Raw genomic sequence first — 288,358 nt, 5'->3', positions numbered from 1 at the left:
CTCGAGTTCGCTAGTATTTGAAAATACACAGCCGGAACAAATCTGCCACTTCCTTACAGAGCCCCTCCTCCAACACACACGAACGCGCACATGACCAATGAGGGCACGAGATAAGTTTGTGCACAGATGGAAGGCTGACAGGCAGGTAGGCCATCCAGTTATTTCAGCCGGACCGGCTCAGATGATTGGTCGTGCTTTTTACAGTACCACGGCTTCCACAGATGACATTTTTTAATGGATTTTTTGTCAAAGCACTTAAAATATTCATTGCTATCGGGATGTTAAGAGCATTCCATGGAATATAACAAAAAGTGTATCTCGAGCCGGTTTTTCAAACTTACCTACCCCACCTTTAAGATTTAGCAGATTGTCACGACTCGATCAGGGTAAAACGTAGCTTAAGCTAGCTAATGGCTATCTTTCATTTCATTTCATTTCAAGCCTTTATTTATCCAGGTGTAAACCTTGAGATCATTGATCTCTTTTTCAAGAGAGATCTGCATCTTATTTTAGCACAAATACTTTAACAAGTCTGGAAGCAGCTAGGTTAAACCAAAGTAAAAGCATTCAAATGTTGAGGTTTCACTGGCGTTTATGTATGAAAATACTTATACTACTACTATAGTCAAGAGCAATTGACACGTAACCAGTGGATAATACAGGAAGTGTTCCAGGCCAGAATAAAAAGAGCATATTACAGCTTGGACTGAGCCTACCTGTTTCACTGTGCTTCCAGTGTTTGTGCTAAGCTAACAATAAGAGTATTTCCACAACCTGTTGAACAATTGTGAACTGTCTTGTCTATTGAAAAAGTTTTGGACTTACAAAATGTGCCTGTGGCGTAAACCAAAAAGTGCTGGGTTGTCAAGCTACATTCAAAAAGTAGCAACACTGTCTTGCTGACATCTATATGTCAATAAAAACAGGTGAAACAAAATAAACCAACAGATGGTCCGTTGATATACCCACGAACCAGGCGCGCCGGATTCATTTTAGAAGTGGGGGGGGGCCAAAAAAAGTGCGTGTGTATGGCCCAATCCCAAACCACGCCCTACACCTACACACACACCCTCCGTGACGGAGTGAACTCCGTGGAGTGACACATGAGGCTCCCTCCTGTCAGATGGAGGAAGTAAATACAGCAGCAAGCTTTGGGACGGCCTCCCCTCTCTCCGGCAGAAACAGGAAATGCGCAACTGTATGTAGGCCTAACAACGGTTTCAAATCAGCATCTCTTAGACAAAACATGTAAATGAATAACTCAAATAAAACTCCAAACATCTTTAATTGTGTAAAAGCTCTTTTAGTTTTAAACCTGAGGTTTATAAGCTTCTTAGTTTTTGCAATAGTCTGTAAATATACACAACTTTATAATAAAATGCACACATTTACCTTTTTCTAGACTAAACACAGGTATGATCCAGGGTTTCCGTTAGCCGGTAATTACCGGTTTTTAGCTGGTAAAATTTATTAAAAACCGGTAAATTCAAAACCTGCCGGTCAAAATGTCCGGTAATAATTAGGGAGGCTCCGATAGATCGGCCGCCGGTCATTATCGACCGATATTCACTCTTAATAGTTTGATCGGTGCTCTCTATAAAGGCCGATCAGGAGAGCTGGATCTGATCGATATGGACATAAACGCGAGTGAAGTATAACCGGACACGCGAGAGAGATCAGATCAGCTGCTGAGTCAGACCGAGACACTCAGCTCTGCATAATCACCTGAAGCCCCGCCCTCTGTTTAGCGAGCTGCATGAGAAACTGACGGGCTGTCAGGAGAGAGGGAGGGAGGGGAAAAGAGAGGATCCGTTTCTCCCGTGTTATTATTCAAAGTTAATGTAAACTTTTGAATAATGTACGTTATCTACTACAAGTAGTTTGTTTGAATGTAATAATTATGTTGTTTGTGGAATAATTTATTGAAAAATGAATCTGAATTGTTCGATCTGTTACGATTATAAACTGAAGCAATATAAAAATGAGCCCCGTGAACTGAGTTTTAAACTGAAGCATATCTGCTCATAGTCCGGTAATTACCTGCTAACGGAAACTCTGCTACACAACTCTTATTATTATTATTGAAATATGACCGGTAAATTTCAAATGTGTCCGGTAAAATAAATTCTGCCCGGACATTTGACCGGCAAGAAAAAATCCTAGCGGAAACCCTGGTATGATCCTAAGTTAAAAAAATATGAGGTTATCATGAGGTTGTTAACATCGCAATTTATCACTATCGTTTAGTGGTTTTGCAAAGAATGAACCACTCTCTGTTTTTGTACCATTCTGCGTTGAAGTACCTTCTCTTTGCTCAAATAATCTACTAGCGGTCTCCTTTTTTCCGATAGTTAGCTGTACAGCTTTACCCGCCTCAATGTCCCAACAACAAACCTCCATGCAGTCGGAACCAGCCTGTTTCGGTTCAACGACGGCGGCGGTGGGGGCGGCGGCGGTTTTGACAGTTTCTGCTGCCGCAGAGCTGCTGCTTTTGGGTTCATCTGGCTTCGCTGCTTCTATGATTGATGAAGGTCCAGGCTCTGGAGATGTGGATGTCAGGGATGTGACCTTGCAGTTGTTACATTTAAGTTTAGATTGACTGTATTTAGTTTTCTTCTGCGCTGGTTCTTCTGACATGTTTGCAAGTGTATATATTATTTCTAGGTTAACGGCTGACACACACAGAACAACGTAACAAATAAAGTAAACAACTAACACATAAACAAATCTAAGCTTTTTTATTGGTTGTAATTTACATGGATACATTTGAATGGTGTGACAATGTCCTATTTGATTGGGTTAAAATGTACATATTCTTCCTGTTATGTCTGCCTGCTTTATTTTACCTAATGCAAAGTTACCTGCTGCTCCATCGAAATCAGTCGCATTGACCCGAAGACACATTTTGATTCCTAGCTTTCTAATGATATCAGGATTGTTTTTGTACTCCACATATTAAGCAAAATATGTCACATTATATAATGACTGTTACAGAGTCATCATTTTGAGAAAAAGGCCTTTAAAGTTTTCTCTTCTCTGGAATCCATCATTTCTCATCATCAATCATCATGATTGATTATTAGCGGAACAAATGATCAAAATACTACGGAGGGAAGATATTTTCGTTTGGATTAATGCACTCACGAGAAACACCGGCTGTTGTTATGGCTGCTGTGACGTTAAGCTACTCCGTTCTCCGCTTGTAATTATGCCGAAGCTTCAAAGTTGTATTTATCATCTGAATTTGCCGAAACAAGTTTAATATTCTGAAAGCCAAGACTTTGTTTATTTGAAATCAGATGAAAACAAACTGTAACGGACCCTGCCGTGTTATCTATGATTACTATGCCTTACATTAATAATTTCAGCGGGAGGGAGGGGGGGCGGCGCTGAGGAACAGCAGAGTGGCGAGAGCTGTCATCTTCCCTTTACAAGCTTCAAACATGCCTGTAGCTAATGAGATTGAATATAACAATCAAAAATAACAAAATATACACAGCTAGATCAGATCACATTTTAGATGCGACTTTAGAGTAGAGGGGAATTATTGAAACGGGATTTGTACAGTTTTCCGCGGCACAGTTTCATGGAAACACATCAGCTTTTGGACGACAGTCAATATGGATTCAGGAAAGATAGATCAACATCTATGGCACTAATGGAATTAAGTGAGGAAATAGCAAACTGCATGGACAATAAAAAACAAGTAGTGGGAATATTTATAGACTTACAAAAAGCATTTGACACCATAGATCACAATATTTTACTGATAAAACTGGAACGGTATGGCATCAGAGGGGTGGGATTAAACTGGGTGAGAGATTATTTAAGCAACAGACAACAATTTGTTGAAATTGGTGAACATAAATCAGAATACATGAACATAACTTGTGGAGTACCTCAGGGGTCCGTGTTGGGTCCAAAGTTGTTCATAATATACATCAACGACATTTGCAGAGTATCAAATATATTGAAATTTATTTTATTTGCAGATGACACTAATATTTTTTGTTCCGGTGACAATTTGAAAGAGCTAATGGAAGTGATAACAGCAGAAATGATTAAAGTAAAACATTGGTTTGACACAAACAAATTATCATTAAATATAAGCAAAACAAAGATTATGTTATTTGGAAAACATAAAACAAATCCACAGATAAAATTAATACTAGATAACATACACATAGAAAGAGTATATGAAATTAAGTTCCTTGGTGTGGTTTTAGACCACAAAATCAGCTGGAAACCTCATATCACTCATGTAAAAGCAAAACTGGCTAAAACTATCGCAATATTGGGAAAAGCCGGATACATTCTGGACCACAACTCATTGCATACTCTATATAATACACTAATATTGCCATATCTGATTTACTGTGTGGAGATTTGGGAAAACACGTACAAAACCAACCTACAGCCGTTATGCACATTACAAAAAAGGGCTATAAGAGTTATCAATAATGTTGGATATCTTGAACACACTAATGTATTATTTTTGAAGTCACACATATTGAAGTTCATTGATCTGGTTACATTTAAAACGGCACAAATCATGTACAGAGCCAGACATAATCTACTTCCTAGGAAATTAAAAACATTGTTCGTAGACAGAGAGGGTGGGTATAATTTGAGAGGAAATCTACATTTTAAACAACTCAAGGTCAGAACAACTCTGAGAAGTATGAGTTTAACAATCTGTGGGGTGATTTTATGGAATGGTTTGGAGCAGGAGTTAAAACAAAGCACAAGCATAATTCAGTTTAAAAGGATGTACAGAAACACTTTTTTGGAAAAAATATGAGAATGAAGAAAGGTGATTGAAGATGAGAAATTATTGTATATGTATGTATAATGTCTTCCGGGGGACTGATTTTTGAGAAATGACCCCTTAAATGATGACTTCTGGTGATGTTATAGGGGGGGGGGGGGGGGGGGGGGGGGGGGTAGGCCCACACAAACAAACAAACTGCAGAACACTGTTGCTTTGGGAACACTCAAATTATTTAATTCCCATTTAAAATCAGGAGACTAAATATGAACTGTGTGTGTGTGTGTGTGTGTGTGTGTGTGTGTGTGTGATACTTGCCAACCCTCCCGATTTTCGCGGGAGACTCCCGCATTTCTCCCGATTTCTGACAAAATCAGATTTACTCACGACTGTTTCCACTCTGACTTTAATACAGCTACACCATTGTTTGGTTTCCACGGTAGCGCGTCTCTTTAGCAGCGCGCGCAACTCAAAGTCTGAGAGGGTGAGGAAGATGAAAACTGAACAAGAATTGACAACTCCTCGATAAAACTGTTTCTAATGTCACCTCCCTCCTTGCAGATCTATGTGGTTAGCTTGTATGGTAGATAAACAAGTCTGTTCATGTTGTGAGTCAGACATGCCAGTTTTGGGTGCAGCTGCTCATCATGTATCCTGCATCTGTGAGCTTGGGGGAAGATGTGTCTACTCTAAACATAGCAAGACAATAAAAGACTTAGTCAGCATACCAATTAAAAGCACTGATATGTAAGTTGATTACACAAATAATTCAGCCATGTTTTGTCTCTGTTGGAAAAATAACCCTCTTCATTGTCCCTCTGTGTTCCAGGTGCAGTGTACAGCAGCAGGGATGAACTGGTCGGGGCTGGAGAGTCTGATCAGTGGAGTCAACAAATACTCCACTGCGTTTGGGAGGATCTGGCTGTCCATGGTGTTTGTGTTCCGTGTGATGGTGTTCGTGGTGGCAGCGCAGAGAGTTTGGGGCGATGAGAACAAAGACTTTGTGTGTAATACTCGGCAGGTGAGATCAACACAGGAACAACACTTCTTTATCTTCAAATGATAATCATTTATTGGAGATGTGGTGTCCCTCTAGGAGGCACCTCTTAAATTATGTATTAAGATATGTCTTGGGAAGCTGCTCTTGCTAATTTGATGTGTTAATGAGCTTTGGGGTGTAATGTGAAATCAACGTGAGCTCTAGTTTAGTTTTTTAGCTAAAACCTAAATTTACTTTATACCATTGTGGCCTTGGAGATGGAAAGATGAAGGCTTATGCCAAGTAGTGAGACCTTATCATGGAAATTAGTCAGCAATTTAGCACTCCCGGTTACTTTGTTTTGAAGTCAACGTTTTTTGTATGTGTTTTTGCCTTAGATGTCTGAAATAAGCTCTGTGGTTAATACAAACTGAAGAGATTTTCACATTTCGTTTTGCGAAATAAAATATGACCCACTGGTCAAGCTTTAACATTTCTTAAAAATATTGACTGCAAACAACTGGCTCGAGATGAAAAGTAAATGTCATCGGTCACATGAGTCCGCCTTTAACGTATTCATGGTGACATAGGCTGCTTCTCAGGTCGACTAAATGAAATCCTTGCGTCCCTCACTTGCGTCGTTTCCCTGCGTTTAGTCCCTCCCACCAGGGAAGCATGGAGGGACGCAAGGAAACCACGAGAAGCAGGGAAATGAGTTTTAAGAGCAATGGGACGTCCTTTCCTCCGAAGCGTCACGTGAAGCGACGTCCGTTTGTGATGACGCTGCACAGCTGATCGTCTGACAGCAGCTCTGTCCCCGTTATTTCCACACACACCCCCGCCTCTGTTAGCACACATTTACTGACACAAACATTTGTATCATCTGTTGTAGATCCCAATAAATAAAATAAAATAAGAACTAATTCTCAAAAAAGATAAACGCCATTCTTAAAATGTACAAACGAATAGTTTGATTAATATTGATTAGAGTGCACAAAAGAAATAAAATAATTGAGAGAAGAAAAAGAGATATGTTATCTATCAAAACCCAGTTAGATTAACATTCATTGGATTGCACACTTTGTTTGTTTGTTTGTTTGTTTGTTTGGATATGTAGCACATTAACATTTTAATAGCACTTAATGACTGACTGAATGGAAATGACAATAAATGAAAATGTGAAACGAAAAAAGCGATCATGAAAATGTTTCCAACAAATGAATAAAATGATTTTTGACCACTTTGTTGTTCAGATATATCACATATTTGTAACTAAATGAAACATGAATTGAAACAAAACACGGTATAAACTGAGGAGTGACTCCCGTGAGGTTCATGTATTTTCTTCACTCTGCTCTCATGTCAAGAAGCATGAGATCAGTGCATGCACAGCATCGTCCAATCAGTGAGCGATACACAGTAAGGGGGCGGGGCGAGTATCTGAGGATTTCATCGGAGGATGGTCTGGTGGTTCCTCGATTATCGCTCCTCCATTATCGCTCCTCGCTCCTCGATCCTCGGTCCTCCGGCAGAAATAAGAGCCATGGGACGGTACTCAAGATGGCGCAGGCAAATCAACTTCCGGTGAGACCGAGGACCGAGGAGCGAGGAAATGAAAATAGTCGACCTGAGATGCAGCCATAGTCGTGTGGCCGTGATGTAGTTCATTTCGTTAGCTAGCCTATTTATGTAACCCAACAACTGGCAATTGCATATAGGCTTCGACTATTGTAAAAGTCGTGTTATTATGTGGAGATTTTCCTGCTGAAAGAACTATTATAGATAATAATAGTTTGCCACAGACCAATTTTCTAAAATCCAATGGAAAAATCCCATTGGCTTTTGGTCGAGGCAACCATTTTGATACTAACTTCCAGATCAGCATACAAAAATGCGTCATCACTGCACCACTCTTTAAACAAAATAAATGTAATCTAAGGATATCATGTCTCGTCAATATATTAGGATCACAGGCTAAGGTCTTAGCATATACAACACCATGTAAATGGGAGACAATTAGCAATATTTATTAAAGTCAAACCTTATAAATGTAAACTTATTTTCGTCTGTAATTCTTATTGAAATCCCCTTCCAAATACTTTGTATTTATTTGTTGGAATGTTCCTTTTTTTTCCTAAAAAGTGCTGCCGGTATAAATGTATTGTAGCTTTTTACTATTATAAAGTTATTATAACTTTCTGCCAGCAATAGTGGTATTGTTTCACATTAATTCTTTCATGACAGCTGCATTAGCAGCGGTATGAAATAAAAGCCCTAGACCTCATTATAGTCAAAACCAGTAAATGCAAATAGCTTTAAAAAATATTTTTTTTCTTTCCAGCCTGGCTGCACCAACATCTGCTATGACCACATCTTCCCCATCTCCCACATCCGTCTGTGGGCGCTGCAGCTGATTTTCATCACCTGCCCGTCTCTGATGGTGATGGCTCATGTGAAATACCGTGAAGGAAAGGACGCCAAATACGTTGAGCTGCACCACGGCTCTCACCTGTACGCCAACCCTGGAAAAAAGAGAGGCGGGCTGTGGTGGACCTACCTGCTGAGTCTGGTCTTCAAAGCCGGATTTGACGTTGCATTCCTTTACATCCTGTATCGGATATACGATGGATACGACCTGCCCAAGTAATGCTCATATCTTTACTTTCATTATTGCAGAAAAACATGTACAGAACAAACTGATCCGCTGATTTTCATTTCGCCTTTAATCGTATCTACTGTTTTCTTTTAGGTTGTCCAAGTGTTCACTGGAACCATGCCCCAACACTGTGGACTGCTTCATCAGTCGCCCAACAGAGAAAAAGATCTTCATGTTGTTCATGGTTGTCTCCAGCGCAGTGTGCATCTTCATGTGTCTCTGCGAGATGGTTTATCTCATCGGCAAGCGCATCTCCAAATTAGTAAGGATCCGCCAAGAGAACCAAAGGCTCCTATTCGCTGAGCAGCACGAGCTCACCAACATGGCGCCCCCCCCGGTCCCAGTATCGTAAGACTGACCCAACTCTGTCCGACAGCCAGATGAGTTTAAACAGAAGGGAGAAGATCAGAGAAGGTGGGATCAGTACTACCCTCTAGGACTCGGGGGGAGGGGTCAATAAACTATGGGTTTGTTTTCAGGACCAAAAGTCACATGAAAAAGTTGAAAGACTGACTCAAGGGCAGATCCTGTGATCCCGCTGTACATGAAATATTCATGATTGTCCGATATTAGGTTCTACAATACTGACCGTTGTATTTTGTAAGACAAGGACTACTGGTAATTTTATGTTTAGATATTTGATTTCCTCTTTGTACCTGGACATGGTAAATGGACTGCATCTATATGGCACTTTCCTGACTTTGCCAGCCACAAGGGCTTTTACGTATACAAGTCAGCTTTCACCCATTCACACACTTTGGTCCATGCCATCAGGAACAACATGGGGATAAGTATCTTGCCTAAGGACACATCAATGTGTTGACTGCAGGGGTTGGGGATTTAACCACTAACCTTCCAGTTGGAGGACCATGTCATCAACCTACGGCCGAATATACGAGGACAAACATCCAGGAGCTGGCTTTATAGCACAAATTGAGTCTGGTGTTGTGTGTGAGGGCATTGTTGATCTATTTTTTATCTTGAACCAACAACTTTATATCAATGTAATTTTAATTGTATGGTGTATTGTAAATTACAGCACTTGGTATCGTAACTTTTTTAAATGTGTGAATGCGAAGAAGATTGCCTCCCGTACTCTGTGATCATATTTTTTCTACAAAAAAGGACCAAAAGGAACTGATGCCCCACATGAAGAGTGTGTTTACCCATCAAGGTGTGTCTCTTTGCACCATGGGAGATGGTCTAAATCTAGATTTAGATAATGCTAAGAGGATATATTTAAACACCTTGCTGTACAGACTGGACACTTGCTGAGTTGCCAGGGGACAAGGTGATGTGTACTTTTATCTTTGGTTAAATCCTCAGGAACAAAGCAGACTACTTCTGTTCTGAAAAGAGTCAACCTGGAATGTCAACATGCTAATTGCCAACCAATTTTGTTTAGGACATGTTTTTTTACCCATAGAATGCTATATTTAATTGCTTGAAAAATAAAAATTCTGATTGAGCTCAGTGTCATACTCTCTTATTTCTATGATGTTTTCCTCACAGATATATAACGTTTTATTCTGCTCCTTATAACAGTAAGACACACACTAGAAGTGTAATAATTGATAGAAATCTAATTTAGCAGCAGATTCAAGTTGTGTGTATTTTTTGGCTATATTTGAATACCCTAGAAATACTGAAAATGATTCACAGCAGACATTTTTGCTCGGTCATAACAATACATACTAATACAATTTACATTTATAGTGAGCCAGCATGCACGACGCGTAGCATATTGTGCACATGAATGCAATGATTTAGTTGGAAAGGTCTTCAATCAAAATGTGGATGGAAATAGTGTCGTTGTGTTCTGTTACCACTAGATGGCAGCATTTGAGAGCACTCTCCAAATTAAACAAACCCCATTCAACGATGTCTATAGACATTTCCGGGCTTTTTAATAAGGTGTACCTTTTATTAATTTTCAAGGGACAAACGCAAAGAAGCAGTCACTGTCAACACCTTTTGATGAGTTATCAAGGTAAGAACATGCACAACTAGTCGTGCAGCCCTGTCCTGTATAACATCACGTGCTGGTGGTTTGGCATTTGTACAGCTGTTCACGTGGACGGTGCATGTAACAAGGCCGCAAAACCCACTTTGCTAACTTCAAGTACTTCTTGAATTCCCATTTTATTTTATGCACGCTCTGCATTTTTACCTATTTGCCAGTACTAGTTACCTTAAAATGGATTGTGTTTCTTACCACATACAATGTTTGGTTTTAAAGACATATAATACACTGGCATTAAATTTAAAAGGTCTTTAGTCAAATTTACTCCGTAATCTTAGTTTTTTTAATCCATATTAGTAATCCCTGATCTGTATCGTGAAATGAAAATAACCGACGAGGATGGGATTCGAACCCACGCGTGCAGAGCACAATGGATTAGCAGTCCATCGCCTTAACCACTCGGCCACCTCGTCTGCACATGTACCATTTGTATTACACTAAAAAAAGTCACGTGCTGTTTAAAGAAAACAAATAAGAAGACTTTTTGGAGTTCTACAGATTTACATTTAACACTTTGGATATTTGGTTACTTACATTTGACTCTTTCATCTCCCTTGTGAAATTATCGTCATAAAAATGTATGGAACAGTTTTTCTTTCTCTCCTGAAGCCTCCTAAAGTTAATAGCCACTTGTTCTAAAATGTACAGTATCTACAGTCCATGATTCTAATCTAGACTATTGAAACCAAAACTTACATTTTTAGGAGTGCAGGTTCATTTTACGTTTTCACAAGAAATGCAGTAAAGCTACCACTCCTTGCCCACAACCTAAATGAGAAAAATAATGCAAATTAACTTAGGCAACCAAGTCATCATGATTCATGAGCAGGTCAACATCAAATTATATTTTCAAGATTTCACTTAAAACGTGATGATAGTAAATGCGGCAAAGTCTTGGGAGATTGTTATATTAATTTTGTATTTGGTTAAATTTCCTTTCCCGTTTTAATGTTACATTACATTACAGTACATTGCATTTAGCTGACGCTTTTATCCAAAGCGACTTACAATAAGTACATACAATAATGTTGTATTTAAACAGTAGTAGTAGTGTGTAATGTGAACCACCAGATTGCGCTATATATCACAAAGAGACAACATGCACTAGCTTCACCTACAGGGTGTTTCATAAAGCAGGACTAGAGAGCTGGCAATAATGCTGTGACATAATAGTGATTTATTTATTTCAAATCAATCAAACAGGACGTGAATTTCAAAAACAGGAATGTCTTGTTGCCTGAACATTTTGCCTGTTTCCCCATTGTGAAAAAAGGAGGGTGACACTGCTTTCTGTCAAGGTGACCCCGACACCTCTGCTGACAGAGGGGAGGACATCATGGGGTGTGTCATATCAGCTGAACAGTGTGTGAGAACTGAACACACCAGGAGAGATTCATTTTCACTTAGGCAGTGAATCAAACCTTTTTTCAAGTATTGTGATGTATGTGAGTCATTTCAGATTTAATTCAAGTGATATAATCAGTAAGCTCTGTATGCAAACAAACAAATAATGAAATGAAATAAATAAATAAGCAAATGGTAAAATATATTTACTGATAACATTTCCAACGATTAAATAGAAACACACTTTTGGTCCAGATAGTTAGTTTATAGGTTATGATGTACAGTACTGACAGCTACCCTGTGGGCTTAGCACTTCAAACTTCATGTAATTAAAGAAATGACCCAAAATATGTCTACAACACAGTATTAGATTCACTAATGAAACATTTTTGCTTTTGATATTGCCAATGGCAAACAAGCACAGCCTCTTAGCGTTAGGCACATCACTTCCTTGTTAGTGGATGCATGGTTCAATGCGTGGTTCAATGAACATCATAAATGAACAGTTTTTTACAGTCGGATGGTAGATGGTGAATTGCGGATTTTATCTACACAAAATTATAAGGAGTTTAACACATGTCTCTTAAATGCTATTAAAATATTTCTCATAAATTAGCTGTTCAATTTTCTGACATCATACATGCAACCACGATATTTAATAGCTACCCTTTTTCTCACAACAGGAACAATCAATTGGGATCTAGCATAACAAATAAGAAAAGCAATTGGTTAACTTTCAAAATGAACGTAAAAAGCAATCGTCAGAAAGTCAATTTGTAACCTCACATGGTTTTCCTTGTTTGGCTTGCAGTCTTTGGAGGGAAAGAAGGGCGTTGCGGGCCTTGAAGGGCGGAGTATTATAATGTTGGGTAGAGAAGTGGTCTACTGTATACTTGATTGACAGTCTAGGTCAGGGGTCTGCAACCTTTTTGACCAAAAGAGCCATTTTGTTCCTTTTTCCAAAAACATTTTTTGTCTGGAGCCGCAAAACATATTTCATAGCTTGATAGCTTATAAAGTTGTATTTATTGTTATATCAGACAAAAACTACAGTTTTTTTGTATTTATTAGGCTATTTATTACATTATATAAAACTGTTAACCTCTAATAAGAAACAAAGAACTCCTATAAGGAGAATTAAAAATAATACACAGGCCTACTTTAAAATAAATTAAACACAGCACTTGGGGAGTCCTCTGCACATTTGAAGAAAAAAATATATAATTAAAATGGGCCCACTTTGAAATAAATAAAACATATAGCTGCACCCTAAAAAGAGTTAAAGGTAGAATGGTAAGAATGGAGAAACCAACTCGAATGCGCTAGAATTAGAAAATACACAACGGGAAAAAATCTGCCTCTTCCTTCAGCAGTGGCGGTTCTAGACCAATTTGACTGGGGGGGCCAGGCTGGGGCCAGTTCTTTTCTGAGGGGGGCACAATAAATGCAGGACGAAAAAGACAAAGACAGTATGAAGTAATTGCGCATACACCTAAGAAAACAATGCAATACAGTTATTGGTATTTTTTTCATTACGCATTATTATATGCTTACCTTTGTGTGCTGTTTGGGTCTGTGGGACCCGTTTTAACTGTTTACTAAAAGAATATGTATGCAATTTAATTATTTTAACCTGCTTTATTTGGGGGTGGACCTCACCTTCTCTAGGGGGGTCCGGGGGCATGCAGCCCCGAGAAGATTTTTTTTGAAATGTTGGAAGTTAAATGCATCAATCCGGTGCACTTTGAGCACAAAATGAATGTATGGATACAGCTCTCAACACTCAGATGGAAGGGAGCTGTATACTTTTCAATAATCCAAAAGTCTTTTGAATATGATCACAACCAATAACAAATAATTTAAACTCAGTTATTCTTATCTTATGTTACCTATAGTTAGTATTCTTTCTTTTTATTTATGTATATTTTACTAATCACTCCCCTTTCAAACTGTTTTTTTTTTTACTGTCCTATAGTACACATTGGAATTACTTCTCTCTCTGTCTCACTCGCTCACAGAGGCTGTGTGCTCCTCCGTGGCGATGACGGCTTGCGTTAAAAATAAATAAATAACATATTTGTAAAGTGGGAGCTATTGAGGGCTTGCGAGATACCGGTAGCTCGTGATCTACGTGTTGGAGACCCCTGCTCTAATGGGTCCGACTAGAATGACAAATATCGTTACTTCCGCCTATTCCGTCAGCCAAGAAATAATTTAATCATAAACTTTTTTTTTTCATTTTTAGGGGGGCCACAGGGGGGTGCAAAGTCAGTGTTAGGGGGGAACTGGCTGTCTCTAGAACCGCCCCTGTCCTTCAGACTTCCTTACAGAGCCCCTCCTCCAACACACACATACGCGCACATGACCAATGAGGGCACGAGATAGGTTTGTGCACAGATGGACGGCTGACAGGCAGGTAGGCCATCCAGTTACTTTAGCCGGGCCGGCTAAAATGATTGGTCGTGCTTTTTACAGCGCTACGGCTTCCAGAGATAAAAAAATGTATGTATTTATTGTCAAAGCATTTAATATATTCATTGCTATCGGGACGTTAAGAGCATTCCATGGAGCATTTTCTGAAATAAATGACATACCCCATTGAATTATGACTGAAGATCGTCAGCTGTCTTCCTCTCCCGTGTTGTTCCCTGGTTGTTCCTCGATACGTAAAGGCTGCAGCACCTTTGACAACTTCTCTCTACATATCAAACATACCGGTAAACCAGCATCGTTTGCTGTGAAAACATATAGCTCTGTCCACGCAGAATAAAATCCTGTGTTCCTCCGGTATTTTTATTTTCTTTGATTTATCCATAGTTCGCTGGGGGTCAGGTTATTCGCCTGCAAGAAAAGGCGCTAGCGCGGGACCGTAGCAGGATGTGACGCATATTTTAGTTGACCTAATTAAAACCGTATTGTTTTTTATTTATGTGTCACAGTATCACCTCAAAATACAAGATACGAAACATTTTCAACCATGCAAGAAAATATAAATAGTCCTACAAATACTTTTATTTTATTTCCTTCTTATTTTTGTCTAAGCTCAAGGGAGCCAGAGCAGAGGGCTTAAAGGGCCGCATGCGGCTCGAGAGCCGCGGGTTGCCGACCCCTGGTCTAGGTGGTGAAGGGGATTTTTAGTGACAGAAACAGAAAACCGAACATGGCTTACTTTTGCTGTGTGTCAAAGGACTGACGTAAAGTAGCTTTACTTCCTAAACTTGAGTTGGTCCAACTATTTTCCACAAAGTTAAATTCGAACTTAGAAAAACTGTGCAATTCAACCAATTTCTGTAGCTCAAGTCCAGGGGGACTTATTGTTGCTGCCTTTCCAATCTATGGAAGTGTAACCTTACACAGACCGTACATCCCTCAGCGCAATACGTAGAAATATATAGCTTGCTACACACGAAAGTTAGAAGATAGTAGTGTTATTTTTGACTGATAGATTGATGGGAAGAAAGATTGCAAAGACAAACAACTGTAAATACTGTATACCCATTCATCTTAGATATATATAAACCTCAACAGATCATTTTACATAAATCAACTTGCCAACACTGCCCCAATTTACGTGTACATGTATTAATAGCTGAATCTAGCTTTTTTTCCCTTTCATTTGACTGAGCCGAGATCGGATGTGGCGCTGTAGTGATGGAGAAGATTGGAGGCATGGTTTAGACAAAATGCAAGGGCGCAGCTTTTTGGACCCAATGGATTCAGGAGATGGCCAGAAGATCCAAGGAATACCGGAATTTTTTTGTTATCAATTGTCAGACTATTTTCTCTTCATGCGCCACTGAGCAACTTTCATAAGAATGAACGGATTCCTCCTCCAACGCTGAATTCAGTTATTTTCGTACATCTATGGCTAGGAACTAGGCATAGCACCTGTAAGATGTAGACTCATGTCTCTGTTTGTTAAAGGTCCCATGTCATGCTTTTCTGGTTAGTACCCGTCCCCTTGTGTGTTATGAAGGTTTTTATGCATGTAAACGGTGTGCAGAGTCAAAACCCTCAATGTACACCCTGTAGCGAGTAAAAGTCTAACACAGAAAATACCACCCCAAAACGCCTCGTTGGAGATACGTCATTGTCCATTTGATTCTTCCGGGTACGCATGATGTCAACCGTACCCGGAACGAAATGGACCAATCCGTGGAGCCGTTACGTTAAGCCCCCGCTGATTGGTCCAAATTGACCAATCCACGGACTTCCTCACACACTCAGTGCAGGCAGCTCTGCTGATCTCTCCTCCCTGGCTGCAGGCTGATAACAGACAGTTGGGATCGCGGCGAAATTCTCTCTGCAGACCCATTCTCTCTGCAGACCCATTCTCACAGCGTTTATCAACCTTTTTCTTACTCAATATCAAGCCACACTTATTGTTTTTACTTCGGCTGTGACTTTGTGTGTGTTCAGGATGAGTTTGGCTGTGTTTCGCTGTGTATCGCTAAACAAGGAAACAACACCTCCATGCTTAGCGCGATTCACAACCTCCCGACCAATCAGAGCACACTGTGCTCAGAGGGAGGGTGGGGGCTGGAGCTACAACGAGCCGTTAAAGGCAGAGAGTGAGATTCAGTGAATACACGTAGTTTACAGAGATGCTGTTTGAGAAACCAATGTGAGTTTGGAAAATTGCACAATATAAATCTATTCTAGTAGACCTCAACAATGGAATTATGATCAGTGGAAATGGCCATGACATGGGACCTTTAAGCTTATTGCAACATGCCTTGGGTTCTCTGTATATGCAAATTGGGATGAGCCTTCCTCCATTTCAGAGGGTGGATGGTAGTTGTCTAAAACGATTTGGTTTAAAAAATAAAAGCAGTTAGGCCAGCTAGCTGACAAGCATAGCAACCAACACTTCGAATGCTTCATGGTTGCTATTTACACATACACATATAAATGGGGTCTCAAATCAAAAAACAAAATGTTCTCCAGTGACTTGTAATGAACATAACGTGTATATTGTGATACTGTTGCTGAGTTAGATGCCTTTTGTAGTGCCTCTATAAGGGGCATCTAAACATATGCTTGTCAATCTAGAATACATAGCAGCAAATGAGGTGGTCCACTGTCCAATATCCAATCAATGTTATCATTAGTTTCATCCAACAAGGCATGTATAACTGCTTTACCAACATGTCACTGTAAACCTGGGTTATTCAGTCCGGATTTGTTCAGCTCTGTCCATTGTTCTGCAAAATCCTGAAACAACTGTGAATATTTTGTTTGTATGGTTTGACCAGGAAACCTATTTGGAGGTGCTTCACTGTAAAAAAGAATCCCCAGTCAGCATTATGTAATATGTCTTCAAAGTCCCAGTCCGCTATCTGCCAGGTTTCTGTAGGGAGGGGAACACACGCCTGACACACACTCATATACAAGCAGTTTCCTGTGATGGCCAAAATATCAGCCCACACTACCTCTTTTTCTGAGCTCACGGTTTAAAATAGATCCTGCTCCCTCTCAGGTCTTTACCATGATATTTGTGATGGTCTTATATAATCGGCACCTCCTGATCTTTTCTTCCTCTTCATCTTAGCGCTTGAATCCCTTTCTGCCTGCTTATATATGTTTCTTTGTACTCTCCCTTCTGTAGCTTTGACAGAGGAAACAGGGAAAAAAGAGATTGTCAGGGTTGTTTTCAGACTGGCAAACATTAAAATCCTCCTCCTTTTTTATTTATTTAATTTAATGGTTTATTTGGCAGGGACAATGCACAGTGATGAACACTTAAAACATTCAAATGTATCAAGCGTAACAGTGCCAGATTTAGCTTTGAGCTCATTTCCATCCGCAGTCCCTCGCATAAAACATTTAAGAAAATTACATTTTACAAACATAGCAAAAACAAAATACATGATATGCAAAAACTGCAAGAGTGCAAGAGCAGCATACACAAGTATTTACCACATGGCAGTACAATATAGCAGCTACGACATATAAAGTGCAAGAGAAGATACAAGAGATACATAAAATGCAAGAGTAGATACCCCTGTATTAAAGTGCATTTAGCGGTGATTGCAGTGATGAGGATTCGAGTTTGTGACTCGGACTCTAGTCGCACTTAAGTCGCACACACAGAGACTTCAGACTTCACTTGGACTCCTGCTCAAAAGACTTCGGACTCGACTTGGACTCGTGTTTTGGGACTCGTGAACAGTCATTGTGTTTTCTATTTTTGGCGTATTAACATTGAGGAAACTCTGAAACGTCTGACGGGCGTCCTTCCTTTTTTTCATGGTAACCATGGTAACCTCATTACGCAGGTGCGCGCCTCTCGCACTACACCATGGCGACCGGCAGGACACCTGCAGCTGTACCGCTTGTAATTAGGTTCAACTATAAAAACTTCGAACAAAACACCGGCGGCACCAACAAAAGGAGCGCACACTGCAAAGTCTGCAATATTAAAATCAAGGATGCTGGTGCAACAACGTCAAATTTCATCAGGCACTTGAAAAGTCACCCGGAGAGGTCAGTCACATTAACGCATATGGACGGTTAGCAAACATGTTTAGCTCAGCATCAGCTATGTAATGTTAACTTAGCTTGCTACTAGCTTTGTAACTGAATATTTGAAAAGATGAGTGAATGTTTGCTTGTCATACTTGTTTGCGTTGAGTGGCGTTGACATCCAACTCTTGACATGACATAAAAAAGGTCGGCAACGTTAATCATTACGTTCCGCTGCCACCATCTACTGGCTAACGTTAAACGTAGAAAAATACATAGTTACGTACATAAATACATCTGTCGGTTTATAGGCAGGTTACAGGTTTATTGTTGACCACGTAACGTTAATGTTACAGGTTTATCAGGTTACCATTACACTGGGTTTGAGTGAGAGGATAGAGGAATATGTTTATTTATAGTAGACTTAAAAGATGTCATTAGAGACCCAGTGTAATTAAACAATACGGTTGCAGAGGTCACATTTTAACATTTTTGTCCACTGGCCAAATGGCTAGCCTAGTAAATGTTGAAATGTTACCAGCCACTCAATAGATTGCCATTGTTATTTGTGGCTGGTGCGTGCAACATACAGTACCAGCCACTTGCATGATTTACCAGCATTTGGCTGGTAAATGGTGTTAATGGTAGATATCTCTTTTGGAACAGGTCATGTTTTAATATCACCAGTTCAGTATATTTCAGATAATATTGCAGCAATAGTTTTTTAGTTGCATATGGCACAGAACAAATGTATACTTTTAAGTACTTTTAACACAGTTTCCCTGCGGGGGATTAATAAAGTATTTGTGATACTGATTTCTGATTCTGAAGTGTTTTGCTTATAAGTTGTTTGCATTTAGCTAAAGTGTGATGTTTTTCCTCATATTGCATTGCAATAGCCTGTTTAAAGTGATCATATAACAAACAACTAATCAGTACTGATACTGTATGCTAATAGATATAGGAGTGATAATAATACAGTAAATGCTTTGAATGTCTTAGATATAGCTGTGCAGTATTCTTAACAGACTGGATAGCAGCAGACAATAGAAGGCTTATTACAACCAGAAGAGACATGAGACTTTTATTTTTTAGAGACTTGAGACTTGACTTGGACTCGTGACCAAAGACTTGAGACTTGATCAAGTCTCACCCCACAAAGACTTGAGACTTGACTTGGACTCGTGACCAAAGACTTGAGACTTGACTTGGACTTGCAAAAAAAGACTTGTGAACATCTCTGGTACATACTGTAGGCTAAAACAAACATCTAAAGATATAACCTTGCACTTTGATAAGTCTCGTGATCATTTTCACTATTTTGACATTTTTATAGATGAAAATTGAACTAAAGAAATAAATGGTAGATTAATCCATATTGAAAATAGGTGTCAGCTGCTACACTAATTATAATATTTATATTTCTTAATTAATTAAGATAAGATATTACTGTATTGATCCCAATTTGGGAAATGTTTGTGTTGTAGCAGCATAACAAGAAAAACAAAATATAAGTTATTATATATACAAAAGTATGTGAGGGATGGAATATTAAATTGAATATAAATGTAAAATGTACATGTGATTGTACGTCCAAGAGAAACTATGGAGCAGAGAGTTCTCTGCCAGGCAGAGGTGATTTGTTATTAGTTCAATATGTCAAACTGATTTCCCTGACTACAATCTTTAGTCACATGGTGAAACGTTATGCTGCTTGTACTAATTAGACTTATCATATAAGCCACACAGGTTTTAATAGGATGTATTCATTATCTTTACTTATGTTGCGGTCTTTTCAGCAGCGCCATCTCTAAAACGGCGATACAGTCACTACCCATCATTTACATTTCACCGTGACATGGACAAAAATGTAACGTCAGCTTACCTCATGGCACGAATCCAGACTCTCCTTTGGAAAACATTGGCTGGGAAACGATAGAACGAGCACGTTTCATGTGAAGACCTGTGGCTGCAACCCAGAGCAAAGCAACAAACCATTGCGTAGCTAACTAATAGCGCTAGCTTTAGCTAACGTTAGCTAACTAAACGAACTGCCGAGTAAAATTGGAAAACACTGGTAATTAATTATTCTATAATTTGTAAAACTACGGTGTTAAAAATGACAATTTCAAAAATACAGATTCTAATGGTCAGATATAGATATACAGATACTAAAGATACTACAGATACTAAAGATAGGCAGGTACTTGCTTTCAAGCAGAACACAGGGGAAAACAAACTTAGCGGGAGTGTTTACGTGTTCGGCGTAATGACGTACAACAGCCTCGACAATTTCTGTAGTCCTAATTAGCCACTCGGTAACAACCATCATTTTTCAGACACGTAAACTCTTCAAAAATCACCAGTGGGGTCACTGCTGATGTATTTAATGTCGTAGAACAAAACGTGATTTATCTCTTAAATTTGTGTCAACCACAGACCTTATTTCGAGCTATTTTCCAAAACCCTATGGAGAAAATACATTTCTTTTTGACGAAGGAACCGGAAGTGCTAAAAATGCTAACTTACTTCCGGGTTTTACGACGCGTCACTGCGGTTCTCTATAGGCTCTGTGCACAAGATGGCGTCTATCAACTTCCGGCGGCTGGGTGTGCGGCTGAGTACTTCCGGTTTGAGTACCGAGTTTTGACAGCTTGACAGTTTGTTATGTCACACCGAGAGCAAGAATGAGCGGATTTCGGGGTAAAGAAAAGCGATTGGCATTCCAGCGTGTAAGAAAGTCGGCACTACATTGCTGTGTGCCCCTTTGTACAAATTCGTCCCGTTATCAGAATCAGAATACCTTTGTTAGTCCCACAGAGGGGACATTTGCAGCGTTGAAGCAGGAAAGAGCCACAGACAGCTTAGTGTTGAATATCTTACATGCGTTAAAAAGTACTAAGTTATAATATAATAAACAATATGCTAAAAACCTCTCTGAAGAACCAGCACCTTACCGTGGTAGAGAGGTTTGTGTGCCCTGATGAACCTGGGGGCTGTGTTGTCTGGAACCTTGTGTTCCTGGTAGGGTTTCCCATGGCAAATTGGTCTCAGGCAAGGGGCCAGACTAAGATTGGTTCAAAAGACCTCATGAAAGACGATACAAGAAGTGAGGATACCCGGCCCGGAGGAAGCCCGGGGTCCCCTTCTGGAGCCAGGCCCAGAAGGAGGACTCGTCGGCGAGCGTCTGGTGGCCGGGCTTGCCACGGAGCCCGGCCGGGCCCAGCCCGAAAAGGCAACGTGGGCAACACCTCCGCTTCTCCGTCCCGCGGGCCCACCACCTACGGGAAACATCAATGGGGTCGGGTGCGCTGCCAGAAGGGTGGCAGTGAAAGCGGAGGGTCTCGACGGACCAGACCCGGGCGACAGAAGCTGGCTTTGGGGACGTGGAACGTCACCTCTCTGGGGGGGGAAGGAGCCGGAGCTTGTGCGGGAGGTGGAGCGTTACCAGTTGGATCTGGTTGGGCTCACCTCTACGCACAGCGTCGGCTCTGGAACCTTACTTCTGGATAGGGGTTGGACTCTATTCTTCTCCGGAGTTGCTCAAGGTGTGAGGCGCCGGGCGGGTGTGGGGATACTCACAAGTCCCCGGTTAGGTGCTTCGTTGTTGGAGTTTACCCCAGTGGACGAGAGGGTCGCCTCCCTACGCCTGCGGGTTATGGGGGGGAAAACTCTGACTGTTGTGTGTGCTTATGCACCCAACAGCAGTTCAGAGTATACGGCCTTCTTGGAGACCCTGGAAAGAGTCCTGTATGGGGCTCCTGAAGGGGACTCTTTAATCTTGCTGGGAGACTTCAACGCACATGTGGGCAATGATGGAGACACTTGGAGGGGCGTGATTGGGAGGAACGGCCCCCCTGATCTGAACCGGAGTGGTGGTTTGTTACTGGACTTCTGTGCTAGTCATGGATTGGCCATAACAAACACCATGTTCGAACATAAGGATGCTCATAAGTGTACGTGGTACCAGAGCACCCTAGGCAGAAGGTCCATGATCGATTTCGTTATCGTATCATCGGACCTGAGGCCGTATGTTTTGGACACTCGGGTAAAGAGAGGGGCGGAGTTGTCAACTGATCACCATCTGGTGGTGAGTTGGGTCGAGTGGCGGGGGAAGCCTCTGGATAGACCTGGTAAGCCCAAACGTGTAGTTCGGGTGAACTGGGAACGTCTGGAGGAGGCCCAAGTTCAGGAGGCCTTCAACTCACACCTCCGGCGGAGCTTTTCGGGCATTCCTGTGGAGGTTGGGGACATTGAACCAGAGTGGTCGGTGTTCAAAGCCTCTATTGCCGAAGCCGCGGCGGGGAGCTGTGGTCTCAAGGTCCTAGGTGCCTCAAGGGGCGGTAACCCTCGAACCTCCTGGTGGACACCGGTGGTCAGGGAAGCCGTCCGACTGAAGAAGGAGGTCTTCAGGGATTTGTTATCCCGGGGGACTCCCGAGGCAGTTGCAAGGTACCGACAGGCCCGAAGGGCAGCAGCCTCATCCGTGGCCGAGGCAAAGCAGCGGGTGTGGGAGAAGTTCGGAGAAGACATGGAGAAGGACTTTCGGGCGGCACCAAAGTTGTTCTGGAAAACTGTCCGACACCTCAGGAGGGGGAAGCAGGGAACCATCCAAGCTGTGTACAGTAAGGATGGGACGTTGTTGACCTCAACTGATGGAGTGTTAGGGCGTTGGAAGGAACACTTTGAGGAACTCCTGAACCCGACAACTCCGCCCTCTATGTTAGAGGCAGAGCTGGAGTATGACGGGGGATCAACACCAATCTCCCGGGGGGAGGTCACTGAGGTCGTCAAACAACTCCACAGTGGCAAAGCCCCGGGGGTGGATGAGATCCGCCCGGAAATGCTGAAGGCTCTGGGTGTTGAGGGACTGTCATGGTTGACACGTCTCATCAACGTTGCGTGGAAGTCGGAAACAGTACCGAAGGAGTGGCAGACCGGGGTGGTGGTTCCCCTATTTAAAAAGGGGGATCAGAGGGTGTGTGCCAATTACAGAGGCATCACACTACTCAGCCTCCCCGGGAAAGTTTACTCTAAGGTACTCGAAAGGAGGGTCAGGCCGATTGTCGAACCTCAGATTGAGGAGGAACAATGCGGATTCCGTCCTGGTCGTGGAACGACGGATCAGCTTTTTACTCTCGCAAGGATCCTGGAGGGGGCCTGGGAGTACGCTTATCCGGTCTACATGTGTTTTGTAGACTTGGAGAAGGCGTATGACCGAGTTCCCAGGGAGTTACTGTGGGAGGTGCTGCGGGAGTATGGGGTGAGGGGGTCTCTACTCAGGGCCATCCAATCTCTGTACTCCCAAAGCGAGAGCTGTGTCCGGGTCCTCGGCAGTAAGTCGGACCCATTTCCGGTGAGGGTTGGCCTCCGCCAGGGCTGCGCTTTGTCACCAATCCTGTTTGTAATATACATGGATCGGATTTCGAGGCGTAGTCATGGGGGAGGGGGTCTGCAGTTCGGTGGACTAAGGATTGCACCACTGCTTTTTGCAGATGATGTGGTTCTAATGGCTTCATCGGTCTGCGACCTTCAGCACTCACTGGATCGGTTCGCAACCGAGTGTGAAGCGGCTGGGATGAGGATCAGCACCTCCAAATCTGAGGCCATGGTTCTCAGCAGGAAACCGATGGACTGTCCACTCCAGGTAGGGAATGAGTCCTTACCCCAAGTGAAGGAGTTCAAGTATCTCGGGGTCTTGTTCTCGAGTGAGGGAACAATGGAGCGTGAGATGGGCCGGAGAATCGGAGCAGCGGGAGCGGTACTGCAGTCGCTTTACCGCACCGTTGTGACGAAAAGGGAGCTGAGCCAGAAGGCAAAGCTCTCAGTCTTCCGGGCCATTTTCGTTCCTACCCTCACCTATGGTCATGAAGGATGGGTCATGACCGAAAGAACGAGATCGCGGATACAAGCGGCCGAGATGGGTTTTCTCCGCAGGGTGGCTGGTGTCTCCCTTAGGGATAAGGTGAGAAGTTCGGTCATCAGGGAGGGACTCGGAGTTGAGCCGCTCCTCCTTCGCGTCGAAAGGAGCCAGTTGAGGTGGTTCGGGCACCTAGTTAGGATGCCACCTGGGCGCCTCCCTAGGGAGGTGTTCCAGGCACGTCCAGCTGGGAAGAGACCAAGGGGTAGACCTAGGACCAGGTGGAGGGATTATATCTCTTCGCTGGCCTGGGAGCGCCTTGGGATCCCCCAGTCAGAGCTGGTTGATGTCGCCAGGGAAAAGAAAGTTTGGGGCTCTCTGCTGGAACTGCTACCCCCGCGACCCGACCACGGATAAGCGGGAGAAGATGGATGGATGGATGGATGCTAAAAAAGTACTAAGTTATAATATAATAAACAATATGCTAAAAAAAAAGATTAAAAGTTACATAATTTTCAAAAATACAGATAAAAAACAAATCAAATCTACAAATCAAATCCTGTAGCAGTTCTTAGGATTTAGCAGTCCGGTATATATATTATAGTTATTAAAGATGGCATATGTATATATTGCACATAAAGCACATAGTTTGACGGTATTTAACAGCAGCAAGTTACACAATGTTATAATTGGGAGATACGTTTCCATTCATTTCGGCAAGCCTGGGCAACAACGATTAAAAGATTTCTTGCTCCCAAACCAATTGTGTATTTCATTACAAAAAGCAGTTATACCATACTATGTTTAGGTACTAATGAATTATATCCTCAAAACAAACGCACACACAAATAACAAAGGAAAATACATAATTTAATAAATCCACAATATGATAACATTTTACAGATTAATTTAATAAACTTTTACAAAACATAGGTTGATGTTATATCGGGGGAAAAAATACATATTTAAACATTTCAATTAGTCTCTGCATATGTAAGTAATGCTAGTTAATATAACAGATGAACAGATGTACAATATCCAGAAAGTAGATGCAAAAAATATATATAATGTGTGCATTTCCAACATATCCTCTGAAAGAGTGTTAGTCGTTGAGTTGAGTAGGGAGCCATTAGTTTTTTTTTCGTGGTGTGATGTCTGCTGAGAAGTCCTTGTATGCCTCGCTGACTTTGAGGACATCTGGGTCTGGCAGCTCCGCCCGCACTGCCTTGTAACGTGTACTCCTTTGAACATGTTTATATGATAATTAGGACTTTAAGAACAATTTTACACTCGAACAACAATCACAAAGTTGTAGCAGGCTACATACAATTACTTAGGACAATATATATTACCTTACACCGTCAGCAACTGTAAACTGCTTTGGCATAGTGGAAGTGAACACCATGTCACTCACTCTGCCTGGTTTCACACCCTATTAATTACACAAAAGAATTGTCAAATTAATTGAAAAGGTCGTTGATGCAACATACTAGATCAGCTCTTGGCACAAAGGAAATACTCATTAAACCGTGGATTGGTTGTGAACACATACTGTACTTACTGTCAGAGAATATTTTAATCCGATCTGTGTGTTTAGAGGTTCTCAGTCTTTCTGAGAAACTGTTAATCACAAAGATATGCTTTTCGTTAAATCGCATATACTCCTGCCTATAATGTGAGAAGGACACAGGTCAAGAGGTCATCTGACTTCCTGTGGGGGTGAGGGGTTTGGGCACATGAGGAGTTGCAATACAAAGGTGCCTTTGTTCCGATGTCTGGTAATGGTTAGAGGAAAGGCGGGAATATAGGTCCCTCCTCTTTTCATGTATAGATCTGTGTTTCTGTCGTCCTTTGTCTTCAGAGTTGATTTGGTTGCTCGCATGAAAGTGCATTTACCTTGTGAACTCTCCGGCTGTATTATACTCTTAATAAACTTCAATGTTTGACTAAAGACGATCCAGCTTCCATCATTTCCTCTGCATTGCTGCACAGAAGTTTTCATCACAAATTCGCGTCACGAACAGGATACCAAAAGATCTTCAGAACTGGTAAGTGTAATTTCAAATCTATATTTGGACATTGCCTTACCAGAATCAGTGATTGACGGTATCATAAAGTTACCTTGTGAACTCTCCGGCTGTATTCTACTCTTAATAAACTTCAGTGTTTGACTAAAGACGATCCAGCTTCCATAATTTCCTCTGCATTGCTGCACAGAAGTTTTCATCACAAATTCGCGTCACAAACAGAATACCAAAAGATCTTCAGAACTGGTAAGTGTAATTTCAAATCTATATTTGGACATTGCCTTACCAGAATCTGTGATTGAGGGTATCATAAAATTACCTGTGAAACTGAGCGGCTGCATATTTTTTTTGGTTTTTCTACTCTTTGTATTTGGGGGTTTAATGATAACCTGGGGAATCGGTGTCAAAAGGGGACTTTGTCCTGGCCGATTTTCCCTGTGATTGCTGCTGGGGCATGTGCCTTCAGAGCAAGCACAGCTCATGTAAAAAACAATAAGAATATTTGGGGGTAATAATAACCTAGGAATATCGATTTTGACTGATTTCCTCTGTGTGTGTTTCTTGGAATTAAATTACCAGACAATTACACACAGCAAATATTCGGAGAGACCTTAAAGAGAGCATCAGTAAAGTGGACTTCTGCATTAGGAGTAATGTGATAGATTTGTATTGAAACGAATCGCCGAATTCTGGAGATTTCAGCGGTCAACTGGTTAAATCAACTTGCCTCGAATCTGCCTGCTGCTGCTGCATGGGTGTGTGTGTGAGATTACACCCCCCACTGCGGGGAGCCGCAGGTGAAGAGGAAAAAAAGCACAGTGTCATATATCTTTTCCTCACACCATTGCCGATTTGGAACTAAACAAAACGGTCTAAAAGCATTTATTTTGTCTGCGACCGTTTTTTACTATTTCGCCTGGCGCGCCGCAGTTTCCTACTTGCTGGAGAAACTGGCCGCTTTCCCGGGATGCACACATCAGAATAGGTTAATTGGTCATTAATGGGAAGGGTGGTACGCGAGTATGTGACATAGCGCTGTGTTTTCATCGTTGTAAATGAACAAATGGGTTGTTAAATGTGGCTGTTGTTGAAGAAGAAAGGGTACTGGATACATTAAAAGTCTATGCTCTCCGGACGGGACGGGCAAAGCACCACTAAATTAGCATAGTGGTTGTTGATTGAGAATAAATTAGTTATTGCTCTTCAACAGATTCCGTTCTTAGCACTTGTACAAGTATATATGAGTAAGAAGGCACTCATATTAAACAGATATTTCCCTACCCCCACTGAAATCTCCCTAATTCAGATTAAATTAAGTTGGATGAGCTTAGCTGTCACGCTGATGTTTGTTGCGAGTTCATGTTTGTTTGTCTAATTGCAGTGTTTGTTTTATTGTACTAACCGTTAAACATGGGTAATACTGTCTCCACAAACGATTCAGTTGGTAAGAGGAAAACGAATTCACGCACCAAGACACCTTCAAAAAATCCTATTACAGACAGCCATTACACGCACATGTTTTCCCCTAATATGCCGTCTGGAATTGTCGGAAGAAGCTTGGATTGGTTTAAAGTTATGCCGTTTACCTCGTTACTTTGTGAACACTCACAACAGAATAGTCAGAAAGGAAAGATTCAATTTGATTGGCCTTTAACCGGTACTTTTGACATGACCGTGTTGTGGCAGGCATTTAAACTTGTTGAAAATAATCCGAACCCCTGCTGGGACATAGGATATATGAAATAATGTGTTAAAGATTGGATGTCTATTGCAGAGAAAAGAGAATATAATGAGCGAAAGAATGAAAAATCAGTTGGCGCCGAACAAGGCTCCATTGAGCTCAAAGCGTTGATTGATAGGGTTTCTAAATGTGCGGCGAGTTGTCATTTGCTTAGCCTAGAGCAGGCATCCTCAAACTACGGACTCCGGTCCGGATCCGGACCGAACCACCACTGTCTCCGGACTCCGAGCAAATTATACTTTTCATATGTATTATCTCTCTGTATTATATGTGAGACATCGCCACAACGCATTCGCAACGAGTCAAAATTCTCCGCTATGTCCACTGCAAACAGCGCTCTGCATGTCTGACTGTTCCACTGTGTTCTACCTGTGTGTGTCAACGCTTTGGTCCAATCACATTCAGCATCCAGTCAGCGTTTTTTTTCCCCCAAACAATCTGCGAATCAGAGGCACAGTACGGCGGGTCTTCGCGGACTGCGGGTGGGAAAAATGTGTGTGTCTCTTTCAACCTGTCTAAGTCAGAGCGAGAATTAAAAAAAAAAATTCAGAGCGAGAGTTAACAGCTCATCTAGTTCCATCTGTACTGTAGCTAGTAGCCTAGTTTCACCTACCGGGGTGGCAACTGACACTCTAAAAATAGGCCTTGCCACTCCAGCTGCCACCCCAGTTGGCAGCTTTGTTTTGAAAGAAAAGTTGTGGCTCATCGGACATTTATGAGAGAAAGTCTCTAATGTCCGAGTGCAAGTGAATGCAGCACAAGATGCACGTCATGTAACCCCTCCCCCGGTCCTGGCGCGAGCGTGGATATACGATTGGCGGCGATTTCATTTTGAACTGGACGGCGCAAAACGAGAAGCATTCGGACCCAAGCGCTGAAGGAATGAGGTATTTGCGGTCTACACTGACAGAGAAGAGACTGTCAGTGTGGCTGTACTCAGCATTGAATCAAAACGCACTAAAGCTGTTGATCTTAATACGTTTGTGAGGCGTTTTGCTGAACAAAATGGTAATCGCCGCATTCAGCTGTAATAGACATGTCAACTTGATGCTCTGCTCACGGATGAGCATACACAACTATTAAGATGATGACCTTACGTGTGTAAATATATTTTTTTCTTTGAGGGGGTCTGCCCCCAAAAAACTGTTTTAAGTCAGTGCATTTCCTTAGCTGTGGGTGAGTCCACTGACACCACTGACAATGCTCAGTTGCTGGTGTTTGTGAGTTTTTATGATGAGGCAAAGGGGGAGTTTGTTGAAGATGTGTTGGGCCTGACGAACCTCAGTGGACACACAAGGGGGCAAGACATTTATAAAGCAATAATGGGAATGCTGAATGAAAGAGGGTGCAGCTGCCTTTATTCATAACTGTGCAGCTCTTACACTGCGACTCTGAGGGGTCAAGCACAGACACAACAACAATGAAAACTGCTGCATACAGATTATTCTTGTTTTTGCAACCTCGTGTTAAGAATCTTGTTGCAATTGTTTAAAAGTTTGAATGACCGTAATAAACGGACCTTTGTCTTATTGAAACATTTATTTTGGACCTTTAAGATTTGTATTTGAGTACCCCTGGCCTAGAGGCTGCTTTTGATGTTAAATCAGAGAACATGTCCAGAATTAAGGAAAGACACGGAAAGGATGTTGCAGCCATTGCTAAGTCAGTGATGTACGATTGGTTGAAAAGACAAGGAAAGTCTCCAAGCCCCTCTCAGCTCATTTGCATTTTAACAGACGCTGGGCTGCTGGCGGAAAAGCAGGCTGTAGCTCTCTGTACAAAAATTATCCCTGCGACAGAATTTTCAAATCCTGTTGCGAGAAACTCCGATGATGATTAATGATGTGAAATATAAACAACCCTTAAAGCAGACTTTAGTTACACCTGAGTAAAATTCAGGGAAAGGTGATTGTCAAGTGCCAACAATCAGGAGAGATATTTGATTGTTGGTGCTTGAGAAGACTAAACATTTATCTGCAGATCTCTATAAAGTATATTAATTACTCGTTATTCTCTACTAATAGTTAATTAAAAACTGTATATAATTGCTATTTTGCACATCCCTTTCAAGATTTCAAGATTTTCTAAGGTTTATTGACATATCATATACACAACTACGGTGTAGTTATGCAATGAATGAAAAACTTGGGTCACAGGTTCCTCAACAGTGCATTACGACATCTATCAATATGTGTGTACCTCCACCATTAAACTGTCAAATTCTGCACATTTCTTATACTATCTACATACATAAGAGTATAATTCATATGTATAATATCAGTTAAAATAAGTGCTTCAACATAGTTAACATTGCAGGAAAGCAATATATTAGACGTTAAGTACTTTGTCAGGCTTAATATTTATCTGTAGATAGATACCCCCAAAGCTTTTTTCTTATTTGAAAGAAGACCTTAACCTAAAGTATTCTTTAATGTGTTAATAAAGGTTAATTAGTTTGTCTGTTTTGCACATCCTCATATTAATATCTTTGTACATCGTGCACTAAACTGTTTTATTGTAGAGATCACTTACAGTATCTTCTTGATCTTCTTCTTATATTCTATATTTCTATCATTGACCTTCTACTTTCCCCCTATGAAAGTATGTACTCTTAATATTTTTTTCATCAAATAACATTATTCAACAAAAATAACATTATTCAACAAAAATAATTCAATAGCGTGCTTTAACCACTAGGCGGTGCACACAAGGTACACACAGCATACTAATAATAACTTTGTATTATTAGTGTAGGACACTTATGTATGTATAACATCTGAAGATGTGTAGTTTTATTCGTGTTTTTACATAATTTTACAGGATATTGCTATACTATTTCTCATGCTTTTACTTCTACACATTAATATCTGATTTGTAAAACATCACAGACAGAAAGGCATATCCGTCATTTAATGGTAAGCTATTGAAATTGTGATTCCATTTTGTGAAAAGAAATGCAAGGTGTTGTTTAATTGTTGATATATTTATGATCCACGTTACATATTCAGTTTTGGCGGCAGTTCTCCTGTTTGTCCAGAAGTCTTCTCATCAGGGCTCTATAAATAAAGAACTACAGCAGATGTGTAATATTTAATGCAGCCGAACCGTGTATTACAATGCCGTTATGTGATGACTTCCAAAGAGAAAAGCAAGAACACTCGGAATAAAGTATTATTATTATTATTTATTTTTTTCGGATATCATATCGCATTAACATCATATCCCAACATGCATTGCGGCTAAACATCCAATCAACGAGCTTCAAGCTGAGGATCTTAATATCTTAGGTAATCTGTTCAGTGGGTTTGTGTGTATCCTCAAAATGTCCCTTATAGGCCTACGTCTGTTTTCGGTGACTTTATTTACGGCTAAAAAGCATGCTAAAAAGCCCAAGATTATAGAATTAAACGAATAAATAAAAACAAGGATAATTGTGTGTTATTGTTGAGTAAATAAGGAAAAAAAGATTTTCAAAAATACAGATTTCAGTATTTTGAGGCTCTAAGCCCCATTTCTTTTCCTCACAGACGGGAAAAAAAGTCTGACATTATACGATTTAAAATAAAAAGATAAAACACTGGCATGTAATTTACGTTAGAATAAATAGAATGGTTTTGAATAATAGATGAGGGTAAAATCTACGTCACTTTACAGCCCCGCCCAGTTTTGGGGAAACCAACGCTGTCATTTGAACGGCGATCAAGCCTGAAGCCACAGAGCTCTTCTCTTACTGTCCTTTCTTCTTGGAGGAAGTACAGAAACACGTAACTCTGGATTTGTTTTAATGTTTGAGGTGCAATAAACGACACAGCAGCTTTTTGGCATGATAAAACTATTATTTTCTGACTCACTCATGAGAGTAACAGCTGGCGAAATTACAGCCTTGCCTAATGATTTCAAATGTGTGCTCTAAAATGATATTTATAAATGACTATTATCATTATTATAAGCAAGACAATAAATGGCAAAGATATGTAGAAAATAAACGTATTTAAGATACGTTCATAAGAACGTAACGTGGGAGAAAATATGCTTCTAGAAGATATGTAGAAAATAAACGATTTTGAGATACGTTCATAACGAACGTAACGTGGGAGAAAATAAGTTTCTTGCTAAACGTAATTGAGAATGCAGTTTAGTTCTGTGGGAACGTAATTTTTAGGAGACAGGGTTGGTACGCAGCAGCTGTTAAGAGAGATCTGGACACTTTGGTCCTTACAGGAGGTAGTACCTTGCTTCAGTATGCTGATGACCTGTTGATTGCATCCCCTAACAAAGACGCCTGTCGCATAGACTCCATTCTGCTCATGAAAAGACTTTCTGAATGCAGACACAGAGCATCCCTGGCCAAGTTGCAATACTGCCAGACTGAGGTCACGTATTTAGGTCACATTCTGAGGGATGGACACCGTCTCCTCTCGCCAGCAAGGATTTGCCTTTTGAACAAAGTGCCACCACCTCGCACAAAGAAGGACATGCTTTCCTTCTTGGGCATGGCAAACTACTGCAGACATTGTATATACGAGTACGCTGCCATGGACTCCGTCCTGCGTGCTGCCACTCTGCAGGCCGCCCCTACCTAACATTGTTCAATGGTCTGAGGACATGCACAAAGCTTTTCAGGACTTAAAGCAGGCCCTCACATCGGCTCCTGCCCTGGGGCTCCCTGATTACCATCAAACTTTTCATCTACACATCCATGAAAAGGGGGGCTTTGCAACAGGCATTTTGGTACAGAAGCATGGCTCTAATTTTCGGCCTGTGGCATACTATTCGTCTCGGCTTTCCCCTGTGGTACTTGGTATGCCTTCATGCCTACGTGCAGTAGCCTCAGTGGCAATTGTTATCAAACAATCCTCTCCTATTGTACTGGCCAGTGACTGTGTAGTACATGTCCCACATGCAGTTTTGCATATTCTGAACACCTCTGCTACTCAGCATATGACGGCAGCAAGGCAATCTGGTTATGAAGCGGTAATTCTTTCAAGTCCACACATCACTCTCAAATGCTCCCCCCCCCCTAAACCCAGCTACACTGGTGCCAATTCCAGATTTTGAAATAACACATGACTGCGTCACAACGATTGACATGTCTTCTTCCCCCAGAGCTGATATGTTGCAAACTCCTATCCCTAATTCAGATATGATTCTATACACAGACGGGTCTGCGAGCAGGCCGTCTGACACAGTACACTTAGCAGGCTATGCTGTTGTGAACGACTGGGAAGTCTTAGAAAGCCGGGCCTTGCCAAATGGCACGTCGGCTCAGGCTGCAGAGTTGTATGCTCTGCTTAGGGCGTGTATTTTGGCTAAAGGTAACGTTGCAACCATTTTCACAGACTCCAGGTATGCATTTGGTGTGTGCCATGATTTTGGTGTCTTGTGGAAAATGCGCGGTTTCTTAACATCGGCTGGTAAGCCTATTCAACATCATGCGTTAGTAGCTGAGCTATTAGACGCTATCCTGCTCCCTGCACAGCTAGCGGTAGTTAAATGTGCTGCTCACACAAATTCTGATGATCCTATTTCGCGTGGAAATGCGTTAGCCGACACCGCGGCTAAACAAGCAGCAGTTTCCTGCTCTTCTATGGTGCTCCAATGCCCCTCGACACAACCCGCAGAAACCATTTGTTTGCCTTCCTTTAATGATGTCGCGGATATGCAAGCCCGCGCTGATGTTAGGGAGAAAGATTTATGTCTAAGACGAGGTTGTACACTTGACGCTGAGTCCAGCTTGTGGCTCCACCCAGACGGACGGATGGTTTGTCCCCGTTCGTTCCTCCATGTTTTGGCACATGTTGCACATGGCAAATCACATGTAGGAAAAGGAGGGATGAATGGGATTATAAAGTCACAATGGTTTGCTCCAGGCATCACACTAGCTACACAGACCCTTGTAGATAGATGCATGATATGCCAGCAGACAAGAAGAAGAAGTGGTCCAGTTCAGCACGAACACTTACCGCCCCCCTCGGGGCCCTTTGTAAATATGCAAATTGACTTTTCGCATAAGCCACCATGCCAAGGATTCAAATATCTTTTGGTAATAGTGCGCCAGTTCTCCAAATGGGTAGAGGCCTACCCTACCAGAAAAGAAGACGCTAGAACAGTTGTAAAGTGTCTTCTCAAAGATGTTATCCCTAGATTTGGTGTTCCAGCAGGGATTAACAGTGACAGAGGTCCAGCATTCGTTTCTAAGATAACCCAGAGTCTAGCTACAGTGTTAGGGTTCAAATGGCAATTGCATGTTCCCTATCACCCACAGAGCTCAGGCCAGGTTGAGAGAATGAACTTGACTATAAAGGAAAACTCACTAAAACAATGTTGACCACAGGACTAAAATGGGTAGACGCGCTGCCGCTAGTTCTGTGCTCCATCCGAAGCTCACCAAATGTAACGACAGGGCTTAGCCCACACGAAGTATTGATGGGAAGGGTAATGTTCACAGGGTCTAGCCCACCAGTAACACCCCACAAACTCACTATTTTGTGGACAGATGATTACATGACTGACATGTTGAGAAAGTTTCACAGGCAGGTGGCTGACAGGCTCCCTCAGCCTGGAGAGGAGCCCACCCACCCTTTTAAGATTGGTGATGATGTATTAATCAAATCTCTTGAAAAAGATGCTTTGTCTCCCAGGTGGAAAGGTCCTTTCCAGGTGTTAATAGTGACCAGAACAGCCCTGAGAGTACAAGGTAGAGCGGAGTGGATTCACGCCTCCAGATGTCGTCTCTGTCCTCTACCGGATGCTGGCGTGTGAAGGCAGTCATCATCATCGTCATTCTGGGTTTACTATACCTGGCCAAGGACGCCCTGCTAGATGAAGCTGTGAAAATCCCAACGACAGGTGGCGAGGGCTCTCGCCACTCTGAGGGAGAAAATAAGGTGCTCTTATCTAAGAGCGCAGACGACTTGACCACTCAGGGTCCAGACCCTGAGGGCAAAACAACACCAACGGGCAAATCAGTGCCTAGCGACAAGGACAGGTTGTATCCAATCACCACACAGACATTCAGTATGGTGCAAGAGACACAAAGAGAGAGAAAAGGAGGGAGAATCAGGAGGATTGTCTCCCTCCCTGATCATAAGTCAGAGACTATTTCTTTTAACTGCCCAACTTCAATATGTGACTCATCTAACTGTATTATTGTGTTTCCTGTGTCCTCGACGTGGGAGATGTATCCAAAGAACCAGTACCATTGGTTTAGGGTCTCATCAGAGGTGGTAAGAATGGCTCTCAACACCATTGAAGAAATGCCCCCAGAACTGTGGTGTAGCACTATAGAACAATTCAAGACACTGATAAGGAATGAGGTAAGATGTACAACGAGGAAACCAGATTACAAGGCTCCCAATTCAGGTGTCACTGCATGCACATTTACTGGACCAGATAGCAAAACAGATTTTCTATCCACTCCACTTAAACAATCAGGAGGTGATGTAGATTCTTCAAAAACAGACTTAATCACTCCTTTTAAGTGAACTAAAACTAATTCTGCAGTAAGTTTAATGTTAGACTATGCGCATGAACGTAATGTTAGCAACTGTTGGTTGTGCCAAAATATGCCAGAATCAATGCATTCTCCTATGTTTAGCCCAATTCCTTTCACGAAAGCTGATTACGGTTTAGTAAGCTGGAATGACATAGCATCTAGAATTAGCGATGAGGCTGAGGATTGTTATACTCCTTCCTACCCCATAGACTCTGAGCAACCTTTACAGTACAAGGGCTTAGTCTCTCTCATTGTTGATACAGTAAATAAAAATTACCTGCCTGACGGTTTCAAACGGTTGATGTTTTTAAAACTAATATATGTGAAGAAATACGTTAACCTAGCTTTTGAATACAGATTCCAGTTAGCTCTAGCTCAGACTAATTGTTCGGCTAACTTTACAAGTCCAACATGTATAATGCAACCACACACACCATATTTGTTGGTTGAAGCTTTGGTAACAGTTGTGCCCTGGTTTGGCTCTAGAACAGTGGACTCCGTTGAGGTTAAAATACATGACTGTACGCAGCCAATACCCTTAGGCAAGCCCCCTACACGTGACTGTTCAGTATATGTTCCCTCAATTGTGGTGCATGAATGGAAGAATGTGTCCATCTGTTTCCAGAATGAAGTAGGATCTCACACCTCTCCAGATGTGGGACACAGCGACTATAATACCATAGTGAGGGTAAAATTAGCCAGAATTCCCCTCCCACAGAGAGTTTACTTAGTTTGTGGGGATCGGGCATCTGGCTGTGTGCCCTATGACGTTTTTTATGGCACCTGTTATCTAGCCTACCTAATCCCTTTAATCTGTAAAGTAGAGGCTAATGAGATTGCAGCAATACTTCCCTCTCTACACAGGAACAGCAGGTCCATTACACAAGGACAACAGATAGCTAGCCTATTTTTGCCTTGGTACGGTATTTATGTTACTCAGCAGGAAATTGTGACACTGTCCAAAGTAGTGGAACACCATCTAAATGTATCTAATACAGCGATGTTAGCTGAACACAAAGAATTGCAGGAAGTTAGGACAGTAGCACTATAGAATCGTATGGCGCTGGACCTCCTCTTAGCTGCCCAGGGGGGCACATGCAAGGTGATTGGATCTGAGTGTTGTTCTTTCATCTCTGATGCTACACCTGAAGTTATGGATATGGCTCATGATACTGCTAGGGGAATAAAAGAATTGCATGAAACTCATGGGTTTACATTTGGGGATTTAAGTGGAACCTTTGGATCCTGGGGAGCGGGGTTGGTTACATTTGTTGTTACTGTTTCAGTGTTTATCTTGGTTGTGCTAATTCTAGTGATCTGTTTGATCACTGTAGTTAAATTAGCCATACGAAGGGTTGCCAAGACCGCCCTCCAGGCCCCACAGAGGCTAGTGGGGTATTCAACTGTAGATGACACAATGTTGATGTATGACGCAGAGCTTCCAGACCCATGGGTCTCAATCGCGGTTTCTGCACCATGGGTACCCCCATTCAGCGATTGACAAATTGATTACAGTTGACACTCTGAATAAAGAACAGATGTTTTGATATTGATTACAGTTGGCACTCTGAATAAAGAACAGATGTTTTGATTTTTCCTTTTCAGGTTGTTATACAATAAAATGTCTGATTCTTCCTTTTCAGATTTTGAACAAATGTATTTGAATGAAATATATGTACTACTAAGTGCCTTACTCTTGAATAAAGCGTAATGAAGTAAACGTAAGGTAATGTTAAAGATTGAGGACACTGTAACTTTATAGATTACAGATTGATCGATTCATCACTGTGAATTTATACCTTAACTGGGAATTTTAGCTGGATCTCTCATGATTCTGATTTTATACCTCAATTGGATTTCTTATAATCCTAAATTCTAATTGTGTTTTAATAAGTAATTGCCTTGAAGTAAATCTTTGAGATGTAAGCTGATTTTGAATTTGTGTTTGATGAATGAGATTAACTGAGTGATAAATGATAAAAGATCTTATTTTTGAAAAATATATTTTGCTATTATATTTTATGTGTTTATTATTGTGCTTTTGACAAATGATGCCAAACACTGTAGAGAGATGATTTTTCTATTATGATTGACTGTATTCAATCATGGTGATTGAAAATGTTTTCAATCTTGTTTTACTTTTGATGTAATTGATGTATGTGAGCCCACACAACTCTGAAGACGCTTATTGATTTAAGTATTGACTGAAATATTCTTAGACTAATGTTAATTGGTTATCATAAATTGATAAAAAGAGTGAAACTGTCAGAGAATATTTTAATCCGATCTGTGTGTTTAGAGGTTCTCAGTCTTTCTGAGAAACTGTTATCCACAAAGATATGCTTTTCGTTAAATCGCATATACTCCTGCCTGTAATGTGAGAAGGACACAGGTCAAGAGGTCATCTGACTTCCTGTGGGGGTGAGGGGTTTGGGCACATGAGGAGTTGCAATACAAAGGTGCCTTTGTTTCCGATGTCTGGTAATGGTTAGGGGAAAGGCGGGAATATAGGTCCCTCCTCTTTTCATGTATAGATCTGTGTTTCTGTCGTCCTTTGTCTTCAGAGTTGATTTGGTTGCTCGCATGAAAGTGCATTTACCTTGTGAACTCTCCGGCTGTATTCTACTCTTAATAAACTTCAGTGTTTGACTAAAGACGATCCAGCTTCCATCATTTCCTCTGCATTGCTGCACAGAAGTTTTCATCACACTTACCATGGTTCTTGGCTTGTGCCATCGCTGCTCTGTTTCAGTGCAGCTGAGGACAGGGGGTACAGCAGCCAGGTTGAGTGTGGAGTAGTGTGCAGTCTGGAACAGCAGTGCAACATTGTGGTTGCAGAGTACTGTTCCAGCTACACAGGAACACTTTGCCACTGCAATTTCCACAGGTGAACAGTTCTTAAAACAAAATGTCAGTCATTTTACATTTAGGACACTGCTTCAATACAACACAGACAAATGAGAAAGCTGAGAGCAGGCTGATCAGGCAAGTAATAGGTGTGGGAAAAGGCTAAACCATGTCAGGTTGTCAGTCACATCACATACACAGAAGTTCTGCTGTTTGGAATACTGTAATTTGAGGACATTCAAACAGATACGCTTGTATAGTCTCAGCTCTCTCAATGTATTATCTTATATTATAACTACATAAAATAGTGTTAGTAGAACGTTGAACAGCTTAACATAAATGTAGGGTACAAAACCAGCACTTACCAAACACTGGCCAATACAAATAATTGGACCCTACATGGATTATACTAACCATACAGTAAAGAACAGCAGCCGTCACAACCAGTTTCTGGGGTTTCCATGAAAGCAGAGACGGTTTTCAACCTCTCATTAAGAATCTTTGATGAAAGCTAAGTTTGGGTTTAGCTCATTTTACACGAGAGGGTTACAAAACGAAAATAAATCTGTAGCCCCTTCATGCTACACACACATAGCTAGCTACCAGTTGATGTGAGCAAATGTATTGTCACTATGTAATCTGTTTGCAACACATCAGCTAGCTGGGCTTATTTGAGTCCTAAATCACAGGTTACCTACTCTAGCCACATCAAAACCCCAGAACATGAACCTGATTGAGGCTTTGAACCGATTGACACTTTTTATTTTCCTCCCTACTCTGAGATCGTGAGGCTTTTCATGCTTTCTCATGGACCTGTAACAGCTAGCCCTGATGCTCACTCTCCCTGAAGGTAGATCTTTGTTTGAAACTGTGGGGAATTGAATATCATTCATGTTATCCAAAAAAACGTAATAGTACATCATTAAAACACTTTACACTGTATCAAGACTGTCAAAGTTAGCCAGTAACTACAGCTTTGTTTGTCACTTACCTTCATAATTGTCGACGTAGCTGGATATGTAGCTACATCTTGAACCCCTTTTCTCTTTTGCTCCTCGGGGCTGAGCCTGCCGCTTGTACCAGCCGATGTATATCACTGATGTTAACCTTCGGTAGGTCTTGGAGACATCGAGTGTAAAATAGTGCCTATATAATATCTCTCGCTATCTATACGCTATCTATACGCTATCTATCGCTCTTCCCTCTACCGCTCTACTGTAGACCAGAAGTTTACAACCGCACACCCAGCCGCCGGAAGTTGATAGACGCCATCTTGTGCAACTAGCCCATCGAGGTCATTAGTGTATTATCTGTATGAAAGTGGCCATGTCAGCAGGCCACATCATGTAGACCAGTGGTTCCCAACCTTTTTAGAAACAATTAAAGAAACAATTATACATTACTGTCTTTTTATGCCTTTAATAGCTACTAACTTGAATTTGGATTCAAATTAATTAATCACTTATCTTTTATATTTTATTATAATGTAGAGACAATTATATGTAAAAAAGTCTAAATATGATATTTGGACGCCAGTTCGTTGCACAGACTGGCGAACAGCCTGGTATTGAGTGGACGTGATTTGATGTAGTTGACCATTTTTATCGCCGTCTCAAGAACACTTTGAAGCTCTGGGTCGAGCGTTTTACTCGCTAGAGCTTCTCTGTGGATAATACAGTGTGTACAGTTAACGTGGGGCACCACTTGTAAGAATCTTGCTTTTAATCCTCTCTTTTTCCCAGCATTGCTCCAGCAGGTGCGCAGAATAAAAATTCCTTTATTTGTCCCCCTTACCTATTCAATCAATCAATCAATAGGATACGGCTGTAATAGGCCTAAGGCCTTTTAGTCGCTCATAAATAAATGAGTAGATCACTGATTCTTTATTTGCTATGGATGCTGGCAACAGTCACAAAGTCCAAAGTGAAGGTGATGTTTGACCAGTAGTGGTCGAGGCGGGATTTGAGACAGTTAACCGTCTTGGATGTGACAACGCTTTCTGGCAGATCATTCCACAAGTCAACGACACGCAGGCTGAAAAAGTTGCGGTGGATAGCCAGTCTTGAGTACTGTTTCTTCAACTTGAGGCAGTGTCCACGAGTTATGGTGTTATAATCCCGTTGTAGTGGGCATGATGTTTTGTAGATGTTGTAGAGATATTTGAAAACTTCGATCATATCTCCCCTCGCCCTTCTATAATACATACTCGGGATTTTAAGACTTTGCAATCGTTCTTGATATGGTAGGTCCTTTAGTTCTGGAACCAGCTTCGTTGACCTTCTCTGTATTTTCTCGATGAGCTCAGCATCCTTTTTGTACATGGGGGACCAAGCGACATTCCCATACTCGAGGAGTGGCCGTACAAGAGAGATGTATAAACTACGTATTACGTCAGAGTCCAAATAAGTGTATGATCTGCGGATCATTGCTAGGATACCATTCGCTTTGTTACTTGCCCGACGGATATGGTCACTAAATGTCAGGGTATTGTCAACATTCACACCAAGGTCCTTTTCATTCTGAGTCTCGGATAGGTTTATAGTGTTTGAATTATCACCCATATTATACTCATATTTTTTATTCAGAAAACCTAAGTGCATTACTTTGCACTTTGCTGCATTGAATTTGAGCTGCCAACACTCGGACCATCTTTGCATTTCTCTGAGATCTGACTGGAGTTTTTCTGCATCCTCTTTACACTTAATTTCCTTGAAGACTTTAGTATCATCTGCAAACATCTGGACCATGGAGCTCACATTATCGGGTAGGTCGTTGATATAGAGGACAAACAGTGCAGGACCCAGGACACTACCTTGTGGAATTCCACTGAGAACTGGGCACCATCCAGATGGTTTCCCGTTAACAAAGACTCTCTGTCGCCTGTTTTTGAGAAAGTCTGAGATCCAGGTGAGTATGTCTCCACGGATACCATACCCATAGAGCTTATTCAGTAATCTTTTGTGAGGTACAGTATCAAATGCTTTCTGGAAATCCAAATAAATGGCATCGAGACTTCCTCTTTCGTCAAGGGTACGAGACCATATGTCAAGGCAGGCCAGGAGTTGGGTTGAACAGGATCTGCCCTGGACGAAGCCGTGTTGGCGGTCTGATAATAGGTTGTTTGAGTCAAGATGTTCTATGACGGCATCACGGACCAAGGATTCAAGGAGTTTGCATACTACTGCTGTAAGGCTGACAGGCCTATAGTTTCCAGGATTGCTTCGGTCACCTTTTTTGAATAAACAGACTTACATAATAAAAAGTGTCTATGCACACGTTATTATTAATAATACAAATAATAATACTAAATTAAAAAAACACCTCAGGGGTCACATCAAGTGGATTCTGAAATCATCTCGCCCCCCCTGAACTAGCTATCATCAAACCAGCTAGCATGTAGCATAACAAAAGAAGGTAAATCAGCTTCACAGAACAAACACTTTAATATTCCTCATAAACCATTAGGTCATAACAATTGTCAAATGTGCTAAAAGCTGAATAGAGTTATTTTCCCTCCCCATTCGAATAAGCCGAGACCAGATGTGACGGAGCGGATTGGAGGCGGAACTTGAGGAAAGTGGGCATGCTCATTGGGCTCAAGTCCAGGGATGGTCCGACTACTTTTTGTAAATACAGTGAGGCTATTTGTGGTTTATGTACCAATGAGCAACCTTAATAGGAATGAACAAGGGACCGCCTTCTACACTATGTCCAGTTCTCTTTATACATCCATGTCTTTCATGATGAAAGACTTCAAAATATGATAAGGGAAGCCAGATCATAAGCTTACAGTTTCTGTTTTCTTAATACCGTGCAGCCTGAGATACAACCTTGAATCCTGATGCCTTCCACTTTATATTCTTGAATGCTTGTCTTTGTGTGTGTGTGTGTGTGATATATTCTGGTGAGATTCAGCAGCTCCTTTCGTCCTTCTTTCTTCACACATGCAGTGCATACAAACAGCTAGCACCCACACAGACCGACACACACAGACGCACACATAGACAACAACCAAAAAAGAGCAGCCACCCACACACACCCCCCACAAAGTCAAACACACAACAATACGAAGAATAGATGCCCTAACAGAGAGAAAGGCAGAGAGACACAATGATGGGCAGAGTACTTGGATTTTCTGCACTTCTGTTACATTAATACTATCATAATCACTGAAAGAATGAAGACATAAGGCCACAGCTAAACTCCATTGTTTGCCTACATACTGCATGTATGTGAGCTTATAAATGGACATTGTGTAAATGGTCAGCAAAGATACAGAAAGGAATCAACATCTTGTAAGTGGGAGGATAAAGAAGGTTGTTTTTATGACACTACATGGTGGTTGCCGTGGCATTTTCATTTTGCACAGCTTTTATTCTTATCTGTTCCCATCAGATACTGTGATAAATTACCATAGGACATTAAATCCAGACTTACATTTCATTTGCATGCTGCTTTTATCCAAAGCGACTTAAAGGGGACCTATTATGCAAAATGCACTTTTTTATGTCTTTTATACAGAAATATGTGTCCCCGGTGTGTCAGGGAACTCACAAAGTATCAGAAAAAGGCACACGTGAAAAGTCCCAACCTATATTCTCCGGCACACGTGACACGTGTCACCGTATCGTCTCCGTATACAGTCGCAGCTGTGTGTCTGTGTATTCAGCTGGATGTCTGCTGGAAGCTTAGAGTAAAGTTGTTATATATATATAATCAGTGTTGTGCTAGTTACTGAAAACCAGTAACTAGTTACCATTACTAGTTACTTCATTTCAAAAGTAACTCAGTTACTTTACTGATTACTTATACCAAAAAGTAATGCATTACTGTGAAAAGTAACGTTTTAGTTACTTAACAAAAGGGCTCCCATTAATGCCCTTATAGCCTTCATTTCAGTACTATTATTGCATTGGAGAATAATACAATCTGTTGATCAACTTGACATGCATTATATGCAATCTGGATTGCATCGATATTAGCTGGCTTTCCATTTTTGTATATTCTTTCTCCAGGTAGTTGGAAAAAGTTTTCCGTTCCATATGCCGTGTGCCGCCCGGACATGGTATCATGCTAACTAGCTCCCTGAAAGCGGGTGACTCCACTGTAGCAATAGCCTGCATGTGTTCTACAACATACCGTGCAATGGCTTTATCCACTTTTCCCTGGCTAGCAGTCCCTTGGTTAAAATCCAGCCGCTGTTGCTTAGGTGGAGGTGGAGTAGCGTCGGCTGAGTCTCTGTGTTTTTGCAGATGTTTTAAGAGATTTGAATTGCTGTTTTGGGCAGTAGATAGGATCTTTGACCCGCCAGGACACAACTTACATTTAACAGAAACTTTCTTTTCTTTGTGCTCGACAAAAGTGAAATAGTGAGAATATCTCCAGGTGGAGAAACTAGACTTGAGCTGCCGCCATGATAGTCTTGTTAGTAAACAACACAAACACGCCCACAGCCTGTCTCCGCATGTGACACAGGAAGTATCTAAGTACATTTACTCAAGTACTGTACTTAAGTACAGTTCTCATCTCTGTTCGCCTGGCTGTTGACTATATAAAAAAAACGAACGCAGTAACGGAGTAACGCACCATGTAGTAACGGTAACTGAGTTACTGAATTTAAAAAGTAATGCGGTGGTAAACCCTGCGAGAGAGAAAGGTTTGAGCTCCATACTGTTTCAGAAATAAAGCTTGAAGTGGTTAAGAAGAACCATAACATGGCATTTAATCACTGCAGCGTTTAGCTGAGCTTCCCCCCGGTAGACATTTCTAGCAGGGGAAAGCTGTGTGACGCTACAAAGGGGCGTGGTTAAAGCAGAATCAGCCTGTTTGCAACAGGGCTGCAAAAGAGGGGTATGAGCAGTATGAGGCATGGCTACAATAGGTGATCTGTTTGGTATTTTAAGCAAAACACTTCACAGACATTTTTTGTATAGGTATGGCCCTACAATATATTTTTCCAGTATAGCAGAATAGGTCCACTTTAAGGTAAGTGCTATCAAGCATGAGGGTACACATTCAGAACAGCAAGAATCCTGCGGGTACATTAGCTTAAAAAAAGCCAAACCATTTAAATGCTACATACAGAAATTATATATACATTTTTTTTATGGTAATGACCAAGGTGAAGGGGAAACAGGTGGATTTTCACTCTGAGATTTGTAGACTTAATGATTTTCTAAAAATCAAAAGGGAGCTTGTGTCAACACAAATGCTTGCTCAGGCAGCACATATAACCAAATGAGCAGAGGATGGTGCAAAAGCAAATATGTAGGAGCCGATTAGCGCTCATGATATTTAGGCAGGAACCAATTGTCTTCAGATTCCACCTGAAGGGAAAACAGTTTTTAACCACAAACACACTGAAACTCAGTTGAGCTGAGTTATTGTGTTTCAGTGTCCTCTTTTGTATGCTGATGAAAAAAATAACATATTTAGATAGTCCTTAATTTCTGGAGGTCCTTGGTCCTCCTCTCTGGACCCAGTCTAATACAAGAGACCAGAACCAGGTTAACAGCATGCATTTATTGGCTGACTGATTACATGTGTAGCGACTGTCCCATGTAACTTACCATGTGTTGAGAACTCTTTATGTAAAGCACCATGGGTGGGGCCCTGGGTGTTATTTTAATCGTTTGGCATGTTACCTGTTTAAATCTTGTGACTTTTTATTCTTTAATAATAATAATAATAATACATTTAATTTATATAGCGCTTCTCATCTGCCAAGACAAATCCCGAAGCGCTTCACAACATAAGACACTGATAACATTTAAGAGATAAAAAGTTTAAAAAATGAATAATAAATACAAATAAAATAAAAATACAAAATCAAGTTAAAAATGTAAAGTCAGATGGTGTACCATGATAAAAGTTGATTAGAAGGCCTGCCGAAAGAAGAGGGTCTTAAGGCCGGTTTTGAAGACCTCGGTGGAAGGGGCAGGTCTCAGCTGATCTGGGAGGGAGTTCCAGAGGCGCGGGGCGAATGAGCAGAAGGCTTGGTCTCCCATTGTCTGGAGACATGTGCGGGGGATGTAAAGTAGAGGAGTGTGGCTAGAGCGGAGAGAGCGGGTAGATGTCTGGGTACGGATGAGGTCACAGAGGTATTTTGGGCTTTGGCCATTCAGGGCTTTGTAAGTCAGGAGCAGAACCTTAAACTGGATCCGGTAGTGAACTGGGAGCCAGTGTAGTTGGGCAAGTACGGGGGTTATGTGGGCAGACCTTTTTGAACCTGTGAGAACTCTGGCTGTACTGTTCTGGACAAATTGCAGGCGGTTGATTGATTTGGCTGGGAGACCGGAGAGGAGTGCATTGCAATAATCCAGTCTTGAGAAGACGAGTGCATGAACCAGTTTTTTTGTGTCATCAGTTGAGAGTTAGGACTTCAGTCGGGAAATATTTTTCAGGTGAAAGAAGGAGGTCTTGGTGATTTGTTTGATGTGGGCTTGGAAAGACAGGAGGGAATCAAACTTTATACCAAGGTTGGTGACAACAGAGGATAGAGGAATGAGCTGACCATCGAGGGAGGGGCTGATGTTGGCGGCCTTGGCAAGCTGGTCGGTGGTGCCAATCAGGATTGCCTCCGTCTTGCTGCTGTTGAGCTGGGGTAGTTGGTGGTCATTCAGGAGCGGATGTCTTCCAGGCAGGTGTTTAGTGTTTGGCAGAGATGGGGTCGTTACTAAAAAAAAGTAATATATTACATATTACTTTTTAAAAAAGCAATATATTACACTACTTCGTTACTCTCTACATACTTTACTCGCAGGGCCGGCCCGCCCCTCCCTACAGGCAGATCATGCAGACTGCTAAAGTTTCAAATGTTCTCTTTAGTTCAGTTTCCATTGTCGCATAAGACTGATCCAGATAGCTCCTGAATGTTTTCCTATCTGACCGTGGCTGTCCTCTGTCTCCTGCTATCTGTATTTTGCGCAGTATATCTCTGAACGATGGTGATTCCACTGTGCAAATGGGCAACATTTCCTCTACTATGAAGGATGCTACAAGCCTGTCCATCTCTGCTTTGGTTACCGCTCTTCCAAATTCTAATTTGTGTTGCTTCGGGGTCGGCGGCGGCGCACTCACAACATCCTCACTCTGGGTTCGGGGGTCCTTAGCTATTAGCTTCACCTTAGCATGTGTTCTTTGCAGGTGTTTGTTGAGATTTGACATGGTGTTTACAGCAGTGGATAACAGCTTCTGGCCTGGACACAGTTTGCACCTCACCGTCACATTCCTGTCTATTTTTCGGACGAACTCAAAGTAATGGGCATACCTCCACCCCTCGAAAGTTATCGCTGACTCAGCCATGTTTATGCAGCACTGCACGTAGTGATGTGGAAGCGCAAGGGATGCAGATTACTTATACATATAAACCTGCGGCGGAAACCCCTCTTGTCTGTCAGTGTGATTATGACTGATTTTATAAAAGTAACGAAGTAACGCGTGTCGGGGCAATGTTAGTAACTGTAGTGTGATTACTGAATTATAAAAGTAGTGCGTTACACTACACCGACAAAAGTAATATTATTACTTTGTAACGCGTTACTCCCAACTCTGGTGTTTGGATAGTATTGGTGGGGTTGGGTTGTGTTTTGATATAGACCTGGGCAACACATCCTCACTCCCAGGTCGGCCTATGTTGACGTTATGTCAAGTCCTGTGTCGGCTTTTTCCAACGCAAGGGGGGGGGCCTTAGCGTCCATTTTCAACGCAAGGGGGGGGCCCTTAGCGTCCATTTTCAGCTTTCCGGGATGTCCATATGCTTCTATAGACGCTCATGGAAGCACGGCATTCGTTTGTGTCGGCTGCCCTTAAAGGCAATGTGAGCGTCCATTCTCATTGGATAACGGAGAATTGTACACCCGGAAGTAAGTATTCCCCTTACTGTCGATTGATTTTACAGTGATATCTGCACTACTCATCGACTAAAAAACACCAGATTATCCTTGTTAATTACACAACATTGATTGGTTTAAATTGTGTGCAATGCTTTTGTATTTTTCCCCTTCGATTCGGAGAAAAAAATATTTTTTCGGAGTAAAGGATAGCAGAAGACACTACACTACCCAGAATCCCCAGCTATCGTTTGGACTACACCATGTGCTCTGTTTGACAAACCCCGTGATAGTCCTCAAGCTCTGTGATTGGAGAGTGTGCTCCGAGGGTTACGCCGAGCCTCGAACGGCAGAATGTCCAAAACTGGATTTGAACGGGACCACCGCGTCCCCCCCCTCCCCCACCCCGTCCCCAGAACTACACATGCTGGCTATTCTGTTTCGCAACATGTTCTCTATCTATGGCACGTCTCTACTGGGAGTTGTAGTTTTAAAAGACGTTTTCGTATTTCCCATAATAAGAAGTTGCCAGTATTAAACTGTGTACATCCCTGGAGGTTTAGGGGATAGGAAACACTCAAATTTAAAACATATAATTAATAAATGGGTGAAAATTGCTTGTGCCCATAATGGGCAGCATTAATATATATACACACATGCCAGCTAAGGTCAGAAGAGCTTTATTTAACAGCTGGTCTTATGTTTGTGACCCCTGTTGTTAATTGATAACATTACATTACATTAATTGATAAGCCTGAAACATGCACTTGTCAAGGTTCAGAGGCACATTTTGCAAATATGGCCATCGATCAGCTTAAGATAAGATATACTTTATTGATCCCAAGTTGGAACATTTGCGTTACATCAGCATGTGTAACAGTTAAATATGCAGTGGTGTTCATTTGTAAATCATTTAGTATAATCACACAAATTCTGTGTTTTATATTCAACAATTCTGTGTTCTTTATTTATTGATTGTTCAATACCTGACAAGGCCGGAGATGAAATATCTACATACATCTTATAAGAGTATAATACATTATGTATAATATCAGTTAAAATAAGTGCTTCAACATAGTTAACATTGCTGGAGGTTGTAGAGTTATATTTGTATTTATTCATGTTAGCAAACTATGGATAAGCTTAAAATGAGAATAATTTGGGTAAAACTGTGAGCTGCATTTGGGGCCTGTTGACATGTGTTTTTGAGGACAAAGGAAGATGGGGGAAGGTGAGAGCATGTCCTGATTTGCATTCAACTTAGATCTAGCTGCAGTGTTTGTGATGTTAAGAGAGGTCCCTTGGGTTTCTCTGGTGCTTATCAACAGTAGCAGTTAAGTGAATACTGTTCAAACAATACCTGTGTTTGTGTTTTATATTGATTTCTCTGTTTTATCCTTTCATAAATGTAAGGACTACAAATGGCTATAAACATTCTGGGCTGGTTGGAGTAAACAGGGTTTTATGGCTCTGTGGGGGAGGTGTAGGTATGCAGGCCTTGAGACCTTTGGTTGTAAAGTGAGCCTGTTTGGTTTCCTGCTGCGTTGCGTCTCCCAATGAGATGACCTGAAAAGATGACCAGCTGACCTAACACCAAACCCCTCCTTCTTACTCTGGTATATCTCCGGTGGATCCCTGGCGTTCGGCCTCTTCTTCACATGCTGCGCTCGGGTGAAAGTAGCTCTGCAGTATGCGGACTAGAGCAGGAGTAAGCCGGCATTACTCCTTAAGCATTGCAATATAACTGTAATATATCATGTTGTATTGTAATGATTGTATTGCATTGTCATATTGCCATTAAAGTAGATTATTGTTAACGGTTACTTTGTAGATATGGATTCCTTCCTGTATTATAACCAGCTTCATAGGAACGCGCGGAGATTTGAAAAGCGGACCAGTTATCCCTTTAAATCTCCAACAAAATGGTGACCCGACGTCTATAACGAAGCTGAGGAAGAATTCAGACGCTTTCAAACATCTCAGACAATCAGCAGGACTCTGCAACTTTGCAAATAAGGTAAGCAGACGATGAAAGTCGCCTGTCTGTAATTGGATACGCTAAAACTTTAGGATTGTCTGTAGGCGTTTCACAGTGTTTTTATAGTTTAAATGGAATATACAATGCATATTTTACTATGTTAGGAAAGTTATATACAAAACGTAAACGTGGATCGACAGGTAGACGAAAGTCCTGCGTGACGTAAATAGAGCAGTTTGGCGCGGATCTGCAGGTGTTTATTCCTGAGTGGCGTAGAAATGGTGCAGTTTGTGTGAATGCGAGGTTTGAATCCTGCACGGCAAAACCTGAAAACTCGATATATCAGATCGAGTCGCCGTTTAAAACTGGGGTTTAAATAACAGACCAATGCTAAAAGCTTAAAGCCAGAGGTCTGTTATATATTAAACCAAGGTAGAGCGTTTCCCTTTGTCTGGAAACTTCTGCTGCTGCCATCTAGTGGCTGAAAGGGGGTATCACACCCTTGAAACTTCTGCTGCTGCCATCTAGTGGCTGAAAGGGGGTATCACACCCTTGAAATTTCTGCTGCTTCCATCTAGTGGCTGAAAGGGGGTATCACACCCTTGAAACTTATGCGAGCTTAGAGTTTAATCATTACATTGCTGGCCGGTATTGAAGACGGGAAGCACGTTCCCAGTATATTATAACTGATTTTGGTAAACTGGTACAAAACAATAAGGGATTGAACATTTTTTACAACGACAGCACCAGGAGATGAGTAAACTCAAGAATCTGTAGAGTGTAAATACATTGTGCAAAACACATTTTACACTCGAACTGTTTGCAAATGTAGACAATATAAATAAATGTTCAGAAAGAAGACATAGGCCTACACTTGATTCAAATTTCATTACTGTGATCCGATTGGTGTGCTCTGCAGGTTTACTATTGTTCGAAGTAACAGTGGGATTTAAAATGAGAGAAGATATGGAGATGTTCTTTCATAGTGTGTGGAATATGTGATGCTCGAAACATGTAAGTATTTCAGAGTTGTGTTGGGTAAATATGTAACAATGGATGAAACAATTTTTGGAGTTAGTTTTTGTAATATCATAAGTATACATTAATTATGTTGTTTAGATGGCATTTAACAACTAAGACAGATAGTATGATTAGAAAGAGACAGAGTGGAAAGGGTTGGATTTATTTAACATCAGTGTGCTAGACTTCTTATAGGTAATGTGTACCGGGACCTGGACTCCCCCTCTGAGTTAGAAAGGCTTTGATCCCGACCCTCCAAGCAGACAACGAGACCTAACCCAACAGGAGACTCCTCCTTCTCCATCGTACAGACAGAGAACCAGAGCTGAACCAACAACAACAACAAGACTACATCAAGACTGCAGCCAGAACTATCTCCACCTGTGGCATCCAGAACCAAACCAGCATGCTGACATACAGAGAGATACTCTCATCAGCCCCTCAGACAGGACATGAGAGCAGAATCCGCCCTCCATAAAAACAGCAGAGAGACTGTAAAGGAGGAGTGCAACAACAGTGGCATGATGGGGCTGCAGATGTGACTGGGCCAATGGCTGCCTACAAAAGTTACAGCGGATGGATTCAACAGCTGATGGACTGAAGAGAAGACAGAATCAGAGGAGTTGGCATGGTCGATTAGAAGTGAGGAGGCCGGGGTCACGGCTTGAGAAAACCAGGGGAGGAGGAAAGGAGAACGGGAATGAGTGAGTTACACATAAACACACTTATTCACGAAACGCACATTTAAATAACTTGAATTAACTTCATAAATACGTAAAGACAGAAAGATTTATTAATCATTTGGTAAATTAAAAATAGCAGTAAAGAGGAAACTATTAAAGTAAAATGATAATCATCCTAAAACACACTGACAGAGTAGAACCATATTCTTCAATATTTTCATCATGTTAACAATTCATTCTTTAAGACATTTTTATTCACGTGTGAATAAAGTAGTGATCTCATTGGTTACAATATTGATCACCATTAAAAGGATAGTTTTAGGAACCACTCTATAAGACAAATCTTTGTTTGTATTAATGGCTAGTGCCAAGCCACATATTAAATTCCAATCTAAAGTGTTGATTTCACCATTGTGGCATAGTTATTACCAGACTTCGGTTTTAAATCCTTGATAAAGGAGGGAGTAATTGTTGCATGGTCGGACACCCAGGGTTCCACACACTGCTAAAGAGTTTAACATCGTTTTTTAAGTAGACCAGAATTATAATGAGCTATGAAATGCAGAGCGACACAGATCCTAGTAATGTTTTGACTCAAGATAATAGTTATGTACACAAGTTTCTGAAATAGATCATTAGACATTTTAATTAGTAGTGGTACTCGAAGGAAGTGAGTTTTGTACCAAGTTTCAGGAAAAGTGGGAGGCGGAAGTCCCAATGACAAGTGAGAATCATCTTGAAAATTATAGTTGAAATCGTGACATATTTTTGTAGACAAAGGATACTGGCCTATGCTGAAATGTCAAAGTCTCTGCAGAGCACGACACATGGCCAAAAAAGACGGAGACCAACTGACCTTTGACCCTGACCGACAGTGTAACTTGACAAGGCACTGTGGATGACTGACTCTGGGGTGAACCTGACCAAACTTGACATGACAACCAGACAGTGTGAGTGTGAATGTATGCCGGCATGTGATCAGTGTAACTGCATGATTCTAAAACAATAACTAACCAAGCATGTTTTTGGACTAACATATTATTTTGGAGCTCCAAGGGAAACGAGAGGTTTCCTAAGAATTCCACAAAAAGGGGAAACCGCACATGTGATATTTTCCTCTCACATGAGTTGGCGGTTTGCAAATGTAAAAGCTGAAGATTCTGTTTCTTTTAGGCCTGAAGGACGGAGAGGAACACTTCTTTTCACTGAAGTGTTCACTGTGGAAATAATGATAATAATGTTCGTTATGTCCCTAACCAATTACCTGACAGTTTTTGTTCCCCTCCCATTACAGGCTTTTGTTACACATGATTTCATGTGTAAAAGGGGGGAGTGAGTATAATGTATAAATGTCAACATGGCTGTAAAATTCACAATTTACATTTTTTAAGGATTGAGCATTGAATGTAATTAACCTGCTCCATATCTGGGGATAAGATACTGTTTGATGAATGTTGAGATGTTTCTAAATATTGATTTGAATTATAACAGGTAACAAAGAAGCAGTGGCCAAGGGGCTACTGTGAAACCGAAGAAGTTGACCTGTGATGGTTAAACAATTTTGTAATATTTTAACAGACATTAGAGTAACTGAGGTTTGAAATGTAGAAAGAACATATTACAGTTAAAGCTAAAACATAGTAGTGTATTGAGACAGAATTTAATTTAGACAACATCCTGTAACTAGCCTGGTAAAGAAGTAAGAGCCATATACTTTATTATTTAGGTCATTATGGGGATATACATTTAATCTAAATTTATAATAGAAAGACATTTGATGACAGTTTGTTGGAATTCTGTATTCATTTTTTCAGCGTGATAATATCTAAGCACTGACAGGTAGAAGCAGTATCACCAGGAAATCATTCACTTTGTTAGCATCGTGATTTTGGTTGTTTTTGAATCCATAACATTAGTGTGTTTCTTTACCAGAAACATTAGCAGTTCATATTATATTTGGATTTTAAATAGGATTTCATTTAAAAATAAACACAGATGCTTGTCAGAAATTCAGAGCTATTGAAATATGTTATTTAGTTTACCTAAAGATGTTGAGGTTCCTATTTAGTTGGCACAATCCAAGTATTAAGATTCTGAAGCTGCACTGGCAGATAGGTCTACAATTAATTTGGAAAACCTGTTCACAGACGGCTGTTGTTTCAAGACACCCCACCAACAGGCTCCAAGTGGGTCAAAACAGCTGAGCGTAGGCTTGAGGGAGTTGTATCAGATTTCTCCACACAGGTCACCGGCGCCAAAAGGGGGACCCGAGAAGCACGAGGACAAAGTGGCTCAACCCCAGGCTCTCCGACCCCGACCGAGTGACCCAGCGGACCTCTTATGCCGTCTGCCTGGGAGAAAAGGGGGACAGCTCGTACCACGGGAGCCAGTGTGCGGCGGGGAAACCACCTGCTAGGACCAGGGGACGACATCAGGACGGACGTGGCCCGGGCAGACGTGGACTACTCGGAAGCAGCAGACTGGAGGAGCAGGACCCTGGAGACATCCTTACAGCAGACGACCCGGGAGGCATCATCAGCGGGCCGGAGAAGGAGGACCCTGGAGACATCTCTACAGCACCGACCCGGAAGCCGCCATCAGCGGGACGAGGAGGAGGAAGACATCTCTCTAGCAGGCAGCCCAGAAGCTGCTGTCAGCGGATTTGGGGAGACAAAGACACGGCAAGCCGGGACGGCGCAGCAGAGGAGTCTACTTTGCTCTGATCAGTTCTACCCGTGAAGGGAAAGCTGCATCTCCCCCCTCCCTATTAGCTGTCCTTGTGGGCTATTCCTCGGGGGGGGGGGGGGGCTGATGATTCTAGCACTCAGCTACCCCCTCATGGTTCCTTCACTGCCATGGAAAGTGGTGTTCGGTCTCCATGAAGGTTTCAAGTACTCTGAATACCAGCTTCGGATGGATTTACGGACACAGTAGAAAAGAATGACCGTGGGTATATTTCAAAATGCCTTGTCTAAGTTTATCTCTGGAGAAGGAGATAAAAAGGGGGATTTGTAGAGTTATATTTGTATTTATTCATGTTAGCAAACTATGGATAAGCTTAAAATGAGAATAATTTGGGTAAAACTGTGAGCTGCATTTGGGGCCTGTTGACATGTGTTTTTGAGGACAAAGGAAGATGGGGGAAGGTGAGAGCATGTCCTGATTTGCATTCAACTTAGATCTAGCTGCAGTGTTTGTGATGTTAAGAGAGGTCCCTTGGGTTTCTCTGGTGCTTATCAACAGTAGCAGTTAAGTGAATACTGTTCAAACAATACCTGTGTTTGTGTTTTATATTGATTTCTCTGTTTTATCCTTTCATAAATGTAAGGACTACAAATGGCTATAAACATTCTGGGCTGGTTGGAGTAAACAGGGTTTTATGGCTCTGTGGGGGAGGTGTAGGTATGCAGGCCTTGAGACCTTTGGTTGTAAAGTGAGCCTGTTTGGTTTCCTGCTGCGTTGCGTCTCCCAATGAGATGACCTGAAAAGATGACCAGCTGACCTAACACCAAACCCCTCCTTCTTACTCTGGTATATCTCCGGTGGATCCCTGGCGTTCAGCCTCTTCTTCACATGCTGCGCTCGGGTGAAAGTAGCTCTGCAGTATGCGGACTAGAGCAGGAGTAAGCCGGCATTACTCCTTAAGCATTGCAATATAACTGTAATATATCATGTTGTATTGTAATGATTGTATTGCATTGTCATATTGCCATTAAAGTAGATTATTGTTAACGGTTACTTTGTAGATATGGATTCCTTCCTGTATTATAACCAGCTTCATAGGAACGCGCGGAGATTTGAAAAGCGGACCAGTTATCCCTTTAAATCTCCAACAAGGTATGCACAAATATTGATAGATGTCTTGTAATGCACTATTGAGGAACCTGCGACCCAAGTTTTTCATTCAATGCAGAACTACACCATAGTTGTGTAGGCCTATATGATATGTCAATAAACCTTAGAAAATCTTGAAATCTTGAAAGGGATGTGCAAAATAGTCATTATATACAGTCTTTAATTAACTATTAGTAGAGAATAACGAGTAATGAATATACTTTATAGGGATCCTATTAATATCTAATAATACAAATAATGAAATTCAATAACATGCTTTAACCACTAGGTGTCCCTTTATATCAGCTGTGCACCTTTATGGTGTAAATACAGCATATCTACCAATTGGATCAAATATAAAAGACAGCCGAATTAGTGTTGATACTGCAAGGAGACGTATTGTGTGAAAAGAAATGTAAGATGTTGTTTAACTGCTGATATATTTATGATCCACATCACGTTTTCAGTTCCTCATGTTTGTCTAGAAGTCTTCTCATCAGGGCTCTATAAATACAGAACTACGGTAGATATGTAATATTTAATGCAGCCGAACCGTGTATTACAATGCCGTTATGTGATGACTTTCAAAGAGAAAAGCAAGCACACTCGGAATAAAGTATTATTTTATTTTTTTTAAATGTTTTCGGTCTGTTTCCGGTATTTGTTAATGACGATGTGCTCTGAGATGTGAGACTGGAATTGCACAGGGGAAAATAACGTATCTTTAGATGCGGAGTTTGTTAAACTAATACGTTTGCGCTGTGGACCAACACTATACATTGACGGGGAAGGGGGTAGCAATAAAGATAACACCATTAAACAGTTACACAACATAACAGAATTAATATCGATAGCAGCGTCCCTAGCAACCACCTTGGTAACAATGAAAACTTCCTGAAGTAATCTTCGTAATAACTAGCAAACTAAAGATCATGTACATCCACTGCACACATAATCTGAAATAACAACTCATATTTCTCGCATCAAATGACATCAAAACGCATTTTAATGGCCAAACTAACTTTAAAATAGGCATTTTCCATCGAGAATAAAACGAAGTTCGGCCATGTTTTTTTTTCTGCAGGGAGAAATTTGAAGATCACGTGACGTCAAACAGAGCACATGGTGTAGTCCAGAGCCCTAGAGAGATAAGAGTTACGACACTCCCATAGACCTCCGTTGTAAAAAATGGCGGCGCCTACTTCCGGGGTATGGACATCGAAATAGTTCAAAATATTGTCATTTGGGCGTTGAACCTCATTCACTTACATTACGGCGCGTCGATTAGTTCCAGAGGTAAGTTGCTGAAATATCTAACTCTTTTGAATTGTCAACTGTCTATATTGTATCAGAGGCCCTTTATGATGCTTATATTGGTCTTCATTTGTATATGCACAGCGTAATTATCTATATTTTATCTTGGTTGTTACAACCAATTTAGCTAGCATTGCCTGCTAGTTAGCTAGCGCGACTTCGTCAGCTTTGAAGGTAAGATTTCAGTAATGAATCGCTAGCAGCTTATATATCAATGATGCTGGGTAACTAACAAGCAGGATTTAGATTGATTATGTGTTTTTATTGTTATTTTGGTTTTTATCCGCTGAACCTGACCGTGTCAGCCATCCTTAGTCGGCTTTTTCTGTATGATATGACTTAACTGCTAGCACTAGTAGAAATGAGGTGGCGTTTGTGATAAATATTTCATTTAATATTTCATTGAATTTTGGAATATACTAACATTTCATTATGTGACATGTTGACTGTACTTTGTTTTTTTTGTACTGTTCCGTGTTAACTCATCTGTACTGTACAACTAGCCTAGCGCTACTTTTTAATGCTTGATGGCATGCTAGGATAGATTCCTTTGTATTGTAATATACACACTAGTTTAATGATTGTTCTTCAAAGGTATTATTCAGTCTTAAACAAATAATAGCCTACTGAATAGGCTACTCTACAGCAGTGAATGAAAGATGAGCCTAAAACATGGTCATGCATCCAAAATGTTTATTTTTAACAAAATAAACACTTTAAAAAAAAAAAATTAGCACTTTTTTTTTTCACCCACAGTGACAGCGCGCAGAGCATATTGGAACTCTCCAGGTGTTGGGACAGAGTTCCTCAGACTAATGGACGAAAATGTGTTTTCCAGGCAGTCTTGAGTGAAGCGGCTTGTGAGAACAAATTTGTGCCCTTGTCTCAACAGGTCATGCTGGACCTCCAGGATTGTTGTTGTGGCCATCACCAGTCCTGTCTGGACTGGTTTCCAGCTGCCCTTGGGACCGATCTTCAGGCCCCGAAACAGATGGATGGAGTCCCGGAGGAAGCTGATGGCCTTATCATACTCCTCCATCTCGAAATGACTTAGGGCAGTAACAGTGTTGCGTGACGACATGAGGTCAAACTTTTTGGTGTCCAATGTTCAGTCACTGTATTGGTAAGCAACAATTTGTTTTGGCCAAAATGTGTTATTCACACTCCTGACTCCAGTTTGATGTGCTGCATTCTCCTCTGAGTGGTCCTGATTTCAGGCAGAGGTCATGGCTTGGAAGGGTTTATATTCTGTAGTGTCTCAACAGAACCTAATATGAATTGCTTTATTGTCTCGTCGCTGGATCACCTCCCCCTGGCAAAGTGGCCTCGTTATTGTTGACAAACCTGTTTTTGTTGCTGGTTCAACAGGAGCTTCTGTAAATAGTTTTGTAAATAGTTTGAATATTTATCATAGTAATCATTTTTAGTCTCCCACTCTCTCAATTTAATTTATCGTTTCTTTGCCCCACCAGATGTTTTGTTGTCCAAGGGCACTCATTTGGTCTGTGTTGAAGATTGTTTTACACTTTAGATTAATCAAAATTGTGTTTTTTGGCTGAATTAATCTTTTTCTGTTGAACCCTAACCCTCTTTGTTCTCCTTCTCATTCATTTGACTTTGTTTTGTTCTAACACACATCACTTTTTCCATACACTGTTCTTAATACTTGTTCACACATTTGTTCGTCCCTTTTACTTTGTTCTTCCTGTTGTTCTTGTTCAAACACATATATCAATTGTTCATCCACTGTTGTGGTAAAATGATATTCATAGTCTTAACATGATCATGCTTCCCATGCTAACATGAACACAAGCGTTTCCCTCCAAAAATGTAAAACGTATCTAAGTACAGGCATGAAAACGGGTCAGGGGTGAAAAAGGTGAGAAGGATATTATCCCTCTAGGGGGGTCCGGGGGCATGCTCCCCCGGAAGAAAATGTTGAATATTTCATATTTTAAAGCATCAATCTGATGCATTTTGAGATGCATTTTTTTGCCAACCTGGGGAGAGCTGGAGAAACTTAACTTCAGCCATGAGTCAAAAATATTATGGCCTCCTTACTAAGTATTATCAGGGATGGAAACTCATCAGGTATGGAAAAGGTGACAAGGACCCAAGCCCCCCGACCCCACGGATAATCGGCTTTAAAATGAGGAATAACAGGATTTTAGCAGTCAAAACAACTAAAGCAGCATTGTTAATAATAACAGAAACGCTAAAGAGTCACATCTAATAGAAATATATAAAAGCATTTATTTTAATTGTGTAGCAGTCAGTTTATAATTCTGGCAGCACTGTTGAGCATTTTGAAAATCTATTGTCATGCCTCTGTGCAAGGCTTAGTCTTTCTATCTTTATGGCATCTGGTGTAAAGTAACTAAATTCATAAACTCAAGTACTATAGCCTACTTGGGTACAATTTTGAGATACTTGTACTTTATTTAAGTATTTCAATGTTTTGCTACTTTGTTCTTCTTCTCCTCTACAGTTCAGAGGTAAATGGTGTACTTTTACTCCACTACATTTATGTAATACCTTTAGTTACTTTGCAGATGTGGATGAATGATGTGAAATCTAATCAAGTGTTGAATCAGACTTTAGTTAAAACTGTCAATAAAAAGTATGCAATAATGCAATTACAGCTGAAAAAGTACTTGGGTGTGTGTTTTTTATATATATATATATATATATATTTACCATTCAATAACGCAATCGCTGCTGTCTGTCTGTCCCATAGAAGAACATGACAGCGCAGCGCAACTATACTACGGACGTGACTGCCCTGGCAGTGACAGCAACATAGCCTGCTTGTGCTGCCACACTTTCCCCTCAAAATATCGTTAAATAACGAAACTTATAAATAGTGCCAATCCATACAAAGTGTAACCACATCATGTAAATATGAAAGCAATCTTTAAAAAATAACAGCATTGGTTTAATCTATGACTATTTTGACCATGTTTGTGCTGTTTTTGCCATAGAGAAGCATTGCAACGGAAGTGCGTTTTGAACTATCCCGGCATACATAAACCACGTGACCGGCTGACGGTGACATCAAAGAGTGTCGTAACTCTTATCTCTCTAGGGCTCTGGTGTAGTCCAAACGATAGCTGGGGATTCTGGGTAGTGTAGTGTCTTCTGCCATCCTTTACTCCGAAAAAATATTTGTTTCTCCGAATCGAAGGGGAAAAATACAAAAGCATTGCACACAATTTAAACCAATCAATGTTGTGTAATTAACAAGGATAATCTGGTGTTTTTTAGTTGATGAGTAGTGCAGATATCACTGTAAACTCAATCGACAGTAAGGGGAATACTTACTTCCGGGTGTACAATTCTCCGTTATCCAATGAGAATGGACGCTCACATTGCCTTTAAGGGCAGCCGACACAAACGAATGCCGTGCTTCCATGAGCGTCCATAGAAGCATATGGACATCCCGGAAAGCTGAAAATGGACGCTAAGGGCCCCCCTCTTGCGTTGAAAATGGACGCTAAGGCCCCCCCCCTTGCGTTGGAAAAAGCCGACACAGGACTTGACATAACGTCAACATAGGCCGACCTGGGAGTGAGGATGTGTTGACCTGGGTGTCGTCAGCATAGCAGTGGAAGTTGATGTTGTGTTGTCTGATGATATGACCCAGAGGTAATAGATAGTTTAAAAACAGGATGGGCCCCAGCACTGATCCTTGTGGGACCCCGCATGTCACTGCGGTGTCGTCAGACCTGGAACCCCCCAGAGACACGTGGTACTTCCGGTTGGTGAGGTAGGAGTATGGGCTCAGAACAGTCTCATAATACACACATGCACACAGAAGGATTCACACTTGTATTTCATGATCCGCAAAAGGATTCACACTTGTATTTCCGGATCCACACTTGTGTTTGTCAATGCACACACAAATGTGTTCCGTTTCATATACATGTAAATAAAATCCAAATACAGAAAAAAGTTTTACATGTGTATTTTTGATCCTCACATATTTGTTTTCCGTTTAAAACCACTGCACCTACAAACACAAACCGCTTTCTGTGCATGGATTGCTGTGCATTCGTGTGTGGGTTTTTTGAGACTCCCCTGATGGTCAGCCGATTTGTACTTGTAATTTTTTCAGATGTCTCCTCAATTCTAAGCCAATCACATGAGCACTTGGCTAACCCTAACCCACGAGGGTAGATTTATTCCGTAAAGACGCAGAGAACAGGAGCTATCCTCGCTGTCAGTCACAATGTCCGTGTCCTATATCACATCAATCAGCTAAGCCAAAAGTCCATATGCTATCTCATGACAACCTAACAGAAACTTGTCTTTACTTACTTATTCACTAGAAAAGCTAACAGTATGCAATCTAACGGCTAATTGGCTATGCTGGTCGCTAATAGCATTATAGATCGTTTTTACAGAGTATAATAGTTACAGTACAAAACAATACTCAAACTCATATTCCCCTCTTATAGATCACAACAGTCCAAACCATTGGATAACTGGTCGTCAATCACAAAGTTATTAAGTTTAGTTAGTAGTACATTTTTGAATTCATTTATTTTAAGCTCCAACCACCAGAATTCGTTATGATAGTCAAGAAAACTCTCCTGGTGAATTGTATTCAAATTCCAACAACATTTACCCCTCCCTCATAAACCTTGAAGTTCAGCCTCACGTAGGGTGGTCCTTAAAATTGAAAGTCGGAAAGTCTAAGCTCCAACCCCCAGACCTGGGCTGCCACACCAGCAGCCACTGTGCTGCAACTGAGGCTAAACTTCAAGGTTGATGAGGGAGGGGTAAATGTTGTCAGATTGAGGAAAAAATTCACCAGGAGAGTTTTCTTGACTAATAGAATGAATGCTGGGGGTTAGAGCTTAGACTTTCCGACTTTCAATTTTAAGGACCACCCTAATGCTGACTCATATACACAGTAAACAAACTATACTCATAACTTTTAATCTTTGAATTTTTAACTCAGTTATGCATTTCATATATTTTAAGTTATCTTTTTAACCATAATTAATTCTACATGTTAACCCTCTCTTAAGAAATGATAAACTTGTTCACATCCTGTTGTGTAAATGATCTAAGCCAGGGCTACACCTGATTCTGATCAGATGTCTGCTCTCCAGCTGAGCCACTCCCTCCCTCTCTACCAGAATCACTTAAGTGACTACAGATGGGGTCCAAGAATAGCAAGCCGGATTAATGTGTGGGAACAAATAATTTCTTAATGCTTTTAATGTTTTTCATATATTGGCTTGTTTGATGTTAATGTTATTCTATTTGTTTTTTTATTAATGTTTTGAATGCCATTCTCCACTATTTCTTAATGATCGTAATGTTTTCATTTTTGTAAAATACTTTGAATTGTTGAAAGCAAAACTGACCCAGATACCTGAACATTATGAATGATTCATAATGTAGCAGAAGATTCGACATGTATTCAAGCACCAAACCATGCAGTGCTTTAAAAACCAACAATAGTATTTTGACCCCATTGTCAAGACCTAAAAAACTGAAGTGATGTGTTCCACTTCTATTGTGTTTGTTAGGACTCGAGCAGCAGCGTTCTGAATCAGCTGCAGCTGTCTGTTCGATTTTTCAGAGATCTGCAAGGCACTGCTACAATAGTAAAAGTAACATAAGATGAGAAGATAAATGCACGTTTTTCTAAATCCTTAAATTAAGATATATTCTTAAGGTGCTGACTTTGTAAATGTCTTAACATGACTAATGAAATGTAGGTCAGAGTCCATGACTACTCCAGTATTTCTGGTCTTTTCCATGTGTTTTAACATTGCTGATTGAAGATGAGCACTGACTTTTAGTCATTCCTCCAAAAACAATTTTGTTAATTTTATATTTGTTTAATTGAACGTTCTGACTCATGTAATCATTGATTTGTTCAATCAATCGAATTTGATCATAGTCACCTAATGAAATTAGTTGTTATTTAAACATGTGTGTCTACTGCATATGCCAAATATGCTGTTATTTTCCATAATCTGAGCCAGATAAAAACATATAGATGAAGAGGTCCCAGGATGGAGCCTTGAAGTACTCTGCATGTCATATTTGTGTAATGTGTAATTACCTGTAGAAACAAAGTGTTTCCTCTCTTTAGGATGGATTCAAACCAATCTAGTTCTGTGTCAGAAAATAATTTTGTGGTAGGACGAACCAAATGCAGCACTGAGATCAGTTACAGACCAGTGGCGGAGCTGGGGGGTGGCTGGGAGTGGCCACGGCCACCCCCAGCTGAATCCTGGCCACCCTATTGGCCACCCCAAACACCCTCACCACGGGGGCCCAAACTATTTTAGAACATTAAGAAAAAAATGTTTAAGTAACCTTTCATCATTCATCAATAATTAACATTAATAGGACGTTATATTGATAACGTACTCACTGAACTTACAATTCATTTAACTTATTTTCTTCCAAAAGTTAATTATCCAAAGCCTCTGTACACCCCCTTCTATTTACATGTAATGGTTTGGTCCTGCCTCCAAACGCGGTGCAGCACCGCCGGCACTTTCTAGCGGTTTTTAATTTCACTCCTCTTTTAGCTGACATTTAGTAAATGCAGGTACATTTTTTGCAGCTATTCATACTAAATCAGTTGTCCCTCCTCCTGGTGCCAGGACCAACAGATCCATCTCTAGACTTAGCAGCCCTGTCCCCCCATAAGTGTTATATTTTCACAGCTCAGTGTCAGTAAATATTGTGCGGTTAGTATTGGACTACAAGATAGATGCAAGCCTGTACAGGTAGAGTTATTTAAAGCATAAATGAGTCGGTTGGGTTCTGGAGGTGTGGTTACAGCAATTGTGCTTGGTTGGCGTGGCCTGGGCCTGGTGGTGGGGCCCAATGTGATATCTTTTCATGGGGCCCAAAATCCCTGGCGTGTATGGCCAGAGGGCAGGACCTATAAACACATTTACTACCCAATAGCATTGTGAAGCTGAACAAAAGGACCTTTTGACTATGTAAATGTAGTTTTTTTTTAAAAAACAAAACATGTACTGACTTTTTTAGGATAGCTTAAAGTAATGTTGTAAAATTACAACCGGGGGCCTTACCTGGGTTAAAGGCTATTGTTTATTGTTATTTACTTTAAGATGTTTATTCTTAACCTATCATTTCATTTAAAAACTCTTATTTAAATGATGTGTGTGTGTCTCTGTATTCCTGATGATACACTGAGAGAATGAGCTCATAGGGCTGCTGATCATCATAAGCTAAACAGTCTGTATATTGCACGACATTTGTATAATGTAAGCTTCGTTGATACTTTGCCTGCGGGAATACGAAAAAAATTGTTAGATATACTGAATATTATTTGATCTATTCCACCACTTAAAGGTAGGGTATGTAAGTTTGAGAACCCGGCTCGAGAACGCTAGAATTTGAAAATACCAGAGCCCCTCCTCCAACACACACAAACGCGCCGCACATGACCAATGAGGGCACGAGATAAGTTTGTGCACAGATGGAAGGCTGACAGGCAGGTAGGCCATCCAGTTATTTTAGCCGGGCCGGCTCAGATGATTGGTCATGCTTTTTACAGCGCTATGGCTTCCACAGATGACATTTTTTTATGGATTTGTTGTCAAAGCACTTAAGATATTCATTGCTATCGGGATGTTAAGAGCATTCCATGGAATATAACAAAAAGTGTATCTCGAGCCGGTTTCTCAAACTTACATACCCTACCTTTAATCCCAAATAATGTAGAGATGTGTTGTAGGTGCCTTAAATGATTTATAGGGAGATGTATTTTTATGTTCATATATTAGTGATTTCAATGCCACCCCAAAATGATCACTGGTTCCATCCTGGCCACACCACTTAAAATGTCCTGGCTCCGCCACTGTTACAGACACCTAATGTATCATGCTATATTTGAACAATATATTGTAGGGCCATACCTATATAAAGTATATAAATATAGTTTTTTTTTCAAAATACCAAAAAGATCCTGCATTTTAGCCATGCCTCATTTCGCTCTATTTGCTCTTTCCAGCGCTGTTTTTGCAGCGGGCTGATTCTGTGAGCTGCAGCAGACCACGCCCCCCTGCAGGAGAGTGCGGTCAACTCAGCCGTCTCTCAAATTTGCTTGGTTAAATGAGCAGTTCTTCATTTTTGAGTGCGCGATTTATAGTGCCTTTACGGTAATCGCTGAGAAGCGGCACTAACGCAAGAGTAACACAATGCGTGTTCTATTTCGTCCCTACTGACCGCCAGAGGCGGTGCTTTAAGCACTGGATATGTCCATCGCGCGCATGCGCAGCTCGAGTACCAATAACAACAAAGTCACCTGTGACCCACGTGACGCCGGCTATATCAGCCGGTGTCGTCAGAGTATCTGTTCCTTTCATCTTCTCGCTGCGCGAGAGTACCGTGGCTACATTTTTGTAGCCTACAGCGTTCAGGTTTGAACGTTTGATCTGAGGGATTGCTCTGCAAGCAGCTGGCCGCGTGCAGCTTCACGACTGACAGTCGGAGCTACGTGTCGTTAACACTTCCTCCAGGAGCTGTGGCTGGCTGTGTGCTGTGCAGAGCCTCGACAGACAGGTTGGTGTCAGCTTGTTGCTGGTGATGGCTGTGTCCCCGCAGCCTCTCCCAGCCAAGTTGTCCTGATTGCCGTCTTATTTTTTGTTTGGCTTAGACTTTCTGGGGACGACAGTGTTCCCGCTTCCTCTCCCATAAAGTTGCCCTTATGCTCTTTTGAAAGTTCTGCTTGTGGCGTTGTGCCCGAGCTATCATTAGCATTTGAGTCCCAGCTTTGGCTGTGTCCCTCATTCAATTTAGTATGGAAAGCCCAGAGTGTTATATTTTAAACCCGTTTTTCGTTTAGATACAGAGAGTAAGGTAAGTACTTTCTATTTCTTAGAAGCTATTATCTGGTCTTAACATTTGTGTTCTGACTTGGTCGCTTGATTGTTAGCAGCAGCTAACACCTTGCTGTTAAGCTTAACTATTAACTCAGCCGGTGAGGGCAGTGCTCCCGCTCCCGGTAACATAGGGTTTGATTGCAGTAGCGCTAGATCGTTGTATTACTGCTCCTAGTACTAGACTCCTAGCACTAGGATGATATGCAAAGAACATCTTCACTGCGGGTGCTGTGTGCTCTGCATGTGCGGTTAATACTGTAACCATGGCCTACGGTTCTATGCGGGCTGTTCTCTTTCTTAGAAGCTAATTATCTGGTCTTAACATTGTGTTCTGACTTGGTGGCTTGATTGTTAGCAGCAGCCGCTTGGCTAACACCTTGCATGTACTGTTAAGCTTCATTATTTAACTCAGCCGGTGAGGGCAGTGCTCTCGCTCCCGGTAAACGCATGGTATGGTTGCAGTAGCACTATATCGTTGTATTTACTGCTCCTAGTACTAGACTCCTAGTACTAGACTCCTAGCACTAGGACGATATGCAGAGAACAATCTTCACTGTGTGTGCTGTGTGCTCTGCATGTGTGGCCATTAAGGAGGATTTCATCCTCCCAATATTATATTATCTAGTGGGCAGCCGTTTGGCTGACACTTTTAGGCACCGGCCACAGTTACTACTGTAACTACGGTTCCAAGCCGTGTAAGTACTGGCCATAGTTACTACTGTAACTACGGTTTTAAGCCGTAAGTACTGGCCATAGTTACTACTGTAACTACGGTTCCAAGCCGTGCAAGTACTGGCCATAGTCAATACCGTAACTACGGCTCTATGCTGTGTAAGTACTGGCCATAGTTACTACTGTAACTACGGTTCTATTTCGTCCCTACTGACCGCCAGAGGCGGTGCTTTAGCACTGGATGTGTCCATCGCGCGCATGCGCAGCTCGAGTACCAATACCAACAAAGTCACCTGTGACCCACGTGACACCGGCTATATCAGCCGGTGTCGTCAGTGGATCTGTTCCTTTCATCTTCTCGCTGCGCGAGAGTACCGTGGCTAAATTTTTTGTAGCCTACAGCGTTCGTTCGGTTGGAATATTTGTTAAGGATTCTCTGCAAACAGCTGGCTGCGTGCAGCTTTGCGACTCATCCAGTCGGGGCCGCGGGTTTACCCGTCCTCCAGGAGCTGTGGCTGGCTGCGCAGAGACTTCGTTCGAACAGGTTGGTGTCGGCTTGGTTGGTGATGGCAGTGTTTTCGCTCCCTCTCCCAGCCTAGTTGTCCCGTTACTGTCTGTTTTGCTTTTTGGGCTTGAACTTTTATGGTGACGGAGGTGTTTCCGCTCCCTCTCCCAGGAGTTGCCCTTGCTGTGCTTTTGTACTTATTCTGCAAACTTCATTAGCATTGAGCTAGTTAGCAGTAGCGCTGCAGCCACTCGGCTGACGCCGTGTTAAGCACCGGAGTTTCCCGTGCTGTTTTTTCTTTAGAAGCCAGTTTCTGGTCTTAGCTTGTGTAAAGCTTCTTGATTTGGGGTGTAGCTACATCCCCTTTATTTGTTCGGCGAGTAGCAGCACCGCTCTACTCTTCCCGTTCAGCAGGTAGGCATTCGTCTTTAATTTAACCAGTGAAGGTAGTGCTCTCGCCCCCGCTCCTGGTAGACGCTAAACTACTTTGTTTATTCCTTTAAGCAGGTAGCTGGTGAAGGCTGTGCTCTCGCACCCGCTCCCGGTTACGCTGCATCTGGCACTCGTGTTTAATTTAACCAGTGAAGGCAGTGTTCTCGCCCCCGCTCCTGGTAGACGCTAAACTGCCTCGTTTATTCCGTTAAGCAGGTAGCCGGTGAAGGCTGTGTTCCCGCACCCGCTCCCGGTTACGCTGCATCTGGCGTTCGTCTCTAACTCAACCAGTGAAGGCAGTTCTCGCCCCCGCTCCTGGTAGACGCCAAACTGCCTCGTTTTTCCGTTAAGCAGGTAGCCGGTGAAGGCTGTGTTCCCGCACCTGCTGCCGGTTACGCTGCATCTGGCATTCGTCCAGTGCTGGAATTGGGCCGGTACTCACCGGTACGCAGTACCGGCACTTCTGGTTCTGACCCATGGAGTACCGGCACTTCTTGCTCAGTACCGGCATGCTGGCGGTACTCCGGTACTCATGCACCGTGCCAGTACTCAACACTCTCCCGCCGTTCTTATTATACATCCATATATATATATACAGCCGCCCGGTACTCAGTAGATGCGTCATGAGGTGCCGAACGGACATTCTCATCGCTCTAACCGCTGGAGTTTCACAGCGGCTGTCAGCTGTTTACTCCTGTCATTCAAACAGAACGTGCTGGAGAGGGGGCGGGGCTTATCTTCTCCATGTAAATACTGTGGTGGAAACGACTATGTCAAAATTAACCTATTTGACCGTGATTTAATAGTAATACACGTTTCAAAATAATAATAATAATAATAATGCCGAAGTAACAACATACTGAAAACTGTTAGTAAAACCATGTTTTAATGCTTTACAATTTACATACCTAGATGCACGTGTGTTGTGTTTATGCAGTGCAACTCCCACCTATGGCTATGGCTATGTAGAGTGATAGAACAGAGCAGGCACGCCCCCGAGAGAAGGAAAGCAAGTCACGTCACAAATTAGCATTTCTAAAATGTTAGCGTGGATTAATAAAAGTGCAAAAAGACAGCGGTTGTCGCCGGAAGAAACTTCAAATACAGAGAATGCTGTGCCTGTGTTGTAAATTGTGTCTGATGGGGAGCTTTCTTTGGTTGATCCTCCTGCTCCAAGTTCTAGTGCATTAGCATTAGCACTAGCTCCGCCGCCTCCTCCAGAGCCTCTAACGTTAGCTGCTGCTGGCTCAACTGCCACCACCAACACCGGGCAAAGCGATGCACCTGACTGCTGGACAACGGACCAGGTGCAATATTTTTGCAAGACCAATGCATGGCTCCTTCTTAAAGATAAGAAGCTAGGATGTCGGATATGCAGAGATGTCAAATCTTTGGGAATACACACTGGACAAGGACTGAAACTGTCAACTGAATGGGGGTGAGTGTGCAGTGTCTCATTTCGGTGTTGACAAGGGCAAACAACAAGCTAGCCTGAGAAAAAAAATCAAAGAACATAAAGAATCACAAGCCCATGTAAAAGCTGCTGACATCCTTACATCTGCTTCATGTGAAACTATTCAACATCAAGTGCAGTCTATGCATAAATCTGAATTAGACACCACTATCAGAGTTTTTCGAACGGCATATAAAATTGGCAAACATAGCCGGCCATTCACAGACATGCCAATTGATTTGAATGTACAGAAACTGAATGGGCTGAACGTGGGCAGGGTTTTGCACTCCAATAAAACCTGTGGCGAAATCATCGACCACATAGCTCATGAGCTGAAGAAAAAAATGGCAAAAGACATTACAGAAAACCAAAGAAAACTCTGTGTTTTGGTCGATGAATCTACCACTATTAGTGGTAAAACGGTGCTTGTTGTGTGTCTACGCTCAGCATTAGCTGATGCTGAGCCCGAAACGTTTTTTTGGGAGCTGATCGAGTTGGATGGAACAACGGCTGATGACATCACAAAGGCGTTAATTGAGTGTCTTGGAAGAGATTTTAACGAGGACTTTTTAGGTCAGTGTTTCGTTTCTTTTGCATGTGATGGGGCTTCAGTCATGCTAGGGAAGAGAACAGGCGTTGCTACCCAGTTGTGTAGTAAATTCCCAAGCCTGTTTGTCTGACACTGCTCCAATCATCGTCTAGAGCTGGCAGTTGGGGATGTGGTCAAGGAGGTCTCAGGGCTCAATCATTTCCAGATCTTTTTTGACAAACTCTATTCCTTGTTCCATGCCTCCCCCAAAAATCAGAGGCAGTTAGCGCAGTGTGCGCAAGCAGTCGGACAGCGTCTCCTGGTGATAGGGCGTGTTTTGTCCATCCACTGGGTGGCTTCAAGTGAAAGGAGCGTCAGAGCAGTCTGGGAAAACTACCGAGTGCTTCATGATCACTTCACAAATGCTGCAAACGACACGAGCAGGGATTCCAGAGACAGAGCAAAGTACAAGGGCCTGGATGATGTGCTCACATCTGCAACGTTTGTCAGCAATCTGGGACTGATGTACGATGCGCTCACAGAGATCAGCGACCTCTCTCGGCAACTCCAAAAAAGAGAGATGACACTGCCTACAGCAGATAGGCTCTTAACTCGAGAAATACGAGTTTTTGAATCCATGGTCACCATGCCTGGCCCACACATGACTACAGTTCATACAGCTCTAGCTGAGAAGTCCTTCAAGGGTATTGCCCTGCGTGAGAATGGCAGGCTTGTACAGATTCATGCAGGTCAGTTTTTCCGCAGTATGGTAGAGAATCTGAGACACAGAATGACTTCCACAACCTCCTCTCATGTCAGCACAAGAGAAATCCCATTACATGGCCGGGAGGCCCGGGACAATCAGCTAATCCAGGACATGAAAGTTATCCATCCTGGAAGTTGGCCTGAAGAGGAGTTAGACGTACGGTATGGGGACGTAGAGGTGCTACGTTTGTGCGAAGTGCTGAAAGTGGACAGAAGAGAGACTGTTCAGGGCTTTCGCGAATACAAGGAAACCAGGGCATCCCGTACACCTGCTGCCATGGAGCCTCTACTGAAAGCAGTCCGAACCATCGCTGTCTCCACTAGTGAGTGTGAGCGGGCATTCAGCTGCATGAACGATATCCTTACTGCAAAAAGGAATGCTCTCTCTGTCAGCCGACTGTCCAGCCTGGTTTTCATTAAATGTAATGGACCATCACTAGGACAGTTCAATCCGGAACAGTATGTGAGGTCCTGGCTGGCAAAGGGAAGGAGAAGTGCTGATGAAAGAGCCTGTCCAGCTCCAGCCCCTGATACTGATGTCCCCAAGGCCTTCTGGAGCCTTTTCTAACAATGTGAAGTATATTGCAAAGCAGCTCACCCAGTGAGAAGACTTTTGGCATAATGTGCCGATTTGTACAGATCCTGGAGATAGAAGGACTTCAGACCAACCAGGGAGTTATCTGATCAGCTTGGTGTTCAATGTAACTCTTTACCATGGCTCAGACTTTGTTACTTGCAGTTACAGTTTCTCATTTTAGATTGTGCAAATTTTGCATTTGTTTTTACATGTTCTTTGTTCATGCTCTTTATCATTTTTCTGAGTTGGAAAGTTAGATTGCATCATAGTTTACTTTATACATATTTGTATTCTTCAGTGGTGAAGTATATTGCAAAGCAGCTCAGCCATGTGAGAAGACTTTTGGAACTTTTTCGTTTTTTCGTTTTCTGAGTTGGAAAGTTAGATTGCATTCAAAATGTACAGAAATACTTAATTTTGTTAAAGCTTTTTATAAAAAATGCTTCTGACCAGAGCTTTGTTTCCTTGTCATTAATGTTGAACACCACCAGAGGGGCTCTCACCTGAAAGGTCTCTGCTTCATGTGTCTTCAGCAGAAGATCTAGACTTTGATTGCTATATTTTCAGTTAATATTGACCTTACTGAGCTTTAGCCATATCCGCTGCCTATCATAAAAAATGTTAAGTACAGTGAACCTTTCTAAAATATACAGTAGTAAAGAGACAAACCCACCAGCATTATAGTAGCCACATTCTTGTTTGTGGGCTGTATATATAAAATTGACTTGAAAAAGTTGCTGATTTTAGAGTACTGGCACCTTTTTCATTCCAATTCAAGCACTGCATTCGTCTCTAACTCAACCAGTGAAGGCAGTGTTTTCGCCCCCGCTCCTGGTAGGCGCTGAACTGCCTTGTTTTTCTGTTAAGCAGGTAGCTGGTGAAGGCTGTGTTCCCGCACCCGCTCCCGGTTACGCTGCATCTGGCATTCGTCTCTAACTCAACCAGTGAAGTCAGTGTTTTCGCCCCCGCTCCTGGTAGACGCTGAACTGCCTTGTTTTTCTGTTAAGCAGGTAGCTGGTGAAGGCTGTGTTCCCGCACCCGCTCCCGGTTACGCTGCATCTGGCATTCGTCTCTAACTCAACCAGTGAAGGCAGTGTTCTCGCCCCCGCTCCTGGTAGACGCTTCCTGGGCACCATCATCGCTCAGGAACTCAACAACAAATGGCCCAGATTTGTACTATAGAAACTCGAAATCTTGTAATGTAGGAAACAATTCACACTGGCTTCCATGTGATATAGGCTTTGTTTTGCAATATTTATTCAACGGTCACTTCTTAGTTAAACAAATCTCAAATATAGATTTTAAATATATCAAATTGAGCATATAAATGAAAACTATTTCACAGCAACCACATCCCATGCTTTTTGGAAAAGTCTGGAGTCCCAGTCTCCAGCTGGTGCCTTTAAAAAAAATATAGGACATACAGCAACCACATGTTCATGCACATACATTATTTGTCACACAGAGAGCAAAACCAGTCCCCAACTTGTGCCTCTTCAAGAGACTTTTGGTCCATATGCAGGCACTGTGTGTGGCACCACCGGAAACAGCTGTCACACTGACTCTGCAATAGAAGGAGTGGAGACAAATGAGAGTAAAGCCCTGCTTATACCAGCTTCGAGCAATGGTCAACTGCATCCCTAAAGTGTTTGTATTTAGTTTCTGCTTTCATTTAATGCTTTTCTACAAATCTAAATTGTGAAATATCTGAAGTCTCAATATTCATTAAACCTTACAGTGTGGGTGTGATGTGGCATTGAGCCGTGTGGCATTTTAACAAGTTAAAATCTTATATTTATAGTTAGCCTTTTCACTCAGTTTAGACTTTTTGTAATTGTAATAAACAAGAACATTGTTTTATTTTCAAAAATAATACATACATCTTGAGAAAACAGTTTATCTGTTGACACTTTTTATGGGGATTCTTATTTGGACATGTTAATACAATTTGAAAAGAAAATGTATCACCCCAGATCCCCCAGCAGGGTTTTTGTTTACAAATGTGTCATCTGTTAAACAACATGTGAGTTTGCAGTGTGTCGGGTGGAGAAGAGCGCAAATCTATTTAAAAAAAAGATGGAGGTTATTGGTATCCTCATGAATTTACCCAACATGATATAATGGATCCTAAAACAATACTCTGTAACCTGAAACTGTCAATTCTGTCTCCAGGTGTTGCTGACAAATAGTAGGGAAACTACTGTGTGTAGAAGGTGTCTCACGCCCAATTTCACTCAAAACAAAATGAAATTCGAAAAACTGCGCCAACCACACCATTTTAATAAACAGGATAGGATTAATGTCTATTTTTTTCAAAAGATGTGTAATAAACAATTCAATTTTTCACACTGTGTCTCAGGCAGTGGTGTAGCCACCATAGACCCACCCAGTTTACTCATTGGCCCACCCTGAGAAAGCTTCGGTGTCATTTAAAACAAATAAAATGTTTTAATTGTTATCAATTATTTTATTATTATTATAAAAAAATGTATTCACCCATTGAGAATATCCAATAATTCAAAGTGAAATTCAAGTGAACAAATATCGAGTTTAATTAATGTTGTATGTGCTTTATCCTCTGAACCGAACTCATTTACGGTAAAAACTGATTGTTGGTTCCGGCGCGAGCCATAATAACGTGAGAGAGGCAGAGAGCTGCCTGCAAAATAAATGATGGCTCAAAGTTCACTAATGAACTTTGTTTTTTTTTAAAAAGCCAGACTCCAAGAAGAGCCCCCACTGCCCTCATCTAGCATACGATCATTTTCTGATAACAATTAAATAGACCCGCCTCCCTCTCCCCACCTTTCCTGCTGCTGGGCTGTCAGAAGAAAAAAAATGTTTAACGGAAACTCTGCCGCACGGTTCCCTCGTCCCTTGGAAGAGGCGGAGAGGTGGGTGTTTTTCATCTGCTGGTGGACAGTCCGGAGAGATATACACAGGGTTGGGTTGTAACGGAATACATGTAACGGCGTTACGTAATCAGAATACAAAAATCAAGTGTATTCAGCTGGCGTTACATTTGAAAAACGAGTAATCTGATTACAGTTACTTTCGTAAACCTGAAGTGAATACATTTTGGAATACTTATTGGAATTATTGGTGGAAAAGTTACCTCACAAAATGTAATAGGCTATTAATTACCGGCAGAACTGTGTGCACACTGCACGGCGCTGCAGCATGTCTGTGAGGCCCCGCCCCCGCACTCCGTCCACCGTGTTTTATTCTTATAGAGTGGCGAAGTCCCTCCCCTTCCGGTGGACCTCCATGGGACCTTATCATAGACTGTATATATAAATGGACGTAGGGTCCGTGACGTCACCCATAGGATTCTGCAGAGTTGCAGAGAAGCCCTTAGTAGGCGGAGTCAGCCACTAACGGCTCGACAGTGACGTCAGAGTTCAACTCCCGCCTACTCCAGCCTGCTCCAAATAAGGGCAAAGAGGCGGAGCCGAGGCGGGATCTGCTGCCACCGAGCTGGAAGTTCCAGAGCTAGCTGAAGCTACCAAGCTAAGCTAACATGCTCCCCATCTGCACACTGCCGTGGCATTTTACGTTTCTAAGGTAAGCGGACATGAAACTATTCAGCAAAACTATAAATAATAATCTAAGTTATTGAGTTTTTAGCATAATACTTCAGAATCTTAAAATCCCTTAACATTTGTATGCAATTGTGCTAAATTCAACACTGGAATCAAGCAAATATTAATATGTTTGCATGACATTAGTTATTTATATTTTGATATCACTTAACTATACGTTTAATCAGGGCCGCCCCTCCCTACAGGCCAATTACGCAGGCTGCATGGGGCCCCGCCTTGCGCAGGGGGCCCCGCCCAGAGGGCCTCAGCTGCTGTGCGCAGTTCTCCGCTCAGTTCTCCGCGCACCCCCGGCTGACACTCGAGAGTGAGAGGTGACAAGGGGAGCACGTCTGTAACCCGACACCGTTGCAATGAATCGACATCTGACCAATCACGGCTTTGATACGGCCACTAGTGCAGGTGAAGAGATGTCGGTGAAAAGACAGTTTCAGTCCGGCGCAAGCAAGAGGGGAAAAAAACAAAACTTGAAGAAACTAGAGCATCACTCGAAGGTGGGTTATTGTCAAATGTACAACTTGCGAATGTTGTATAAGTCAAATTGCCAATTGCCATATTAAAACATCAGCTGCAATTCACGACATGAAGAAGGCAGTCTCTGCATAGCATATAGGCTAATGGAGATGCAGTTACTTCCAGCATTCTTTATTTACCATTCATTCAAGTATGTGATGCCTTTGATCTGCTAATGTACAGGAGGAAGAGTGATACACTGTCTGTCTAGTTGCCTTACATAACAGTTAAAGTTTATAGCCTAAAAAACAGAGCATTTTTTCCCCTTTTATTCATTTTTATGTCAATTTGCACATTTCATGGTGATGCTCAGCCTCTCCCCTTAACTCCTAATAGTCATCATGTCAACCACAACACAGAGAAATACTGATAGAAATGTGTGTGTAGTTGTTGATACATTGCTGACAGAGGGAACTACATTTGAATACAGATTTAAGAAATATCAGTTTTTGAGCATGTCATAAGCATGTTTTGTCTTGACTATACAACTATATTATAATAAAATAATATAGTATTTATATTATTGAATTGATTATGATTATTATTATTAGTAGAAGTTGTTTATTTGCATTAATTATATTTTAATCTTTTTGAGGCTAGTATTTGGCAGGAAATGCAGACGTATTCACCTGTAAACGCATACTGAACGACATACATGCACAACCATTTACCTCACTGCATAAAAGAGTGTTGATAATAATAATAAACAGGAATTATATTTGCAAAGTAGCCTACTTTGTTTCCAAACAATTTTTTTTCACTCCTGTCGGTTGGGGGGGGGGGGCTCATCTCACAATGTCGCTTGGGGCCCCAAGTTGGCCAGGGGCGGCCTTGTGTTTAATACATTTAAGTCAAGCTAAGGTACATGTGATGGTAGTTAGTTAGTGCTCTTACCTGTGAGGCCTCCTCCAAACAGCATAATAACCAGACTGTATCATTAAAACTAAGTACCAGTTCTAGATCCTTGACTTTAGACAAACAATTCAAAAGACAAAATGTATTTAAAGGCCAATCTTTATTTGAATGTGCCTCTTAACCTGAGATATTAGTTATACAGTAATAGTATTGACAATCTAAAAAAACTGAGCAACTCAACAGTCAACTTTATGTTTCTTATTGTCTAAAGCATTTATTATTTTAATTTTTCCCCTCTCATATTCAGTGTGGATTGAGACAGCGTGGTGTCCAGAGAGCTGCAGAGACTTCAGGGAGAAACCTCCGTGTGATGGACGTCCTGTCTGTTAGTTTGGAGAGGACTGAGGGTCTTTCCTCCTCGAGGAGGACCAGGCCTGATGGAGCCATGCTGGGCATAGCTGATACCAACTGCACAGGCCTAGTCTGTCACTTTATTTGACTAAATGTGTTTACTTATACATTTAATAGGTTTACACCATATGTGCTTTTTATTTAAAACATTTGATTAACTTTTGGTTCACATTTCAATAAATTGTATTTGTAATTGCACTCCTTTTGTCCATTATTCTTACTGAAAATGTTAGATTACACATTCACATCTGACTGAAGATTGGCCCCATTTATTTGTGATGTTGCAAACTCTGCGGTACAAGGTACAAGTGATGTGAAGCTCATAAAGCGAGGCAAATAGAAATAATCAGCTGATGAAGTGTAGATGTGGAAATAGGTGCATTCGATAAGCTGACTGTTTTTACAATAAAAGTAGTTTCTTAGTGTACTGGTCTTAAAATCTCATAACATCAGCTTTTAATGTTCCTCTTGGATGTTTTTCTTGACCCTCAGAGAAGGAGAAAATATTGTGTCTTTCAGGCATGTCCTTTCCTAACAAAAATTACAGGAAACATAAAACATATTATTGCAGAACAAGTGTGTTATTTATGAAAGCGGTGTGTTTGTGTGTTTAGGGGCTGTAGATATAATTATTTTGTAATTGTAATGTTTTTTTTTATTTCAACAGTGAGCTACAAAGACAATCAGATTATGAATGAACAGTATGAAGTTCATCAACATTGAAATATATGTTATTATCAAATAATATTTAACTGTTATCAAAACGTAGTGCAACTGTAGAAGCTTGCTCTGTTGTCTCACTGAAAGAATAACTTTTACCACGTTTTTTCAGACAATATTGAGAGATAAATAGTAGCAGTTCTCACTATGTGTTAAATATATTTGCCTTCAATACATTAAATTAGAAAGCTGACAAAGTCATATTGCTTGTTAACATCTAAATGTAACTTTTTGCATGGAAAAAACCCTCAACTTAACTGATGTGTAGGTGATCTAGTATTTAGTATTGTTTAATGGAATGTATATCAGTGTATTCAAGTCAATACTTCATTCATTTAAACCAATATCTTTCTTGATTCTTTGTACAGTATGGAAAAAAGAGTATTTGTACCTGTGCTGAAGTTCACTGCTGTGAGGAGTCCAGTTCTGTCTCTCACTCTCTGGTCCAGCCTGTCTGCATCACCTGGACACCTTAAACAAACAGATATATATATGTAAAGTACCATGTGTACAAACAATATAACTGATTCTCTTCTGTTGAACATGTTGGATTGGGTATTGTCCGAGTCAGGGTCCTTTTTATTTTACTGTAACTTTGGAAGTTGTGTTACCAATGCTTACTGTTTATTTGATACCCATTTGGTAATGCAATTAATAAAAACAACAAGGTTTGGGTTCGTTCTTCAGATGACTGTGACATTAACGTGTAAACTCGATAATGAACTCCAGCTCAACCAACCATATTGTAATATCTAAGTAATCATCTTGAAATATGACATTAATAATTGTAATATACACACATCTTATTGTGAGGTTGATTTCACATACACTACTTCGACATTAGCTTGTCTACATACTTGAGCATAGCCAATTTAAATTAACCTTAGCGATGCATACAGTTCCTACCTACATAATAAAATATCTCTAAGTTACAAGGATGTAACCTTATTTTATCAACCTCAAACAGAAGCCGTTTGTTCAATAGTATTATCCCACTTAACGCGTAACACTTGTCTATTTCGTTTTAACCTTTATATATACAGTCTATGATTTTAACTTGGAGGCTACGATTAGCATCGTTAGCACCGATGTATCTACCACTAGCTTACATGCTAACCCTAGCCTTACCATTCATTACATAGCTGATTAAAATCATTAACACATAAATAAAGCACTCGAATTTCACTTACCGCATTCATGCACCGTCTGTTTTAACCGTAGAGCGAGTCACAATAGTCCGATATATAAGCATGAAGAACAAACAGCCACGGCCGGCTTCAGGTTGTGTTTCCTGGATGAACTGACCAGGCAGAGTCCCTGTAGCTAGCTTCACGGAGCAGGTAGCAGAGAGACAAGAAGCTAGCAGCAGCAGTCACTTGACAGAGCCGTCACTCAATGTGACCACGCCCTAATTTATGCACAAACTTTAGGACCTAATATAAATAAAAGGGTCGTGTTAGAAAACAATTCACTCACAGATTCATAATCATGAAGGTGGAATCTAACTATATCGATAATAAAATGTATGGAGCCAGGGGTAGAAACATGTTGTTTTCTGCTGTAAAATTGGGCATTTTAACATGGGGGTCTATGGAAATTGCTCCTTTCTGCAGCCATCGCCTATCGGCCAATATATGACCTGCAGTGTGTGGCACTTCCGTATTGGTGTCCCGGCTCAACCCCACAGTTTGCCGCTTGGACCTTATAGAGTGGTGAAGTCCCTCCCCTTCCGGTGGACCTCCATGGGACCTTATTTCGAAAAAATTATGTATTGAAGTCAATGTAGAGAGAAAGATTATCTTTCGCTCCCGTTTGAATTATGCCACGAATTACACATATGATGTTTGTCAATTTAAAAGATAATTTTGCAAGTCAAAAAAATAAAATGTGTCGTAAAACTGTGAACACATTTGTTTGTGTGAAACGCTCAATTAACTACATCTCTGGTCTCGCAGAATAACACACGTCACCAAGATGGCCGTCACTACTGTCTTGTCAACAAAACGATTGACTACCCTCACTATCACCACAATGAAACACGTCCAGAAGAATGTCATGCAAAGCTGCCTGCCTGCCTTCCTTTGATTCTCTCTGAACTGCCTGGTCTTTTTAATGTTTAATGTCAACCATTTGTGCAGATAGCATGAAGTAGAAAAGATCGGCGATCGCCGATGCTAGCGTTAGCATTTCTCCCCCGGGCTTAAATTGTGTATTATAGAATGATCACACCGGTGACAGTGCTCTTCAAAGGATTCACGAAATATGACTACTACTCTTACTGTTTAACATTTTGGGTTACTTAATGTTACTTCATATTAAGGCTAATAAAAATGACAAGGCTGTAATGCTAACTAACGTGCTAGCTACTAGCTAGGTAGCTAACTTGATCCAGCCACTCCTGGTCCTTTCATCAGACAGGAAGCGAAAGAACGAGCAAGACCCATTGCTGGTATGATAACAACCTGGTACTAAGCACACAGGCATCTTGTTAAAGTTATCTTATCTTAGCCAGCGCCATATAGATCAATTATATCTATATGGCGCTGATCTTAGCTATCTCTTAGTGGAGGAAAACAATTGTGACATCACTTACGCGACTCTGGGATTTGTAGTCTTTCTAGTTTCGTATTTTTCATAGTCTTATATTTCAACAGTTTTACGACAAACTGACTTTTTTGACATTGAAATTATTTGTTAAGATTGACAGACATCATATGTGTAATTCATGGCACAATTCAAACGGGATCGAAAGATAAGCTTTCTCTCTCCATTGACTTCAATACATTATTTTTACGAAATAAGGTCCCATGGACCGGAAGTAGATGGGCGTGACTTCGCCACTCTATAGAAGTAAGAAGATAAGTAATGGGGCAGAAACCCTCCTTTTTACGCAGCGGTCCAGACATAGACATCAAACGGCGACCAGTGTTGGGTGTAACGCGTTACAAAAGTAACGGAGTTACAATAATATATTACTTTTTGCTTTAACGAAGTAATGTAACGCATTACTTATGAAATGTGTGTAATATATTACCCGTTACAATGCCCAGTAACGCAGTTACAACACATTTCAACCCGAAATTAAATGGTGATTTGTTTTTTAAGAATGTACTAACATAGCGAGACATTCCGACACCAGACAAATTGTGCGGGTAGATTAGTAAACCTGGTGTGTTTACCCTTCAGGCTTCGCGTCGGGATCTTCGGGCAGTTGAATGTTATGCACCGTCTATTCAAAATAGAGAACGGAGCGAAAAATACAAACAACAAATTGTGTCAGGTGCGCGTGACCTGCTCCGCTGCACGTGCATCATTTCCAAAGTGCTTTCACAGCAGTGACACACATCTGTGGATAATCATTTATGGGGCAAAGCCTGCGAGCTAGTTCAGGCAGTCAACTCGAGCACTTATGCTGCATTCATACATAACGCCCCCTTGCCACTCTACAACCAACCAAACAGAGTCTCCTTAATATGCCGCTCTATTTAACCTGCCAGATCTCTCTCTATGCATTGCTTGCTGCTGCTATTGCCGCAGCTACCTCTACGTCGCTGCTGCTTGCTGCCCCACCACCACCCCAGCTTCCACCTGTAGGCTCGGGGGGTTAGTTATTTGATCATCACTCATCGTGCTATATATATCTATGGAGTGATGATGACCGAGCCTAGATGCCAAACTTAACTATATGCTGCTTCTAATAAACATGTTAAAGAAACACGTGAGTTGTCTGACTGAAATACGAATATGGTTAAAGCAACCATCACTAAACGCCAGCAACACTGCATCTACTACAGACAGTAGCAACAGGTCAGATGGGGACATCACGTTACCCTCCGTTGTGGACACTAGCTTACTCCCGCCTGACTCGCAGCCCTCGCCTCCGGAGCAGCAGTCTTCGTCTCCCCAAACTACGCCGCCCCTCTGCGGCCCGCAGGTGCCAGGATACCACGGCAAAACAGAGCCTGCCCAGCCAGGTATATCTAAACAAGTACCCGCCTGTACAGTGGGGTTAGGCGGTCATTTTGCAGCTCGTGGTATAAAAATAGACAAGGGCTAGAATATTCATGTGAAAATAGTGCCATATTCTGCCATGCCTGTAGAAATGTTGGGTCAAAAATAATACATAGCCTACAATAGCACAGAATGGCTACAAAAAGATCTCATATCCCAAGTTTATCAACAAGCTAATGTTGCAGCTGAAATGTTCTCCAGGTCACAAAGTCAACCTCACATGATGATGTGATACCAGTTTTCAAGCACAGTAAATATTCTCTTCCCAGAGTATATGATGGGACCAAGGTGATGATTTAGTACATGGTTTTAATAATACTTTTGCTTTTCAATGTTTGCCATTTCAAACCATGAGCTGGTTCAAATCATATTTGCCTTGATTTACAATATGTTCTCATTTGTTTTATCAGTACAGTTCTGAAGCTTTTGTGCTTTTCCTTGCCATAGTCCACTTTGGACTATATGAAATATTTCAGGATTGCACTTTTAACTCACTTGAAATGTTCTCACTTGCTTGGTTTCAAAACATAACAAATGCCATAATCTGTTCATTGGGGACCATGAATGCTATTTTTCATTGGTGTTGCCGGCCACTATTGCTCATGTAAACCTACTACTGCTGCGCCCCCTGTAATCTCAGAGGCACCCTGAGTCATTTTGTTCTAAAACCGGGCCTGTACATGGCCATATACTAAACACACTACAGAGCCCATTCCCTGTCCTGTTATTGTTTACTTCCTGTCTGCCTTCTTCTGGTGATTTATCTGACGTCCAGCGCTCCGTCTTTTAACCTCTTTTCCTTTCTCTTTCTTGATCCTCCTTAGCAACCTTCATTATAGTCATTGACAGTGGTCTGTACTGCTGTATTAACAACGTGTCACATGTTAAGAAGTTACAATCAGAATCGAGTATTCAACTAAGCCGTGTAATACAAGTTGTTAGTAGCCTTAAGGGCCTACACAGTTGCTATGCTATACCACATTGCCCTTCACTGGATGTATAATGAGCTGCACTAAACTACATTTTAGCATTTAAAATACCTAGCCATTCTTTTGCGGTTATTTTGGTGAAAGTAACTCAAAAGTAACTAAAGTAGTGTAACTCATTACATTTCAGAGACAGTAATATTGTAATGTAACTTATTACTTTCAAAAGAGAGTAATAAGTAATATGTAGTATATTACATTTTGGAAGTAACTTGCCCAACACTGACGGCGACACATATTCAGTTGCCAGTTAGGCTACTTTGGCATTAGGGCAGGGATATCTAGATACTTTCCAAGGTTTGACTTAATGAATTGTGCTACTTTTAAAGCAAGCAACGATGTTTTCAAATCTGTAATCAAAAAGCTCCTCAAAAACACTATCGAAGCAGTTCCTGCCGTTGCTACGTTAGTTCAAACAGTAACAACGGACTACTTTTCTTAGCGGATGCATGTCAATTTAAGTCAATACAAACAACTATTTTTCAATAAAATCGATTTCTAAATCCATAAAAGCATTTCAATTAATATTGGGAGTCGTTACTTTGTCAAGAATGTGGCCATGTTTATTTCACACATTGCATAATGTGCCTTCATGCCTGTCGGTGTTCTTTTCCCTATAATGACCGCGTCGCTGGACATGATCCCTTACATATGATTATATAGAGTCATTATTCATTTGTTTTAAAGCAGGAGGCGCAAAAGCTTGCCTCGGGGAGGGAGAAAAAGAGCCACAGCGGAGAATAAACAGAAGGGCAACCATGGCAACCATGCGCGGGAAGTATTTTTTGCTGCTTTTGTGGCAGACTACAGCGCCACTTACAGGCCTGGCATATGTACTACAGCGTCTCCAGCGCTTTCGAGCAGCAATGGCCGGCCGTGGCCTCTCATTCCCCTGATAGGTGGAGAATTGACCAATAGCCGTAGCGCCACTTTACTGACGTCAGTAAAGTGTTCAAATCTGGATCAGTCTGTATCAGATCGGTTACAGACCCTTTTTTAGAGATTTGGGTATGGAGGAAAATAGAGAGGGTTGTGTTTTCTGACACTTGGTGAGTTCCCTTGAACACCGAGGACACATATTCATGTATAAAAGACGTACAAAAGTGCATTTTGCATGATAGGTCCCGCATCAGCTGTGTTTCAGTCCCTTGAATTGTGTTGAAATGCTAAGTAAGAATAAGAGTACCCTGGATGACGCACTTATAATCTTCAAAGAGTCCTGCAGCTCTTTCTAGTCTTGATGAAATGAATTTAAAAATGGGAATTCAACTTTGCCCACTTTCACATCTCCCCACCAATAGCCAATTACTGTTTAACAAAATCTCCAGGCAGTGTTGAGTTTCGGAAGAAAAACAAGAAGCCTAAAACCCAACTGAACATTTTTGCTGCTGATTAAATATTTCTAGAAAACATGTGTGGTAAAGACCAGATCCAGTCATCTTCCTGGACTTCCATTAAAGGGATAGTTTGTAGGATTTGGTGGCAACTAGAGGGAGGTTGCATATTGCAACAAACTGAACACTAGCAACTTTTCAAGCTTGGGAAGAGGTGAAAATGGAACAAAGAGAAATTATTAAATTGGATAAACCTGAATTTGAAATATATAAAAAACGTTAAATAATTAAAAGAAGCCGGTTCGGGACGCCCTATAGCTCAATCTACTGGGGCTTGGTCCCCAATAATAAATAAATAAAAAGGCCTGTTCATATTTCCCATAGGGATGATGCAAATATTGTTATGGTATACAATACAGCTTGTATGCTTTATGGCACACACAATGACAAAAGCAATTAAATCAAGCTTCTTCCCGGCAGACATATTATTGTGTTCCACAGAGTGTACTCATCCTTAAAAGTTAGTTCAAATTAGTTCAAGAATTTCAGTAAAGCTGGACGCATATTTTTGCAGACAAACAGACTGTGTGATCTGGCCCAATGAATCACCACAATCCCTGTGGTGGCAGGGGAAGTGGCACATAGATTAACTATTCATACTGGCAGTGTGTCTCTCCCTCTCTTTCTCCCTCTCTGGCCTTATTCAGATGCTCTAATTAATCAGCCTTAAATAGATGGACAGACCTAGATTACTGACACAACTACTCATGCACCATGTACTATTTAATACACAGCTGACACTGAAAGGCTGTGTGTGGTATGTGTGTTTGTGTCTTATAAAAGACTGTAATTATAGTTACAGAATTATTGTAACAGTTGAGTTTTTGAAATCTAAGTACCTTCAAAAGAAGAAGTTCTATATTTGTTTGGCAGTTCATCTTTACATTGGAGTTTAAGTTTACAAATGAAAAGCAGGATTTCGGATTCATTTATCTAGGATACATTCCAATTAATTACAACTTTGGGTTTACACTCAGTTTTGCCATCATTTCTTACGTTTTTATAACAAACTCACATAAGCTGTTCCTGAGACCTGGGAAAATATATTACGTTGCTACACGAAGTGAAACAGGGAAATAATTACCATTATGATATATACAAATAAATAGTTATTTGGAGGTAAAACTAAGACTCAGCAACAGGCCCCAAGGGAGTTGGCCTTTGCAAAGCCAATTTTGCGTGGTGGCCAAGCTGCTGTGTCAGTCATGTGATGCAATTTGGCCCAAAATGACTTCTTCCCATTGACTAACATTGTCTGTAAATCAGCCTACAATTTATAAAAAACGATATATAAACTAAACCATCATATTTAAAATATAATGGTCCCTAAAGTTGCAAAATGAGCTAAAAGCACTGTCAAGAGTTATTTTCCTTCTCCAGTAATTTGACTAAGACGAGACCGAACATGATGCTGTCGTGACGCAGTGGACAGGAGGCGGGGCCTTAGGAAAATGCAAGTACACATGCTCTATGGGCCCAATCAACAGAAGAACATTGGAAGTTATTTTCCCTCTCCAATAATTTCATTGAGCGGAAACAGGACGTGACGCTATTGTGACACAGCGGATTGGAATTGGTACTTAAGGAAAACCCAGGTGCCTATGCTCCATTGGCCCCATGGATGCAGAAGATTGCAGATGAAGATCGGTCATTTTAGTACTCCATATTCCCACTACTTTGGCTTTATGAATGGGAAAGAAACAGAGGCCCGCCTCCAACGCTGTATCCAGTTCTCTTTATACAACCATGGTCAGCACACCTAAATGTTGAGATTGAAACAAAGAAAATGTACAACAAGCTTTGTGTTATATGTATCGATCTTACCAGGTCAAAGCAATTAACTTGCAAGTGCAATGTTACTATTACCAATACAAATAACGGTCCTTTAATTGTCAAATCAAATGTAAGCGTTTGCTTTTGATGGCCATTTGAAGGCAGCAGAACAATAACAAAGACAAGATTGACATATTTGAAGTGTTGGCCATTTGACTGATGTACGTCCATATTCGCTCTCCTTTTAGCTGTTTTGGTCTCCCCCAACTCCTGAGATAATGTCTGGCTCTCAAACTATTCAGTGCTCCACTATGTTCATCTGCTCATTGCAAATGTGTTTCTGGACAATGCAAAGTGGGTGTGATACAGGTTTTTACATGGAGACAAGAAAGGTTTGGACTATAAATCATCAAAATAATGTAAAAACCACTCAAACATGGGGGCGGATTGCAGAGTTCGCGATACCTTTCTGTGGATTCCTAAGCAAAAAAAAAACCCTTTCACATTTCAGTACACACATTCATTTAGTCCATTGTTGATAACTAATGCAGCTTTATGCATTTCCCTTTTATTTTCTCTCAGTTCTTTAAGACGTATGTATATCCCTAATAGGGTGGCATAGCAGTGAAAAACCAAGTTTAAGACAGATGACACAGGCCAAATTGAGTCACATTCCACCATCGAGTTTAATCTTTATTTGTACATTAATGCATTTCAACAAGGCTTGGCAATATGGCAAACAATTAGATTTCACATAAATCCACCTTATCCCCTTAAAAATCTTCACTTATTCATCACCACTAAGCTTTAACAGTGATCAGCGTTTACATGAAGAGCAAAGTATTACACGTATGGCCTGATTATACTGAATTTTACAAAAGTCAGTGATGGTAATTTACCCTTAATATTTCACAGTGAAACTAGATGACTTGCCACAGTTTAATGCTAGCGAAAATCAAAGATTATTTTATTGAATAGTGTACAACTATCTGGCTCCTCCTCTCATTTGGTCCAATGTGTGAGCTCTAAAATCTAGTTACTAAGACAAACATTCCTTCCATCAGACATGTAAAGCAGCAGGGTTAGAAAAAGCAGTTTTTCCAATAGAAACCAGGTTGTGCTACACAGCATAGAGACAGCGTAATAGAGAACACAGGTTACATTTCATATAAACAGCCTTTTCCGAATGAATTTTCAGCCAGACACTATAAGCAGTGTGGATTATCAAACCTGTAAAGGTAGTTTTTATAAATGCTCGGCCCCATTCCTTCATCAAATAAACAGCACAGATCCACATACATGACTGTATCAAGATGCTGGAGCTGGCAGAAAACCACCAAGAAACTGCCTGAGGCCCCACTGAAGGGCCTGCAGGGGAATACTGGCTCATACAGTCTTATTCCAATGCAATCTTTCCTATATGAAAATATTGCCATCGGAGATCCCAAAATACTAGGCTGAATTACCAACAAAGTTAGCAAATGATTCAATGTATATTGGCACCACTTAAGTATAATATCAAATTAAGTAGATCCTGCTTTATTAGCTTATTCGTGATCCAAAATCATCATATCGAAATGACTATTTATTTATTTTATACCAGAACAATTGACTTATTTACACATTTCTGCACACGTGTGTTTAATCAAATAACCACACATGAAATAAAGAAAGAAAAAGCACAGGAGTACTGCTTGGTTTCTCCTGCAATGGGAGCTTATCGTGGCCCCATTAGCAAATGTGTGCTAAAATGCCTTACAGCTCACTTTTCGTGTTTTAAAACCGCCGACTTTCAACAGCATTTTGGGGTGCTATTGGATTTTATAAGAATATTAACAAATGTAGTTTAAAAGCCTCAACAAAAAAGTTACAATGGTCAGAGGCTGTAGTCATTTTAAACCTGCATCAGTCATGAGTACAGAACTGGTTAACACTTAAGAAAACCTGTCAATCTTGCAACTTTAAAAATACATTGCATGCTAATAAAAGCATGTTATTCATTCATGGCTGTGCTTGTCAATCTGTGCTCAAAAGCATCAGATGATATCAAATTATATATATAATGAATCCATCACTAAAGCAGACATTTAGGGCTCCACTAAATCCAATTGGTTTACACAGAGCATCACCATCAAGAATAAGGACTGGCGGAGCATTTCAAGGTTCATAATGGCAGTTTAAGCTGCACAAGGCAACACTTCTTAATTTGCGGAAAAAAACAAGACAAAAAAAACCCACCCCCGCCCATCAATCACAATCAAGAAATATGGCTGCATTATCCCCACAATATATTCACTCAACACAAACACACATAAAGACACATTTACTCAACTCGGAATTATCAGTAACCTTCAATGACCAATTTGAAATTCATGAGCACGACTAAATGGCACGACTATTCATGCTAAGGAATCCATTTGTGCCAGGTCAAAACTTCCCCCGCAGTCTTTCATAACCATATACCATTGTAACAAGGATTTTTATTGATGAAAGTTCGTCAACCTACCACGTTCCCTTTATGGCATTTATAATAGGATGATAAATCTGATATCACTGTGCTCTTTTTTTAAAGGTGTACACGTGTGTCATTTTAAAGGGTTACTTTTAAGATTCTTTCACAAGTCTAAGTTTAGTTAGTTAAGTGGCTAGTATTGGTCATTTGCGCTGCAGCAGGTAGCTGCCAAACAGGCTTCTATGCAATTACGCAACATATATACTACCATCAATGTATGTCTGATACAAGTGCTTGTTTTTCTGCCACCAACAGTTTGATATTATATTATTACTTGTTATTATAAGTATCCAACAACATCACCTACAGAGAAAAGGATCTAACAGAAGAATTAAAGGTTTTTTGTCTGACTTGAAATTATCGGTACCTGTAAGGGGGGGGGGTAAACAAAATGGACAACCTGCACACCTGTTTTTTTCGTCTTTGACACTGTATGTGTTGTTTAAGAAAAAGGTACATCAGATATATATATGTCGGCTATATTGATAAAGAGCTGATTTTTGGGATATCGTAAAGTGTTGTCTTTTCTGGTTTTTAAGAAGCTATATATTGGTTTGACTTCTATTTTTTCACCATGAACACTACTCGAGAGAATCTTACTCTAAAACGTTGTATGAATAAGCTTCAGTGCTCAGTCTGACAGCCGTAGAGCAAGGAGCTATGGACATACGGCAATACAAGTAAAACACTCACTGGCAGCAACATAGTGTCCGCCAGCCGATCTCTATTCCAAGCACAGAAAAAAAAGACACAGGTGCTCAGAAAAAGACGCTATGTAGACGTAGGCCCTTGGTGATTAAATCCACATTAGAGATGGTCATTTCAAGTATATCATTATATAAATATATTGTGATATTTTCTCCATATGGTACAGCCCTCACTCCAACAGAACAGACCCCTCCCAGCTCTCCTCTCTATGACTCACTCACATTTCTACTGTTTTCTACAAGACTAAAGACACCTCTGTGGCAAGATTTCAGAAGGAGACTTCCTCTTGAATGAGACCATGTTAGACACAATAACAAACAGACCTTTTCGGACGAAAGGTAAAAAGAACATTTTAATTAAGCGTGATTATCCCGAGCAATTACATTACAGCGCTCTGGCTCAATACTAGACTAGTTTTAAAATATGTTGTCCCCATTAGTCACGTAGAGACAAAAGCAAGGGTTAGGGTTGAAACTTATTAAAGTGAACCTTTAACATCAGTGCCTATTGGCAGCTTAATCAGTCTCCACACTGCAGTTTACAGCAACATAGGATTCTGGATTGCTTCATTTGCAGCACAACCATAGACAATTGATTGATGGGAATAAAAGGGAACACATTTTTGTTTATCCAATTCCGCAAAGCTAAAGATGTCTTGGAGGTGTGGGAGAAGCAAAGAGGATTATGGGGGATAAAGTCACTCGCAATAAAAATACCACCGGTGTGAGGCAAATGCTATCAATCATCTCTACCTTGTTCCATTGTTTATGGAAATTATACCATGATACCTGATAATAAATTGATGTTTGAAAGTGTTCCACATAGAACCTCTACTTAAGTGTAATACTGCAGTAGTTGGCGGTATAAATTAAATTAAACTCAGCCATTTTTATGCACAACACTTTCCACATATGAAACATATAATATAGCATGAACCCATAAGCATATTGCTCAAATATTACATTCACAATTTTTAACCTAATTGATTAATAAAACATTTAAATTAAATGTTATCACTAAATCCTTTCATTATTTGTTGCACATTCATCATATACTGTATATATATGTATAATTGATCACTCTATATTTCACTCTATAATTTTCTTTCAAAATATATTATTAACACACTGTTAAATACACTGTTGTTAAAGTTGGATGTGATTATAAAATACATTGTACATTGTAAAGTTTGACCTTTGACAGTTTTTAAAAGTCCATTTTTTTTAATATTATATGAAGTATAAGCAGGTGTTAAAGTGAGGCATTACATAGGGAAGAAGATATATTGTAATATAAGGCCTGAGACACGTTTATATTGTTAAATCTTTATAAAAAAGATAACAGAAGGGTATGGTCTGGCATTAGTTATTTTGTCCAGCTGTAAGCGTTTGTGTTATTGCGACCAAGCAACATCATGAGAACGCCTCATATGTGAATTGTGTTTTTCCTGGTAGTTGTGTGTACCCTGTACAATACATTCACCAGAATAAACCCGCACATAACTATATATATTTCTTATTTAGATTGAGAATAATGTGTACATGTAACTTCTAAATCAACATGTTTAGATTTCTGATCAACTCCATTCGAATAAACATAGTGCTTAAATTATATAAGGGTTCTATCAGTGGCCATTTTTCCTCATTATCTCAACCTGAAGTTCAGAATCTCACATCGCTTTAAACTTGAACAGATTATAATGATATTGTGAAGGACTGTTAACATAAGAAAAGGCAACAATTAACTAGTCTTTTAAGCAGCCTTTAGTAAGTCATTAGAAGGCAATGGCAGCAACTAGAAGCAACATTAAAAACTAATTACAGGCAAATAAATCTGTACAGAAATTCTGTCCTCTGTTGGTTTCAACAGAACAAATTAAAGATATTTTCTATCTTTTGGCAACACAGCTCTTCCCAAGTGGTGGTAAAAAATCATTTTCCTTTACAAATCAACCAGAAGATGATGACGATGATGAAGACGATGAAGATGAAGGGGAGCCTCTATGGGTCTCTTCTCCTCTCAGTTCCGTGAACATTACTGATGACGATGACGTCATTTCCTTCTCTTTCTCTTTTCTACTTCCTGTGCAGACTGACCTCTGGGCAGGTCTAAACTGCCATGTCACCTTTGTTGACGCCTGCTCCACTGTTGTCGACCGTTTCACTGGCGAAGTGACACGCTGAGTTGCCATGGGAATGGTCGTTGAATCTTCCAGGCTGCTGGTTACCCCGGTAACCTTCATTGCTTTACCATTGTTGTTTTTATCCTGTTCCGTGAAAAGCTCACTCAGCACTTCAGGCTCTGTGGTATCTCCGAATAAGTCCCAGCCCGGTTCAGCGTGCAGCTCTGATCGTGATGCGGCGGCAGCTCTGTTTCCAGCAGAAGAGATCCTGGGGGGGCGACTGGGATCAGAGTCAGACAGGTCTGAGTCCCAGTCACTGTCCCCTGCCACCGAGCCACAACCCAGAACTGACATGTCACCAGGGCCAGATCCTGAACTCTCCGAGTCGGACTCCCTGAAGAAAACACAACAGGCACAATCTGAGTGAAATCATATGGAATTGTAGTAATCAAAGTGCTAATGGCATCTACAGCCTATCGCCGATTGGTGAACTTTGTCACAACAAGGAATCGTTATTTAAAAAAGAAAGCTTCATTATTAGAGCTCTATGTTAAACACAGGGGGAGGGGAAAACACACATTTCAATTAAAATACTCCATGAGTTTGAAGTGGAAATTAGATAAATGATGGTTGTTGACAAAAACATGCTTTTGTATGGAAATTGGATTCCAAAGGAATCAGAAGTTCTCTTCCCTGGGATAAACCCTGTCTCTCCTTCCTGAGATGTGTGAAAGTTTGCACTAATGTTCACTAGGGCCTCATGGACATTCTCAAGAACATCTCCAACCTCCTAACTCAATGTCTTTTGTTGACATGGGACACTTGGATTTCACATGCCTAACCCTTACTTTGATGTGCAAAAAAGTATTCCAGAAGTGGTAGTTAAAATCCTAGCAGACAAGGAACTAAACCTTGTATGAGTGGAAATGGAATCCAAGATTGAGCGGTGGATTGTATTAGCAGTAAATTGGCTGCTGTCGGTGATGGTATTAGGTATTCAAGGAACATCTAGCTGGAAGAACACCCTGTGGATAACCCAGAACACTCTGACGGGAACACGTACCCTATCTGGGCTAGAATGTATTGGTATTCTTCAGAGAGCTGGAAGACATGGCTGGGGGGAAGACGCCTGGGCTACCTTACCTAGTCAACTGCCACAACGAATCAAGCACATAGAAAGTGCGTCGTTTGTTGAAGCACATTTTAGTAGTGTGGCCAAATAGTGGTACTATGACTACCGTTTCAGTCATGTGATGCCAATCACGTGAAGCCTTAAAAGTCCTATTCACATTGACTTGCATTGGGAAAAATACGTCAAACTCTCAAGTAGCCATTATTTAAATCATTAGGTCCTTAACATTTTAAAATGCACCAAAATCTGACTGAGGTATCTTCCCCCTCGATTTATTTGATTGAGCCGAGACCAGAAGTGACGCTATTGTGACGGAGGGAATTGGAGGCAGGATTTAAGGAAAACTGTTAATCCATGGACCCAATGGATGCTGAGGATTGCCCGAAGATCCCTGAAATGATCTGGGTACTTTAGTCCTCGACATTCAGGCAATTTTTGCTTCATGGGCCACTGAGCAACTTTCATAGGAATGAACGTGGCCTCGCCTCAAATTCTGTATCCAGTTCTCTTTTTACATCTATGTTAAATTACAAACACGACCAGGTAAAGTGGACCAGAACATGAATAAATGTATTGCATTTGAATGCTTAGTTGTCAGTCCCCACTGAACTATGAATGATGGAATGCAGGGATACAGTGAACAAAAAGTACACATACCTGCCGCTGTAGGGTGCAGTTCCTGTGGGGCCCAATAGGTGGCAGGCCGGAGCAGCCAGGTACACAAAGCTGTCAGTGCACAGAAAGTCTCCTTCCTCTGGTTTTTGTGGACCAAGTTGAGTTGGCTTGGTCCGCCATTCTGTATTTGACTGGTCAAAGTGTGTTTTCACGCTATTTGAACGCTTTTGTACACTGCCTTGTTTTATACCATGGGTGGGAACTTCTGTCTTTGTGGCGACTTCCCCCTGGGAGGCGGGTTTTGCAGACACAGCGAGGTAAACAAAGCTGTCCGATTGAACAAAGGGATCTATGTCACCACAGTCCAGTCCTGAGCTTCTTATTGGCATCTGATTTGGATCTAGAAAGGGTTTGATTGGTTGTTTTAAGGGAGACAGAGGAAGAGGAATGTCACCTCCCATGAGGGTCACTCTTTTCCTGGGCGGTATTTCTTCACTTTGTGGGGCCATAAAAGTTGTGGAGCCCTCGTTGTCTGTATAGTTGAGATGGGTCTTCATGATTGAAACCGTGCCTATCCTACCAACCCCTTCTTACATTTCCATCTTTCCCTCCCCTTTCATATGTCCCCATATTTCCATACCCAGCTTCCTCTTGGTCCCTATCTCCTTCTATGTCTTCTTGCAAGGATGTATTGAATAGTGTAGGGTAGCACCACTGTAGCTCTGCACTCTCCTCCCTCCCCCATTCCTTTGACCCTCCGTCCTCCCCGTCCTTTTCCAGTGACGTGCTGCTGCTGCCTAGGTCAGAGCCACTGATTGGCTGGTCGCTGTCAGAGCCGGCCTCCTCCTGGCTCTGATTGGATAAGGAGAGGAAGACGCCGCTGGAGTCGGACTCCAGTGTCAGGTTGGAGTCTGGAGAGCTGTCCTCCTTAGTGGAGCTGGGAAAAAAACATGGTAGTCAAAAATGGCTACTTCCTGTTGTGCCTCCTGTGACTAATAATTATCTTTCTTTACCATTGGTTACCACTAAATCCATCAACTTTTTGGGATCAAGACTATGAATATTTATTTGCCCCACAGAGCACTTTTTTTAATGACAAGTTGATTGTTACAAAGATCTGCTAAAGACAGATTCAGATAGCACACTTTAGATATGAAATCTACTTAATTGGTCGCAAATGATGTGCACTGGATGCCTTTATTATCTTTATATGAATCCTGTCTGCTTTCATGCTAAACTACCTGTACACGCACTGTTCAAAGAGAATGAGATAATAACAGGTTGAAGTGGCCTTGGCCAAGACACTGAACCCGAAATTGCTCCGTATGCATGGCACACAACTTTTACTACTGTTTATGCTTTGTTATATGTGGGATTGAGGAATCTATCTTCTTCTTCAGCACTGACTTATTTATTTGTTTACCATCTTTCTTGTCTGATTCACTCACTGTGACTGTTCAGATTGACTGATTATGTGGGATGTACCTAAAGGCTCAAGTGTTGGGCCACTACAATTACGTGTATTTGTTATCATCCTCGCCCTTCAGACATTTGGTGCATTTCATTTGCATTTACTTAAATGTAAAAAAAGACTATTAGCACTGCATACATGAAGTACACAGCTGCAGGTCAACATTGGATGCTGATGTTTTACATTGCTCTTTACATAGTTAAAAAGGCTTAAGATTTCAAATGATCAGACACACAAAGTTCTACATGTAACATAAACATTATTTAAATATCCCAATCAAAGTAACACATGTGCTATACTGACGCCAAAAAGCCAATAAATAGCATTTAGTGCAAAATGATGGCCTACGTTTTTATTATTATCTGATCATTGAATTGAACTGAAGAGTCAATAGCCAAGTGCATTCATAAACACACCAGAGTGACTTAAATCTGATCGTTAGTTTGTCTTGACTAAATTCAAATCTGGTTTTCCCTTTTTTCGTGCAATGAATCTTCAGTTATGCAGATTATAAGCAAACATCTGGTAGATAAGGTTTTCAATGCTGACAATAAACGTTTTTGTGGAATTACCTTGTACCAACAGTGGAAGTCCCAGCAGGTTTAGTTGACCAGTCAGAAGGTCTTTCTGTGTCTGTAGTTGGTGAAGCCATAGCAGTGAGCTCCAAACTGATATGGGATCTGCTCCCTGTACCTGGGAAGTGGAACACAGATTTAAACACAATTAAACATGAGAAGAGGGAGATATTAGCAAGATATAATCAATAGGACACTGGTCATTCCCCAATCATAGTCAAAACTTTGGATATTTTATCATAACCATTAGATCAGAGTTTCCCATTGTCTTATGATGAGATAAGAAAAGTGAAGGACACAGGTTTGTGAAAGCAAAATAGTGTCCGTGATAGTACCTGAGCCAACAAATCCTAAAATAGGAATTATAGTGAAGACTGGCTTGAGCTAAGATAATAAAAAGCCAAAGGCTACAACAGAAAGATCCAGAGAGAAAGTGAGGAAGATCCAAATAGAACGGAGACACATGACATTGAGGGAAATAAGCCAAAATCCAAACTTCTCTTTAAACCTTGATATCCCTTGATGGAACAATAAAAACTCCAGTCCCCATCTTCTGTCAAACATGACAAAGATCTTCCCAAGTATCCATGACAAATAAACTGACCCTTATAAGTAAAATCAACAGACTTAGGTACCTAAATAAAACAAATATGACCTGCTCTATCAAAATCAGTCACATCGATCCTGAAACACATTTTGCAATTTTTACACTGTTGGAAAGAGGAGATTCTTAGCTTTCCAATTATATCTTATTGTGTTTGTTCTCCAAATATAGAGCAAAAATATTTCGAATAACATAATGTCTGTTAACACAATTTGGAAAAAGGCCAATAAAGTTTGCTGACAATATTTTAGCAACAGTTATTGCTTAATAACATGTTGAATCGGGAGCGGAAGGTGTCGGCACGGCCGAAAAGACACGACGGTGCTGGACAAACCCATTTGAGTAGGGCGACAGGACGCTCATCGACGGCCAGACATCTATCGACAGACGAAATCGGCCCGGTGTGTCCGGGCCTTTAGACATCCCTCTATTCCAGCCAGATTTTGGGTCCTTAGCTTGAAAAAAAAGGAGGCGGAGCTAATGCCTGATCAGACTTCTACCGGAGATAAAGTTAAATTCAGCTGTGATAAAACGCCATCCTGTTCTAAACCACATCAAGGATTATTTCTGAAACAGTATGGAGCTAAAATTATTTTAGGTGAGTTCCTTTTTTTATTTCCTGCTTTTTAAACACATCCACTCTCCAGTACAGGTTAGTTCTGAGTGTTAGTGAGGCTTGCTAATGTAAACAAATACTATTACGTCCAAAACACATCAGGCATTGTTTCTGATAGCAACTCTCTGTGGGTCCACCATCCGAAATTACGTCATATTGGCAGCAAATCTGTATCCGCTCGTTGTATCCCCGTTTTTAAAACGAAAGAGAAAGGGTTTTATTTGCTGACGCTGCGTGAGTCCCCTGACACACCAGGGAGACATATTTATGTATAAAAGACATAAAAAAGTGAATTTTGCATGATAGGTCCCCTTTAAGCTTCAGAAACGTATTTATCTGCTGAATATGACAATACATGTTTGAGATTCTGAAAGCCAAGACTTTGTTTGTTTAGAATCAACCAAATCCCCAAAATGACTAAATCACAAGTTTTTTACACAAGTTACATAATTTTACACAATTATCTCGCAATGCACTGTTGCGACATCCGACTGATTTTGATAGAGCGGGTCACAAATATGGGAAGATAGAAAACAAACACATACAATCCTACTGATGTGTACCTGTCATGAGAGCAGCTTTATCTCTCTGCGGCCCTGGGTGTGTTTGGTACATGTCAGCTCGTTCCCTCTGTGGCTCCAGCAGTGGTTGGTATACATCCTGGGTGTCCCTGTGTGGTTGGGACAGGTCTAGGTGCTCCAGGTCAGAGTCCAGCTCCCTGGCTCTCCGCTCCAACTCAGTCAGGCTGAGCTCCGAAGCTGCAGAGGAGGGGGGGTGAGAGCCCCCAAAACCCATCGGGGGTCGAAGAAGAGGCCAACGCGGAAGGGAGCCAGAAAAGGAATCTGTATCATCCCCTCCACCCGCTCCTCCTTTCTCCCAGCCATCCTCCCACAAAGTGTTGACCATGTCCAGGACAGTGTCCCAACCTTCTTCCTCTCCCAAAGGGCCTCCTTCTTCTTCTCCTCCCTTTACCTCACTTTCTTCTTTCTTTGATTTTGTCACAACCTGCTTGAACTCTTTTCCATGCTGCCCTTGTATTGCATCTTTAGTCTCCATTCCCTTATCCTCCTTTTTTAGACAAATTATTTCTATATCTCTTTCCTTTTTCACACGTTCCTTTATCACACGTTCCTTTATGTTCCAATCTTCTGGCACTTTCTCTACAACCCTTCTCTCTGACTTTTCTCGTTTGGTTTCCTCTACTAGCCCCACACTGACAGGAACCCTCTCTTTCTCCTTACCCACTTTCTCCTTCTTTTTGTCTTTCTCTTCCCCCCTCTCCTTGTCTCGCTTCTCTTCTTTTCCCTTCATCTCCTCGATCTCAGTCTTACCCTTGCTTAGCTCTGCTTGTTTCTCCTTGCTTCTGGACCTCTTGGGTTCCTCTTGCTCTCTGCAGACCCTCCAGTGCTCCAAGTTCTGCTCCTTCAGGGAAGCTCTGCCCACCAAACTGGTGCTCTGTCCTGGATCTTGGTGGGATGGCTCTTTAAGTGAGCATCGTCCCATGATACTTGTAGCATTCATGAGTGTTGTTAGCGGATTCTCTGAATAGTGTCCTGGACGAGGGAGGAGGTGAACATGCGGATGCCTCTTCTCCAGTGCTGAGAGGACAGAGGGGAGTGGGGGGAGAATAGGGAGATTGTGGAGTGCCCCACCCTGCCGAACAGTCCTCTTTCTGACAATAATTCGGCGTGGCCAAGTTGACTCAATGCCCTCAGCAGGGCTTGTTTGCTCAAGGTCCGGAAACCCTCTGCTTAGGCAAGGGCTGACAACGCCTGGACGGATCCCTGTTGCCGTGCCAGGTCGAGTCCTAGATGTTGATTTGGAGGATTTGGACTTGCGGGACCTGGAACATTTCTCTACATGGCTAGATTCAATGTTATCAATGTCCAAGGGCTTTTTCTCATCTTGCTCTACAGGAGCATTCTCCGTTTTATCCCCAGCAACAACATTTATCTGGGCTTTATCTGTAATCTCGTTGCTGCTCTGGGTTTGACAAGCAACCCCAGTCTCGATGTTACGTTTAGTCCCTGTTTCCTTACCAACCCCAGTCTGTAGTACTGCCTCAGGCTCAGATGGGGCCATCTTAACTTCTGGTTTAATTTCAGCTTCTACTGTGGGCTCTGCTAGTGAACCAACCTCACTATTAACTGTTGCTACACCCTCAACTTCATTACCAATCAAGTTGTCCACTTGCCTTGAAATAGCTCTAACCTCAACCTCTGCCTCGATCTCTGGCTTCATCCCTGTACCAGGTTCAGCTACCAGCTCAACATTATTTCGAGGCTCAAACCTGTTCTCAGATGGTGTAGACTCAGCAATAGGTTCTTGTTTAGCCCCACCCCTTCCATTTATTTCTCCACTCCTTGTCCCTCCCTTGTGTCCCTCCTTGTTCACAGTTGGAGCCATATTTTCGATCCCTACCCCAGACTGCACCTTTCCTTCTAGATCCCGTCCCCCTGGTCTAGTTTTCACCTGGGAGCCCATTCTTTTTTCAGACCCATTTTTAACACTAGCCCTGGATCCGTGGTCATGCTGGTTCCAACTTTCAGCTCTATGGTGTTCTTTTATTGCAGCCCTTATTTCGGCCTCTGACATGTTCCCAACTTCATTTACTAACCTCGGCCCATACCCAGATTTGCTGTCAATTAACACCAAACCCACACTCCCATTGTCATACTTTGAAACCATACCCCCACCTATACCTTCAGATCCAACTTTTGACCCAGCTCTATTCCTGCCCACAGCGGCAGTCCCCATTCTGGGGGCATTGGGGGAAGGTGAAGGGGAAGGTGAAGGCTGGGGAAGCAACAGGGGTGTTGTGTCTAAAACCTGGTCAGGCTCTAAAAACACAGAGTCTCTGTCAGAACGCAAAGGTACGGGTCGACCATACCCGAAGGTCCCAAAGGACGATGTTTCCCTCCTCTCCCTTTCTCTTGCCCTCTCCCTCTCCACTCTCCCCCTCTCCCTCTCTCGTTCCCACTCTCTTTGGGCCCACCCTCGCTCCATCTCCCTTTCTCTCTCCCGCTCCCAGTCCCTTTCTCGCTCATTTCTCCACCCTCCTCCTCGATCCCTCATTTCCTGCTCGAGGTCATGAGCAGATAGTTGGACCAGCGGGGCGCGGTAGGGGGATCGCCTTACCTCGAGGGGTGGCGACATTCTGAGGCTCTGTGTTTGCGAGTAATGCCTCGGCTGGATGACATGGGGAGGGGAACATCGCAAACTCTGAGACTGACTGGGTCGAGGTTTGGCAGGGGAGAAGAAAACTGGAGTATGGTAACCTGAGGAGAGAGGTGAGCCGGAAAAGGGGGAAATTAGGGGGGAAGTAAGAGAAGAGGACTGGCCCCCAGGGGGAGGGTATTGCCCTGGGTTTAGATACCCACCTCCTCTGTCCATCATCTCAGTTGTAGTATACTCCATACACTCCATCTGTGTTGGAGGTGTCATGACTTTCCAGGAATGTCGACCATCTCTACTCTTTGCACTGTCTCCATGGTGATGGTGGGGGTGATGGTGGTGCTTTTTGGATGAGGAAGACGACACTCCGGGTGCTGAAAAAGATGACATTGAAGGAGAAACTGATCGGTTGAAACATCCTGGCGAATGGCAGCCGACACCATCAACATCCTGACCACCGAGCTTCAATGAATCAAAGATGGCTCTTTCATCCAGTCGCCGAACAAATGAGGGGTTGGGAGTTAGAGAGCGGGGCTGGGAATCAAACATGTCAGCTGGAGACCTGCTCACCCTCAGAGAGCCACTTGCAGAGTAGCTAAAACTCCCTTCATTTCCACCGTCTCTCCTTATGGATCCTCCAGAGTGATGGTGATGGCTGTCAATCTGCTGATTGATGCACATGGTATCGTAGATGGATCTTTGGGGTACGTAGCCATCTCCATAACCGCCGTCCACTGTCGCAGCCCGCCCTCCCACTCCCCCATCTCCAGCTCCATGTTTTTCCAGGCAGCAGGAGCTCTTCCTGAAACACCCAGGACGGCTTAGAGGCTTTCCCATGATTGGCCGAATTGCTGACGGTGGGAGGGGTTGGTGGGATGAACGGTAGAAGTTTGAAGAGTGAATTGTGAATTTGTCAGATTTACTAATTCACAAAAAAATTGCTTAAAAAACATCAGAATGTGCAGGAAGCAGGGCATCTAGCTTTGGGAGGAACATGGCAAAAAAAAAAACAGAAATGTAAAATTCCAATTTTTGCTTTTCGTTTAATGTAAAATACTCAAGCATAATCTTTCTGTTCAACAAAAATAAGCTTGTCCAAAGCTCAATGTGATAAAAGCAATGAAAAGAGCATTATCGCAAATTGAAATATCCCAACCAGATTTCGAAAAGAAAAGTACTGAAAAAATATGTCCAGTTGTTATGTCCACAGAGTTACTGTTCTTAGCTCATTTCCTCTCCCACTCTTTTTCCAGCATTTCTACATTTGTATTTATTCTGGTTGTTTATTGTTCTGGATGTCGGTTTGGATCCAATTAAGTCTTTATCCAGTGGAGCGTTATTCTGTCAGACACAAAGCGACAGAAAGGCAGAGCACAGTGGAAGAAATTATGAATCCAGTCAGCTTCTTCTTTCATTCCGACTGTATGTGTTGATTACCATTGGCTGTCTGTAAAAAACAAAGAAAACAAAAAAGAAATTTGAACAAAAGACAGCTTGGAAAAGTCTCTCCACAAACGTCAAGTGAGTGGATATTAACATATTCAGTATTAAGACATTAGTATCAATCACTGATATTCTTGCATGCCCAATTAAAGAAGAACTCCAACAATTGTAATCGCCTATCACAGTTTACTTATACAAATAAGTACTACTCTACCTGTTGAAACAGTTCTGTAATGTCCTTGAATTGAGCTTTCTCAAATTAGAGATATTACGTCAATAATAACAGCATCAGTTAATTAAGATTGGTCGTTCCATATAGAACATTAGAACCCCTACTGTTAAATGATGCGCTAATGTCAAACAGCACCAACCCAAGGACCACGGAGGTCCACCATTGAGTTACCAATAATGCTGAGAAGAGAAGCCCTTTGCTCAGGAAGGGAGTTAGCCAGTTGAACACTTTTGTTTTTCTCAAAAGGCATTTAGTTGTTGTGTCTTGGAGCTAAACCATAGCTCTCAAAAACAGTCAATATATATATATTTTGAAATCCTTGGTACCTTGGTCCATTTGGAAGTTATAAAGGAGGACAAAAAGTAAGTAAGAATAAGTTCATAGCTAAGAAAACGAGGGGTACAATCCTCCAATATTTCTTACTTAGAACTATATGTTTTTTCTCCAAAGTACAGGCTAAACGCAAAATGTAATCTAATCTTCGATTTTCTGGAATAGCTCCTTACAGCAAGACTACAAAAGCTAAAAGCCTTCAATAACATTACTTTCTCATTGTCTCCCAAGGAAAGACCAACCACTTTAGTCAATTAATAATATATAATTAAAAAAACATACAGTTTTCAAAACCAAAAGGGTGAACAACTCTTTAGAGCCAAGACTACAAATGATAAAAAAAAATAACCTTCAAATGTATGTTTTCTTCTCAGGATGAGCTCGACATCAAGCTTAATGCTGCCCTTGTTGGCGAACCCTTTGATCCATTTTGTAAGTATTATATCTAAAATAATATAACACACCAACAGATCTGACTATCTAAAAGGGGGTGGGAACTGTCCATAGTTAAAAAGCGCAAGCAAAAAGGAGTTGGTCAGATGTAATAGCGACAGCCTGTACCAAGCCAAAAATAAAGTCAAGATGACGTCAATAATTTCCTTCAAAGCTGTTCCATTCTTCAATATGACAAATCTGAAGATGAATTTTCCAATATGCCATAAAATGAAAATATAAAAATGTGGCTTGACAGGAAACTGGATTATCTACAGCAGCTAGCCAGATAACTCCAGCATTGTCTGCGATAGCATAATAACTTGCTAAACGTTAGCTTGCAGGAAGTTACCAAAATTACAGAGAAAAAAAATGTGAAAATGAAATGCTAAATCCAAGTGAAAAGTCATACACTCATTCAAAATCAAATGATATTTCTCATCTGAAGAAAATATTCAGATATCGAAAAACACCTTAGGAAAGGTTTCCACAGCAGTCTCTCAAAAGTATTTGTACTGATCCTTTTAAATGTAATGTTAGAGAATCAAAAGTATCTATTTAGACTGTATTAGTCATGCATTCCTTGCAAATTAGTGAAGCTCTGTCAAAGGAGTCTATTGATAGTTGGGAATCATTCCTCGTCTCTCTATCTCTTTGCCTATCTTTTCAGTGTCCCTTCATTCTTCAGCATCCTCTCTCCCTCCCTCCCTCTTTCTCTCTTTCATCACTGCTGCTGCCACCTGCTTTATTTTCCCCACGATCGATAGAAAAGCCAGAACCTTATCAACATGGTCACAGTCATTAAAAGGCATCAGTCAATCCAGCGCGTCGATCTCAGTCCCATCCTGTTAAGGTCTTGTCATTCTGCCTCAAATCAGCAGTCCCCCGTTTCTTACCGGCATCTCTTCCTCTGTTGTTTCTCTCTCTCCCTCTCTTTATCTCTGCTGTTTTTCGTCTTTTCTGACGCTCGTCTCCCTCTCTCTCCCCCTCTTTCTCTCCCCTCTCCCTCTCTCTCCGCTGTGAATCATGCCTTCTGTCAGAGGAAGGTTTTTCTGACAAGCGCTCGCTCTGCCAACCAACACACCAACGCAAACCTTCCTCTTCCTCCTCCTCCTCTCCTTTTCATTCTCTCTCCCCTTTCTAGCTTTTCTTCTTGTCAATTCAGCCTCTCAATCTTTCCTTCTCTTCCTCTATCTATCTATCTCTCTCTCCTCCCATGTACACTCCACACAGCTTCGGGCATTAAGAGCTTTGGAGCTGCAAAGAGACCAACTTCTTCTCTCCAGCTGCTTTCTCTCTTTCCCATCTCTCACTCATCTTCTCTCTGTATTGCTATCTTTCCCTCTTCCCATTCTCTCATTCCCTTCTAGAATGAGTTTGACCTGAGTAGTTTCACTTGGGAAATCATCACCTTCAGACATTTTCTAAATGAGGTAACGATGGAGAAAAAGAACGACATCTATATATCCATCTATCTATCAATCTATCTACTGTATCTATCCCACATATCCATATTTCACTCTCCCACACACTCGTTTCTTCTCTGGCTCTCTCCATCCCTCTTGTAGCCCTCTCAGTTTGCCCTCTACCTCCCACTCCTCACCTCAGCGTTAATGCAACACACATCACTGTGGAGGCGGAATGGAGAGTGAAAGAGAGAGACGGGAGGTAGCAGCAACAATGGGCGCTCGCGTACTGTACTGTGCAGTTTCTAAACGTCTTCATCAGCAATATAATTTGCCCATGTACAGCTGTTTGAAAACAGACTCATTAAGGGATGTTAAAGGTGGGGTAGGTACGTTTGAGAAACCGGCTCGAGATACACTTTTTGTTATATTCCATGGAATGCTCTTAACATCCCGATAGCAATGAATATCTGAAGTGCTTTGACAATAAATCCATAAAAAAATGTCATCTGTGGAAGCTGTAGTACTGTAAAAAGCATGACCAATCATTTTAGCCGGCCCGGCTAAAGTAACTGGATGGCCTACCTGCCTGTCAGCCTTCCATCTGTGCACAAACTTATCTCGTGCCCTCATTGGTCATGTGCGCGTTCGTGTGTGTTGGAGGAGGGGCTCTGTAAGGAAGTGGCAGATTTTTCCCGGCTGTGTATTTTCAAATTCTAGCGTTTCTCCAAAATTACCTACCCCACCTTTAATTGAATGATTCCATCATGTAGCCTACTTTTTGTGCACCTGCTGAATGATACAGCAGATAGCTTCTACATTTGCAGTACCAAACACTCCTAGAACGAAATTCATTGGTGCAAAGATAAAGAAAATGAACAGAAAAGTAATGATGTGTCGGTCGCGAACGAGTCGGCTCAAAGAGCTAGCTCTTTTAAGTGAACGACGGGAGCCGGCTCGCGCCCGCGAACGAGCCGTTTTGTTGTTGTTGAGTAATACAAGACAGAATGATATGATGATCTCCGTGCTACGGGTGCTCCGTGCATGCATGCAGTGACATGTAATATCTAAGGATTAGACTGTTGGATGCTGCTGTTTTGAGCATTGCAATATATTTATTTTCATTATGTTATTAGGGCCCGAGCACAAAGTGCGAGGAACCTATTGTTATTGGTGGTATTATTATTATAGTGCTGGCGTTTCCTCTTTTTGAGGTCTTGAGGATGCTTCAAAAGTTGTATAATTTTGCACGGACGCCATGCAGGACCGGTGAAAAATTCAATATTCTGGAGTCAATGGGTTAAATATTCCAACCTGCTCACTAGCACCACCTATCAAAATCCCATTTCGGAATAAATTTACAAAGTCGCACCGTAACTCCGAATGACCTGACATTTTGAACACATATCCGGGTGGACCTGCTCTACAAATAATCCTCTTGGAATTTAAATTAGCATAATGTTCAAAACAGTTAAATATTCACTTAAATTTCAATTTTCAGTTTTTCAACACCAAACTTCGTATACAGCATCCGTGGAGGGTCAGACACATTACCCTAGGAGATGAGCATGTTCAAAAGATAAGTATTTCCGCCATGAATTAAAACGTACTTGCAAAAAGGCGGGGCTTAGAAAGAACTGCTCATAACTCATCAACAATGTATCCAAACATCACAGATTTTGGTAAATAGGTTCAGTCTGTCTTGGGGAATAGGCACACCAAAGCATTTTCATTTTGGACTATAGGGTGCGCCAAAAACACCACCAATTTATAACTCAAGAGCGGATGGACTAATCTTTTCTTTTTTTTTTTACACATACTCTCGGGGCGACTACGAACTCAGATTTAAAGTGTCGCAACAAATGCAGAATGTGGGCGTGGCCTATACATTTTGTTTAAATTGCGATAGCATAAAATGAGCTTCGGACGCAAAACTTGGGACACACGTCAGAGTCCACGACTTTTTCGAGAATGTAAAAAAAAACGTAATTTTTCAAAAATACTGCTCACTAGCGCCCCCTATTTTATGGTAGTCACATATAGTTTCTCAGAACTTCACGAATGTTGGCACAGACATTCCTCATGGAATTGCGGACATATTTGTACATACATTCCATTAGCCCCGCCCCCCAAGAAGTCGGCCATTTTGAAACATGTGCGTTTTTCATGCATTTTAAGCACATTCTTGCAAACTCCTCCTAGGGGAATGATCGGAAGAATTCCAATCCAGGACACGTTCAGCCCTTATCCAATATGATGCTAAATTGAGAAGAACATTTTTGATAGCTCAATCGTGGAGGTCGTAAGCTAACAGCGAATACACCATTTTTGACGATTTACATGTCGCAAATTACTCCAAACTACTCGGATATAGTTATTCCGATATTCATGAAACGCTGTATACATATTGCTATTATGATTGCACACATATTTCACATTGCCTTCCATTAGCCCCGCCCCCCAGAAAGTCGGCCATTTTGAAACATTTGCGTTTTTCAGCCATTTTAAGCACATTTCTGCGGACTCCTCCTAGGGGAATGATTGGAAAAATTCCAATCCAGGACAAGTTCAGCCCATTTCCAATGTGATGCTAAATTGCGAAGGAATAATTGATCGCTCAAACGATGAGCTCGTAAGCGAACGGAGAATGTTCCATTTTTGACGATTTACATGTCACAAATTACTACAAACTACTCCAAACTACTCGCGTATAGTTTTTCCGAGATTCACGAAACGCTGTATACATATTGCTATTATAATTGCACACATATTTCAGATTGCATTCCATTAGCCCCGCCCACCAGAAAGTCGGCCATTTTGAAAAAATTGCGTTTTTCATGCATTTTAAGCACATTCTTGCGAACTCCTCCTAGAGGAATGATCGGAAAAATTCCAATCCAGGACACGTTCAGCCCCTATCCAATATGATGCTAAATTGAGAAGAACATTTTTGATAGCTCAATCGTGGAAGTCGTAAGCTAATAGCGAATACACCATTTTTGACGATTTACATGTCGCAAATTACTCCAAACTACTCGAATATACTTATTCCGATATTCACGAAACTCTGTATACATATTGCTATTATGATTGCACACATATTTCAAATTGGCTTTTATTAGCCCCGCCCCCGACAAAGTCGGCCATTTAGAAAAATGTGCGTTTTTCATGCATTTTCAGCACATTCTTGCGAACTCCTCCTAGGGGAATGATCGGAAAAATTACAATCCAGGACAACTTCAGCGCATATCCAATGTCATGCTACATTGAGAAGGAATAGTTATTCGCTCAAACGGGGAGCTCGTAGGCTAACGGAGAATGTACCATGTTTGACCAATTATATGTCAGATAAGCTACTGAGACCTGCCTGTCTGCCTGGCACATCAACTCTCACACACACACACAAACACACACACCTACTGTTAGTCCAACAACGCCCTTTGCTGGCGGCATATTCTTTACAACAGACACCTATACACTCCCTAACCCTAACCCTACTGTTTATTTGTAGATATCTCCTAAAGCCTACAAATAAAGTGTGAAATGTAGGCCTGTTACATTTATTATTGAGCGATATATATTATACACACTGTTCTGCTTTCTGCACTGACCTCAGCAGCTTTTCTTACTGTAAACATCGCATCACAATGAAAGCAGTTGTAGTGAAAAAAAAATAGCCTAACATCCAGGGGACATGTGATTAGTGAGTAAACAAACGGTAAAGGGCAGAAAGTCTGATGCACATTTGATCATCTCAAATAACTTATAATCACAACGGGAACAGTTTGCAGAGCTGTGCTTCGTTGACAGAAGTCCAGCCATGCGTCACACCTCTTTTAAACATCACTGTTGGCTGAAATCGTCTCAGAGAATATTTCAGTGTACCCTCGGTGATAGCTCCTCCAGAGAGACTCCTCTCTCCTCTCTCCTCTCTCCTCTAAATCAGTGTATCCTCGGTTACGGCTCCTCCAGACAGCCTCCTCGATAATCGATCCTCGACGAGCCTTTAGAGAAATTTGTTTTCCTTCGAGACGGCGCGCCGACATCCGTTTCCGGGTCGCTGCCGGAGGACCTGGGAGTCTGGGACGCGAAAATTATAGAAATGAGAAATGGATCATTTCCCAGGACTCGCGCGCGTCTGCTTGATGCCGGGATGACCGGCTGCCCTCCTCGACAGGCGCACGGACGCGAGGGCCCGCTCATCACTGCGCGCACAAGTGCGACCACAGTTTTAATTTATGATTATTTTTAGGAGTTTTTGATCGTTACAAGGGTCTGTAAATGCAATGAAAACAATTGGCCACAGCAAATCATTTATATTAAAAATGTAATTTTTACTTTTGAATACTTCATTACAAAGGATGTATTGAATAATGTAAGTGATATATGTGTACACATATAAATCATTAATCAAAACAGGGCTACATTTGATTGAATTATAAAGGGTATATTTTGAAGATAAACCTATTAACCCCGCCACCTTAAAAAAAACGGCTCTTTTGAACGGCTCTCGCAAAGGAACGGAGCCATAAGATCCCTTCAAAGAGCCATAATTCCCATGACTACAGAAAAGGACAAACAGAGTAGTTAGCCTGTGCACCAACCACCTACAGAAACACAAACTTCATCCAAAAAACAAAATTCATGGAAGACGGTATCATCTTTCTGCTTGTTCGATTGACACAGCGAGAGATTGATCTCTTGGGAATCCAGTGAAACATGGCAGTAAACACAGCATAAGAGACTGCATACTGTACCTCCGCTCATGGCACTAAATTATTCCAGAAGCTCTGTGTTTTTCAGCAAGACCACCGGCAATACAAAAACTAGCTGTCTCTATTGTTCACTTGAGGGAAAGAGGCGAGAAACCGGAAACAAACTTATGTGATTGGGTGGAGGATATATTAGGTGTACAATTTGCAGTTGAATTGCTTTTATTCAGGGCTGTCAACGTTAATGTGATTAATATGGAAAAATAAATAAATGCAGATTAATCACATGACAATGGTTGACCCTAACTTCCTTAAAGTAATTCTAGCGCAGATTTGTTTAGCATGAATTGGACAGCAGTGAAAAGGCAAAGGAAGCAACTGGCTGGAAACCACTGGACATCAGTAAGAACCCTCAGTACTTTGGTTTAACGGCAGAACTAATCAATGACAAATGTTCTGCACCCGTTCTTTAGGTGTGCAGAAAACGGAAGAAAGGCAATTTGCTGAATCATGCTCTAGGTTCTCGAAGTTGTACAGGAGTGTGAGATTGTGGACAGGGTCACCACTGTAGGAACAGATAGTGCTCACAGTATAATAGCAGCAGAGATAATATGCCCTGTGTAGTGTAAGTGTCGGAAAATTGTCGGACTTCATGCCAATAACTCAGAAATCATGTTATTGTAAGTATTGGGTTGAGAGGTCATGTGTTTTGAGCATGCACAGTCTATCCTGAAGTTGTGAAAGAGAGTGTGGTGTGACTACAATAATAAACAGAGGCGCTGTCTGTGACGCTCCAAAAAGTACTAAAGTTCCTTGTTACACAGAAGTATCTTTGAAGCCTTAACACCTCGGATGTTACATTGGTGGCAGCGGTATCGGAGTGTGTTTTATCTGCTCTTGGATTATTGTTTTCTGTGGACAATTACTGAACTTTCTGGTCGGCTCTGCTGGCTAGCTGTTCTAACGGTGCTAGCATCGAAGCGTCATGTTCGGAGCAGTGTTTCCGCCAGGGGGCCGTCTTGCCGTCATTGGACGCCCTTTTTCAGCTCGGAACGCCCTCAACTCGAGCCCGTTAAAAAAAAAAAGATTTATCCGAGAGAAGATCGACAATTTTTATCATTTAAATGACAAAAAGGAAAATTACATCCCTCTGTTGGAGGGGCAAAGGAGGCTGGTGAGATTTTTTTCGCCGCCAGCAAAGCTGGTTCCTGTGACGGAAAAAAGTGTACTGCCAGCGAGCCTTGCCGTTGGCTCTCAGCCCGAGCCTGAGTTGCCGCCATCCTATTCTCCGCCAGCATCCCCCGCCCGTGCAGGTGCCCCGGAGCCGGAGTTGTCGTCATCTAGCCTCCCACCCCATCCAGAGCCTATGCCATCCGACAATGTCACTTCTACACCCGTGCACTACGCTCTGCATCAGCCAAACGACTCGCTGCGCCCTCGCTGCGAGGGGGACCCAAGTTCCCAACGGCGAAAACACGTGGGTTTGCTGTCCTGGCTCCAGGATGGTGGAATGAGCTCCCCATTGACATCAGGACGGCAGATAGCTTGCACATCTTCCGGCGCAAACTGAAAACTCATCTCTTTCGACTCCACTTCGAGCGATAGAACTATTAACGAAGCACTTTTATACTAATAAAGGACTGGCTTTTCTAAAGCCAGTTGAGTAGCACTTGAAATGTTTTTGCTCTATGAAACCTGATGTACTTATATGATTCTGTTTTCTTCAAGTTGTATTTTGTTGGACGAACGCACTTATTGTAAGTCGCTTTGGATAAAAGCGTCAGCTAAATGCAATGTAATGTAACGTAAGCCACGAAGAGAAACCGGTCAGCCACAACAAAAATAAGTTTGTCGGAACCTGGAAAATGAAGTTCCCGTGGTTGTGCTATAACAAACAAAGTCATAAAATGTATTGCACACTATGTGTAAGGGAAAAAAAGCACAACGTGTTCACCACGGGGACGTCAAACTTTAGGGTGAAGACTATAGAGATGCACATAAAGGGGGTGGATCACAAAGCAGTGCTGGAGGCACAGCATTTACGAAGAAACAGCGTTAAAGTTGCCGTTAATCGAATGGTCTGTGCCAGATCAAAGGCGGTAATTGTGGCCATGAGGAACGTGTATTACCTGGCAAAAGTGTTAAGAATGTCACAAGGCTCAGGACCCAAACGCACGACACCAGAAACAGGTACAAGGTATTTAATAAAGGCAAAAACACAAACCGCTCACTAGGAGGAAAAACTGAGAAATTATAAGATCCAAAACTCCAAACAAAAACATCTACATGGACCATCAAAAATGAAACAAAAAGAATCCATCAAAAAACATACTCAACAAGGTCAAGCAATGACTGGCAGGCTTGACGAGACAAGACGAACTGGCAGAGGACAAAGGGAGACGCAGACTATATACACACACTAGGTAAGGGGACACAGGTGGGAACAATTAAGGGAGGGGCTGACAATCACACTGGAGGGAAAAACACACAAGGGCAGGAATGGCTCTGAAACGAGAGGAAAGGTTACTACAAAATAAAACAGGAATTCACAAGACAAAGCAAAAGACAAAAGGACTGAACTAAATAAATTAACTTAACATAAATGTCTAGACACCACAAAAAGAACTGTTGCCGACACACAAATGCAAAAGCTTGAATGAACTGTGCATTCTGCAGGGATGTGAAACCTTGGCAGAACTACGCGTTTCAGAGAACGTCCAGTATACTCACAACAACATAGTGCTGGACATGCAGTGCGCCATAAACAATGTGCTAAAGGAGGATTTAATTGCAAAGTTAAATAACTCGACATTCAAGGGGCTCGTTCGTGACTGACGAGTCCACGGACATTTCGGTGGAAAAGCTTCTTTGCACATACTGTATGTTAACCTAATAAATGACGGTGACTTAGAAACCCACTACTTGTGCAACACAAAGATTAATGCATGTGACGCTGCTACCGTAACGCAAACCATTAAGGAGCAGTTGCAAAATTACAACATCGACCCGAACGACGTAACTGGCAGATGTGTACAGATGGGGCAGCGGTTATGACTGGAAGAGAAAATGGGGTCGTGGCGCATTTAAAAAGGGAAAACACAGCCATCGGTGGCACACACTGCGCTGCACATAAGCTAAACTTGTGTGCCCAGCAGGCTGCTGCGGCGATACCATCCCTCCAGCGCTACCAGAGGACGGTAGGCAGCATCTATGGATACTTCTCCAACAGCAGCTCTCGGCAAGCACGGCTTAAAGAAATGCATGTCATCCTGGACACTGATGACGTGAAGCTACAAGCTAATTATTTGTCTACACCCAAAATACAAGTAAATACTAGTATTTTAAACTTATATATAGATATATTTTGAATATCGCTTGTAGAAATGTCCATCAGTAGTAAAAGACACTTCCCAACATATTGTCTTATGTGTAAATAACCAGAAAAGTCATTAGAATTTACTTTGGGACATTAAAGTGGGTTCCGCCAAACAAATCAGAGGGATTAGAAATGTCTCTAATCTTCTTACAGACCGCCACGCTTTAATAGTGCCTATACTGTAGAGTTGTTACAAGCACATTTCTGAGATTTGAGCTTTTAAGAAACAATGAATTTTGTATGCTAAATCTGTAGCTTTCAAAAGGAGATCAAAGAGAAGCAGGCTCTTCATGAACCCAGTAAACTAAAAGACTTGGATAAGCACTTAGCTGATAACGGAGCCTCCTAGGGGACATGGAAAAACAAAAAAAATTGTTTGAAAAAAAAAGAAAAGTTTTGCCAGATCTCGCAAAACTTTTCACTTAGCTCAATGTACTTCCGGGTCAGTTCGGCTACACAGAAACCACAACAATGGAGAGGTTCATCTATTTTTACTTTGAGCTTGGCCTAAAATATAAAGATATAACATCAGTGCTTGGCAATATGCACGGGTTTCACATAAGTGAAAGACACCTCAAGAGAACACTCAAAGCAAAGCATACTCTGAGCTGAGTTATTGACAGATTCGAACTTTGCGGATCAATAACTTGTGAACTTTAAAATCGTAGCTTGCTACTTAACTGTACAATCGTAGCAAGGTAGACAACGATTTTAGGCCAAGCTCAAAGTAAAAATCGATAAACCTCTAAATTTTTGTGGTTTCTGTTTGCCGAACTGACTCGTAAGTACATTGAGCTACAGTAAATGAAAAGTTTTTGCGAGATCTCGCAAAGGGATTTTTTATTTTTTTTCAACCAATTTTTTTTTCTTCTCCATGTAGAGCTCCGTAGCTAATGTATGTCCTTGTCGAGTCCTAGAACATAAAACAACTAAAGTTTCAATTGAAAGACATGGCTTCTTCTAAGCCTATATGAAGTAAACCAGCTTTTTAAGTTGTTTATAGTGTTGTGTAATACAATAATTGGAATTAATAATGTGTTGGATATAATAACCTATTAAGGATTGTCATTTTGCAAAGGGATACAGCACACAAACATGTAATAGGAAGGACGTCCCATCTCTTTAAAACCATCTAATGCGTTCAAACTGATATACAATTAGTCTTGTACATTTGACTAAAAGCATGTGTTATATATATTGCTAAACAAGGGGACGAAGAAGTACAGCTACACTTTGTATTCGTCAATAATACATCCATGATCCATGTGCATTGGATAGTTTGTTAATTGAATGGAATCCTGCGTGTAAGAAACATTAAAATGATTCACAGCCTTGCCTCTTCCTCCCCGCAGCCAGAAGACTACTCTGCCTGGGAGTAGAGTGTGCAGCAGCTCTGTTACTGTGAAGTCAGGGGATCTGATACAGACTCCCAATCGGATCCTCAAACTGTCTGTTGCTGCTATAGCAAAGGTTAGACCCAGCACTCTACTAGCCCGCTGTGACTCCCGCTGCTCGTATTGTGCTGGCTACATTCTAGTTGCTGCGGCTGCTGACTGGAGTTCCGTCTTCGGAGCTGCCTAGTGCTGATAACTCTTCTCCTTGCAGGGTGATCTCCGGTACATGGTGAGAATAAGAAGATGGTGCGGGTGATTTCATGTTTTCTGCCACTAGAAATGTAATCCAATGCACAAACCATAAAAAAGTGAGGTTCATGGCTGGTGAGGCACTGGCACTGACTCTTCAGGTTTACAAATATTATATTTTGACCTAAATCAAAATATAATATTATTTTCAAAAGCTTTTTTTGTCTGATGCTTCAATTAATTTTAAACAGACAGTTCAACAAAAGGATACCCACAAAATGTAATTGTATCATTTAAATATTGAATTGTTCTCTCTTAGTAAGATCCCATTTTCAATACAATTGCAGTCTTACCTTGACTTGAAGATGAAGTCCATTTGCCTATCCCTCTGGACAAAAATCTCTATTACTTTTTTGTAAAAGTCCTCCTTATGTTCTTGTAGTTTCAAAAGTCTATCATAAATCTAATCTAATCAATAGATTTATGATTAGAAAATTATAAAAGTAGGGTAGACATGTGGATATGATCCGGCTGAACAAAACGTGCATTTATCTAACAGCTACGTTTCCCATAGATCTTATTTGGAGCTATTTTCTAAAATCCTATGGAGAAATCTCATTGCTTTTTTGTCCAGGGAACCCATGCGCAGCTTACTTCCGGGTTTTAGGACGCCTCACTGCAGCTCTCTCGTCTCCTCTTCACACACCACACTTTTCGCGGCACACGTACTTACAGCCAATCAGCTCTGAATGATGTGAGATGACGTATGGTGGGGATGGCAGCTCTATGCCCCTATGGTAATTATTTTTTTGCCACACACATTAAATAGGAAAATATTCTGAGCAGTGTAGTTTTTACAGTCACCGTTCACGTAGACAGTGAGAGGGAGGGGCAGGATCGGGTTTTGTCCCACATGGCTCTAAACAGCTCAATAGGCACACACTGTAGACACTAATTAGAAGAACACAGACTAAAACAGCAATATACAGACGAATCAGATGATTAAACATGATCTTAAAATATATTTTATATATATATATTTTTTTGCATTTTGTTGTCATCATTATTTTTAATACTTTCTGCTGACACTAGGTGGGGCTGTGCCCCACCTGCCCCTAATGACCAGTCGCCACTGCCTGTTGGTATTCTGTTTTGTGTGGTCGACAGACAAAGACTGACTCACACTCCCCTTATTATGCCTGTTTGAATGTGAGCTCAAGTGGTGTTGACTCTGTGAGTATGTATGTGTTGGAGAGAAGGACAGACAGGAGGCACACAGAGACAGGGAGGAAAATCTCAGTCAACACAGTACAAAGTACATTATCTGAAAGGAAAACAAGAGAGTTGGTCTGAAAATCTGTGGATTTCTTTTTCTCTTGACTGCACAGCCCTGTGTGTCTACAATGGACAGCTGTGCATGTTGGGTTTGATAAGAACAACAGCTAGGAGAAAATGAAGCGTGACAGTAATTCAGTTTTACCTTCTTTTTTATGACTCAGTAGTAACTTGTGGTGTAGAGGGGCCCTGCTATGAGGAGCAACACATTTACCAAAAACATATCGGCCAGTCGGACTTCATACTAAAGCTCATGTCGACGATTTATAATAACTCCATTTGTCAGTGTGCTATTTAGCTAGTGAACGTTATCTATCTATCTATCAATTTGTGAATCAAGCTAGTTAACGTTCGCTATCCAGCTACCTAGCAAGCTAGCTTACCTTAGCTACCCATCTAACAAGGAAGATAGCAAATGTTAGCTATCTAGTTAGCTATTGCCAAATGTGTCGCTTTTGTAATTTAAATTGGTATTATTATTTTACACCAACAAGTCCTCCAACTCATACGACCAAATTGGTCGATTGTTCAAGCGCTTATTACGACCAAATAGGTAGATTGTTCAAGCGCTTATTACGACCTATAATCAGGTTTTAAAGTTTTCGACCTCTAGTGCTCCCGTTGGCTGCAAACGCTCCGGTGGGTCGTATATTCCCAAATAACCCTCTCTGGAAAATCCTAAATTGTAGGATAGTTTGGCCATTAAAATGCTTTTTGATTAGATTTGTAGCGAGAAGTGTATATTGTACTGTTAGAATACACGTCCAGTCGATATGTAGGATATATAGTTTGATAGATATTACAAAGATGATTTGAGGTCTCGCCAGGAGAACGTGTATATACTACGTCTTTCCCCCTATTCATTTCTATTGAGGGCAGCATCCATGTAAAGTTAGTGTCAACCCTCACGGGGTGAAAACAGACTTTCCGGTCTCGAAGTTTTCATAATAAAACCGTATTCCCCTCGCTGTCAAATTATTTTACAGTGATATCTGCCGTACTCATCCACTAAAAAACATCAGTTTATCCTTGTTAATTACACAACATTAATTGGCTTAAATTGTGTACACTGCTTTTGTGTTTTTCCCATAGGTTTTTCCCTTTCGATTCTGAGAGACACATTTCTTTTTTCAGAGGTTGTGATAGGCTAAAACATCGAACTACCCATAATCCTCAGCTATCGTTGAAGCTCGGTGATTGGATGTTTTACCCGCAATGCACGTTGGGATATGGTCTTTATGCGATGTGAAATCCGAAAATATTTAAAATAATACTTTATTCCGAGTGTGCTTGCTTTTCTCTTTGGAAGTCATCACATAACGGCATTGTAATACACGGTTCGGCTGCATTAAATATTACATATCTGCCGTAGTTCTTTATTTATAGAGCCCTGATGAGAAGACCTTTGGAAAAACTGGAAGAAATGCCGCCGAAACTGAATATGTGACGTGGATCATAAATATATCAGCAATTAAACAACATCTTCAATTTCTCTTCACACAATATGTCTCCTTGCAGTATCAACACTAATTCTGCTGACTTATATATTTGATCCAATTGGTAGATAGGCTGTATTTACACCATAAAGGTGCACAGCTGATAGAAAAGGACTTGTAGTTTTTAAACATATTACTGATTTTCTTTGAATTAAAGAATGTAAATACTGAGTTGAGAGAATAGTCAAGGGTTTTAGGTGATGGGAGACACATCTATGGATTCAGAATTTCAATAGATTACCATTAAATGACGGATATATGTTTCTGTCTATGATGTTTTACAAATCAGATATTAATGTGTAGAACTACAATATGTGAAATAATATAGCAATATCCTGTACAATTATGTGAAAACATGAATAAAACTTCACATCTTCAGATGTTATACATACATTTACCGTTTACCGTTCTGTTTTAATTTCACAATAAAGTTAATAGTAATACTATGTTTGATATTATTATGTTTTATTAACTAGACCACTGGGACCATCTTTTCTGTCGGTTTGGTGTTACAAATATCAAAACAATATATGTGTGGATAACAAAATAAATCTGTCATAAACTAAACTGGAAATTATGCTGGAAAGTATAATTGATCGTGTTAACACTGTAAACTTGACAGTTTTTTAACCCGCACTATCTAGTGGTTAAAGCACGTTATTGCATTTTTTTTGTTGAATATGTTATATCTGATGAAATATTTTAAATATTAAGAGTAGCCTACATACAAAATAGGGGGAAAGTAAAAGGTCAATGATAGAAATATAGAATAGAAAATGTCAAGAAGATACTGTATCTCTACAATAAAACAGTTTAGTGCAGGACGTCCAAAGATGCAAAACAGACAAACTAATAAGGCTTTATTTAAACATTAAAGGACTTTAAGGTCTTCTTTTGAATAAGACCCGTTTGAGTCCAGTTTTGGAAAGTCTGCCGTGGTTTCATTTCATTTCAAAGAGCTGTTTGACGCTCGGCGTAACCTTGGCGCACTGCCACTCCAACATCCAATCACAGAGCTTGAGGACTAATCACGGGGTTTGTCAAGCAAAGCGGATGTTGTAGTCCCAAACGATAGTTGAGGATTATGGGTAGTGTAGTGTCTTCGGCCATCCTAAACTCCGAAAAAACTATTTGTTTCTCCGAATCGAAAGTTAAAAACACAAAAGCATTGCACACAATTTAAACCAATCAATGTTGTGTAATTAACAAGGATAAACTGATGTTTTTTAGTAGATGAGTACGGCAGATATCACTGTAAAATAATTTGACAGTGAGGGGAATGCTTCCGGTTTTATTATGAAAACTTCGAGACCGGAAATACTGTTTTCACCCCGTGAGGGTTGACGCCAACTTTACATGGAGGCTGCCCTCAATGGAAATGAATTGGGGAAAGATGTAGTATATACACGTTCTCCTGGCGAGACATCAAATCATCTTCGTAATATCTATCAAACTATAGATCCTACACATCCACTGGACCCGTAGTCAGGTAAGTTGAAGTGCCCCGGGTGGGGGGTATTTTCTGAACTGACACTTGACCTGCCGTGACAAAAAACTACCTGACGATAATTAGCCATCATCACCATGTCGAACCTAACAAAGATATCTGGTAACCAGGGAAGAAAGAACATAAAAGAGGAGGAGGAATAACGGGAGAAAGACAAAGGTACAGTAACGTTAATGTGATGATTAATAAAAAGTCAATAGCAAGGTGTGTTTGCTAATCAATAGTTCTATTAAGAGTTAACGTCAATTACTCCCACCTTAAATTCCATACCTCAGCCTTTATCTATGCTATATTACACTGCACTTAAGTGCTTCTTTGCCATCTGGTTAGATGCTAAAGCTGAATATACAGGTGCATCTAAAAACATTACTATATCATAGAACTTGTCTTCTGTAATTTATGTTAAAAAATGAAACATTCATATATTCTAGATTCATTATGCATAAAGTGAAATATTTCAAACCTTTTTTGTTTTAATTGTGATGATTACAGCTTACATATCATGAAAATCACTAATCCTGTAACTCAAAATAGTATAATATTAGATAAGACCAATCAAAACAGGATTTATAATACAGATATTTCGACCTTCTGAAGAGTTTGTTCATTTATGTACTCAATACTTGGCTCCTTTTGCACAGATAAATGCATACATTTTACATGGTATGGAGGCAATATATGATATTGTGAGCTGCACCTGTAATCTAATTTCTATAATATGACTTAGGTCTAGCAAATGTAATGCATCTCTTGATGGTCACATATACTTCTCTTCTCTCTTCAGATGCATTTTTGAAATAGTTTTGGGCCACCTACAGACACCTTCTCAGCCCAGCAGCATCAATTATACTGTATTTAGAATATTACATTACATTACATGTCACTTGTTAGACGCTTTTATCCAAAGCGACTTACATACTCAATACTGTGGGCAATCCCCAAAGGAGCAATTTTGGGGTGAAGTGTCTTGCCCAGGGACACAACGACATGCTGACTGCAGTGGGGTTTGAAACTGTGACCTCCTGATCCGAATACCAACTCACAACCCACTGCACCACACGCCTATTATAATTAGTTGTGTCTGCTCTAATTTATCACCTTATTTGTATTGTATATAATTCATTTTATGTTACTTGTTCTGTATTCAGGCTTTCATTTTGGATTTTCGTTTATTTAAAATAATACAAACTAGGCAGCTAAAATCTTGCCAAGGGCAGCAAATTGGTCAGGGCGAGTCCTGGCTTTCGTTGTCACAAAATAAGGTTTCAGCCCTCTTTGCAAGTTGTTACAGCCATCAAATAGATATTTGAGCATCACTAATGAGAACTGAAGCTGTACAGAGTTCTCTAAATAGTTATTTGTGTTATTTAGTAACACAAGGAAACATTTCACGTGTTGCGCCTAAAATGAAGTTGTAAAAAATGACATGGTTTAATTTGAGTAGACACTGACCACAAGTTACTTCAAGTGAATCTTAGTTGTAATTATGAATTTTTGCATGTGTTATGAATTTAATTTGGCTGTGGTGAGCTCATAGTCGCCGACAGTTTCGCCACAACTTTGCAGATGTTTCTGATGAGTTGTTACTCTCCTAAACTTTCAAATAGTCCTGGTTAATCATATACATATGTATAGACAGACAGACAGACAGACAGACAGACAGACAGACAGACAGACAGACAGACAGACAGACAGACAGACAGACAGACAGACAGACAGACAGACAGACAGACAGACAGACAGACAGACAGACAGACAGACAGACAGACAGACAGACAGACAGACAGACAGGTAGATAGATAATCTCTATTAGGTAAGTTCTGGGACCAGCAGACAGCAGTGTCAGCAGTTGAGACACCAAAACTAATAAATATGAAACAACCTGTAATGATTGGGCTAGTCTTTAATAATATGTAGCTCAATACATGAATTATCTGACTGCCACAATTGATTCATTTTCCTGATTCTCATGGATAGAAGAAAGGTTGAAGCATTAAACCAACCAAAATAGAGTAACCAATTTTACATTACATTTTTTATGTTAACTACACAGTTGTAGTGATAGCAGTGTTGGTTGGTTAGTCAGTCCACCACTAAAATAAGTGGAACATTTTAGACGGATTGCCTTTAGATCTTGCACAGACCGACTTGATGTCACCTAGCAACAGCAGCTGGTTGGAATTTCATTTGGTATATGATCGAATACAAACATAACTTATCCTCACCTATATATTGTGCTAATTTGGAGATATTTGCATCCTGACATCCTGAAGAACATGGTAAACTTAATTCCTGCAAAAATCATCAGCATGATAGCATTGTCATTGTGAGCATGTGATGGGAACTAACTGCAACGCCAACGCAGTTTCCCACATAGCATGGCTCTCTGATCACTGGACTTTTAACGGTCTTGCACTTTGGCACTTGCCTAGAGGACTTCCAGTTAGCTGTCACTGATAATCTTTAGTAACAAAGTTTGGTGCATCCTGTCACAGACTCACAAAAAGAAAATCCAAAAGGCAGGCGCAAAAAAATGTAAAGCACAGGGATACAAATATCCTTGCAGGCAACCAAGGAAGAAGAGGGATGGGTGAAATCAGAATACACGAAAAACAGGCTAAGGTCAAAAAAACGAAGTTTGAAGGAACAGCCAGCCTAAGATATAAATGCTAAAGGAACCGGCACAAAGACAATCAAGCAGGTGGAAGTGGGCATTCTAAGGAGCTGATTAGTTAATAGGGAACAGGTGAGAGGGAATAATGAGTGAATATACTGAAGGGAAGGCAGGCAAATGAGAGTGGCAGTGTCGGTAAAGAAAGTAAAGTTAAAGCTCACCGATTATGCTATATATCCCTTGTGTTATGTTCACATTTCGCACCCTTTGGTAATGTTCGGGTCAAATTGACCCGGGACATATTTCAGGGTTTAAAAAAAATACAGAACTAAATTCAACATGCACAATTCCTTATATATATTGTCTTTAACTCATTCCCCAACAATATAAATGAAATATATGATTAGTTTTAGAAAATACTCTTTGCTAGATCAAATTTAAGAATGGAAGTGTCCATCGTTTTTTGTGATAAAAATGTAATTTATGTTAAAAAAAAAGACACTGTAATAAAAACTAGGTTTACATTTTGCTCATGCTTTTCGAGGACACATGTAAATGAAACATGTTTTCATTAATGTTTATTATTTTTAATCTGTCATATAATAATCAAAGCCCTGAAGGAAATAAAGCAATTTAGCAGCAATTGGAACACAAGAACCACACAGCCAAAAGTATTTGGCTGTGAAATATAGAGGGAATGAAACATCCATATAAATGACAGAACAGATATAAACACAAAGCAAATAAAAACAATTAACAGTCACTATTCATAAAATACAGTATATCCGAAAAACATATTGATGAAGTGACGCTGCAGAATATCATGTGAGTCAATGGGCAGGTCCGTTTAGGAAACACATGACGTACAGAACTTCTTCGTGTGTATAGCACAGATGTACTTGTTGCAGTTGCTGCATGTAGTCTGTGTCTTGGAGTCCTTTGAGGGTCCACAGACCTCACAGCTGGCTGTGGGGGTTCTTCAGCGGCTGGCTGTGGGGGTCTTCCAGCAGCTGGCTCTGAGTCAAGTTCATCTTCCAATTTGCTGTCAAATTCTGAGTTTACCTCCACATTATCCTCATCTTCAGAAATGTCTTCCTGTCCCACTTCACCGTGTTCCTCTAATGCATTCCACTCACTCTCATCCATTATTAGCTCCAAGGCTCTGAGCAGAATATATTTTGGCCATTTTGCTTTTAGATAATTGTAGTTCTGCACTACACTGTTACTATACTGAGGTTATGTCTCTGTTTAGTCCCTCCTCCGGCATGCAGGTGCGAGGGGGACAGTGCGAGAACATTTAAAATGTTTATACATTTCTGGAAGATCTAAAATGTTTATAATGTTCTAGGATAGTTTTGTGTACACACTACAAAGGGTAAAGATCAAGGGAAAAGAGGAACAAACAGCTTCTCTCATACGATTGTGTGTGTGTGTGTGTGTGTGTGTGTGTGTGTGTGTGTGTGTGTGTGTGTGTGTGTGTGTGTGTGTGTGTGTGTGTGTGTGTGTGTGTGTGTGTGTGTGTGTGTGTGTGTGTGTGTGTGTGTGTGTGTGTGTGTGTGTGTGTGTGTGTGTGTGTGTGTGTGTGTGTGTGTGTGTGTCTTTAGTTTGTGTGTTTCTGTGTGTTTTTCTCTGTCTGTCTGTCCTGGTATTGTATCCGGGTCAGATTGACCCGAACCTCTTATGAAGGACATAAATGCGGGTGGGCTTTTTTTCATAAGTGGAAAAAAATAAAAACAATTCCACATGTCCTTCACAATAAATAAGCCCCAGCCATTGAGTTTCAGGTTGAACGAAAATATCCTTATATTTATTTGTATTCATTGAAAATGGAAATCGGGTCAATTTGACCCGAACACCACACAAGGGATATATATATATAATATATTATAGGGCCATATCTATACAAAACATGTCTCTGAAGTGTTTTGCTCAAAATACCAAACAGATCACCCATTGTAGCATGCCTCATACCCCTCTATTTCAGCCCTGTTACAAAAGTGCTGATTCTGGATCCACAGCTTCAAATGCAACCTGAGCTGCTGTAGCCACGCCCCTTTCCACATGCAAGCAGTGAGCTCTGGGAAGAGAAGAGTGTACCGGTCAGTGGTTGCGTTAGACTTTTTCGTTGTCCGTCATTTTGACGGACAGGATCGTAACATTTCCGTCATAATCCATTATTATCCGTCATTTTATTTTTCATGTTTTAATGATGAGATGAGACCTATTTAATATTTATGTTTGGGTACTGAGCAGCAAATGTTCATTCATTCATGTTTTAATGATTCATACAGAACTTTTAAGGGCATGGAGAAAAAAAAAGATGAACAGAGACACCGACCGTGTGGTCACTTTTCATGTCAACACGAACATGAATGATTTATTTGTTCCTGCACTGACAGCACAGCAGAGGGGGGCAGAGGCCGCTAAAAACACCGCGACCATTGTGCCTAAACAGGCAAATATGAACCATGCCATCGTTTTAAATGAGACAATTACAATCAAAATATGAACAAAACCAGTGGCGGGCATGCTCCCCCGGGAAGATTTTTTTTTTTTTAAATATTGAAGTTAAAAGCATCAATCTGGTGCATTTTGAGAGCAACATTAACCCTACCTTAATAATACCTTAAAGCGGACAAAAGGCACTGGAGAACACTTATTCATTAACTTCCTTTAATGAAGCAAACTAATGCCTTAACTCACTCAAATACAGTCGTTTACTTATTTCGGTGAAACAAATGTGCGTAGAGTTTTAAAGGATGCGGATAGTCTCACCTTGATTCTGGCGCATTGTTTATCGTTTTATAGATCTATTCTCATCCACCATCTTTGTTTGTGACGTAAAGAGTGTAAGAGTAACGTTTCTGAATCGGACACTCTGAGTGGATGCAGTCACAGCCAATCGGAGTCTGATTCAGAGGGTTGCCTGTCAGTTCCGTTGTTATGTGTACTGAAACGAGAGCCGGTATAATTCCCCATGCGAAAACTAAATAAAAATTGGAATACGTTATTTTAGTGTCTTAAAAGTAGACTGAGGTATGAAGGGTTAACGTTACATCTTAGGATAATTTGTAGTCATGTTCTGTATACATACTAACATATAAGCATAATAACATAATAACATATATAACATATACTTTGTGTGGTTACTCTATGTTTACTAGCTATAACATTAACGTTACATCACTCTTTTTCACTTCTTACTCAGTCAGCCAGAGTGCAGATATCACCATTAGATTCACAAACCTGAAACATCATCCATTTCTTCACTGCTGGTGATGACATTGTTGTCAGCTGCTGATACTGCTGCTGCTGCAGCTTGTGGCGCCTGCTTCGATGAAAATAACTTTCTAATATCCATAACTGTATAGGCTATTACAGTGGTTCTCAAATGGGGATACGCGGACCCCTAGGGGTACGTTGGAGTACTGCAGGGGGTACGTGAGATTTATTTTCTGTTAATGAAAAAAATAAATAGATAAATATACCAATTTTAGGAAAAGTAACGAAGATTGAGCAGTGTGGGTTTTATATTCATTGACTAGAGTTACACATATTTCAAAATGAGAAGTGTAATAACTGCAGTTGCCTCCCTGTCAGAATGACAAAGATCCTCAGTGAAGCACAAGCCCATGTTTCTCACTAAATTGTAAGAACAACTTATTCAAAAGATCAGTTCAATGCAACTAATGTCATCTTAGTGTTATTGCATGATATTAAAATTGGTTGGCCATGAATTTAGTGATGGATTGTAAACATTTGAAATGTAGCATTTAAGTGTTTCTCAGTTACAATGTTGTTGTTTTAATAAATCAGACACTGATGGTGCAAGACTGTACTGTACCTCTTTATATAGGCTTTTTCCCCCTAACAAATAGTTTTTGCGCTGATCAGGGGTGGCTGAATTTTTTTTTCAAAGGGGGTATATTATTGAAAAAAGTTTGAGAATCACTGGGCTATTAGCTTAAAACTTGTCAGGCACTAGGAAGGATCACTTCTTCTTCAGGGCAGGCTACGCAGTACGCAGGCTAATGTCCCGCATCGGCTGCCTCTCTGGTGGACTCCGGTACTGCACATTACTCCCGAGACGTTTTTTTTTTTTTTAAGTGAAACATCCAGGGTTTTTCAGAACACATCCGGGGCTTGAGCCCAAGTAGCCACCCCCTAGTGCCGCCACTGAACAAAACATTTACAAGAACAACTCCATTGATCTGCTGTAGCCAAGCCTGAACGCTGATTTCTGCATCGTCGTGCACCCTCGGACAAATCCGTTACTCATCTTAGCTTCTCTACAGATGTCGCAGAACATTTTGCCATCTTCCCTCCTCAGCCACTCAAACTCTTGCTCCCACTGAACCCGGTACTCCCGCTTGAACTCCTTGCCACTTGCTTGCCCCTCTGCCGCTGGCTGAACATTGTCAGTTTTAGTCTTACTGGCTTGTCCTTCATCCTCCACCGCATCAATCCCTCTTTTCACCTCGTTTATCCACACCATCACAATTACTGGGCTTATTAAAAAAGCTTCGGACGATCAGCCGCCGTGACATTTTGCGATTACTAAGCCGGTTAAACAACGAGGTCAAAAACAAGACTAGACAATAGCTACTTAATATGCACACACTCGCCACCAACTGGACAGGGGTGTGAATGACTAAATAATAGTTACAGTAGAGTACAGTAGATCGCCCTCAGTCTACCTGGCCACTAAGGATGTAATAAAATGTGGGCCGCTGGTGGACATTTTGGCGCTGTTCCGAGTTGTGTTTTAATCTGTCAAAATGACGGACTGCTTTCAGATTTTTCCGTCATTGTTAGAAAAAATCCGTCATTGACGGAAAATATTCGGTTAACGCGACCTCTGGTACCGGTGTAGGTACCATATATGCACGGCCTACCAGATTAGCACGGGGTCCGTTACGCTTACTAATGACGTCACGCATTGGCTGTACGGCAACCCAAGAGGACATTTTACACGGCCAAATTCCGCAACGAATATTAAAAAATAACATTCAGAGGATGAACGTGTGTACTGTCTGTGGGAGTTTACACTGTTGACAGGAAGTTGTTGTTGCTATGGAAACACCAGATACCATTTCGGAGAGATATGATACATATTAACTTTCAATTTTATGCATTTCAGTTCTTCAATAACATTACTTAATTAACACTTCACTTTCCGGACACAGTTCCACTAACATACATCCACTGTCGATTGTTATTTTTTAATATTCTTTGTGGAATTTGGCCGTGTAAATTGCCGTACAGCCAATGCCTGACGTCATTAGTAAGCGTAACGGACCGTGCAGATATGGTACCTACACCGGCAGAAACTCAGCTAAACGCTGCCGTGATTAAACACCATATTATGTTCCAAAATCAAGCATTATTTCTGAAACAGTATGAAGCTCAAATGCTTTTTCTCTCTCAGGTTTACCACAAGGTGAGTACCTTTTTATATCCGGCTTCTTTACACATATTCTCTCCAGCACAGCGTTAGCTCTGACTGTTAGCGATGCTTGCTAATGTAAACACAGACCATATTACTTCCAAAACACGTCGCGCATTGTTTCTGATACAGAAACGTTTCTGATAGGGGACGATACACAGGTTGGGTGGGCTGGATGTTGCCAGGTGTTCAACGTAAAGCCAGCTCACATTTTAGTAATGACGTCATGACCGCAGTAAATCTGGATCAGCTCCATTGTACCCCTGTTTTCAGAGATGTCGGTAAGGAGGAAAAGAGAGAGGGTTTTATTTTCTGACACTTCGTGAGTCTCCTTACACACCGGGGAAAAATATTTATGCATAAAATACATCAAAAAGTGCAATTTGCATAATAGGTGACCTTTAAAGTATGCAGTTGCATGTGATTGGTAAAGTACATGGGCTCAGCTTCATTATCTCCATCAGTCGTGTCAGGAAAAACTCATGAACAGACAGCTGCTCCACTCACGTCATTCAGTGCTCCTAATTTATAATCATCTGTAAGGAACTATGAAAGACAGTCAAATCCTGCAATCAGCTCCGGGTAAACAAATGAATCACCTACACCAAATGCTCAGTGTCTCGTTCAGCTGAAACAGAAAAGAGTGGCTGTGTTCTGAGGGCTGATACAAGATAAAGCTCTGGGTTGCATTAGAAGCACCACAGTAGGCTTCTGGCACAGCATATGGTGGCCTGTATCTGACACAAATACCACCAATCACATTTTCACAGTAAGTGCAGTGAGCTTGCCAAGTAGAGCGGCTTTATGAAATGTCTATTGAAATATAGAACAGGAACTGTATACTATAGGGGAACACAATTAAAGGTTATTTTCAATGTTGCACCCACTTATTCTGTGAAGACTCTTATGGATCAACAAACCTGCTAAACTGGCTGATCAAATACAGTCATTGAATACCTTTACAGGTGCACCAGCAAAATTACAAATGGATACAATTTATGTAAACAGGGTTCTTTGTAATGATAAACGCCCAGATAAGTATCACTCTACTCTGTAGTTCCCCTCAGCTCTACAGAGCATTTTAGTGTCTTTTGACTCGTTGTTTTGGTTTTTCAACCCACAAACACACCTCTCATCAACCTGATTTCTGATAAGTGTTTTCAGCAATAAAGGCCCCAATAAAACCAATCCACAGCCCAGTACTAAACACAAGTCGGGTTACCAGTTAGGCGATGGATCATTTTCTGACCAAACCAGTGCTAAAAGAAGATAAATATTATACTTGTTTTATCAGGTATAAAAAAAGAATTCCAAATGAATGCTTATCTGCTGGATATGGACATACTGTAGGCAACTGTATGCTCACACGATTAACATAAACACTGGAATAGTGTGATAATAATACTGTCAACCTTGTCATAATGTAATGTTAAGGTTTGTTGGATAACAAAAAGATGCAATGTGTAAGATACGACTTAAAATGTAAGTTAATTAACTTCACGGTACGGTCACAATGTGAAAAAATTAGTTAAAATACTTTTATCTAAAGAGTGACATATTTTTGTCGGTTGACCCGTTAAATAAAAAACTTAAAATAAAGAAATGGGATTTTTCCATTGAGTTTTGGAACATTGCAGAAAATAAAATGTACGTGTTTTGGTCAGGAAGTTAATCTCCACATAATAACACCACTTTTCTGATTTCTGAAGCGTAAATGCAATCGCCAGAAATAAAAAGCTAACGTTGAAGCTATAAACTAAATAAATACGCCGCTAAGCTAAATGTGGCTAATGTTCATGACGACTTTTAGCAGTCTCAGTTAGCCACTTAGTTAGCAATTGTGTTTTTAAGACACATAGATGCTTCAGACATTCACCAGCTTGGTATTTACTCACGTATTTACATTTCTAGAACAAAACGAGAACATCTTGTAATCTTGTGTTTACCATCGATTTTATTTTAGGCATCCAAGCATAAACTGATTCAAAAACCCATTGACTTTGAGACAAGGCAACCTGAAATGCAATAATGCTTACTAATTTCCGAGTTTGGGACTCATTCCTGTACCACTGTAGTATGTACAGATGGGTAACATAAAGTACAGGCTGACACCACATGAAAATTATAGGAAACAGTGTTATTTTGGTTATCAGAGTTTTATCACTTTGGTGAAATTGAAAATGTTCTTGAGCGGCTGTTAGTTAGTAGTAGCCTTTTTTGGGTAAATGTAAGTGTTTCGACCCGGTAGAGGTGAAATGCTGCCCTCTATTTCTTTTAAGGAGATCCTCAGTACTATACATTGCAACTTGTATGCCTGTGTAAAATGTCCCTGCCCCATAAACACCAATTAATACAACTTTAATTAAGATTTATTTTGGCTACACAGAAAATAAAGAGGCAGTATAGATGAGCATGTGAACAAGTGTGAGGCACAGTGATATTTTAATAATTCAAGTCCCCCCTGGAGGGTTTAGTATAAGTATGAAACAGTGCCCAGAATAGCACTGACCATGTTTCATAGTGTTCAATGGGCTTTGTTCTAAACGTGTCCAACTCCATGGTTACTGTATCTATGGTGTGTAATGCTCTGTATCATAGCTCCCTCGAGTGGTGGCTCACTGCTGTTGAAAACTTGTATGCATGTTCGGCTGAGCAGAGTGGGGTTTGCAGAATAAAAGCATGTACATATCACCACCCATGTTTAAACAGGAAGCAGCTGCAGTCATCACACTTGGCTGAACTGTGAAAGCATGTGTGTGTGTGTGTGTGTGTGTGTGTGTGTGGGTGTGTGTGTGTGTGTGTGTGTGTGTGTGTGTGTGTGTGTGTGTGTGTGTGTGTGTGTGTGTGTGTGTGTGTGTGTGTGTGTGTGTGTGTGTGTGTGTGGTGTGTGTGTGTGTGTGTGTATGTGTGCGTGCACTTAAGTGTCTGTGGGTTTTACAGAAATGCAAAGGTAAATGGTAAATTAACCAAAGGGAGACCTTAGACCCTGCTTTTTAAACTGAAACATTGTACTGAGTTTGTGAGAAACATCAATATGTTGTGCTTTTAGTCAACTTCAATTTAGGTTAGTTTATTGATGTAGCACATTTCAACGACAAATGCAGTGCCTTACAAAGGCATGACCTATACAAGAAAAAAGGACAATTCATTAAAGACATTGAATATAGTTGTAATAAGTCAAGTGTCAATACAGTTGATGCTGCAAGAGGTGAAGAGGTATAATGACAAAATGTTGTTAAATGACCTCTGGAAAGGCATGATTAAACAAAAAAAATTAGCCTCGATTTAAACCAATCAGGGCAGATGTTCTGGAAGTTCATTCCAGATCAGCAGAGCGAAAAACATAAACACTGCTTCCTGTTTTTAGGGTTAGGGTTGTTGATTGGATAGAAAACCACCCTCTGAAAGTGCATGGACTTTACACTGAAAGCTACTCAACAACAATCAGTCAGAGAGTAACTTAAGCTTTTATAGAGTACATAAAGGGGGAGGTGTGAAGAGGCAGGCAGAAAAGAGGGAAAAAAGGGTGGGGGGGGGGACATGAGGTTGTGCATTCCACAGTTGGAAGGTGGGGCATCTGGAAAACTTTAGAGGAGAAGGGAGGGGAGAAGGAAGGAGAGGAGGAGGCTAATGGAGAATCTGCTGAATATTTAGGCCACATGTGCAGAATTTGAGCAGGGTCGTATTTCTACGAGGTTCTTTTGAGATTAAAAAGCCTGTTAATATGAGAAGATATGATAAATAATAAGCATGATCTGTAACTGTACTGCTCGAGTAAGAGAACACTAGACTGAAAGGAAGATGACATGAGACAGAAGTTAGAGAGTATGTCATAGACTAAAAAAGACTGAGAGCAGGGGAAGTCTGACCAAAGTGTTCAGCCTCTTCCTGCCTAATGATCAACTCAGGAAGTCGACAGAGAAGCAGAGGGGAGGGCGCACAGAGAAACACATTTTCCCTTTGCCTTTTAGTTTTCCCTTATTCAGTCCTGCAGCGATCAACAGAGGGGAGGAAAAAAAGGGGGGAGTTGAGAAAAAGGCGGAGTTTTCAATGGAGCTCATAGAGAGACATAGTAAAAGAGAGCAGTCCAAAACTCAAACTGTGGAAATATGATGGAAGCCAGCGTAGTTTCCACGGACACAGGGTGAGTGTGTGTGGGGTCTGTGATAAAGCTGTGTGACAATGCAAGGATATAGTCTGTTGGGACAGAGGGGGGGGGGGGGGTGTAGGTGGGAGTTCGGAGAGGGAGTTGGGGGTTGAAAGTTACACAGCCAAAGCAGGAAAACAGATGTGATGACTCACCAGATAATATTTAGGTCAATAGCCCATAAGAGCTTTTTAAATACTACATCCTGATTTTACGGGGTTTTGTCAAATCAGGTTTATAATACAGGAATTGTAACAACATTCTGGTTTTGTTACAGAAATGCTTTAATTTGAGTATCTTTAAACCACTTATTGTATGGAAGAATGTCAGTGGTTGAAAGTTGACGCTAACCACTGGAAAAAAGCAGATCAGACCGTTATATCGAATGTGGGGATATTGCTATTTGTTTAATTTTAAATGTACACAGCCACCCTCACCCACATCAACTTCACACTTTACCGTATGAGTGATGACGTTGTTTACAGTGGGATCCTTTTTAAAGTTGCACTTTGTGTCCGTTCAAATGTTGAGGCTGCTGCATTTGTTGAAGAAGTCATATTTCTCCTTTATAGGATTTACAATATATATTTATACTTTGGGATTATATAGATTAGGTAATAGATTAGGATGTTTTCATGTTTTTGGTTAAATGACTCCATGAGACTGCGACTATCCCTAAGGTCATGTTAGGTCAGCAAAATCAGGGAATGAGTTATGCAGATCCCTGCTTAATATCAGTACTGCAGTATATAAATACTCCATTATAAGTAGTGCATTAGAAATGTGACTTAAGTAAAAGTACTTTAGTCTTATCAGCTAAATGTAATTATTCCTGCAATGTATCTTTCAGTGTTATACTAATGATATATTTGTTTACTGAATTATTATTCATCCTCTGTGTTATTGTTGTAGTAGCTCGAGGTGGAGCCTATTATAGCCTTTTAATGGAGTTATCTATAACCATCATATTTTGTAATTAGTCCTGAAAGTAACTAGCATCTAAAACTGCCAAATAAATCAATAGAATGGAGTGAAGTAAACTAAAAATAGGTAGTGCAGTAGGAATATAAAGTTGAATGGAAAAACTCAAGTACAACTACTGTATCATGAATGTTTACTTACATTACTTTAAATAGACTAAATGTTCTTATTTCCTTTCCACCCCTCTACAAAGTGATGGTGTGTTATTCTAAGGACAGCAAGTCACACAATTAAGACAACTGCTTTTTGAACCAACGTAACAATGTCAATATATATTATTTCTAAAAATGTTGTTAATATGAGCGTATGATGTCACCTAACGATAGCAAATATAAAGTCAAACAAATGATGTTTTAAAATGACTGTGCTGACAACATGCTGTTGTTCCTCAGAAGATTAGCTGACCTCATGGTTATTCTGTCCTTCCTGTGAATGAGCATGTCGTGCGTAAGGGGATGGGGGGGTGGCGATGGGGTTGTAGACATGTGATTTCCTCATTTGCCAGATATGCCTTCAAATTCATAGAGAAATGATCTCACTCAGAACTGGGTTCTGTAGCCGAAAAGGATTAAAGATTTTCAGTTGTTCAAGTAATAACTGGTAAAAAATGGACAGATCATAACGCTTAACCCTATATCTGTTCTTGGAATAACAAATGTAGAGGGTTTTTTCATCCAAATTATATAAATAATTAGGAGGGTTTTTTGTTTTTTTTAACCCTTGTGTGTCCATCAACTGTGCAACTATTTTCCTCATGTTTTTTTTGCCAACTTAATTATATTATAATATATGATCAAAAGACCTAACTATTACAGACTGTTCTATATCATAGTTAAGAACATAGTTTTAAAATTATTAAATGTTTTCCAATACCAGAGCATAATGACACCTGTTGATCACAGATGCTATAAATTCATATATAACACCCATATTTCAATGAAAGTAGTGATCATTCATTTTTCATGTGAGGATGGAACCATCCATGTTATTTTTATGGAAATTAGATCAAATAACCCCTTATTCCAACATAAAAATAATTTGAAACGGGTTAAATTTGACATAACAGGTAGATTAGGTCTAACTTGTTTCAACACCTCTTAACATTTGGTCCATATACAGTAACACTAGTTACGGGTTTTTCCTCTCATCTATGTTTCATACAAGTGGTTAGCTGCAGGCTATTAGGGCCCACATTGATCATGGGATTGAAAGTGGGAGATCTAGACAATAAGGTACTTTTTCTCCTGCTCATCACAAGGATCCGCTGTGAGTAAATAATATATGACAGAAGCTCAGGCATAGTAACAGCTTTCTACGCTAGTGATGCAACACCACTTGCAAATATCTACCCCAACTTGTGTTTAGCTAGCTACCCAAAGCTAACAAAAGGGGAAGTCAGTACTCAACAGCACTGGACGCCACTGAAGCAAATCTAAAATTAGATTGATATGGTCACACTTGTTCTTATTTAAAATCAGTATTTTGTACAAAATGCACACAGCATCTCATCTGGCTCAATGTTAAAGTTAAGATCAACATGCTGTAGTACTGAATGCAGTGCTGGTTACAGCTACATGAAACTAGCTTAAGGGTGAAACAGACATAGAATGTGTCTTATTTCTGAGCTAAACAAAGTGGTGGTCTCTGCCATCTGAAGGCCAAAGTAGTTAGTTGCTGTTATGTGTGAGTGGGACTGTAGCAAAAGTCATGGCTGCAGCAGTATGAAATAATCATCAAACTATTTCTATTGTAGCATCTATATCGTGCAGATAAAGTTATAGCTCAAGGTTAAGACTACCTTTTCCCCACTCAACAAACCACACTGCTTCCTCTGACGATCACTATGTTAACCCTTTCTCCACTCCTAGTGTTGGACCATTGTGTTTGAAGAGCAGATATTAGGACAAGAGACAAAAACAGCCACTAATCCAAGTATAGTGAAAGTGATTCAACAGATTATGCAATGTGAAGGTACAGAGAGTTTAATGGTATTTGTTCTTGTTTTTAAACAGATCATGAATTATCGTTAAAAAGGCGCTTGACATATATTTGATATATGTGACGTGTATCGGGCAAATGTATTATCTTATTCTGTTGCATCCATTCGAATCAATCAATTTTAAAATCTGTCTGTCATACATTTTAAGAGTTTAATTTAATAATGTATACCCCTAAATATACCCCTAAAATGAATACATTATTATTGAAATAATACATATTACTAGCTAGCTAATTTAAATGTTGACATGCTAACATCCCCAATGCTGATATCGCTACAAAAGGATAAATCATTGGAATAATTAACGCTAACAGACAGAAATAAGGATATAAATGGATGTTGTCTTGTGATTGAGTGGTATTGTGATTATGTACAGTATTTCCAAAGGCCAGCCCAAAAGTTAGCATCACAAGGGTGTAAAAGAGTGCTTTTCGGAGTAATGCAGAAAATAAGAAACCCTAAAATGAGTCAGCATTTTACCACCTACGAACCCTCGTCTCAAAGTCAGTGTTATTTTGAACTTGTTTTTGGTGAAATTCTTATGTTAGTATCTCTGGTGTACAACAAGCTTAAGTGATTTTTATTGTCAGTAATACCCCACTCAGTCGGGCGATTACTTTTATGCTTAAAAATCACAAAGTGGTGTTAATATGTGGAGATTATCCATAAACGCGTGTTTGCCACATAGCTTATTTTCTGCAATACACCAAAACCAATGGAAAAATCCCATTGGCTTTTTGTCGAGGATTTCCTTGCAATGCTAACTTCCAGAATAAACGTCATCAGTGCTTCACTCTATTGGAGATAATAAAAATGATATAGAATAACATGAGCTTTACTCTTTAAGCTTATGCTAGCTAAATGTGACTGTAATGCAAAAGCAGAGTTTTTCTTTTTCGTACCATAATGCAATACAAAACTATAGGTTACTTACGTAACCCCAGTTCTCAGAGTAACATGAAGTGAGATGTCTCACTATGGGATGCGCCTCATCGCGGAGCAAACAGAAGCATCAATCTCATTACGCCAATCCTGATTGGCTGGTGATCTTGACGTCAGCGTCAGGGAATTCACCCCCTATAAGTAGCTTGCGCCACGACGCATGCGTCATTCAAAATAAGCACCTCTTCTCGCTTCACCATAGCAAGGAGGGCCGTCTGGTGAGACATCTCACTTCATGTTACTCTGAGAACTGGGGTTACGTAAGTAACCTTTAGTTCTCATTCATAACACTCCGTTCGATGTCTTACTATGGGAAATTGTAGCTCCCGTATTGTCAGACGAGCTTATCTCGAAAATCACCAAACCAACCAGAACTTCACAGGTAGAGCTCTGACTCAACCAGGTGCCCAGCACTGCTTGAGTCACACTGGGAGCAGAACGTCCAGCCTGTTAAGAGGCGGACAAAAGTGAGCGGCGGGGACCAGCTCGCTGCTGCACCAATGTCTTGGATGGGAGACATCCTGGACAGAGCCCAGGATGCAGCCAGACCCTGGGTCGAAAGAGCTCGCGGACCCGAGGGTGCCTGCGAACTCTGACTCGTATGGGCCCCAAAGCAATTGCTTCCACAAACCAGTGGGAGAGCCGTTGCTTAGTAACAGGCTTGCCCTTATAAGGGTTAGCCCAGGACACAAGGGGTTGGTCATTATGACGAAGCACCCTTGATCTGTCCCTGTACGTGCGTAAAGCACGGGCTAGACACGGCAAATCCGGCCGCTGTTCCCCGGAGGAATACAGTGGCGGGGAGGATGCCTCAATGTCAAATGTGGTACCTGAACCAACCGCCTTAAGATAAAGGCAGGGTTGGGCTTCAACCACACTCTGTTTGCCCTGGGGCGAACTGAGTGCATGAAGACTGTACAGATAGTGCATGAGTGCCACTGGCTCGCTTGGCAGCTGCCAGGGTCAGCTTCATGTCACACTGTATTCAGATTGTACCACTCACGGGCCAGGCCCATAGAGCCAAGCGCTCTGGGTGTGGGTGAAAGATCGCCCCCCCCGCTTGGGACAGTATGTCCCTGCGTAGTGGGAGCTGCCATGGCTGCCCGCACAGCAGCTGATATATCTCCGCTAGCCAGTACATAGCTGGCCAGTGCGGAGCTATCAGGATAAGTGTGTGGCGTTGCTCTCTCACTCTGGCCAGAGTTGGGGGTATCAGAGCCAGGGGTGGGAATGCGTACAGAAGGCCCGGGGGCCAATCGTGCGCGAGTGCATCCACGCCTAACTGTGCATTTAGATCGCGCATCGAAAAGAACAGCTGACACTGAGCGTTGTCTTTCGATGCGAACAGATCCACCGCGGCTCTGCCGTAACGCACCCACAGCTGGCTCACAATCCTTGGATGTAGAGTCCAGTCTGCATAAAGTGGTATACCTCTGGACAGTAGATCTGCCCCGAGGTTCATCACTCCCGGTACGTGCGTCGCTCTCAGAGAGAGGAGACGTCTACCGCTCCATAGGATCAGTTTGCGCGCCAGTGTGTGTAACTGGAGAGAACGCAAACCCCCTTGGCGGTTAATATACGATATTGTGGTCGTATTGTCTGTCCTCACGAGGACGTGATGTCCCCTGAGGAAAGGCAGAAAGCGTTTTAGGGTGAGAAACACCGCTAAAAGCTCCAGGTAATTTATGTGCGCCCGCTGGAGGTCTCTGCTCCAGAGACCCCTCACCGGGCAACCTTCATAAATACCTCCCCAACCTGTCAGACATGCGTCCGTGGTGACCACTTTCCGTGAAAGGACAGCACCCATAGGCACACCTCGTACTAGAAAAGTCGGGTGCAGCCAGTGGCGCAGTGCCATTACGCATTTCACAGTAACCATCACCCAGCGCTGAAACTCCCTCATGTGTAAGCGTCCCAGTCGTACGATCAGGATGGCTGACGCCATGTGCCCCAGCAATCGCAGGCATGATCTGAAGAGAACATATTTGCGTGGTTGGAAAAGAGCGAGACAAGCTCTGAAAGCTTTCACTCTTTCCGCTGACAAGCGAGCTGAAAAGGGCACCGAGTTCAGGCGTAAACCCAGGAAGAGTATAGTCTGCGCGGGGCACAACATGCTCTTCTCTGTGTTTATTATGAAACCCAGGTTGAGCAGGTGCTTTACGAGGACATTTGTCTGCGTAACAGCCTCCTGCTCCGACTGTGCGAGAAGCAGCCAGTCGTCCAGGTCGCCAGGCGAATACCCTGTTGTCTTAACGGGGCTATCGCGGCTTCCGTACATCGTACAAACACCCTTGGACTGAGAGACAGACCGAAGGGGAGTACTCTGTATTCATAACAGATCCCCTGAAATGCGAATCTCAGATATTTCCTGTGTGGGTAATATACTGGGATGTGAAAATACGCATCTTTCAGGTCGACTGATGTAAACCAGTCGTCTTGTCGCACGAGCCGCAGCAGAGATGTGCGAGTGATCATTCTGAATATCTTTTTAGATATTTGTTCAGAGCCCTCATATCAAGTATTGGCCGAATTCCGTTCCCTCCCCGTTTGGGAACGAGGAAGTACTTGGAATAGAAGCCGCCCTGACTCTGCTCGGCGGGTACAATAGATATAGCCCTCTTTTCTAGGAGTGAGAGAATCTCTCTCTCCAGAATATGGGCTGACTCTCCTCGGGCCTGCGAATGCAGAATGCCCGAGAAGCGAGGGGGGGGTGACAGCGAATTGCAGTCTGTAGCCCCGTGTTACTGTCTTGAAAACCCAAGCAGATGATGTGAGCATCTTCCACTGCATGCTCCTTAGTGCCAGTGGAGATGTCACGTCTCTTCCCCTCTGAGTCTCTATTTGTTGTGTTATGGGGCCCTCTAGTGTCTGAACACAGTGGTGCCCCTTTTCGACAATCCCACCGACACTGCGCATGCGCATGACGGTGGTGCCTTCACAACCCCAGCCGGCACTGCGCATGCGCGTGACGGCTAATCCGCCTTTTGAGAGATGCCGTAGCTGCTCTCAGAAGGGGAAGAGTTGATGGGCTGTTTATTGGTTTTATTGTTTTTCTTTTCATTTTTTTTTTTGCTGCGCCCTCGGCCTGAAGCCTGGATGCGTCAGCGGCAAATGTTTTATGACACAAAAATCAACAAATGTGTGACATGTGTTTGTGCGGACTTGAGCATGGTGTTGAGGCATCTCTCGAGGCGGCGGGAACACATTTAGAGCTGGGGAACCGTGGACTTCCAGCTCTGTCACAGAGGGGAGAAGGAGGGGCTGTCACGCCGCTCGCTTCTTCTTCCTCGACTGCTGGCCGAAATTCTGGGTTGGCTGCGCCTGAGCTGCAGCCGGAACCGGAGATTTTCTAGGCCAGCTCGCCCTCGTCTCCAGCCTGGGCTGGGGACTCGGGGCGGGCTGCGACCTCTGCGTCTTCGGTGTTTTAAACCGAGCAGGGTTCGAGGCAGCTTGGGCGAAGGACTGCTGCTGCGAAGGCAGCGGCTGGACCCTTCGAGGGAGGCAGAGGTGGAGTGCCTCGTCCTCCTTCTTTTTCGACTCACACCTCCTTTGCATGGAGGCGAGAGCGGAGCCGAAAATTCCCTCGGGAACGATGGGCATATCCAGCACATCCTCCTTTTCCCGGTCTGGGAGGTTGATGAGGTTGAGCCATCTCGCTCTTTCCTGCACCACCATGATCCCCATTGCCTTGCCCGTGGCCTGGACGGCGCAGCGTTGGACACGGAGACAAATGTCCGTGACCGCTGCCATCTCGTCCAGAGTGGCTGCCCCCGGGTTACCCGACAGGTCCTCACAGAGCTCCGCTTGGTAAGCGGTTAGCAGCGAGGACACATTCAGGGCCCTGGCGGACAACGCTGCGGCTTTGTAGGACCGTTCAGTCATTGTCGACTGAAATCGGTCCGACTTTGCTGGCAGCGTGGGGTTCCTGCTTGGTGACGGGCCCATCCTCAGTAGGAGGTGGGCCGCTACTAGTGCTGCGTACCGGTACGCCGAACCGGTACTGGACTTGTAAAAAGTTTCGGTTCAAGTCCGGTTAAAACCGGAACGTCGGGAACCGGTACTTGGACTCACAAAAAAACTAGCACTTACGTATATTCTGGTGTCTGTGGTTATTTAAACATTCCCTGATAAACGTTATTCAGCGTCAATCAATGAGTGCTAATCCCAGTGTGCTCAGTGTACAACATCACATGTCATTTTACCTTCGATTCACGGTTTGAAAACGTAGCATTTCGCCACATGCTAATGCTAACCGGAAGTGAATACTTTTCAGAATAAAAGTATTAAGTTAATAGTGTGAACTTCCGGTTTTTTCAGAATAAAACTGATTTAAATTAAATAGTGTATTTAATTCAAAATTACGCCATATCAACATTGATTTTAATTTCTAACAGTATGTATGTACATCACTATGTATGTAGTATGTACTGTATAATGTACACATGTAGAGTTGTAGAAAATACATGGTGTACAGACAGTACAGTACACTCTGACTGTACAGTCACTACAGTGTATACTGTATAGTAGGTGTGTAACAGTGTAATGCGTATAGTCTACTCTACCTTTCAGCAACGTTTTAGGGATTTAGGCTCAGTCAGCTCAGGGACTGTTTGGTTACTTTAGTTTGGTAAATGAAATAAATGTTTGAACTTTGTAGTAGTTCACTGTAGTTGCTGTCATAAGTCATTTGTAGACTTAGTGGCAAAAAGTTTTTTTTTTACATTTGTACTTTGTAGAGAAATGTAGACACAAGTTGGAAGGGAGCGCAATAAACCTGACGAGTTTGAATTTGAGTTGATTATGATAATTAGCTCACAATAAGTTCACTTTAGTTACTCACACAACTTGACACAAGCCAGGTTCAGGTCCGGACTTATAAGTCCGGACCTGAACCTGAACCTCTGGACTTGAGTCCGGACCTGAACCTGAATGTCAGTCCAGGTACGCAGCACTAGCCGCTACCAGCGGTTCCATGGGCGGTATGCGGAGCAGGCCGAGCTTCTCCATTCCGTCACAGTCTAGGGAGGAGGCACCGTGGATTGGGACCTTGTTGCCGATAGCGCCTCGGGCGTGTTCCAGCCCGAGGCAGGACGAGCAGACCTGGTGTGTGTCTGTGCCCGAGATCTTCAACCCGCAGCCGCAGAGTCGAGCCACCGAGTCCCTGACTCCTCTGGTGTGAGGGAGAGAGGCGTCCATCTTGTTCGCCTCGTGGCGTGGAGAGGACCCGCTCTCAACAGGTAAATTGGGAGAAAAAAGGTGTTACCACCCTGTCCTTAATCCGGAGAAAAGGACGGTGTGGGTCTTTTATTCCCGGAGAATACTGACTGGTGTGACAGTATGCTCCTTTAATCCTTTCCTCCTCCGTGGGGAAGAGAAAAGAAAAAGCTTCCTCGCTACCGTGGTGTCGATAGTGAGGGAGCGAGCTAGCAACAGGTGTGTTGCTAGCTTGAAAAAATCCGACCTACCTTACTTTCCGGGGAAAGAGACCGGCGAGGTCGATTTCAATACTAACTGGCGTTAGTATTACCGTCTTCCTGTAAAGCAGAAGGAGTAGCCGGCGAGTGCCCGTCGACCAAAATGGTTATATTTGGGTTCAGTCTGTGGACCGTTAAGCTTGTCTGGCTACTATAGAGATGTGCTCTGAAGCGAGAAGAGGTGTTTGAATGACGCATGCGTCGTGGCGCAAGCTACTTATAGGGGGTGAATTCCCTGACGCTGACGTCAAGATCACCAGCCAATCAAGATTGGCGTAATGAGATTGATGCTTCTGTTTGCTCCGCGATGAGGCGCATCCCATAATGAGTCATCGAACGGAGTGTTATGAATGAGAACTGCAGATTCATTAAGATGACTCCTGGTAGTGGGGAAACTTCAACTCCTGTCAATGTTTCTGAAGTCAGAGAGAATGAGTCCTGGTGACAAGATTCAAGTTTCTGGAAGCTTACTGAAGACAAGATAAGAACAAATCCTCCACATGAAGTTTCTATGCCTGACCTTTACCCCTTTTATCCTTTACAGCCACACAAGCCCTCTGACAGGACCACTCGACTCTCCACCCACCCCCTCCCCTGCCTCCATCCCTCCAGCTTCTCCCCTCTCTCCACCTTCCCTGCCATCATCCAACCTTCCGCTCCGGCCATGTCGACCCAAACCCCCGCCTCCCCTCAAGTCCTCCTGTCCTCCTGCTGCAACTCCTCCAGCCCTTCCTCCCCCTCTCCCTCCTGTCTCCAAACCTCCTCCTCCTCCTCTCCATCCTATCTCCAAACCTCCTCCCACCCTGTCCTCCAACCCTCCTCCCCCATCTCTTCCTCCTCCTCTCTCCCCTACTCCGGCGTCTCCTCCTCCCATCCTTTCTCCCCAACCCTCTGATCCTACTCCTTGTCCCCCTCCTCTTCTCGATCCATTATCACCAACAATTCCATCCTCCTCATCTCGTCTAACTCCCCCTGTTGTCCCACCATCCTGTTCAACTCCCCCATTGCTGAGTCCTTTAGATCGGCTGCTTGGTAGTGTCTCGGTGTGGCAGCCCAAAGGACTCAGCCAGGACCAAACCACCAGTATATTGGAGAAAGAGACGTCCGGGGTGAGATACACACACATTTATACTCTGTTTACCCTCTAACCTTTCACTTACACTTCTTCTGGAAAGAGAAGTTTGGATGTCTTATGACAATCAACTGGAGGGCTTGAGGTTCTTGTAAGGGAAAGTGGTCAGTGATACCCCTTTTTCTTTCTACTGAAATGGTACTACGTTCTAGTATTCTAGCAGCTGGGGCTTCTGCGTTACAAAGTTAATTCAGTAATCACACACGCGTTAATTCAGTAATCACACTACAGTTACTAACATTGCCCGACACACGTTACTTCGTTACTTTTATAAAATCAGTAATCACACTACAGTTAGCCTACTAACATACAGAATGACTAGATTCTCCCTTTGACAGACAAGAGGGATTTACGCCACAGGTTTATATTTACGTAAGATTTGCGCGACATGCAGTGCATAAACATGGCGTGAGTCAACAGCGATAACTTTCGAGGGGTGGAGGCAGGCCCGGACTGGCCATCGGGAGGACCGGGAGGTTTCCCGATGGCCTGGCCTGTTAAGTGACCTGCTGGCCTGAGGATTTTTTTTTTTTTATGTATGTATTGTGAACGCAACGCTGCGCAAATGTGGGTCAGACTCTGCCTCACAGAGGGTGACTGGCTGTCTACATGATGTGGCCTGCCGACATGGCCACTTTCATACAGATCATACACTAAAGCCCTCGATTGGTCTCTCATTCAAGCTCGGGAGGGTGTGTATGTGTGGCGGGCGTGAGCGTGCGAGAGAGAAAGCGCGCGCACCGATTACGTGTTTTGTTGTTGTTAGCATCTGGTGCTAGCTAGCGGCGCTAATGGATATAATGAGCTGACTGTCAACAAGGTGGAGGAGAGTCCTCTCCTGTCAGACTGAGAGACTGATAACTACAGCTCAGGTGAGGTAAAGGACTCTTGAGTGTTTAGATAGTTAACTTAGTCTGAGTTATCTCTGTGGGTCTCAAACGGTTTGGTCACCATTTATGTAAACACATATTTCCATTTGAAGGGGGAGTGATTAGTAAAATATGCATGAATAATAATTTTTTTTAAATAACTAGGTGACTGGCTGTCTACATGATGTGGCCTGCCGACATGGCCACTTTCATACAGATCATACACTGAAGCCCTCGATTGGTCTCTCATTCAAGCTCGGGAGGGTGTGTATGTGTGGCGGGCGCGAGCGTGCGAGAGAGAAAGCGCGCGCACCGGTTACGTGTATTGTTGTTGTTAGCATCTGGTGCTAGCTAGCGGCGCTAATGGATATAATGAGCTGACTGTCAACAAGGTGGAGGAGAGTCCTCTCCTGTCAGACTGAGAGACTGATAACTACAGCTCAGGTGAGGTAAAGGACTCTGAGTGTTTAGATAGTTAACTTAGTCTGAGTTATCTCAGTGGGTCTCAAACGGTTTGGTCACCATTTATGTAAACACATATTTCCATTTGAAAGGGGAGTGATTAGTAAAATATGCATGAATAATAATTTAAAAAAATTAACTAGGTGAAAAAAGGTAAGATAAACTTTAAAAACTTGTTGAGAGCTAAAACTAGTCTTTGCTGCTGCCTCAAAGAGGAGCAGGGGGAGAGGGGGAGACGAGTGAGGCTGGTTCAGGAGCACAGACACACTCACAACTATAAATGAATGCCCCCGGACCCCCCTAGAGGAATTGAAGTCCATCTCCACTTAAAATATGTTCACATGGATAGGTTCCTAAATAGATTTGCAAAAAAAATTGAAATAGTAACCCATGTCCATATGTTTATTCTGGGGTAGTAGATTTAAAGTTTAGGGCTATCACTATGGGCAGCAACGCTGTAAATATTGACAAATAAATCCAGGAAAATGGCACAAAAGAAAACTGGTAGTGGCCTGGCTGGGTGTATAATTCCCGGCCTGACGTATTGTCCCAGTCCGGCCCTGGGTGGAGGTATGCCCATTATTTTGAGTTCGTCCGAAGAAAGGACAGGAATGTAACGGTGAGGTGCAAAGTGTGTTCAGGCCAGAAGCTTTTATCCACTGCTGCAAACACAACGTCAAACCTTAACAAGCACCTGCAACATGCTAACGTGAAGCTAATAGCTAAGGAGGACCTTCGAATCCAGAGTGAGGATGTCGAGTAAAGTAACGAGTAAGTTGCGCCGTATTTGCGCTTCAGGGGCCTCATTTATAACGCCTTGCATATGATTCACGTGGGAAGGTTGCTTACGTAGTAAAAAGCAAAAAAATAGGTACAGAAATGTTCCGACATTTTCCGATTCACCAAACATTGCGCACCAGCGAGGGAAGTGCGTACGGCACTTCCTACACCTGTTTCCCGTTATAAATCACAATCAACTCGAAATGCGGCCCACCTTTTTCGGGCTTCACGTAACGCCCATATTTGCCTATAAATAGTCAAAGAAACGCCCATTCATTCATTCATTTTGACTGACTTTATGAAGAAGATCGCAGGAAATGACGACAGAACAGCTAAAAAAGACATCTCACACCGTGTCAGATTTAGGTTATTTTGGGGAGGTGGAGATAAATCATATTGTTTGGTGGATGCAGTTTGAACCAGAGTAGCAGCATGGACGTCGGATCGTCACCAAAATAAATAAATAAGTGGTCCGAAAAAGGTTAATGACAAAAACAATACACATAGCCTTCCTCAGGCAGTGTGTTTGTACCGGGGACAGGAGACCCCCCCTTGATGAGAAACTGTAAGAAATGATCGGGGAATCCCTCCGGAGTGGAGTCATGACGACTGGATCTGAATTATGTTTTTGTATTTGGTGGTTTGTGTTCCAGCTTTCGATCAGCAACTATATATCCATAATCTACCAGTTAAAGGAAATACAACTAATGTGTTGTGTTATATCAGCTGTACAATTGACCACATATGGTGTTCTTAGCTTCCATACCTCCTGTGTTTTACGAGCGAGTTATCAAGTCTTGGCAAACGGCATAAAACACGATTAAACATGAGTATATAAAACCATGCTCGTATCTACAACCTATAGAAATGCAACACGGCGTCAGTTTAGACGTAATTCTGTCCTTCTGCTTACCGCATCATTTATGAGAAAACATTTCATAACATTAAGACAACATATTCGAGGTGGTTTTAAATAACATATCCGTATTTATGTATTTCTCCAAGTTATGTTTTTGTGTGCACTGAGGAGTCTCAAACAGGCGTTTGTTTAATCATTTTAAGATTGGCTTTTTGTGAAAATGAATTCTTCATATATGATAAATGAGAGGTAACATTTTATTTATGGTATTATTTCCACATATTTCTCTCCATTCTTCCTTTTTGCGCTTAGTGTGTAAGCATGGGTTAGAGTTTGCGTGGAGGACCGTACATTTTCCCGTCAAGTTAGTATTTTATAAATCGCAAACGGCCCCAGATGAGGCTCCCTCCGCAAAATGAAGCACCCTCCGCAGTCTGCGTGATCTGCCTGTAGGGAGGGGCGGCCCTGCCAGTAAAGTAACGTGTTATATATTGCTTTTTTTTTTTATTAATATGTAATATATTACTTTTTTTGAGTAACGACCCCATCTCTGCTTGCGACCCACTTAAGAACCAGTTTGCTTTTCCACCAGAGTCCAAAAGGAGCCACGTCATGAAAACACGTTTACATCATTGCAATACTAGTGTGAATATCCATTACGATGAGAAAAATGGCGGACTATGTTGGAGGGGTGCCTATGCTGCTATTACATTTTTCAAAGCTAGATCAACAACCAGTTGTCAGGGCAGAAAGCAAGCACAGTTGCAGCGGAAACACAAACAACAACTGGTTCTTCATTGGGCTCCTGTTCCAAACTGGCCGCCCAACTGCCCCGTGGAAAAGGGGTACCAATTCCTATGATGTTGTAAAAGCTTACTCTGGCAAATATTCATAAAATGAGACATTAAAAAAATATATTATTTCATTAAAATGCCCGTGGAAGCGTTCAGGAAACAACTGTGTAGTTTGCTAGTAATTTTGGGGAAAATACACACAAAGTACTGAAACATTTCTCTGAGTTTAGTAAATTGTGTTGAGCCAACCTGATCTCACCAGAATGCGTGACTCCACCACGACTCCTTAACACCGCATTGCGTGGTGGAGTCACGAACTTTGCTACATTTACGTGTCTGCACCACGCAAACAACGCCAATGTAAAGTGAATGAGGCTCCTTTGTCGTGGCTCCTTTGTCGTGGTGCTCACATGCATTTCTACAACGTCCTGCAGTGAGCTTTTTATTCTATAAAACGTTTTTAAAATCTACTTTATAGCTTGTAGCCTCACGGGAGGCTTCTTTTATTTCATTTGTATTCATAATAATTTGAATTTTTTGTCAGAATGTATTATGGCAACCCTGTCTCCTAAAAATTACGTTCCCACAGAACTAAACTGCATTCTCAATTACGTTTAGCTAGAAACTTATTTTCTCCCACGTTACGTTTGTTATGAACGTATCTTAAATACGTTTATTTTCTACATATCTTTGCCATTTATTGTCTTGCTTATAATAATGATAATAGTCATTTATAAATATCATTTTAGAGCACACATTTGAAATCAGTAGGCGAGGCTGTAATTTCGCCAGCTGTTACTCTCATGAGTGAGTCAGAAAATAATAGTTTTTAACATGCCAAAAAGCTGCTGTGTCGTTTATTGCACCTCAAACATTAAAACAACGCCAGAGTTACGTGTTTCTGTACTTCCTCTAAGAAGAAAGGACAGTAACAGAAGATCTCTGTGACGCCAGATGTGGTGTTGTTAATGCGATATGATATCCGAAAAAAAATGCAGTTTAGGATGGCCGAAGACACTACACTACCCATAATCCCCAGCTATCGTTTGGGACTAAAGTCCCGTTGACAAAACCCGTGATTAATCTTCAAGCTCTGGGATTGGATGTTGGAGTGGCAGTGCGCCAAGGTTACGCCGAGCGCCAAGCTCTTTGAAATGGACGAAACCACGGCAGACTATTCAAAACTGGTCTCGAACGCCCCCGGAGAAATGCTGGCTATTGTGTTTCGCAACATGTTCTCTATGGCACGTCTCCACTGGGAATTGTAGTTTTAAAAGACGTTTTTGTTTTCTCCAAAATTAGAAGTTGACAGTATTAAACTGTGTACAGCCCTGGAGGTTTAGGCGATAGGAAACAAATTGGTGTGAACAAATTTAAAACATGTAAGTACTAAATGAAAATTGCTTGTATCCATAATGGGCAGCATTAATATACCCACATGACAGCTCATTGTTACTTTGTAATTCTACTCCACTACAATTCAGAGGTTAACCTGGTATTTTTACTCCACTACATTTATTTGAGTTACTTTGCAGATTCTGATTAATTATGTGAAATATAAACAACCCTTAAATCAGACTTTAGTTACACCTGGGTAAAATTCAGGGAAGGTGATTGTCAAGTGCCAACAATCAGGAGAGATATTTGATAGTTGGTGCTTGAGAAGACTAAACATTTATCTGCAGATCTCTATAAAGTATATTCATTACTCGTTATTCTCTACTAATAGTTAATTAAAAACTGTATATAATTGCTATTTTGCACATCCCTTTCAAGATTTCAAGGTTTTCAAAGGTTTATTGACATATCATATACACAACTACAGTGTAGTTATGCAATGAATGAAAAACTTGGGTCACAGGTTCCTCAACAGTGCATTACAAGACATCTATCAATATGTGTGTATACCTCCACCATTAAACTGTCAAATTCTGCACATTTCTTATACTATCTACATACATAAGAGTATAATTAATGTGTATAATATCAGTTAAAATAAGTGCTTCAACATGTTAAGCCCCGAGCCTGTTTTTCAGGTCTCAGGCTCGAAAATGACATTCCCAGAACAAATGACCATATTTTCCCTTCTAAAAGGGTTAAATTAATAATCTTTTTTCTCAAAGCAAGGTTACACCTGATGGGATGGTAGACTAAAAGCTTTAGGAATCCAAACTACAACATATAATAAGTACCCTGTATCAAGATTGATGCAAAACAAGTGAAATTTGACCTTTTTAGAGAGATTTAGCACATAAAAAACACTTCTGGGGCTATTTGGGTGGATTTGACCTATCTCTGGCCCCCACTTGCTCAATTTTGCTGATTGACATCTCTTTCTAACCGTCAGAGCCAATGGAATCGAGGGGAACTCCCACATACTCCTTATAGAGAGGCGAAGTCCCTCCCCTTCCGGGGGACCTCCATGGGACCTTATTTCGGAAAAGTTATACATTGAAGTCAATGGAGAGAGAAAGATTATCTTTTGATCCCGTTTGAATTGTGCCACGAATTACACATATGATGTTTGTCAATTTAAAAGATAATTTTACAAGTAAAAAAAAACAAAATGTGTCATAAAACTGTGAAGTAACACTTTTTTTGTGTGAAACCACTCAATGAACTACAACTCTGGTCTCGCACCACACACCGAGACGGCCGTCACGTTGGCACATTTCACTTCTTTCTTTCCGAATGAGGCAAAAAGTAACATCACTACAAGTCTGGGCACGTGCTGTACATACACAAAAGGGGGGTTAGTCGGTTCCGTAAGAGCCAGCATGCGGGACCGGGATTCTGGGATTTGTAGTCTTTCTAGTTGCGTATTTTTCATAGTCTTATATTTCAACAGTTTTATGACAAACTGTGACTTTTTTGACATGGAAATTATTTTTTAAGATTGACAGATATCATATGTGTAATTCGTGGCACAATTCAAACGGGATCGAAAGATAATCTTTCTCTCTCCATTGACTTCAATACAAACTTTTTCCGAAATAAGGTCCCATGCGTCCCACCGGAAGGGGAGTATGGAAGCAAACAAGAGACAGAAGTATTCGAATTGTATTAGACACCGAATTTATAGCATTGAAAATAATTACTTTGAAAATCATGTATCTGAATGTTTTTGCTCCGAAATTTACCTATGTGAAATAAAAATGTAAAAATTCAAGTGAAAAAAATTCGAATGTTCAAATTCAGATCCCAAAAATTCGACGTCAAAAAATTCGATGTCAAAAAATTCGGTGTATAAAATTCGATGTCAAAAATTGCGATGCAGCATCATCCGGGCTACTCAGACAGGATAAGCAATCGAGCCCTAATGCAATCAAACTGACTTGGCCTATCAGAGCACGGCTTTGTCAGTCATGTGATCACAACAACCCGGGAGAAAAATGACGGAGAACAGCGGGGCTCGCCGCTCGGGTAAGTAGTCAGTTTGTGCTCTTTATCTTACAAGCAGTGAGGGCTCGACAGCATTTGTATCTTACATTAGCTAAATGAGTGAAGTAGCCTTGTGCCTTGCTGTTAGCAAGCTCCGTAGTTATCATTAATTGAAGTGAATCACAACGTTACCGTGTCCTTTTGTGTGTGTGTGTGTGGGGGGGGGGACGGTTTGCAAAGTAACGTAACGATCACTTCGGTTAGATAAGTCAAGTAGACCATGCTACACTATACGAAATACTCTCTTACAAAAGCCCTGCATTTAAACATGTTAATGTTACTTTAGTAAAAGTATGCTAGTATAATTAGCAACAAGTGTTGTTAGAGTATTTAAAGTAGACACAAGTTATTCTATTATATTATATCATTTGATTTATTGTTATTACCGATGCACGAGTTGACTTAACTGTTGTAGTTGGAGCTCATTTGAACAATGAGCTAACTAATTATTACTTTCATAATGGTGTAATGTGCCGACTATTTTCTACATTAATAGATGAAGGTCTGGTTTGTTCAAAGTCTCAAACTAGTAGGACCAGAGCCCGAGAGACTCTAGGGCTCTGAGTAGGACATGCTGTCATAATTACCCAGAGTCCGAAGTGACACCGTTACAATGTTAAAGCTGTTAGATAAATGTAGTGACGTAAAAACTAAAGTATTCAAGATAGTGTAGTGGAAAAGAGATAATGTTTTTTTTTTTTAAATGTTACCAAAACAAAATCTCTTGTTTTGGACTGACAGTAATGATTCAAGAAATAGTAGATAAATAAATACAGACACATCAATGTGTTGTGGATGGAACCCAACAAATGGTGCTCTTACCTGTGATGCCTCCTCCACACATTATAACCAGACTGTATCATTCAAACTATAAGTAACAGTTCTAGCTACTTGACGTCAGACAAACAATTCAAAAGACAAAATCAACACAATGTATTGAAAGACCAATCTTTATTTCTCTCCTTTTGTTTGTGTTATTAAACCCTGTCAATCTAAAAAACTGAGCAACTCAACAGTTAACTTTATATTTCTTATTGTCCAAAGCATCTATTACACTATTTGTTCCCCTCTCATATTCACAGGATGGATGATTAGAGACTTTGGGGGAGACCTCAGCTTTATGATTGTTGGTTTGGCCGGAGAGGGCTGAGGGTCTTAACCTGCGAGGAGTCCTCCTCGCAGGGAAAGACCCTGCAGGCCTGATGGAGGAGGACTTACACCAGCTGCACCTACAGAACTTAGCCCATGCTGGGCATAGCTGTTACCACCTGCACAGGCCTAGCCTGTCAATTAACAGATTAACATTTAGTGTAACTTATGTATATTATTTCGTTTTTTTTTTTTTTTTTTTTTAAATGGTGATGGTTCATGCTTGATAACTTTTAGTTCACATTTCAATAAATTGTATTTGCACTCCTTTTGTCCGTTATCCTTACTGAAAATGTTAAATTACACATTCACATCTGACTGAAGATTGGTACCATTTATTTATGACGTTCCAAACTCTGCGGTACAAGGCACAAGTATTGTGAAGCTCAAAGTGCAAATGCATTTGATCAGCTGACTTTTTTTTTGCCAAACTTTATAGGCCTGACAATCACACTGTCTCTGTGCAACGTAAAACACAAAACAACACAAATGAAGTTCTTGTTAGACTACAAAACTATTCAGTGTGCAGGTCTTTGTGTTACAATATAAGTGTCTCTTAGTGTCCTGTACTGCTCTTAAATCTCATCACATCAGCTTCTCCTTTCCCTCTTGGATGTTCTTCTGGACCCTCAGAGAAAGAGAACATGGTGAAGCAGTCCTGTCTCTCAGGCGTGTCCTTTCCTAACAGAAATATCAAAAAACATATTATTGCAGAGCAAGTGTGTTATTTAAGAAAGAGGTGTGTTTGTTTGTTCATAAATATAATGATTTTTATTTGAATGTGTTTTTTAAATCCAACAGTGTACTACAAAGATAATCAGGTTATGAATAAACCGTTCTAAATTCATCAACATTGAAATAAATGTATTATTAAAATAATATTTAACTGTTATCAAAACTTAGTGCAACTGTAGAAGCTTGCTCTGTCCGGTTGTCTCACTGAAAGACAAAGGGTCGCAGCTCTCACTATGTGATGTTGCTTGGTAAAATGTAAATGTAACCTTTTGCTAAGAAAGTACACTCAACATCACTGATGTGTAGGTGATCTAGTATTCAGTCATGTTTAATGGCATGTCTATCAGTGTATTGGAGTCATTACTTTATGCATTCTTTGTAAAGCATGAAAAGGGTGTACCTTGGAATCCGTGCTGAAGTTCTCTGCTGTTAGGACTCCAGATCTGTCTCTCCTCCTCTGGTCCAGCCTGTCTGGATCACCTTAAGGAGACTTTGAACAAACAGATGTAAAGTTACATGCATGGGTTACAGACTTCTTTCCATGCAAACTACTTTTTATCTTCTTTTAAAAACAGGTCATAATCTTATTGTCATACTTAAGAAATGGCTGGATATCACAGTCCTTATACTGTATCAGTTTGATTGAGTATTATTGTGTAGGTCCTTTTTATTTTACTGTTACTTTGGATGAGGTTTTCATGAGTCAGTCAAATTTGTTTTCATATGCCATATTCATATGTATCACACACGTAAGGGTTAGACACAAACCTATTGAACAAATGCAATGCAATGGATAAGCTTCATTTCCACTGAAGTCACAGATAACGTCATATATCATATTTAAACAAATAATTTCCTTGTCACTAAAGCATTGACTACGCTATTCATCGTCCTTAAATGCAGGAATTAAGTTACATGTTCCGTTGTACAGCCACGATAAGGCTGTTTCTCAAGTGTGATGATAATACAATTAAAAGAGGCATTGGTAATAATATTAAAAACAACAATGTTTGGGTCGTTCGTCGGATAGGCGGTTAGCTGCAATAAATAACTCCAGTTCAACAAACCATATTACAATATCTAAGGGAGCGTTATTATCTTGAAATGTGACGTTCATATTTTAAAGATACACACATTTCATTGTGAGGTTGATTTAATATACACTAAGCCTCTCTTCAACAATACGTTGACGTTAGCTAGTCTATTTTATGCTATAGTAGAGCATAGCGAATTTAAATGAACCTTAACAATGCATACAGTAACCTAAATAGCAAACTAACTATCTAACGTACAAAGATGACCTTATTTTAGCAACCTCGCACAGAAGCCTTTTGGTATACAGTAGCATCCCACTTAATGTTTTACACTCTTGGATGCTACGCATAGCATCGTTAGCACAGATGGAGCTACGATTGCTCAAATGCTAACCCAACTCTAAACATGCATTAACGTTAGCTTAATAAAAACACCAGTAACATAACATAAAGTACGCAGTGTTGACTTACCGAAGAAACTGCATTCATGGACGGTCTGTTTCAACGGCAGATAAATCCTATATTTGCAGGACGAATAGTCCACCAGGAACCAACACAACAAACACGGCCGAGTTCAAGTAGTGTTCTCCTCATGAGCTGAGCCGCTGTAGCATCACGGAGCTAGCAGAGAGGAGCTAGGAGCAGCAGCCCCGTTGTCATGAAGGGGGAATCTAACTATATACAGAATATGTTTTTGTAGATCCAGGCTAGAAACATGTTCATTTTCTGATGTTAAGTTGGACATTTTAACAAAGAGTCTACGGGAATTGCTCCCATCTGCATCCATCGCCTACAGTTTGCAGCATTGGGCTTCACCGCACTGTCCCGGGGTTTGCCGCTTGGCTCTGATAGGCCAGAAGTCGGTTTGATTGCATTAGGGCTCGATTGCTTATCCTGTCTGAGTAGCCCGGATGAGGCTGCATCGCAATTTTTGACGTCGAATTTTACACACCGAATTTTTTTACATCGAATTTTAAACACCGAAATATTTGACGTCGAATTTTTTTAACTTGAATTTTTACATTTTTATTTCACATAGATAAATTCGGAGCAAAAAAAATTCAGATTCATGATTTTCAAAGTAATTATTTTCAATGCTATAAATTCGGTGTCTAATAAAATTCAAATACTTCTGTCTCTTGTTTGCTTCCATAGAGGAGGGACTTCGCCTCTCTATTTTGTAATAGGCTTGTTTGAGGCAAGCGAGACCTGAGCAGACCTGCGCAGTTGCGATCAACGTCTTGCTAGTGCGTTGCATGATGGTTAGTCATTTTGTCCGACTTGCTCTGGAGGCTCGCCTACATGAGACGTTGAAATCTCTCGGGACAAAGACGCCCGCAGACTTGAGAGCGAGGCGGCGCAGTAGGCTTGTTTGAGACGCGTTGCGGCTCGCCTCGAAAGTAGACGAGAATAGCCGATCGCAGCCGGGGGAGGTCTCAAAAAGCTTGCCTGAAGTCGGACAGCTCGGAGTCGGCTTCGTCGTCTTCTTCTTCTTCTTCTCTTGGTTTTTTGGCGGATTGCAAACAGCTTGAAGGTGCATAGCGCCACCTCCGGAGTCGGCTTGACTCGGTTTGCATTTATAAAGAATGCACACATGTGTTTAATCGTTAATGTCAGATATGTACTAAGTAAATACATTTGTTCCTGCTCAAGATTAGATTCAACTTTATTGTTATTGCACATATTACAGGTACTGAGACAACAAAATGCAGTTTAGCTTCTAACCAGGTGCAACAAGCAGTAAAGTGAAAAGTAATGTACACAATCTACAGAATAAAATATAGAATGAATTGAATGATGAATAAACAGTGAGGAGTATGAATACACTAGATATACACAGCAGCCTGTGAGCAGTATGAACAGTGTGTATGAATATGCTAAGATATATAAAGTATGAAAACGGTAAGCAGTGCAAGTATAGTATAAAATATATGGATATTAATTTAATGATGATAAATATTGGGGAACAATGATGAAAAATGTGAATGGAAATGGCGACGTAAAACTGACACAAAACAACAACAAACTTTTGCCCAGCCAATTGGAGAGTTTCATCAAAAAACAACTTACCACTATGTAGGAAAGGCTCTGATCAGAAAGGTTGACTAGTAGGACAGCAAAGAGGAGGAGGTCTATGTCATACAACCATTAGTAGATGTTACACCTGAAAGAAAGATAAGGAAATAAGACAACACAGGAGGACAAACAATAACTTGCTTTTGGCATTGAAATGGATTAGAATCTCACCTCTTTCCTGGATGTCAGGAAGGCCAGGAAGTTGTTCCCTTCAAGTCCGCAACCAGTCATAGGAGTTCAAATGCAAAGTCTGAACCAGTGTTTCCGCCAGACCAGGGCTGAGAGGGCGTCCACCCCGAGAGCGGGGGTTTTTTGTCCAAAAAAATTCATAATTCGAGAGAAGATCGAGAGTCAAATGACAGCAAGATGCCCCCCTGGCGGAAACGCTGTTCTGAACGATGACAAGAGCGGGAGACTTACATTTTACAATTATATTTTCAATTAATACCAGAGCAGTGTGTACATAGGCCCTGTACAACATGCAGAGAACAGATCAAATCCCCTGACAGACTCACACACTTTGGTGATGTCCTCATCTGATAATGTTTCGTTTTTTAGCTGCAAAGTAACATTACTCAAAGTATATGTCGGACCCAACTCATTTACAGTGTGTTTTGCATCTCCTCAACAATGGTCTGTATCATTGAGTAGAAAAAAACTATCCCTACAATTTCAGGTAGATTAACACACATTTGAGAGAAAAGTTTACAATGAAGCACCCTCTTTGTATTAGAGTCCTGCAAGAAAAGTGATTCGTTTTTTTCCCGGTTCGGTTCTGGGTAAAACAAAGATGATGCGGGTCGGGTCGCGGGTGTTGCATAATAAATATATTAAAATAATAATAATTTAGTTTAATGTTTAAATCCTCAGACCTCTCCCCCGCGAGACTGCGCATAATCATAAACTCTGCACCGCATCAATCGGCTGCCAGTGCTGAGCGCGCCATATTCGAAATGGCTGAGGTGAAGGCGGAGCTCGGAGAATACAGCATTGTCAATAACACTTCCTCAAGAGTGAAATCCAACGTCTGGGAGGCTTTTGGTCGGTGACATCCTAGATCAGGGGTATTCAACTAAAATTCAACGAGGTCCAGTTAGAGAAAATGTCCCCATGCAAAGGTCCGGAACATCAAAATGTCTAACTTGCTTTATGAATTAGTGTGATATATATTGAAGTAGCTGTAGCTTTATCAACGTCTGCATGTAATCAACAACTGACTGCCAATCAAATAAAGAAAGTACAATTCAAAAACAACAATATTTATTGTCAATTAACATTGAACTCTACAGATATACAGTAAATACTGTGGATATGTGTAATGTTCCTCTCGGGCTGCATTTAAAAATAAAATAGAGAAAATAAATAAAATAGCTTTTGAAAATATGTGCATCTTAAAAGTGCTTAATTTTAGATAAATAAAATAAAGTGTAGCAGCAGCTTGAGTTTCCATTTTTCTTTAACTGTTTCACATCATGACTTAACAGTTTCAGACGATTATAGAACAATATCAGTCTTTACATCATAACAATTGAACAGTTTTAAAGTTTCTCTTTCTTTCCCTCTTATATTGCAGACCCTCACTCACTTTGTTTTGTTCAGTGTGAGAATTGAGCTGGAGCTTGTCCTGCCTGGAGTTTAAATCTGGGCTGAAATGGTGTCAGGGCCATTCTCATACACACATGCAGGTGCTCATTGGTTAGCCTCTGTTAGCCTGCCATGGAACCATATTTAGTTTTAATTTTGATCCTGGTGGACTGATCATATTGGGCTCTGAGACTGCTTATTTGTTGTGACCTCAGTTCTGACTTGAGAGGGAATGTTTGGTCAAACACTTTGTGTTTTGTCTCATGGCGTTTTGGCACTTTTAATGAGCGCCACGGTCTCTGAACAAATGAGACACACTGGCTCCCAGTGGGCAGGATGAACATGAATGAGTCCACTCAGGGGTAAAAGCTCTGTTCTCACTGTCCACGTTCCTCTTCTTGGAGAGCGTCATGTGTAATTATTTGTCTCTCCCTGTCTGCCGCTAACACGCCTGTTCACTTTCCTCTCCGCTTCTCTCCCTGTATCGCTAATCTCTTCACTCACTTTCCTCTCCGCTTCTCTCTGCCGCGCTCTCATCTCTTCTTCTGTGTTTCTCTCCCTGTATCGCTCACTCGTCTCTTTCGCCCCCTGTCGGCAGCGGTTAAAATAGAATCGCCCCGTCAAAATTGAAATCCCCTATTAATGTATTGATTATAGGTCCGGGTCCGTATAGGTCGGTGTCTGGGTCCGGATCCGGACCGCGGTCCGCCTGTTGCCGACCCCTGTCCTAGATGGAGAAAATAACCAACATCCAACGCTTTTTGAGCCAAATATGCAACTGCGTGTGTTAATAATTGCACGTTTTCACTGCTGGATATGCGGGTTCGAGTCGGTTGGCGGATCTTGTGCCGACGGGTCGGGTCGGTTTGCGGAACTAATTGGCAATATGTGCGGGTGGCGGAGCGGGTTCGGTATTGTACGTCGGGTCTTGAAAATCAGACCAGGGCGGGACAGAGAGTACAGCTTAACATGCTAACCTTTGGTAGAGTGAGATACAGTTAACTAACTTCATGTTCAACACAAAACCTCTAATGTGCATTACATTGACGATTTTAAACAAAAACAAAACGTAACTCTCAACTTGTAAGATAACGTTAAGTTAACTTACCCTTAAATAACTACATCACGTTTTTCAGGGGAAAAACAAACTGCAGAAAACGTTAGCTGCTAACTGCTAAGACAGCTAGCTCTTGTTAAGGGAAGTAACAATAGACTCCTAGCAAACTTAAGGTTGAAGTGGACCTATCATGCTATATTTGAATAATATATTGTAGGGCCATACCTATATAAAACATGTTTTATTTTATTTTCAAAAATACCAAACAGATCATGCATTTTAGCCATGCCTCATTTCGCTCTATTTGCTCTTTTCCAGCCCTGTTTTTGCAAGGGCAGATTCTGTGGCAAATGTCCTCCAGCTGACCACGCCCCCATGCTGTTACCATGCCACGGCAACCTCTCCTTCCCCTGATAGGTGGAGAGTTGCCCATATAGGCGGAGCACCCTGTCTCTGAAGTCAGAACAATTTCAAATCTCTATCAGTCTGTATCAGATCCGTTGCAGCCCCGTTTTTAGAGATTTGGGTATGGAGGAAAAGAGAGAGGGTTGTGTTTTCTGACACTTGGTGAGTTCCCTGACACACCGGGGACACATATTCATGTATACAAGACATACAAAAAGTGCATTTTGCATGATAGGTCCCCTTTAAGTTAACATTAACGTAACGTTGTAAGAAAGCAAAATGAACCTTCGAGAAAGCTTTTACTCTCAGACTGGGTGAAATTGTGTAGTCTTGCTTACATCCAGAAGGACTTTTAGCACGTTTCCAGACAGAGCTGTCAGAGCGGTTCCTCTCAGAAGAGCAGCCGCTGGGCGGAGTCACAGAAACGTTCAACTGATCTTCACTCCCCGACCGTTAGCGCCAGTCAAAACCATGTTTTATACCGCTTTGTTTCAACCACTGCTGTCTCGCCGATCCCCCGTGTCCCGCCCGCTCTCTCTGTCTGTCTGTGTCTGTTTCAGTTTCGCCAGCAAGACTGCTGGTAGACCAGCATAAATACCCAACCCAGTCTCACGGCATTTCGTGTTCACCAACACGATTTTTAATATATTGATTCGTGTTCACCAACACGATTTGCCCCTTTTTTTCGTGTTGCACAGCACGATTTTAAAAGCAATGTATTTCTACTGCCTGCAGCACGTCTTTTTCTCCGGTCGGGTCGTGGGAGACCGGAAGCTGTGTGGTTCATAAAAACATGTTCTTACTCAATATCAAGCCACAGTTATTGCTTTTATTTTAAATCGTATAATTTCTGACTTTTGTTGCCGTCTGTGAGGAAAATAAATGGGGCTCAGAGCCTCAGGATGCTGAAATCTGTATTTTTTAAATCTTTTTTTCCTTCTAATTTGTTATTCTTTTCAAAATAACACACTGTTATTTACTCACCAATAACACACAATTATCCTTGCTTTTATTTATTGGTTTAATTCCATAATCTCTGGCTTTTTTGGCGTCCGTCAGGAACTGAATTTCAAAATAAAAATAACCGGAAACAGACGTAGGCATTTCGAGCGATTACCCAAGATCCTCAGCTATGGTTTTAAGCTCGTTTATTGGATGTTTTAGCCGCAATGCATGCTGAGATTTGGTGTTTATATGATATGAAATCCGGAAAACATTTTAAAAGAATAAAAGAATACTTAATTCCGAGCGCTCTTGCTTTTCTCTTTGAAAGTCATCACATAACGGCATTGTAATACACGGTTCAGCTGCATTGTATATTACAGATCTGCCGTAGTTCTTTATTTATAGAGCCCTGATGAGAAGACCTTTGGAAAAACTGAGAAAATGCCGCCGAAACTGAATACTTGACGTGGATCATAAATATATTCAACAATTAAACAACATCTTCAATTTCTCTTCACACAATACGTCTCCTTGCAGTATCAACACTAATTCGGCTGACTTTTACATTTGATCTAATTCACAGATAGGTTATATTTACACCATAACGGTGCACAGCTGATATAAAAGGACTGTAGTTTTTAAAGATATTACTGATTTTCTTTGAATGTAAGAATGTAAATACTGAGTCTGAAATAGTATAGCAATATGCTGTAAAATTATGTGAAAGCATGCATAAAACTACACATCTTCAGATGTACGAAAACATAAGTGTCCTACATTTATAATACAAAGTTATTATGGCTGTGTGTACCTTGTGTGCACCTCCTAGTGGTTAAAGCACGTTATTGAATTATTGTTTATATTTGATTAAAAAAATATTAAGAGTACATACTTTCATAGGGGGAAAGTATAAATATAGAATGTAAAAAATCAAGAAGATACTCCAAGTGATCTCTACAATAAAACAGTTTAGTGCAGAATGTACAAAGATATGAATAGGAGGAGGTACAAAACAGAAAAACGAATTAACCTTTATTTAAACATTAAATAACAGATTAAGGTCTTCTTTTAAATAAGAAAAACACTTTGGGGGTATCTATCTACAGATAAATATTAAGCCTGACAAAGTATATAACGTCTAATATATTGCTTTCCTGCAATGTTAACTATGTTGAAGCACTTATTTTAACTGATATTATACATATGAATTATACTCTTATGTATATAGATAGAATAAGAAATGTGCAGAATATAACAGTTTAATGGTGGAGGTACACACATATTGATAGATGTCTTGTAATGCACTGTTGAGGAACCTGTGACCCAAGTGTTTCATTCATTGCATAACTACACCGTAGTTGTGTATATGATATGTCAATAAACCGTTGAAAATCTTGAAAGGGATGTGCAAAATAGCCATAATCTACAGTCTTTAATTAACTATTAGTAGAGAATAACGAGTAATGAATATACTTTATTACTCGTTTCCATTCATGTCAATTGCAGATACATGTTTAGTCTTCTCAAGCACCAACTATCAAATATCTATGGGCTCAGAACAGTCTCATAATACACACATGCACACAGAAGGATTCAAACTTGTATTTCCGGATCCATACTTGTGTTTTTCAATGCACACACAAATGTATTCCGTTTCATATACATGTAAATAAAATCCAAATACAGAAAAAAGTTTTACATATGTATTTTTGATCCTCACTTATTAGTTTCCCGTTTAAATCCGCTGAACCTGCAAACACAAACCGCTTTCTGTGCACGGATCGCTTTGCATTCGTGTGTGGGTTTTTTGAGACTCCCCTGACGGTCAGCCGATTCGTACTTGTAATTTTTTCTATCTATAGCCAATCAGATGTCTCCTTCATTCTAAGCCAATCACATGAGCGCGCCCCCACGAGGGTAAGATTACTTCATATACGCATTTTGCGCAGTCCGGTCAGCTCGCTAAACAGAGGGCGGAGCATCAGGTGATCATGCAGAGCAGCGTGTAGCTGATCTGATCTCTCTCTCGCGTCCGGTTATACTTCACTCGCGTTTATGTCCATATTGATCAGATCCAGCTCTCCTGATCGGCCTTTATAGAGAGCACCGATCAAACTATTAAGAGTGAATATCGGCCGATAATGACCGGCGGGGCTCCCCCGCGTTAATTGATCGATTAGGCTAAGCTAACCTGTAGCTGCTCCCTCCACACTCACAACAACTTCATACAGACATAAATAAAGCAGCTGTATTCGCCATACAGGAAACACACATTTAAAACGGTTTTGCCTGCCGTTTTTGTGTACACAAGCATTTATCAATGGTTTGGAAAGTGGCGCTGTACCTTCCTTAATAATATAAAGGCTTGTATTTGCGTGCATTTCCTGTTCGGAAAGTGGCGCTGTACTGAGAATGGAGGGTGTCCTGAGATTAGCGCCTGCAGGCAGGCTCCATGGAGCTGTCAGCTCCGGACTGCGCAAAATGCGTACATGAAGCGCTACGTCATGAACGCAAGAAATCTACCCTCGTGGGGGCGCGCTCATGTGATTGGCTTAGAATTGAGGAGACATCTGATTGGCTATAGATAGAAATAATTACAAGTACGAATCGGCTGACCGTCAGGGGAGTCTCAAAAAACCCACACACGAATGCACAGCGATCCGTGCACAGAAAGCGGTTTGTGTTTGCAGGTTCAGAGGTTTTAAACGGAAAACAAATATGTGAGGATCAAAAATACACATGTAAAACTTTTTTCTGTATTTGGATTTTATTTACATGTATATGAAACGGAATACATTTGTGTGTGGATTGAAAAACACAAGTGTGGATCCGGAAATACAAGTGTGAAACCTTTTGCGGATCATGAAATACAAGTGTGAATCCTTCTGTGCGCATGTGTGTATTATGAGACTGTTCTGAGCCCATAAATATCTCTCCTGATTGTTGGCACTTGACAATCACCTTCCCTGAATTTTACTCAGGTGTAACTAAAGTCTGATTTAAGGGTTGTTTATATTTCACATAATTAATCAGAATCTGCAAAGTAACTCAAATAAATGCAGTGGAGTAAAAATACCAGGTTAACCTCTGAATTGTAGTGGAGTATAATTACAAAGTAACAATGAGCTGTCATGTGGGTATTAATGCTGCGCATTATGGACACAAGCGATTTTCACCCATTTATTAATTATATGTTTTACATTTGATAACACCAATGTGTTTAATACTGGCAACTTCTAATTGTGGGAAAAACGAAAACGTTCAGTAGAGACGTCCCATAGAACATTTTGCGAAACACAATAGCCAGCATGTGTAGTTCTGGGGGGGCGTTCGATTCCAGTTTTGGATAGTCTGGCGTGGTTTCGTTCCATTTCACACAGCTGTTTGACGCTCTGCGTAACCTTACGGGGGACTGTAGTCCTAAACGATAGCTGGGGATTATGGGTAGTGTAGTGTCTTCGGCCATCCTAAACTCAGAAATGTTGACAATCGCAATGATGCTCGAAATGTCCCTTATAGGCCTACGTCTGTTTCCGGTTATTTTTATTTTGAAATTCAGTTCCTGACGGACGCCAAAAAAGCCCGAGATTATGGAATTAAACCAATAAATAAAAGCAAGGATAATTGTGTGTTATTGGTGAGTAAATAACAGTGTGTTATTTTGAAAAGAATAACGAATTAGAAGGAAAAAAATATTTAAAAATACAGATTTCCGTATTCTGAGGCTCTGAGCCCCATTTATTTTCCTCACAGACGGCAACAAAAGTCCGAAATTATACGATTTAAAATAAAAGCAATAATTGTGGCTTGATATTGAGTAAGAACATGTTTTTATGAACCACACAGCTTCCGGTCTCCCACGACCCGACCTGAGAAAAAGACGTGCTGCAGGCAGTAGAAATACATTGCTTTTAAAATCGTGCTGTGCAACACGAAAAAAAGGGGCAAATCGTGTTGGTGAACACGAATCAATAGATTAAAAATTGTGTTGGTGAACACGAAATGCCGTGAGACTGGGTTGAAATACCATCTTCACCAGCATAGACCAGCTTAACTACCAGCTAAAACCAGCATAGACCAGCAACCATCTTAAGCTGGTCTATGCTGGTTTTTTCAGCAGGGATGTATGTACAGCAGGGAAATACTATGTTATGTTTAGCCTACTGACTGGAATAAGGCTAAAATAGTTAGCCTTCTCTCTCCAAATAAAAAGAAAATACACCTTACAACATCTCATTTGTTGAAACCGTACACACACAGAACAGTGGAGTGCTAGGCTAAGGACAGAACCAGTCTAGCTGTTTCTGGTCTTTATGCTAAGCTAATCAACTCCTTTCCCAGATGTCTATGAATCCTCTCAACTCACTCACACAAAGAAAGTAAATAAAAGCATGTACATCATATAATTCAATTTTCCAAAAGGACAGAACTCTTCAAATAAATGTGCAGTTACTGTATATATCATTTTCTTTCTAGGAAATCATAGGAAACTATGGGAACTTAAAAAACATCAGCTTTAAATCCCATATTGGTTGAAATTCAATGTGGTCTTTAAGTGTTGGTATGACGCTTTTGCTGTTGCTCAACCTGTGGTATGTGAAAATGTGTTACAATACCTCTGAAAATGTTGTAACTAAACACTTTAATTTATGTTTGTGGTGTTGCCCAGTGTCTGTGTCTTGTGTATTTCTGAGTCTTGAGTCCTTATTTTAATATAATTGTTTTCCATTCTGACCTCAGAGTTGTAACCACATGTTGTCATTTGCAGGCATTCCTGGTTCACAGCACAGAGGACAAGGCCATGACGTTGTCAGTACGCCTGCCTGATGAACTGGGGGAGCCGTCCGTACACAACCTGAGGGTCAAACAACACAAGACATGTACGTGTTAGAAAATATGCAAGATTTGTGTGGTAGAGGACAGATAGTAGATTAGTGAGTGATTCATTATTACATTGTTTTCTGTCACAGTTCTTCACTTCGATGGTTCTTCTCTGGTTTTTGATGACATCTTCAAATTGATCGCCTTCTACTGTGCCAGCAGGTAACAACACAGTGCAAACACAAAATAGCAAATGTACATAGTGTGTTGTGTACGGTATGTACTGTATAGCATACAGCATGTGCACATAAAGTAGTGCAGTGATAGAGATGTCCAAAGTTAGCATTGCTAAGGCTCCCTCGATAAAAATCGGATTTTTCAGATTGTGTTAACCACAGACCTTATTTCAGGCATCCAACCAATTACACTTTAAAAAAACTATTGACTTTCGAGACCAGAGAACTGAAAGTAATAAAATGACTAATTTCTGCACCATATTGTATGCCAAAAGATACAAATGTTTGTACAAAATCACAAAGACATGGCATATACACACAAACACATGTGGCATGCATTAAGTATACAGTACACATAGATATATATAAAGACAATGCACATACATTTATACAGTACATACACTTAACATCCATAACATCCATTATGCACACATGTTAATGCCATGAAAACATGAGACAGTACACTTAATGCTGGCTTTTATTTTTAAATCCACCAATTAGGGACATTCTGGCCGTCCCACTGAAGTTACCCCGGGCCATCACCACGGCAACTAAGAGAGAGGAGCTGGAGGTCATCTCTGCTATGGGTGCAGGTAGATACATCCTCATCATCAGTGCATTCAAGTTGTTGTTGCTTTAACAAAGAATAGATACAGCAATGAAAGAAACCATCATAAAATGAATTGGATCAAAAAGATGACTCAGCAGAAACGTTAAAATAATATATATTAAAGTGAATATGAAAAGTATAAAGCACTAAGACTAGCAATGTTATTTATATACCAAAAGAGAAAACAGTAGGAAAACAGCATGAATATGTCATGAAAACATTAAATGTGTGATGTATGATCTTCATGGACATAAGATTTGCCTAGTTCAGGGTTCGGCAACCCGCGGCTCTCGAGCCGCATGCGGCTCTTTAAGCCCTCCACTCTGGCTCCCTTGAGCTTAGACAAAAATAAGAAGGAAATAAAATAAAAATATTTGTAGGACTATTTATATGTTGTTGCATGGTTGAAAATGTTTCGTATCTTGTATTTTGAGGTGATACTGTGACACATAACATTTAAAAAAAACTGTTTTAATTAGGTCAACTAAAATATGCGTCACATCCTGCTACGGTCCCGCACTAGCGCCTTTACTTGAATAACCTGACCCCCGACTCGATGAGCGAACTATGGATAAATCAAAGAAAAGAAAAGTATCGGAGGAACACAGAGGGTTTAATTCTGTGTGGACAGAGTTATCTGCTTTCACAGCAAACGATGCTGGTTTACCGGTATGTTTGATATGTGGAGAGAAGTTGTCAAAGGTGCCTTTACGTATGGGAGGAAACACACGGAAGAGGAAGACAACTGACGATCTTCAGTCATAATTCAATCAGTTAACTCTTTTTAGGGTGCAGCTATATGTTTTATTTATTTCAAAGTGGATCCATTTTAATTATATTAATTTTCTTCAAATGTGCAGAGAACTCCCCAAGTGTTGTGTTTAATTTATTTTAAAGTAGGCCTGTGCATTTATTTTTTAATTCTCCTTATAAGAGTTCTTTGTTTATTATTAGAGATTAACAGTTTTCTATAATGTAATAAATAATAAATGCAAAATAAATGTAGTTTTTGTCCATGATGTAACAATATATGCAACTTTATAAGCTATCAAATATGTTTTGCGGCTCCAGACAAAATGGCTCTTTTGGTCCAAAAGGTTCCAGACCCCTGGCATAGTTTCATCAAAGGAAATCATATTTCCTCATCATTTTGTTACCTTTCTAGATATAGATTCTACATTTCAAAATATGCTATGCACTTTCTGTCCGAGAATTAGAGTAATAAATGGGGACATGGATGTTTTGACTTCCTACACTTAAAAACATGAATAGTGTCAAATGTTGTTTGCATTTAGTTAAATTACATTGCATTTAGCTGACGCTTTTATCCAAAGCGACTTACAATAAGTACATTCGACCAGGAAGACACAACCTTGAAGAAAACAGAATCATATAAGTACATCAGGTTTCATAGAGCCAAACATTTCAAGTGCTACTCAACTGGCTTTAGGTAAGCCAGCCCTTTATTAGTATATAAGTGCTTTGTTAATAGTTCTAACGCTCGAAGTGGAGTCGAAAGAGATGAGTTTTCAGTTTGCGCCGGAAGATGTGCAAGCTATCAGCTGTCCTGATGTCAATGGGGAGCTCATTCCACCATCTTGGAGCCAGGACAGCAAACCCACGTGTTTTCGCCGATGGGAACTTGAGTCCCCCTCGCAGCGAGGGTGCAGCGAGTCGTTTGGCTGATGCAGAGCGTAGTGCACGCGCTGGGGTGTACGGTTTAACCATGTCCTGGATGTAGGAAGGGCCAGATCCATTCGAAGCATGGTAAGCAAGTACCAGTGTCTTGAAGTGGATTCTATCAGTTACCGGAAGCCAGTGAAGGGAGCGGAGGAGCGGAGTGGTGTGGGAAAACTTAGGAAGGTTGAAGACCAGACGAGCCGCTGCATTCTGGATGAGTTGCAGAGGTCGGAAGGCACATGCAGGTAGACCAGCCAGGAGGGAGTTGCAGTAGTCTCGGCGTGAGATGACGAGAGCCTGGACCAGAACCTGAGTCGCTTTCTGTGTCAGCTGGGGACGTATCTTCCTGATGTTGTAAAGCGTGTATCTGCAGCAGCGGGTTGTAGCAGCGATGTTTGCAGTGAAGGACAGGTTGTTATCTAGGGTCACACCCAGATTCCTTGCAGTCTGAGTCGGGGAAACAACAGAGGTGCCGATGTTGATTGTTAGGTCAAGAGTGGGACAATCTTTTCCCGGAAGGAAGAGCAGCTCAGTCTTGTCAAGGTTGAGCTTGAGGTGATGAGCAGACATCCACTGAGAGATGTCAGCTAGACAAGCAGAGATGCGTGCGACGACCTGGGTCTCTGAGCGGGGAAAGGACAGAATTAATTGGGTGTCGTCAGCGTAGCAGTGGTAAGAAAAACCATGCGGGCTAATGACTGATCCGAGCGAGTTTGTGTACAGGGAGTAGAGGAGGGGACCAAGAACAGAGCCCTGAGGGACCCCTGTAGTTAATTGACAAGGGTCGGACTCAGACCCTCTCCAAGTCACCCTGTAGGTACGGTCTTTCAGGTATGAGGTGAGGAGGGAAAGTGCAGAGCCTGAAGCTCCAAGTTTTTGGAGAGTGCGAAGGAGGATCTGATGATTCACCGTGTCGAATGCAGCAGACAGGTCCAACAGGATGATGACAGAGGAGAGGGATGCAGTTTTGGCAGGGTGCAGTTCCTCCGTGACAGCAATGAGAGCAGTTTCTGTGGAGTGACCTGCCTTGAAACCAGACTGGTGCGGATCCAGAAGGTTGTTCTGATTGAGATAACAGGAGAGTTGTTTAAAGACAGCGCGTTCAAGTGATTTAGACAGGAACGGGAGTAGAGAGACAGGCCTGTAGTTTATAACATCAGACGGGTTGAGAGTGGGTTTCTTTAGGAGAGGGTTTACTCTTGCCTCCTTGAGTCTGTTTGGAAAGTGACCAGAAGTTAGAGAAGTGTTGATGAAATGGGTGAGAAACGGTAGAATATCAGGAGCGATAGTCTGAAGGAGGTTTGAAGGGATAGGGTCCAGAGGACAGGTGGTAGGGCGGGCAGAGGTAATGAGGGTAAGAACCTCACTTGGAGAGAGAGGGGAAAAGGAGGTTAGTGTGTTGGTGGAAGGAGGGTCTGGTGACCTAGTTGATTTAGTTTAAATAAGTTTAAATAAGCTTATATTTAAAATGTGCCTATTCAAATTCCTTAAATTCAGCATAAATCTGTTAATATAATATTGAATATTTTAAATTGCCTTGCTTTGTACTAAATAAATACTATATGTAGCCTACTAATATACTATGTACAGGCTGGGGGAGTAACAGATTATAATTGTAATCAGGATACAAAAAATGGTAACTGTATTCCTTTAAAGTTACATAAAAGAGATGTAATCTGATTACTGGTACAAAAATAACGTTATATTATAGATCACATGGGCACACATTGACGATGTAGTATGAGTAGCAGTGGGGGTGGCTACTTGGGCTCAAGCCAGTACCGGAGTCCAACATAGAGGCAGCAGCTGCGGGACAGTAGCCTGCGTACTACCCCCGCTGCGAGGCTCCGGCTAGCACCCCCCCCCCCAATACTTAGATCAAGTTGGTTACTGATTACAATTTTTTTCAGGTAAGTCATAATAATAATAATACACAATCACAAATACAATAGCATTTTAAAAAAACAGGAAATTAATAATATAAAAAAGGAATTAAAAAAGATGAAAAGACCAATTAAATGGCGTTGTTGCTAATTAAAACCCAAAATAAAAAAAATGATGTTTTCAGCTGTTGTTTAAAAATGTCCACGAGGTTGCCTCTGATATTTCTAGGCTGGGTGTTCTAGATTTTGCAAGCGTAGTGGATAAAATATGCTTCACCCATTTTATTTTGGGGGACTTTAGGTATATTGTAACGGTATACATGTTTTAAGTAACCCTCGCAACCTTGACTACTTATCAGCTTTAACACTGACTGCATGTGTTGCAGATTTCTGGACGTCCGGTCTGAGCCTGCAGGCAGAAAACCAGGAGCAGGTTCTGGATCAGAACCAGAGTAGACCCTACATGTATGTTAACCCGGTCCCTATGGAGGACTCCCCCAGCAAAGACCTGAACACCTCCTCTATCTCCAAACTGGACATCATCGCCAATCATACCCCCACCCCGTCCCTGCAGAATGGAGAAGCCCCTCAGAAGATGAGCACAGAGGTCAAAGGGCGGTCCAAAAAAGTGCCCAGTCCAGACATTAAATACAAGCGTCCCCCGCCCCGACCCCCCAGCATGGGCTTAGGGTCGGGGATGGGCCTCCTCTTCTCCTCTCCCCCCTCGCCTCACACTTCTGTAACTGATAGAAAAGAGGAAGGAAAGGGAGGGGCAGGGGAGAGAGAAGAGAGGAAGTTGGTGTCAACATCACTCACTCCGTCCAGGCCTCCGGTCCCCCCGCAGAGCCGAGCCGCTCCCCCACTGCCTCCTGCGCCTCTACGTCGCACCTCCTCCCGAAAAAGCACCGACCGAGAGGTAGGAGAGGGGACAGAGAGAGAGAAGGGACAAAATCCTGTGAAGATAACTGAGAGAGAGGGAGGAGGAGAGGGAAGTAAATCAGGTCAGCCCAGTGAGGGGGGTGAAGAAGAGAGCATGCATCAGGAGGAAGAGGGGGAAAAGGACAATGAGAAGAAGGAGGAAGAGGAGGTGAAAATGGAGGATGATAAACAAAAATCCAGCTCCCTCTGTGCGCTGTTAACCAAGAAGCCCACCCGCCCAGTCCCTCCCCCGAGGAGGAAACCCTCTTCCCAAAACACACCTGTGTGCCCCGCTACGGGAGGATCAGCCAATCAGACTGCAGGGATGAGAGGGCCCCCTCCATCCCCAGCGCGGAGGCCGGACGTGTCGCTGTACTCGCCACAAGGGGGGGCAGTGCTAGTAACAGACCCCGACTCCCGCTCCACCAGCAGCACAGAGGAAGAAGCAGAGCTGAGCCAGGAACAGGAGCAGAACCAGAAGTAGGTTCTGGATCTGTGGCAGAGGAAAAGTGCTGTGTGCAAATATATGATAGGATGTAAAACCAGGTTTGTAGTTCATCAAACTGCATAGTATGTGGATTTGAATTAATTTCAGTATGAGAACATTTATTTAATGGGCATATTCAACTGACCCATAATGCATTGTGGCTCTTTAGAAATGCCAAGGCAGACTGTGAGGCAGGGTTCTGTCCAATTTTTTGGCAAAGGTTAATCAATTTCACAGAAAATCAGCTAAAGATGAATTATTCATTAATAGTGTGTTTCCATCCTGCAATTAGCATCAGCAGTTGGTTTATCTTAACTTGCACGCTCATAGATATTGGGGGCACATTTACTTATCTTTTTTTTAACTGTCGCTAGCTAGTTTGTTAATGAGATATTCTTAGAATAATAGATATGACAAGTGAAATGGTAAAATCAGAGCCTATAAGGCTTGCCTATACTCTGATAGCAACCAGGACCAGCTTCCACACAGTCAGGAAATACTACACACTGTAAAATATGTTATCCTGACTAGGGCTTTTTTTACATGACCTGTAACCCCACAAACAAAAAAATGGCACCTACGTTACCCAAAATGCAACTCGACCGCTTGGTCAGACATCACTTACAGTAAGTGTGTTATGCTTGCAGCGGCTAATATAGCCTCCATAATTCTTAATTAATCTGTAATAATCAATCAAACATGTATTTCTGATTTGTGCATTACAAAGTATTTCACATCACACATAGCTTAACAATTGTATTAAAGTAATTATGTTAAGTCTTGTACTTTTCAACACATGTTTAAAACCTGCAGTTAAAAGGTATAAAACGATCTAACTAGCAAACAGTTGAACCAACAAAGAGCAATTCTCAACCTATAATATTTGTAGTAAATGCAGTTTAAATCTGTCCTCGTTCATTCTAAATAAAACCAATAAAAGTCACTGGTGTCTAATAGCAATGTAGCACAGTTTTTCAGTATAAGTATAGAAAAGCATTATTGGAACCCCTTTATAAACCAAAAGATTCCATTACAAGCAAGGGCAGCTACATGCTTCGATTAAGCATGCTTAATATCAGAATGTGCAAGGCTGATTTTAGATTATTAATACAGACAAGATTTTTGTACAGAGTTCAAATTATCAAAACGTTTTCAACTATGCTTATAATTTGAAACTTCCCTGCCCAGAAGGTCTCAGACAGTTGAAGACTGGACCTCGAAGCCAATTGGTAACAATGTGTTGGTCAAAGAGCCATGCTCTACAGTTTCTATTTTTGTTTAAAAGACGTACCTTATCATTCTTTCCAGTCGCCCCGCGGAGAGTCGTATCCCCAAGGTAACAGTGAAGAGAACCCCCACTGTGATGTTGGACCGAGCCCGGTACCGCCTTTCTACGGTCCTCACCGGCCTCATCAGCCACGACCGGCGCCTCACGCAGCGCATCGTGGAGCTGGCCCGGGACCCGCTGAGCTACTTCGGCAACCTGGTGAGTACACAGGAGATCTTTATCTGCTTTGGATTTCGACCTCAACGCCACATATCATCTGGATTAAAAAATGGAATCAAGTATAGCTTTCATACTTTGTATTTAGGTGAAAGAGCACCGTGCGTTCACCCTGGAGACCATGTCGAACCACTCCACCTCGACTGAGCTGCTACAGGAGATCCGACAGATGATGACCCAGCTGAAGAGCTACCTGCTGCAGAGCACTGAGCTGCAAGCCATGCTGGAGCCACACCAGTATTCAGAAGAAAAACTGGGTAAACTCAAATGACACTGTTTTTTATTTAATACGTTGTTTTTTTTTCTTTTTATCAATTGGATTCTTAAAGTAGGGGTTAGGGTTCCGGTCTTGGATTGTTCACATTACTCAAGATTTGCCTACTGGTGTATTTTACAACTTTTAGGTCCTAATAATTAAAATATGTTCTATTTAAGTGTTCTTTCTGGGAAGATGATTAACTTTAAAAGACAGATTTTTCCCAATGTATGTCTATGGGAATAAGTCTTTTTGGGCCAAATGGCATCACTTAACATTGTAATAACACAGTTAGGCCACTATTTCAATTTGATTTAAAGTCTGTCTCTGTTCCTTGTAGCATGTATCCGTACTCTTTATACATCCTTGCTTGGGCAAAGATGTTCTCCAACTATAGATGGCACATTACAATTGGCTAACATTACATAAAACAAGATATGTATACAGATTTAATAAACATGTTAATCATTACGAATGTTCCAACAAAGTCGACATTGGCTTCAAATGTTTACACAATTTAACTAATGTTAACGGCCCATGTTTTCAGAGCTAGTCAAATTGCGAAACTGACAGACAAAGTTCATTTCTGCCTGATATGTCTGTCTAAAAAATGTGATTGTCGTGTGAGAATAGTTGGAAGATAAGTGGCTAGAGGAAAATAAGTCCAATATTATGGTGACTCTGGGGCAGAGGAGTTGAGTTAAAAGACTCAGATCTACTGATACTGTAGATACAGAACCAAAGAGGCAGAGCCAGAGCAAAACCAACATGATACAGGGAATTAACGCTCAATGTGGTGTCTATTTTCTATATTGTGGGATGGCCCTTGCTGCTGCTCTACAGCTTCATTCTCTACACTAAGGGCTAAGTGCTACAGAGACTTACTGTTGTCTCTAGGAACAGGTGGTAATACAACAGAGGACAGGCCAGGGCTAGTCCGTTAGCACGCTAATTTGAGTAGATATATCACAATACATAGATGTGTTTGACATAACATCAACACTGTAACCTCTTTCACATTCTGTTTGGCATTTTAGTTCATGTTTTGATTGTTAAGGATTCTAATTCTGGACACATTTTACCTTTCAATGCTTATAAGAGTCAGATTTTGTGAATCCAAAGTGTTTAGTTTTTGTTACAGTCATTCTCAAAGGAACGATTTACGTGATGTTGTTCATTTTGCAAAAGGGTAGGTTTTATTGACTGAATTGTACATGTGTGTGCCTGTGCAGAGAGCATCGCAGAGGCTGCTTTGTGTAAGAGTGTGCTGAAGCCACTGAGGGAGCACATTTACCAGAGTCTTGAGAAACTGCGCACCAATGACAGCAGCCTGAAACAGCTGGCACAGAACCAGGTAAGACTGGACCGGACAGCTGTGAGAGAGTGTTCATATCATTAGTAGCAGCTGACGCTGATGGTGGGTGTGTGTGTGTCAGTCTGTCATTCTAGGCAGCACCACCACAGCTTTAGGAGTAACCACTGCCGTCCCTGAGGCCTCTGCTATGGAGAAGATCAGCATCAAACTGAGCAACGTGCATCTGGAGTATTCACCCCAGAAAAAGATCGAGCTCATGCTGAAGGCATGCAAGATCATCTATGACTCCATGGCTGTCAGCAGTCCAGGTCAGAACCCCAGAAAAAACGATTTAACCTATGAACTCCAATTCTATTGTTTTTTTGTATCAAAACCAAACCTCCATTCATGGCAGTACGATTATGGCAATATACATCAAACATGTTTCAAGCCTTTGTCAGGCGTCTTCGTTTTATTGGCCCCATAACAAGCATTAGCATTAGCCTTCTTTACACACATGAAAAATGCTCTTTCAACGGCAAGCTAAGGTGAGCTCACAGGCCAATTACATGAGACCAGATATTCCTAATTGGAAAATTGTTTGTTAAATCCGGTTCCGGGAGGCTTTTGGTGGTCTCAGCTCACTCTAGAGAATCTTTAATAATCAAAAGTCACTGTCCAATTATAGCGTAATTACCAACAGTTTCTTGTCATGTCAACAACACTACACATTGGCACAAAACATGTTTTTAGTGAACATTTTTGTACATCTCCCCACTTTTAATCAAAGAGTTTCCTCCCCGGGGAATACTTTGTCAAAAATATTTATATGTGTGTTTATGTTTAGGGCGTGCCCATGGCGCTGATGACTTCCTGCCAGTAATGATGTACGTCCTGGCTAGATCCAATCTGGCCAACCTGCAGCTGGATGTAGAATACATGATGGAGCTGATGGACCCTGCCTTAGCACTAGGAGAAGGTACCCAGAAAATACTAACACCCTGATCCCGTATCTGTGTTTGCAACCTTATTGAGTGTGAGTGTGTGTGTGTGTGTGTGTGTGTGTGTGTGTGTGTGTGTGTGTGTGTGTGTGTGTGTGTGTGTGTGTGTGTGTGTGTGTGTGTGTGTGTGTGTGTGTGTAGGTTCCTATTATCTGACAACCACCTATGGGGCTCTGGAGCACATTAAGACTTTTGACCAGCAGAGGACAGCAACACGGCAGCTCAGCAGAGAGGTTCAGGACTCCATCCACCGCTGGGAGAGGAGACGCACGCTGAACCAGGAGCGCATGGCCCAAGGATCTGTTCGGGTACACACACACCCACACACCAAGACGACATTATTAACAGTGACACGCTGTGTGATAGGGTCAGAGGGACTCACATGTTGTAAGAGACAATAAGGATTGGTATTGCATGATGTACATGTAAAAAAACTGAATTCTACTTGTATTGTGGGAAAAAATTGAAACTAAAATAGCAGAGAAGTATTCAAGATTAAATTCAAGATTCAAAGGTTCTATTGTCATATGCACATAAGCTACAGTGTAGAAATGGCAATGAAATAAATAAATAAATGTAAAAGTGCAAAAAGGCTACATACATGTAAATAGAATATGTTATGTACAAGAACAGAATATGAAATTAAATAATGTACTTTATTTAAATACGGTTTATTGCGGTACGTATCATAATATTCAGTGAATATTCACACAGATCATAATAGAGAAACCAGCTAAGATGTGTCCATCCATTGGTCTTTGAGTAACTTGTTGTGCATTGTTGTTGTTCAGGACTTCCTGACAGTGTCTTGTCCAGAGTTTGGAATCAACCTAAAAACTCTGGGGGTCCTGCCCACCACCACGATGGAGCAGCTGGCTGAGCAGTGTGCTGCACGCTTTGAACAAGGTACTGTATGTCTGATAGGTACTGTCACATGCTACTGTTAGCACTGGCTTTTCATTTGTTTCATTCACCACAATTCAGAGTCTGACCTAAAAGGGCCACTCCAGCAGTTTGATTATGCTAAAGTTGGGGGACTTGCAAGAGAAAGATTTTCTAAAAAGGATTTTTAACGCTGATGCAGCAGAGAATTAGATAGCCTGACTGGTAGTCCCTAGTAGGGCTTATAACTACACCTCCAATAATGCAATAACTACCTTTACCCTGTGGTAATTTCTCCATCTACAATTCCTTTCAAAAAAAAAAAGAAGTAACTTCCTGTCTTTGTTGTTAAGCAGAGGTGGCAAATTACGCTTTGTATAAAAATAACTACTCAGATTGTTAGATAACTGCTAATATTACTGGAAACTTAAAGTTATCCTATTATACTATTTCTAGGCATATTATAGGTCTCAGATATATAAGAAACATGTCTATTAAGTGTTTTGCTAAAAATACCAAACAGATCACCCGTTGTAGCCTCATACCCCTCTATTTGAGCCCTCTTAGAGAAGTGCTGATTCTGGGTCCATAGCTTTAAAAAAAAAGACACTTTGTGAGTCTCCTGACACACCAGGAACACATATTTATGTAAAAAAGACATCAAAAAGGGCATTTATAGGTGACCTTTAAAAGAAAAAAGAAATGTTGTTTACATTTCGGGGTTAACATCATGCTTCCTTGTCCCTGTCCCCCAGACTCCTACATCCTCAGTGTTTATGTGGATGGTGTTCACCGGCCCATGGCCCCTACAGAGCTGGCCCTCATTGTTAAGAGCAGTTCCAAGCCTGGAGCTTACTGCTTCGTCTATCACCATGCCGACCAGCCCATCAGCCCGCCCCCCCACAGCTGCCCGGCTGAGGCACCTCCAGCTTCACCAGCTTTAACAGCTCTACCAGCTCCATCAGCCCCAACAGCTGTACCAGCACCACGCACTCGACCCGCACCACCCGTTTTACCAGCACCACCCGTTTTACCAGCACCACCCGTTTTACCAGCACCATCCATTTTACCAGCGCCAACCATTCTACCAGCAACACCCGTTCTTCCAGCTCCATCTGCTCCATCTGCTCCATCTGCTCCATCTGCTCCATCTGCTCCACCTGCTTTACCAGCACCACCAGCTCCACCATCTCCATCCGCTCCTACCGCTCCACCTGCAGAAAGCTTCTCCCAGATGAGTCTGCTGATGTGGACTTGGTGGAGCAGGAGGTGGAGGAGGAGAGTTTGATCAGCTTGTAGCTACTCCAGCATCACAGTGGCAGATGCTGTATTGCTATGGTAACTACATCACCGTGGTGACAGCATTGCTGTGGTTACTGAATCCACCAACAAATATTTCAGACACTGATTCTGCAGGTCAACATGGGGTCTGGAACCCCAGGGACTGCAGGTTTATAGAATGTAAAAATACATATTATTGGAACATGCATGTATACGATCATGTTTATACTGTTTATATTACGTTATGCTTTGTGATGCTTGAGACTTTCTACAGACTTTGAGTCAAATGTATTAATTAATCTTTCCTCTCTTTATTAAAGTCCAGATAATTCAGACCCATTGACATTATTCTGTGACAAAAAGCAGTCAAAACACTTAAGAGGTTACAAGGACTTTGCAAAATTACAAGCACAGGTATATATTAGCAGCAGCCATAAGCACAAATCTTCCATTTTCATTCAAAAAGTGTTCATGTTCTTTTTCATTATTTTACATTTTGTATACAAACTTATACTGATTGTCTTGTAAATAAACTTGCTTTTTCAATTTTCCAATGCTGTTTCAGGTTTACATTTTTAATGGTTTCCACAGTATATAAACGGTTATAATGCCATTACTTATTATGTTTAAACCCTTTCTAAAGAGTGCCAATTCACACAATAGAGACAAGAGCAAGGTTATAAATTGGTGGGGCAGGAATTAGTCCTAAAACCTGGCAACGAGTTAGCATTTTACCATTTCCGGTTCCTTCGTCCCATGGTAAATGTACAAGAATGTGTTTTTGGTTAGATGCCTAAAATAATGTCTGTGGTTAACACAAGTTCCAGATATTTTCAAGTTTTGTTCTACAACATAAAATACGTCAGTAAATAGCCAACTAGTGAACGCCGGAAGCCTCCATGTGTTGGGGGCGGTTGCTAATGAGACTACTAAACCTTATCACATCGAACATTAGCCGACTTTAGGTTAGCGGTGTTGACGAAAGATTAGCATCAAACTGAACAACCTCCATCTGGGGTATTCCCCCCCAAAAAAGATTGAGCTCATGCTGAAGTCCTACAAGATCATCTATGACAATGTTAGCTGTCAGAACCCCCAACAGCCCTTTAACCTACAACCTCTAATATCGCTAATGTTTTTTTATTTTTTTAAATCAAAGCAAGAAGAAACCAATCCCCATTCATGGCAATACAATTTGCCCACAAGGCGCGTACATACATTTTTGTAAAACGCCTGAAATAGGATCTGTTTTTAACACAAGCTTAAGATATTTTCACGATTTGTCGTCGGACATAATATATATTAGTAAATACCCCACTGGTAAATGTCTGACGCTTCTATGTGCCATGAAAAAAAGTGACAGTATGAGACTACTGAACGTCATCACGTAGACAATTATTCGTGTTTAACCTAACAGTGTTGACGTGAAGTAATGTCATTGTAATTTAGTTAGGCTAGTATGAGATCCTAAATGGCCAGTATGACCGTTACCTAGTGCCTTTTGGATGAGATGCACATTTTCCTGTCCAAGGGGAAAAGTGTGGTTGACTCACCCCAGGCCATTGATATCTCCCGGATTCAAGCTACTTTTCTGAACATCCCCTGGTAGGAGATCCTTGCTTCCACCATTGACCTAAATACATTACTGAAAGACATCTTTTAAGATGAATCCTAAGTTAAGAGGCAGAAACACCAGCAGTCCCCACCCCAGAGGCCCCCCCATCTGCTGCTGGCACTGGTCTTTTAAACACTTCCTTTTCCAGGTGCACTTTGTTGTGCACCTCGTCACAGCAATGCAGCACACCTGGGAAGAGCAACTGCGTAGAAGGGTAAAAGGCACAGGAACACATACAGCCGTAACATGTCTGTCACACAGGTGTCACTAATAACAGCTAATGAATCAACCTAGACCACACCCCTATACAACTACCAGACATAAGATGCTTCTTTGCATTTACTAACTTTCCTTCAGGTCGGTCTACAAAAATGCGTCATCGCTGCACCACTCAGACTGCTTCAAGGGTACAAAGAAAAAGGAAAAAGTAAGTAAGGAAAAAGGAAGGATGACAATTGGGAACCGTCTTCTTTCTCTCTGCACCACAGTAAGATGACAATAAAAATACAAATCTTATACTTACGGAGGTCAGATAATGCTTGTTCAATTATCTGATCTGATATCAACAGTGGATGTCATGACAAAATGGATGTCAAGGAAACCACATTCATTGGCTTTATTGACACTATCAAGTAAAGGGATTTAAGGGAGGTAATAAACAGAACAGAGGCTATTTATTGACACTATATAACACTTAGTCACGAGGGACAGAATCCATCTCTATTACAGCTCATGAACCTACCCATCATACGTCATTGTCGGATTAGCCCCCCCCCATTCGACAATCGTCCGCTTGATGCAGTAATTGGAGTAAAAGGAGACAGAAATGAGAACGTAAGATCTGAACTGCTTTCTCAAGCTCTGTTTCATAAAAGAAACAACAACATATCAAACCATAAAATCCAGGGTTCCCAAATGGGTTCTTTGGGACTTACACACGCCTGTTATCTAACCGAGAGGTCCGCACGCACTCTCCAGACGAAACTCTAATAAGCATTCATTCACAAACTAAATCAGGAGACCTTTAACGTGTTAAGTCCGATTCGCTCCTTTTTTCCTCTCTGTACACAGCTCCAGTTTGGGCATTGGCCTGTCATCAGATTGTATCTGTTGCTGCTGCTGTAGCGGAAGTTTAGTACAAATATTTTTGATGAAATACTCCAAATCTCCACCCTCCATAATTGCACTTGCTTCAGTTGCTTGCTACTTTCTAATGGCGGTGAGAGTGGTGCAGTGACGCTATCTATCTTCTATCGATTAGATTTATGATTCGAAAATGATAAAAGTAGGGTAGACATGTGAATATTATCCGACTGAACAAAACTTGCATTTATCTAACAGGTTCGTTTTCCACTGACCTTATTTCGAGCTATTTTCCTAAATCCTATGGAGAAATCCCATTGCGTTTTTGTCGAGGGAAACCGAGAGCAGCTTACTTCCGGATTTTAGGATGCGTCACTGCAACACTAAATTGATGCGATTTGATTGGATTGTGAGGCAAGGGAAGCCAGCCGCCTCTTGCTTCCCTTGGCATGGCCCTGACCAATCACAGGTTGGCATGGGCATCACGTGAGCCTCATCTGATTGGTCAATCCCTCAATTTTTTTCACCAAAGGAAGCTAGATTCGGCTGGCCTCCTCTCGCAACAGTGAGTGCAATCTACTGTTTCATCATAACATCTAGAGGGGCGCTGTTTGTTTCACTCTTTGTAAAATACTCAATGAGAATGGGGGAGAGACGGGCCGGCAGCAACACACAGCAAAGGAGAATTATCGAAACAAAACAAAGTGTTTTTATTTATTTATTTAAATTATAACTAGCCTACAATCCGAAAAAACAGGGGAAGCCTGGCTTCCCTTGGCCTCCGGGAGAAAACGCCACTGCCAGATTCAAGGGTCAACATTGCCTTTTTGATATAGTCAAATGACATACAAAGCATCCGAAAACACTAACCAAGTTTTACTCAAAATATTCTCCCTGTTTGAAATGGACAGTATTAATGGGTGTCCAGACACTGCAATATCACAAATTCAAAAACCAATGTTTCCAAAGATTTGTTATGATTGGTTAGAGGTGATTTACAACTGATGGCTGAAAACTTGAGACGAACACAACGAGGATGCAGGATAAACCGAAGAAACGAGGGAGGATAGCCGAGTCCAGACTTATGGAGAAAGTCGTCTCATCATGGGTAACTTAAGATTACTGGTTAATAAAAAGTATTCGCATGTGCTAGGAGTCAGTATGAGTGTATGCAAGGCATGAGGATATATATGGCAGCGTTCCATCGAGGGCCTCTGGACTCTTCGGGCCAAGAGGGATTGCACCAAGAGTCTTCACCATGAGCCTTGAGAGGTCTCTGTGCTGTGGAATACGTCCTGCCTCGTTCCTGTGCATAAGACGCACTGCACATTTTTACTTCAACTTCTTCTGTATACATATTTATGTATGTTATTCTAAAATGGTCCAACTGTCACAAAACCTTATTTCCCCTTGGGATAAATAAAGTATTTTGATTCTGTTAAGCAAGTCAGTGACAATGGTACCAATGGGAGATGACATTGTCTTTGATGAGAACATAGGTGTTGTGAGGTGATACTACTTTGTGACTTCCGCTAGTTATCTATAAAAGACGTGTGTTACAGAGCCATTGTTAAGGCCAGCTGCTTCCTGTCTGCAGGTCATTATTTCCAACCAGGCACATAACGAGGTCCTTAAATGGTAATAAGCTTCCTGCATGCCGACAAACTCTCGGAAATCTCCACCCTCTCAGCTTTTATCTAGTTTCCATTTTAGTCCATCCACACAGAAAGTGTTTCATGAACCAGGTACAAAGTTTCAAATATAGATTTGTGTGAATAGAAACATCCTTGTATACATCATATCATATCATATATATACATTTCCTGCAAAGCTGGTGGAGATGGAAGGTACTTAAATACTGACATGCATACTAACAAGGTGTTTTCCAACATTTTCTAAAACACATTTGTCCAACAAAATGCAGCACTGAATATCAAGGATGACATTGGTTTCAGATGTTTTTCTCAGGTTTATGATGACTGAGAGGGAGTTCATGGACCTGATGGACTCATATGCAATGCAATGAACACATGAGTAGGTTTCCCACTCATATTTCCCTTTTGGTTTAAGATAGTGGTGAACGTTTGAAAACATAAAAGCACTTTTGCAAGTTGGGCATTATTTTTCAAATGCTTAATAAGCACCGTAACTTACAAGATCAGAATTTCCCTGTCACGATCGTTTGTTTCCGTGAACAGTCCAATGGTGCATCATTTGAAATGACGCGGGTGCAACAAATGTGGGACACGATTATCTCCTTTCCTTTCAGAAAGGATGGTCCAGTGAGCTAAAGAAGAAAACTGAAGCTTCTTTCCTATCACCTAGAGAAGCCTAACAGCTCTTATCATGAGTCATGACTGTCACTTGCTTTATTTCACGCCGTTAATAATTATCCGAAGCCTAAGTGACAATTAGCCCTTTCAACAATTCGCAACCCTGGTTTTTGTTCAGTCTTGGTTGGATCCTTGTTTGTTGTGTAAGTCATTTTTCCATTAAATCTATCAGTTTCCTGCATTTGGATCCACCCTGCTCCACTAACTTTGATAAAGATAAATGTGCTATCTATTTCAAACGTGTGTTTTCTAGAATATTCCATAATGGACCTGGAGTAAAACAGGAATGCCATAGACTTCGTCCAACCAGTGTACAACCTGCCAGAGAGTATGAATGAACACCCTTGCATAAATACAAACACGCACTATATAGATTTGAAGTAATAAGATGGTGGGCTCTGACCAGCACCGTGACTAAGAGTCATTGAAACAGGACACTAACAAGCTAACACACTTCCCCCGGGGCTGTTCTCCTGCACACTAAACTCAAAGATTGTTTGATCTGGTGAAGGATGTGTATGCTTGCGTATATGTGTGGGTGGGTGGGTGTGGGTGCTGGGGACACAGCAGTCCAGGGTATATAAGTATGTACGACAAAGAGAGACGCTAACAGAACCAAGTAGAAGTCTGAAAGCAAAAAAGAAAAAGTGGAAATTCAAGATTTTATTTAATCTTCTTTGTAATCAGAAAAAACAGGAGAATAAAGAAGGTAGGAAGCAGCAACAAACGTACCTGACAGCAAGTAGAGTAGTCATTTCTGTCGCTGTGATTTGTTGTTTGCACTGGAATCTTTCTCTGCTGGTGTGACACCTGACCTTTAATCTTTGTGGTCCAGCCTTGAGCCTTCAGACAAGCATCGAGACCACCTGAGAACCAGGTAAGAAATCAGCGTACTGCCTGCCTTCTGACAACTATAACATCCCATGCTAACCCTAACCAACCCTATTTGCATGAAACTAATGACTTTAAGCTGTGTTGCAGGGTGATGATACGTTTCTCCCGCTGAACAGCTTAACAATGCATTCAAATCAATTCCATTTGTTCTTCAAGAAGAAAGATTGTGACCGTGACTGACACAATTTGTCTCCACACATACAAAACAAAAAGATGATTTTTAAAAGTTAGGTTTAGTTAATAATTCATAAATAGACAAATATATATATAAATAGAGCAGCTTCTAAATCGTCAGGCACATTTCAGTAGATTTCTGTTTTCTATGTAAGATCTTTGGGAGGACTCAAAGGGAATTGCATAGAAATGATGACACATCCTAAGCTAACCTTTTTTCAAATATATGGTATAATGAGATTACATGGAATTTTGGGCATTACACATTATCTGGTGTAAATTAGAACAAGCCCTAGCACCGAATTTAAATAATTCTAAGGAAAAAACAGCAATGTGGTAGCGTAATAGTGAGAGAGAATTGTGTGTTAAATTAAAATGTAGAAAACATACTAGCATTCATAAAGATAAAAATAAGTTTCTGCTTTTATTGTTTTTACCTTATTTTATTGGAAATAAATTGGAAGATTATAAATACGCAACTCAGTTAACATGTAAATTGTACTATGTTCATTATTTATTTTTTGTTAGGATGTCTGATCTGCTGGCTTTTCCCCGGATGTCCTTCCTGTTGCTTTGCATTCTGGGTATGATCTTGGTGACATCTGGCTTTCCTCAGCATCGACTTCATCTCAGGTGCTTACTCACTAAATGTGATCAAGGTTATAGCTATATGACTGTAATATAACAGTGAGTGAACTAACTAACAATACATGAATACCCTTATGTTGTATTTGTTTTGATATTCCTACATAATACAAAAAAATACATATCTGAGATTTGAATAAGTTTAATAGTTATTATCTGATTCCAGAAGTGATTCAGAGGAACCTAAACGAGAGGAATGGGATGTCCTCTTCCCCTCCATCTCTCTCCGTGATTGGAGCATTGAAATGATGTCAGCGCCCAGCCTCGGCGCAGCAGCCAATAGCAAGGCAGGACTGATGAGAGAGGCGTGGCTGTTTGGCCCTGAGAGGGCAGAGAAAAGGTAACTGTCTAGTAGTTAGTAAGGGAAAATGCCATAATGTGTTGCAGTGATGAGGTATTTTTAAAGGAAGGGCTCTCTTTTAAAATAGTGAAAGAGTAAATGCAATAACCAGGTATAAATAGCTAATGTTAGACACAGTCACATGACTTCATGTCTCTACCGCTAGGCTAAAGGCGGATAATGTTGGGAGTGATGACGTTAAGTCGTCTCATTTGAACACTTGTTAGCAACCACTGTTTTAATGCCCCGTAGAGGCTTCAGCCATCCACTAGTGACATCCACTGACAGATTTGTATGTCGAGAACAAAATGTGAAATTACAAAATGTCACTTAGAGCCCAAATTTGGCAAGGGGCAGCACTGCCGCAAGTGCTAAAGTTATAACTAATATGTTCCCACATCTGTTATAGGCAGTGGCGACTGGTCATTTGAGCTCACATTCAAACAGGCATAATAAGGGGAGTGTGAGTCAGTCTTTGTCTGTCGACCACACAAAACAGAATACCAACAGGCACAGCCCCACCTAGTGTCAGCAGAAAGTATTAAAAATAATGATTAAAAAAAAAATATATATATATATTAAGATCATGTTTAATCCTCTGATTCGTCTGTACATTGCTGTTTTAGTCTGTGTTCTTCTAATTAGTGTCTACAGTGTGTGCCTATTGAGCTGTTTAGAGCCATGTGGGACACAACCCGATCATGCCCCTCCCTCTCCCTCTCTAAATGAATGGTGACTGTAAAAACTACACTGCGCATGCTCAGAATATTTTCCTATTTAATGTGTGTGGCAAAAAATAATGACCATAGGGGCATAGAGCTGCCATCCCCACCATACGTCATCTCACATCATTCAGAGCTGATTGGCTGTAAGTACGTGTGCCGCGAAAAGTGTGGTGTGTGAAGAGGAGACAAGAGAGGTACAGTGACGCATCCTAAAACTCGGAGGTAAGCTGCGCATGGGTTCCCTCGACAAAAAAGCAATGAGATTTCTCCATAGGATTTTAGAAAATTGCTCAAAATAAGATCTGTGGGAAACGTGCACGTTTTGTTCAGCCGGATAATATCCACATGTCTACCCTACTTTTATAATTTTCTAATCATAAATCTATTGATTAGATTAGATTTATGATAGACTTTTGAAACTACAAGAAGATAAGGAGGATTACAAAAAAGTAATAGAGATTTTTGTCCAGAAGGATAGGCAAATGGACTTCATCTTCAAGTCAAGGTAAGACTGCAATTGTATTGAAAATGGGATCTTACTAAGAGAGAACAATTCAATATTTAAATGATAAAATTACCTTTTTTGGGTATCCTTTTGTTGAACTGTCTGTTTAAAATTAATTGAAGCATCAGACAAAAAAAGCTTTTGAAAATAATATTATATTTTGATTTAGGTCAAAATATAATATTTGTAAACCTGAAGAGTCAGAGCCTCACCAGCCATGAACCTCACTGCAGAAGCTTATATATAGACATCTAAGTTTTTTGTGCCCCACCACTTTTGTACATATAAAAACGCCACTGGTTATAGGGTATTTCATTATTTGATGCGCTGGTTTATTTGAAAATTAGATGTGAAAGACGATAGTACTATAAATATGAAGCTAGAGCCAGGAGAACTTTAACGAAACCTGCAATTAATATAAGTTCACTTAATGTGTAGAAACACCGAAGTGTCACCTAGATATTATTAATATTCAGAAATTACTGCTAGATTCTAAGCTTTTTATTCTGGGTATATATTCATCAAGAGTTTTGATTTGTAAACATGTTTTTTTACAAGCTAAACAAATGATTTATGTCTGTCCTCACAGTTAATAGAAGTAACTGGTACTCACTGTACAAATTAATTGCCAACTCTAAACCAATATATATATATATATATATATAAAAAAGATCCTCACAGGAAGCTCATTGGAATGACGGAAATTGTGTTGAAGACAACAACTCCCATGATCCCACGCTTCTTTAAGAGGCCATCAAAACTCTCTTTGTTGTAATGGTTCCGATTGGGATAACACTAGGCAACAAATGACATTATGTGGAGACATTTGAAAGTTAAGTCATATATTTTCCTATACTCTGGTACCTGGATTGATCCTGGGGTCTCGGTGTGTTTCCAGCGTGCGGGGGGCGTGGCCTGCAGAGTGGACGCACGGTGCCAGCATGAAGAGGAACATGGTGGTGGCGGACGACGCTGCCTTCAGGGAGAAGAGTAAACTCCTCACATCCATGGAGAGACAGAAGTGGCTCAACTCCTACATGCAGAAACTACTGGTAGTGAATTCATCGTGATAGTTCAGTCCTCACGGCCTTTATTCAGTCCATCAAACCACTTTGGCACGCTGCAGTGGCAAAACGCTTTTTGAAGGGATCCCTGGGTTACTGCAAAGCTCATATCAAGTCATCAACAACTGCTGTATTATAACTGCTCATGGCTTCATTTCAAAAGTATATTCCTATATTTTGTAGCACTTTCACTATCTAATAAAATTCACTATTAAAATAATTTGGTTGTATTTATTTGACATATATAAATAAAGACGCTTGTGTTGGATTTTCTACAGTAGTAATGCTGTGATGACAGATGAATTCAATATTATAACATAACATTTCAATTAGCTGACGCTTTTATCCAAAGTGACTTATAATAAGTAATATTGTAAAAAGATGTAAGTGTTTGATTTACTTACGGCTGTAAATGTGAATAAACACATTTTAAAGACACATTTAGTATATCTAAAAACAATTATTTACTTTCAAATAAATGAACACAAATTATTTGGGGAACATATTGTGAGATACGCTTGTTATATTTCTTGTGTTTAGTACTGATTTGGAATTAGGATGCATTTAGCCAAGTTTAAGATTTGAAAAATTGGGAAAATCCGCGATCTAGCTTCAGTAGACCTCGGCAGGTGGATAAAGATTCAACTAAAAAGATGCGGTACACTTTTGAGATTTTGAGGGCTTTAAAAATGACTAAAAAATAGAATTTTGGAATATTACAGGAAAGAAGATCTGTGGCAAACAAATGTTCATGATACTTACACGTTTTAATCTCACATTTTAACATCACTTTATAATATTTGAAGCCTAAAGCAATCACTAGAAGTAAAAAGCTGATCATTTTCACCATGATGAAGAAAGGTTGTGTTATTTATTCACTTGTGAGCAACCGCTGTTTTGATAACACTTATTAGCTTCAGACATTCACCAGTGGGATATTTACTGATAAATATCATTTGCAAGCGAGCAGCAGGAGCGCGGGCTGTCAGCATCAGCTGTGTGCTTGGCTTGCTGTTTAAAACACCTTTTTTTGTATCCATATCTCTCGCTAGAATCTCCCACCATCCAACTAACAACAACAACAACAACGTCAAGGCTTTGGGCTCTGAAACTACGGGCGCGTTATTAACGCGTTAACTTGTGTGTGTGTGTGTCAAGTTAACGCGTTAACTTGTGTGTGTGTGTGTGTCAAGTTAACGCGTTAACTTGACAGCCCTAATTTTTTCGTAATTCGTATTTTTCAGCTTGCGATAACACGTTGAATTAATTGTTGACGTGTTTGAGGACTCATTCCTGCACCAATCTAAGTTATTGAAAGTGTATTTTTTTGTGAAAGAATCTGAATATTTGGCAAACTAAAAAATGTGAATCCATGTTGTTTATTTCTGAATTCATAAATAAGCAGTTTGAGGATTAAAAAAAAACAGCCTATGGAGGAATCAACACCAGTTCATCGAGCCTGCCAATCATCTCCTGCAGCTGCGTCCGATTGGCCAGTCTCTGCCGGCCCCTCCTCTCTAGCAGCAAAGCCTCCGTCTGCAGCAGCAGCTCTACAGCCTGAGACGCTGAGAGCTCCCCCGCAGTGGGGGTCCCGCCTCGGTCCCCATCTGCTGGGGGGCTGCTGTGTCTGACCGGCCTCTCAGTCTGGAGCCTGTAGGCCAGGGGGCAGCAGGGCAGGCGGGGGGGACAGGAGAGAGGAGGGAGGCAGGAGTCTGATCTACCCTGCAGGAGTCCTCCTTCTCCTCGGCCCTCAGGGGCCTCTCTGACCGTCCCCTGTCCTTGCTGGGTATAAGATGACACAGAAACATACCTTAAGAGTCACAGTAGAGTAGTGCTGCACAATACATTTCACTTTTATCTTGATCGAAATATGGACCAAGCATGCCCAAATCACAGTAAACACAAATATTTGGTAAAGGAAAAATACATGAAAATATCTGAATGAAGTATTGTGGACCTGCAGAATTATATGGTATTCTACACAAAATACCCTGGTTTGGTACATATCCTCTTAAGAAGAAAATCACGCCATAATGAGTCTAATTTATTTGTCCATGATAATGTGAATAATGTTCCAGAAATTATAATTTGCTTTAAAGGGGACCTATCGTGCAAAATGCACTTAGTGATGTCTCTTATACATAAAGATGTGTGTCAGGGAACTCACGCAGCATCAGAAAATAAAACCCTCTCTTTTTTCCTCCGTACCCAAATCTCTAAAAACGGGGCTACAACGGAGCTGATCCAGATTTGCGTCCGATATGACGTAATATCGGAAATGTAGGCTGGCTTTACACCCACGGCCCTATCAGAAACATTTCTATCAGAAACAATGCCCGACTGTTTTGGACGTAATATGGTCGGTGTTTACATTAGCATCGCTAACACTCAGAGCTAACCTGTACTGGAGAGCGTGTGTGTGAAGAAGCAGGAAATAAAAAGGAACTCACCTTGTGGTATAACCGCCAAGAGAGAAAGCCTTTGAGCTCCATACTGTTTCAGAAATAATCCTTGATAATCCATGATATGGCGTTTCATCACGGCAGTATTTAGACAGTAGCTGCCGGTAGCATCTCCCGCATGAGCTCAGCCCCCTCCCTTTGTTTTTAATACATTTTTCTTTTTTTAAACCTTTATACCCCAAATCAGCACTTTTGAAACAGGAAGTGAAATAGAGGGATATGAGGCATGGCTAGAATGGGTGATCTGTTTGGTATTTTGAGCAAAACACTTCATAGACATGTTTTTTTTAATAACGCGTTAACGCAAAAAAAAAATTAACGCCACTAATTATTTTAACGCGATTAACACATGTGTATTTTTTGTCCTCGGCCGCCCCGTAGTTTCAGAGCGCATCGAGTTTAAAATACCATCTACAAGCTGATGCTGACAGCCCCGCTCCTGCCGCCCGCTTGTGGCAGACCACACTTCCACGCTCACCGGCAGGCACCGACTGGCTGTTGGGAGGACCGGGAGGCAGTGTTCGAAATGGGGGGGAGCCAGGGGGAGCTTGGCTCCCCCCGAAGAGGGGGACATTTCGCCACAACTGCGCCGAGCACTTGACTTTATGCAGGAAGTCAGACAGTGGGACATTGTACGAAAAGTCAGCACACTCAGCACGGATAGTGCGCAACATGATTGCAGCGTCCAGGCAGCTCCGGTTCGAGCATATGCCTTGAGTTGCACATAGCACACACACACACCACACAACACACACAAACACAAAAAAACACACACACACACACAAAACAAACACACACACACACACACACACACACACACACACAACACACACACACACACACACACACACACACACACACACACCACACACACACACACACACACACACACACACACACACACACACACCACACACACACACACACACACACACACACACACACACACACACACACACACACACACACCACACACACCCACACACACACACACACACACACACACACACACACCACACACACTGTATTATTGTATGAGAGAGGTTCCAGGTTGAATTGAGGCAAATATTTGTAATGCAGAAGTTGTTGTGTTTAATATTCATGAGAATATTTGTCATTGTTCACATGATAATAAACATTTGCATAAAGCATATTTGTCCACTCATATGTTGATAACAGTATTAAAAACTTGAAAAATATTCCTCTAAGGTACATTTAGAACAGATAAAAAATGTGCGATTAATTTGCGATTAATCGCGATTAAATATTTTAATCGACTGACAGCCCTAATTTTTATATATCTGAGACCTATGCTATTGCCTAAAAATAGCATGATAGGTGACCTTTAATATTGGAAATTATTTCGCAATTTCAATATCAGTAAAAATAATCACATTTAGTTCTTTTTTAAATACTGCACCCTAAACTACAGTGAATAAATATAGTACAAAATGTTATGGTAATATAAAAAAAGGTATTGTTGGAACCAGTCTTAGTTTTCTGTAAAAAATGCCAAATATTGTCGCCTAATCGTGATCCCTGCAGTTAAAAGACCACATTTCCCACAGTGCCAGCCTTTTAAGAGATACAGAGATGGGCCACTTGTGTGAGAGACGCCGTGGAGGCAAATTGTTTTACCATTAAGTTAAAATAGTCTATACACCAGCGGTTCCCAACCTTTTTCAACTCAGGGCCCACTTAAGAATCCAAAAAAAAATGTGCGGCCCACATTCAACCATATACAATACGGAGGCTAAATAAAGTTCTGATTGGTCCATTCAGAACATGTGACACGTTGTTAATCCAGTAGAACAGACCGCTGTCAAGGACTGTAATGACCGTTGCTAAGGAGGATCAAGAAAGAGAAAGGAAAAGATCTTAATAATGAAAATGTTTCCAAACAAATCATAATATTTTGCAAATTATTTGGCGGCAAATAATGAATTTACATATACACCCTTTAATATTTTATTTGGGCTTTTAGATGAAGACCGCACACAGTTAATAAATCCAACTATTCTTCTGGCTAAAATACATATTTTTAAAAGTCAATCAAGGAGTAATCTTAATTCAAGGTGTTTGAGGAGTAGATTAAAAATACAATTTCTTTGGGAAAAAATTATTGCTACAAAAAATCAAAGGGTGTCTCAACACGCCATGAATTGGGAAATAATTAGCTCTAACGAAGAGTGGGATTAAAGGAACAATAAATATGCTTGCCATGTTGTTTTTTTGGTGGTATTTGGGTGTCAACCTATTTTTGTTTGTGAAATGTTGAAGTGGTCCTACTGACGCTATCTTTATTTCTTCTGTTTTTGTTTTGTTGTCGTCTGAGATGGGAATGTCCTCTTCTATATATTACTGTTATGTCCATTTTTGTGTCTTTAGCCTGTACAAAATAAAAAAATAAAAACAAAACATTTTTATTTGGCGGCCCACTTGCAATGCCTTTGCGGACCACTAGGGGGCTGCGGCCCACAGGTTGGGAACCGCTGGTCTACACAATGTAAAATACAGAAAGAGGATCTTAGTTGCTAATTATTTTTGTTTTGATTTGTTTGACTGTTTGTATTTTTCTTTGTTGTAAACTACGTGTATTCACTGAATTTCACTCTCTGCCTTTAACGGCTCGTTGTAGCTCCAGCCCCCACCCTCCCTGTGAGCACAGTGTGCTCTGATTGGTCGGGACGTTGTGAATCGTGCTGAGCTCCGTGGAGGTGTGGTTTCCTTGTTTAGCGATACACATCGAAACACAGCCAAACTCATCCTGAGCACACACAAAGTCACAGCCGAAGTAAAAACAATAAGTGTGGCTTGATATTGAGTAAGAAAAAGGTTGATAAACGCCGAGAGAATGGGTCTGCAGAGAGAATGGGTCTGCAGAGAGAATTTCAACAATCCCAACTGTCTGTTATCAGCCTGCAGCCAGGGAGGAGAGATCAGCAGAGCTGCCTGCACTGAGTGTGTGAGGAAGTCCGTGGATTGGTCAATTTGGACCAATCAGCGGGGGCTTAACGAGCCTGTGACAGCATCCCAACAACTGTTGTGCAATGAAATATTGGGCTACTAGTCATCTCGAACCGTCAGTTTAAAAAAGAAAAAGCGATACCGTTCCGTTAAATATCAATAATTTCGAACATCGCGGGGAAATTCCTTCGACTCATTTTGAAGTTTTGGGGGAAGCCGGAAGTGACGTCAATGCGGGAACGCTTCACTGTGCGGCGAGAGAGCCAAACACGGACAAAGTGTGTTGTCATGCGTATAAATGGTGAATTACTGAGTTTAGGCACGTTAATAACGTTTTAATGAAGTTGACTACAGTATATTCATATTTGTCAGTGCTTTCATGTCAATTCGGCGAACATAAACATAATGATCGTGGTGAAGATGATGATTACATTAGGATTAAAAATCGGTAGTGAGAGCTACTGAATTTCCTCCCGTAGGATGTGATATAAAAACAAATCGATTATTTTTGTAGTTGTAAACTCAAGTGGATGAAACTACATGTATTAGTGCTTTCGTGTCAATTCGGCGAACATATGATACATTAAATGATCGTGAGATCTAATGATGATTAAAAATCGTTTGTTTGAGCCGGTCTGCATTTCCTGATGAGAAAACAAACCGATGCTTTGTGTAGTTGTAGTACACCAACATGGATTAAACGTGTGTTTTTTTCACCACAATGTTGGGGAAATTAATGGATAAAATGCACGGATTATTATTATTATTATTCCCACTCCGATCGGGAGAATAGGTCCACCGTTTCCCCGCAGCGAGGCTCCCCCCGTTGACAGTTTACGTGGGCTGGGTGCAGTGGCGGACTGGCCATCGGGACGAATCCCGATGGGCCGGTACCGAAGTGGGCCGGTCGGATAAGTCACTAGCACATCCCCCATAGGCGGCGCGTGAGGCTCAGGTTTGGGAAGGCTAAATAACTTGTTTTACCTGACGCTGCCCGCCTCCGGCATCTATAGAAAAGAGATCAACTCAGTGTGCGGAGTTTAAATCTCTCAAGTCATATTACAGGATAAAGGAAATACAGTTTAAACTGCCGTATGCAGAGAAGACGCCGACGTGTCGCACTTATCATTCATATTACATCATCAATCAGATCATCGATCATATAATATATCATATATTTCCTTATCTGAGTCAGCTTCTCCAGCCGTATCTGGCCGTGCAACACTTACAGTGTCACATACTGTATGCAGAAGTATTATTTTAAGCAACACATTATGTTGACGAAACACTCGAGTCAAATGTAATTAAAGTCAGATCCACTCGTGTCTTAGACGTGAACGCGCTCTCAGCTGGTGAGAGAAACCCTGGCTTGATTGACCGAGTTGATAACCAGCGTCGTAGGACCGCTTAGCGAGATCTCGTTTGTTAGTTTGTTGTTGTTAGTTTGTTTGTTACTCAAACATATCCAGGGTATGTTGAAAAGGCTTCGTAGTACAGGGCACAGGTGGCTAGCAGCGCTAATGTCAAAGACACAGACATTGCATTATATTTGTATTTTACCAGGATGCAGTGACACAAATATTTACATATTTACATTTACTACCTACAGCCCCCACCGCCCCTGACATCCCCCACTCCCCCCGTTGACAATTTACTAGCGGTACCGAAGTGGGCCGGTCGAGAGTCCCGGGATGATTTTTAGTCCCAGTCCACCACTGGCTACATGACCGTATGATCGCCCATATTGACGCACCTAATTCCTAAACTTCTAACAGATACAACATAAACCGATCCTTCAGCCTCATATGAGCTCTCAGACACGTTCAAAATTAAACTGTCATCGCTGTCTGAGCTTGCTGCTGTGTGCACCATCGTGCGTTTACATGCAGATGCTGGGATCCTGAACGGTGCAGCTGGACCGCTGTGCCCGCAATGACGTCACACATCATTTGGCGGGACTTGAAGAATCCCCGAGAAGATCCAGAAAATGGTCAACATTGAAGGGCAGATTAATGGTTATCAAAGTACAAATATCCAAAATCAGTTCAGTAACGGTTTTCAAGGGGACAATATTTACTCAAATTGATGGGTTTGGATGATGGGGGAAACTCGTGTCACAGGCTCTTTAACGTAACGGCTCCGCGGACGTAACGTAACGGCTCCACGGATTGGTCCATTTGGTTCCGGGTAACGCATGACCGTATCGCGTCATAGCTCTGGGCGCGGCTACTGGCCATTCCTACGTCACGATACCCAGGAAGTAAACAATGGACAGTGACGTATCTCCAACGAGGCGTTAAGAGTTTTACTCGCTACAGGGTGTACATTGTGGGTTTTAACTCTGCACACCGTTTACATGCATAAAAACCTTCATAACACACAAGGGGACGGGTAATAACCGGAAAAGCATGACATGGGACCTTTAAAACAAACATCTCTCACAATCGATCATCAAAACCATTAAGCAAAGACATCTGTAGGATGACTAACCAACGTGTGTGTGTGTGTGTGTGTGTGTGTGTTGCACACCTGTCTTAATAGCATGTCATCCAGTTTCTCTAGCCCACAGTTTCCGTGGTGACACCGTGCTGCTCTCCCATTGGGTGCTATTGTAGGCTTCTTGTGAACAGGATCTGTCAGATGGCCATCCACCACACTGTCCTACACACACACACACACACACACACACACACACACACACACACACACACACACACACACACACACACACACACACACACACACACACACACACACACACACACACACACACACACACACACACACACACACACACACACACACACCACACACACACACACACACACACACACACACCACACACACACACACACACACACACCACACACACACACACACACACACACACACACACACACACACACCCCAAAGGATTTTACATATAGATTTATAGAGGCATACATCCTAATGTTGTGTTGATTTGTGCTCTCATTGACCTGTGTTGTTGTGTCTAACTCACCATCCAGGTCCAAAAGACTTTCTCTACCTGTCTCCAGTTCAGATATGCTTCCAGGAGGTCACAGAGCTGCTGCAGACACACACAGTCCTACAACACAAACAAACACACTTTTCTTTTTAGGGATAGTTGAGTTTTCTGACAGCAGTGGGAATTGCGTGTTATTGGTTGTTACTACCTTTGGACACAGCTGCTCTTTGTTGCTTTTAACAGACACATATTTGACTACACTTACAAAGCCCAAATGATTTTAGCTGACAGAAAGTAAGAAATTAAGATGATAATGATTGATTGATTTTTTATTTATTTAACCCCAACAAAAGACATAAAAAGCATATTATGGAGAATTATTTGAATAACAGCACAGACTTACCTTCCTTAGCAATGTTGAGCTCTGATCTGAGGAGGAGGGGGATACAGATGAGGGAAGGCTGGCAACAGAAACCTGAAAATAAAACTTAATATCAATATTTTACACTTCAATTAGTTAACAATTCTGATTTCATGCATCATTGTGCATTAGAAAAGAAAAACTTTTCCTTGTCTTCTTTTCAGTTTTCAATGGAAACTTTAACAGTCTTCCTGCACATTTGCTTCAAAACGTCCTATTTGTTGAACTTTGAGAAGAGTTTTTCGTTGCAGTACTGTCAAATGATATAAGAAAGCACGTCAAAAGTTTGCAAAGAGGGGGTTTTCTCACAGCATGGAGAAGGCAGGTCCTCTCTTCTTGCATGGACAGCAGGGTGCGGCCCTGGTGTCTCAGAGAACCAACGAGCCACTGAAGTCTCCGGACAGACGCTGAGTCCAACGGGAGCTCGGTTGGAAGCCGATGGTTTACCTAACAGAGAGAGAGAGAATAGAAATGTAAGATTACACAAATACATGTATTCAAAATGTATGATATGATACTATATTGTCAGGTCTGAAATGCTTCTTTCATCCCAGCAGAAGGGAACAGAACTGGCCAAACAGATTTTTCCTTAGCATTCTCATATTTTTTAAATGTTATATAAAATATCAATAACGGTCTATAGCTTATTCATATTTATTCTGTCTATAGTGTTTTATACTGTCTATTCTTATACCTGAACTAATGTATTCAATTTGTATACTGCTGTTAGTAATGGGTATACCTCCTTATGCTGTTCCAAGTGTTAACCTGTTAAGCCCGAAGGTCCCCGCCGGCGGGTACCCTTGTTTGTTTTTTCACGACACTGTGTCTCAGGGAATCTTAATATTTAAGAACCTATTAATGTGTTATACCAGATTAACGGGAATAATCTCAGCTAATTGACGATACAAACCATTTTTACCAAAACAAAACACAAGTCTCATAAGAAGCATCTAAATGACCTGAGTGAAAAATGCTAACCTATTACTGCACCGATAATCACTCCTAGCTCCCTTATTACTTATCCTAGGTGCACATCCAACACATCCTTTATGATCGCAAGGAGACACAGAATCTAACGGTGCCCACCTCAACACTGAACGATACAAACTCGCTACGTTATCAACAAAAACGTACATCAAAACAAGTGGCGCTAGGTAGCCCACAACGCTAACATGGCTTACCTTGGTCTTTGTCTGGTCTAAACTGGTCTTCAATGGCATTAAAACGATAAAAACGATGCTGTAGTTAATCCATGGGTTAATCCAATGTGACTGCGTCCCCTTTGAAATGTTCTGATAATCCATAAATAAAACAGCTTTTCCGTTGCTTGATATCAGAGCAGCGATATTTCTCCCCTCTAAGGCAAGCTAGCATACGCAGAGAGGCTACCTTTTTTGTTTAACATGAGTGTGTGCGGGACGATTTCCCTTGGATTCTATTGGCTCTGACGGTCAGAAAGAGATGTCACATGTCAAAATCGAACAAGGGGGGCCAGAGATATGGAAAATCCACCCAAATGGCCCCAGAAGAGGGTTTTTTTGCTAAATCTGTCTTAAAAGGTCAAATATCACTTGTTTTGCATCAATCTTGATACAGGGTACTTATTATATGTTGAACTTTGGATTCCTAAAGCTTTTAGTCTACTAACCCATCATCCAAGGGTAGTTTTCACTATAAGTACAACATATTTTTTGGACGGACACTATAATTTACAGTTTTTTTACTATGTTCAATCTGAATTTTCTTTAAAATAAAAACATCTATATTGATTCTGACGTTTCTACATCCAACTCACAGGTTTATCATTACTTTGAGAAAAAAGATTATTAATTTAACCCTTTTAGAAGGGAAGATATGGTCATTTGTTCTGGGAATGTCATTTTCGAGCCTGAGACCTGAAAAACAGGTTCGGGGCCTAAACTGTCAGATGTTTATATTTATTTAATACTATGAATAACACTGTACTTTAATACTTGTTTTGCAATCCTGCTAAGATGCTAACTGCATTTTGTTGTCTTAGTTCCTTTACTCAGTGCAAGGACAATAAAGGTGAATCTATCTATTCTGATCTAAAACAGAAGAATGCGTTTACTTGCGTGGCAACAAAAATGACTTCTTTGTGTTGTCCTTTTGCAGACATATTCACCCCCATAATGCTGTGGTGCTTACAGGTGAAGGAGTATGAGTGTGTTGTCCTTTTGCAGACATATTCACCCCCATAATGCTGTGGTGCTTACAGGTGAAGGAGTATGAGTGTGTTGTCCTTTTGCAGACATATTCACCCCCATAATGCTGTGGTGCTTACAGGTGAAGGAGTATGAGTGTGTTGTCCTTTTGCAGACATATTCACTCCCATAATGCTGTGGTGCTTACAGGTGAAGGAGTATGAGTGTGTTGTCCTTTTGCAGACATATTCACCCCCATAATGCTGTGGTGCTTACAGGTGAAGGAGTATGAGTGTGTTGTCCTTTTGCAGACATATTCACCCCCATAATGCTGTGGTGCTTACAGGTGAAGGAGTATGAGTGTGTTGTCCTTTTGCAGACATATTCACTCCCATAATGCTGTGGTGCTTACAGGTGAAGGAGTATGAGTGTGTTGTCCTTTTGCAGACATATTCACCCCCATAATGCTGTGGTGCTTACAGGTGAAGGAGTATGAGTGTGTTGTCCTTTTGCAGACATATTCACCCCCATAATGCTGTGGTGCTTACAGGTGAAGGAGTATGAGTGTGTTGTCCTTTTGCAGACATATTCACTCCCATAATGCTGTGGTGCTTACAGGTGAAGGAGTATGAGTGTGTTGTCCTTTTGCAGACATATTCACCCCCATAATGCTGTGGTGCTTACAGGTGAAGGAGTATGAGTGTGTTGTCCTTTTACAGACATATTCACTCCCATAATGCTGTGGTGCTTACAGGTGAAGGAGTATGAGTGTGTTGTCCTTTTGCAGACATATTCACCCCCATAATGCTGTGGTGCTTACAGGTGAAGGAGTATGAGTGTGTTGTCCTTTTGCAGACATATTCACCCCCATAATGCTGTGGTGCTTACAGGTGAAGGAGTATGAGTGTGTTGTCCTTTTGCAGACATATTCACCCCCATAATGCTGTGGTGCTTACAGGTGAAGGAGTATGAGTGTGTTGTCCTTTTGCAGACATATTCACCCCCATAATGCTGTGGTGCTTACAGGTGAAGGAGTATGAGTGTGTTGTCCTTTTGCAGATATATTCACCCCCATAATGCTGTGGTGCTTACAGGTGAAGGAGTATGAGTGTGTTGTCCTTTTGCAGACATATTCACCACCATAATGCTGCGGTGCTTACAGGTGAAGGAGTATGAGTGTGTTGTCCTTTTGCAGACATATTCACCACCATAATGCTGTGGTGCTTACAGGTGAAGGAGTATGAGTGTGTTGTCCTTTTGCAGACATATTCACCCCCATAATGCTGTGGTGCTTACAGGTGAAGGAGTGAGTATGAGTGTTTTGTCCAGTTGCTCCACTCTCTGAGTCAGCAGTTTCTCCAGAGTTCCTGTAGCGAGCAGCCAGCCCAGCGCCAGCAGGAGGTCTTTGCTGGAGAATCTCCCTCCCTCCCCTCCTTCTCCTCCCCCCCGCTCATACATCCAGTCAGCATGGTAGCCAGTCTGCCAGAGCCCTGCAGCCACCAGCCTCCTGAGCTCTGTGGCTGTAGACAGACAGAGAAAACACATTCAGTCGCTCAGCAAGTTCATATAAATATTTCTAACACAACAAATCACATTTGACTTATAGTTTCAGTTTCTTATTACGATTTCATACCCCTAGTATTAGACGCCTTTAGAAGTTGTGACATGAAGTCATGCAATTTTGATGTAGTTTGTCTTTTTTTCAATATGCACGGATAACCTGCTGAAAAATAAAATCGTATAAAACGTGTGTTTGCCACTAAGCTCATTTTCAGAAATATTTCAAAATCTCATTGGATTTAGTGGAGGGAGCCTATGCAGTGCTCATTTCTGGGTTACAGAAATAGGTCATGACCGCACCGCTCTACGATGTTCTTTTTAGTGCAACATAGACAAAAAGCATCTAAATGGAAATCAGTGAAGTCCTTGACAAATAGCAACAATTGCCATGTTTACATCAATAAATGGAGCATGAGAATTACCTCCTCCTAGCTGTGAACGGGGCTCACAGGAAACAAAGCCACATTTCTGTTGGATATTGGCGAGTACCTGCCAAAACTGATCCTCCTGAGAAACAACAGCAAGCAGAAATATTTCCAAATACTATTTCAATATGTACAATGCAGTTTATTAGGAACGCACTGGTCCAACATACTATAAGTCTAGTTTGACATACTGATATCTTATACAATGATGGGTACTTGTGGGTTATCTGTCGCAACTTTTTAATAGCGGGTAGCAGACAGATAACAAATAGTACCCAATGATGTCTTTTATATTTGAAGTCAAAACAATTGTATCTTGTTTTTTTCTTTGTAATGAAATCATTTGTAACATCATGCGTCAGCCGCTCAGTCTAAGAACTTTGCTTAGGAACCTGAGAGTTGATGGTTTAAAGGTCCCATGCCATGGCCATTTCTACTGATCATAATTCCATTGTTGAGGTCTACTAAAATAGATTTATATTGTGCAATGTTCCAAACTCACATTGGTTTCTCATACAGCATCTCTGTACAGTATGTGTATTCACTCTCTGTCCTACATGGCTTGTTGGAGCTCCTGCCCCCCCCCTCCCTATTAGCCCACTGTGCTCTGATTGGTCAGCTCGCCCACTCTGTTCTGATGAGTCCACCACCGTTACAGCGGAACATCAGTGTTTATGTGTTACAATGGCGTTTGTTAGCAACCAGAAAATGACACCAGTAATGACAAACAGATGAGAATGCTGCGTCAGGGCCGCCTTAATGCGCTGAAGCCCAGGGGCCTACGGAGATCGGGGGCCTATCATGAGCTAATAAAAAAATAAAAAATAAAATTTTTTTTTTTTTTATTTCGGGTGTTTTTTAAAATTTTAAATAAACCAAGTCTTGTCTTTCAGAATATGAAACTTTTATTTCCAAAATCACACGATAAATACATTTTTGAAGCTTGTAAAGGGAAGAAGACAGCTCTCCCTCGCCACTCTGCTGTTCCACAGCGCCGCTTCCCCTCCCTCCGCTAAAATTATGAATGTAAGAGTATAGTAATCATAGATAACACGGCAGGGTCCGTTTCAGTTTGTTTTCATCTGATTTCAATTAAACAAAGTCTTGGCTTTCAGAATATTAAACTTGTTTCGGCAAATTCAGATGATAAATACAGCTTTGAAGCTTAACGGCATAATTACAAGCGGAGAACGGAGTAACTTGACGTCACAGCAGGCATAACAACAGCCGGTGTTTCTCCTGAGAGTTTTCCCCGGGAAACAAACACAATACACACAAACGCAAAAATACACAAACACACACACACACGTGAGCTTCCCTCAGACCAGTAATCCAAACAAAAATATCTTCCCTCTGTAATATTTTGATCATTTGCTCCGCTAATAATCAATCAGATCGATGGATTCCAGAGATTTTTCTCAAAAATGATGACTCTGTAACAGTCAGTGGGCACCACTTAACAGCCAATCAGAATGAACATATGTTTCACATGTGATTTATTCAAATTGCGAGTGATTGAGTGACAGATGAAGGTTGTTTAGGAGAAAATGTCAGAGAAGAAAAGGTTTGAGAGTGGCGCTCGGAAAAGGAAATTGTTGAGGGAAAAGGAGTTTCGAGAAAAGCAGCTATTACAAAACATGTCGAAGCTTACAGGTTATTTTAAACCTGTAGGCCAGTATGAGGAGGAAGGACGGATGAGTTCTGTACCGAGCGGCAGCGGTGCCGGCCGCGGGGCCTCGGAGCCAAGTAGGCCGTCTGGTTCTGATAGCGATGGAGTAGCGGGAGAGGAAAAACAGACAGGAGGGACGTTATCTGTTGGAGGAGATGGAGAGGACGACGAGGACTTGCTACGTGGAGGGGAGCCAACGACAACCGGACAAATACATGAGGGAGGCCCGATACGTCACTCATCTGGAGGAGAGGACCAGGCGCGTGTAGAGCAGTGGAGAAGTGTGATCACAGAGCCTGCCGAAGCTATAAATGACTTTGATTTGTTGTTTAAATAGGGGGCCTACAAAACAGCCCCAGGGCCTGATGGCAGATTAAGGCGGGCTTGGCTGCGTGGGGTCTGGGTGCCGTGTTGGCGGGACGTTGCGGGGCTCGCTGCTCCGCCCTTTGAGGCTCGAGGAGCGGACAGTGTGAGCTGGCTTACTGGTGTCGTTTCCTGGTTGCTGCGTGGGGTGTGCTCAGGCAGAGATCAGGCTGAGTTTCGCGGTGTCTCGCTGTTTCAGGCTGAGAAATCCGCGGAGCCGCAGGTGAGAAAAGATAAGGCTGAGTAACCCTTACGTCACTACGACCAGGAAGAAAAAAATGGAAAAAGAAAAATCTCCAATGAGGCCTTCTGGGGCAGCATAGACAGGTATTTTCTGTGTTAGAGTTTTACTTTCCACAGGGTGTACTATGAGGGTTTGTGACTTTGCATACCGTTTACATGCATAAAAAGCTACATAACACACAAGGGGACGGGTAATAACCGGAAAAGCATGACATGGGACCTTTAAATCCCACAACTGACCAAGTACTATTAATGGTATTTTAAGATGTTCACCTCTTGGGCACTATTGATGTACCCTTGAGCAAGGCACAAGATCCCCACACTTCTTTCTGTGCGTATTTTCGCATTGCACTGCTTCTTAAATGCATTCTAATTTTCACTGTATGCACGTTTGTCAAAAGAAAATATAAAGCTGTAAAACAATAGAGTAATAAGTAGGCTGCAATATAGGTAACAGCTACCTCACATTAGTACTTGAGTTTTGGAGGAAATGCAGTTACATTCCACCCCTTACAGTGACAGCACATGATGAACCTACCACCGCGGGTCCTCCTCCGAACTTAGCCCGCCTGAAGTGCTCCGGCGCGGGGACACATTCCAGCCCGGTAGCCGCGAGCAGTCTGCACAGAGCCGCTATCACCTGCTTCACCTCCACACTTACTGCCGCTGCACTGCGCTGCATTACACACAGCTGAGTCACTATACGAGTATGAACAAACTGTATATCCACTCAGCTATTACATTAAGACCAGTACCGACAATCTTTTTCACACAATTTAAAATCTAACGCTTGGAAGTTGAGCTGTTGATATTTCGCGGCGAAGACAACAACTTCCGGGTACGAGGCTGTTGCCAGGGAAGTGACTCTTCTTCTCCTTCTTATATTTCGGTGTTATGGTGGCGTTAAACTGCGTTACCGACACCTAGAACCATGATAAACTCTACACTTATGAAACAAAAATCCAACAAGCAAATATTGAAAACCATTCTGTGCAATAATTGTGTACAAATCAACGCAATTTATGTATATTAATGCCTGCAAAAAAAAAACATTTATAATTTGACAGTCTAAATTGGTTTTCCCTCTGCCTGTACTAGAAGTCAAATCTAAAAAAGCACTTCACATCTGGAAATAAATGTTATGACAACAATAAATAAAGTGTCTTGCTTTAGAACCGTTTAGAACTGAATCTATACTATATTATCATATATTATCAAGGCACAACTGATTTACTTCAACAGTATTTATTTCAAAAATCTAAATCATAAAAAAAACATCTTACAATTGTATGTACAAACCTACCTGAATAATTAAAAACATGAAAATAATTGTACACAGATAATGTGTAATGTAAATAATGAAGACATGCTACATGCATTAACCTTGGTATCACAAGGAACAGGAACAATGTAGAATGTATTGATCCAAAATAAGCCTGAAAATAGAGTAGTTTCAAAAACTCTTGACAGACAATACATGACCTCAAACACAGGGCCAAACTGATCTATGGACGTGTTTAGGTCATCCAAGGTTTCACTCTGAAAAGCTAGGGAGGTGTAGATGTATACAGTATGGTCCCTTCAAGTCCCATGGGAATAGTAAATACAAACTTAACCTCCTAATGTAATGCTACTGCTGATAACCGTCTGAGAAGTTAGTTTTCGGCGTATTCCAGAATTCTGATAGCAAAAACAGTATGAAATGTCCAATTTGACGTAAATGTGTGTGTGTGTGTGTGTGTGTGTGTGTGTGTGTGTGTGTGTGTGTGTGTGTGTGTGTGTGTGTGTGTGTGTGTGTGTGTGTGTGTGTGTGTGTGTGTGTGTGTGTGTGTGTGTGTGTGTGTGCTACATTGTGCTTTAGGTCTTGCTAGAGGTACATAGAGATGCATACAAAATCAAGGACAATAAAAAAAAAAACATTGTAAGTTTAAAAAGTTTTTTTTGGCCACATTAGTTCTGTTTACATTTTCAGTTTAAAATGGTGCGGTGGAAGGCTTCTGTGTATTAAGCCTCTCTCCAATTCTGCTTTTGTATTAGTCACTTGCACTATTTAATGTATTTTTATTCTTATTTCTAAAGTATATTGAATGTTGCATTGCTGTAGGAGCCTTCAGAAGGACTTAAGGTTTGTATTGCCAACAACTGCGCTGTAGCTATTGTGCATATGACAACAACACTTTTGAATCTTTTAATAAGGTCTCATTAAAAGCTTTTTTATGGTCGCAAGGCCTGCAGGTATTAACCATTTAATAATTGTTTTATAGTTCTAAAATGTACGTGTGTGCTTTTATTGCTGTGCTGTTGTAAAAGTAATTTTGTATAAAGGAAAGCACCATGACAAACCATACAAAACTTTAAAAAGGGAAGACTCTTTGGAAAGGTGATTCTAGTTTTGCAGATGGTTACGCTTCTCAGCTTTCTCCATCTCCTTCGTCCACTTCCGGTTTGATGACTGGGGTCCCTGAAAAAAATGAGAAATGAAATTAGCTAGCTAGAATGCTAATTCATTCATTCCAGGGTTAGGGCTCAAACCTGCACCACTGTGTTGATGCAGAAGCAGTTTTACCATCTAGTTTCTTCAGATTAGGAAGTCTTTTGGAGGCTTCATCCATCCAGGTCCCTTCAGATGAGTGCTTGTCCTCCAGAGGATTTCCCACAAACACCAGGTCTACCAGGCAGGGCAGGTCAGCTAGCCTCACAAACTCTCCTACAACACAGAAAATACATCATATACTAAATGATACCAGCAGATATACCAGAGTGATCCATAACTATGGATATGGAAGCCCATGTAGATGCAGTGGTTAGTGAAAGCTACATTTATGTTTGTATTATTCATCTGTTTTCTTCTATTTTTAACTAGAGCATGTATGGCATAAGACAAGTATCAATATATCAGAAAGAAGCGCAGTGATTGGATAAGTGTAGCAGACTTTGAGACGATCATCGCCCAAAGCATCTTCCAGCCATCCTGCCAGAGAGCTACACCTGCGACCTAACTACCATGAAGGAGGAGTAAGCGACCAGCAGGAGAGGAAAAGAGCTAAGCTAGCCAAGCTAGGACCTGTAAGGCTATTCCACTACCCAGAATGCTCCTGGCTGATGTAGCAGCAAAAAGACACTCTGCTGTACTTTGTGACTTCATCATGGTATTCTGGATCATGCTGTAACTAGACGAGAGAAGGCGGACACGGCGTGGCTTGGCGCTCAAACGTCAAAGTTGATTGAAAGTGTTTTTCTTAAGTTGAAGTGTTCTAATGTATAAGATGCTAGCCATATTTCGTCCAAGCAAGAAATTGACATTGTTTTCTGATTATTTCAATTTATCTCGTTGCAAATTCCAACAACACATTCAAGAATGCAAATGCTCTTAAAGCTCTGTTCTGTATTATACTTTGTGTGTAGCACAATGGACTGAGCTTTATTTCTTTGTGCAACCCTGTGTTGTATAATGACAATAAATGACTCTTGAAATGATTGGGTCAGAAATATGAGACCATTGCTAAAAGTTAGAAACCTTTACTGGCCGTGATTAGGCTTTAACAGCAGGTGACACAGTGAGTTCTTATACAGGATGTCCTCCCCGCAACATATAAAGGGGATACAGTGCTTTCAGCAAACGCAACTTAAGTTGATTACAAAATACTTCTAAACCTATTTATGACCCTCTTCAATAAAATAAAAACCTGAAACAGGTCACTTCATAAATGTTCCATAAAGCCACAATTTCATCATGTGTAGATTATGAATATGAATGTAGCTCACCCCATTCTTTGACCAGGTTGTTGGACATGTAGAGGACTTTGAGGTTCTTCAAGGACTGGACACCCTTCAGTTTCTCTATCAAGTTATAGGAGATCCACAGCTCTTCTAATGTCTCCCCTACGGACTCCTACACACACACACACACACACACACACACACACACACACACACACACACACACACACACACATTTAGATGTTGTATTTAGCATGTGTAAGTAGTGTACTGAAACTCGTTTAAAGGTGCAATGTGAAAGCTATGGCAGCATTTGAATTTGAAATGTTAGCAACAGATAGTTATGACCGGCTCGCAGAGTTTCAGCACTTTGGTGGAACTAAGCATATTTTAGCCGTGGTGTTAGTTAGTATTAGGACTTTTCGTTAATAACTGACGTCTATAAAATATATTGTATGGAGCCAGTATTAGAGGTGAAATGCTGCCCCCTATTTCTTCAGTGTGGCCTGGAACTACACATTGCACATTTAAGTAAGTAAGTAATAAAATAAATGTAAAAAAGCAGACAACAAGAAGAGAGGAAAACATGGAAATAATACAACTTTCTTTTTCATATGTAACTTACCAGCCCAGTAAGGGCCTTTATATTATTTCTTCCTAATGACAATATCTTCAAGTGTTCTGTAAAATACAACACAAATGTCATTAGTGCACCAGATGTCCACCTCTGAGTTTGTGTGTGGTTATATGTGATTGTGCAGTCAGTACTCACTCAGGCCGTTGAGATTGGTTATTTTTTCAATGCAGTTTGTGGACAGAGAGAGCTTCCTGCAGAGGATACAGTACAATTACATATCAGGTATTTGAATGGGGATTACATCATTGGTGACTAAACACTTTCACTGTATTAGCTGCTGTTTTACTTTCTCTCCACTAATCTACCAATGACAATTCTGTGAATGCCTCGAAAAGGAGGGGAAATGAGCGGGTAGCATTGAACAGGAAAAAGCTAACTTAAAGAGGTGGGTTTTAAGGTCTTAATGAGGAATCAGCAGTCAGTCGCTATAAAACAGTCAAAAAGATATTTGTTGAAAAAAATATGAATCATCAAAACTACGCACGGTCCTTAAGCATACAGTAATAAACAAACACAAAAATACAAGGCAGTATTAGCAATCGATCCAGACCGACAGTCTTCTTGCGCATGCCGGAAATGAAATGGAACAGATCTTTCTTAAAGGCATAATTCTAGCTTACTATAGAAAATACTCAACATTAGCGATTGAGGAAGTACTTAGAACTTATCTTACCTTCAGTAAAAGTAACAACACTACATTGCAAAAATACTAATCTTACTTAAGTAATATTACACATTACTCATCAAAATAAACTTAAGCACCAAAAGACAAAGCACTTGTTATGTGAACTTCATTCATTTCAGAAATGTAGTAAATTATTGGATTATGATTATTGATGCATATATGTTTATCAATATAGAAGCATAAAGTAGCTAACATGACAATACTCTGGTAAATAACAAGTACGCTTGTACTCAATGCAGTACTTGAGTAAATATGATTTATTACATTCCAACACTGCTTAATATTTCAACCTGTAAAATGTGTTGAGATTGCATGGTTACAGTACTCACTCGCAGTTGGTGAGCGTAGAGAGGGAGGGGTCCATCTTCTCTATAGGAGGAACCTGACCATACAGTCTGACGGCTTTAGTCTCACCCGCTTTCTCCCCTGACTTCTCCTCCTGCACGCACGCACACGCACGCACACACACACACACACACACAGATCATAAGAGACAATTACAAATACTTTGCTACAATCATGTAACTACACAATGCTCCTTCAGTCCCAGATGTCGACATAATTGTCAGAGCACAGTTCAATGATTCTGTTACACAGTATTTCATTCATGGTATTCGTTCTGTGCGTTTCAGCCGTGTTTATGTAACTCACCCACTTAGCCAGTGCTTCTCTCACTGTCGTTGCTTTGGCCTGCGGAAATAACATGACATCCAGTTAGACAGGCAGAGGCTACATTCAAATCTGTTCATTTATTCACAAACAGGTAACAATACAAGTACCATCATGACATAGAATGGAGATATGTGAATTGGGACACACTCATAAGCTATCCAAAGCTTTAGAATGCTAAACTTAGAATACTTACAAAATATGTTACTAACACTTCTTGAATTGGAGAGGGTTTATGTATTACACAGAAACATCACAAGCTAAAAACACCGAACAATAACCAAATTGCCTAAAAACTAATCCAACCCTTACGACTAAATGGTCAGAAGAAAATCATTTTATCAGCGTGAACATTGGTTTAAAAAATATGGGATATAATACACAGATATATGACAAGAACAAATAATAGTATAAAGTATAAGAATTAGAACAGCTCTACATCAAATTAAGTTAGGCTTTTAATACACTCTGTTTTTATTCTTATTTTCAATTGTGGGTTTTAAAGGCATGCTGAATGAGTAGACACTTACGTCCTAACGTTAGTCCTCCGAATATTACATTTAGAACTAGGAATAATGGCATATTAGACACATACATACACTCACGTTTAGCGCAGAGTTGATGTTAGCTGGTTCTTTAACGTCAGGTTAACTGACAATAAGGTTAGCTAAGTGGGCCTAGCTAATTAAAGCCCATATTAGCTAACAGCGACAACAACACTGCACGTAAGATTGAGCTTTGAGACATGAATAATTGCATCTTCGGTAGGTTGTCATACTTCGTACAATTGTGCAATATTATCCGAAAAAGCGACGAAGAATGAACAGAAAACACAAACACTTACCATGTTGATGTCTGCCCTGGTTGCTATGGCACTGCCAGGCAGGCAGCCTACAAGCTGCGCATGCGCATTGTAACAAAGCAAAATGTAACTGCTGAACATTAGTGACTGTAGATCAGAGGTGCCCAGTACCTCGACCGCGGGCAATGCTGGTAGATCGCGAGTCATTCATAAAAATAAAAAATCCAGCTCCGTTAAAATAGACAAAACAGGTTTTGATCCCTCCTCCCTTGGCCTCCCTGCCACTTCATTCAGGAGTTTACTTGATTGACAGAAAAAGCGACCTATCGCTTTCCAGTCTGTTAACTCAGAATGCAAAGCGATACAAAATCAGTCAAGTGCCGGGAAAACTCAAATTAAGTTAAAGAGACAAAAGAGACAAACTACAAAATGAGTGCGGGACCGAGCAAGAAGCTAAAGACATACCACTTCCACCCAGAATGGGAGGAAGAATATTTTGTTGTGATGTCACATTCAAAGGTTATTTGCCTTAGTTGTAAAGCAAGCGTCGCTCTGCCAAAGAAAAGTAACGTGGAGAGCAGGGGCGGATCTACCGGGGTGGCATGGGGTGGCAACTGCCACCCTAAACAATAGCCTTGCCACCCCAGCTGCCACCCCAGTTGGCATCTTTGTTTTGAAAGAAAAGTTGTTGCTCATCGGACATTTATGAGAGAAAGTCTCTAATGTCCGAGTGCAAGTGAATGCAGCACAATATGCACGTCATGTAACCCCTCCCCCGGTCCTGGCGCGAGAGTGGAAATATGATTGGTGGCGAATTCATTTGAACGGGAAGGCGCAAAAAGAGAAGCCTTTCGGACCCAAGCACTGAAGGAATGAGGTATTTGCGGTCTACAATGACAGAGAAGAGAATGTCAAGTTTGGCTGTACTCAGCATTGAATCAAAACGCACTACAGCTGTTGATCTTAATACATTTGTGAGGCGTTTTGCTGAACAAGATAGTAATCGCCGCATTCAGCTGTAATAGACATGCCAACTTGAATGCTCTGCTCACGGATGACTCGATGAGAATAACAAACTGTTAAGATGATGACCTTGTATGCGTGTATATATTTTTTTCTTCAATTTTAAGTCCTGAAAAAGTTAAATAAGACGGTGTGTAAAACTACACTGCCCAGCCAACAGAAAGTAACCACTTTGATTTAACTAGGCCAGTAGGTAAGGACCTTCCACTGGATAATAACTGCAGCGATGTTTTAGCTGAATACACGTTTTTTAACCCTAACTGATGCAGTTAGTCACTTCTTTAATGTTTGTTCTTTCTGATGTAAAGTCAAGGTTGTAACTGTATATCAATAATGATATAATTACTTGTTTTTCAAATTTGAAGGAGGGTGAGCAAGCATCTTGATGAACATTCATCATTAACTCCTCCAAAAAATAAATATAGTTTATTCAATAATAAATGAATATGTGAATCATAACAGTTATTCACTATATCTGTAAAGCGTCTTTGAGCACCTGTAAAAACGCTAACAAATTAAATCTATTATTATTATTATTTATTATTTATTTATACAGCTGATAGGAATAATATGATTGTTAATAGTATCATATTCATTCAGACAAACATCGATGAGACAGTTAATTAATGTACTTATTGCAGCAGTCTGCATAGATTTGGTACCCTGCTGGTCTAAGAGTGAGACAAACTCATTCAGTTATTGTTCAGTTAAAATTCATTAAATTACGTCTGCCACCTTGTATGTAAGGCTTTACTGATGTGCCACAATAATATCACCTATGTGATTGAGTTAAAATTTTAATATTGTGGCTTTCCAAGTTAACATTGATTGTAGGGGTGTAACGGTTCACAAACATTTCGGTTCGGTACGTACCTCGTTTTTAGGTCACGGTTCGGTTCGGTACGTTTTCGGTACAGCAGAAAAAATTATCACAAAACATTAAAAACATTTTTTTAATTATTATTAAACTGTGACTAATGTATTCAAATAAATACAAAATATAGTAAAATAAACATTAAGGTGCTGCATTTCGATGAACTGAAATAATCTGTATTTGAACTGTACTAGTACCTAAGCAGCCAGCTTGACATTAGGACTTGCTTTTCATTGTATTTTCATGTTGTTTAAAGAAAGATTAACTTTTCCACATTGCTTGCTGAAATGGCAGATCTGCTGGCGCTAACAATGTCTCCTGCTGTGGAGAACACCCTCTCTAGGGACAGAGGTAGCAGACACAGCCAGGTAGCGCTTTGCTAACATGGCAACATAAGGATATTTTGCGTTTGTAATAGCTTTGGCTCGGTCTGAACTTTCTGCGAGTGGTGGAGGCTTACATGCTAGTGGGAGTTGGGTTTGCACTTCAGTCTTTTTTCTTTTGGTACCGGTGATATTCACATAAGGGTGATGCCTTTTCAAATGAGTGTGATGTATTGCCAGCCGCGTAACCAATGTTAGTTGAACAATGCCGACAAACAGCTTTGGTTCGGTCCACCTGTCTTTGTACGTCATCCTTGTGTAACTGCGAAACCAAAATGTTCCCAAACCGGAGACTTCAATGATGCTGTAGGATTTTCAGCTCAACTTTATCTGCGTTCGCCATTTCGACAGTTCCTCAAATTACTGACTACATTTGAACACACGTGTACCGAACCGAAGGGCCCGTACCGAATAATTTCAGTACTGGTACGTGTACCGTTACACCCCTAATTGATTGATATGATTGCGATTCAAATCAGCATATACTTCTGTCAGGGAATGCCACCCCTCAAAATCTCCTGCCACCCTCTTGCCACCCCATGAATATTTGTCTAGATCCGCCCCTGGTGGAGAGGCATTATCGGAGTGTTCACAAGGCATAGCAGCGACTTCCCTCCGAGTAGCGAGTTGAGAAAGAGAAAGGCAGGGTCGGCTCTAGAACAAATCGAATGGGGGGGGGAAATCATTTACAAAGGGGGGGCACACACTGCCGTCAACAACCAACGCAACTTCAAAAAACATGCTGTAAAGTCTATTGTCTTTCACACACATTGTAGTGCTATTGTATAGCGCACCTATGACTTGTGCATACATGCACGGTTGTGGCACGATCACCAAAACAGAAACATATAAGGACATAGGCCACAATATAAAAAGGGTGCAAATGTATTTAGTATCCTATCCATGTGAACATGTTTTAGGTGGGTGTGGACCTAACCTCCTCTAGGAGGGTCCGGGGGCATGCTCCCCCGGGAAGATTATTTAAAAAATATTGTAGTTAAATGCATCAATCTGGTGCACTTTGAGAGCAACATTAGGAGATATATGGATAGCCTACATCTCTCAGCATCCATATGAAACAGAACTGTACACAGATTTACTTTTTCTTTATGGATATTTTACTAATCACTCTCCTTGTAAACTGTATTCTTGTGTTACTGTCCTATAGTATTTCATACCCGTTTTTTATTTGTTCTCTTATTCTTTAATAACTATAATGATCATATAAAGGTATTCCTCGCAAATACTTGTTTACATAAATGGTGAGCAAACCGTTTGAGACCCACTGAGATAACCTACACTAAAGTGAACTATCTAAACACTGAGAGAGTCCTACCTCACTGAGCTGACGTTATAAGATCCTCTCAGTCTGACAGGAGAGGACTCTCCTCCACCTTGGTGTAGAAACAGCTCTTTATATCCGTTAGCATAGCGAGCTAACCAGATGCTAACATCAACATTCCACGTTACCGCTTGCGCACTCACAAAATGCGCTCGTGCCACACACACACACAGAGCCGAGCTTGAATGAAACACAGAGACCCAGAAGTAGGGTACTTGTACTGTACTGTATATCATATTATTTTCGATGGCTTTACTGTATAATCAGTATAACAGATGAACAGATCGCCACTGGGCTCTCATCTAAAAACACAGCCACGTAATGATAACAAAACAAAGGTCGGGGGTCATTGGTCAAGCAACACACCAATCAGAGAGCAGCAGTGAGCACAGCTCAGGCTGTGTTTTATATTTGTATTCTTTATTTCTGACGTATTTCACACAAAAAATCTTTAGTGGAAACGTTTTCACTTATATGATTTAGAAAAAAAAACGGCAAAGTGGCAAGGCTTGCCCACCCTGCTTTGGGGGGGCACAGTGACTCATTTGGGGGGGCATGGCCCGCGAATGACCCCCCATGACGCCGACCCTGGAGAAAGGTCATGTATTATTGCTACACAAACATTATCTCGCAGTCTTAGTGTCGCCAACTTGTTTCTAACATGCAAAAAGACAAACAAATGCGTCTATGGTCGGTGTATTTGGATCTTTCCAATCGAGACGAGGGCCCTTTCTCATTTAATCAAATCCCCCTCCTCGACTCCTCGGTCCTCAGGTAGTGACCCGGAAATGAATTTTAGCGCGCCATGTTGAAGGACATCTCATTTCTCTCAATGCACTTCGAGGATCGAGTGGTCGAGGAGGCTCTCTGGAGGAGCTATAACCGAGGATACACTGATGGGTCCTCCACGGCTCCTTCGTGGATGCATTTCCGGGAACAGAGATGTTTCAAAGCGTCGTGACGCACGGCCGGACTTATCTCAGCCAATGACAGCTCTGCATGCATCCCCTGGATATTATTTTATTAACTGCTTTCATCGCGACGCGATGTTTCCAGAGAGAACAGCTGTGAGGTCCATGCAGAAAGCAGAGCAGTGTGTAAAATATATATCACTCAGTATAACAGGCCTACTCTCTTTATTTGCTGTAGTTTAGTAGATATATACAAACAAAGAGTCGATATTTTTATAAAACCATTTAGTGCTTCACATAATAAAATACACAACGGCTGTAGCCTGATAATATGCTTTAGGAGCTGTAGGTGTGTGTGGTACAGTCACTGTACACACACACCTACACACTGTACTACAGTGTGTTGGTGTGTGTGTGTGGTACAGTGTGTAGGTGTGTGTGTTGTACAGTGCGTAGATGCAGCGGACAGACAGGTCTCAGTTGGTTTGGTGTCCTCTGCTTACTTTTAATACTTATAAATAAAACTTTTGGCCCGTAATTTATTTCCCTCATTGTAGCGACCAGAGAGGGGAGGGGGATATATCCAGTTTCTGATAGTGTTATGAGAGTGCTCTGTTTGATTCTGAAATGGTATATATTTATGTGTGTGTGTGTGTGTGTGTGTGTGTGTGTGTGTGTGTGTGTGTGTGTGTGTGTGTGTGTGTGTGTGTGTGTGTGTGTGTGTGTGTGTGTGTGTGTGTCCGCATCTGTAGCCTGTTATTGTCTCATTATACCGCACTGTGAATGAATCAAAGTAAATATATAAGTCGTCATGAACACATCTGTCCATCAGACAGAGGGCTGCTGTGCCTCCTGTCATCATTAATGGACATCTCTTTAAAATGACCGCTCAGAGGAGAGGAGTTCTCATTTCTCTAACCGCCTGCTGCTTCCCCTCCTCTCTCCTCGGTTCCTCCTCCTCCGTTCGCATCTCCTGTGGGCGGGACTAAGTCTCGAGGATAGGAGTCGAGGAGGGGAGTTAGAGAAATTAGAAAGGGCCTAGATCTATCTCTCCCCTGCCGTCTGTGTGCGAGGGGGGCGGGGCAGATTACACACACGCAGTTGCTACATGCAGCAACACACGGCGGGGATGGCGGAGAGAACCGCTCCAAGGTGTGGTTAAATGTGTTACCCGTCTTGAGGTGGACAATGCTCGTTGCCAAGAGTGTTTAGCATGTAAGGGCGGAGCAATTTGTCTAAACATTTAGCAAAAGTGCACCACATTCAGACGGAGAAATGCACCGGGTTCGACTGTCTTTCTAGGTCCAATGAGCAGCGCTTCATTTTTGAGTGCGCGATTAATAGCGTCTTTGCGGTAATCGCCGAGAAGCGGCGCTGACGGTAGTTCACGAATTGATGTTATATTTGATCAATCAATCAATTATATTTGATGAGGGATCAAATTATTTTTAGCCACAAGTTCTTAATAAAATTGGTACTGTTGGACTCAGTACTTGTTAGACTACTACCACAAATACAATGAAGTACTTTTACTGTGTACTATTTGAGTAATACTCTGTCAAACTCCCCTCCAGAGTACAATAATGTATGTTTTCTGCCATCTTTGATGAGAGATAAAATGATTTTTTTGCCATAAGTTCTCAGTGAAAGTGGTACTGCTGGACAGAGTACTACTTGGACTACTGCCACAAGTACAATCAAGTACTTTTATCGTGTATTTTTTGAGTAATACCCCGTCAAACTCCCCTCCAGAGTACAATAATGTATGTTTTCTGCCATCTTTGATGAGAGATAAAATGATTTTTTTGCCATAAGTTCTCAGTGAAAGTGGTACTGCTGGACAGAGTACTACTTGAAGTACGACCACAAGTACAATCAAGTACTTTTATCGTGTACTTTTTGAGTAATACCCCGTCAAACTCCCCTCCAGAGTACAATAATGTATGTTTTCTGCCATCTTTGATGAGAGATAAAATGATTTTTTGCCATAAGTTCTCAGTGAAAGTGGTACTGCTGGACAGAGTACTACTTGGAGTACGACCACAAGTACAATCAAGTACTTTTATCGTGTACTTTTTGAGTAATACCCCGTCAAACTCCCCTCCAGAGTACAATAATGTATGTTTTCTGCCATCTTTGATGAGAGATAAAATGATTTTTTTCCATAAGTTCTCAGTGAAAGTGGTACTGCTGGACAGAGTACTACTTGGAGTACGACCACAAGTACAATCAAGTACTTTTATCGTGTACTTTTTGAGTAATACCCTGTCAAACTCCCCTCCAGAGTACAATAATGTATGTTTTCTGCCATCTTTGATGAGAGATAAAATGATTTTTTTAATGAATGAAGATGAAGAACTGCTCATTTGACCAAGCAAATTTGAGAGACGGCTGAGTTGACAGCAGTCTCTGTAGCCCCATCCACGAGTAACTTTTCCACGTCAGGTGTTATGTATGCTAAATTACAACACAGAGTTAACTCAATTATACAAACATGGGTTAATGATTAGAGATAACTGAGTTACTCTTTATTTGGTTAAAGTTTCAGCTATTCTGTTTACAGTTCTGTAATCAGATTATTTAATACGAATTGTTAAAACGTTGTTTCTTTTGATGTGAAATATTATTTATTTAATTTAAATAAAAAGCAATGTTAATTTTGTAAACAATTTGTTAAGTTAATTTAAATATATATGTATTTTTGAATCAAGTATTCATCTTTATTGTCTTCATTGTTAGTTTCCACATGCCTAAAACAACCTCAAGCTAAATCTAAAAGTTGATGGCTAAATAAGAGCGCTTGAGAAATTGTGCAAGGCATACAGTAATAGTCCGAATAGTCGATTAATCGTTTCATTAATCGATAGATTAATCGATTATCAAATGAGTCGTTTGTTGCAGCCCTCTTGTAGTTATCCCATGTATACATAAAACGTGTTATTCAGCAACCCTTGCAATTTGGGATTTTATTTTTGGTTGGTAGACCTCGGTGAGCTGGTCATTTCAAAAGTAGCTCACCAGCCAAAAAAAGTGTGGGCACCCCTGCTGTAGATAGTGCAGTATAAGTGGTTTTATCTAAGGTGAATTATTTCTCACCCTTTATCATAGTTTTACCCTATTTCCTGTGGGATAAAGAAAGTTTTCTGATTCTGAATTTCAAGAATTAATTTTGTGGATTAAAGTAAGTTAAGTTGTGTTATCACACTTTTCGATGAGAAATGGGCACAGAGTAGTACATAGCCCTGCCTTGTACAAGCCTGTCTGACATACAAGCTGACAGAATATGGACGTTGTACATGAAAAAAATGAAAGGGGTCAAAATAAAGCATTCCATTGTCCCATTGGGATGTCCCTTCTTCACATGCAAACAGTAAGACTCTGTGTGTGTCACACAAAAGCACACTGCAGACATGGCTGCTATGAGGCAATGTTATATAGCAAAAATAATTGCTCAAATTCTTTGCAAAAGTAGAAATACTATGGTCTTAACATATTGCATCAAAGGTTAGGGTTCTGAATGGATTGTTGTACAAGTAATTTAGCTGAGTCTTTTATCCAAAGGAACTTACTGCTACTACTACTGGGACTTAGTGCATTCAACCACGAGGATAGAAACTCAAAAATGGCACGAGTTCTAAATTAGCTTTCAACAAACAAAACCTTTGTAAGGGCTACATACCGAAGTATTACCAGCTAAAACTATCACGTGTAAAGTAATCGTTATTCAAAATGGCCCTTTTGGCAGTGTTGTATTATTATAGATATGATACTATTTGTCGACAAATACATGTCACATAACCTCACTGGTAGTGTGTTGTCATTTCAGATACCCTGTGTATATTAGTAACACAGTAGGCCTACTGCATCACATCCTGTGCTTCTGCTAAAAGTTGCTAGTAATATCAATAACATATATATATATAGTCGACTGAAAAGTAAACGTTTTGCCTCCAAAATGCAAAAGTGTACATATGAGTGTGTGTATGTTCTTATTATACATCCATGGTGTGTATGCATTGCTGCAGCTGTTGTCGTTGTAAAGCACTGCCCTCATGTGGTACACTTCAGAATCGTTCTGAGGCTCTGTATGACTTCACCTTGAATCAACTCTTGAGATTTCATTACATCTATCAGTGCTATTCCAATGACCAAAACACTCTCCTTCTCGGTTTATGAAAGGTGCCTTTATATGGTACATACTTCTGTCAATCATTTCAATGTAATCAGAATGAAGTTTAGATTACTCTATTTATCCTAGGGGAAATCAGGTGAATGAAATGCTATACAAAATATAATTCAAATGTGTATATAGACATAGGAAGTAAAATAAGAATGTGCATTAACTTGATACAATTTAATACATATATTTCTATTACACATAAGATGTTACCTGTCCAATTTAAGATCAAATAAAAATAGATACAAACAAATTATATAAACTTTTAAATTGCAATATATTGTAATACAATATATACAGTACAGTGGTGTATTAGTATTAGTCCTAGTGATAACCACATACTGTATATTTATTATGTATTGGAAGTACACAATGGTCACATGACTTCATGTCAAGATGGCAATGGCCAAAGCAACATCAAGGCTTCAAAACCAAGACATAGTATAAAGCGTCTTTGAGCATTTGGAAAAGCGCTATACAAATCCCATGTATTATTATTATTATTATTATTATTATAACCATAATAACCAATGGGTGATGCCACCGAGACTATTTCACTCTTTCATATGACAACAAATACATTGCACTATTTTTCAATATCTTTCTACACACAAATATGACAGACAACATTTTACAATAGATTTGTTTTAATAGCTTTCTGATTTGCTATACCCTTATATTCTATGATACCATTTTGCTAAAGGCCGTACACCCAGAATAAAAGCCTTCTTACCCTAACCTTTAACCTTTTGATCTACTTTACAACTAATGTATATTCAACAGTAGCATATCATCTGATAATGCCACATAATCCATTCTCATGATGTCGAGCATTAAATCATGTTGTGTCCAAAAGAGAGCATGTCATGTTGTGCCATAATATTGCTCATGATGACTTGTGATCTGTGTGTCTCAAATGGTGAGATGTGTTGATCTTCAGACCTTAGAGTGAAGACTTCAGGGTCAGGGTGCCTTATGTATATTTCATCATTTATTTTCGTTTATTATTTTATATATTTAGAAATACATTTTGTTTTAACTAATTAATTACACATTACTTCCAAAATAAAAACAACATGTAACTTTTTTGTTGTCTTTCAAATAGCCCAGTGTCTTATAATCTCTATATTATTTATATAGTTAGTTTCATTCATTCAGAAATAAACATTATATGTGATCAATTCTTGATATTAATTTTTCGATAACATTTGACAGGCTTGTTTGTTTCTTGCAGCCCGAACATTGTTACTGGTTGACAGAGATGGGGTCGTTACTAAAAAAAAGTAATATATTACATATTACTTTTAAAAAAAAGTAATATATTACACTACTTCGTTACTCTCTAGATAAAGTAACTCGTTACTTTACTCGTTACTTTACTCGTTACTTTACTCGCAGGGCCGGCTCGCCCCTCCCTACAGGCAGATCACACAGACTGCGGCGCACCTACAGTGTAACGGTGTGTCCACACAGCAGCTTTGACAAAATCTTGAAAATCCTGGAGCTGGGCGTGTCTGACAGCTTGGGGATTTCGCAACCAACAACCAATCACATGAATATCACATGAATATCCCGCCCCCGACATACAAAGCAAAAAAACCCGGTTCTTCTACACTATTGTCAAATAGGAAGGGCTATGATGAACATTTATTTTTTTAACATTTTGAACATTTATGAGTTTAATGTTTATGGTGCTATTTTATGCTACATTCCATGCTGGCTAATGATACTGTCTATGCTTGCTAGCAACGAAGTAAACTAGCAACGAAGTAAACTGGATATAAAATCCCCAAACAAGCGAAAACCTACCAGTTTCACCCACTGTCTCTGCCACCTCCCTCCATGCCTGGTTCCTCCGGTTTGTATCCCGGTAAGTAAATAGGGACTGGTCATAAAGAACCGGGTGATTTGCTACCGCAATAACTAAGTTCTCCTCCATTTTTGTGGAATATAGAAATGAACTGCGGGTCTGGTTCTCCCAGCTTGCACGCGGTTTGATTGGCTAGCGCTTGAACTGTCAGATTTGCATAAACGGATCTGATTGGCTGTCGCTTCCAGCTCAGCCTAAAAAGTTGAACATTGTTCAACTTTGGAATCCTGAACATCCTGAAAAACCTGGAAATCTTCGCCTCGCCCCCCCCACAATGCAGTTCGGCGACAAGCGAGGGAAAGTTACGTCATCCCCATTCAAAGTCAATGGAGAGGCGAAGTCACGCCCATCTACTTCCGGACCATGGGACCCCGGAAGCGAAACATTTACATTGAATTCAATGGAGAGAGAACACGTATCTTTTGATCCCGTTTGAATTGTGCCACGAACTACACATATGATGTGTGTCAATCTTAAACAATCATTTCCATGTCAAAAAAGTCACATTTTGTCGTAAAACTGCTGAAATATAATACTATGAAAAATACGCTACTACAAAGACTACAAATCCCAAATCCCAAATCCCATTCTGGGTCGCGTAAGTGATGTCACAGGCTTGCTCGGTGATTTATAATAAGACTCGTAATTAAAGCGAAGAAGAAGAAGATCTCATAACTGATTTATTCCCTCCAATAAATGATAGATCGCTAAAAATAAATTCACTTTTACAAGATGCCTGTGTGCTTTGTACCAGGTTGTAGTCATAAAAGTGATCATACCACTTGCTCCTTCTATCGATTCCCGTCTGATGAAAGGACCAGGAGTCGCTGGATCAGACATATCAGGTAATATCATAATATACATGTTGTGCATGGAACATAGTCAAGTTAGCTACCTAGCTAGTAGCGACGAGTAGCGAGCACGTTAGTTAGCATTACATTACTTAGCCTTGTCATTTTTAGTAGCCTTACCATGAAGTTATTATTTTATTACATGAAGTAAACCAAAATGTTAAACAGTAACCAAACATGATGGTAAGTATTTCGTGAAACTTTTGAAGAGTAGCCTACTGCGCCCTCCACCGGGTGCTAAGGAAGCAGTTCAGGGAGAGTCGAAGGCAGGCAGGGAGCTTTGCATGACATTCTTCTGGACGTGTTTCATTGTGATGACAATCTGTTTGTTGGAAAGACAGTCGTTGTGTGCTTATTGAGAGAAAATTGTTAGAAGAGATCATTATTCAAAGTGTTGTTACTTTAAAGTGTTGTTACTGACCTTTTTCTCTTTTATTTTCTTTACCTCACCTGTAACTGCTGAGACGTTGAGGAACATGCACACTGACCTGCTCTGGCAACCTGATTTCCACTGTACGTAATAGTATTTGGTTATGGTATATTATTTATATACATCAAAGGCACAATGCACCCCCCAGAGACACACATGTATTGAGTGTGATATTTTGCATAGGTCATGTGAAATCATCTTTACATACTAGAAAACTGTAGGAGTGGCAACTTGTTTTGAAATTGAATTTTTAATATCCGATAATAAAGTTGATCTGTTTTCTTTATTCTTCTCTCTTCCCAGCTCCATCACCATTCTCTGTTCCTGCAGGTCCTGCTTGCTAATCAATGCTCATATTTTTTTACACAATTACAAATAAAGTCATTGTATTGTATGACATGAAGTTGTGCTTCATTCGGAGTCAATAATAAATTCATTCTGCCTTCAACTGCGCAATGATTGTGGACTGCACCGACATCCATGTAGCTGCCCCCCAGTAAGATGAACCAAGCAAAGAGGGTCCCCATCATGCCCAAGGACATCCAGCTGGCCCGCCGCATCCGCGGAGAGAGGGCTTAGACTGACCTGAGACCAGCACACCCAAACACAACAGCTCTTTTAAGAGCCACCTACATTTTCAAAGAGTTGCAATCCTACGTTATTATAATGATTAAACTGTTTCATGTATCACTTAGTTTACTGAACCGTGATGAATGAAAGAAATTAGTGAGGTAGTGGTTTACTGAAGTTACAAAGACATTAATATATGAGTAACAGGTCAGTGTAAACACAAGCTTCTGTCAATTATGGATCATTCAAACTATTTATATAAAAATATGTAATAAAGTTCTAAAACAAGTATTCGGTATATTCCTTGATAGCTTTTGGAGAAGGTTGTTTTTAAGTTTACTAAAATCTATCGTTTCAACTGTTTCACTTTATAAAAAAGGAACAGGTGAGTAGAGCATCATTGAGTTTCTTATTCTGTCAGTAAATTATCCAAATGAATGTTTTTCATTATTTGAGTCAACCCTAAACAAATTGATTGTACCTTTTAATGATGACCTTACATGGTCGGCAAAGTTAAATTAACTTCATAAAATCAAATCTGTTCTGAGAAAAAACTAATAAATGTTTAAAGATAGGAACTTGCCATCCCACTGAAAAACAGTCCGTAGAGATTTAAAGGCGTAGTTGTAGTTCAGTCCAACGTTTCATTTGGATTCATTTGACAACAGTCAACTATTTTCATAAAGAATATATATATTTTTCAAAGTCAACTTTATTGTCAATCTTACTCAGTTTGAGAGATCAAAAAGACGTTTAAATAAAATTATACAATTTACAGATATGTATACAAATATATATATCCTATATACACCATCATGTATAATGATGGTGTATGATGTAGAAGGAAGTGTGGTAGATAACAAGTAAATATAGAGTTACATACAGATCCATGTTACAGCAAAAGATGGAATAACTAAGAAGCACGCAGTATAATAATAATTACATGCAACAATTAAATAACTGCTCAGCATCTCCACCACAATCCCAATCTGCTGTGTCCTGTTTTCCTCCCCTCTGCATAACACCCTATCACACATACGAAACACAACGCAGAGTCCGAGGGTGTTAAGAGTATGTTTATTGAAATGTCCTCCTCTCTACTGGCCAACACAGGGAGCATATGCTGGGTGTAGAATTGTTCCAGGAGGAGGAGATTTCCATGCCATGCAGGGTCTTTGGGGATGGGGATGATGATCGCCTCCTTCGTGGTCCACACAACAAAGTAGCAGAGACTCCGGTCTGTGATGTGCAGCTGCCCTTGGACCTGGTGCCAGTATGGGTGATTCTCCTTGAGAATATATGACCCACCCTCCTCACGGAGACAGAAGGATGGTAACTGGACTGCCTCCGCGATGGTCATGTTCCTCTGGCTGTGTGGACACTTCACCTCCAGCAGGGCAGATGGCTGCACAAGTCCATCGGGTGATGCTCCCAAAACACCCGACTCACTCACAAAGAGACCAGACTCGATTCGAACACTGTCACTTGATAGGCCTCCACAAAAGCCTTCACCCCTTCGGCCTCGTTTACAACCCCCCAGTTGACAGTTGGCGATGTCTCTGGCCAGTGGGTTGTATGTCTCCTCTCGCTGTTGGTAAAGTTGAGACACCGGCTGGACTACTTTGGAAGTGCCAGGCTTCCTCCACTGGCACTCAACATCTGTGGAGCTGATCTGCCACATGGAAAATATTGCCAATGCTGCAGCGTGGCTGCATTTGTACATCTCCTGTGCACAATCACAGACAGCGCTCTGCATCGCGCCATCGTCTCCCATGCAGATCTGTAAAAATAAAGTAAGTACCATTTGTTAGCATGCTATAATAGATTGAATGAGCAATAATACAAGGATGGTCCGGATCTGGGGGTGGGAGGGTTTATTTTTCCATAGTTTTGTCCTCTTGTCTGTTGTTATTGTTTGTTTTTTTCTGTATTTTTTGTCATTTGTGTTGTATTGGTTGTGATTGTACATTGTATTTTTCTAAATGTGTATGAATACATTTTTTTTTAAAACATTTGATCAACAATAAAAAAGGATTTGGTCAGGATCTAGACTCAGTGTGTAGTTAATTAATTAATCAATGCTCTCTACATTAGGAAAACACATACCGGTGTACCAGAGGGAGTCACACACAGCTGTGCCTAGATAACCAAAATCCTTGAATCGACACACAGCAAATAAACTCAAATGACACAACGACAAAAAGGAGATCACACATACAGTATTGTCGATATAAAACTGGCCGCTTCAATCTGAAGAGCAACTAAAACAAAACACGGGAGTGTACCTTGTTCTTGTGAACACTAATGTTATCCACAGCATACACAGAGACCACGAAGTTCTTAAGGAGAAAACTAGTTGTTAAAACAAAACACGTTACTGTACCTTGTTAGCTAATGTTGTCATTGCACTCATATTACTCACCGAAACCTTGTAAAGCCGGTCCCGCATGCTGGCTCTTACAGAACCGACTAACTCCCCTTTCATATAGGTACAGCTCTCAACGTGCCCAGACTTGTAGTGATTTTCACCTCGTAAAATACTTTTATTCTCATTCTGAAAGAATGTGGTGAAATGTGCTAACGTGACGGCCATCTTTATGTTGGTGACGCGTATTGTGCGAGACGAGAGACCTGTAGTTCACTGAGCGGTTTCACACGAAAAAATGTGTAACTTCACAGTTTTACGACACATTTTTATTTTTTTGACTTGCAAAATGTTCTTTTAAATTGACAAACATCATATGTGTCATTCGTGGCACAATTCAAACGGGATCAAAAGATAACCTTTCTCTCTCCATTGACTTCAATGTATAATTTTCCGCTTCCGGGGGTCCCATGGAGGCTTTCGGAAGGGGAGGGACTTCGCCTCTCTATGGGCGGAGACGCGCTGGAAGCGGTGGACAAATCGCCAAAAGCTGCTGTGTGTACGGGCCGTAACGGAGCGTCCACACAGCAGCGTGCGTTGACGCTTGGAGGTGGGCGTATCTGAAGCTTGGGGATTTTTTGCGAGCAACACGACCAACAACCAATCACATGAATCTCCCGCCCCCGACATACAAAGCAATAGCAATGTTAAAACGAAGTAAACTGGATATAAAATCCCCAAACAGGCGAAAACCTACCAGTTTCACCCACTGTCTCTGCCTCCTCCCTCCATGCCTCGCTCCTCCGGTTTGTATCCCGGTAGATCAACAGAGACTGATCATACAGCACCGGGTGATTCACTACCGCTACAATGAATTTTCCCTCAATTTTTTTGAATATGAGGAAATGACCTGCGTAGTCTCTCCCAGTATACACGCGGTTTGATTGGCTAGCGATTGTACTGGCAGATTTGAATAAACAGGATTTCATTGGCTGACGCCTCCGTCGAGGCGTCAAAAGTTGAACATTGCTCAACTTTTGACGCCAGCTACGCCAGCAACGCTCCACGTCGCTTCCCAAAATGCAGTTCGGCTAAAAGTGACGTCACCCCATTCAAAGTGAATGGGCAGAAGCGTTGGAAGCTTCAACACACGCCGCTGTGTGGACGGGCAGTAGCTAAGCGTGCCACAGTTTAAAAAAAAGTAATATATTACACTAGGGCTGTGCAATTAATCGTATTTTAATCGCGATTACGATTATGGTTTGCGACGATTAGGAAAACAGCATAATTGACAAAATACGATTATTTTGCTGGGTGCGCTTTCGCCCCTCCCTAAAAGCCCACTCGGCCACGTGGGAGTGACATGGGTTGTGAGTGTTCAGCGCAAGCGAAGATGTCAGAACAAGAGCAGCAACTAGTTAAAAAGAAGGGTCGCGGGGAGATTCCCAGTCGATCGCGAGATGTGTCTAAAAATAGAACAACAATATTCTGTGCTATCGTTAATGTCCTGTAACATAATGTTCCCGTGCCAGAATAATGCACTTGAACGCATCAAAGCTTTGTGATTGGCCGGCCTCACCCATGTGTCCGGGCGTGGCTGGTGAGCAGTGCACTAGTTCGCTGACGTTGTCCGTGTCAACAGCATGGATGGTCAACAGGAGTGACAGTCCGCACACAGACAAGACCGCAATTATGGCAGAAGCAAAAAAGCCCAAAATATATAATTTTCACTCCGAGTGGGAGGATCATTATTTTTGTATCTATTCCAATTCAAAGTCCATCTGTCTCATCTGCAATGCGAGCGTGGCTTTATCGAAGAAGGGTAATTTAGGAGCGGCATTTCAAAACAGTGCACAAACGCTACGAGACGGAATTCCCTCCTAATTCTGCCCTACGCTCCAAAAGGGGAGGAGCCTGAAAGGACAGCTAAATGCACAGCAGTCCATTTTCATCAGGCCCAACAACAAGAGCAAGGCTGCTACCAGAGCATCTTATCGTGTCAGTCACGTTCTTGCGAAACACATGAAGTCTTTCGAAGACGGCGAAGTTGTGAAAGAAGCATTCCTGGAGGCTGCGACGCGCTTTTGTGGGACAGTAAAAATAACAGCAGCATTTCAACAGGTTTTTGATATAATAAAAACTCAATTTAAATACAGTTATTAATCTGCTGTAAGTTTTAGTTTGTTTGAATTTATTCATGATAATTATTGTAAAAAATGGTATAAGAATGCAAACATTAAGATCTGTTCTGTTTAAATTGATTATAGTCTATCAGTTCAGAAACTAGTGTTGCTTGCATCCTATTTTAAAGGCATTTCTTTTTATACTCTAATAAAATGCAACAAAAAATGGGTTTGATTCTATTAATGTTGTCTTTTTTATTGCACTGTTGCTGCAGCAGATTACTGTGTAGCTTCAGATCTGAGTTGTCTTATTAGTAAGCCTAATTTATACTTTTGTAGCAACACTATTTTTATATAATGGCAAAGAAAGGGTTCTTCAGAGTCTTTTCTTTTTTTCCTGTGTCATATGTGGCAGCACTGCCACAAGTTCCTCTTCAGAGAGGGTCTTCAGTACAGGTGGCAATATTGTCACCTGCCTGCGCTCATCTCTGAAACCAGACCATGTAAACAGCCTGGTATTTCTTGCAAAAAATCTTTAAGAGATGACATGAGCAGCCCTACCAGCATTTGCCATGGTGGCCAAAACATTTTTATTTGGTCTTAAATTGTAGTTCAACATTTATTTCCTGTTACTTCTGGACCATGACGGTTGGCCAGCCTTCAACGTTTAACTGAGTGGAATATGTTGAATATGTTTTACCAAAATGTTGGCTATATGTTAAGGAGTTTTCAGTAGGTTGTGACAGTGCACTGCAACATATTTGATTTCATTTATTTGGGTCTAATTTATTTTTATTTATCATATTAATATATGTTTAGTATGGTTTTGGAAGTGCGCTCCAACACATTTATTGATCTTGTTTATTGGTAAAATATTATTTGTTTTAAAGTTCAATAAATGGTCAATGAATAATCGTCAAAATGATCGTGATATCAATTATTGACCAAATAATCGTGATTATGATTTTTGCCATAATCGCACAGCCCTATATTACACTACTTCGTTACTCTCTAGATAAAGTAACTCGTTACTTTACTCGCAGGGCCGGCCCGCCCCTACAGGCAGATCACGCAGACTGCGGCGCACCTACAGTGTAAGCGCGCCACAGTTTTGCCTCTGCGAGACTCCACTTGCACCCCCAATAGGCTACATGCACAGTCACTTCCGCATTCTACTCATAGCGGCCGATTAATTTCCTGTTTGAAAATGACGACCTTCTACACCCGCTGCCTACAAGAGCTTCCGAAATTAAAAATGTCAGATGTTCATCGGATTTGCCGGACGACTAAAGCCCCAGCCAGCAAACTCGAAAAAGGCTTCAAATTATATGCTGCGTCATATATACACAACTATGAAGGTAAGAAGGTAACCGGTACTAACCAGCTAGCTTATGCTCCGGGTTACGCTAACATTAGCTGTCAAAAGCTAGGTAACGCCAGAGCCCTATAGTATAACTACTATTATTATTATTATTATTATTATTATTATTATTATTATTATTATACTACTACTATAGTAGACTACTATAGGGCTCTGGGTAACGCTATGTACTGTTTCTGGTGTTAATTATTTAAAACATTAGCCATTTTGCTAACAAATACTATCGTTTAATAGCCTTATAGCCTAGCCAAGGTTGTCTTGTTGTTAGCCACACTGCATAATGGTATCAGCTTTTGTAAAGCAATGTTGCCATAGATGTTTTGACGTGAGTATAGATCTAACGCTGTTGCTCTGTTTTTCTTCATTCAGTGTCCAATAAAGACAGGCTGACAGGGCAGGTCAGCGTGAGAGCCTTGTGCTACAGGTCAATGCGGAAGAGCGAGACAGCACACAGTTTGAGTGTAGGCAGGCAGCATTGACACTGTTCCCCCCTGTTTATTGAGTTTCAGTTCAGTTAAACATTAGTTTACCTTAAGGGAATCTCAACAGTGTCCTACTTCTCCCTGCTTTATCACAGCTGATTGGTCAGATATTATTACATTGATTATGGATGTGTAAGTTTGGGGGTTAAAATATATAGTCAAAACTGCTTTAATACAATTTTCAAGGCATCTTAGTTTCCAAAGAAAGTTCATTGTGGTATTGTAGGGTAAGAGGGTAACACTAAGCATTCAGGAATACATGCTTCTTCTAGGATAATGGGTCAGTAAAAATAACCAATAATTCTACTCATAATAACCTCCTGGCTCATAGTAACAAGTGAGGTTACTAATCACTAGTATTTCTTCTCTCTTTTTTAGATAACGCTTCGTGATTCATCACCAGTGGTGCTCACGCACAACCAGTGCTCCTGTGTTGCAGGAACTGTTTTGTGCAATCACACAATGTAGAATGTATTGATCCAAAATAAGCCTGAAAATAGAGTAGTTTCAAAAACTCTTGACAGACAATACATGACCTCAAACACAGGGCCAAACTGATCTATGGACGTGTTTAGGTCATCCAAGGTTTCACTCTGAAAAGCTAGGGAGGTGTAGATGTATACAGTATGGTCCCTTCAAGTCCCATGGGAATAGTAAATACAAACTTAACCTCCTAATGTAATGCTACTGCTGATAACCGTCTGAGAAGTTAGTTTTCGGCGTATTCCAGAATTCTGAGCAAAATGAAAAAAAACAAAAACAAAGCAAAATGTAACTGCTGAACATTAGTGACTGTAGATCAGAGGTGCCCAGTACCTCGACCGCGGGCAATGCTGGTAGATCGCGAGTCATTCATAAAAATAAAAAATCCAGCTCCGTTAAAATAGACAAAACAGGTTTTGATCCCTCCTCCCTTGGCCTCCCTGCCACTTCATTCAGGAGTTTACTTGATTGACAGAAAAAGCGACCTATCGCTTTCCAGTCTGTTAACTCAGAATGCAAAGCGATACAAAATCAGTCAAGTGCCGGGAAAACTCAAATTAAGTTAAAGAGACAAAAGAGACAAACTACAAAATGAGTGCGGGACCGTGCAAGAAGCTAAAGACAAACCACTTCCACCCAGAATGGGAGGAAGAATATTTTGTTGTGATGTCACATTCAAAGGTTATTTGCCTTAGTTGTAAAGCAAGCGTCGCTCTGCCAAAGAAAAGTAACGTGGAGAGCAGGGGCGGATCTACCGGGGTGGCATGGGGTGGCAACTGCCACCCTAAACAATAGCCTTGCCACCCCAGCTGCCACCCCAGTTGGCATCTTTGTTTTGAAAGAAAAGTTGTTGCTCATCGGACATTTATGAGAGAAAGTCTCTAATGTCCGAGTGCAAGTGAATGCAGCACAATATGCACGTCATGTAACCCCTCCCCCGGTCCTGGCGCGAGAGTGGAAATATGATTGGTGGCGAATTCATTTGAACGGGAAGGCGCAAAAAGAGAAGCCTTTCGGACCCAAGCACTGAAGGAATGAGGTATTTGCGGTCTACAATGACAGAGAAGAGAATGTCAAGTTTGGCTGTACTCAGCATTGAATCAAAACGCACTACAGCTGTTGATCTTAATACATTTGTGAGGCGTTTTGCTGAACAAGATAGTAATCGCCGCATTCAGCTGTAATAGACATGCCAACTTGATGCTCTGCTCACGGATGACTCGATGAGAATAACAAACTGTTAAGATGATGACCTTGTATGCGTGTATATATTTTTTTCTTCAATTTTAAGTCCTAAAAAAGTTAAATAAGACGGTGTGTAAAACTACACTGCCCAGCCAACAGAAAGTAACCACTTTGATTTAACTAGGCCAGTAGGTAAGGACCTTCCACTGGATAATAACTGCAGCGATGTTTTAGCTGAATACACGTTTTTTAACCCTAACTGATGCAGTTAGTCACTTCTTTAATGTTTGTTCTTTCTGATGTAAAGTCAAGGTTGTAACTGTATATCAATAATGATATAATTACTTGTTTTTCAAATTTGAAGGAGGGTGAGCAAGCATCTTGATGAACATTCATCATTAACTCCTCCAAAAAATAAATATAGTTTATTCAATAATAAATGAATATGTGAATCATAACAGTTCTTCACTATATCTGTAAAGCGTCTTTGAGCACCTGTAAAAACGCTAACAAATTAAATCTATTATTATTATTATTTATTATTTATTTATACAGCTGATAGGAATAATATGATTGTTAATAGTATCATATTCATTCAGACAAACATCGATGAGACAGTTAATTAATGTACTTATTGCAGCAGTCTGCATAGATTTGGTACCCCTGCTGGTCTAAGAGTGAGACAAACTCATTCAGTTATTGTTCAGTTAAAATTCATTAAATTACGTCTGCCACCTTGTATGTAAGGCTTTACTGATGTGCCACAATAATATCACCTATGTGATTGAGTTAAAATTTTAATATTGTGGCTTTCCAAGTTAACATTGATTGTAGGGGTGTAACGGTTCACAAACATTTCGGTTCGGTACGTACCTCGTTTTTAGGTCACGGTTCGGTTCGGTACGTTTTCGGTACAGCAGAAAAAATTATCACAAAACATTAAAAACATTTTTTTAATTATTATTAAACTGTGACTAATGTATTCAAATAAATACAAAATATAGTAAAATAAACATTAAGGTGCTGCATTTCGATGAACTGAAATAATCTGTATTTGAACTGTACTAGTACCTAAGCAGCCAGCTTGACATTAGGACTTGCTTTTCATTGTATTTTCATGTTGTTTAAAGAAAGATTAACTTTTCCACATTGCTTGCTGAAATGGCAGATCTGCTGGCGCTAACAATGTCTCCTGCTGTGGAGAACACCCTCTCTAGGGACAGAGGTAGCAGACACAGCCAGGTAGCGCTTTGCTAACATGGCAACATAAGGATATTTTGCGTTTGTAATAGCTTTGGCTCGGTCTGAACTTTCTGCGAGTGGTGGAGGCTTACATGCTAGTGGGAGTTGGGTTTGCACTTCAGTCTTTTTTCTTTTGGTACCGGTGATATTCACATAAGGGTGATGCCTTTTCAAATGAGTGTGATGTATTGCCAGCCGCGTAACCAATGTTAGTTGAACAATGCCGACAAACAGCTTTGGTTCGGTCCACCTGTCTTTGTACGTCATCCTTGTGTAACTGCGAAACCAAAATGTTCCCAAACCGGAGACTTCAATGATGCTGTAGGATTTTCAGCTCAACTTTATCTGCGTTCGCCATTTCGACAGTTCCTCAAATTACTGACTACATTTGAACACACGTGTACCGAACCGAAGGGCCCGTACCGAATAATTTCAGTACTGGTACGTGTACCGTTACACCCCTAATTGATTGATATGATTGCGATTCAAATCAGCATATACTTCTGTCAGGGAATGCCACCCCTCAAAATCTCCTGCCACCCTCTTGCCACCCCATGAATATTTGTCTAGATCCGCCCCTGGTGGAGAGGCATTATCGGAGTGTTCACAAGGCATAGCAGCGACTTCCCTCCGAGTAGCGAGTTGAGAAAGAGAAAGGCAGGGTCGGCTCTAGAACAAATCGAATGGGGGGGGAAATCATTTACAAAGGGGGGGCACACACTGCCGTCAACAACCAACGCAACTTCAAAAAACATGCTGTAAAGTCTATTGTCTTTCACACACATTGTAGTGCTATTGTATAGCGCACCTATGACTTGTGCATACATGCACGGTTGTGGCACGATCACCAAAACAGAAACATATAAGGACATAGGCCACAATATAAAAAGGGTGCAAATGTATTTAGTATCCTATCCATGTGAACATGTTTTAGGTGGGTGTGGACCTAACCTCCTCTAGGAGGGTCCGGGGGCATGCTCCCCCGGGAAGATTATTTTAAAAATATTAAAGTTAAATGCATCAATCTGGTGCACTTTGAGAGCAACATTAGGAGATATATGGATAGCCTACATCTCTCAGCATCCATATGAAACAGAACTGTACACAGATTTACTTTTTCTTTATGGATATTTTACTAATCACTCTCCTTGTAAACTGTATTCTTGTGTTACTGTCCTATAGTATTTCATACCCGTTTTTTATTTGTTCTCTTATTCTTTAATAACTATAATGATCATATAAAGGTATTCCTCGCAAATACTTGTTTACATAAATGGTGAGCAAACCGTTTGAGACCCACTGAGATAACCTACACTAAAGTGAACTATCTAAACACTGAGAGAGTCCTACCTCACTGAGCTGACGTTATAAGATCCTCTCAGTCTGACAGGAGAGGACTCTCCTCCACCTTGGTGTAGAAACAGCTCTTTATATCCGTTAGCATAGCGAGCTAACCAGATGCTAACATCAACATTCCACGTTACCGCTTGCGCACTCACACAATGCGCTCGTGCCACACACACACAGAGCCGAGCTTGAATGAAACACAGAGACCCAGAAGTAGGGTACTTGTACTGTACTGTATATCATATTATTTTCGATGGCTTTACTGTATAATCAGTATAACAGATGAACAGATCGCCACTGGGCTCTCATCTAAAAACACAGCCACGTAATGATAACAAAACAAAGGTCGGGGGTCATTGGTCAAGCAACACACCAATCAGAGAGCAGCAGTGAGCACAGCTCAGGCTGTGTTTTATATTTGTATTCTTTATTTCTGACGTATTTCACACAAAAAATCTTTAGTGGAAACGTTTTCACTTATATGATTTAGAAAAAAAAACGGCAAAGTGGCAAGGCTTGCCCACCCTGCTTTGGGGGGGCACAGTGACTCATTTGGGGGGGCATGGCCCGCGAATGACCCCCCATGACGCCGACCCTGGAGAAAGGTCATGTATTATTGCTACACAAACATTATCTCGCAGTCTTAGTGTCGCCAACTTGTTTCTAACATGCAAAAAGACAAACAAATGCGTCTATGGTCGGTGTATTTGGATCTTTCCAATCGAGACGAGGGCCCTTTCTCATTTAATCAAATCCCCCTCCTCGACTCCTCGGTCCTCCGGTAGTGACCCGGAAATGAATTTTAGCGCGCCATGTTGAAGGACATCTCATTTCTCTCAATGCACTTCGAGGATCGAGTGGTGGAGGAGGCTCTCTGGAGGAGCTATAACCGAGGATACACTGATGGGTCCTCCACGGCTCCTTCGTGGATGCATTTCCGGGAACAGAGATGTTTCAAAGCGTCGTGACGCACGGCCGGACTTATCTCAGCCAATGACAGCTCTGCATGCATCCCCTGGATATTATTTTATTAACTGCTTTCATCGCGACGCGATGTTTCCAGAGAGAACAGCTGTGAGGTCCATGCAGAAAGCAGAGCAGTGTGTAAAATATATATCACTCAGTATAACAGGCCTACTCTCTTTATTTGCTGTAGTTTAGTAGATATATACAAACAAAGAGTCGATATTTTTATAAAACCATTTAGTGCTTCACATAATAAAATACACAACGGCTGTAGCCTGATAATATGCTTTAGGAGCTGTAGGTGTGTGTGGTACAGTCACTGTACACACACACCTACACACTGTACTACAGTGTGTTGGTGTGTGTGTGTGGTACAGTGTGTAGGTGTGTGTGTTGTACAGTGCGTAGATGCAGCGGACAGACAGGTCTCAGTTGGTTTGGTGTCCTCTGCTTACTTTTAATACTTATAAATAAAACTTTTGGCCCGTAATTTATTCCCTCATTGTAGCGACCAGAGAGGGGAGGGGGATATATCCAGTTTCTGATAGTGTTATGAGAGTGCTCTGTTTGATTCTGAAATGGTATATATTTATGTGTGTGTGTGTGTGTGTGTGTGTGTGTGTGTGTGTGTGTGTGTGTGTGTGTGTGTGTGTGTGTGTGTGTGTGTGTGTGTGTGTGTGTGTCCGCATCTGTAGCCTGTTATTGTCTCATTATACCGCACTGTGAATGAATCAAAGTAAATATATAAGTCGTCATGAACACATCTGTCCATCAGACAGAGGGCTGCTGTGCCTCCTGTCATCATTAATGGACATCTCTTTAAAATGACCGCTCAGAGGAGAGGAGTTCTCATTTCTCTAACCGCCTGCTGCTTCCCCTCCTCTCTCCTCGGTTCCCCTCCTCCGTTCGCATCTCCTGTGGGCGGGACTAAGTCTCGAGGATAGGAGTCGAGGAGGGGAGTTAGAGAAATTAGAAAGGGCCTAGATCTATCTCTCCCCTGCCGTCTGTGTGCGAGGGGGGCGGGGCAGATTACACACACGCAGTTGCTACATGCAGCAACACACGGCGGGGATGGCGGAGAGAACCGCTCCAAGGTGTGGTTAAATGTGTTACCCGTCTTGAGGTGGACAATGCTCGTTGCCAAGAGTGTTTAGCATGTAAGGGCGGAGCAATTTGTCTAAACATTTAGCAAAAGTGCACCACATTCAGACGGAGAAATGCACCGGGTTCGACTGTCTTTCTAGGTCCAATGAGCAGCGCTTCATTTTTGAGTGCGCGATTAATAGCGTCTTTGCGGTAATCGCCGAGAAGCGGCGCTGACGGTAGTTCACGAATTGATGTTATATTTGATCAATCAATCAATTATATTTGATGAGGGATCAAATTATTTTTAGCCACAAGTTCTTAATAAAATTGGTACTGTTGGACTCAGTACTTGTTAGACTACTACCACAAATACAATGAAGTACTTTTACTGTGTACTATTTGAGTAATACTCTGTCAAACTCCCCTCCAGAGTACAATAATGTATGTTTTCTGCCATCTTTGATGAGAGATAAAATGATTTTTTTGCCATAAGTTCTCAGTGAAAGTGGTACTGCTGGACAGAGTACTACTTGGACTACTGCCACAAGTACAATCAAGTACTTTTATCGTGTATTTTTTGAGTAATACCCCGTCAAACTCCCCTCCAGAGTACAATAATGTATGTTTTCTGCCATCTTTGATGAGAGATAAAATGATTTTTTGCCATAAGTTCTCAGTGAAAGTGGTACTGCTGGACAGAGTACTACTTGAAGTACGACCACAAGTACAATCAAGTACTTTTTGAGTAATACCCCGTCAAACTCCCCTCCAGAGTACAATAATGTATGTTTTCTGCCATCTTTGATGAGAGATAAAATGATTTTTTGCCATAAGTTCTCAGTGAAAGTGGTACTGCTGGACAGAGTACTACTTGGAGTACGACCACAAGTACAATCAAGTACTTTTATCGTGTACTTTTTGAGTAATACCCCGTCAAACTCCCCTCCAGAGTACAATAATGTATGTTTTCTGCCATCTTTGATGAGAGATAAAATGATTTTTTGCCATAAGTTCTCAGTGAAAGTGGTACTGCTGGACAGAGTACTACTTGGAGTACGACCACAAGTACAATCAAGTACTTTTATCGTGTACTTTTTGAGTAATACCCTGTCAAACTCCCCTCCAGAGTACAATAATGTATGTTTTCTGCCATCTTTGATGAGAGATAAAATGATTTTTTTAATGAATGAAGATGAAGAACTGCTCATTTGACCAAGCAAATTTGAGAGACGGCTGAGTTGACAGCAGTCTCTGTAGCCCCATCCACGAGTAACTTTTCCACGTCAGGTGTTATGTATGCTAAATTACAACACAGAGTTAACTCAATTATACAAACATGGGTTAATGATTAGAGATAACTGAGTTACTCTTTATTTGGTTAAAGTTTCAGCTATTCTGTTTACAGTTCTGTAATCAGATTATTTAATACGAATTGTTAAAACGTTGTTTCTTTTGATGTGAAATATTATTTATTTAATTTAAATAAAAAGCAATGTTAATTTTGTAAACAATTTGTTAAGTTAATTTAAATATATATGTATTTTTGAATCAAGTATTCATCTTTATTGTCTTCATTGTTAGTTTCCACATGCCTAAAACAACCTCAAGCTAAATCTAAAAGTTGATGGCTAAATAAGAGCGCTTGAGAAATTGTGCAAGGCATACAGTAATAGTCCGAATAGTCGATTAATCGTTTCATTAATCGATAGATTAATCGATTATCAAATGAGTCGTTTGTTGCAGCCCTCTTGTAGTTATCCCATGTATACATAAAACGTGTTATTCAGCAACCCTTGCAATTTGGGATTTTATTTTTGGTTGGTAGACCTCGGTGAGCTGGTCATTTCAAAAGTAGCTCACCAGCCAAAAAAAGTGTGGGCACCCCTGCTGTAGATAGTGCAGTATAAGTGGTTTTATCTAAGGTGAATTATTTCTCACCCTTTATCATAGTTTTACCCTATTTCCTGTGGGATAAAGAAAGTTTTCTGATTCTGAATTTCAAGAATTAATTTTGTGGATTAAAGTAAGTTAAGTTGTGTTATCACACTTTTCGATGAGAAATGGGCACAGAGTAGTACATAGCCCTGCCTTGTACAAGCCTGTCTGACATACAAGCTGACAGAATATGGACGTTGTACATGAAAAAAATGAAAGGGGTCAAAATAAAGCATTCCATTGTCCCATTGGGATGTCCCTTCTTCACATGCAAACAGTAAGACTCTGTGTGTGTCACACAAAAGCACACTGCAGACATGGCTGCTATGAGGCAATGTTATATAGCAAAAATAATTGCTCAAATTCTTTGCAAAAGTAGAAATACTATGGTCTTAACATATTGCATCAAAGGTTAGGGTTCTGAATGGATTGTTGTACAAGTAATTTAGCTGAGTCTTTTATCCAAAGGAACTTACTGCTACTACTACTGGGACTTAGTGCATTCAACCACGAGGATAGAAACTCAAAAATGGCACGAGTTCTAAATTAGCTTTCAACAAACAAAACCTTTGTAAGGGCTACATACCGAAGTATTACCAGCTAAAACTATCACGTGTAAAGTAATCGTTATTCAAAATGGCCCTTTTGGCAGTGTTGTATTATTATAGATATGATACTATTTGTCGACAAATACATGTCACATAACCTCACTGGTAGTGTGTTGTCATTTCAGATACCCTGTGTATATTAGTAACACAGTAGGCCTACTGCATCACATCCTGTGCTTCTGCTAAAAGTTGCTAGTAATATCAATAACATATATATATATAGTCGACTGAAAAGTAAACGTTTTGCCTCCAAAATGCAAAAGTGTACATATGAGTGTGTGTATGTTCTTATTATACATCCATGGTGTGTATGCATTGCTGCAGCTGTTGTCGTTGTAAAGCACTGCCCTCATGTGGTACACTTCAGAATCGTTCTGAGGCTCTGTATGACTTCACCTTGAATCAACTCTTGAGATTTCATTACATCTATCAGTGCTATTCCAATGACCAAAACACTCTCCTTCTCGGTTTATGAAAGGTGCCTTTATATGGTACATACTTCTGTCAATCATTTCAATGTAATCAGAATGAAGTTTAGATTACTCTATTTATCCTAGGGGAAATCAGGTGAATGAAATGCTATACAAAATATAATTCAAATGTGTATATAGACATAGGAAGTAAAATAAGAATGTGCATTAACTTGATACAATTTAATACATATATTTCTATTACACATAAGATGTTACCTGTCCAATTTAAGATCAAATAAAAATAGATACAAACAAATTATATAAACTTTTAAATTGCAATATATTGTAATACAATATATACAGTACAGTGGTGTATTAGTATTAGTCCTAGTGATAACCACATACTGTATATTTATTATGTATTGGAAGTACACAATGGTCACATGACTTCATGTCAAGATGGCAATGGCCAAAGCAACATCAAGGCTTCAAAACCAAGACATAGTATAAAGCGTCTTTGAGCATTTGGAAAAGCGCTATACAAATCCCATGTATTATTATTATTATTATTATTATTATAACCATAATAACCAATGGGTGATGCCACCGAGACTATTTCACTCTTTCATATGACAACAAATACATTGCACTATTTTTCAATATCTTTCTACACACAAATATGACAGACAACATTTTACAATAGATTTGTTTTAATAGCTTTCTGATTTGCTATACCCTTATATTCTATGATACCATTTTGCTAAAGGCCGTACACCCAGAATAAAAGCCTTCTTACCCTAACCTTTAACCTTTTGATCTACTTTACAACTAATGTATATTCAACAGTAGCATATCATCTGATAATGCCACATAATCCATTCTCATGATGTCGAGCATTAAATCATGTTGTGTCCAAAAAGAGAGCATGTCATGTTGTGCCATAATATTGCTCATGATGACTTGTGATCTGTGTGTCTCAAATGGTGAGATGTGTTGATCTTCAGACCTTAGAGTGAAGACTTCAGGGTCAGGGTGCCTTATGTATATTTCATCATTTATTTTCGTTTATTATTTTATATATTTAGAAATACATTTTGTTTTAACTAATTAATTACACATTACCTCCAAAATAAAAACAACATGTAACTTTTTTGTTGTCTTTCAAATAGCCCAGTGTCTTATAATCTCTATATTATTTATATAGTTAGTTTCATTCATTCAGAAATAAACATTATATGTGATCAATTCTTGATATTAATTTTTCGATAACATTTGACAGGCTTGTTTGTTTCTTGCAGCCCGAACATTGTTACTGGTTGACAGAGATGGGGTCGTTACTAAAAAAAAGTAATATATTACATATTACTTTTAAAAAAAAGTAATATATTACACTACTTCGTTACTCTCTAGATAAAGTAACTCGTTACTTTACTCGTTACTTTACTCGTTACTTTACTCGCAGGGCCGGCTCGCCCCTCCCTACAGGCAGATCACACAGACTGCGGCGCACCTACAGTGTAACGGTGTGTCCACACAGCAGCTTTGACAAAATCTTGAAAATCCTGGAGCTGGGCGTGTCTGACAGCTTGGGGATTTCGCAACCAACAACCAATCACATGAATATCACATGAATATCCCGCCTCCGACATACAAAGCAAAAAAACCCGGTTCTTCTACACTATTGTCAAATAGGAAGGGCTATGATGAACATTTATTTTTTTAACATTTTGAACATTTATGAGTTTAATGTTTATGGTGCTATTTTATGCTACATTCCATGCTGGCTAATGATACTGTCTATGCTTGCTAGCAACGAAGTAAACTAGCAACGAAGTAAACTGGATATAAAATCCCCAAACAAGCGAAAACCTACCAGTTTCCCCCACTGCCTCTGCCACCTCCCTCCATGCCTGGTTCCTCCGGTTTGTATCCCGGTAAGTAAATAGGGACTGGTCATAAAGAACCGGGTGATTTGCTACCGCAATAACTAACTTCTCCTCCATTTTTGTGGAATATAGAAATGAACTGCGGGTCTGGTTCTCCCAGCTTGCACGCGGTTTGATTGGCTAGCGCTTGAACTGTCAGATTTGCATAAACGGATCTGATTGGCTGTCGCTTCCAGCTCAGCCTAAAAAGTTGAACATTGTTCAACTTTGGAATCCTGAACATCCTGAAAATCCTGGAAATCTTCGCCTCGCCCCCCCCACAATGCAGTTCGGCGACAAGCGAGGGAAAGTTACGTCATCCCCATTCAAAGTCAATGGAGAGGCGAAGTCACGCCCATCTACTTCCAGACCATGGGACCCCGGAAGCGAAACATTTACATTGAATTCAATGGAGAGAGAACACGTATCTTTTGATCCCGTTTGAATTGTGCCACGAACTACACATATGATGTGTGTCAATCTTAAACAATCATTTCCATGTCAAAAAAGTCACATTTTGTCGTAAAACTGCTGAAATATAATACTATGAAAAATACGCTACTACAAAGACTACAAATCCCAAATCCCAAATCCCATTCTGGGTCGCGTAAGTGATGTCACAGGCTTGCTCGGTGATTTATAATAAGACTCGTAATTAAAGCGAAGAAGAAGAAGATCTCATAACTGATTTATTCCCTCCAATAAATGATAGATCGCTAAAAATAAATTCACTTTTACAAGATGCCTGTGTGCTTTGTACCAGGTTGTAGTCATAAAAGTGATCATACCACTTGCTCCTTCTATCGATTCCCGTCTGATGAAAGGACCAGGAGTCGCTGGATCAGACATATCAGGTAATATCATAGTAATATACATGTTGTGCATGGAACATAGTCAAGTTAGCTACCTAGCTAGTAGCGACGAGTAGCGAGCACGTTAGTTAGCATTACATTACTTAGCCTTGTCATTTTTAGTAGCCTTACCATGAAGTTATTATTTTATTACATGAAGTAAACCAAAATGTTAAACAGTAACCAAACATGATGGTAAGTATTTCGTGAAACTTTTGAAGAGTAGCCTACTGCGCCCTCCACCGGGTGCTAAGGAAGCAGTTCAGGGAGAGTCGAAGGCAGGCAGGGAGCTTTGCATGACATTCTTCTGGACGTGTTTCATTGTGATGACAATCTGTTTGTTGGAAAGACAGTCGTTGTGTGCTTATTGAGAGAAAATTGTTAGAAGAGATAATTATTCAAAGTGTTGTTACTTTAAAGTGTTGTTACTGACCTTTTTCTCTTTTATTTTCTTTACCTCACCTGTAACTGCTGAGACGTTGAGGAACATGCACACTGACCTGCTCTGGCAACCTGATTTCCACTGTACGTAATAGTATTTGGTTATGGTATATTATTTATATACATCAAAGGCACAATGCACCCCCCAGAGACACACATGTATTGAGTGTGATATGTTGCATAGGTCATGTGAAATCATCTTTACATACTAGAAAACTGTAGGAGTGGCAACTTGTTTTGAAATTGAATTTTTAATATCCGATAATAAAGTTGATCTGTTTTCTTTATTCTTCTCTCTTCCCAGCTCCATCACCATTCTCTGTTCCTGCAGGTCCTGCTTGCTAATCAATGCTCATATTTTTTTACACAATTACAAATAAAGTCATTGTATTGTATGACATGAAGTTGTGCTTCATTCGGAGTCAATAATAAATTCATTCTGCCTTCAACTGCGCAATGATTGTGGACTGCACCGACATCCATGTAGCTGCCCCCCAGTAAGATGAACCAAGCAAAGAGGGTCCCCATCATGCCCAAGGACATCCAGCTGGCCCGCCGCATCCGCGGAGAGAGGGCTTAGACTGACCTGAGACCAGCACACCCAAACACAACAGCTCTTTTAAGAGCCACCTACATTTTCAAAGAGTTGCAATCCTACGTTATTATAATGATTAAACTGTTTCATGTATCACTTAGTTTACTGAACCGTGATGAATGAAAGAAATTAGTGAGGTAGTGGTTTACTGAAGTTACAAAGACATTAATATATGAGTAACAGGTCAGTGTAAACACAAGCTTCTGTCAATTATGGATCATTCAAACTATTTATATAAAAATATGTAATAAAGTTCTAAAACAAGTATTCGGTATATTCCTTGATAGCTTTTGGAGAAGGTTGTTTTTAAGTTTACTAAAATCTATCGTTTCAACTGTTTCACTTTATAAAAAAGGAACAGGTGAGTAGAGCATCATTGAGTTTCTTATTCTGTCAGTAAATTATCCAAATGAATGTTTTTCATTATTTGAGTCAACCCTAAACAAATTGATTGTACCTTTTAATGATGACCTTACATGGTCGGCAAAGTTAAATTAACTTCATAAAATCAAATCTGTTCTGAGAAAAAACTAATAAATGTTTAAAGATAGGAACTTGCCATCCCACTGAAAAACAGTCCGTAGAGATTTAAAGGCGTAGTTGTAGTTCAGTCCAACGTTTCATTTGGATTCATTTGACAACAGTCAACTATTTTCATAAAGAATATATATATTTTTCAAAGTCAACTTTATTGTCAATCTTACTCAGTTTGAGAGATCAAAAAGACGTTTAAATAAAATTATACAATTTACAGATATGTATACAAATATATATATCCTATATACACCATCATGTATAATGATGGTGTATGATGTAGAAGGAAGTGTGGTAGATAACAAGTAAATATAGAGTTACATACAGATCCATGTTACAGCAAAAGATGGAATAACTAAGAAGCACAGCAGTATAATAATAATTACATGCAACAATTAAATAACTGCTCAGCATCTCCACCACAATCCCAATCTGCTGTGTCCTGTTTTCCTCCCCTCTGCATAACACCCCTATCACACATACGAAACACAACGCAGAGTCCGAGGGTGTTAAGAGTATGTTTATTGAAATGTCCTCCTCTCTACTGGCCAACACAGGGAGCATATGCTGGGTGTAGAATTGTTCCAGGAGGAGGAGATTTCCATGCCATGCAGGGTCTTTGGGGATGGGGATGATGATCGCCTCCTTCGTGGTCCACACAACAAAGTAGCAGAGACTCCGGTCTGTGATGTGCAGCTGCCCTTGGACCTGGTGCCAGTATGGGTGATTCTCCTTGAGAATATATGACCCACCCTCCTCACGGAGACAGAAGGATGGTAACTGGACTGCCTCCGCGATGGTCATGTTCCTCTGGCTGTGTGGACACTTCACCTCCAGCAGGGCAGATGGCTGCACAAGTCCATCGGGTGATGCTCCCAAAACACCCGACTCACTCACAAAGAGACCAGACTCGATTCGAACACTGTCACTTGATAGGCCTCCACAAAAGCCTTCACCCCTTCGGCCTCGTTTACAACCCCCCAGTTGACAGTTGGCGATGTCTCTGGCCAGTGGGTTGTATGTCTCCTCTCGCTGTTGGTAAAGTTGAGACACCGGCTGGACTACTTTGGAAGTGCCAGGCTTCCTCCACTGGCACTCAACATCTGTGGAGCTGATCTGCCACATGGAAAATATTGCCAATGCTGCAGCGTGGCTGCATTTGTACATCTCCTGTGCACAATCACAGACAGCGCTCTGCATCGCGCCATCGTCTCCCATGCAGATCTGTAAAAATAAAGTAAGTACCATTTGTTAGCATGCTATAATAGATTGAATGAGCAATAATACAAGGATGGTCCGGATCTGGGGGTGGGAGGGTTTATTTTTCCATAGTTTTGTCCTCTTGTCTGTTGTTATTGTTTGTTTTTTCTGTATTTTTTGTCATTTGTGTTGTATTGGTTGTGATTGTACATTGTATTTTTCTAAATGTGTATGAATACATTTTTTTTAAAACATTTGATCAACAATAAAAAAGGATTTGGTCAGGATCTAGACTCAGTGTGTAGTTAATTAATTAATCAATGCTCTCTACATTAGGAAAACACATACCGGTGTACCAGAGGGAGTCACACACAGCTGTGCCTAGATAACCAAAATCCTTGAATCGACACACAGCAAATAAACTCAAATGACACAACGACAAAAAGGAGATCACACATACAGTATTGTCGATATAAAACTGGCCGCTTCAATCTGAAGAGCAACTAAAACAAAACACGGGAGTGTACCTTGTTCTTGTGAACACTAATGTTATCCACAGCATACACAGAGACCACGAAGTTCTTAAGGAGAAAACTAGTTGTTAAAACAAAACACGTTACTGTACCTTGTTAGCTAATGTTGTCATTGCACTCATATTACTCACCGAAACCTTGTAAAGCCGGTCCCGCATGCTGGCTCTTACAGAACCGACTAACTCCCCTTTCATATAGGTACAGCTCTCAACGTGCCCAGACTTGTAGTGATTTTCACCTCGTAAAATACTTTTATTCTCATTCTGAAAGAATGTGGTGAAATGTGCTAACGTGACGGCCATCTTTATGTTGGTGACGCGTTTTGTGCGAGACCAGAGACCTGTAGTTCACTGAGCGGTTTCACACGAAAAAATGTGTAACTTCACAGTTTTACGACACATTTTTATTTTTTTGACTTGCAAAATGTTCTTTTAAATTGACAAACATCATATGTGTCATTCGTGGCACAATTCAAACGGGATCAAAAGATAACCTTTCTCTCTCCATTGACTTCAATGTATAATTTTCCGCTTCCGGGGTCCCATGGAGGCTTTCGGAAGGGGAGGGACTTCGCCTCTCTATGGGCGGAGACGCGCTGGAAGCGGTGGACAAATCGCCAAAAGCTGCTGTGTGTACGGGCCGTAACGGAGCGTCCACACAGCAGCGTGCGTTGACGCTTGGAGGTGGGCGTATCTGAAGCTTGGGGATTTTTTGCGAGCAACACGACCAACAACCAATCACATGAATCTCCCGCCCCCGACATACAAAGCAATAGCAATGTTAAAACGAAGTAAACTGGATATAAAATCCCCAAACAGGCGAAAACCTACCAGTTTCACCCACTGTCTCTGCCTCCTCCCTCCATGCCTCGCTCCTCCGGTTTGTATCCCGGTAGATCAACAGAGACTGATCATACAGCACCGGGTGATTCACTACCGCTACAATGAATTTTCCCTCAATTTTTTTGAATATGAGGAAATGACCTGCGTAGTCTCTCCCAGTATACACGCGGTTTGATTGGCTAGCGATTGTACTGGCAGATTTGAATAAACAGGATTTCATTGGCTGACGCCTCCGTCGAGGCGTCAAAAGTTGAACATTGCTCAACTTTTGACGCCAGCTACGCCAGCAACGCTCCACGTCGCTTCCCAAAATGCAGTTCGGCTAAAAGTGACGTCACCCCATTCAAAGTGAATGGGCAGAAGCGTTGGAAGCTTCAACACACGCCGCTGTGTGGACGGGCAGTAGCTAAGCGTGCCACAGTTTAAAAAAAAGTAATATATTACACTAGGGCTGTGCAATTAATCGTATTTTAATCGCGATTACGATTATGGTTTGCGACGATTAGGAAAACAGCATAATTGACAAAATACGATTATTTTGCTGGGTGCGCTTTCGCCCCTCCCTAAAAGCCCACTCGGCCACGTGGGAGTGACATGGGTTGTGAGTGTTCAGCGCAAGCGAAGATGTCAGAACAAGAGCAGCAACTAGTTAAAAAGAAGGGTCGCGGGGAGATTCCCAGTCGATCGCGAGATGTGTCTAAAAATAGAACAACAATATTCTGTGCTATCGTTAATGTCCTGTAACATAATGTTCCCGTGCCAGAATAATGCACTTGAACGCATCAAAGCTTTGTGATTGGCCGGCCTCACCCCATGTGTCCGGGCGTGGCTGGTGAGCAGTGCACTAGTTCGCTGACGTTGTCCGTGTCAACAGCATGGATGGTCAACAGGAGTGACAGTCCGCACACAGACAAGACCGCAATTATGGCAGAAGCAAAAAAGCCCAAAATATATAATTTTCACTCCGAGTGGGAGGATCATTATTTTTGTATCTATTCCAATTCAAAGTCCATCTGTCTCATCTGCAATGCGAGCGTGGCTTTATCGAAGAAGGGTAATTTAGGAGCGGCATTTCAAAACAGTGCACAAACGCTACGAGACGGAATTCCCTCCTAATTCTGCCCTACGCTCCAAAAGGGGAGGGGCCTGAAAGGACAGCTAAATGCACAGCAGTCCATTTTCATCAGGCCCAACAACAAGAGCAAGGCTGCTACCAGAGCATCTTATCGTGTCAGTCACGTTCTTGCGAAACACATGAAGTCTTTCGAAGACGGCGAAGTTGTGAAAGAAGCATTCCTGGAGGCTGCGACGCGCTTTTGTGGGACAGTAAAAATAACAGCAGCATTTCAACAGGTTTTTGATATAATAAAAACTCAATTTAAATACAGTTATTAATCTGCTGTAAGTTTTAGTTTGTTTGAATTTATTCATGATAATTATTGTAAAAAATGGTATAAGAATGCAAACATTAAGATCTGTTCTGTTTAAATTGATTATAGTCTATCAGTTCAGAAACTAGTGTTGCTTGCATCCTATTTTAAAGGCATTTCTTTTTATACTCTAATAAAATGCAACAAAAAATGGGTTTGATTCTATTAATGTTGTCTTTTTTATTGCACTGTTGCTGCAGCAGATTACTGTGTAGCTTCAGATCTGAGTTGTCTTATTAGTAAGCCTAATTTATACTTTTGTAGCAACACTATTTTTATATAATGGCAAAGAAAGGGTTCTTCAGAGTCTTTTCTTTTTTTCCTGTGTCATATGTGGCAGCACTGCCACAAGTTCCTCTTCAGAGAGGGTCTTCAGTACAGGTGGCAATATTGTCACCTGCCTGCGCTCATCTCTGAAACCAGACCATGTAAACAGCCTGGTATTTCTTGCAAAAAATCTTTAAGAGATGACATGAGCAGCCCTACCAGCATTTGCCATGGTGGCCAAAACATTTTTATTTGGTCTTAAATTGTAGTTCAACATTTATTTCCTGTTACTTCTGGACCATGACGGTTGGCCAGCCTTCAACGTTTAACTGAGTGGAATATGTTGAATATGTTTTACCAAAATGTTGGCTATATGTTAAGGAGTTTTCAGTAGGTTGTGACAGTGCACTGCAACATATTTGATTTCATTTATTTGGGTCTAATTTATTTTTATTTATCATATTAATATATGTTTAGTATGGTTTTGGAAGTGCGCTCCAACACATTTATTGATCTTGTTTATTGGTAAAATATTATTTGTTTTAAAGTTCAATAAATGGTCAATGAATAATCGTCAAAATGATCGTGATATCAATTATTGACCAAATAATCGTGATTATGATTTTTGCCATAATCGCACAGCCCTATATTACACTACTTCGTTACTCTCTAGATAAAGTAACTCGTTACTTTACTCGTTACTTTACTCGCAGGGCCGGCCCGCCCCTACAGGCAGATCACGCAGACTGCGGCGCACCTACAGTGTAAGCGCGCCACAGTTTTGCCTCTGCGAGACTCCACTTGCACCCCCAATAGGCTACATGCACAGTCACTTCCGCATTCTACTCATAGCGGCCGATTAATTTCCTGTTTGAAAATGACGACCTTCTACACCCGCTGCCTACAAGAGCTTCCGAAATTAAAAATGTCAGATGTTCATCGGATTTGCCGGACGACTAAAGCCCCAGCCAGCAAACTCGAAAAAGGCTTCAAATTATATGCTGCGTCATATATACACAACTATGAAGGTAAGAAGGTAACCGGTACTAACCAGCTAGCTTATGCTCCGGGTTACGCTAACATTAGCTGTCAAAAGCTAGGTAACGCCAGAGCCCTATAGTATAACTACTATTATTATTATTATTATTATTATTATTATTATTATTATTATTATACTACTACTATAGTAGACTACTATAGGGCTCTGGGTAACGCTATGTACTGTTTCTGGTGTTAATTATTTAAAACATTAGCCATTTTGCTAACAAATACTATCGTTTAATAGCCTTATAGCCTAGCCAAGGTTGTCTTGTTGTTAGCCACACTGCATAATGGTATCAGCTTTTGTAAAGCAATGTTGCCATAGATGTTTTGACGTGAGTATAGATCTAACGCTGTTGCTCTGTTTTTCTTCATTCAGTGTCCAATAAAGACAGGCTGACAGGGCAGTTCAGCGTGAGAGCCTTGTGCTACAGGTCAATGCGGAAGAGCGAGACAGCACACAGTTTGAGTGTAGGCAGGCAGCATTGACACTGTTCCCCCCTGTTTATTGAGTTTCAGTTCAGTTAAACATTAGTTTACCTTAAGGGAATCTCAACAGTGTCCTACTTCTCCCTGCTTTATCACAGCTGATTGGTCAGATATTATTACATTGATTATGGATGTGTAAGTTTGGGGGTTAAAATATATAGTCAAAACTGCTTTAATACAATTTTCAAGGCATCTTAGTTTCCAAAGAAAGTTCATTGTGGTATTGTAGGGTAAGAGGGTAACACTAAGCATTCAGGAATACATGCTTCTTCTAGGATAATGGGTCAGTAAAAATAACCAATAATTCTACTCATAATAACCTCCTGGCTCATAGTAACAAGTGAGGTTACTAATCACTAGTATTTCTTCTCTCTTTTTTAGATAACGCTTCGTGATTCATCACCAGTGGTGCTCACGCACAACCAGTGCTCCTGTGTTGCAGGAACTGTTTTGTGCAATCACACAGTAGCATTGCTGTTCCAAACAGCACACTACACTGAACTGAACATGCCAGTTGTGCCACCTGTGCATAGCTGTACTGAATCGGAACAGCAATGGCACAAGCCGCGAACAATGGTAATTTCAATGAGGTTCAAATACTTGTAATCTTTCACAGAGTTTTTGTTTTAAAGTGACTCAACGAACAGTAATTGTCTTTTCCTTAAGGGTGTGAAGCCAGGGCCCATCAACTCCATGGTCTTCACCAAGCCTGTACCAAATAGGATGGTGCAGACTGGAGTAAGGTAATTTTAGCTGGAAAATTGTGTTTCCTGTGTTTTTAAAATTCATAATTCTAGTGCTGTATTCCTAACCTTTATTGTCACATTAATGTGCTATATTGTCTTTGCCATTCTTTGTAGGAGTGGATTCTACAGAGGCATGGTGGGGCCATTACCAGATCCCTGCCTGTTCAGAGTTACGGAGGCATACTCAGCATTCAGCATTGAAGACAGGCCGCTTGTGACCACAATGAACATGAGACCTGACAAGCCCCTTGTGGAAAGTGCCTTCGGGATTGTGCAGGAGGGCAGTGTTCTGTCCTATCAGATGCCTGCTTTGACGTCTCGGTACACCACACTTCACACTGACACACCACCAACACCCCACTTGCCCATAGAGGGGTATGTGATCTTGCCATGTGATTTACCGCTGGTGTGCTCAGAAGAGGAGCAACTACATATGAACAGCTTATCTGTTGATTTGGAAATGTCTCACAAAATTGAGGAGGCTACCCGTGAGCAAAGCTCTAGCTCAGAGTGGCATCTGCTCCGCAAACCCAGGGTTACTGCCTCTAGGTTTAGAGAGATTTGTCACGTCAGAGGTGAGAGCTCTGCTAACTCTCTTGCAGAGCGAATACTCAAAGGTACAAGGCAGACTGCAGAAATGAGGAGAGATGCCGAGATGGAGCCCACAGTAGCAGCTGAATACAGTAGACTGGCAAACGTGAACTACTCCCCTTGTGGCCTTGTCATTCACCCCTCTACGCCCTGGCTTGGTGCCTCCCCTGATGGAGTTGTTTTTGACCCAACAGAATATCCCCAATTTGGCCTTGTTGAATTCAAATGTCCCAATGTCCCAAATTATGTCGACTGCAAATATGTGCAGATGGAATGTGGCTCCACTAAGCTCAAGAAAAGCCATGCCTATTACTGGCAAGTACAGGGTCAACTTCTTGTATCTGGGATGCAGTGGTGTGATTTTGTAGTGTGGGCACAAGAGGACTACCTGGTGCAAAGAATATACACAGATCCAGAAGTGCAAAGAGCAATCAGAGAAAAAGTAGACTTTTTTTTTTTTACACATACATGCCGAAGTACCTGTCATTAAAAAAGTAGTGGGCACTGTAGCCATTGTTAACTCTGTAAGCAGTTAGCTGCTAGACCCTGGCTCAGCCGTCATTGTTTTTAGGAGGCAATCCCTCAATCATGTGTTCTGAATGACAACAAAATGTGATTTCAATATTTTGTTTTTGATATATATTGTTTGTCACATTTCATATATGTAAATACATATACAATTGTATTTAAAAAGAATAAAGTGAAGTGATTTGTGTAATGAATAGTAAATCAGTGCATTTGTAAGAAATCATCAACGCATTGTAATTTGCTATTTACCATTTATTCAAACAAAACACTAGCGTGTGTCAGGCAACACGGGATTACGGTGTGCTCACCCAGCTTAATCACAGCTACCTGCACAGGTGTCATCATCTTGTCTTATTTCACCCATTTCTTGACCAGTGCTTTGTTCTGATAGTTTGACAGCATACATGCTACTGCAAACAGTTGGTTGATGTTGTAGGCATGGGACAGGAGGATGACACCATCAAAAAGTTTGTTCTCTTTTATCCTCCTAATGACACGCTCCACATGAACCCTCAGTCTGGCAATGGCCTGTGTCTCCCTCACCTGATAGGCTGGCATTTGCTTCTGCTTTGACAGAAAAGGTGGGCAGTACACCTTGCATTTGCAGCAATCGCTGATCAGGAAGCCCTTATCTACCATCACTGCCATGTTTTCAGTCAACAACGCAGCTATTCCAGATTGTTTGAAAATCTCCTTGTCGCTGACAGAACCACCATACAGACTAGAAACAAATGTCACTGCGCCATGTGGGGCTATGCCAACCAGGGCTTTCATGGTGCAGTGAGATTTGTATGTAGAATACATTTCACTTTGGAGGAGGAGTGAGGATGGTGTTTGACACCTCAGCTCTGTGCAATCCAGGATCACCTGTGTGTCTGGGAAATCTTTGAATGCCTCTGGGAGGTGGGCTTGAACTTCTGCAGGTGTAAGCCAGATGCACTGTGACCCCAATAAAGTTGTAAGAAAACTCGTCCATGTTGCAATGATGCGGCTCACAGTGGACTGGTGTACGTTGAAGCGGTTTGCAAGGTCCCTCTCTTTCAAACCCACCGACAGGAAGCAGAGAAAAAGGAAGAACTCATCAATTGGCTGAAGCAGCTGTCTCTGGAAGATAAACAAAAAAAGGGTACTATATTAATGTCATGAGTGTAGCACACCATGGGAAAAACATTAAGTTGTTTTAGTTCTGATGTATTCAAAAAGGATTGAGTACTATAAGCGACCTTGGGTCCCCTGAAAGGCGCTATAGAAATCGAAGCTATTATTATTATTATTATTATTATTATTATTATAGCCTTTTAGCCTACACGAAAGCAATGAAATGTTGGAGAAACATTTTCCCTTCAGTTTGTGTGTTAAAAGAAACGTAGCCTACCGTTGATGGACGTGCGTGTGTAACCACTTCTTCATTCCTCTTGGCAGCTGATATCGCTCTTGTAACACGAACCATTTTATAAATGGAAGGCTCAATCAAAAACCAGAAGGCCATCAGGTGGTTATAGCTCGGGAATCTGTACACAAAAGACACATGTCAGTCATTAATTGACTCGTTAACTGTAACACATGGGCTAATGCTTTCCTCTTGTTTGCTATAATACATTACAATTCAAATAGACTGATTAAGAAGGCACTTGGTGCAGGTATAGTAATATACAGCAGTAACATGTAACAACTACATTAAAGCAGCAGTAATAATAATCTAAAACATACAGGGAACATTTTACACAGAATGACTACTTTTACTCTTCATTCTTAAGTGTGCAACTGGGAGAAACGCAGTGGATATTGACATGTACTTTTACTTTGGTAAGGTTTTGAAGATTTCCACTTGTAGTAAAGTATTATCAGTATGTTGTTAGTATTAGTATGTTTTACTCCACCACATTTAGTTAACCTTCATAGTTTCTAGTTACTTATGAAAACACATGATTTATGATTCTACATGTTCAGTTCAGGAGTATTTTCAAACCATAGTATTTGTACTTATACTTCAGTTAAGTTGAGTAGCCTACTTATTCCAACACTGCATGCAAATAGTCAGCAGTCAAACGGCAGGTAAACAGGATTCTTTATAAGCTAACCTATCTCAAAAACTTGGATAGAATTTAGCCAAAACATTACCTGGTATAGAATCGGATGTTGTCGTCGGAGCCAGCAAACCGCTGTAAGCAAAACTCTCGCTGGACTCTTAACTCCTGCAGTTGCTTCTGCAGATCCTCCACTGTTTTGGAGTTGTCTTCTGTAGCTTGAGAGGACATGTCCAGTGAAGCTGGTTCAGGGGTTGAGCAGTAATTATGGTCACGGACATCGATGTGCTCTTCCTGCTCCTCCCGAGAGACTGGTTCAGTGGGCCGCTCCCTTCTCTCCCAAACACTAGCCCGCGGTGTTTGAGCAGTGAAGTGATTCCACTCAAACAGAGTTGGGACAGCACCTTTCACAAGCCTCCTACGGCCATCAAGGGTTTTTGGCTCTATTAGTTGATCCGTAGCGAAGTGACGACTGCAGACCTTGGAGTGAGAGGAGATTGTAAAGTTATCGCGTCGTATTTTAACCAGCCACTGTCTTCGCAGCTCGAGTTCGGTCGGAAATCCATGGAAACTTAGGACGCCGTTGAATTTAGCTGACGCCGTACAAAATGGGACACAGCAGTGTTCGGAGTAGTTATTTACTTGTCTTTGCAAATGCTCCGTTTTGAAAATCTTCCGTCGACTCATATTTAAACCACAGATTTAAACAGTACAACATTTGTGGACGCTCAGCTACGCAGACCAGAAGCAACCCGGAAGCGTCCGAGCAGTATAACGGCTAAGGCGGAAGTACGTCTCAGACCCTAGTGCATGTAGCCTATTACTATTGGATTAAGGAAGACATAACACAAGTCTTTCTTTTTATATGCTCTAAAATAGGCTACCAGCCTACCACAACAAGCTAACAGTCTGTGAAACGTAATGACACTAATGAATGAAACCAGTTCAAGACGCATTATTCTTATCATTCTTTATGAGCGCATAACGGTAAGGTATCTAATTACTTATTTATTTAGTATTCCATAACTTAGTAACAGAGATGGTCAAACTAAAGTGGTAGAGACATGGCAGAATTCCTACAATGAAGCAGGGCATGGAACTGTTCACCCGTGAGAGGGCGATCAACAAAAGAGAGCGAGCGGCCCCGTTGAGGGAGTTTACAGATGAAAAGACTCGGCCATGTTTATGCAGCACTGCTGCACGTGGAGATGTGGTCTCGCAAATCGCGCAGATTACATAGGCCTACATGTATATAAACCTGCGGCGGAAACCCCTCTTGTCTGTCAGTGAGTGTGATTATTTTATAAAAGTAACGAAGTAACGCGTGTCGGGGCAATGTTAGTAACTGTAGTGTGATCACTGAATTATAAAAGTAACGCGTTACACTACTCCGTTGCCGACATCGGTAATATTATTATAGTAGCGCGTTACTCCCAACTCTGCTGGTTGATAGAAATGCAATTGAATATGCACAGGACACCACACACACACACACACACACACACACACCTTCCTGGCTGTCAGTGGAAGAAGTGAGCTCACCGTGGCCTGAAGGCTATGCAGACAGGGTATGGTTACACAGATCAAAACACACAGCTCATAATACGTCCACTGCAACTCTAGAGCTGACTTGCACAGCGTCAACATGTTCAGTAATATACATATCTCTGGACAACTGAAGGTATTATAGTCATTGTCATTTTGACTGTACAGCGTATGCCAGGACATTTGAGACGAATGACAATTGTGTATATCACTACCTAACATTTTGTAGGTTCTGTCACAATGGGGTGCTTTCTGTGGTTTCTTGTCAAAACTATATTTGATCAGTATTCTTTTCATTCATTCCATCCGTCCACGTGTGCAATTGAAGTGCACAATATCTGTGACAGCTGCCTAATAATCAGTGGTGGACATTTAACTTAAGTGAAAGTAGCACAACTATAGTAGCACAACTACAGTGTAACAATACTGATACCCCTTCTAAAGCAGGACCAGTGCCTGTTTGCGAATAAAGTTTTCCGGTTTCAACTGCAGTGGCCCTGGCTCTCTCCAAAAACTGGTTCCATGAAACGATTTGCTCAGTCGGCACGAGAACAGCGAACTACGTAAATTGGAGGCTAGGACGGGATTTACGGAGCCACAACAGTTCACAGCAAGAAAGTTGGAGAAGCAGTAGCGTGAGATCGGAAAATGGCTATAACACAACCAGACATATATTTTAAAATGTCATGGAACATTAACCATAAATGGCACACATATCATTATTTTTCATTATGACTATCCTTTTGCTATCATTGTTGCGTTAACAGCGGAATTCACTCCCGCTTCACATGATACAATCCTTCATTTAGGGTGCTATGTTGCCTACCATTGTCAATTAAAACTGAAAAAAAACCTACATTTTTGGTGAAATATACATCAAGGGGTGTTACTGCTGAGACAGTCTAACCGTAAATTACTTATTCCAAGAAGCAGCTAGGATTAGGAAAAGGTAGGTTGAACACCGGTGGAACATGAGCAGCATACCACTCTAGCGGTCAGATAAATCCACTGAACTATAGTCGCATACTAAAAGCCACGTTACTTGTACTCTTTGGAGTACAACGTTGGAGAAGTCATTCTTGCAATTCAATCTGGCTTCACAAGTTCAACCAACTCCAAATAAAACTAGCCCTAGAACAGAACTCAACTCAGTGGAAGAGGGGTGTGAGGAGCTCTTAAAGATCTCCTATCATGCTATTTTTAGGCATATATTATGGGTCTCAGATATATGCAAATATATAAAAAAGATGTCTATGAAGTGTTTTGCTCAAAATACCAAACAGATCATGCATTTTAGACATCCCTCATATCCCTCTATTTCAGGCCTGCTAGATAACTGCTGATTCTGGGTCCTTAGCTTGAAAAAAATAAAAAGAGGAGGGGGAGCTAATGCCTGCTCAGAATTCTACGAGATACAGCTAAATGCTGCCGTGATTAAACGTTATCACGTTCCAAACCACATCAAGGATTATTTCTGAAACAGTATGGAGCTCAAATGCTTTTTCTCTTGCCGGTTATACCACAAGGTGAGTTCCTTTCATTATTTCCACATACTCTCTCCAGTACAGGTTAGCTCTGAGTGTTAGCGAAGACCATATTACGTCCAAAACACATCAGGCATTGTTTCTGATAGCATTGTTTCTGATAGTAACATGGGTCCACATTTCCGATATTACGTCATATCGGACGCAAATCTGGATCAGCTCCGTTGTACCCCCGTTTTTAGAGATTTGGGAACGGAGGAAAAGAAAGAGGGTTTTATTTTCTGACACTTTGTGAGTTCCCTGACACACCAGGGACACATATATATATGTATAAAAGACATCAAAACGTGCATTTTGCATGATAGGTCCCCTTTAAGACGTGACTTCAAACTGAAAAGTTAAAACGTAGGCTTAGATTTACAGCTGGCTACCGAGTCATTTCCTGCTCTGACTATACTGTATAATTAGGTAAGTGGCTAAGTGCCAGATCAGATGCCCTTAGTGGTGAATATTTAACAGTAGGCATCAACTCTGTCTACCCATAAGCCCCCCCCTCTCAATCAACTTCCTCTTGACTGCCTTTTTTTATTTTTTTTATTTTACTATACTTACTTGTTTGCCTGTCCTTGTTTGTCTACCTTCCCTCATACTGTAAAGCGTCTTTGAGTTGTGAAAAGCGCTATATAAATAAAATGCATTATTATTATTACCTGGGAGATATGTTTGGAAGACATTTTCATAGCATACAACACAAAAATGGTTGAAACCAAAGGAAAAGCAAATGAGGAGAAAGACATTTTACAATTGCTTCAAATATATTCAGCATGACAACATGATAGAATATGTAGATGGTTGGAAACTAAGCTCACACACACGCTTATCCTCGGGGGAAAAGATCCAGATGTAAACATCTGGAATAAGGAGTCAAGGAATGTTAGCCTAGCTAAGCATAAAGACAGGAAGCGGGGGGAAACAGCCAGCTGGCTTAATCTAGAACTAATTAACACTTTGTATTTAGTTTGTTAATGGCAAGAGCAGGGTGCACTGACTCTGTGTATCCTGCTGGAGTCATGTCGTCTAATTGAGGTCTAATTCAGGTCTAATTCAGGTCTGTTACAATCATGGCTGGAGATAACAAACCTTTTTTTTTATAGCCGGGGACGCTTCATAGAAATGCTGGGTGGATTAGCTTTTTGAAACAGTCTTAACATTTTCTAAACTGCGATTGCTGCAACAGTTTGATGGGCTATTGTATGTCTGCTAAAGCTGGTAAAAATTCCATAAGCCTACATTCGTAGTTATAGAGCGCCGAATGAATGAGTTCCAAACCTAGAACTAGGTTACATTTGAGCTTTTCCGGGCTCCCTGGTCTTGAAATAAGCAGTTATTTGATTGTTTTTTTGGCTACATTTCCAAAATAACGTTTAACATTTTACCTTTTGTTCTGTGACACAAAACACATCCTTTAACAGCGTACCTGTGAACTTGTGAAGCTTTTAAGTTTTTTTTACGTGAATGAGACTATTAAACTTCATGACGCTGATACTTAGCCGCCTTAAGCTTAGTAAAGTCATGTGACCGTGATGTAGTTAGTTATGCTATTTACCTCTGCCCATTGCATTTAAGCTTCAACAATTATAAAACTAATGTTAATATGTGGAAATTCAGCTACTAAACAAAAAGTGTAAATATCACCCAAAAATCTTTTTTTCTGCAATATTTCAAAATCCCAATACCATTGACTTTTTGTCGAGTGAGCTTTTGCGATGCTAACTCCTGAACTTTTTAGATTACAATTTCAACAGTTTGTAAACATTTACCGGGCAAAGTGAATACAATACAAACGTTTATCGTACAGTGCAGTGAAAAAAAAACTTCATTTAAACTTGTTTTAACAACTCATTCAAGAATAGAGCTAAAGCAAATAAGAAATAAACACAATATCTTCTGCACCTCAACTGTCCAAGTGTTTAGGTCCTTTCAGGTAACCAATGGGTAATGTTACAGATTAAGTGACTGCTCTGGGTTGTGTGTGTGTGCATATGTGTCTGTGGAGTGGGCGGGTCATCGAGGGCAAGGGAGTATAAGAAAAGGTTGACAGACAAGTGGGTCTGCCTGCGTCCAAAGATAGATCACATTTTTCTGACAGAGGATGCAACAAACTGTTGAAGCTAAAGACATCAACCAGTTAGGGTTAGGGTTACGACAGGGATAGAATGTTTCTGAACTGAGAAGTAAATCGTTGGAGATCAGCATCCATAGGAATGGTGTACTGACGGTTCTTCTTCTTCTGGCGTTTGTCTTTAGACCTTCAGCTTTGTTGAGGTCAATTGGACCACGGTTGCCATTCAGTGGCCGGTGTTTGGGGGAACTGGGGATGATGTGCTCTACGGATTGTTGCAACAACAGCACAGGATCATCATTTTATTCACAAGCAGCTGCAAATATTAGTCCGTACTGCACACGTCCTGGCGCAGTCAAAATGTCTAAAAGGGTCCGTCCAAACCAAGACAAATGAAAAGCATCTCTCTTCCACCAATCAAGAACCACTGGTGATTTACCAGTGGACAGAAAGGAATGGGCTAAACCAAAGGAATATAGACCCTATTTACCAACTGGTACTGTAATCATAGAAAATGTGTTTCATCTGTTGGTTAAACTACGTGGGAAAGTTATCCATGAGTCTAACAAATATCTCAAAGTCCGTATTGCTCTTGCAGCAGCAAACAAAACAGCAATCCAGGAAGCAGAGATGAGAGCAAATCCAGCAACAGTGGACCCACGGTACGACAAAAGAAATATGACGTTGCTGATCCCGGTGTCAATGACAGCAATACGATGATGCCCGTCACGGTTAAACCTGATGCTAGGCCCGCCGAAGCAAGGAAACAAAGAGATCTCTGCTCTGATGTCTCAGCTTCTGAAACAGAATCTGAGTGCTGTGGTTGTCTGGAGAGGCTGAAGGAGGACAGTGAGGATGAGTACTACACTGAGCAGAGGATCACAGAATGGGTTCTCAAAGTCAACTCCAGCTTCTTCTCAATAGGAAACGATGAGCTAAAAAACTCAAAACCTGTAGAGGAGCAAGATGTAACGACTATAAAAATCATCTACACTGGAGACTGAACTGAAATAGTATTGGTATTATTGTCAAAATCATTTGAACTCATTTTCCATCATGTGATTATCTCAAATGTCAGGGGAAATAAAATAGTAACCGGACATCAGCTTTTTTTGGTCAAACTAACAATTCCAGGAAGGAACATAAATACTATTATTGCTAAAGCTAATTGCTAGCAATTATTGCTAATGACAGACCTACTAGTTTTTGTGAGAAATTACATCATTATAAAACCAAAGATATATAGTTCCACAATGATTTTAGGAAGACAAAGACGTTTCCAGTTCATGATGATTTAAACCTCTGCTTGGGTTCAGGTTCAGTGAAACTATAATGGGGATTGCATTACATCAATAAATCTGTATCCTAATAAATAATGCAAATAGACTGAACTGTATTACCCAATAATTTAATGAGGCAGTTTTACTTGAAGGGTTCACATCAATAGGTCACGCTTGGATTTATTTGTTCTGCAAGGCTATCTAATGTCAAGACAATTTAAGGGACAGGGAGATATGTTGTAATCAGGTAAGTGAGAACACCTGTGGGTCATGGCTTTGTCTCTGTTTTGTCAGCTTTAAAGGTGGCTCTCTTTTAGATGTTGTTCTTCTTCTATAAGTTTATAAGTACTGTTAATATATTTTATGTATCCAAAGAAAATTAGGTAATAGACATCTCAATTTGTAGAAGTGTTGAGTATAGGTTTTTAGTCTTTCTCTTTGAGTCTGTTATAGTTTTTTTAAGCTGTGAAGTGTTGCACAATATGAGTTTTCATTCATTTTAAGTAACGGACAACTCAACTCTTTTCAAAAATTATAAATTAAAATATATCAAATTACCCATCATTACTCTTAAAATAACTGAAAAGGTTATTTTAAAAATTATTTTTGTTATTGAATACCAAGCAATTTACATTATAAAAACAGATTAATCAACAATAGAGATAAATTGCCCTGTTTTCCCTCCCTTATTCTGATGATTAAGTTGAAAAAATAAATGTAATACAATTAGTCCAAAAAAAAGAACGAACATAATAATTTCTACATATTTCAAGCATTAGCCATTTTGCCAACTCTTTCTGACATTACAGGTCAAAGGACACTACACAGGTGGAGCAGGATGTCCCAGATATAGCAGCCACCCCCATCACATGCTCCATGAGCAATCGGTCATTTTCGGCACTGGTGACATTTGAATTATATGTTGTGTTCTACTCAGCATGCTGATTTCACACTTGGTCAGCGAGTTCTGTCACACATCCGTCACATGAAACATGTAGTTCTTCCTTCCAAGACATGTGACCAGGGTTTCTGTTAGCCGGTATTGCCCGAACACTGACCGGAAAAATTGAAGCACTAGTTAGCACTAACCGCACTCATCGCAAGCAACAAGAAGCATTGCCATAAGGACAGCTCATTGCGATTATGGAGGCTTCAATTTAATAACTGCAAAGTCTTCATAAGTGATTTTAGCTCAATCTATTCTAGGGGGCCAAACTGGCCAATAGCATTCAAGCTGGCAGCAGGATGCCTTAATTTAAATGAGATGAGCCAGATAGTCCTGCTTATATTTTGGTTTGTTTATAAGTGTTTTTTTTCTGCTTTAGTTTACCTGGGGAATAAGTTGTCCTTAATTATACCCTATTTACGGGACAGGCTTTTATTTGAAATAACCTGCATTTGATAAGATATACATCTACATGGATTGATTATAGCCGTCCTATCAATTGATTTTAAGGTCAATAATAAACACAGATAATATTTTACATGGAATTCCTCCAATTTATCTAATTTGCCAAGTGTCATAAAAACGGTGCTTGCTAGCAAATGGCTAAATGAGACTACTAAACGCCATTGAGCCGGACACTCGATGACGTTTAGTATAAGTCCACATTTAGCTTAGCGGATATGACGTGCAGCCATTTGACTATGATGTCGTTTTTTTATTGTGGAAATATCTGTTTGATTTTGTGTCAAAGGGGCCCTTGCTATGCTCACTCATTGTCACAAAGTATAGGCTTCCCTAAGTGGTAGGGGGAAGAGTACAGCTGGTGGCCTGTTCATTTTTTGGCCCCTGCACCTTAGACATCCTAAAACCACCACTGCCCTACTGTGTTAGCAGGAAATCAAGGACCAAATGTCCCCTTATAGCTAAATTAAACCTATTTTTTCCACAGTAAAGCATAATTACTGCTTGTGGTATGCTTCTTCCAACACAATTAGAAAACATTGTGTGCAAAATGGAGCATTGATTGATGAATGATCAGACACTATGATTCACTAATAGGTCACCTTACTCATTTTGGGGGATTTCACACAGTCTCTACTAGTGATTTTTTTGAGGCGGCCCAAAATCTTCACTTATTAATTGGAGGACGAAGACACCTTAAAGCAGAGGACATGCACGCTCACACACACACAGAGCCGTCCTCCAGAGGTGGTGCAGCAGCAGCAGCAGCAGCAGCAGCAGCCCGCACACCACCTCACTGTTTCTATGTATGTGCGGGCACAGTGCAGACAGAGGTTGTAAACATGGCGGCGGACGGGATGGTGCTCACCAACCACGACCATCAGACCCGAGTGGGGATTCTGACGGGTAAGGACACTGTGTGATAAAATGCAATAAAATGCTTCTCTGCAGTGCACCTCTGTGGCGTTTTGTCGTCGGTTGCCTGTGCACGTCGGTGTCACGATACGGGCTGTCTTCGCCGTCGAGCTAGCTATCGTTAGCCACTATGCTAAGCTAACCGGTTTCATTGACTTGTCATTGCTTTAACGTTAGCTGCCTGCCTTTTGACAGGTCGCACAGATGTGAGACTAGTATGTAGCGACGATATTTGCAATTATGTAGTGACATTTATACCGTTTATATTTACATGTGAACATGGCTGTCATATTCAGTTATGTAGCTACTATGTAGCAACACGACATTTAGTAATATATTTTAATCAGTGTCAAGTGAGACAGTAGGAAAAAGAACACCTAGCAAAGACTTTCAAAACTAGGTGGCTATTCCTTGGCGAGCAAGTGCTGCAATGAGTTTTTAACTAAGACTTGTGCTTTTATTTTGAAGGCAAACCCATCGTACTTCCCGTTTTTCTGTGCGGTGTCTTGTCACCTTTACGTTTATATTTCCAAGCAATGTAGCTATACAGAGCCTACATGAGCTGCATTATTCATGTCCCTTTGCAGATCCGCTCTGTTGTCCGCTATTGGGGGTGCTCTTCATTACATTTATGTATATGGTTCCTTTGACGGCCATTTCACACGGGTTTAATAGAGGACTTTTCCGTCATATCAGAAATGCACGTTTATTAATCGTAAATCGTGCGTTTGGAAGCTATTAAAAGCTAATAAGAAGGCAAGGCGCACTGCCCAGGCGAAATGAATTATGTTGTTTTAGCAGCTTCGCCAATTAGCTCGGCTGATGTTCGCCTGTGAGTCGTGCGGAGGAGGACTGGGACCAGTATACAGCCACCGGTCGGTCACCAGTACCACTGCTTCTCCTTGCCAAAGCAGGGGAAGACGTGAGAAAAATGCTAAGCGGATGCTCCCCAGCAGCTGCTCGGGAAGCCTGTCGTGCTTTTGATAAGCTAGCATCTCGGCTAACCAAACAGCAGCTAACACTGCCGTCCATACAACCGAAACCTCCTGTCATATGTTTACATACGTTACCCATTCACGTCATGTGTGTGCGTGAGAATATGTGTGTGGTTTTAGACAATAATTTAATCCAGGAGTTAGGTCACGTATAGGGTCAAATATGGGGTTTAAATTAGATCTAAGCTTACATAAATGGAGCAAAAGGCGTCGAAAAGATGAATAAATAATGATGTGTTGGTACTACTAGGCAAAGTCACAGACTGGTTGTTAAATCAGCAGTCAAACCACAGATATGAGATGTTCCTCCTGTGGTTACTGGGCAGAAGGAGCCAGGTTCAAGCTACACAGTGTACGAGGAGTGCTACATTTAGTTGAAATACTTTGGGAAATACTTCAAACAGAGGCCGTGTTTTTACCAAAGAGCTCTGTGTCCAAAGGGGAAACCACTTAAAGGGCCACGGTGTGGTATTTAGGGGGAGCTATTAGCAGAAATGAAATGCAATATTTCTACCTATTTTTATCATCAGTGTACGATTATATGAAACTTCAATGCTAGATGCCGCCAAATCCTACATATAGAACATGAAAGCTGGGGAAATTCGATATTTTTAGCATTGTCAACAAATTCCATTTTTAAAGACACAAACCAGCATAGATCCTAGGAATGAGTGTGATGTTATGTATACAAGCCTGATTCTTGTATTTTACTCATTGAAAACACAATCAAGCAACACATATGAGAACCTGTGTCCACAAAGCAATTCAAATTGTTTCCAAAGAGGAATTGGCACAAACGACTTTCTAGAGAAAAAAAAACGCTCCTAGTGTATTTTTAGTGAGCGCTTCGCCATTTATGTGCGGCCACTCCGAGGAGTTGATGTTGAAAATATTCCAACTTTTTAGAGATGCGCTGTAGAAATTAAATGAGAAATTTGTTTGTGGTATAGATATATATTATTATTTTTTTGCCGGTAACTATCATAACAGAGATTTTAAAAAAAAAAGCCAGTTTCTTTCTTAGGCTATCGACCAGTTATTCAATGGATGTTGCTGCCAGTGAGTGTTGAACTTTTATCGTTATAAGCGGATTTTCCTGCTCGCTCTAGAGCCAGCCGGTTGGTGTTGAAAAACACAATGTTAAAATTCAAACCTCGGGAGCAATTTTCTGATAAAATGCTTGGAGGATGCTCTGCTTAGTGCCCTGCAAGTGCCTTTCTTTCGGAAAAAGACAATATGTGGATGAAGGGCCTAAGGTTAATGAACATTTGGGGCTAGTAACCCCAGGGAATCAGTGTCTGAGGACTTTGTCCTGGCTGGTTTTCTCTGTGTATGCTGCTCAGGACGCATGTGACACACAAGCGTACACAGCTCATGTTCGTAGAAACCTTAAAGAAAGGCATCAGTAAAATGGAACTTCTGTGTGAACTATTCATATCTTAAACTGCACTGTGTATTTATGTACTTTTTATAAATGTATTTTTTCTTTTAATGTTTCTTTTATTATCTTTTCTTTTAAATGCCTTTGTCTGAATGTCTTTCATGTTTGTAAAGCACCTTGAATTGCCTTGTGTTGAAAGGTGCTATATAAATAAACTTGCCTTGCCTAAGTAACCATCAGTGACGACCACTGTAGTTTACTTCAAGATGGTCTATTTGCGGTTTCAAAGTACCATGGAACATGCCTACAACATGATTCGCCTTTGAAACACTGACAGTTTTTGCACCAAAACTACTTGGTTATGTTTAGGAAAAGATCATGGTTTGTGATGGATGAAATATATGAATCCCAGAAGTGGTTAATCTCAATGGTGTTAGTAAAGTGGTTGTGTGTTGTAACCTCTGATACTGGAAATAGTCACTTCTCACTTATTTTCACTCATCACACCATCCTGTAAATTCTCACTAACTCACCAAGTCTTTGTTAATCTGAATTGAAAGTACCCGAACACACAAGGCTTGAATTTGACAGTTCGATGTCTTTTTTTTTCTATCTCTCCGGCTTCCTGTTCATCTTAGGCTGATCTGACAATATAGGCAGAAAAACCCCCAAAATACAAATTATAATATTTACTGTGGAAAAATCTACTATCTTAGTAAGTACAATTTACTTTGAGGGACAGATGGGGAATTTATTTTTATTTTCTCAAAAATAAATATACGTCAATCTCTTGAGAACCTATAAGTTTGAAATCACACAAGCAGCAATGGCTTATGTGACGGGGTGGCCCCTTCCCATGTCCTTCATTGCATGTTCAGTGTCGTTGGGGTTTTCAAAAACCCAACATTACGTTTGAACAAAACGTAATGGTCTTGTAATGGATATATTTGACATTAAGAAAGATATAGAAAAATCTAGTTTTGGTGGATCATTGAAATAAAAAGAAGGTAATGTACGTTGTACTAAATTGTGAATCTATGATCTATGGGCTAAGGTGCCTCTAGCTAGTGTCAAAGCCAAACAACTTTACAAGAGTTAGCCGATAAAGTTGAAATATGATCAATTATTAAGACATTTTTGTTGACACTTTTAATCTCTGGAGGGAACACAGGGATTTTAGCCTTTGCAGACCATTTACAAAGAAACTGTGAAGACCACTGAGACAAATGTAACATTTGTGATATTGAGCTATATACATAAACATTGATTGATTGAAACCTATAGAACAGGAAAGAGAAACCCTCAAACACGAGTATCAGATGAGGTTGTACCCTTTGAAGACAACCAGCGTATCGGTGATCAGTTTGATTTCCATATGTAGTAAACTGCATCATATTCATCCTGCTGGAGGTGTTTCTGTTCTGTAACCTGGACTCCCCTCTCTCCAGTGAGTGACAGCTGCTTCAGGAACCTGGCTGAGGACCGCAGTGGAGTCAACCTGAAGGACCTGGTCCATGATCCCTCACTGTGAGTCTACATAAACAGCCTCACTACTAATGAATGCACTCGGAAGAATTCATAAAAGCATTTGATTATTTATATAGAAATGACTCTTCACGAAAAAATAGTTCATCTTGTAATTACAAGTATGTCATAGAAAACACAAATACATGTATTCTGAAGTGTTCTTTGCAATCTTACTCATAAAACACATTTTTCAACTCACTGTTGAACCTGCATTAACAAACAGCTTTAATTGTTTGAACTTTACTGCATGTGTGTGTTTTTTATTTGAAGACTTCCCTGTAGTAGCACGGTTAACAATCATTTTTCTGTCGTATTAATCCTTGTGCTTCAGCAATCCATGTACACTTAGTTGTATGGTTATGATTGAAGGTGATCACATAGAGCAGGGGTGTCAAACTCAAATACACAGTGGGCCAAAATTAAAAAATGGGTACCAGTGGAGGGCCGGGCTGGTTCAATGTTTATTGCAAAACTTATGAAATGAAGTTATTGCACATATTAAACCTGGAACTAACAAAGCTTCAATGATTGCCTATAAAAACAACATTAAATAATCAGTTGCATTCATTTCTTATGGCTCTATCTGCAGCTTTTCCAGACTCATTTCTTAGGATTACTTTTTCCCACAGGCCAACAACAGCTTCAACAAAACTATTCCCCTCAAAGAACAAACCAAACATGCCCTGCTGTCGTGAGAGAGAAAGTGCAGAAGGAAACATCCATGTAAACTCAGTGTGCTGCTCTGTGACGCTAGTTCAGATACTTGGCATCTCATCTCGGGTGCAAGTTCATCAATGTTTGGGCTCAGGCTCTGAGCGGAGGAAACCCTCAGGATGGAGTGAAGGTGTGCGTGCAATATACCGGAGGACCACATCTAATAGTAATTAGGAATTATCCACCAAGGCCCTGATTTGGCCCCCGGGCCTTGAGTTTGACACATGTGACCTAGAGTTAAAAGAGTAGGCATTAAAATAACTCTGATGTAGTATTTACAATAGCACAAGCTAGCGAGTTAGCTATATAATACTAATAGGCAATATGTCCTTTGTCTCAATTTGTGGACTTCTGCGGTTGCAATTGCTATTTTGAGTGTGTTTACACTGAGAATTATAACAAAATGCAGTGCACGATTAATGGTCTTAAAATTCCACTTCACTTTTGTTGTAACCATAACTTAAACATGTTTACTAAAGCAAGACAAGACATTTGTTATTTACGCATGGAGCTGCCAGGCTCCATGTTGACATTTACCTCTGACCTACATTTTCTGATGTGTACATTATCCTACTACTGCTGTGAGGTCATCCGTGTTAGCCTCCAGTCTTTCCTCCCCCCCCAGATAGCACTGTGAAGTAATCATGTTAAGGATATTCCGTATGTTGAGATGCACAGACTACATTCCAATTTTTAAATGTCTTGCCCACTGATGCAATTTCAACTTAATCTTACTAAAACAAATCTCATTAACAGTAACAGGTTTATGGATTAATAAGTTCATATTAATGTGAATAGCAGCATGTCACACATTTCTTTACTTTTACGGAAGAAATGATATGCAACATATCTATATAAAACACCTAATGTGATTTACATCAACGCTTCCCAACATAAGGTGTAACTGTCTGTGCTGTTCTGTGGGATTTCAAATGTGCAAATTAGTGTTGTGTCGGTCGGTCGCGAGCCGATTATTTTGAACGGCTCTTTGGTACGAACTACGAACGAGGGGAACCGAGTCGTACTTGGTGAGAGCCGTTCTTTTTATCGTTCAATCGTTGGTCCGCGCACCATAGGTCCGCACTCACTGCCTGCCAACATTCACTCGCCTTTTAAAAAGTTTGATTTTGTTCCCCAAACGTATTCTGTGAAGACCCCCCCTACTCTGATTGGTAGGTTTCAGCACGAGGAGTAAGGTGAGGTGGGGTGGGGTCTTAAGGGAGGGAATGCGCGAGAGAGAAGTCATAACAAGGTAGACAAAGTGTTCTTCGGATGGAAAATGAGCCAAACGCGAAAACGCAGCAGCATTTGGATGCACTTCAACCAAAACCCAGGCAGTGATAAAGCGCACCATTTGTAAAGGCAGAATATCCTTTAAAGCAGGGTCAACAAATAATCTCCATCGCCACTTAAATACACAGTAGCCTATCTAATATTAAGAGTTGCGTGAATTTCATTCAAGGCAAGGCAACTTTATTTACTTAACACATAGGCCTACAGAGGGTACATTCAAAGTAGTACATTCACTGACATGAATGACATGGATATGGCGCCACCTTGTGTCATGTTTACAATGCAGATTATTGACATTAGGTCTGGCAATACAGTCAATCATTATCCTGGTGATTATTTTGCAGATAAACCTGTAACCCCGCCCCTCTAAAAAAAACGGCTATTTTCAACGGCTCTTTGAAAGGAACGGAGCCATAAAATCCGGCTCCCTTCAAAAAGCCATAATTCCCATCACAAGTGCAAATGTGACCAAATTGCATGTAAATACATGTATAACCGATGTTTTATTTGATTGTTGCCTCTGTGTTTAGTGTCCTGTCTGTAACTTTGTGTGGTGGTGTTACCACTGAACAGGTCTCTCTTGAGAATGAGACCTTGTGTCTCAATGAGATTCACCTGTATAAATAAAGGCTAAATAAAAAAATTAACCATTCATAAACTTAGCTGACTCTAACTCTCTAAAGGTAACAACATCCAAATATGTTTGATTACAGTTGCAATTTTAATACATATGTTATTTAGGATGATAAATATTTGACATTATATAAAAAAGGTTTTGCAAATGTATTTCTATGTGGATTTCTTTGACATTTGTAATCACTTTCTTCCTGTGCATTGAAACATCTTATTTTAGAGTCATTTTAAATGGAAACAAAATATATTTTTGAAGTCATTCTTTGTGCATAGATTATTGTTGAGACTGATCTGGCCCCATAGCATATGGTCTGCATGGTTGACATACAGTACACATGCGTGTCCTCTGCCATCACACTGACTCTGACTCTGTCTCACCCTGCAGGCTGGGAGGAGTCATAGCAGCCTACAAGATCGTTCCAGATGAGATTGATGAGATCAAGGTACGTTTCTTGAATTCGAACTCACCAGCAATCACATGACTCAAAGTCAATACAAAAATAAGTTACAATTTGCCGTGGAAAAAGTCTGGACTTTGGTCCACACTCAAAAAAGTTTCAGTCTGTGTCGCAACGCTGGAGAAAACCAATGGCTAATTCCTCCTGACATACTTCCTGAACCTTTGCTCTTTGGCTCATGTTTTCAGCACTTTCAGGGAGCATCAGTCTATTATCAGCCAGCTGGGCAGGACACAGTTCACAGGACACAGTTCACAGGACACAGTTCACAGGACCAGTGGCGGTTCTAGAACATTTTACATGGGGGGGCAAAGGCGGGGCAAAGGCGGGGCAAGAGGTCATGCCAGGGTGGCATAGGAGGGCGGACAGTACGTGGTATTTTATACTGTATATAACCTATTTATTGTTAATTCATGCCCTAACACAAGTGTTCTTAATGCACAAGAGAAACGAGGTGTTCAGACAAACAATCGGGTGCCCTTTGAGTCCCCCAAGCTTACCTCAACCATTTTAAATGAAAGGAAACTACAAAATGTATTTTAAAGCAATGTAAAATTAAATATATATTTTGTTTTAAAACAAATGGGTTGTCTTAGACCAGGGGTGGGGAACCTCCGGCCCCCGGGCCGTATACGGCCCGCGAGACCATTTGGTTTGGCCCTCGAGGTCATTTATAAAACACACGCAAAAAAGAGAAAAATTAAAGAAATCTAGACCGCAAAATAATTAAACAAGCCAGTGCCTGTTTTTCCTGGCAACGGTCATGGTCCTTGAACACAACATGAGCCTAACGTGTCATCACGTGGTATATGTCTCGTCTGACAGGGGTGCAATTCTGACGGAGAGCACCAGAACGCCGCTCCGGGACTTAAAAAAATGGCAGTACCCATAAGTCCGTACACATCCTGCAGTTTTTGCGTGGCTGTGTCTTTAGTTGAAAGCCCAGTGGCGATCTGTTCATCTGTCATACTGATCATACAGTCAATAACTTTGTTGTTATTAGCATCTGGTTAGCTAGCTATGCTAACGAATATAAAAAGCTTTTTCTCCAACCAGTGAGGTAAAGGCACATCTTTATATGATCATTATAGTTATCAAAACATAAGAGAATATAGTAAACAGGTATAAAATACTATATGATAGTAACAAAAAGAAGTTGTTATTAATAATAAAGAATACAGTTTGAAAGGGGAGTGATTTGTAAAATATCCATAAAGAAAAAGTAAATCTGCTTACAGTTCTGTTTCATATGGGTGTTGAGAGATGTTTCCATAGATCTCTTCATTTTGCTCTCAAAGTGCACCAGATTGATGCTTTCAACTTCAATATTTAAAAATAAATCTTCCCGGGGGAGCAAGCCCCCGGACCCCCCGAGAGGAGGTTAGGTCCCCCCTAGAGGAGGTTAGGTCCCCCCCACTTAAATCATGTCCATGGATAGGAAACTAAATACATTTGCACACATCTTGTGTCCATACCTTTCTGTTTGGTGATCATGCCACAACCGTGCACGTGAATGCATGCGCGAGTCATGGCAAGATATCTGGATTAAGAGGTTGCTTTTTATTTGCACAGCATGAAAGAAAGGCCAAATGAATGGGCTGTGATTTTTAAGCAGAGGTCAATAATTTGTGCGGCCCTCGAAGGATGTTGAAAACATTGAAATGGCCCTTGAGAGGAAAAAGGTTCCCCACCCCTGTCTTAGACAGACATATTTGCATGTCCTCACTAAGCATTATTACATATTAATTTAATATTAAACAAATCAAAATGGCCAATTATCCCAACATGTTGCTGCTAATATAATCATATGCTTGTCAACTTTAACTGATCAAAAATCAATTCTGAAAAAATACTTGAATTATCTATGAAATTGCAATATTGTCCCTCAGTTTGTTTCAACCCTGTCACGCCATACCATTTACCCTCCTATTAAAATAATGGATCAGTCCATGTGTGATCTGCATTGAGGGAATTACATCACAAAAGTGTCAGTTTCTTCTCTTACCTATATTTCAGTTTTTGTATTTTCAGATTAAGATTGACAAGCTCAACATTTCAACTATGTTGTATGAATTAATAATAGTAAATCATTGTTTATTACAAAAATAAGCAATAGTTTTGCAAAATATTACAATTTTGTAATGTCCTTGACTTCCATGTGGTGCCATATCTTAGCTAAACAAGGTCTCATGCTACTTTTTGTCAAAAACTTCAACCCTGTTACATTTTTAAAAGGAAATTCCTAGTAATTATTTATATTTTGTGCCTGAGGTGGGAAAATGTAAGTAGTCCACTACCAGATGTTATGAGCAAACATTTTGGTTTCATTTTTCAAAGATATAAAGACCCAAAAGGCACCCGATTCAGAGAATACTCAGAATTCTGCATACTGTAAGTACTTAATTATAATTAAGTACACAAATGACATCACCCATCTCTTCAGAGAGCTACAGGTGACCTGTGCAGCAACACATTTCAATCAATATTTGTCAATACTAAGAGCTGCTAGATTGAGCTGCTGTAATGGAATATGTAAGGAGAATAAGAACATACCATGTGGTCCAGCTGGAGTCTCCTCTGCCTCCTGATCCCTGCCTCTGGCCCTCTTTCTGATACTTCATCTTTATTCCTCACATATATTTCTTCTTCTTCACTAATGTCTTCATCTCCTCCTCTTCCTCCTGCTCTGACCCTCCTGGTCTCTTCATCTCTCTTTTCCTTTTCCTCTTTCTGTTCGTCCTGATCACTTCTCATATGTCTTTTTGCTGTTGTTGAATCACTCCTATACTCTGGCCTGCAAGAGTCTACTTGTGAAAAGCACTGGTACAAATGCTTGTATAACTTTACACGTTAGGGCCATGTAGCCTAGCTAATATGTAGCATATCATAAATATAACATCAGAAAGCATTGATCAAGCGCACACAGGCAGCTGTGTTTGGATCCAGTTTTTACGGTAAAGGATGTATCCTGGTTTCATTGATCTGGCCTCATGGCTGTGATGTGTAGTTTACGTGGATTTAATAGGAGGCTACCGCGTAGTTTAACAAAGTGATCGATCTCCCAGCTAACGCTGTCTGCGTAGTATTTTGTAACGTAACGCCCCAAACAGCGCCCGTCTGTTAAACGCTATCGATTCAATCGGCAGCGTTTTATTAATATTTACTTTCAAGCTCTCGTCCTTAGTAAAAACAAAACTAGTGGAAAGGGAAATGCTCCCAGGGGAAGCTGATCCATAGGTGCTGGGACAGCTCGCTCCCTCTCTGCAGCGGTGTGAGCCGCAGCGGTGTGAGCCGCAGCGGTGTGAGCCGCAGCGGTGTGAGCCGCAGCGGTGTGAGCCGCAGCGGTGTGAGCCGCAGCGGTGTGTGTGAACGCCGCTCCGCAGTTTAATGCAGGGCCGTAGCTGCGTTTTTAACAGGCCTAAAATGATATTTAAAATGATTCAGTTTTAACAAATGTAATGCTTGTTTTGTTGCTTGAGAAGCTTGTGGAAATAGTGTAGGTTTGTTTTAGTACAGTTTTAGGGAAACAAAAATTAGGGTGGCAGCTGGGGGGGCAAGGCTCTACAGTGGGGGAGCTGCCCCCCCTGTAGATCCGCCCCCCCTGTAGATCCGCCCCCCCTGTAGATCCGCCCCTGCACAGGACACAGTTCACAGGACACAGTTCACAGGACACAGGACACAGGACACAGGACACGATACTGTAGATGTGCAGAGGATCACATCATCAACATTTTGCTAGGACTGGCACTTTTTAAAACTCTTTAAATATAATGAATATTTCATATTTATTTTAAAAAAAAGAAATCGATCCACAATGCCTTTTTCAATTCGCAAATAAAAGCTGGATTAAGAAATGCCTATTTGTGTCTTTTAGAAAGATATTCACAAATGTGTTTGGCTTATTAGCAAATGAATTCAGATCTTTGAACTTTGAAACATTCTATATTCCCAGATGAAAGGTGTACACACAGGATGTTGATCTGTTGACACAAAGAATCCTGAAAGAAAGGAGGAATGCATGGTGTAGTTGTAAACTGTGTGTGTTTCCATGTGTACAGGACACTCTCCTGGAGTGGTGTGATGAGCAGCAGCTGAATCTCATCCTCACCACTGGAGGAACTGGGTTTGCACCCCGAGATGTCACCCCTGAGGTACAGAAGAACACAACTAGGCAAACTGTGTCAAAAGCCCAATACAACAAGCATTAGGTCACAGTTGATTGATCATCAGTGTTCCAGTTGGGAATGGACTGAATCGGACACTCTTTTTTTCCATTATTTCTCATTATAAATGCTAATCAAAATAAGGATATAAGTTTACAAGTATTTGATTAAGAGATTACACACATTTTTGATCATCACCAATTTGAATATTGACTTTGATTAATTCAGTGATCCAATTTATTTTATAAAATAAAAAACAGACTCGTGGTTTTTGGTTCATCTTTAAAAATGATTATATAGGGTTACAGTAACTGTACTGTATATATCACTATTAAATAAGTTGGATTTTTTTTTTAAAAGCAAACATTGAGCCTATAACTTGATCAAAACATAACAAATAATAAGTATTATTATGATTAAAAACAGGAAAACTAAAGACTGGTTTTTAGGATAAACAAATGATACCAAAATAACCAGTTTTATGTAACCAAGTACATTTACACAAGAACTATACTTAAGTACTCTTTTTTATTTTAATACTATTAATTCCACTACAATTATTTAACACTCTTAGTTATTTTTTATGTATAAAAAAAACACGATATGCTTATAAAATGTAATAAAGAACTGTAATACTACACAGTATTTATATTTTTAAAAAAAACTCAAATTGCAACTTTAAAATGCTATCACATGTATTTGATTAAAACAGGATAGTAGAAGAACCATAATAATAATAATAATAATAATAATAATAAGATTTAGCTAAAAGAGCCATTCTGCATAATGTATGCTTTTACTTTTTATTTCGTTCTTTATGTTATTATTAATTATTATTTTAATTTGAGCGTATGTTAAGTTTGATGGTAACACTTTTCTTACCTAAACTCGGGTAACATTTTGAATGTATAAGGTACTTTAAGACCAAAGAATTTCTACATAGTATTTCTACTATTCTATTCTAGTATTTCTACTTCCATCTCCTGGTGTGTTGTGTTGCAGGCCACCAGAGAGGTGATAGAGCGGGAGGCTCCGGGGATGGCCCTGGCCATGCTGATGGGATCACTCAATGTAACACCACTAGGCATGCTGTCCAGGTGAACTCTTGATGTTTTCACTGCCTGTCAGTTAGACACGCTGCCTACTCCAGGAGTGATCTGCTAATCTGCTGTTTTCTAACCATATTAGAGTGTGTGGTATGATATCTTGTGCTCTAACCATCTTTCTACTGCTTTCTCTAGGCCTGTGTGTGGTATCCGTGGTAAAACTCTGATCATCAACCTGCCAGGGAGCAAGAAGGGCTCTCAGGTAAGATCATGTGACTTTGCTCACCTATGCTTACCCTGAACTCTGCTTGAAAGAAAACATCTTATTATGAGATTATCTTCTCACAAATCTAATGCTAATTACTTGAAATAATTCAATACAAAACCTACAATAACCCACTAACTATGGAATATCATTTAATGTTAAATGTTTGTCCTTTTGAAAGCAAATTCAATTGGGAAAATAAGGCATTGTGACTTTTGAAGGACTTGACTTGAGAATATTGCTGTACCTAACTCTAAACAGTAGATGTAAGTACAGAAGAATGCAAATTGAGATGCAGCACCACTACTTCCAGAATTCAGAAAGTGACTACATTTTACAAGGCTAAAACGTAGTGATCATGTCAAAACCACAGATTGCATTTCAAATGTTTTATTTCACTTTCACACCCATTATCTTGGGTAATACCAGTAAACAAATATGACCATCATTTGAGGATGTTAGTTTGATGAAAGAATAAATCCTCACCACACTGTTTCAAAACCTCTATGGGTGGACAAGAGGAGGGGGCAGTAGCTCCTGAGTAGTGGGACAGCATCATGTAGGGTGGGCTAGTTCCAAGCTGACTTCTGATGTCAGTGCTTTGGTTTGTGTTGCAGGAGTGTTTCCAGTTCATCCTGCCTGCTCTGCCTCATGCCATCGACCTGCTGCGTGAGGCCATCGTCCAGGTGAAGAACACGCACGCCGCCCTGGAGCAGCTGCCCTCCCCCTCCCCTCTGCTGGCCAACATGCACCTCGACTCCAACATGCACACCATGGAGCGCGGCACCCAGTGCGAGGATGAGGATGAGGAGGACGAGGACGAGGACATGAGGAGAGGGCGGCACGTGCACAACCACCACCACCACCACCACCTCCAGCACGGCTCCTCCCACATCACCGCAGCCGCCATCGCTGCCAAGGTAACAGCGGACGGGACACACATCAGTGCTGCTGCTGCTGCTGGAAACCTGATAGATGAAACTTGAATGATCCCTGTGGGGAAATTGGGTCATTGCAGCAGCAGCAGGGAACTGTACTACACACAACTCTGTGCTCTAATGCTGCTGCAGGACTCCCAACAAATATGATCAAATATAAGAAATGACATATTAGTAAAACATTTCAATGAGATAGTCAGCAGAGCATTTCAGACCATTTTCAGAAACATTCTTGGCTCCTTTACTTTCACCAATAAACAATTTGTTTTCCTTTACTGTTTTTGAAGACACTATCCTTCAAAGCGCTGCCCCATAATGCAGTGCAACTCCCATTCCCTATTGGCAAGAAGTTGACACCATGAAATACACAAAAGGAAACTTTTAAATAAAACAAAAATAAATGATGAAAATATAAATAAAAAAAATAGGAAAATAAACATTATTATAATAATGAGGGGGAGAGAGCACGCTCGTGAACTGTCAACGGGGGACTGTTAGCGCCGTGTTATGTGCATGCCCACTGCCCCTCGCGGGATCGCGCACAGCAAATACTCACAGACATTTCAATGATCTGTTCGGCAAAGTTAGATTTGGAAACTGTATAATTTCCTTTTGGGCGGGCATGCATAACACCGGAGCCTCGCTGCAAGGAAACTGTGGCGCTGTGGCATTGTTAAAAAAAATCCGTCATAGACAGAAAATATTCGGTTAACATGACCTCTGGGTAGCTGCAACAAGTAATACCAACGTCTATTCCTACAACAATTTGGACACATTTTTCACATATGCTGCAACCCTATAATTAATCAAATAGTCTATTTTTATTTTGTTACTTTGTGAAACAATCTTTGTTTATTTATTTTTCCCACAAGAATAGCTCTTTACCAAGTATTTTTTGTACTAAGTATTGTAGTTACAGCAAGTGTTGATATTGCAGTCCAAATGAAGAACATAACTACTTTGAGCTGGTGCAAAGCCAGCATGCAGGGGTAGACATTAAGGGTAACATTTCACTGGCCCTCCGGGCGGTGGGATTTTCTTATCACTGGCCCCACCATTGTAACCACGGGCCCAAGAGCATTCGTCCAAAAAAATAACTAATAATGAAGAAAATTAACACATTTGTTCATTTTCAACGATATTACTACTTGTACTACAACATTTGAATCATCAGTTCTTCCTCATTTTCCTCAATTGTTCATATTTGGTTTCTTAAAATAATTATATTGTTGTCATTGGTAAAAAAATTCTGCTATTATGAGTATTATTATTAGTATAATGCGCTTTCTGCCTTCCTGTCATTATCAGGAGTTAGAAATGTAATGGCTATGTAATAGATTAGAACCTTCATTCTCCTAAACTGCTGGGACATGTCCCTATAGCCAATACCTTTATATGTTCTACTCTTCACTTACTTGTCAGCATAGGTCGGCATTGATGTACAGAGCCGACAGAAGACCTTGTTTATATTGGCATCATATTGAGAGGTGCTGCAGTGACGCGTCATAAAACCAGGAAGTAAGCTGCTGGTTCCCTCGACAGAAAGCAATGGGATTTCTCCACAGGGTTTGGGAAAATAGCTGGAAATAAGGTCTGTGGAAAACGAATCTGTTTGATAAATGCACGTTTTGTTCAGCCGGATAATCTACTTTTATAATTTTCGAATCATAAATCTAATCGATAGATTTATGATTCGAAAGTTATAAAAGGGTTCTAGGACGTGTCACTGCACCACAATATAGAATTTAGAAGCCAACTCCATTGATCAAGCCAGTGTGGCTGAAACTTTCTCTCCCTCATCTTCTCATGCTCCCTGTCACTCTCCTTTAACTCCTCCAGTGACTTTCTTTTATTTGAAGATTGTTTTTGCCCGGCGCTTGGCCGGTTACCGCTGGTATTAAAGACATTTTGGCGAATGGTTAGGTGGCGCGAAAGTCTGTAGTGAAGGAGCCTGCTCGCGCTGCGCTCCGCAGCAAACGGCAGTTTGCTTTTCCCCCAACAACGACAACCGCCTCACGAAATGCTATGTTGTAGCGTTAATAAACTAAATTTAACAAAATTGCTAGTCAAAATACCTATACCACAGGACCATTTTTAGTGGCCCGAGCGGGCAAGTGGAAAGTACGTTATGCTGGCCCGGGGTGTCTAAATAGTGCTTCCGGGCCAGCGGGCCATTTATAATGTCGAGCCCTGCCAGCACGTTAAAGATACTTTCACATAAGCCAATTCCAATTACTCAAAATGTAATGCCATGTAGAAGAAAAGTGGAGGGAGCATTAAGGAAGTCCAAGGAGCAGCTTTGAAATATAAATGTCATATTGGTTGTGTTTCATTCATTCATTTCCCACTGTGAAGCACTCCATTTCAACTCATTCACCTGTCTGTTTATGGGGACATGTGTCTGTCTGTCTGTATCTACCCCGCATGCATGTTTGTTTGTGTGTGTGTCCATCAGACGAGCCATGCTGTGGTCATGGCTAAGGGGGCTCCCTACCTGCCCGGCAACACACCTGCCCCGCCCACTCATTTCACCTGCTCCTGTTCCCATGACCAGCAGGTGAGACACACACCTCTCCTCTCCTCTCATTGGTCGGTTCATCATGTCTTTCACATACACTGTCTTGTTCTTCATACCTAGATTACACTTATTTGAATCTCTCTGAAATTATTCAAATGTGTCTAGAGCTGCAAAAATATTCATTAATAAACCTACTATACATAGTGTATGTGTATGCTGTCCCACACCAAATGACAGAATGAAAAAAACAAAAACAAGCTAGTTAAGAAAGTGAAACGTTTGATGGTAAAGACCTACATATTTCTCTCAGGAGTTGAGTGAAACCAAAAATAGTGACAAGGGGAGTGAAAACGTGTTTAGGTGGACTCCAACATGTCTGCTTGGTGTGTAAACTGTTTGATAATACAGTGGTGCAGGAATGATTCCTTAAACCTGGAAAGGAGTGAGCATTTCCTCACTTCCTGTTCAATCATTTCGAAGTCGATGTTTTTTGAATGTGTTTTTTGTTAGATGCATGTTCTGTTTGTTCTATAACCAATACAAATATGCCAGTAAATACCCAACTGATGAATGTCCACAGCTTCTGTGGTATACAATCAACCGTAAAAAATCCCACTAAACGTCATCAGGCATCTTTTTTAATCCTAATATTAGCTATGTTCTTCTAAAGATTGCATGTTTGTCATAACAATTCTTGAAGTTAATTATATGTCAAAGTTATTTTAACAGCTCGTTTCTGCTGCCCCCAGGTGGTCAAAAAAGTGAATGCAGCTTTGTATAAAAACTAATTTCTTTTTAAGTCCTGATTAAACTAATCAAGTTAGTAAAGATGCATTTAAATCATGACGCTTAAGTAAGATTTGTCATCATTCACATTATGAGCTCACAACCAATGATGTTGCCAATTCATTACAGCCAAGGTCAATATAAATATTATTGCTGACAATTTGCCACAGCATACCATATCTTTTTTAGCAACGCGAGTAGTCTAAGTTGTAGTAGACCGCAAAACAACTGAAGGAATTGATTTGACTTCCATTAAGTACGTTTGTCTGTGTGTGTTTGTAGATCCCGGACTCTATCATTTCTCGAGGCGTTCAGGTGCTTCCTCGAGATTCAGCCTCTTTAAGCTCCACCCCTTCTGAGTCACCACGGGCAACACAGGCGACCTCCCGCCTTTCCACCGCCTCATGCCCGACACCCAAGGTACACACAAACTTTCTTACATGCACATACACATTAGCACTGAGAATAATCTAATGTTTTAACTATACAAATATTTGAAAAAACACCTTGAATGTAAAGTGCAGCATATTTCTACATTGCAGTATGCTTTCCAAGATTCATAGAGCTTGCCAATCATTTATATTATTAATAAAATAACAACAATAAAGAACTGTTTCCCTATGATTATGGAGATGTTTCTGATTGTTTTTAAACTTTATTTGTATGTATCACTTATTATAGCAAGCTTCATAAAAAGGTTTTTTTTAATTCAGATATTTGAGAATTGTTTGGTTCCAATGTAACCACTTCATCTACTTTGAACAAAGCGTAAGGAGTCTTGTGGATTGGCCTATTAAATGTGACTTCCAATACTGTATTGTATCTTTGAATTGGAATATTAATAGTAATATATGACTAAGTGTTCGACAGTAAGGACTTGTGAGTTGTTTGGAGTTGAAGTGAATGACACTGTGAGGTTTGGCAAACTGAAATATAAATATGTTCACGTGAAATGTGTGTATAATCAGACACAAAGCTTCTGGTGTGCCGGTTTTGACCTTCACAGCCAGAATTCATGTTATCCATGATTCCATGTCCTGTATATTAGACATTATGAACAGATAAATCAACGAATGAATTCAATTGCTCAACTTTATTGTTGTGAATAAGTATTGAAATCATCTCCCATACATATTTGCATGAAATGATAACCAAGTATGGAATATGTGTCTTTCTCTCTGCAGGTTCAGTCCCGATGTGGCAGTAATGAGAACATTCTGAGGGCCAGTAAGTAACTGTGGAGACTTTTTAATCCTAATGGTACCGTTTATAGTAACATATTCACCACTTACTTAACCCCTTTCCCTGATTGTGTGTGTGTAGGCCACAGTGCAGTGGACATCAGTAAAGTGGCACGTCGTCATCGCATGTCTCCGTTCCCATTGACGTCGATGGACAAAGCCTTCATCACTGTTCTAGAGATGACACCTATTCTGGGAATTGAAGTCATTAACTACAGAGGTGAGTCTTCTGTGTTTTTATCCCCCTAATATTTGTTGTGATTGTTGTTAATATATGGTGTGCACTAATTTGACGTGGTTTGGCTCACTTCTCAAGACGGTTTGGGTCGAGTGCTCGCTCAGGACATCTATGCCAAAGACAACCTTCCTCCATTCCCGGCTTCCGTTAAAGATGGCTATGCTGTACGAGGTGAGACAACTAATATCATCCATTACTATCCATTCAAATCCAATGTAAAAATCCCATTGGCTTTTTGTCAAGGGAGCTCAGGTCGGCCGACAAAGAAACGTAATCACTGCACCACTCCATACAACATTAATGAAACATTATGTCAGGGACACCAATGTAAAACATAAATGACCATTTCCACTTGGCTTATCTGACAACTGCAAATGTCTCTGCTTTTACATTTATGAATGTATTTGTTCACAGCATTCTGTATAGAAACTGTCCTCTTGGCTGTCACCTAAAAATCGATAATCATGGTCTAATTTCCATCGTTAACCTCAACTAACGTCATCATGTTTGTGCTGTAGCCGCGGACGGCCCGGGAGATCGCTTCATCATGGGAGAATCACAGGCTGGACAGCAGGTCAGCTATAATACACTAACACTGTGCTAATGTGGTAACAACCTGGAACCATTACTTCTACTTTTAAAACTCCAATGATTTACATCAAGCATGGTGGAAAACTGCTGCTTAATAAATATCCTACCTTCACTAAAATGATCGCTGCTGTTAATACTTTCAATGCAGCTACTAAAATATGGTTTGATTGTGCAAGCGCAATCACCAGCATCAAGTGATCGTTCCAAGGGGTAGTCTGTTTGTTTTCATAGATGAACTCTCAGCTACTCACATCATTGGTGGCACAGTTTTGAGCCATTTACAACGAAGCATCATTTATCCTGTATTTGTGTTTGTGAATGCTCGCGTGCAGCCCACCCACACAGTTATGCCAGGTCAGGTGATGAGGGTAACGACCGGCGCTCCGATACCTTGTGGTGCTGATGCTGTGGTCCAGGTAGAAGACACAGAGCTTCTGAGGGAGTCTGAGGATGTAAGTACACTAGTGATGATGGAACCTTTGTAGTTCTACAGTAGATGTTTTGTAACAAATCATTTGATTATCTTACTTATTTCAGGGCACAGAGGAGCTCGAGGTGAGGATTATGGTCCAGGCCCGGCCCGGACAGGACATCAGGTAAAGACATTCTAATAGAATCAAGTGAACGCTAATAACTATAAAAGCTACACAAGAAAACTATATATCGCTATAAACCCTATTTGCAGCACATCATTTGTATGTATGTAAAAATGCGTCTTCAGCAAAGAAAAGCTAACAGTACACATATTTGTGTGTGTGTGCACAGGCCAATAGGTCATGACATCAGGCGAGGGGAGTGTGTGTTGGCTAAAGGAACACATATGGGCCCGTCAGAGATCGGCCTGCTAGCTACAGTGGGGGTGACGGAGGTCAGCGTGCACAAGTTCCCTGTGGTTGCTGTCATGTCCACTGGGAATGAGGTACATGCCGACCAGATACATTACACACAGATTTGTCTGTTTATCTTTGCTTTAAGTGATTTGCATTTGCTACCAGTTCAAATGCTCTCTGTTTTTGTTGGTGTGTGTTTTGTGTAGCTGTTGAATCCAGAGGATGACCTCCACCCAGGAAAAATCAGAGACTCCAACCGCTCAACTCTGCTGTCCACCATCCAGGAACATGGATATCCTACCATCAACCTGGGCATCGTTGGAGACAAGTAGGAGCATTTTAGATTCATAAAAAATCAAATCTGCCAGGGCAGTGCAGGAATGAGTCCATCAAATATTAGTTGGCATTTTTGTTATTTGATCTCTTCTAAATATGCACTGTCAGGTCAAATCTACAATCAGAAATCATTGCTTCATTGATTATGTTCACTGAAATGCAACTGTTGCAGGAATGAGTCCTAAAAAACTGAAATGAGTTAGCATTTTAGCCCTTCTGGGGCCCCTTTCATTTAAGATTCTTTAAACATGATCTGTGCTTAACACAAGTTTATGAGATTTGAATGTCTTGTTCTACGACCTAAAATACATCAGTAAATACCCCACTGGTGAATGTACAAAGCTTTTACAGGTTCCAAAAGAGGCAGTTGCTAACAAGTGCATAAATGAGAGTACTAAACGTCATCAGGCCTTTAGCTTAGCGGTATTGACATGAAGTCATGCGATGTGGTGTGATCCATTTCTAGCTTAATGTTAGTTTTTTTTTAATCTGGCAATCGCATTTTCACTTCAAAAATCATCCAAGTGTTTTTAAAATGTGGAGATTATCCTGCTGAGTTGCACTCCCTCTTAAACTGAGTTGAATGTATCATGCTTGTGTTTGCAGCCCTGATGACTTGCTGTCGGCTCTCCATGAGGGAATCAGTCGTGCCGATGTCATCATCACCTCAGGGGGTGTGTCCATGGGAGAGAAGGTAGCTAACAATCACTCATTTCATGACATTTTGAGTAGATATTCTGGTCTTTAAAAAGTAGGCAGCCAAATTATCATAAACGTTTTTCACTGTATATTTTTTTGCTTTATTAAGTTTCAGTTGTACAGTGTTATTGTTATCCACCTGTCTGTGTTTGTATGTTTTATCAGGACTACCTAAAGCAGGTGCTGGATATTGATCTTCATGCTCAGATCCACTTTGGACGAGTCTTTATGAAGCCAGGGTGAGATGGGGGAAAGGGGTGGAGTGTGGCTGGGGGTAATTAAGGTGGGGGAATGGGTTGTTTTATATGAAAATTCATTTTGTTATTGACCCCAGGTGAGCAATGTACTGCAGTTAGTGTTTTCAGTTGTAGTACTGCTTTTTCTCATTCTACTTCTGTGATTGTAACTGCTTACTGCTTGTACTGCTTTAAAGGGGAATTACGCCCATTTACTACTCTTTCCCAGATAAACATTTTTACACATAAACTCATCGATGTTATTATAAAGTCTGGAGCTGTTTCATAGACAATGAATTAGGAAAGATGCTATACATGACATTGAAAGCACCCAAGGTTGTGTTTTGGCTATTTGGGTGCATTTTGGCAAACAAAAAAGGAAAAATACATTAGTCTCCCTCTCATTGTCTATTTTGTCACTTTACCAGAAACGAGGTGAAACCACAAAAATAAACCAATAGATCCCAAATACTAATTCATACACTCCTTTACTAACAATGAAACAATGTCTTTAAATTGAAGGTTTAAAGGGTCATTATTTCCTATCAAATATCTGTTTTGAAAGTGGTCCTAAAATATTTCCTCGAAACAAATGTATTTATTCAAGTTATATTGAACACATCTTCAAAAAGTTGTAATTGACCTTTGCCCTGTTCTCATTTGAGCTGAATAGAGCTAATACGGAACACATCAGGATGTTAAAAGCTAGCAGAGGGCTAGCAGGCTAATATAAACCTTTTAACCTCCTTCCAATTTCAACATTAATTTGTTGTCCATAATGTAGAGTTATCAGGTAAAAGGGTGCGTTGAAATTAAGTCAACTGCATCCCAATCACATCTTCTTTTGTCCTTGGGACAACGTGACAACTTCAGTCTCTTCGGTAATGTAGAAAAACGAGTGTCTTTGCTCATTTGAAAAAGTTGTTCTTGTCCTATTGTCTATGAAGCGGCTCCAGACTTTATACCTGATGATTGTAGCACTAATTATACCACTGCCAATGATAATATGATGACATAGAGGGAAAGTAATGACCCGTGGGTTTCTGTTCCTCAGTCTTCCTACTACCTTTGCCACAGCGGACATTGACGGAGCACGGAAACTCATCTTTGCTCTGCCAGGTAATATATCAATATCTGAAGTCATTCTGGAGTGTGTTGTCGGTAAGTGTGTATCCCCTTGTTGTCCTGTTCCCTGGAACATCGCTGGCACCCATCTGCTTTGACTGAATGTCTGTGTGTCTTTGGCCTAACACCAACTATGATTATTCATCTCGAGATGTATAGGTAACCTCTCCTTGGCAACAGCAGCCACACTGTAAAGAAGTTAACATACATACAAAATGTTCGAGCATCAATTCTTGTTCAAAACATAATACATCAATTAAACAGAAAGTGTATCAATGGGCAAATAGATACGTTTAATTTTATAAAGGGAACATAAAAGAAGCTTGGAAAAAAGAGGATAGGACCAGTGAACACGGTACTATACAAATACAAGTTATGCATTTGGGTTTCTTTTCTATATTTGATAAACGTACCACTATGCTATCTTCGGGAAGAGGCCGTTGTTCGTTTTATTGGATTCATTTAGAAGTCTGTAAAGATTTGCTTTTGTTAACGTTGTTAGCAAAGTAGCTAGCTAGCTAATGTCGGTGATAGCCACTTCCTGTGAGGGCAAAGCAGCTGTGTGCAATTTAGGAAAACCCTACATGGTGGAAATTGACACACTATGAAAGTGTTAACAGGGTGTGCAATGCAGTGTTCTAAGGGAAGTATTTGAATTGAGACAAATCATAGCTAGATGTCAAAATAAACCAGAAGAATATCTCTACTTCATGTGTTCCTTATTTCTTTGGGGTAACTTACTAACTAACTCAATTAACACTAGCACTAGGGGGAAGTTCAGTTTTTGACTCTGGCTTGTATTTGTTTGAATGCGCACACACACAGTATACAGGTAGGTGCACACATGCACATGCAATACACACACCATTATACAGAATAGCAGGTATGCCCCTTGTGGTAATAGATGCAGCTTAAGCAAGAGTCACACTATTGCAAAGACTTCCTGCTAATATGAACACGGATGTTAGCCAGCAGGATGGCTGCTAATCTAACTAGCCTGTGCTAGAGTTTAGGGTATTGCTGGCTATTTCTCTTTTTTCCCCTCCACACCCACATGTAATATCAGTCCCTGTCTTGTGTGTATGTACTCGAGCTGTCCTTGGTGTGAATGGTTGGTTTATGCTACTGATGGATTTATATAAAGCTGATATACAGTAATACTTGTATAATATGAAGCAAAAGCCAGTATTGTTCTGTCTGTAGATTTCAGGTCCCGTAAGAAGAAGGTTCCGCTTATTTGATTAAAACCCGCCTCACTCTGCCTTTCAAAACAGTTCTTCCCATTTTTTTTTTTCCTGGACCCTGTTTGTCTATTAAGCATATAAATCAAGTTAACTCAATTTGTTCATTTGTAATAGCATATGGCTCAAACATGTACTGTAATGTGCGTTTTAAACAACATATTATGACTTGGACTTATTCCAGCTCTCTGCTGTGTGAAGACATTTGACATCCAAAGAACACACTGCAGGAACATAACAGAAGTCATGCTTGTCTCAAATATGATCAAAATTATGCTGTTCTGGAACATTGATGGGTGTTGATGCTGTGAAATATCACAGTGATGTAGCCTGACATGTCATGATGCCTACATTTTGTGGGATTGCATAGTAAACACTCTGCTTCTGTTTTGACGTCAAGCGTCTTTGAGTTTATACTGTTCATATATTAATGTCCCCCCGAAGTTAAGCACTTTTAGCAGCTTGGTTTTAGGCCTCAGTTTCCTTCGGGTTAATCCTTTTCTGCTTAACTCTCCTTTAAACGCCAGTCATTTCCGTTTGAGAAGATCTGCTGATTTCCTTGATAAGCGATGCCAAGGTTTTGAAGCAGCATGGTATTGATAGGTAACATATCTTTACAATTCACACAGTTATACAGAAATATCAATGAAATCTGATTAATTTGACATGAATCTCAGTATGTGTTGGTACAGTTCCTGGCTGGTGTTTCTTTTGTTTTTTTTGACATGTACCTGTCCCTATTACATTACATATTATTAAGCTGACACTTTTCTCCAATGTGACATACTTACACATCAATATTGTAGACATGCATACAATAATTATTCAACAAGTCAACTGCAGGGATAGGGATCCAAATGGAAGGAGCCAACTTGCGACAGACAACAGACTTAGTTTTTGTTATGACCAACTAATACAGTGGAAACAAATTGAAAAGATTGGACTGATTAGAAATGGGCAGAACTGTCCTTTGAAGAGCAGCTAACCACAAGAAGTGTATATCTGCTGCTATAGAACCCCAGTCAGTAAGTTGCCATGGTAATGTAAAGGAACCCTACAGTATAGTGTCCCGTGGCCAGTCTGGGCCTTTTTGATTTGGAGTGTTATAATCGTTCCTCCACTCTAGCAATGTATATGTATTGCTATTGTTATTAAAGGAAACTTCAACTTCAGAGTGACTGGGCCCTCCCTGCTGGAGGCCGTAGCCCCGAGTGAGGCCGAGACCAGGCAACCACTATCCACTGCACCTACAGGAAGTAGGTCCTGAAAGTTAACCCATGATTACCCATAAATGACTGCTGCAAAGATCCTCTTTTATCCCAAAGAAAGACGTCTTAGAAAACATGTAGATTAGCTATTACCCCAAACACTTCAATATATGAGGAGCCAACACATTTCAATGCAATATGTCATGGGTATAGAGGGGGTGCAGGGATGATGTATTCCGACCTGGAAGCCAGCATCACAACGGGCTCCCTCGACAAACAGCAATGGGATTTTGGAATGTTGCAAAGAATAAAAGCTCTGACACGTTTATATTCTATTTACTCGTTTTGTTCAGCAGGATAATCCCCACATGTTAGCACCACTTTCAGATTCTTGAAGCATAAATGCAACCGCAAGAAGGAACAAGCTAATAACAAACTACATTCAGTTCAATTGCTTCACATAGCCACCGCTAAGCTAATGGCGGCTAATTATTGGCGTGATGACGTTTAGTAGCCTTAAACCACGGCCACACGAGGATGATAACGGTAACGGACCCTACGAACGGATCGCAATCGTTATCAAAAAAGCCTTCCGTCCACACGCAACAGGCACCAGAAACGTGTCCGTTCACACGAGACTAGTGATGTGTCGTTCGCGAACGTTAAGTGAACGACGGGATAGTAATACAAGACAGAATGATATGATCTCCGTGCTTCAGCTGCTCCATGCATGCATGCAGTGACATGGATTAGAGACTGTTGGATGCTGCTGTTTTGAGCATTGCAATACATTTATTTTTATTATGTTATTTATTTATGATTATCCTTAGGCTCAGCAAAGATTTGATGTCAGCTGTTGCTGTCTTTTTTTTTTCTATAGTTAATAGTTACTGAAATGGAGCCCTGCTGTTTTGTCAGGGCCTTTTCTTTAAATATAATTTTAAAAAGTCGATTCAGTAGCCCCTTTTTTAAAACGTCTATGCTTAAGTTTTTATAGGTGCTATCTGCTTTGTGTAGCGTAAATCTCCCCGGTAGTCCACCAGCAGATGACAAACACCCACCTCTCCGCCTCTTCCAAGGGACGAGGGGACCGTGCGGCAGAGTTTCAGTTGGATTTTTTTCCGCCAGTCAACATGTCCGTTAAAATTTAAATCTTCCGGACAAAATTAGAAAGGTGCGGGTCAAAGGTCTTTGTTATTTATTGAGCTTTAAAACAAATGAATAACGACTCTATATAATAATATAAGAATACAAAACGGAGCCTCTCTTTTCCTCCCCCACTTCTGACAGCCCAGCAGCTGATCTCTGAGCAGCAGAGGTGGGGAGAAGCGGGGCTATGGCTTCATCGTTATCAGGAAATGATCGTATAGGGCGTAAACACGGAGCCGTTTGCCCCCCCCAGAGCGTTTCGTTTGCAGATCTACCCACCTTGGGACCCGTTATCGTTTTCTGCGTTTCCATGTCGGCCTTGTGTGGCCGAACCGTCTATCTGATAGTGAACTGTAGCAGATACGACCGTTATCGTCCTCGTGTGGCCGCTGGCCGGGGCTTTATTTTAGCCACTTGTTAGCAGCCACAGTTCTTATGACACATAGTAGCTTCAAGCTTCAGCTTGGTGTATTTAATGACTTATTTTAAGTTGTAGAACAAAACTTTAAGACTCTTTTTAGCTTGTGTTAACCACAGATCTTATTTTAGGTGGCGAACCAAAAGACTTTCAATCACTTCAAGACAATCCAAACTGGAAGTGCTAAAATGCAAACTCACATCGGATTTTAGGACTCATTGCTGCACCACTTTCTTACAGTGAACATAAGCAATGAACCAAAGATTTCCGTGTTTCTAATTGCAGATTCGGACCATGCCTTAAACACAATGCAAAGAGGAAAAAGCATTCCCGCCTTATGCGGGTTTTTGTTTCTATCATATACTACTCTAACCGCTGTTGAATGATAGACTAGCATCACTTTTGTGTTTCGAAACTTTTGATGTCTTTTGTGACATTGTATTTTCACCATGAGAACCAACCATAGGATTGCCTCAGAAGAAGTGACCGTGATGTCACAAAGTTGAGTGATTGTCAGCTACTAGTGCTCGGAGCAGCTTCATACAAAAGTTTGGAGAATTCTGAAAAAATATGCTGGGTGCAGCACTTTTTCCAAATATGCTCTTGTATTCTTTGGAACAAAAGAAAACCTACTTTTGCATTCAGACGAAAAGCTATATGGACACTTTCAAATACGTAAAGTCCAGGAATTCCTCTTTGCTTTGCTTAGTCAATTACTTGACCGCCAATGACATCTGTATAGTGTAACACACTGTGGGAAAAACTTAATTTAGTTATTAACTTCCCATATGCTCTTTTCCTTGATTAAATTAGCTATATAGTATCCATATGTCTATACCCTGACCTCTCAGTCATTGGTTCATTAACCAATTGTCCTTCAGGCTGTTACATAGGAACCTTGATTACCCAGCCTCTTGTCCTGGTCCTCGTTCTCTTCAGCCCTCCTAATGACCCTCATTCCCTTCTGCCTCTACCTGCTTATCAGAGCTCGTTTCATGCTGAGTTGATATTGTAGTCAAAAACTAGTTGAATGGGTTGGCACCAGGAGGTCTGTTTGACAAGGATATAGTAGTCTTTTCTCATACGTTTATGTTTTTTACAATATCTCAATTCATTTTTACCATTTAATTGGTCTTAATTTGAAAAAGGAATGGTGAATGATAATTTTAATGCACCACAGATGTTTTGACAAAAGTCACTTTTAACAAACGACTAACTGGTTGAAACTAAAGAAGCCATGACCAGCTCCTAACTTTACAGAAGGCTTTAACTCGGTGCTCGATATTAACAAAGTACATTTGCTCAAGGATTGTACTGAAGTTCAAATTTGAAGGTACTTTATTTCCTGCCACATATGACTTCTACTCCACTATTTATTTACAGCGTCATAGATCATTTTGAGTGAAGTCAATAATACTATGACAGCTTTAGTGAGAATGGACTTTGCAAATTAAGATGTTTGCATACAAAGATTTGATAAAATATGATCTGTAAAAAATCAGTTAATACAAAAAACATAGTGTTTTTTGTGCAATTTTTCTGATTATTCTTACTTGCAATTACTGATGTAACATTTTCAATCCAGGAGAGTACTTTTACAGTGTTGTATTAGTACCTCTACTCGGTAAAGGATCAGAATACTTCTTGCACCACTGCTTGACCTAAGACTAGGATAGCTGGTTCCCGTTAAACAAAGTTGAGCCTTATACTTTGTTCCTCTGTACAACTCTTTTGTTGCCATAATGTAGTTAAAGGTTATTGAAGGAAGGCATGTTGTGTCAGCAATAAGGGAGCGTGCCACATTTCTTTTATTTAAAACGATCAAACTTGGCATTTATTGTGCATATATAGTTAACCCTGTCTCACTCAATGTAAGACTCATCGTGTGGCACTGTATTTCATGTGTAGTCAAATAGACCCATTTGAGCTTTTAGATGAGAAAACTGAAGCCCATAGTAGTCCACAGCCTCTTTTTCGCAATGAATTGGCAATAATGTGATTTGCCTACATACTGTATATCTTTGCAAACAAGATGCACCCCCAACGAGATCTGATTTGCTTATGCTTCCTCTGATGTGTTGCACAAATGACCAACTGGCAGTTTTCTGAAAATCGTCGACAAGTATGTCACTGTCCTGTACAAGGTCCACTGTGTTAGTTATGACCGTAATACACATTTACTAAAGTGAGTACATGTACAATACACACACAGGGATGTGTCTTTATGTACCACTAGAGGTTTAAAGAGGTATCGGCAGTTTACTCAAACCATTATACAGTTCTAACATTTTTATTGAGTAGATATTATTATAATACTTTGATGGACACTATTGTTTAAGCCCCAATATAAATGGTATCAACGTTCGACTGATGATTGTAGTTTGCATGTTTTTCCTGTGTACAGTTGCCTTAGTAACACAGTGTTGTTGTTTTGCAGGTAACCCAGTGTCTGCAGTGGTGACATGTAACCTGTTTGTGATTCCTGCTCTGAGGAAGATGCAAGGCATTCTGGATCCTAGACCTACAATTATTAAAGCTAGGGTAATGCTCACTCACTCACACACACACACACACACACACACACACACACACACACACACACACACACACACACACACACACACACACACACACACACACACACACAATAATAATATATCAGATTCTGAATAATTTATTTATCCCTTCCCTTGAAACAATTGCTTAATTTTAGAAAAGATTTAATTATTTTTGTAACCATAAAGTAAAAATGTAAACTACAATATATAACAACAATTAATATGTACAAATATCCATTAATTATATTAATATAAATAAGAGTGTATTAATAAGAATAATTATATTAATGCTGAAAATCAAAGTATTGTGCCAAATATACAGTGTAATAATGTCCATAGCGGTGTGAGTATTGCACAGTTTAGTAATTGCACTTTTTAAAGCCGAAGTATATCAGTATTCGAAAGTTTCATAAATGCACTATACTTATTACCTTATTATGTGGCATTCAGTCTCTGAAAACCTTCTGTCCAAAATGAAAATGCATCTCGGAACCCATTGGCCAACGCTAGCCAACCAAAGCCTTTAACAGTAACCTACAAAATGTATACAATGTGATACACTTGCAAGCACTGTTGTTGGACAACATTGTTTTCATTTGATTCAAATCCTCATTTGTGCTCTTGGTCCACATCAAATCTGTATGAAATATGTTAACATTGTGTTTGTGTGTATTTCAGCTCTCCTGTGATGTGAAGCTGGATCCCAGACCAGAGTACCACCGCTGTATTCTGACCTGGCACCACCAGGAGCCCCTGCCCTGGGCACAGAGCACAGGTGGGCAAAGGACACACTCACGCAGATACGCATATGCACATATATACACACAGCCATATCATCAGGTGTACCAAACCCGACACAGAAGGATGTGTATCATAAAATGATACACATCCCACAAAGGGCTGGCCAATATATACATTTCTTAATACTTTATGAGACTCGATATTGTCTTAGAGTTCAAAGATAGTAAGATTGCATAAATGTCTTTTACTGGTTTTAAAGGTTGCTGTGACGGGGTTCTATTTGTCCGTTCGAAAACACTGGCCCAGTCGGTTGGTTTAAGCTCCAAAACTTTAATTACAGCAGCAAAAAAAATAGCAAACCAGCACAACTTAAACAAACAAAATAAACGTCCAAATCAGGCCGTCCATCACTCACGGAGAGTAAACGTGTTCTACTGTTGCCTTCTCTGCAACCATCTCCCGAACACGTCCCAGCTGTTGCCTTCACTGCAACATTCCCCCGAGTGACATCCTCTAGGGCCAACCCCGTCCCTTTTGAACCCATAGCCCCACCCACCAGGCTTACCGTCAACAGGTGACACAATTAAACTCCAAACCACATTGTCAACACAAAAATCCGACCCAAACATAAACCGGTTAACCACCTCTTAACATAATCATTCCCCGTGTGTGTGTGTGTGTGTGTGTGTGTGTGTGTGTGTGTGTGTGTGTGTGTGTGTGTGTGTGTGTGTGTGTGTGTGTGTGTGTGTGTGTGTGTGTGTGTGTGTGTGTGTGTGTGTGTGTGTGTGTGTGTGTGTGTGTGTGTGTGTGTGTGTGTGTGTGTGTGTGTGACCACCATCCAAGTTGCCCATCCCTGGGCTAAGCTAACTGCCTTACATTGGCATGACTTCACGTCACCATCGCTAAGCTAAGGGTGGCTAACTCATCAGCTTGTGTTAACCACGGATAATATTTCAGGCATCTAACCAAAAACACACATAACAAAAAAAAAAGACACAACACACAAGGGAACCTGGAAGTGCTAAAATGCTAACTCATTTCTAGGTTAAAGGACTCATTCCTGCACCACTCTTTCCTACATTCAGTCTCACCTATAATCCTCCTCTCCGTCTCCAGGCAACCAGGTATCCAGCAGGCTAATGTCCATGCGTAGCGCCAACGGTCTGCTGATGTTACCTCCCAAAACAGAGCAGTATGTGGAGCTGCATAAGGGAGAGGTCGTCGACGTCATGGTCATCGGACGGCTATGATGCAGGTACGATATACTAGCATTATATTAGCATTATATTAGGAACGCTCATCCAACTGTAACGCCAACAAATGTCCTCCCCAGACTTCTATGTCACTCGCTACCGATTACCATGGCAGTGCCAGGACTTCCTGTCAGGACAGGAAACGGGCGGGGGCAGGAAGTGATGCATGTCTACCTGGTCGCCATTAGCTGTGATGTCATATGCAACAGCCAATCGGAGCCAGCGGAGGCTGAAACCTCATTGGTCTGCTCTGAGGAGATCACTGTTCAATGGAGAAAAAAAATATATATATAAAATACGAGATTTATTCTGTAATATTATTATCCTGATGATAATGATTATTAATATTGTTAATTAATATTCTATTTATTATTATTATTATTATTATTATCATGGTTCTGATTGAATATTATCATCTTAGTAGTAATCATCCCCTCTTCTCTCCTGTTCATTTGCTTTGTGCGTTGGATATTTTTCCCTCGTAGATATAGAGACTTAGAGACTCCTTCCTCCACCTCCTTCTTTTCCTTTTCTCTCACCCTCTTTTCTTTTCTAGAACACCATATTGAAACCCCCTCCCTGCAGTATCACTACGCCTCCCCGACCTACACTATTGACAGAAATATGAGCGTATAAAGACATCATTTTTTGAAGCTGCTGATATAGTTTGTGCCAGTACAGTATATATATATATAACATTATTTTTGCCAAAAAATACAACGATAACTTGTTTTTAATTTTGTTTTAATCATACTGAGACATTAAAACTTTTCATGACTCACAGAAATGATCAAAAATAAATATGACTTGACTTTTTTCTGTCATAGGTCAGGTGAGCCACATACAGTATAAAGTATTAGTCTAACCTTACCACTTGTGGTGTTTGATTTACACAACATCATAGTTGACACCACAAAACTGCAGTACAAAATATAACAACTTGGTATTTGCATCTCTACAACTATTAGAGGATATTGTTGTGAAATTCTATGTTTTTCTATTATCAACAAATCACATCAAAATGACCAGAATTGTCATATTTCTAGTCATTATGCTAAGCTAACCAGCTGCTGGCTTTAACTTCATATTAATAAACACAGATGAGAGAGCAGAATGCTTCATATTTTTTTATTAATCTCGTTATTTTACTTTGGTCGTATTTACCAAAATGTATAACCATTTTTTTTTAAACGGGACAGAATAGTGCATTTACAAAAACAGCTGGGCACTTATAATAATAATAATATGTTATATTTATAGATTGCTTTTTAAGGTGCTCTGAGACACTTTACACATACAGGTCAAAATTCATAAAACAAACAAAATGTACCATAATAGTTATTTACATGCTACTCTAGAATTTGAGCAAACATGACATGTTGGGGACTTCTTTTTTGCCACGGAGAATTCAAATATGTAACATATCTGTGTGATTGAGTCAAAATGAACCATAGACCATGTGTTCAAGGTGAAAACAAATGGACTTCACTTGTTCAAAAGTGTGACTCAGCGATGTGTTTTTTGTCAATTTTGGACAAAAAGGAGCTCTATGGCAGGAAGAAGATATTATGGGTTTGATGCACACATGATATTCCATCATAGGATTCATTTATAACTGGTTTGGGACTTTTCATGTGATTTGTTGACTACGGAGAAAAATATGTCCTTTTAAGTATAGCCAAAGATGAATGAATATGTGCCGGTTAGTCTCAAAGGCTGGCTTCTGTTTGGCCAATCAGCCGCCTCCATCTTTTTCAAACCACAACAACATGAGCGAAAGTGCTGCTTGAGTGAGTTGTGACAGACCGTTTTCCCAATTCAGAGAAAACTCCGACCCGACATCACCTGAAAGCAGGGTGTCGCGTTCAGGTGCTCGGGAACTACACAACTAGTGTTTTTCCTACCACAACCGTGTTAAGGTGCTCGTTAAAGTCAAAATAATCCAAACAGTTTAACGCTGTCTCTCAATATACTGTACATAGTCTGAGCATCACTGAGAAATAAAGAAAACATGTTTGATATTTAGCCCACAATCAAAGTTTACTATTAGCTTGAGCCAGTTAGCTGCTGTATCCTGCTGATCAAACACTTCAATGGTTTACCAATTTAACAAGGACCGTTCAAATGCATCATATGCAAACTGTGAGTCCCAAGCATTCACCTATGCACCATACCTTAACTCCTCTAGCTCTCCTGATTCTTCCTATCAGTGCCACACAAATACACAAGGTCAAATGCTGCATTCAGGTCATATTGGAATAACAGTACAAAATGATGGTACTTATTTTAATTTATGGTACTTAAAGTGGTCAAACATTTAAAAAAAAAAGCTGGTCCAATGTCTTTCCTAAACACTTTTCTTTGATCTTTCATGGGGTTAAGGAAAAGACAATGTTCCTAAGAGGGGGAAAACTACAAAATGTTTCTGTATATGGATTAGCAGCGCATCTAGATACCTCACCGTTCTTATCATATTTTTTCAAGCAGGCTTTTAAACGCGGCCGAAAGAGAAATATATTACTTCATTACAATGTTTTTTTTTTTAAAAACCTCACTTTTTGGTTTAACTTGACAAACTTCAAAACATAGGTATTTTACAACTTAAATGATCTGTGTTTGTCGGTCAATATTGGTTGTTTCTGATTGGTCGAATGGTGCCATACCTTAAATGTTGCAACCACAAGGAATTGTGAGTTAGTTTTCTCTAATTTCGTAAAGGATTGTTCAGCGTATCCTAAGCTAAAAATATATATTTTGGGAAGCATTGAAGCTCCTTTCCTATAGAGAATTCAAACGGCTCTTATCATTGCTGCCACTGAGGTTCTTCCGGGTTATTAGGAACCTTCCTAAGAGAAAGAGTGTATTAAACCGCAACCCAAGATGTTTTCCTAGATGCCTCTGATGATCTTCAGTAACCCCAAAATATATGACGTCAAGATCAGAAGCTTCTATATTTCCTGTGTGAACTGAATGCAGCACCATAGAGAACTCCTGAGCTTTGACCCCTCTCTCTTGATAGGCTGATGCAGTCTTCCTCCACCCCTCCCCCCTGTCCTTCCTCACATCTCATCTTCCTTTTTTTCTTCCCTCCTTCTCTCACTTGCATGCCAATACAAAGGGGGCGTGTCCTCCTCTTTAGGCAGGTGTCATTTCAGGCGTGAGACGAGGGTGCAGCACCTGGGCACGACTTCTGATCTGACTAAATGTTACAGTTCTTTATGTGACAAGTGGTGCGAAAAAAATAAATAATCAAAGTCCAGACTCTGGTATCACACTGTCTTCTCATTTATTCCTCTAGCTCAGATATCAGAACATTCCCAGTTACCTCAAATGCACCATATGTCAATCAGTGGCTCATGCTGGGTTCATGTCTTATAAGAAAAAACGGAAGAACAGGGTGACTTATTTTGCAAATTCATACAGTGGTAGACCACATCAAATTAAATAAAAGAAGTTTTAAATTGACATGTTTTTTCGGCAGCTGATATTTACGATAAACCCATTATTACACGAACGCAGCATCAGAACACGTCCTGACACCTGCCCAAGGAGGATGAATCAAACCCAGATAGATTCATTTGAGTAAGAAGAAGCAGGTTTTTGTTAAACTGCCTTTGTACTGAGTGATTGGTAACACTGGACTGAACTCAGTGTCACACTGCACACACTATAAACTATGACCAGCACTTGTAATGAAGCAATGACACAGCATTCTACTACTACTGTATACAAATTATGAAGAGGATGTTTTTTTTCTGTAATGATATTATTGAAACTGAAGATGAATTAATAAAAATAATCCTGATTATTCTGTACCTCTTGTCTGGGAAAGTTGTCTTTTTTCTTATTATTATTATTACAAAAATAAATATTTAACAGTCTTTTTCTTTTTGAGTGTTGAGTAAAAGCTTTAATACAAGGTGTAAATATTTGTTTATTTTGCAGTTATTTCAGATCTTTAATAGGCATTTTGTGTTTCTAACTAACTGCTGAGAATTAGGATATAACCTTCTACACAAGGTCCAAAAAGGATTGTGATTTGATAACATCATACAAATAAACACAATCGCAATTATTGAGTATAATGATATATTTGCAATATTTTTTTGGTCTTTTTCATAATATTGCAACAATTTAGAAGTGTAGTTCCCACATTCAAATGAAAACACTCCAAATAAATAAACTTTTTTTTTTCAACTCAAAGAACAAGCCAAAGTCCATGAGATGAAATAGGTATTTATTGCTTTGGGAATTTTTTTATTACCAATTTTGAAAGAAATGTTTTTTCTTTTAATCATTTTTGTACTTGCTGGTAATTCATTCATTTTTTTTCTGATTTTGTAAATTGCTGTGAATATAATCTTCACTTCATTTCAAAATGAAATAAAGTAAATCTCTTTCCAAATTCATAACATAGGTTGTATTTGAACAGGCCAATGTCTGTCCTCTTTAAACATGGGTTTTGTGTTCATTACACCCTACTTATGTCTCTAACAACCATTGAATAATTGAACATTGATTGTATATTCTGTAGATTCCCTTCTCTCTCACTCAATATACCTATTCTTCTGCAGACATGACAACAAAGCCTAGGTTAAGTGTTTGTTATCATTACGTATTCATATGCAGATCAGTATTTCAGGTTAGCTAAACCCTGTGATCTAATCTCATGGACATATGATCCAGTGAATA

General features: G+C 40.8%; 10 protein-coding genes and 1 non-coding gene across 17 annotated transcripts in view; 5 read left to right on the top strand and 6 right to left on the bottom strand.

The window, feature by feature from the left end:
* LOC117558504 (gap junction beta-4 protein-like) overlaps positions 1 to 9,872 on the top strand; it is a 20,845-nt gene extending 10,973 nt beyond the window's left edge. Inside the window, exons 2-4 of the mRNA XM_034234748.1 lie at positions 5,598 to 5,789; positions 8,089 to 8,390; positions 8,497 to 9,872. Coding sequence (XP_034090639.1) covers positions 5,619 to 5,789; positions 8,089 to 8,390; positions 8,497 to 8,755 — 732 coding nt within the window. The 5' untranslated portion in view covers positions 5,598 to 5,618 and the 3' untranslated portion in view covers positions 8,756 to 9,872. The remainder of the gene's footprint in view (positions 1 to 5,597; positions 5,790 to 8,088; positions 8,391 to 8,496) is intronic.
* Positions 9,873 to 10,757: 885 nt separating this feature from the next.
* On the bottom strand, positions 10,758 to 10,839 carry trnas-gcu. The gene has a single exon. It is a non-coding gene; the product is annotated as a tRNA-Ser (tRNA).
* Positions 10,840 to 84,612: 73,773 nt separating this feature from the next.
* LOC117558514 (zinc finger CCCH domain-containing protein 13-like) lies at positions 84,613 to 100,898 on the bottom strand. 3 transcript variants are annotated; one of them, XM_034234760.1, is made up of 5 exons: positions 100,811 to 100,898; positions 94,864 to 98,921; positions 93,078 to 93,198; positions 91,077 to 91,971; positions 84,613 to 89,681 (listed from the first exon to the last, which is right to left on the bottom strand). In XM_034234760.1, exons 2-4 carry the CDS (start codon positions 98,309 to 98,311, stop codon positions 91,611 to 91,613), a joined length of 3,930 nt encoding a protein of 1,309 aa, XP_034090651.1. In that variant the 5' UTR covers positions 98,312 to 98,921; positions 100,811 to 100,898; the 3' UTR covers positions 84,613 to 89,681; positions 91,077 to 91,610. The 3 variants fall into 3 exon arrangements, with proteins under 3 accessions (XP_034090651.1, XP_034090650.1, XP_034090652.1); XM_034234759.1 differs by having other exon boundaries at positions 100,694 to 100,895; XM_034234761.1 differs by lacking the exon at positions 100,811 to 100,898 and adding an exon at positions 99,832 to 100,633.
* On the bottom strand, positions 89,114 to 91,591 carry LOC117558530 (uncharacterized protein DDB_G0271670-like). The gene is made up of 2 exons (XM_034234780.1): positions 91,077 to 91,591; positions 89,114 to 89,681 (listed from the first exon to the last, which is right to left on the bottom strand). The coding sequence occupies exons 1-2, from the start codon at positions 91,589 to 91,591 to the stop codon at positions 89,114 to 89,116; spliced, it is 1,083 nt and encodes a 360-aa protein (XP_034090671.1).
* A 26,371-nt stretch (positions 100,899 to 127,269) lies between the features above and the next one.
* On the top strand, positions 127,270 to 171,661 carry rin3 (Ras and Rab interactor 3). Of its 2 annotated transcripts, XM_034234776.1 has the most exons (14): positions 127,270 to 127,533; positions 137,477 to 138,041; positions 159,023 to 159,134; positions 159,225 to 159,297; positions 159,813 to 159,904; positions 163,871 to 164,882; positions 166,198 to 166,375; positions 166,482 to 166,650; positions 167,882 to 168,003; positions 168,086 to 168,272; positions 168,791 to 168,922; positions 169,086 to 169,252; positions 169,736 to 169,850; positions 170,582 to 171,661. In XM_034234776.1, the coding sequence occupies exons 1-14, from the start codon at positions 127,499 to 127,501 to the stop codon at positions 171,112 to 171,114; spliced, it is 3,492 nt and encodes a 1,163-aa protein (XP_034090667.1). In that variant the 5' UTR covers positions 127,270 to 127,498; the 3' UTR covers positions 171,115 to 171,661. The 2 variants fall into 2 exon arrangements, with proteins under 2 accessions (XP_034090667.1, XP_034090668.1); XM_034234777.1 differs by lacking the exon at positions 137,477 to 138,041 and having other exon boundaries at positions 127,276 to 127,533.
* A 6,074-nt stretch (positions 171,662 to 177,735) lies between these two features.
* On the top strand, positions 177,736 to 180,629 carry pth2 (parathyroid hormone 2). Its single transcript, XM_034234758.1, has 3 exons — positions 177,736 to 177,839; positions 178,018 to 178,191; positions 180,320 to 180,629. Exons 1-3 carry the CDS (start codon positions 177,736 to 177,738, stop codon positions 180,489 to 180,491), a joined length of 450 nt encoding a protein of 149 aa, XP_034090649.1. The 3' UTR covers positions 180,492 to 180,629.
* Positions 180,630 to 181,848: 1,219 nt separating this feature from the next.
* tedc1 (tubulin epsilon and delta complex 1) lies at positions 181,849 to 196,736 on the bottom strand. Of its 2 annotated transcripts, XM_034234754.1 has the most exons (9): positions 196,270 to 196,736; positions 193,454 to 193,538; positions 192,768 to 192,991; positions 189,613 to 189,750; positions 189,286 to 189,357; positions 188,916 to 189,002; positions 188,444 to 188,575; positions 182,765 to 182,770; positions 181,849 to 182,273 (listed from the first exon to the last, which is right to left on the bottom strand). In XM_034234754.1, exons 1-9 carry the CDS (start codon positions 196,411 to 196,413, stop codon positions 181,914 to 181,916), a joined length of 1,248 nt encoding a protein of 415 aa, XP_034090645.1. In that variant the 5' UTR covers positions 196,414 to 196,736; the 3' UTR covers positions 181,849 to 181,913. The 2 variants fall into 2 exon arrangements, with proteins under 2 accessions (XP_034090645.1, XP_034090646.1); XM_034234755.1 differs by lacking the exon at positions 182,765 to 182,770 and having other exon boundaries at positions 181,849 to 182,267; positions 196,270 to 196,733.
* Positions 196,737 to 197,468: 732 nt separating this feature from the next.
* dnal1 (dynein, axonemal, light chain 1) lies at positions 197,469 to 221,913 on the bottom strand. 2 transcript variants are annotated; one of them, XM_034234757.1, is made up of 9 exons: positions 221,798 to 221,913; positions 202,287 to 202,370; positions 201,425 to 201,463; positions 201,103 to 201,212; positions 200,224 to 200,279; positions 200,077 to 200,132; positions 199,497 to 199,623; positions 198,298 to 198,438; positions 197,469 to 198,192 (listed from the first exon to the last, which is right to left on the bottom strand). In XM_034234757.1, exons 1-9 carry the CDS (start codon positions 221,876 to 221,878, stop codon positions 198,143 to 198,145), a joined length of 744 nt encoding a protein of 247 aa, XP_034090648.1. In that variant the 5' UTR covers positions 221,879 to 221,913; the 3' UTR covers positions 197,469 to 198,142. The 2 variants fall into 2 exon arrangements, with proteins under 2 accessions (XP_034090648.1, XP_034090647.1); XM_034234756.1 differs by lacking the exon at positions 221,798 to 221,913 and having other exon boundaries at positions 202,287 to 202,492.
* A 17,928-nt stretch (positions 221,914 to 239,841) lies between these two features.
* On the top strand, positions 239,842 to 242,222 carry LOC117558528. Its single transcript, XM_034234779.1, has 5 exons — positions 239,842 to 239,937; positions 240,821 to 241,015; positions 241,106 to 241,182; positions 241,300 to 242,095; positions 242,145 to 242,222. Exons 1-5 carry the CDS (start codon positions 239,842 to 239,844, stop codon positions 242,220 to 242,222), a joined length of 1,242 nt encoding a protein of 413 aa, XP_034090670.1.
* Positions 242,223 to 242,538: 316 nt separating this feature from the next.
* LOC117558520 lies at positions 242,539 to 245,064 on the bottom strand. The gene is made up of 3 exons (XM_034234770.1): positions 244,426 to 245,064; positions 243,680 to 243,815; positions 242,539 to 243,408 (listed from the first exon to the last, which is right to left on the bottom strand). Exons 1-3 carry the CDS (start codon positions 245,016 to 245,018, stop codon positions 242,656 to 242,658), a joined length of 1,482 nt encoding a protein of 493 aa, XP_034090661.1. The 5' UTR covers positions 245,019 to 245,064; the 3' UTR covers positions 242,539 to 242,655.
* A 7,721-nt stretch (positions 245,065 to 252,785) lies between these two features.
* gphna (gephyrin a) lies at positions 252,786 to 287,481 on the top strand. 2 transcript variants are annotated; one of them, XM_034234751.1, is made up of 24 exons: positions 252,786 to 253,076; positions 256,910 to 256,988; positions 260,014 to 260,071; positions 264,145 to 264,237; positions 265,252 to 265,346; positions 265,491 to 265,557; positions 266,178 to 266,480; positions 268,954 to 269,055; positions 270,085 to 270,222; positions 270,987 to 271,029; positions 271,126 to 271,263; positions 271,360 to 271,452; positions 271,800 to 271,855; positions 272,205 to 272,324; positions 272,410 to 272,468; positions 272,638 to 272,791; positions 272,909 to 273,030; positions 273,645 to 273,732; positions 273,903 to 273,976; positions 275,028 to 275,092; positions 281,552 to 281,655; positions 282,351 to 282,447; positions 283,530 to 283,668; positions 283,747 to 287,481. In XM_034234751.1, exons 1-23 carry the CDS (start codon positions 252,881 to 252,883, stop codon positions 283,661 to 283,663), a joined length of 2,478 nt encoding a protein of 825 aa, XP_034090642.1. In that variant the 5' UTR covers positions 252,786 to 252,880; the 3' UTR covers positions 283,664 to 283,668; positions 283,747 to 287,481. The 2 variants fall into 2 exon arrangements, with proteins under 2 accessions (XP_034090642.1, XP_034090643.1); XM_034234752.1 differs by lacking the exon at positions 268,954 to 269,055.
* The last annotated feature ends 877 nt before the right edge of the window (positions 287,482 to 288,358 follow it).

The sequence above is a fragment of the Gymnodraco acuticeps genome, unplaced genomic scaffold (genome assembly GCF_902827175.1).
Source record: "Gymnodraco acuticeps unplaced genomic scaffold, fGymAcu1.1, whole genome shotgun sequence".
NCBI classification, from domain to species: domain Eukaryota; kingdom Metazoa; phylum Chordata; class Actinopteri; order Perciformes; family Bathydraconidae; genus Gymnodraco; species Gymnodraco acuticeps.
The sequence above is the reverse complement of the archived record's forward strand: the minus strand, read 5'-3'. Positions and strand labels throughout refer to the sequence as shown.

Excerpts from the sequence above, each read along its gene's own strand:
- rin3 (XM_034234776.1), top strand. The coding sequence starts at position 127,499 with ATGATGGAAGCCAGCGTAGTTTCCACGGACACAGG. Across the intron at positions 159,905-163,870 it reads CATCTCTGCTATGGGTGCAG|ATTTCTGGACGTCCGGTCTG; the intron begins GTAGATACATCC and ends CATGTGTTGCAG. Across the intron at positions 168,273-168,790 it reads CATGGCTGTCAGCAGTCCAG|GGCGTGCCCATGGCGCTGAT; the intron begins GTCAGAACCCCA and ends GTTTATGTTTAG.
- LOC117558530 (XM_034234780.1), bottom strand. The coding sequence starts at position 91,591 with ATGAAGACCCATCTCAACTATACAGACAACGAGGGCTCCACAACTTTT. Across the intron at positions 89,682-91,076 it reads ACTGCACCCTACAGCGGCAG|GGAGTCCGACTCGGAGAGTT; the intron begins GTATGTGTACTT and ends TGTTTTCTTCAG.
- gphna (XM_034234751.1), top strand. The coding sequence starts at position 252,881 with ATGCACGCTCACACACACACAGAGCCGTCCTCCAGAGGTGGTGCAGCA. Across the intron at positions 272,792-272,908 it reads TCATGTCCACTGGGAATGAG|CTGTTGAATCCAGAGGATGA; the intron begins GTACATGCCGAC and ends TGTTTTGTGTAG. Across the intron at positions 273,733-273,902 it reads GTGTGTCCATGGGAGAGAAG|GACTACCTAAAGCAGGTGCT; the intron begins GTAGCTAACAAT and ends ATGTTTTATCAG.
- LOC117558528 (XM_034234779.1), top strand. The coding sequence starts at position 239,842 with ATGTTCATCGGATTTGCCGGACGACTAAAGCCCCAGCCAGCAAACTCG. Across the intron at positions 241,016-241,105 it reads GGCACAAGCCGCGAACAATG|GGTGTGAAGCCAGGGCCCAT; the intron begins GTAATTTCAATG and ends CTTTTCCTTAAG. Across the intron at positions 241,183-241,299 it reads ATGGTGCAGACTGGAGTAAG|GAGTGGATTCTACAGAGGCA; the intron begins GTAATTTTAGCT and ends CATTCTTTGTAG.
- pth2 (XM_034234758.1), top strand. The coding sequence starts at position 177,736 with ATGTCTGATCTGCTGGCTTTTCCCCGGATGTCCTTCCTGTTGCTTTGC. Across the intron at positions 177,840-178,017 it reads CAGCATCGACTTCATCTCAG|AAGTGATTCAGAGGAACCTA; the intron begins GTGCTTACTCAC and ends ATCTGATTCCAG. Across the intron at positions 178,192-180,319 it reads CCTGAGAGGGCAGAGAAAAG|CGTGCGGGGGGCGTGGCCTG; the intron begins GTAACTGTCTAG and ends GTGTGTTTCCAG.
- dnal1 (XM_034234757.1), bottom strand. The coding sequence starts at position 221,878 with ATGACTCGCGATCTACCAGCATTGCCCGCGGTCGAGGTACTGGGCACC. Across the intron at positions 201,464-202,286 it reads CCAGGGCAGACATCAACATG|GCCAAAGCAACGACAGTGAG; the intron begins GTAAGTGTTTGT and ends TTATTTCCGCAG. Across the intron at positions 201,213-201,424 it reads GAGAAGCACTGGCTAAGTGG|GAGGAGAAGTCAGGGGAGAA; the intron begins GTGAGTTACATA and ends GCGTGCGTGCAG.
- tedc1 (XM_034234754.1), bottom strand. The coding sequence starts at position 196,413 with ATGCAGCGCAGTGCAGCGGCAGTAAGTGTGGAGGTGAAGCAGGTGATA. Across the intron at positions 192,992-193,453 it reads CCGTTCACAGCTAGGAGGAG|CCACAGAGCTCAGGAGGCTG; the intron begins GTAATTCTCATG and ends GTCTGTCTACAG. Across the intron at positions 188,576-188,915 it reads AAGTCTTTTGGACCTGGATG|GACAGTGTGGTGGATGGCCA; the intron begins GTGAGTTAGACA and ends GTGTGTGTGTAG.
- LOC117558514 (XM_034234760.1), bottom strand. The coding sequence starts at position 98,311 with ATGGGAAAGCCTCTAAGCCGTCCTGGGTGTTTCAGGAAGAGCTCCTGC. Across the intron at positions 93,199-94,863 it reads TAAAGCTGCTCTCATGACAG|GTACAGGGAGCAGATCCCAT; the intron begins GTACACATCAGT and ends TCCACTTCCCAG. Across the intron at positions 91,972-93,077 it reads ACTTCCACTGTTGGTACAAG|CTCCACTAAGGAGGACAGCT; the intron begins GTAATTCCACAA and ends TTTTTTTCCCAG.
- LOC117558520 (XM_034234770.1), bottom strand. The coding sequence starts at position 245,018 with ATGAGTCGACGGAAGATTTTCAAAACGGAGCATTTGCAAAGACAAGTA. Across the intron at positions 243,816-244,425 it reads AACATCCGATTCTATACCAG|ATTCCCGAGCTATAACCACC; the intron begins GTAATGTTTTGG and ends TTTTGTGTACAG. Across the intron at positions 243,409-243,679 it reads CACACGCACGTCCATCAACG|AGACAGCTGCTTCAGCCAAT; the intron begins GTAGGCTACGTT and ends TTTATCTTCCAG.